This window comes from Microtus oregoni, unplaced genomic scaffold (assembly GCF_018167655.1).
Source record: "Microtus oregoni isolate MIOR12 unplaced genomic scaffold, Mior012 000019F_ref0000042, whole genome shotgun sequence".
Taxonomy (NCBI): domain Eukaryota; kingdom Metazoa; phylum Chordata; class Mammalia; order Rodentia; family Cricetidae; genus Microtus; species Microtus oregoni.
Window position 1 is genome coordinate 25,320,314 of NW_024543078.1, and position 288,358 is coordinate 25,608,671.

A 288,358-nucleotide genomic window follows, 5' to 3' on the forward strand; every position below is an offset into this window, starting at 1 on the left:
ACTCACTACAATGAGTTCAAGGTTTCTAGCTTCTGAAGCAGCATAAATCCTGGACCATTGCCCAGATTCATCTCGGATAGCCTGCTGTTGCCCAGTCAGGGTGGTCTTTTGGTTGCTCAGTGCATCTGAGGACAAGATCAGCTCCAGGCCGCCAACACTTACCTGTCTATGGTGCTGGCTGACCAGAAGCCCACCAGGCACTGTTTGCAGCTTGTGGGCAGTGCCTCAAACTCATCTCCCATCTTCCCGGAAGAGCGAGCAGCAGGGCTGCAGTTGTAGTGGCTCCATGATGTCCCCCATGTCTTCAATGCTCCCATCCTCCCACTCTCTATTCCTCCATTCCCCTCCAAGTGGGCCTCAGGCAGCACTGTGACCTATGTTCTCCTCCCAGCATGGTGAGCAGCAGGGGCGGCTCCATTCTACAGGCTGGCATTTTCTAACGGCACGTTTTTATCTGCTGGGGCCATGCTCTCCTGTACCCTTCCCCAACACATCTCTAGTTCTGCGTTCTCAGGCAAACGCATCTACTCCACTATCTTTTCTTCCAATTTGGGAATCCACTTTTAAAAAGCATCTTCCCATCAGACCTGCCTTTGTGTTGTAGTTGTTCCAGAGATATAGCAGGCTCTGTAGACGCCTTCTTGCAGCAGGGCAGAACTATGGCTGATGGATGAAGGGGTGTGGTCGATTGATAAATAACCAGACCAGCTCAATATAAAAGCCTTAGTTTTTAATAATTGAGGGAAAACTTACACGACCAAAGATCCCGCGAACACCAGGAGAGCAGGGAACCAAAAAAGAGGAGGAGCAAGCGCATGAGGATATTTGTTTCTGTTAAGTGTGGCCCCAGGGGGACACACCTTAAGCAGCATGTGATTGGCTGAAGTCCCCCATCAGATGGAAGGTGTGGGGGGTGATGGACTGTCTTGGCAGTGGCGTCTCTCACCCGTGCACCGAGGCCTGAATGGCCGCTGGGGGTCATCAGCCATCAGCGGTGGGCTGTGTAGGATACCCAGAGCTAGCGTGACGGGGAGACTCGACTTGATCTCCACTGCTAGTCTCTCAGAGGAGCTGTGTGTGCCATGGCCCCCTTGGCTCTGCTGCTTCTCTTCTATTGCTCTTTTAAGAAATTACCACAGTGTGTGGCTTACGATGATGCAAATCTACTTTCTTTCAGCGTTGGAGATTGTAAGTCTGAATTGGGTCTCAAGATGTGAGCAAGACTACGTTCCTCTGCAGAGTCCGTTCTCTTTTTAAAGTTTACAGAGACGGCCCTCATTCCTTGAGAAAGTCCCCAAGATGGCCAGTCTTGGTTGTCAACTTGACTGGACCTAGAATCAACTAAAATGCAACTTTCTGGGCACTGCTGTGAAGGACTTTTTTTCCGTAAAATTATTTGAAATGTAAAGACCCACCCTAAATGTGAGCGCCATCTAGTGGCAGCCCGGATAAAACAACATGGAAGAAGGAAATTTTGCCTGCTTGTCCTCACTCTTGTGGACTAATCCAGCTATCCTACTTGGCTGATATCAGAATCGGCTTCTAATATGGGTTCCCCATGACTGATGACCAGCAGCTCTTTTGGAATCTTCCAGGCCTTTCTTGCCAGATTGGGACTGCCGAGACACCTATCCTTAGGAACTGAGCAACTACTGGCTTCTTGGCTGTTCCCGTGTGAGACAGCCATTGTTGAGCTACCTGGATCCAATCCATTCAATTCCTTCTTAATATAAAATTATTTAATCAGTCCCCCTTCCGATTTCTTAGCTAGCAATAGCCAATTGGCACTATTTCCCTGGCATAACTCATCTGCCTCCCTTTCTCCAATTTGAAGACTGCCGGGGAGGTCCAGGATACTTTCTATATTAGTTGCACTTTTTTTGGTGACCGCAACACCTGACAGAGAACCATCAGTATAAGGAAGGGGAGATTTACTTTGGTTCCTGGTTTCAGAGAGGTTCAATCTATCATAACGGGAAAGGCAGCTCCAGATACGCCAGTGTGGGGGGATGTATGACATAGACCCATACCACAAGAACATTTTCTCAGCTATGTTCAGAACATCATTACTCACAATAGTGAGAACCTGGAAATGACCTAGATGCCCCCCAACCAAGGAGCAGATAAGGAGAATGTGGTACCTTTACACAGTGGAGTGCAACTCAGCTGTAAAAATTAATGACCTCATGGAATTTACAAGCAAATGGATGGAACTAGAAAAAAAAAATCATCCTGAGTGAGGCAACCTAGACCCAGAAAGACAAACATGGTATACACTCACTCATGAGTGGTTATTAGGAGTAAAGTATAGGATAACCAAACTGCAATCTATAGCCCTAGAGAGTCTAGATAACAAGGATGGCCCAAAAAGGATACATGGATTTTTCTTGGGAAGGGGAAGTAGAAAAGATCTCCTGGGTAAACCAGGAGTGGGGATAGGGGGGATGAAGGGATGGGAACTGCAGGGAGCAGGTTGCGTGGGCTGGGTTCAGGAGGCAGGTTGGAGGGGGAGAGTAACAGAAGAGACATCCTTATGGGGGCATTTTGGGGTTAGGGAGAAACCTGGCTTCAGGGACACCCCCAGGAACCCACAAGGATGATCTCCAACTAAGACATCTAGCAAGAGTTGAGAGAGTGCCTGAACTGACCATTTACTGTAAGCAGATTGGTGACTTCCCTAATTGCCATGAGAGACGCTCTATCCAGTAACTGACAGAAGCAGAGGCAGAGATCTGCAGACAAGCACTGCATTGAGCTCCGAGAGTCTTGCAGAAGAAAGGGAGGAGGGATTGTACTACCCAGGGGGTCATGACAGGAGAACCCACAGATCACCTGAGCTCTTTGGGAGCTCAAGGATGCTGGACCAACAGTTAGGGAGCCTGCATGGGACTGACAAGGCCCTGTGCAGGTGTGTGACAATCCTGTAGCTTGGTCTCTTAGTAAGGCTTCTAACAGTGAGGACAGGACCACCTCCTGGCGCTTAGCTGGCTTTTGGTAACCTGTTGTCCATGCCCGATTACCTCGATAAAAGGGAGGAGCACAGTCCTGCCCCAACCTGATGCACCATGCTTTGTGCAAGCCCATGGGAAGTCTGCACTTTTCTGAATGGAGATGGTGGAGGAGCAGATGGGGAGGGGGTAGGTGGGAAAGGGGAGGGGGCAGGAGGAGAGGAGGGAGAAGAAACTAATTAGTGTGTAAAATAAATGAAAAAATGTTATTTAAATAAAAAAAATTATACACTGGCAAAACTAAAAAATATTTCATGCTCTGTGTCTAAGAAATCATTCAAATCAGATTTATTCTTCTGTCATTGGCATTTCGATATCTTAGTACCCTAGAAGTCACCCTGGGTGTCTACTAGACGGGAAAGGAAGACGAAGAAAGTCAAGGGTTTTACCTATTTTGGACTTGTTTTATGCAGGGAAGGGCACTGGCAAAGACAGAGCTCCAGCTTAGGTCCCTGGGACTTTGACAGGGAGAGGCAAGATCTCCCAGCCAAATGCCTGCCTTGGGAAAGAGGTGGGGAAGCTCTACCGTGGAAAGCTATTGGATGCGGGATGACAGCAGTTCAAGAGCACAATCTAATGAAGATGTGGATGCCTGCTAAGGTATCGGACAACACTGAGGCAGCAGGTTGGCACAGAGGATGAAGTCTGGGCCTCAGTCGTGGACAAGAGCCTGGGATCTACTAGCGCAGGGGTCAGAGAGTGAGGGGAGAGCTTGAAGCAACATGAGGAGAAAGGTAGTTTACCGGTGCAATGGCCAAGATTAACCAGTTTATAGAGGGCCTCAGGCCTAAGCATCAGTGGAGGGGACAGCTCTCAACTTCTGAGTCTCTGAAGAGCAGAGTGAGCATGGTCATTCTCCCTGAACACTACCCATCTGGCCTCGGGAGGTCCTGAAGCTTCCAGAGGACCAGTTACCACTATGGGTTCTCTGATATCATCTAGACACCCTATGTAGGTGTGTGTGTGTGTGTGTGTGTGTGTGTGTGTGAGAGAGAGAGAGAGAGAGAGAGAGAGATGAGATGGAGGGAACATGAGAGAGGTTGAGAGATGAGAGAGATACCCACATGCACAGTCTTATTTGAACACACACACACACACAAAAGAATTTTTGGGGGCCACTGGGAACTTTTAAATAATTTGTAAGCTAGATAGTAAGAATGAGTACTTTTAGATATAGTGATAGTACATATACAAATGAGCGTGTCCTCAGGAGATCCACACTGAACTATTTAGGGGAGAAGTACCAGTTTTGAAAAATGCTTCAGCCAGAATTCTAAAAAAAATGTAGATGCATATATAGTCATCATCTTATAGATATGAGATCTATATCACATATTACATACATACATAAGTCATCATATACATATATTTGCTCTTCCGTGGGATGGAAAGTTTTCAGAGTAGAAGGGGACGACAACATTCTTGGTCTTTCATCGTGAAGGATTAAAACCCACTTGAGCAGTACCACACAAATATCTAAACTCAGTTGGTCACTCACCTTGCCTTACACACTCTGATAGTGGCAATGGCCGTGCTGCAAGACCGTTTCTATTTCAGTTCTTAGTACCACACAAATCATCTAAACTCAGTTGGCCACTCACCTTGCTTTACACACTCTGATAGTGGCAATGGCCATGCTGCAAGACCGTTTCTATTTCAGTGCTTAGTTCATAAAGTGACGGGGGGTGGGGGGTAGAGGCACCCACCCACCCACAAGCTCAACACTGGTACAGGGCAGGCATCCAAGGAATGTTGGCTACCGTACATAACCAACTTTGCTCACGATGGGCCTAATTTCACTTGTTTGGTATCTTAGGGATTTTGACTTGATGTTAAATAAAACTACGTGGGTCCACTTCATGCACTTTCTTCATTTGTCTTGATGTTTTGACTCAACTTAGCTTTGCCAACAACATTAGAACATTTTAAGTCAGACAATGGGTAACACAAAATCACAGAAAAGGGGGAATTAAAATGGTTGGGTGTATGCTATATTTTTCAAATTAGGTTTATACATATACAAGTCTTAAGGTCTATAGTTCCTATGCATTTTTTTTTCTGATAATTTTCCAAGACTGGGTTACCAGAAATAACAAGAGAAAGATTTCTAAGTTTATTTTAAAATAGTAAATCAAACTGATTATGATTTAATAAAAACATTTGGAAAAACTTTAAACTTCTTTTTACTAATCTTGCCCCCATCACACAGCAGGGCAGCCATTGCGACATTTTATCTATTAATGAGGCACGCCTTCCTCCCATTGGCTCCACCCACTCATGTTCCCAAATGGTTTGGCTTGATAAATGAGTATTTCCTTTAAGCCCTTACCATACAACTCATCACTCAAGTTGCAAAGTGTTCCTTGTTATAAAAAGAATGGCTTGAACAAAAGAGAAAAGAACTTGAGGTTTATTCACTTACCTTGCAAAGGAAATACTAGAAATTCACTGGGGGTGGCTAATAACAGAAGATAATGAGATGTGATGTTTTAAAAACTGAATTTATTTTCAAGTGCTTATTAAAAATATAGCAAAACACTTTAAGTTACACACACACACACCTTTGATGACTAAACAACCATGTATAATTTAACATTAACATGAGTAGCTTATACATTGCACAATATTTTGCATTTTAATACAGTCTTATCCAGTAATCATAATTTGTTGCTAAAATAAAACATTTTATATTATCACAATAATACATTTTTGTACATTCTGAATATGATATAAGTTACTAAGATTTTTTTTTGTTTTGTTTTGTTTTTCGAGACAGGGTTTCTCTGTAGCTTTGGAGCCTATCCTGGAACTCTTGTAGACCAGGCTGGCCTCAAACTCAGAGAGATCCGCCTACCTCTGGCTCCCGAGTGCTGGGACGTGTATCACCACTGCCCAGCTGTTACTAAAAAATTCTAATAAATTAAAATATAGTTCCTGTCACTAAGAAATTCATAATCCATAGGGGCAGGTAGACAGACAACTCAACATAGTGTGATAGCTTTTGAGGAGAATGTCATAAAGAAAAATATACATGAACTTTAGAAGAATAATGTAATCCAGAACAATGCAGGTATGGGTGGGCTAGAGGTAAATGACTCTGCCAAGTCAAGAGCTGATGGTGGAGGAAGGACAACCCTGTAAGTGTGTCTATCACATGACCTGTACGGTGGGGCAGACATAAGGGAGCAAGCATGGCCGGGCAGCTGCAGCTGCTATTCCGTCTGACTGAACTGAAAGACACAGAATGGAGAACTATATGAGCGAAGGCTACAGGGCTAGGCCAGGGTGCGTTGTTAAGGGCCTCCCCTTTTAGAGCCATTCTCTACCTGAACGTAGCAAATGACCCAAGTTAGAGGTGACACGCTAGTCTGAGGGCTCTTAGGAAGACTGATCTATCAGCAGTGAGAGGAAGGAGTACAGCAGGGTGTCTTAGCCGTGTCAGCTTCAAATAAGGGTAAGAAGTATGAGAGAGAGAAAACATGGAGCTGGGCTTCTCCGATATCAGACAACTAAAGCAGGAAGAGCTGATCTTTGGCTGGATGATCGCAGGATGAGGGAAGCAGAAACGGGGTGAGATACCTCGAGCCCTGGCCATGCTCCAGGGCAGGGGCCAAAGGAGTAACTGATCTGCTGCTTTAATGAGCTCTGGCTCCAGTATTAGCGACTCAGCTGCGATGCCAACAGGTTGGCACAGGCGCGTCTGGAAGAGCATGGGCAAGTGTGATGTGGAGTCAGCAATCCAGGCACCAGAAGCACCCTCAATGGCAGTGAGGATGGGGAGTAGCTGTTCAGAGTGAAGAAGAGGACAACAGTCTGACCTCCGCAAACAGCAGCATCTTTTAGGACGGTCGGTCTCCAAAGGACACTCAGAGACTGGCTGGAGTGTGCAAAGAGAAATGAGATGCTTGCCTCCAGCCCAAGAACGGCAAGAACTGAGTGCCAGATGAGTCAAGGACAAACACATATCAAACACATTAGGAAGTAATTTACTTGTATCTTAGCAGCAGTTTCAACTTTTTGTGGGAAGAACAAGTTATAGAAGTTGGAGAAAGAAATGAATGCTGGGGACATCTGAGGCAAGGGATTGCCTTTGGGACACAAAATCATAGGACTAAGGAAGGAGTCAAAGCAAGGGCTGAGATCTCTAAAACAAAGATGTTAACGAAACCACAAGGATCACATCCTTGAAAAACAGGCAAAGGGAGCCCCGCAGGTAGGGTTCCGAGTACAAAACTAAGACACTAAGGTAAACCACAAGTGTCAGACACTTGTCCAACAGTAAGAAAGCCCTATGGTAGTTTCTAGTTTCTAGTGCAATTTACGCTCTTTAGACAAGGGTACTGACCGAGTCAGCTGTTACCATCACCCTCTCTCCTGCTTCCTTTGTTTCTGCTGGCTGGGTGCTCTCTGACTGAGGGCCCGCTTCTCTGTGTGGTAGGAAACGGTGCCATCCCTTCTGTCTTCCAGCTTAAGAAAGAGGCGGTTTCAGTCACGTTCCACTCTGAGCCTCAACACGGAGGCTGACAGAGAGGGCGCCGTGAGTGAGGAGGATGATTCCTCCTGGTTGGGCCATTCTTTCCTAGCAGAGATGCGAAAGGCAGAAGGCTCGTCACAGGACATGGCTCACAATACCCGCATATACATGTAGCCGGCATGCAGTAAGTGCTTTACTGATTCCCTTCCAGGGGTCTCAAGATTTCAAAGTGCTTTTCCATTATCTCTTCCTAAGGGAAATCAGCAGGCTATCTTCCTCCCCAATCACACATTTGTTAAGAGGCATGAGCAGCAGACTCATAAATAAATAGTATGACATGTGGCTCTCAGAAAGAGGGGGAGAAGACAGTAGGAAGAGACAGGCCGGCTGTCTTCACACATTCAAATAGTGCATCGTGAGCAGGACTAAATCAGTCTAGTCCTAGCAGGTAGAAACAGAACAGCAACAGAAAGTTAAAGCATAATAACTATAGAAAACTCCATGCACCTGATGATATCTGTAGACACATTTTACTATGGCTTACAGATTCAAGTGTTACAACCTGTTAGAGGAAATGCTGCTACACAATCTCCTTTTATTAAAAAAGAGAAACAAAGTTGAAAAAAGGCCCCTTCTTGCAAAGATACACTTTAACAAGATCAAATAGGGCTTGGAAAAGACATGCCGGACTCGCTGAACATAGTGGATAATAAGGACTACTGAGAACTCAAGAACAATGGCAATGGGTTTTTGATCCTACTGCATGTACTGGCTTTGTGGGAGCCTAGGCAGTTTGGATGCTCACCTTCCTAGACCTGGATGGAGGTGGGTGGTCCTTGGACTTCCCACAGGGTAGGGAACCCTGATTGCTCTTTGGGCTGATGAGGGAGGGGGACTTGATTGGGGGAGGGGGAGGGAAATGGGAGGCGGTGGCGGGGAAGAGACAGAAATCTTTAATAAATAAATAAAAAAAAAGGACAAACATCTAGGAGTCCACTAGGTGGCGCGACCGGGATGTTGGATGTAGTTGACTAAGGTAGACCACCTTTGGTGGTTCTAATCGTCCTTATGTGTTCTGCAGCTTTTCAAACACAGTCTCAGTTTCTGAGACCAATTTTAGGTTTGTAGAAAAATAATGTAAAGGTTAATTTAAGTTTTATCTCAAGACCAGATCAAGTTTAAATAAACCTTAGGTTCAACACATTTTAAATTAGCTTTCACTATTTGACAATTCAGTGTGTTCCACTGAATTGAAAACTGTTACCATAGAGTTATTATTACTAATCTACATATATTGCAACTACTCTCACTTGATATAAGCCAGACAAGTCTATATCTATACTGATTTATAATGAATCCTTAAGTAAGTTTCTTGAAGGATAAAATAGAAAATAACAGTCAATTCTATCACTTAAAGTAATACAACAGTCTAACACAAATACATGAAACAGCACATTTCAAAATCATTCTATCATGCTATTTTTTTTATAAAAATAACATTTCAAGATTTATCACTGCATAAAACCCGAAAAAACTTTAGCTAAAGTGCAAAATACAAACAAAGCTTCATGGTCAACTCAGTTTTCTTTTAAATGCTAGATTTTTTTTTTTAAAACTGAGAAAAACATTATCAGATTTTAAAAGGTCTCTTGAAGTTCCAGTCATTTTAGTTATGTGCGATCAAAGCCATGAGATCTACTGAGATTCTTCAACTTATCTTTTCAGTTCTACATCTAGAATTTCTCCCCACGTATCCCCATCCATTGGGTACATTAAGCTTTTCGGCAGGTTCAGAGGAGAACGTATGTTGCTGTATCTTCCACTGAGCCACGCGCGTTTCACTTTGCTCTTCTGGTAATTTCTTTTGATTATCTCCTGAAAAGGGAGATACCATCGCTCAAAACTCTGGCAGAGTGGCTAGCTAGTACATATATATGTACGTTTTCATAAAGTGCAATAAAAGAAATGGACTTCTTTACTTCCCCCCAACAAGGGAAGTTCTTGACTTCAAGATCTGAGAGAGATACAAGGCTGTGGAAGACAGCTTGGGGACTATGTCCAGTAGAGAGAGAGAGAAATGATTCAACTCTACTCCTCTATAGTCATATTACTCCAGGCAGAATTCTAGAGTTCTCCTCATTGTGCTACAACCGCCCTCTCAAAACCACAACAGATGGTGAAATGAAACTTACCCGCCAGGTGTAATTGTGTTCGATGTCACTGTTGATTTCTCTCGGGCACACAGCTCTCGCGGTCAAGCAGTGAGGCTTCCACAAGGCATCATTGTTTTTTATCATGTGATTCCAACTCTGGCACGTCTCGTAAGCTCTGCACAGACTCTGAATGTCTAACTGGCTGAAGATTTTACAAGTGACTTCCGGAGGCAGCAGGTCAACAAAACTACTATGACTCGCTGTTCTTGCCTGTTCAGCGTCAGCAGCATCCATTCTGGACTCGGAACTGTCAGGTGACTGTTCTTGGGGGACGTTTCCTTCATAGTTTGATATTTTAGTCAACTGTCTTCATAGGTAACCTACAGGGCAAAGTTTAAATGCGCTCAGTGTTTTCAGATCAAACCACACATCCTGAGTCAGGAAGTTTTGAGATTTAAAGAACTTCCTATTTCTTGACTTCAGCCTCTCGGTCTGCGAGAAACACACTGCCTGGGTTTCTCCCGTATTCCGTGAAGCTAGAAAGGTGGCGTGAAGAAAACCAGTGGCTTCACACTTCAATTGTACGTGGGAGACAATAAACACGCTCCCTTCTGTTTGAACGTTTTTTAGGAAATATGGTTACTTCGACATATTCTGTTTCTTACTACTCCCGGGAAGCCTTATCTTTAAAAACAGGAAATGATTCTCCGCATTATGTATTTACTGAGTTTTGTAATAATGGCTACTTTAAGGACGACTTCAAATATTTTTTTGAAAGTATGTGTGTGTGAACTAAGGCTTTACCACTGACCTCTTCACCTGACTCAATCACAAACCGGCTGGACTTTCAGTCATTTATATAGCAACCATTTTATTACTTGGATGTGGTGGACAGGTGCTTGCTCTTGACATAAGCTTACCTAAAATGGACAAGAAGGAAATCCTGGTTACAGTTGCACAAGTTCGTATATTCAATTAAACTTTAAGGGTAAGGTTTTAGAGATGAATCTATCGTACGTGAACGATTTTGAGCTAAGGATGACTGTCCCTGAATCTATCAGGGAGTGATACCTACAATCCAAATAGTTCATAATTCAGCTTAGGAACAGCATATGATTTCAAGGCCTGATTTCAGCTAATTAATACTCTCCAAGATCACAGTGCAAGCTTTTGGAAGCACGGTTGGGTACATCACCTTGAGCAGGGGCTGTATTAAACAGGGGACTTCCATTAGATGGTTTTACAAGACAGAAAGCAGCTTGGCGGACAAAACAAGATGAAAAAAACACAAGATCAAATGTTCGCCACGAATCTTCTCCCGTCTCCCCACTGACACAAACTAAAGCCAAAGCAGCAATTGTGAAAAGAAACTCCTCTTAGGAGGTTACAGTACATTCAAATTTTTGCTGCTTCTCCCAGCTTTTCATTAGAAACGAAATGCTGCCTTCTGTCAAAAGAATCCCTCTTGAAATAGGGAGAAGTTTTACAGGTGAATATTCTGTGGTTCCTTGGTCATAGTCCCCAAAATCTCAGTAGGAATCTTCTAAACTACTTCTATTGGATGCTTGGGAAATTATTCCTCTTCTTTTTGAACCAACCTCGGCGAACAATTCAGTCAGTCCTTCCACCCACCTTTCCGAGATTTATTTTTATGTGTACGGGTGTTTTGCCTGCATGTGAGTCTGAGCACAACACGCTTGCAGTGCCTGCGGAAGCCAAACGTGGGCGTCGGAACCCCGAACTGGAGTAACAGACAGTGGCGAGCCCCCTCTGTGGGTGCTGCGAAGTAAACCAGGGCGATCGGAAAGAGCGGGAAGGGCTCGCAACCTCCGGGCCATCTCCGGCCCCTCCACCCATCAGTCCTGTCAAATGTCACTAGGAGTAGGGGACTGCCCGGCTAGACTAGCTTTCGGGGAGCCCAACCCCATCGGGCCAAGCGCAGCCGCATCCCTGTGTGCTGCGAGGACGGGTGCTGACTGAAGAACTGACCGCCATCGAGCACGCCGGCTCCTGTCAGGGAAGGATAAGGAAGCCTCGCCTACCTAAAAACCGGCGCTGTCGGCTCCTCCCGCGATTTTAGCCCTTGGAATTTGAATCCTTTCCGGAAGGCCTTCTCGTCCCGCCCTCTCGTCCTCCGCTCCTCCCACTCGGGGTGCGCGGTGCCTTCTGGGCTTGGTAGTTTTTCCTGGGTTTCATACCCCCCGAAAGAGAAGAAAAGAAAGGCGGCTGTTGACTACAAGGTCCAGAGTCCCCTCTGAGTGACAGCCACTGCGTGGACGGAACTCTAGAAGGGCGGGACTCCCAGTGCCAGTGTGTTTTGGTAGCTAGACTTGGCTGCCGGCGGCCGAGGGTCCGCTGGCCTAGGTTCCCGCTCACCTAGGTTCTCGCTCTCCTAGTCTCCCGCTCTCCAGGAGGCGCTCCCTTATCCACCTCGGCGCCCCCTCCCGGACGTGCTGACGTGGTTAAGGTCACTGAAAAATAAGTTCACATAGTGTTTATTTTTTTTTTCTTGGACAGGTGGCTATTTAAATGTTTAGATGATAAGATCGTGTTACTCCGTTACTTAGTTTCTTTATAGTAAATATTTGAGAGGAAGCTTGACTCTCAATGCAGTGCGTCTCGCAGAAACTGTAGTGAATATCGAGGACTACTGAGACTGCTATTTGCTATGGAATCGTAAACTTTTCTGCTTCTGTGGTTATTAAGTTACCTGAACCTTTTGTTTTGGTCTGCACAGCCTTTGTTTGCTAGCATCCAGCGTTTATCCCTTTGCCAATCCTTCATCTAGTTCTGCATTTCTCTATAACTTCGTCTTCTTATTTCAACCTTACTACTTTTAGTTTGAACAATTTCTAAGTCTCTGATTATAAAGATGCTGAAGCCAAGAGCTTGTTCAGCCTAACTTTGTCAGAGAGCATCACTAGGGACACCCCAAGGCATGCAATGGTCTCATAGGGAAACTCTCAATATATCTTTTTATGGATTCCGGAAACCTTGACTCAACCAAGAAGACACAATTGAAGAGTTGATTACCTAGTGTAAATTACTGTCCACACTCCCAGTTAATGTCTGAGATAAACCGGAGATTCATTGAGAGGAACTTAGCTTGGGGTGAGAGCCCAGGGAAGAGAGCTACTCTCAGAAAGAGAACATAAATTGGATCCAAACCACATCCCAGAGGAAATGTGTGTGCTGGGGAGTTTTTGTCAGTTTGACACCTTGGAAGAAGGAATCTCAAGTCTTCTTCCTTCCTTTCTTTCTTTCTTTCTTTCTTTCTATCAGATTTCTGCCTCCTCCCCGCCACCGCCTCCCATTTCCCTCCCACTCCCCCGATCAAGTCCCCCTCCCTCAATCAGGGTTCCCTGCCCTGTGGGAAGTCCAAGGACCACCCACCTCCATCCAGGTCTAGTAAGGTGAGCATCCAAACTACCTAGGCTCCCACAAAGCCAGTACATGCAGTAGGATCAAAAACCCATTGCCATTGTTCTTGAGTTCTCAGTAGTCCTCATTGTCTGCTATGTTCAGCGAGTCGGTTTTATCCCATGCTTTTTCAGACCCAGGCCAGCTGGCCTTGGTGAGTTCCTGATAGAACATCCCCATTCTCTCAGTGTGTGGGTGCACCCCTCACAGTCCTGAGTTCCTTGCTCGTGCTCTCTCTCCTACTGCTCCTGATTTGGACCTTGAGATTTCAGTCCGGTGCTCCAATGTGGGTCTCTGTCTTTGTCTCCTTTCATCGCCTGATGAAGGTTAATATTCAGGAGGATGCCTATATGTTTTTCTTTGGGTTCACCTTCTTATTTAGCTTCTCTAGGATCACGAGGAATCTCAAATCTCAGATGAAGAATTGCCCCACTCAGACTGTGGGCAAATCTGTGGCAGCATTTTCTTGATCATAGAATCCATGTGGACAGACCGAGTTGATTGTGGGCCATGTCATCCATGTGGTCCTGGGTTGTGGAAGAAAGCAAACTGAGCAAGGCATGAAAAGCAAGCTAGTAAGTGGGGTTCATCTGGGGGTTCTGCTTCAAGATCTTCCTCTTTCATTGCTGGCTAAAATTCCTTGTCATTTTAGAGTTCATGCTCCCTTAGAAAAGTTCTGAACCTGTTGTCTAGGCTAAACATTGTCATTGTGTTGAAACAATGTCGCCCTTAACCAGAAGAGGGCACCATCGACCTATTGGAGTTTTTTTTTTTTTCCTCCTAAGAGCAGAGCTTTGTAGCAGTGTTAAATTTAGTAACAGTTTTCTGGACAGGACAGGGCTGCAGCAGTTATAAACTTACAACAGCTGTGGTTGCCTGTGTAAGACCTACACTAGCTAGATCAAGTCAGCCAGCATTCTAGCCTACAGGAAGGGGGTGGGGAGGTTAGTTCAAGAGCCTCCCCTGGAACCGAGGAGTTAAAGATAGCTGATGGCTGGCTTGTAGGGAATTCTCTATACAACTGTGTCATCTGGTAGGTCAAGCAAGCATTCATGGGTAGCTCACACCCAGAAGGAAATGGCAGCACCAATTGGAGTCCAAGGCTAGATGAGAGTAAAGAGGAAAAGGTGAGTAGGAGAACTGGGGGCGGGGTGGGGGGTGTGGGAGGGTGGTAGTAAGCTGAGAGGTGTCAGGAGGAGGAGTGGTGAGGTCATGAAAACTAAGACTTTTTAAAAATTTACTAAAACTTAATATGGGGATCATTGCATTCATAGATTGGAAGACTAAAAACTGGATATTTGAAAATGCCAATTTTTCTTAGTGTATTGTTGCGTCACAATGTGCTCCAACATGAAGATGTCGGTGACATGCTGAGCTGTCTTTAAGAACTACATTCAAAGAAACAACAGCATTGGTTGGGCACCTTAGAAAGCACTGTATGTGCCTATTCATAAACTATTATAACAAGCACACTGCCATGTTGCTGAGATAAAGATATCAAAAAACATGGGTCGTGCATCTTTTAAATACTTACTCATTTTCATATATTTCCCCAGAGAATTTTTTTGTTTTACTTATTTTTTTTTAATGGGATTTCTCTGTGTAACAATCTTGGCTCTCCTGGAACTCATTTTGCAGAAGAGGCTGGCCTCAGACTGAGAGATCTGCTTGCCTCTGCCTCCCAAGTGCTGGGATTAAAGGCGTGTGTCACCACCGCCTGACTCTTACTTAATTTTATTTTTTATTAAAATATAATCACATCATTTCCCCTTTCCTCTTCCTAAATCCAGCCCCTCCCATGCACCCATTCCCCTACTTACTCTTGAAATCATGACCTTTTGTATTACTGTTATACACACACAGATACACACACACACACACACACACACTCACATCTAAATGTATAAACAGATTCTGCTCAGTGTTACTTATTCAGGGCTGATTACTTGGTACTGGATAACTAATTAGGGGCTCTTCTTTGGAGAACACTCATTCTTTCCCTGTGTTCCTTGGTTGCCTATACTCTTTTGCCTAGGGGTAAGAAAGCGCATAAGATTTTCCACTATCGTATTAGCTGTCTATTGGTGCGTCTGTTTTGGGGTCTTATTCAACTGTCACATTGTTGAGGTATTACGAATGAAGTGTCCCTGTCATTTTTAGGAGACACTGTCTTAAACAGCAGATGTCCTGGTCCTCCAAGCTGATGTTTTCTGGTAACAAGTGGAATTTTAAAAGTTACCTTGTAGTGTACCTGCCCCAAGGTTGACTCACCTTAAACTTAAGTTTCTTCCTTTCTCCCCCAAGTCCCTTCTGGTCATTCTTTTCCTTCTCAGTCTTTGCCCTGTCCCTTTCCCTTCTGCTCACTTCCTTCTTCTTGTTGCTCCACAGAAAGAGCAAGCTTACCTCCAAAGGGACAGGTGTGGGTGTCAGCAAGCATAGAGAGACAAGGCAATCTGGGGGACATGAGAAGGGCCGCTCACTCCAGGGTCTTACTGAGTCTCTCACCATCAGAGCAGCAAGGAGTCAGCACAGCATTGGCTACAAAGGCTGCCCAGAGAGCTCGGACTTTATCCCTTTTGTGTATCCATATGTTTTATCTTAAGCTCACAACACGCCTGCTGGGCTTGAGGTTTGAATGTATATGACCTTGGGTCGGTCACCCTCTTTTTTCCAGTCATTTTCTGAGTATCTCAACCAAAACTGTTAACATCGTCTGTGATAGTAAAGATGTTCTACCTTCCTGTACCCTTGTGAGCTAGACTTCTCAGCTGTAGCCATGCCAGGTAGCCCCAGGGAAGCACCAGCTAATCTCATGGCGTTTCTTAGCCCATCTTGAAGACAGTATCTTCACCCTCCCCCAACATCCTATATGCTGTAACAGACATTGAGCCGAGACTTCCCTTCGAAGCTCATACCTGCATGTGGGTATATCTTACCCTGCCACTCTCAGAGAGGATCATATCATTCTGAGTGTGTTTTCCTCTCTTCTGAGCATCCCTCTTTATAGTAATGCTCACTCTAAAGCTGATACTAAGACATCTTTATTCATCCTAACTCTGCATTTTAAACTGGCTAACCCTGAATTCTTTTCTGCATTGCAACCATGAATCTCAGTTTGACCTGAGTCCAGGTCCCCACCAATCCAGAGAAATGCTCAGGGGGCAATGGGAAGCTGGGCCTTCTGCCTCTGTCACACAATTCTCTATTAGAACCAGCAAACAGAGAATGAAATAGACCTGCTAGCTCAATATGGATCCCAAATGGCATTTCAGTAGTGCCAGGCCATGGGTCTTAATTGAAGATATGGGGGTGTATTCTTCTCCGGATAAGAATGGGGTTAAGAAGAAATTGTTTGTGTGTGTGTGTGTGTGTGTGTGTGACAGTAATTTATATTTCCCAAAGAGGAACAGGATTTGAGATGTGAGCCTGGGTATTTTCTGCATGGAAGCTATAAAGTCTTGAGGATACATAAACGTCCGAGGTGTGAAGGGAGAAGCTGACAAGGTACTGAATGAGAGACAGGTCCTTGTAGGGGCAGAGAAGGAAGAGAGGAACTACTGGAGAAGATAGCACAGGGGCTACAGGGGCATAAGATGGAAGGCCACACAGTTAGGTGCAGTGGAGAGGTGTCAGGGTGATAAGGATGAAAAGGAGGAAGCAGAGCACAGATAATCTCTCAGAGGCTGGCAGCGTCCTCCTGAACCTCACACTGAGCTGATCGGTTCTATAACTGGAAAGTTCTAAGGTTTACAACTGAAAGCTCCCAACTCTGAGACTTATTGCTATGGCCAACAGAGAACGTTTTTTTGTTTTTTGTTTTTTTTTTCCCCTGGAAGTCTCCTCAGGATGGCTAGTGCTGTGACATCTGAGAAAGAATATTGCACCGAGCAGCTATAATGGAGGGATCACGGTTGAGGAATGAGACAGATGCCAGCACTGCCATGCTCGCATTTACCCTTCAGGGCAGGTGACATCGGGACAAGAGGAGGGCTTTTAGCTTCTGAGTTGCTGCTAGTCTGAGATCAGAGAGCTAGTGAGTGCCAGAAGGGGCTTCTGGGCAAGCCTGGGTGATTCTAAAATCTAAGCGTCTTCCATTATGTGCAGTTGGCGTCCAGCATCACCTGGCTCCTGGCCAGCACAACTTCTCAGTGAGACAGCTTCCTCTGCTTGGGTCTAGTACCTTTTTAATGACATTATTCAGTGGGTACTTTTCAAGTCTTTCTATTCTACGACAGCCCTCTGACGTCCGACCCTGACTATGAGTTCCTTCTGGAAATTCAGACACAAAACCCCACTTACTTTTCTGTCCATTTCTTCATGACGTTTCATTGATTCTATTTCACAGTCCATTCATTGATTACTCTGATTTCCCAAGCTAATATTCTATATTTTTCTCCTTTAATCTTATGCCACAAAATATAGACCAAAATGATTTAAGAACTGGTACCAGTGTGACTGTCACAGGCCAAGAACACAGTGAACAGTGTGATCAGGCAGTGAGAGCCATGACACAGAGATGTAAGGGAAAGGCATGGGAGGGACAGGAGAATTTGGAAGAAATGAGCCGAGCCTTGTCTGATATAGGTTCAAAGGGCTGGAAAGAATCTGGAGTGTATACAGTTAAGAGGAAAGTTAGCCTTCAGAAAATCTGTAGAATGTTTGGGAATAGAGAGACTCAAAAGCATCCTGGTCAATTAGACACAATTAGAGCCCCTTAGAAAGAACTGTAGGCTTTATTTGCAACTAAAAATGTAAATAAGTGAGCCAAGTTAAACCTACCATTCTGGTGGTCACCTTGAGGGCAGCATTAGGTTACCTTGAGGGCAGCATTAGCAGTGAGGCAAAGGCATCAGAAGGTTAGTGATGGGCTGGGGGTGGGGGGAGTGAGAACAAGAAACACCAACTGAGTTACAAAGGAGACCACTAACAAAGGAGGCCCAGAATTCTCACCACCATTTCATTTGCAATGTTACTTCTGAGAACTCGTCATTGTTCCGAGTAGGTATTCTGCCTGGTGTTTGTGACCCGAGTAAAGGCAATGATCGGACTAGACTAAGCGTTTGCTATCACTATTTTGAACATTTGAAAATTGTGTTGAATAGATCCCAGAAAGCAAAACATGAAAGTTCAAAACTGTTCCATTTCTAAGGCCCTGTAGCTAAAGAACGTTTGAAAGCGGAGAAGGGAGATGGCAGCTCAGCAGGTGAAGGTACCAGGCACCAAGCACGAGTGAGTGACTGACCTTCAATCCCTGGGATCCATAGGGTGGAAGGACAGACTGACTTCTACATCATCACATGTGTGTTGTGGTACTCGCACAGGTACACACACACACACACACACACACACACACACACAGAGGGGGGGTGTCATAAAATTCTTAAAATTTTTTTTTCAATATTTTTTTTTTATTATTTTTTTATTGCGAAAAGAAGAAAAAAAAACATAAACAAAAAACAAGTTTCCACCTCCTCCCAGCCTCCCATTTAGCACTTGAGGAAGCGTAAGGTAGACAAAACATCAGGTGGCGCTGTCCTTGAATTTCCTAGGTACTTTGGGAAACAAGCCAGAGGGACAGAAACTGAGCAGTGGTGAAGACAAGCTCTGAGGTGCGTTCCTAGGTTCCTAGCGGCAGGAGACACACCTTTCCGACTTTGCTCTCTCCTCCAGCATTAGGCTGGGTGTCACCAGCTGAGTCAGATGCTGTGTGCTGGCTGTGTTCTCATGCAGAGAGAATGTTGGCTCCTGGCAGGTGCGTCAATATTTTATTTAAACTTTCCCATAATTTTCTAAGTTCAAATTCTTGCATGAATTATCCTTACAATAAGAAAACAATGAAGGAACTTCACTAATGGCTCAGCAGTTGAGAGTGCTGTCTGTTCTTTCAGAAGACTGGAGTTCAGCTCCCAGCACTTATTCCAGACCCAGGGGATCCTATGCTCTCTTCTGACCTCCAAGGACACACACATAGTGCACACTCATATGTTCACAAACACACGAGTAAAAATAAATCCTGAGAAGGAGCTGAAAATTTATTGTTTGAGACCTACTTTGGATTTTACTTAATCAGAGTCTCATGGCTTTTCACATATTAACAAAATAAATAAAATAATGGATCGGTTGATTAAAAAATTCTACTCTTTTGATAGAACGTTGGGACACTAGTGGGAAAATCCTATCTAACTCCTTAATTTTCTCTCTGCGTTTCTAATTAAGCATGCCCCTCAAGGGATCCTGTAGGGAATATAAACTATGTTGACTTTGGTCCTGCCCTTGACCCATGCTTGTGAGGGGCAGGGCAAACACAGACTCAAGGAATCCAGAGGTGTTTTTGGCAAGGTAGAAGAAGCGGTCAGCTCCTCTCAGCACTCTTTATGTGGGGAAGGGGATACAGTGCTTCAGCTTGTGCCGCCAACAAGCTTGGTACAAGTGGAAGGAGGTGAGCCTGCCGCTCGTTCCTGGTTAAATGCAGACATAAATAAGACATATTTACTCCAAATCATAGAGTCTCATCTTCTTCTTGCCCTGGATCTAGATCTTTGGACATAACTCAGAGCTCAGACCGAGTCCCTTCTCTGCTTTGGTGGTAGGGGTCAGGTGAGAGATGGGATACGCCAGTCTCCTGGTTACAAGGTTGAGAGGGAAGCAACAGTGGTGGTTCTCAGATGGCCCATGGAGGCCTAGCTAGCTTTTTATAACCTGTACAAATCTTCCACCCAGTCAGATGTGGACAGATCCCTTTACCGTCTATCCGGGAACTTGGGTCTTGGTGTAAAGGGAGATGGCTCTGACTACCACTCTTCATTGTCCAATCCCAGTAAAGGAGCTGTCAGGCTTTGAGTTTCTCCTCTTCCAGGGTTCTAAAGCCCAAATAAGTAAACATCAACAAACCAAAATGCAGTCGATCTGCCCGGAACTCTAGCTCTCTTAACCTCTCAAGGTAAATAATAGTAAAATAGCTTCTCCTTTACTCTCTCAAGTTAAATAAATGATGAAAGATTATTTGAAGTGGAAACCATTGTGCAGGGTTTGTTGTCTGCAGAAACCGTGGCATGGGGACAGACAGGAATGAGTAGAAAGGCCACAGTCACCCCTGTTGCACAGACACAGGTTAATGGGAGCATGGTTAAGGGAGAGATGTGCGTGGTTGGGATCTAGGAGATGTTTATCAGGGAGGGAGAGTGTGGGTAGAGCTCACGAAAATGGATGGGACTAAAGAAGTCATATGCCCCAGCAGGAGAAGACAGCTCTCAACTGCTAGCGAAGTGGTGAGTGGAGTCTGAGGTTGATGATTTATAAATGCTTGATGAGGGTGATTCTGTTACACAAGACTGCTAGCCAGTCCTTCACAGGGACCCACACTGCACAGACAATATCTGCATGCAAAAGACTTCTCCCGGTTTCAGAAAATGAAAACGGTATATACCTAGGCATTTCTGCGATACCAGTAATCACATTACAATGCTCTCCTGGCAGCAAGCTGTGCTTGGGAACTGTAGGTCAGGCCTTTGGGAATGCGGGAAGAAAATCCCACCCTAAGACTCTTCTCAAGACTCTTGCAAGGCTTTGGTATGTGCCACCAGTGCTGTGGTGGAATCTGAACCCTCTTGAAGTCATTTAACAAAGTTCCTTCACATTAGACACAAAAGTAGCCTTCTTTAGAATGACAAAGACATCACAAACGATAACAGAGTAAACCTGGAAGTGGCTACTGGAGTCCTCCCCTTTCCACAGTTTTGTCTTTTTAACAGTACAGTTACTGTGTCAACTGTGACCTGAAAATTTGAAGTAGAATGTTCTAAAACTAAATATTAGTTAATTTTGTTAGTAAATAAGTAAGTTTTAAATTGCCCGTTTTTAAAGTTGTTTCAAGTGTCATGGTAAACTGTTGCCCAGGGAATGAATTCTCCCTTGGTTCAAGGTACCCATGCAGTATACACTGTCCACCTTCTCAGCAGTCATCTCACTGATGAGAAGCACTGTCTTGATAGTCCAGGCTTTGTGTTCAGGAGGATACCTTTGTCTTGCTTAAAAATGGCTCTGAAAGGAACGAGTAGGCACGCCAAGGGGATCCCAGGGTGTGAAACTTGAAGCACGGATTCACTGCCGCTGCTTGGCAATCAATGCTGCAGGAGTGCTGCTGAAGGCCTGCTGTGGGTAGGGCTCAGTATTAGCTGCTGTGTCAGGCATCTACCAAAGTACATTCTGGAACATACCCTACATGCTTGATCTGGATGCTGCACAAATACATATACTTTAAAAAAAATAGGATTCATTCTTTACTATTTACTATCAGCTTGCCCTACAGTTTCCTGTAGATAGTTGTCTCTGATTGTTTCCTTAAATGATAATATTTTTCTATTATTTTTACAAGGAGAATAAAATAGTCCATCATTTCTTATGGGTGACCCTTTATCATCTTATTGATAGCATAACAGAGGAGTATTCCCATGCTGGGAGAGGATCTCTGGCTCTCTTCAGGGAACTCCTGACTGATAGCACATAGAGTAGAAGAAGATAGAGCTTGCATCTGGAGGAAGCCCTTTCTTCTTTCCCAGAAACCATTTCTTCTCTGGTCTGTCCAGATGGCAGTCTGCTGTACACAAACATAGCACATCGGCTCAGACGCCCCAGTGCACCGCTCCTAGCCTAAGTCAGTGTGTTTGTGCACTTGTGACCTCACTACATGAAAAGACAGGAGGAGCAGCACGGGGTAGCCACACAGTCTTGGTCTAACCTGCTAAGTTAAACTGTCTATAAAATAAGGAAGATATTTGATTAATGCATTTGAATTTCTTTTGGCTTTTGGCTTTTTTTTCCCTTAATGATATCTATATAGAAAAGGACAGAAATATTGACAGACTAGAAAAAGGAAAGTAATTTTAGTTGTACTTAGAATTGGGACCCATGCTAGCCTCTTGTCATGAACTGTTTTGTTTAATGTTCACTGCGAACCCCGAAGACATCTGTTAGTGGTACTCCTCTACAGTAGATTAGAGTCTAGCCTTCTAGTTTTATGATTTTCCTGATATGATCCTCATAGTAATGAATAAAATTTATACCTACAGCTGCTACAGGGCCTAACGGTAATAACGCGTGATGCCTGTGGAGTCTGTTGGCTCGAGGCCAGTGTATTCATAATGAGAGGAATAGAAATTGTCCATGTTATGAGGCAGAAAACACTCTGTTCATGGATGAATGTACAGGAGAGCTGCTGGCTCCATGTGCTTATGCACTGTTCAGCATCTTACCTAAAGGCCTTTTCTTTATGTGCTTGAGAACAGGTTTGGGAGCTGCTGAGGGATTGTCTGTGGAACAGGAAGGAGACCTGAGAGGTGCAGACTGTGTCCCAGAGCTCATAGAATTTTTCTATAATTCTATCAGTTCAGACAGTAGTGGCAGTATTATCTTCATTTTATTTGTGAGAGAATGGAGGTTCATCAGGGTTGAATTAATTGACCACAATCATGAACACTACTGGGCATTGAGCCTATAATCAAAACTCCATGTGTCCAAGGCCAGTGTTCCTTTCACCGTGTCCCCCCAATGGAAATATTTCTTCAAAGAGACAAACACTGAGAAGAATTTGAGAACAGAGGTATTTGCAGAACATGGGGGATGATTACAGTCAGGGTGTACTCTGAGAACTCATTCGTCTTCACTCCACTCCATGTGCACTGCTGCAAGTCTCTGGCATCTCACCGTGGTGCTGCAGGCTCACAGCTGGAGAGCCCAGCAGACTGACATGTTGATTTTAGGATTCTCAGTTCCTATCAGCACAGCAAGCGCTGCTTGGCAACTGCTCAGTGAGACACAAGCATCTGCTGCCCTTGCCTTTCTCTCTCTTCCTTCTCTATAGTCTGGGCACCTGGCTCTCTGTGGCTTCATCAAGACCCTTTTAAATGCAAAGAAACAGCTACTTCAAGTCAGTCTTTGTCTTAGGGTTTCTGTTGCTGCGACCAAACACCATGGCCAGAAAGCAAGTTGGGAAGGAAAGGATTTATTGGGCTTATACTTCTACATTGTCATCCATCACTGAAGGAAGCCAGAATAGGAATTCAAACAGGGCAAAGACTGGGAGCCAGAAGCTGAAGCAGAGCATGGAGATTTGCTGCTTACTAGCTTGCTCTACTATGCTTTTCTTAGCCCAATTTCTTATAGAACCCAGGGTCTTGGATGGAGTCACCCACAATTGGCTGGGCTCTCCTCCATTGGTCACTAATTAAGAATCTTCTGCAGGCAAATCCTCACTTGAGGCTCTGATGACTCTAACTTATGTCAAGTTGGCATAAAACTAGCCAGGGCAGTCTTTTTCCAGAACACCAGTTGGAACCCAAAGAGTTGGTTTAGAGCAACCTCAGTACCCAATGGCTTATCACCAACCGGGGCCGACATGTGGCTTGATGTTCCCTTCCTTTCCCCCTATGTTCCATGGCTTGACTTAACTCTGTAAGCCAAGGTAGAATGATTGAGATTGATAGACAGACACACAGACAGAGATAGAGAGTCACACACACAGAGATAGACTCAGAGAAGAGAGACACAGAAAAAGGCAGACACACACACACACACACAGAAGGAGGGAGGGAGGAGACAGACATGACATTGAATTTTCCCCAATCTGACACATGGCTCTCATGTGGGATTCCCCCTTGTATGCTATGAATATGTTTTTATTGCCATTGATTAATAAAGAAGCTTCTGTTTCAGCCAATGACTTAGCAGAATAGGGCAAGGCAGGAATTCCAAGCAGATAGAGGAGGAGAGAGTAGGCAGAGTCAGGGAGAAGCCATGTAGTCCCTCTGAAGACAGATGCTGGATGGAACTTTACCTGGTAAGTAATATATAGATTATTAGAAATGGGTTAGTTTAAGATATAAGAGCTAGCCAGAAATATGCTTAAATTTTTGACCAATCAGTGCTTTAAATAATATAGTTTTTGTGGGATTATTTCAGGTATTCTGGGAATGCAGAATACCCTTCTGTCCACAAATTGGCACACCAACGTGGTTGACTGTATCCACGTAAAACCTGAGAAAGCTTAAAAATGAATTTTAGATACAAAAGAACGGAGTTAAGCATGGCCCTTTGGTAGCAACATTTTCTTGGGTGGGCTCTGTTTGCTAGAAGCAAGCAGAGGCATGATTGCTTTAAGAGAAGTCTTCCTGATTCAGTGTAGCAGAAAAAAAAAAACCACCCACCACAGTTTTAAAATGGTGGCTTCCTGGGCTGTGTTGCCAGCATGAACCCTGGCTCTTTAAGGAGATTGAGCATTTAAATGGGCTTTGTGAGCAGCGTTTTACAAACTGCTTAATGGTGTGACATAGACCTGCTGTATACATGGAACTGGGGTGGTGTTCATGGCTCACAGAGGTAGTGAACAGACCTCCACCATGTTGGACTGGGTGGAGCTAAAAGACAAAGCAGCCTTGGTCCTAGCCACACCTGCTTAGCATTAAAAGAAAAGGCACTTCTGGTTGGAAAATAATTACAGATACACAATAAAGACAGATCCAGATTTTAAAAAAAGACCTCTAAATGGGTCACAGTGTGGATAAATGTATGTGGGTTTGGGAGAGAGAAGAAAAAGAGTATAGAGAGTTAGAAAAAAAAAGTAAGTCATTTTAAAAAAACATAAAACAAAATCTTAAAGAGACAGAATAAACTTGTAGGAAAAGTAATAGAGTAAGGATAATAAGCCACATAAAGATGGATGGAAAATACACTGAGAATCTGGAATATATATATATATATATATATATGTGATATTTTCAATTTTTTTCCTTGTTAATTAGCCTTTTTATTGTTTTTTTTTCAATTGAAGGTCCCTTTCTGGTCCTGCTTTCATGAGTGGCTGAGAACAAGGGGAAGGGGAGGGCAACCAGCTGGCAAGGGAGGGTCATTTCCACATTTCATTTACACACAGAACTAAACAGACAAGCACAAAGTCACTATTGTGGTTAGAAGTTGGCAGCATGGGATGGGGGGATAAGGAGTAGGGTGTCGTTAAAAAAAATAGGTCAGGCTCCCTCCAAACTGGGTGCCTGGGAAGGGACTTGGTCTGCTTCAACCCAAGCGGAATCAGAAGATCAAAAGCAGTTTGGAAAGGCCAGAACCATCAGGGTGGAGGGAGAAGGATGGTCCAGGGGGTGGGGGGGGACATTTGGTAACTGGGGTGAAGGGATTACCCTCCCCCTGCTGGGATCCACCCCAGCCCCTCAGGTCTGGCAGGAAAGGGGCAGCCTGCAACACCCATGAGCAGGTCTGGGGCTGCTAGATGCTCCAGGCAGGGGGCTGGAGGCGGCTCACAAAGGCTTGCCCTCCAGGGAGATGATGGCACTGCCATCTAGTTTCTCTGACAGGGTGCAGCAGTCCTTGACCTCCTCGTAGCAGTTTGCTTGTAATTCATGCTTGATTCCTGTCAGCTTCTTCTTGATGACATCCTTGGAGCTGGCGTAGATCATTTTGCTCTTAAGGGGTGCACTCTCCGGGGCCCAGAAGATGAACACCAGGTCCTCCTTCTTGCTCTCCTTGGTCTCATAGGTGGCATCGTAGAGAGCGTAGCGGCAGTCCTTGTCTGGCAGCATCTTGACAAAGGTGGTGTAGGGATCGTCCACAGTCTGCCCCACATCTCCTACCAGGATCTCCTTGCCCTCCTCCAAGATGATGTTCTTCTTGTCCTCACTCAGGCAGAAAAGCACTGCATTCTTGCGTTTCTTCACTTCTTCTGGCGTGGAAGACTTGTGCACTTTCATGCCATTGAACACCTTGATGACACCATCAGAGACAGCCACACCAGAGGCCATGTTTCCGGAAGCGAAAGGGAGATGGGGAGAGCTACAGAAGAACTAAGCCACCGCAGCTGCTACCAGGATCCGACTGCTATTTTCAAATTTTTTTGACTGTGAAGGATTTAAGTACAGAGAGACATTTCATATTGTGGGCTGCTAAGTTAACCCAACATATATACTTGAAAGGTATCTTGACTTCAAAATTTGGGGTAAGGAGATGTTGCTTTGGAAAAGAGGTTCTGCTTTTGTTTTCACAGAAGATGAGAACCTGTGGATTTCTTCCAGACTAATGTGGTTTGATGGACCAAAACCCCCTGAAAGGCCGCCGTGAACACCCTCAAAATTACTTTGCTCAACAAAAAGCAGGAAGCAGTTTGGAAAGAACTACACCCAAATTCCAAAGTATAATTTATAAAAGTTTGTTTACATTTAAAGGGGGATATGCTATAGATAATAATACTTTGCATTGGTATAGATCTTGGTCTATTAATACAAATTTAAGATCAATTTTGTCATATGTATATTTCTGCTTTGATTAAGTTATTGTGTTTGTGAAACTCATATAAAAATGTAATGTATAATTAATAAATATAGGTTAATAGATAATCATCTATAATAGTCAAGTTTGTAGGCATGTTAGTTAGGTTTTCTAGATATATAGAGATATATTTCAGTTAGATAGGTATTCTTCAGATCTCTCCAAGACTAACAGAATATGACATTTAAAATGTTTTAAAAATTTAGGACTTTTCATGACAATGAGACACATCTGCTCCTGGTAGTACCATTCTATTTCAAGAGGATGGTGGGCATTGAAGAGTTTCCTTCTGGAGTTTCCTAGCCATTTGGGCAAGAAACTGCTCTTGCCTGGACTGCTTGATGAATTGGACATCGAGGACCCACAGAAAAATGACTGCTGAAGTTGCCTAAAGAAGGTGAGACAGTCCTTCAGGATTCCTGCTTCATGAAAGAGTCTGCCAGACATTCTGCTGGACACAGAAGAAAATGACTGACAAACTGCCAATATGGGCAGACCTATCTCTGAAATTTCCTGCTTCATGGAAGTCTGCCAGATGCTATGGTCTTGTAGGCTGAAAATGGATGCTCCAATACTGCAGAAGAACTTTGAGTGATTGTCCAGGCAACAAGATGTCTCTGTCAATTCTAAAGCTTTGAAAGTTGCTTACAATGCATTTTTTGTTTACTTAAGTAATATTATATCCTTCTGGAGTCTTTGTTGGAGTTGATGAATAGTTATATTTTTCCTTAGTTATGATAAAAGATAAAGTAGATATAAATATTGAAACTGTAATTCTTGCTTGATACTTGTTTAATTATATGCAATTTTACTATGTTAAAGTTAAAACTTTCCTTTTTATATACACAGAAAAGGGGATGTGATGTGGGATTTCCCTCTGTATGCTATGAATATGTTTTATTGCCATTGGTTAATAAAGAAGCTTCTGTTTCAGCCATTGACTTAGCAGAATAGGCCAAGCTGGGAATTCCAAGCAGATAGAGGAGGAGAGAGTAGGCAGAGTCAGGGAGAAGCCATGTAGATGCCAGAGGAGAAAGAGCCACCAGTAGGAACCTTACTGGTAGGCTACGAGCCTCGTGGTAAAATATGAAATGATAGAAATGGGTTAATTTAAGACATAAGAACTAGCTAGAAACATGCATAAGCTGAAAGGCCAAGCAGTGATCTAATTAATACAATTTCTGTATGGTTATTTTGGGAGTCTGGGTAGCCGGGAATGAATGAGCAGCCTCCCCCAACATGGCTCTCTTTGGGTTTATCAGTTTTGCCAGGTTTAAGTTGTCTTGTGAAACTGTATTTTCTTTCACTCCCCTGAACTGTAATTCAAAGAGCTGAATGGCTAGTTAATTCCTTTCTACTAATGGAAAGAAAGATCTCATAGTACACACATAGCATTGGTGCTTATAGTTTAGGATTTTCTAATGTTTTGTATTATGCTGGAACTTGGTAAGCACACTTCAAAATACATGAAACTGATAAAAAATAAATAAAAAAAAATAACTGTGTCTATAAAGTCCAGCTGAAATGTAGTAGTTCAGTGGTAGAGGACTTACCAGCATGTAAAATGCTCTGGTTCCATCCCTAGCATCGAAAGAAGGAAAGAAGATGAGGAGAGAAATATTCCTCAACATCACTTTTTCTTTAAATGATGAAGCTCATTTATATAGACACGTTGCATATTTTCCAGTAAATCTAGAAGCAGCCCAGAGTGTCTGGCATGCACTTCACAGAGCCTTGTAAAAATCTTTCCAGCACTTCACTGGAAACCCTTGTGGTAAAGAATAGCTACTTTAGGTTCAACTCAGCTCTGATTTTGTTTTTTATACAGAGAATGCAAAATGTATGCAAAAAGGCTCTTTCCCACCATGTGACTCCCATCCTATAACCGTAGCACATAACTTACTTACTCTTCTCAGTTTCCTCTCTTCCCAATAATGCTTATGTTTGCTTTTGTTTTACTTCACCATTTAAAAGTTCTTGAAGTGGCAGAGATCAAACCCAAGTGTAAACTTTAGGCAATCCTCCACCACTTAGGTTTCACCATAAACATTTGTTTGAGACAGGGTCTAAGCTGCCCAGACAGCCTTGAGTTCACTCTGTCGCCGAAATGAGCCTTGAGCGTGTGATCCACTTGCCTTGGACTTCTGAGCAGCTGGGGTTATCTGCTTATTCCACGAGGCCTACCACATTGTTTGCAGTAGGGATAATGGGAGAAAGTTGACTTTCTGGGAAGTGCAGGCCTGAGAATCCTGTGCTTAGGCAAGCAACTCCCCACCACGGCGAGCGGGACATCTAAACAGATCTATTCTATGACGGCTATGGGAAGCTTGCTTGCTCTCTTCGCCACCACACAAGCCATGCGGTAGTCACTGCTTCAGCAGTATGCACTCTGAGCAAGGTGTCAGTTCTGATCACAGAACTGGCCTTTCAGGTGTATTGTCTTCAAAATGCAGTTCTCTTCTCCAGGAAATGACAACAGGATTATTGATACTTCAACTTGGAATGATGATTAAAAGGTATAATTCTTGTGTTCCATGCATTTTTATTAGTTTTTAAAGATATTTTTAAATAATAAGTGATCGACATAATTACACACATATGTGCTAGCACACTTGGTTTTAATTCATGCCTTGTCCCCTCTATTCTATTGATGAATATTTTTGACACAGACCCAGATTTCTTCTATACATTTAAATTGTTTTGAATAGGAATTTTCATTCCTTTTAATGGCAAATATCTGTCTTGGCAATCAGATCCCTTAGAAGTAGGTGGTCTCTGGCGGCTTCTAGTCCAAGCCCCTCATTGTATAGGGGAAATATGAAATATGACAGGTTCCTATCCAGAGTATTTCCCTGATGAAGAAGAGAAAGTATGTTGTCTATTGATGAGTTGAAATGATACTTAACAAATATTTACAGATTATTTTTTCCCCTTATTTTAGAATACCAGACTTCTGCCACAAAGTGTCTTTGTTACTGAAACATGCACATTGTCTTAGTATTTTTTATGTTGCTGAGATAAAATATCCTGACAAAAGCAATTGAGGGGATAAAGGGCTTCTTTTAGCTCACGGTTCCAGATTATAGTTTATCATTTAGGGTAAGTCAAGCACCAGGAACTTGAAGCAGCTAGTCACAGTTACACTCAAGACCTGAGAGAATTAATGCATGTATGCTTGCATTTTTTTCTCCATTCTTAAATAGTTCACAATCTTCTGCCTAGGGAATGATGCCACCCACAGTGGTAGAGCCTTCTCATCTCAATTAACATAATTGAGATAGTACTTGCCCTTCTGCATTCTTGCAGGTCAATTGCTCATTAAGGCTCTCTTTCCAAGTGATTTTAGATTATATACAGTTGACAACTAAAACTAACTTAGCCCACAGAGAGGGGTGAGTGTAAACAAGGATTTTATTTTGTGGGAAGAAAGGAAAACTGAAGCTCCCATCACCTACCAATATTCTTGGTCTACCTCCCACCCAAACACAGGCTCAGCAAAGCAGATTGACACAATGGTGGAGCATCTCTGGCTGCTGAACGTGTACATGCAGGACAAGTGATGTGGTCCTTCTCTCATGCTGGAGTCTGCCAGTTATGCTCCTATAGTCTTATGATGCTAGAATGGTGGACTTGGAAAAGTCTTTAGTGCAGACTACCAGATCCTGTCTCATTTTACTTATGATAAACTAAGTCAGGGGAAAGGTCTCTCAAGGACACTAATGAGTGGCTCACAGATCTGAGACCTGACCCTGCTGCTCCTACTGTGATGATCTGTGCTCAAAGGGTTTGGGGACACCGTTTTCTTACTGACTCTTGTTTATTGAGACCAAATGGTAAGGAATTTGAGGCTGAAGTTATGTGCATTCAAAGACAAGGGAAATGCTTTTGATTATAAGATCTGTGTTGTGGTTACTGGACAAATCTTGGAATTGCCCTCTCTCACTAGTACAGGCTATGATATCATCTGAGAACTAAACTAAATGCATCTGGGAGAAATAGCACGACCCATTTCTGCTTTCTGCAGAGTTCTCTGTTACCTATGTAGTAGCACGTCTTCATGCTATTTTCTGCTAAAATTAACTCCAGTTTAGCTGTCAGAAATTCCTTGATCCTGAGAGGTAAGTGGTCACGCAAGTCCACATGGATGAAACACAACCGCGCTCAAGGATTTTGATGCCCTCGTCGCCTGGGTCCACCTCTCTGGCAGACGATTCCCAGTCTTCTAGATGCCTCACCTCTTGCGCGAAGGGGCTTCACTCATTTGCCATTCCACTCCTCTATCCTTCTGGTCATCTTTTGGCCTTCAATTTTAACTTGGCACCTGGAGGTGCAGTAACTATCTCGAAAGCCTGTAAGATGCTGGAAAGCAACACAGTACGCCTGGTAGCCTAGGAAGAGAGTCTTGCGCCCGAAGATGACCTGAGCAGCCAAAGAAGTTAGTCCATTAATTTTCAATTTAGTCTCAGTCAGGTTCTTAGGATGCAGGTAGAAGGCAGCCAGAATCTTTTCCAAATAAATGGTCAGGAGCTTGGGCTCTCGCCCAGTTGCTGATGCTGTTCTGTTCTAAAACCTCTTGAGCTGGCTGCTCATCAGTTCCATTACTGTCAGCGCTATTGCTTTCCAGGTTCCTGCTAGAGCGGCCCCAGTCACCTATGCTTGCAGCTTTCAACTGATTTACTCATGCAAAGTTCCGAAGTCTTCCACCTCCCTCCAAAAAACAAAACGAACAAAACACCAACACCATCAGAGTCTTCAGGGCAACACCCTGCTCTTCGGTACCTACGTTTGTATTAGTTACTTTTCTGTTGCTGTATTAAAATACCATGACCAAGGAGGCTTATAGAGGGAGAAGTTTATTTTGGCTTACACTTCCAGAGGGATAAGAGTATATCATGGTGGCGGAAGCGTGACAGCAGGCAGCTGGAGCGGGAAACTTTGTACTCACAAGCAGGAGTCGAGAACTGGAACTGGAAGTCGCGTGAGTCTAAGATCTCTCAAAGCCCACCCCTAATAATGTACCTCCTCAGCAAGCTTACACCACTGTCCCAGGCAGTGCCACCGACTTGTAACCATGTGTTCACATACCCTAGCTCCAACCACCACGGTGGAGGCTCTGATAGGAATATCCAGAAATACTTTTCTTCTCTTGAAACAAACTAACTAAAAAAGCGGTACTATAAGTCTGTCCCAACTCTGAAGAAGTCTAGGCATTCCCAGGTACCAGAGCATTGTGGGAACCTTTTTCTGGCTGGGAATGACAAGAGACAATGCCTATGTGGGTGATTTCATCCCATTTTGGCTGCTAAGGGGTTGTGAGAACTCCTCTTTAAACGTTCATCCATTCTAAGAGCCCTGCCAAGACTTTTCAGTTCCTCTCATTGCCACCCACTGCTAACTCCTGCCAGGAAACAGCAGAGAAACCTATAAAGGCTGTCCAGGGATCGCACGGACTGCTTACCAAGTAAGCCACAAGCCAAGTCCTCAGGTTTCAGCCTCCGTGGGTGGTGGCAGGGGTGGCCTTTTGTTTTGTTTTGTTTTCTGCAGGATCCCTGAAGTCCGTTCTGGAAAACTGAAAACAGCACAGCACTCAGATGCTTCGAAGGATTTTTTTTTTCTCACAGACAACTGGAACCTTGGGAGCCAAAGGAGATTGTGGAGAGGATGTGAACAGATGGTCATTGAGGGTAGCTGACCGGGTGGGCTGGAACACAGGCCAGGACCTGCCACCTGAGGATTGTGCTTGGGATGTTCAGATGACGCGTGAGCAGCCACATGGGGAGCCTGGTTCTGTTGAAAACCAAAAAGTTGAAAATGAAAAGAGATAAAGACATAGGCACAGAAGGATATTTGTCTTCAGTGAAAAGGGCAACTTTTAAAGACTTATTTTATTTTTTTATTATGTGTATGTGTGTGGGTATGTACATGCAAGTTCAAGTGCCCCAGAGGTCAGAGACATAAGATTTCTTGGAATGGAATTATAGGCAGTTGGGAGCTGCCCAACATAGAACTCTAACTAACATCCTCTGTAAGACAAAGTGCACTCTTGACGGCAGAACTCTCTCTCCAGCTCAAGTAAGACTTAAAAAAAAAACAAGATGCATAGAGCTTCAAACAAAAAAAACATTAATGCAATATTTTAAAAGTTCATTCTTCTTCACTATAGGCACGAGGAATAATATTTACAATGCATGCAATCCATGTGATTATAAAATTAGACGTGATGATATTAAATTTATAATGAACTTCTATTAGTCAGACAAAAGACATGGGCATCCCAGTAGGAAAAAATGGCCATTAAAGTAACTAAATGGGGTGTGTGAAAGTATATATTTACAGTTGTTAGTTACATTGTATATAAAGTATCTGTAGTTTTGTACAAAGAGGAAAGCTGCTTATTCTCACTAGGAAAATGTACAAGCCAAGGCAAATCCAAGAAGCTCCACTAAACCTGAACTATTTTAAAATTTGCTAACAACAATTGGCAAGGATGTGAAGAAATGCTGCCCTATCTTCTTCTGGCAATCTGACAGAATCCTCTTAAGTTATAACACCCCCACACCGTTTTCCTGAGCCAAGCCTCATCCCAGAGCCCCTGAGGTAGCAAAAGATACTAATTGAAATGTTGTTCATAGTATTGGAACAAACTATCAAAAGGGAGACCAATGGTTTAGATTAAGTTGTGATCACTCTATAGAATATTATGCATTATTTAGAAAGCACTATCTAGGGTTTTGTGCTTTTGTTGTTGTGGTGTTTTGAGACAGATTTCTCTGTGTAGCCCTGGCTGTCCTAGAACTCACTTTATAGACCAGGTTAGCTCCGAACTCACAGAGATCTGTCTGCCTCTGCCTCCTGAGTGCTGGGATTAAAGATGTGCGTGACCACACCTGAACGGGTTTTCTGCTTGAGTAGAGTTCTTGAAGATGTTTTGCCGAAGGAGAAGAATAAGATGAAGAATTATAAACAGAGTAACTATCTTTGTTATTGAACATGATCTAAGATCTTCTGTAAAGCATTACTTTAAAAAACAAAGATGCATTAGTGTATAACTATATTGGGTGGATCTAGATATTAAGAATTAAATATGGCAACACTTATAAAAAACCGGAAGTGGGGAGAAATGAGAGTCCTTACAAGGTGCAGAGGATGGAGTGTGTGTGAGTGAGGAACTCCTGATATAGGCTACTCACCTGAGACTTCTCTTAGAACCTCTCTTGGGAAGAGTCACCAGTGGGGTGCTGTTGGTCCTTCCAATCTGCACAGATACCACTCTTTGGTCATTGACAAATTTATTTCATAACTAAAGAGAAAGTCACTATGGGTATTGTCTCATCCTGGACCAAAGAGGAAGGAAGGGCTGGCTGTTAATGAAGCAGGACTAGGCCAGCATGGATATGCTGGAGTTTCTGTGTCCTCCGCCCTTCCTAACCTCAGCCTTCACTGAATACTCACTATGTGCCGATAGCTGTTCTAGGCACCAGAAACATGGTGACTAATGCGGCATAATCCTTGATTCTAAGGTGCCTTCCATTACAGGGGACAATCCATACAATAAACATGTCAATATTAATGTTCACATGGGGATAGAGGTATAGTTATGAAAGCTTTCTAAAGGACCACTATTCATTATACCCAATCAGACTGAGGGTGTCTTCAAAGTAAAGAGGAAGGCCAGACATTGCTAGCCTTGCTCCAGTGTAATCTCTAGGTTTGAACACAATTCTGAACCATCTCATGTACTCAGTAATATTTGTGGAGAGAAATAGTAACGGACTGGCAAATAAACCTCCCTCCCAGGAACCAGATCTGAATATGTAGTTTTAACCTGGATGACGTTCTAAGGGAATATTTGAAAAAAAATGAAACAAAAGAATCATGGAATGGGCATTTAAAAGCTGTGTTTGGAAAACTGAGAATTGCCCTTTGTGGATGGGTACAAAAACATTATAACTCACACCATGAGCAACATCCACATAGTTTTATACTGGAGAGAAAGGTTATGCGGAAGTAAGAGGGTCTGGGGTGAGCATAGTGAAGGGGTTGTAAGCAGTTTTGCCATGGGTTCCAGAGGAGTGCAACCTGCGGAGGTCACACCTCTGGGTCAGGACAGAGACTGGGGCGGGCTTCTCTGAACATGTTTCCGCACAGGCTTTATCTTACACTATGGATGGATAGAATTAAGACTTGAAAAGAATGCTTCATGTGGGCCATTTCATGGGCCATTTCCTTTATCGTCTATCAGTTAGACCAAGTGACATGTACCTGCCTAGCTCCCTTTCAGAGAAGTAAAAGCCCCTTATCTGGCAAGAAGGGCAAGGAGAAAACTGAGTGGAGTAGGGGTCTAGAAGTATCTACTGGTGATACATTCTTTTGTTTAAAATATAAACATAATGTTTTCTTTTAAGGATATTAAACTAACTTTGTTAGTCACAGGAAAATGGAAAGGAAATCACAGAGATGTCCCATGTCCCCTTGTCCCTACTCATGCACGTCTAGACATCTTGACTATTGACATTCCTATCAGAGACAGACATCTGTTATAAGTCCTTGAGCATCATTGACATCACCTAGAGTCTGTAGCTGACAGGAGGGTTCATTCCTCAGACTGTAGGCTCTCTGTTGTTCTCTGCGTTGGGAGAAATGTAGAACAGTGGAATTCCCTGTGGCATTGCATGCTGCATAGCTGTCTTGGCCTCACAATTCTTTGTGCCCAAGCCACGCATCCCTTCCTCCCACTGATGTGAGAACGGGTTGAGAGTGGCTTCAGGAAATGCTCTTTGTAATGAATATGTTTAGGGAAATGGCCTCAAAATTCTTCTGTTCAGATTCACTTTTAAAAACAAATTGCAGGGGCTGCAGGGACGTCTCAGTGATTAAGAGCCCTTGCTGTTCTTGCAGAAGATCCAGACTTTGTTTCCAGTACCTGCATGGCAGCTCACAATCATCCAGTTCCAGGGGATCTGATGCCCTCTGGCTGGGCACCAGTCGCCCACCCTGGATGCATGCATACACATTAGATAAAACACTCATTTATATAAAAATTAAAAATTCCAGATCTCAATAATGGTGGTGATCTGTAACAAGTACACTTGTATTTTATTTTCTAACTTTGAAAATATGATGCACGCAAGCTCTGAGTCCCAATAGCTAAGACCGAGATCAGTATTTTAGTCAAAGAAAAGGAAATTCTATGCTATATTTAAATGTCATTTAAAGGATGGAATACACACTCTTTTAAAACATCATTTTCCCCTAATTTCTTGCACATAAAATTAAAAAAAATGCCTGTCTACTCAGACTGAATATTTTTATCTTTGCAAGATACATGTGTTGAAGTCCTAATATCCCAAGCAATAAAAAGAAGTCAGGATGAAGCTTTTGCGAAGTAGATAATAAAGTCATGATGGTGGACACCTCAGGATGGGTTTAAAATAACACAGAGAACATCTGTTCTCTTCCTCCTTTCCTACGTCTACACACAATCACACACACACACACACACACACACACACACACACACTCACACGCTCTTGCAAACAGAGGGAGGGAATGTTCACCACCCAGTGACCTAGACAACAGCTCGACTTTGGAAGTTCACTCAGCACAGCGAGGAAAATGTCTGCTGTGAGAACTCCCTAGTTGTGAAGGCAGCCCAGGCTGACTAAGACATTGTCTCTTTCAAGGGTCTTGGTCATCTTGTGTCTACCTGTTCTATTTTTGCTCATCTCAAGAATGTGGGCATTATGGTCTCTACACTCCTGATTCTTTTAAATGGAATTCTTTTTCAGTGGTGGCTTAGTGTTAGAGACACCGCCCTTAGGACTTCATTATGAAGAGAGAGTTCAGAAGAGAAAATTAAACAAGAAATAATTGCACATGTAGTTCTGATGAATGAAGGACAAAGGATATTCAAGTGACATATATTAAATGTTGTCTTCTCACAACTGCAAAAAATAGTACATGTTACAAAACTTCAACCAACCAGAAATATATAAAAAAAGGGTGAAGTCTCCATCTTGCTACCTCATTATAACATATGTTACTTTTCTTACTAGAGTTCTTACCTATTAATGATTGACATTAATAGTGTCAGATAGTCTCCAGATTGTGTGTGTGTTCATACATGTTGGTAAGTATACATACAGGTAGGTATAAGCTTTTCACATGATTAAAAATTTGAAGACAAGGTACAGTAAGCTCTTATTTTTCAAAGTAAAAGGTCTGTGGATGAACTTATCTAATGAAGGAGATCTTTGATGGGAAGGAGGAAAGGGAGTTGAGATTCAGAGCCTGGCTGGAAGTCTTCTATGTTGCAGCCTTGTCAGAGACCAGTTTCAAAATAGAACTGCCTGGGAGAACTTAGCAGGAACATCAAAGGAAGATCTGATCCTCATGGTCACCCAGATCTGCAGGGCCAGAAGGAGCTAGGACAGAGTGTAAGCATGCAGGGAACTACCATGAAAGGACTCACCCATCCGAACAGCTCTCCATTACCCCTCCTGCACACAGAACCACCTGGAACTGGTTAGAATCAGAGGAATCCAAGGACTTCACCTTTCAGCTACACAGTGAATGTAACCACACCCAAGTCCCACATCAACACTGCAGATATGTCAACTGAGAGCATAGAGTCAATAACAACATAAATCAAGCAAAGCTATTAACACCAGTTGTATAAATTCCAAAGGGGTAACAGAAAAAGCATAGAGAAAAAAGATAACATAAGTCCTCCAATAATTTTATGAAACCTACAGAAATGGCATCTAGTGAGAATGAATTAGGTAGAATACCAGAAAAATTAAAAGAATGGTCAAAGAAACCAAGGAAGCGTGTTGAAAGAAAGCAAAGTACATCCAAGTTTGTGAAAGCAATCCAAACAGAAAGAAGCTGCTGATCAAGAAGACAAAGTGGAATGTAGCAAGGAAAGTAGCACAAGAGAGGAGAGAGGAATTCAATGAAGAGACAGACATGCTCAGCACAAACCATTTTCAAATTCAAAACCTGAAAAACATAATGAGTTAAGTAAATAAGCTCTGTGGAGAGTCTCAGCAGTAGAGGAACCCAAGCAGAGGGCAGACTATCTGAGCTTGAAGAGAAGGTGAAGAAAATGGATCAATTAAACAAGGACAAAGATAGAATAGTAAGAAGGTGCCCGCGAGAATTACAAGAAAAAAGTACCACACTGAGAATCCAAGACTTTGGATAGGAAGCATAGAAGAAGAAGACGGATTTAGTTCTAAAGGCACAGAAAACATTTCCCCAGCCAAACAACTGTAGGAGAAAATCTTCAGGAGGATAAAAAGAAATGTCAGTCAGATACATGAGGCAATCAAGACACCAAACAGATAAGACCAGAGAATCAAGACCATATTTAAGGCAGTGAATATGCAGGGCATACAAAGTAAACTGAAAGCAAAAAGAAGAAACATATGTAAAGGCAGACCCATGAAAACAACAGTGGATTACCAGGTGAAGCTTGAAAAGCCAGGAGGCAGGACAGGCATGCTTCAGGTTCTGAAAGACGACAACTGCCAACTCAGACTACTATACCCAGCAAAACTGTCTATCACAGCTGAAGGAAAAATAAAAAATTTCCCATGGTAAGAATAAGCTATAGGAATTTATGATCACTAAACCAGCTCTGTAGATAATACTTTAAGAAATGTTTCAGGGTGAAGAGAAAAATAAATCCATTCATGAGGCTACACTAAACCATAAACCATGCTAGAGTCATAGGCAAACAGAAAGGAGGAGGACAAAACCAAATCCTACAAAATCAACAATGTGGCAGGACTCAATATACCTTTCCATAATAGTTCTGAGTATCAAGTACCTCAACTTCCTGGTGGGAAGGCACTGACTCATATGCTGGACAAAAGAGCATCAACTGTCTATCTGTTTCTTCCAAGACATGTGCCTCACCACAGAAGGGAGATACTACTTACAGCGAAATGATGGAAAAAATGAATGTAGGAAGCAAGCAGGGATCACTGTACTAATATCTGACAAAATATGCTTCGAACCAAAACTGGAGAGAGAAGATAAAGAGGACCACTTCAGACTGATTAAGGGAACAAGGCATGAAAATTCTAAATGTGTATGTTCCTAACACAGCCATTGAGTTTTATTATTTAAATCCTATTAGATGTAAAGTCATCACTTAACATCAGCATAATGGCAGTAGGAGGTTTCAATATCCCACTCTCATGAATTAACAAGTCTTCTTCCCAACAAAAAAAGAGAGACATATGGAAATTAAATGACATCACAGATCAGATTCAATAAAAATTTGCAGGGCATTATCCATCCAAATACATGTTCTTCTCAGCAACCCACAGGATTTTCTTCAAAACGTGTGGCAACAGGCATTATCCTTTTGTTCTGGGTAGCATTTTGATCGCTAGTAAAGTTGAACATATGTCATGAGCATATTTTCCACTAATTATCCCTAATAAACTGAAAGTTTTAGGGGGGAGTGTTTGAAGTTTTACTACAAGTTTACTACATTAGAATTCGCCTCATCTTTTAGGATATTAGTTCACATATCTCAAAGTTTTTCTTCTCAGACACATTTTAACTTCTCTACTGTGTTTAGTTATTTTTGTTTTTCAGAAACTAAAAATAATCAGAAGAGTGAGTTGGTAACCTTTTTTAAAAAAAATGATTTTGAAGTTGTTGGTAGCCATTTAGAGCAAGCGTCTATCCTAAGATTGAAAACAAGACCATGGATGTTCTACCCACCTGGAATTCATTTTAGTAAACTATGAAATAGGTTCTAAGTTTCAAAAGTGTAGAAAATTTATCTAAAGCCATTTTTAGACAATCTTATCCCTCTAATATATGCCACTTTCCATGTTCATGTATCAATTTCATAATTTGTACTTTCCTATTCATTGCTTTTCTGACTACATTTGCATTATATAACTCTAATTATTAGTTGCATGGTGTATTTTTTTTATAGCATTGCTATTTCTACCCAATTGTTTTCCAAATATTGTTGGATATTTTGGTAAATTTCCTGCTTTTTATTCCAAGTTCTAAAACTCATGTTTCCCAAAATAACCGCTGAAATTTCTCCTTAAATAGCATTGAATTTATGTATTATTCAGGGATAATTGATATCTTTATAATATTCTTTCACTTATGAATGCAATATATCCTTTCAAGTTTCTTCTATGCTGGATCAAAATTTTATAGCTTTTATGTTTTATTCTTTTTTTTTAATTTTATTTTTTTTAAATTTATTTATTTATTAAGGATTTCTGCCTTGTCCCCGCAACCGCTTCCCATTTCCCTCCCCCTCCCCCGATCAAGTCCCCCTCCCTCATCTGCTCGAAGAGCAATCAGGGTTCCCTGACCTGTGGGAAGCCCAAGGACTGCCCACCTCTATCCAGGTCTCGTAAGGTGAGCATCCAAACTGCCTAGGCTCCCACAAAGCCAGTACGTGCAGTAGGATCAAAAACCCACTGCAATTGTTCTTGAATTCTCAGTATTCCTCAAGGTTTGATCTCCAAAATATATAAAGAACTCAAGAAACTAGACCACAAAAGGCTAATCAACCCAATTATAAAATGGGGCACTGAGCTGAACAGAGAATTCTCAACAGAAGAACTTCAAATGGCCAAAAGACACTTAAGGTCATGCTCAACTTCCTTAGCGATCAGGGAAATGCAAATCAAGACAACTTTAAGATACCAGCTTATACCTGTCAGAAGGGCTAAAATCAAAAACACCAATGATAGCCTTTGCTGGAGAGGTTGTGGAGAAAGGGGTACACTCACCCATTGCTGGTGGGAATGCAAACTTGTGCAACCACTCTGGAAAGCAGTGTTTCGGTTTCTCAGGAAATTTATGTTTTATTCTTGAAGTTTATGTGTGCATTTAAAAATTTTTGTTTTATACATATGAGTCCTTTGCCTGCATGTATGCCATGGCATATATAGGTACAGTGTACACAGAAGTCAGAAGTCCTGCATCTCCAGGAACTGGCTTTACAGATGTGTGTGAACTATCTGTGTTTCCTGGAAATCAAACCTGGGTTCTTTGGAGGAGCAAAAAGTGCTGTTAACCACTGGGCCATGTTTCCAGTCTCTGCACATTTATGTTTATTCTACCTACTTTTTCACTTAATGGTCATTTCATTTTTACAAAGATGTATTTTATTTGTGGGTATAAGGATAACTATTTTGGGTACAATTAGAAATTACATATTTGTTTAGGAAAATGTCAATAGTGAGTTCTCCTTAGTGCCCGTGACCTTTCTAGCATGGGTAGTTGGCTAGACTTACTGTATCAGGCATGAATTACCTTCTATTGAGTGGGACTTAGACCCAATTAGATAGCTCTTGGTTACCATAATGTTAAAAATGCCACTATTGTACCGCTGTGGATAGTTTACCATGCTGATTGTTATTGTGGTTTGTTGGTGTACTACTGATTACTAGTCTCCTTTAGCAGGTTGCTTAGCACCCACTGATGCTATGAAAGCTGGTCCTCAGGGAGAAGCCTTCTAGGTCAGTTCTGGCTCAATGCTTCCAAGTCTGGTGTCTGAAGCATGTGGCATCTTCAGTAATAGGGTCTCACTGTCAAGTTCTGAAAGGCAATAAAGGTTCAGCTCCTTTTTCTGCAGCACATGGAGACAATTACAGGAGATGATTGGTCAAATTGCAGAGAACAACTAATCATAGTGTTCCCAACTCCAGCTGATACATCTACAGCACAGTTCTTAAACTTAAGGCTCAAGGGAAACTTGCAAAAGCAGAGGTGGAAAAGTTTCAAGCACCAGCAGAACGCTTGCTGTAAGGCAGTGCCTCCAAGACATGACAGGGAGGCAGCATCTGTGAAATCTCAACATGGTTACTTAAAGACCTGCATAAACAACATCACCTAATGGCAAGCCATGGGGATGGAATAAATTTCTCAATGTCCACTCCTAGATGAAGCATCAATGACTGCTGAGAGTAAGAACCAGTTTTTTTCAGGACAAACACCCTGACATGTTATTCAATGATAACTGGTTATCCAAAACAGTTGTATGTATACCTATGTAACAATAATAATTGAAGAAGAAGAGGTCATAAATTTGAGAGGAAGCGAGAGAAGGCATGGGAGTGTTGGGGCCAGCCTTGATGGGGCTCGCATGCTCCAGGGTAGGGGCATGGTGATTAGGTAGGTGAAACAGAGCTATGAAAGAAATACAGAGACATAGGATAGAACTGGGAGGGCAGCCCAGTGAATACTGAATATGCTCATGTTTATTTTTCATATGCTTATATACCCCAATCTAAAAAAGGGGGGAAGAAGATAAAGGACTGCTTTAATATGACAGAAAGGACTGATAGAACAATTATTCGCTTCAATACTTGAAATATCAATCAACAATATCTTTTAGTTAAATACTCTGTTGTTCAGGCAGGACATGTAATGACCATACCGTAGACCAAGCATTCTGCAGGCAACCATTCCCTGGGTCAAACCTCCTGCATATCCGTCAAGGAGCAGGAATAGGCTTGAATTCTCTGATCTTTGGTCAAGCTGGAGTGGGTCCACCTCTATGGGCCATCAATATCCAAAACACCAAGTAACTATACCCTAGGTCAGGATGTCTTTTAACCACTCCTTAAATCAGACTTCTTGTCAATAACTTTGGAAGAGCAAGAGTAGGCTTAAGCTCTCTGACCTTCAGTCAAGGCAGAACGGACCCACTTCTGTGGGACCCCCCATGGAAGGAATTGAAGAGGGAAGGGGAAAGGGTGTGAATGATGTAAATACAATAATCATATATTAAATTCTCAAAATTATGGAAAATAAATTATTGACTTTTATGTCTTCATATGTATGTGCGTGGCTGTGTGCACACAAATGCAAGCCCATGTGGAGGCTGGAGGCCTTAGATTCCCCCCTGGATCTAGAGCCATAGGTGGTGAGGAGCAACCCAATGTAGGTGCTGGGAACCCAACTTAGGTCCTCTGTAACAATATGTGTTCTTAGCTGGCAAGTCTTCTCTTCAGCTTCTAATTATGATTTGCAATGGAATTCTTCCCCACTATGTTATTTAGACTTGTCATTATCCAAACAAGATAGGGAAAGCTGTTGATGCATTTGCATGTGCTAGCCCTACTGATATTCTTCTTCTGTTTTTTTTTTTTCAAGTTCTTTTCGGGTGAATAATCTTCTCCTGGGAAGGGCTAGGGAGAATTAGTTTGGGCTTTGCAGGTCACAGGATCTCTTTTTCAGTTACTGAACTCTGCTATTGTAGTTAAAAAAGCAGCATAGTCAATAAAACTATTCATACAACCATGCTGCTGCCTGGATTTTGCCATAAACATGGTTTTTGCTCACTGTATTCTAAAGATGCAAATACATTAAGTTCTCATGTGGGTTTTTTTTGTTGCTATAGTTTAGTTTATATATCATGTGGTTTGAAGTGTGTGTTAAAGACTTAGTGTCTAGGGTGGTGTGATTGATAGGGAGGGTCCAGTAGGAGTGGGGTGCATCCTTTTAGGGAGATTATGCCCCTTTTTACTCCCTCCTACTTCTTTTTCTCACCCCAATTTTCATTCTATCCTTCTCCTTTTACTCTTCTTCCCTTCCCCTTTATCCTTCCCCATCTTCTTTCTTCCTCCAGGCTAGGAATGGAGCTGTAGGACTTTGCCCTACAGCTCTGCCCTTATCACAGGCCCACAGCAACCAGAGCAGCTTCTCATGGTCCAAAATGCCTAAAACCACAAGCCAAAATAGTTCTGTTCTTTGTCCAAGTAATTTATGTCAGGCATTTTTAAAAAATGGTGACAGAAAGCTAAGCTTCTTTCAGCACATGGAAGGTCTGCACAGTTTTGAGCAGAAACGGTAATGATGAGTCCTGTCTGGTTTCTACACAAGGTGTCAGGTTTTTGGCAGACGTATTTATTTAGTTAAAGATGATGTTTTCCATTCCTAAGTTATCAAGTCATTAAGTGAGATTGTATTTTATGGAATGATATGTGATCATCTGCCAGTACCTTCCTTATCAGCTGCCTTCTGCGAATAAGCAAAATGCCTGTGTTGAACTTCCCCAGTTTCTGGAATAAATGATTCAACTTCCTGTAGCTCATTTAGAAAGCATCTATATTTCCAAATACATTTTTGTCATCTTTCTTTCCTCCCCTTCCTTTCTCCCTCCCTCCTTCCCTCCCTTCCTTCCTCCCTCCCTCCCTCCCTCCCTCCTTCTTTCCTTCCTTCCTTTCTACCTCCCTCCTTCTTCCCTCCCTCCCTCTCCCTTCTCTCTCTTTCATTCCTTCTTTCTTCCACACTATTCTCTTTATATATTGAATTAAAGACCCTCATCTTTTTCTATATTCTAAAACACTTCAAAAATATTATTTGAAACTTTGCCAGGTCACTCAAAAGACAATGTAGGGCTTAGCACTTTCTGCACAAATATAAGGCCCCGAGTTCAAACTCTTAGCACCCATGTTAAAGACCAGGTATGGGCACGTGCTTGTTACTTTGGTGCTGTGGAATGATGCAGACAGAAGGATTGCTGTGCCTTGCTGGTTGTTTTACTGGACTCTATCTCAGGGAAGAAAAACACATAGTAATAGAGTGGGAAAGCCAGTGGTGTCCTTCGGCCTCTGCAACACACACACACACACACACACACACACACACACACACACTTTCAAAGAGTAGTAGAAATTTCCATCTAGTAACTATTTCCAGTGATGGACCATGAAAACCCCACCTACAAATCCCCTCATTTTGTTCTTGACAGTTAGAGTATGTCTTGGGTCACATCTTACACTTGCCCATGCTGTAACAGTTTAGCTGAGTGGGAGCATAAGGCATTGGAAGCTCTGTCACAGCCTAAAGTATCCTTGTTGGCCCCTCGTTCCTCTTCCGTTCAGGTTCAGTGAAGGCTGTTACACAGCGAAGGTAGACTGGGGAGAGGGTTCTGGGAATATGGAAACCTTTAAGGCAACAACCTCCGCCAAAATAAAAGCAGCAAAGGGGTGACCTCATGCAGTCTTGGAGAAGCAGAAGGATGGCTGATCCTTCCTCAGCCACTCCCTCCACTTAGACCATTACCCCTCTATGTTCCAGGAAAGAGGCTGTGTGGAGTAGAATACTGAGCTAGACTTTTGCTCTGGTGCCTTTATGTGCAGTGACCAGGCACCTTGGGCTGTGCCCCCTTCAATTCCCAATTCCAACAATGGGGACATTTTTGTTCCCTACAAGGCCTCTCCCATCCATAAACTGCATCCCCCCCCGGGGGGGGGAGGGGAAGCTGGAATAAGGAGCCAAACATCTAGCACCTGCGCTTTCAGTGTGAATCATGATTGGTTGCTGGGACCTGGGGACTCCTGTGAAAGCGGGGAGAATGGGAAACTCCTCCATTGGATTCTAGGCCCAGAGTAAAGGCTGGGAAGCTCCTCACTGTCTCATTGTCATGGACCTGGTGGTCTTGGAGACTGCCTTCCACACGGCCCAGCCCCATACTTGTAAAGGACTGAGAGTGTCTTGAATGAAAAACACAAAGCTCCATCAGTGGCTTCCCTGGAAATGACTCAGAGCCAGGCCTGTTGGAGCCAGCAAAGCCCAGCTTCCTGTGCAAGAGAAACAAGATAGATCATTGTGTGGGGACAGCTGGTGGAGCGAAAGTTGGGGAATGAAGGGCTTGGCTTATTCTCTGGAGTCAACCTGCGGGAGAGTCAAGAACGTAAAACCCCATAGCCCACTCATTGGGCCGGGGTGACTGACTTTGCAGCCCTCCTGGACCAGCTGATGAGCGAGCCTCCCCTTCATGCCCAGTGCTTGCCGACTCGGTCCTCAGTGCTGCTCAGTCCTCGGCTCTGGGTTTCTGGAAGCCATTTTCTTCCACAGCACAATTTGCGTCACCAGTAGGTTGCCTTTCCTTGGTTTTTGTGGTACGTCTACCTGTCTATCAAAAATATGAAAGCCTGGAAGGCATCACATCGTATCCGAAGAGCACAAGCAGAATCTGGGAAACAGAGTGCAGTCTCTGAAGTGACTTGGAGGTTTTTCCTACAGTTATTTGCATATTACAGTAAGGATGGGTATAACGGCGAAGGTGTACGTGGGAGGACAGGAGGAATATGGAGGTTTCCTGCACTTTCTTTTCTATTTTGCTATGATTCTAGATCTTCTCTGAAAATAAGGTTTATTGATTTTTTTTTTTTAAAGTTTTCAGTTGGGGCGGGGAATACAGCTTATTGGGCCACAAGGCACCGAAACACCAGCAAGTCAAATTAAAACCAATCTGAAAACAAGGAAAAAAATTCAAGAAAGAATATCTATAGTCAGATATGAAAAATAGCAGAAACCAACACTGCAGTGTTAAGAAAGAATGCAAAACGGTTAAGTTCTTAGGAGTAGCAAACAATGAAGAACATAGACCTAAATCTTTAATACTTAATGTACAATCAACATGTTCTATCAACGGTATGTAAAAGAGATCCTGATTTGCATTTGTACAGATATTGCATTCATCATCGCAAAACATTACAAAGTTAAAATGTGCCATAGAAAAAGCAATTGCTTGAATGAAACCGACATGAAATTACTGCTGTCTGGTGTTAACCAACCATGTCATCATGTCTAGGAACAGCCATTATATCCTGGGATGGCGTATTTCTACACCATTGTGTTATATAGCAACCATACTTTGTACTCAAGTCAAGAGAGTCAGGAAACTGAATTTTCCAAGTAAAATATGCATCTAAGACCTACAAACTTAAATTCTTATATTTTTCTGCTGTTGTTGGGGGTAATGACTCCTAGCAATTTGACTGGTAATTCAGGCAAGACAGGCTTAGACCTCAGAGGATCATTGTGTATATGTACTTGGCAGAATAGTCTGGATTAGCTGCTTCAGTGTGTGTGTGTATGTGTGTGTCTTAATGTAAAATTCCTGTTCTTAGAGCTTTAGTCCTATAAAAGTCACCTAAGTATTTGGTAATTGTCTTCAAGTTTGCCCTTTGTAGTCAAACCAGTAGGTCAAGATTTTCCTTTTGGAAAATGGAGGTTAGTGGGTTGCATCAGGTTAGCAGGTGTCCAACAATGGTGGATACATACATAGCGTAACACTTTTTCTTCATGACCATCCATTCTTAATAGAGTTTGCTTACGCAACACAAAAATGATGGTGGGGGTGTCTGTGTTATAATTCCTTTGCCTCTTGCTCATTGGCTAGATACTTTATTTACCCTCTAACGCCTAGACAGCAGCCTCAGTTCTGGACATGACACCATAACACCGAGATACTGACGAGCAGACGTAGGCTTTTCTGGGTTTGGGCATCATTTGTATCCGCACAGATATCTGTGAGTTCAGGGCTCATCCCTAAGCTTGTGATGTTTAACTTTGTCTGTACATTAGAAGGGACATAGGACTTTCCAAAACAGTAAAAATTCTCAGATTTTACCCTATAGAGATTCATATTTGATTATTCTTGGGCATGACTAGGTTTCAACAGTTTTAAAACCCTCTTTTGAGTGACCATGTTTGCACTTGATAGACTTCAGGAATACACTGAGTAACCCAAACAGCATAAACATTATGGCTTTCCAGACACTTCCAGAGTAATAAGTGAATGACATTTGTAAATGTAAAAACAAAATAATTGGAGTTAATGTCATATTAGCATATGCAAACCAACAATGTTATCGAATCTCTTACACTAACAAGGTCATATTGGCAGATGACCTGATAATGCTACGCACTGAAATTCTTCTAGTAGTTGTGAGCTGGCAGTAATTCTTTTTTTTTTTGGCTTTTCGAGACAGGGTTTCTCTGTGGCTTTGGAGCCTGTCCTGGAACTAGCTCTTGTAGACCAGGCTGGCCTCGAACTCACAGAGATCCGCCTGCCTCTGCCTCCCGAGTGCTGGGATTAAAGGCGTGCGCCACCACCGCCCGGCTAAATGTGTAGCCCAGGCTGGCCTCGAACTCGTGATCCTCCTGCCTCTGCCTCCTTCAGAAAATCCTACCGGCGTGTGCCACCACAACTGGCCTGGCAGTAATTCTTTTTTTTTTCTGTTTTTTTTTATTTTTTTAATTTATTTATTTATTAAAGATTTCTGTCTCTTCCCCGCCACCGCCTCCCATTTCCCTCCCCCTCCCCCAATTAAGTCCCCCCCCCCCTCAGCCCGAAAAGCAATCAGGGTTCCCTGTCCTGTGAGAAGTCAGAAGCTAAATAAGGAGAACCCAAAGAAAAACATATAGGCATCCTCCTGAATATTAACCTTCAGCAAGCAATGAAAGGAGACAGAGACAGAGACCCACATTGGAGCACAGGACTGAAATTTCAAGGTCCAAATCTGGCAGTAATTCTTATGTTAACCCAGAATCCGCAGCTCCTGCTCAGACCAGCATTAAGCTTGTGTCTGTCTTTTCTTCCTGTAAGGATTCTGAAATGACCCTCCTCTCCTTCACTGTGGCAAGGACCCACCTAGTTTATCTTGACCCTGAGGTTCACACTCGCCTAAGAGAAAAAGAGACTTCTCCCCATCACCCTTGCAGAACCATTCTTAAGCAAAGATTTCAATTTCAAATTTTGATTCTACTGAGTTTTTCTAAAGCATGCAGATTTTTTAAGTTAAAAAATGAATTCCTTAAAAAAATATACTTTACAAAATTCAGTGCTACATAAAGAGGACAATACACTGCAAAAAAGTTACAAAAATACACCTGCATTTACAAATTCTATCTAAATGTGGCTCTGAGAATACAAAGTCTCTGGAGCCGCAGGTGTGGCTGGGAAATGGGAGAGGGGTTAAGGTTTTACAGCCCACAAGCCAGGAAATGTAAACAGGTTATTATGTGATTATACAAACACATCCTTATCAAAAGAAAGGAGAGATTAAGCAAAATTTTAACATCTGCTCTTAAGTAGGACCAGCTCATTCAATGTGGAAGGTGGGAAGGAGGTCGGTATTTAGGACTTGTTTCTTAGGTAACCAAAAATGTCCCAGGATTTTAGCAAGATGTCGCAGAACTTTAGCAAGACTCAGATTTAGATATTTGCCCCTTTCAGGATTAAAGTTATGTTGAAAAAAAAAAAGTGTGTGGGGGGGTTGAATTTTGGAAAGGCCACACTTGTGGCCAAGTCACAGGCATAGTGACTGCAAATTTGCTTTCCATGTGTCAGGGAGTCTCTCCCCTACCCAGGCCTTTTTATTCCACTCTGACTTTGGGCAAGGTGGGGACGGTGGCTGTTCTGTAGAAACGATGAAGATGGTACAGATGCGGACTTTGTCCTAGGCTGTCCATTAGAATCAAAGCTGGGGGTGCATTTCGAGAATTCTGACTGGATTAAACTGTAGGGTCTGGGGAAATCTTCCTAAACTCTTCAGGGACCTCTCATTGGCAGTGAGGTGGGACAGGTATATGACTGTCCCTGCTTTGTCTTATACAATTGTAATCAGAGGACCAAAATGAGTGGCTGTAGATGGGGTCACCATCAGTGAGTGATGGGGTCCCTTTCTCAAGTCTTTTTTTCTCCAGCAGTGGCTCCTGAAACTTTGGTATTTGTTGGGATATCCTGGTGGTACTCTGAAAACTCCATGGGTGGAAGGAGAATTAGGCTGACACTCTACCGGCTGGAAATGTCTCATGGGTAGCCCAGCCCAAGATCCAGTCTTTTAGTGTTTATGAGTCCAAGACTCTTTTATGTCTATAGTTTGGGGATGGGGTGGGAGTCTAAAGAACAGCACAAAGAATGTTCAACAAATGCCCAAACAGCTAGAATGAGATTTGCTGCCTCCCCAAGTCTTCCATCTATGAAGTTCACGGTAGAAGGACTCACAGAAAATTTAGGATTTAAGAGATTATCCTTTCCCATCATGAGGGTAAAAAGTAACTCTCATAGGGTATAACAATAGGGGTTCCTTGTAGGTCATGTGTTTGTGCTCATTGTAAGTGTTAGGTCCCTATATTTATTTTCCCAAGAACTGCCCAAGAGGCAGGGTGGGACCATGGCAGAGAAAAAGTTAATCTAAGATTGGACTGATAGACAATTAGTAGAAGGAGGTCCTGGGAGGCACATGAGTCTGGTTATTTAAAGGAAGAGTGAAGCTGAGTTAGGGCTGCCAGGGATGTAAAGAAATGATGGTCCCAGCATGGTGCCTCCCCTCTCTGTAGTTTCTTTTATATCAGTGGCTGTTAAGTGGTACCCACAGGTTGAGTACCACTGCTTTAAAGGGTCAGCAAGGCACCTCTCCCAGCCCCATGACTCCCTGCACAGATACAGTGAGGACACGTTGGCAAACATAATTTTAACTCTGGCAACAGCTAAAGTTTATGCAGAACATTTAAATAAAAAGAAAAGCAGGTTTGAAAGGTTTTTGCTACTTTATTTTGTTATAAGAAAAGTGTTTCAAAGTACAAAAATACTAAGATTTCATTGCTACAATTTGACTGGCTTTCTCCTGCTTTCCCTCACCAATCGCCTGCCCCTGACAAGTGACAGGGTCATTTTGAATTTCAGTTTTGAACAAACACCTGGCTAAATGTTTCCTCTGCCTTCCTGGTGGATCAACGATCGACGTGGCATATTCTGGCATGGAATGGCATGGAATGTCCGTCTCTGGAAATGCTGCTTAGTGTTCTAACTACTTATTTTCATGAATGACAGCCTGACATTGCCAGGAGTGGACAATAGTTAGGAAACTCAGGATGCTGCAAGCCTCATGCTTGAGGGAGCAGGGCGATGATTGGCTTGGCCTTGGACCTGACTTACTTAGTAGAGCTTTCCCGTCGTTGCTCTCTTGGCTGAATTCTCTAAGGAAACATACTTTTCATTTTGCTAGTGTTTAAGACTTTTTTTTTAATCTCAGAAGATAATGGTAATATTATCTCCGCTGTGAACTTTCTAGATCTTCCCACACAGAATGCACCATCTCTGCTCTGTGCTTTTGGTGCCTGGCTCAGACAACTTGCCTGGCATTCATTATTTTGCTTTAGGATTAGTGTTTATAAGGCCATTCCTATCCACCCCTTGATAAATGGGAAGGGATGGATACCAAGAGCATTAAAGTAGTGTTTACCAAAGACAGATATTAACGAACCGGGCTGCAAGGAAGAGCAAATTAAGAACCAACATTGAGACCTTGAGGAGCTGGATGTACCAATGACAGTGGGATTACTTTGAGATGGGTTTCTTCCCAGAAGCATCCATGGAAGCATTGTTGTGGCTTGCAAACTCCTATTGCAAGTTTGCCACTTGAGTTCCACTCAATTCTTAACATTCTTTCTCTCGGAACGTGCATACGGAGCTTACCTTGGGTTGCCACTTACTATGGAGTAGCTTAGATAATTTCTCTCAAAGGGAAAGAAAACTTTGGTGACAATTTGCCACTTACACATCTCCAGTAAACACTTATAAAAATACAAAAAGGATTCTTCTTGTGTGGTTTATGATGATTTCGGAGTGTAGAGGGGTGAAGGCAAAGGGGATTTGAAGAGCATTGCCATTTCTGTAGTCTCATGAGACATGCTTCAACAGGCCTGATGCCGAGACTAAATTTTTGGGTTATATTCCTCTGTGAAGTGTGAATTAAAGGCCTTTGGTTAGCGCACAGATGTGGAGTCATGGTTGTTCTGATAATACTGTTTCTTGTTGACTTTACAAAATCAAGACGGGAATGCCTATTACAGCTCAAAACAGTGAAACAGAAAACACAAGGAGGTCAAGGAGGCCTGATAGCCAGAAGTCACCAGTAAGCCAGCGGTGTAAGTACCAGGGACAGATTCATACAAAAGCAAGTCTGAGGGGGAACTTCTACCCCTTCCTCCTCCTTCTCCCAGCCCCAGGAAGTAACAAAGTGGCTTATCCTATTGTACCTGCTATGGTTTAAGGTTGTACAAGTGTGGTCTGCTCAAGGCATGCAGGCCTTCTTGTATATGTAGTTGTCTTGCCACAGAAATGTCTTGAAGCAGAGCTTGTGGAATCAACTGGTCACAGTTGGCACCGGGCAACTCTGTGTAATACATACCGCAAGTAAGCGCCTTCCTTCTTGGAAGAGCCCATGAATCAAATCAATAAAGAAAATAAGAATCCAAAGGTCCCTGTGCAGCAAATCTCCAAATGTGTGTTTTCTTCCCCGTGCACCTCACCATGAGGTAAACTTCCGTCCCAATGGACTACATTCATGATGGATGCCTTTTTGTAGAATCTTCACAGTTTGAAGGATTAAAAAAAATGTACCTTCAACTTCCCAAAGCGCGTCAGGGGAGGGGCCCATTGCTCAGCTCAAAGACAGAGCCCATCAAAGTTACTGTTGCAAACCAGTCCGAGGGTCTGACATTTGGCACAACATGGGCATGGCTGTTTGGAGGTGCTGCCATGGCTTGGTCCTGGGGTAATGATAAGTCTGGAGATTTTATAGCCGGTGTGACACCCCTCCATGTCAGGCTCCAATAAACTCAGTGCTTGTTGGTGCTACGCGTAGATATTCGGCATTTTCAGCCGTGGGGCCCTTATAGATGCCGTTTGGCCTGGCTTCCTGGGGAAAGAAGTCCTGCTGGTAATCAGGGTTGTCCAGGCTCATTTGATGGCTGCCCTTGGGAGCCCAGAGGGCAGGGCTGTCAAATCCACCGCTGACACAGGTAGGCTGGACAGTGTTGAGATACTCAGGGTTGCCCACGGCGTTGCTATGGGGATTTTGATAATGCAGGTCCCTGCCAGCTGCTGGATGCAGGGGCTGATTGTGATAGACAGGGTTCTGTACAGAGCCTGCTGGCCTTTTGGGGACAGACTGGTTTATATATTCTGAAATGGAAAAAAAAAAAGCACGTATGAATTAGCAAAGCTTTGTGCCAAGATTCTCAAAGCAGAATTTGACAGCCCTGAAATTTTGGTGAATTCTGCAAACATCTTCAGCGAGACATGTGACGTCAGAGGGCAAGGAAATTCTGGGAATCCTATGGAGATTCCCAAAGATACTGTGAGATTTTCTGTTCTTCTCAAAGCAGCGGGCCTATGTGGTTTTTTGTAAATTTAAAGGAAGATGTGTAGGGTGTGTGTGAGTGTGTGTTTGTGTGTGTGTGTGTGTGTGTATGTGAGAGAGAGAGAGTGTGTGTGTGTGTATATGTGTGTGAGTGAAAAACCAAGCTGTAACTTGTGTTGGACACAGTTCCCACAGCAGCTTAGTTCCCTCTGTTTCTTCTCACTCCCAACACGTCTGCACAATTGCCAGTCTCCCCCTCTGGATGACTTGGAAAGAAGCTCCTGGCTGGTGCCTGAGGAAATGAGAGTAGACACCACGGCCAATGACCGCTTCCTGAGCAAGCTACTCACCCGGTGCAGGGAGGAAAGTGTCGTCTAGGCTGTCCTCCGTTAAGGCACCAGTGGGGTCGGAGCTGTACCGCTGCAAGAAGCTGTCTTCCTTGAGACGACAGCTCTGCTGGGAAGAGAATTCGGCAAGGTTACTCCAGGGAGGATTAGTTACTCAGACCTCGTTATAGATTAACTTCGCCTGCGGTCTTGTTAAAATGCACGTCCAAGTGGCTGGCACGTGCTTGCGATTTCAGAGCTCTGCAGGCTGAGCTGTGAGGACTGTGAGTTCAAGGGCTGCTGGGCTACGTAGTCAGGTGTCACAGACACGGAGAGAGTAAACTCACTGGAGTCTGAGTCTGGGAGAACAGATTTCTGAAAGGCTCCTAAGGGACACCCGGTCTGGTGGGCTAGAGACAGATCATGTCAGTACATCTGACAGAATTGCTGAAGGGATAGGGGCACCTTGGCGTCTGTGTTCCATAATAAGGCATTCCCAGCCCACATGTGGCCCCTGAATGCCTGGAATGTGTGGTGAGCTGATTTTCATGTTTTATTTCGCGTTATTTAAAATGGAATTAGTGGTGTGGCCGCTCGCAGACAGCACAGCGCAGGCACATGCTGAAGCACCGCACTTCCTTGTGTTCAGGGTGACTTGGCGGGCTCGTGCCCACACTGGTGACACCCCCGCAGATCCTGCTCATGGGTCTGCTGGAGGCCTGAATATCTTCACTTCTAATGGCTGCCAGGTGAAGCTGATGCTGGCAGCCTATGAATCACACCTCCCGTGGTCATGTGATAAGTTATCACTAATTCCTGGCCTTAGGGTTTCAGTCAAAGAAGCTATGATGTGGAAAACGCAGGAAGGAAGGTCCGAACGATGTGGGCAGAGATGGGCACGTTCCCTGAGTAACAGGGCTTGAAAACCAGCTTATTTGATTCTGGTTTATATTGTGTTCATACATACCCCATTTCTATTAATGCATGCCACAGTGGAATTGTTGCTGGTTGCACTCTGGAAAAAAAAAAAAAGCAATGTTGCTCATGGTACAATGGTCCATTCTCACCCATTTCCCGCAGTTGCAGGAGGTAGGTCTCCCAGAGTAGAAATATTTCAAGGTGTTTACTGCTTTGGATGAAAGCAAATGTATTTTGGAGAAGAGAATTTTTGTCTTGAATGGCAGCTTTAGAAAAACGAGGCAACAAAATGACTACATAAACTATGGGTTATGATGCTTCCATTTGTTAAAATTTACTTCTTTTTCTCCAAATATAATCTAGAAAATGGAAACCAAATAAATTTAAACCAGGAGAGAGAGAGAGAGAGAGAGAGAGAGAGAGACAGAGAGAGAGAGAGACAGAGAGAGAGAGAGACAGAGAGAGAGACAGAGAGAGCGCTCGCGTACCAGAGAACTCAAGAGGGGAGTCCGAGATGTGGATGGGCTGTTGAAGAAGCCTTGCTGTGGAATGAGGTACTCGTCAGCATCAATCACATCTTCCATGTCCTCTTCATCCATCAGGGCTCGGTAAAAGTTGGAGTCTGTTGGGCTGGGCAAGTGCATCCTTTCATCCCCCTGGTGCAGAGATTTTGAGACCGTTAGAAGGCGCAACAGAGTTGCTTTTCTGTTCTCTGGCTACAGGAGTCAGGGTTTTTTTTTTATCAACAAGTACCTGCAAGTTTGTTAGTTTAGTTATCGGGCAAACTCTGCGGTTCTCAGATCCACACACAGCTCTTTCCATATTAAAGTGTGGATATTTTGCAATGTAATAAACCCACAAATCTCCTGATTCTGACAGCCTGCACATGAGCAACCACTTAAGAGAAAGAAGAAAAAGAAGCCCTGGGAACAGTTTACTGTCCCCCACACAATGTTATGCAATGTGCTTTGCATATATTATTTTACTGAAACTTAAAATCCACATAGTCAAGTGACCTTGGTTTTGTTATTTCAGAATTAGATAAGGAAATGGAATGATTGGTGGTACACGTGGCACAAGGATGCATACAGAGTCAGGGATGGGAGCCATGACAGTGAAGCCAAAATATAAGGTGACTGACATGTGAACAGGAAGAACAGGTTGGGTCCAGGTAGGACTGCTCAAATGGCATGGCTACTTGGAGTTAGATGGGATCTACCCATGGTCCCAATGTAGTTCAGAATCATTGGGTTGTAACTAAAGCAGCTCCAACACACAAACGGATTTATTAACAGGAAAGCGTCCCCCAGGCTGTGCTGAACCACCACAGTGGTATCAGGAGCTATTGAAGGAATTTTGGAAATGGAAGTACAAACTGTGACCTGGTACCTGGATAACAAGGTAGCGCTGGGGGTCTCGGGCCATTTTGGAGAATTCGAGAATCAACTCTCGGAACTTTGGGCGGCTATCGGCATCTATCATCCAGCCTGAAGGAAATGAAGGAAAGCAGAATGATTACCACCCTGGAAGAAATTAAAGAGAGCACTGCTTGAAGCACTTACGCTGTGATCTTTCTAGGCAAATGAATGGTGAGGACATAATCGTTGGGGCCGACTTTTCAACCTCAGCACAGAGCTGACATTGGTTGGTGATGGAGGTGGGTCTTGTATCTTATCTGTTGCTTTCATTGGTTAACTAATAAAGAAAACTGCTTGGCCTGATAGGACAGAAAATTAGGTAGGCGGAGTAGACAGAACAGAATGCTGGGAGAAAGAAGCTGAGTCAGACAGTCCCCATGATTCTCCAACTCCAGAAAGACGCAGTTTAAGATCTTCCCTGGTAAGCCACCTCGTGGGCTATACAGATTATTAAAAATGGGTTAGATCAATATGTAAGAGCTAGTCAATAAGAGGCTGGAACTAATGGGCCAGGCAGTGTTTAAAAGAATACAGTTTCCATGTAATTATTTCGGGGCATAAGCTAGCTGGCAGCCAGAAACCAGGCGGCAGGAATGCGGCCTGCAACTTCTTACTACAGGTTGGTCCTCAAAGTCCGTGAGAAGTTGTTGTTGTCACCTGGGGATACAACCCAGGGACGTATGCATTCATCCTCAGCCCTTTACACTATTTTTAAATCACAGTAACAATAACATACTCTAATATTTCTATATTTCTTCTCCCGAGACAGGATTCTTGCTTACAATCTTCAGTGACTACAGAATATTGTCATGGGCAATCATGACTAAATTACGCTGACTTTGGCATGCCTTCGTGATTTCATTGTCCCTTCTCCATAGACTTCCAGACCAGAAACCAGATTAAATATCAAGGCCTTCAACAATCAGTTTCCATTCACACAAATGACAAGGCTGCATCCATGTCCTGTTGTTTATTTATCTTGCAGGGCTGGGGACGGAACCTACGGCTGCATAAAGCAAGTGCCTTCTGTGTGAAGCTATATCTAATAGCCATGTGGGTGCATTGGATTACACAATGATCTAAATATAGATTCAGCAATGAGGAGGATAAACTGTGGGCTAGAAATCCCTGTGCCTCTCGGGGATTCACATTTTTTTCAACTGGATGTCAAAGTATTTTAGGCCAAACTGCAATGTGACCTTAGACAAATCATGTAACCTTTCTGGGCCTCAGCTTCCTCAGCCCAAACCAATGCAGTGAAAACAGATCAGCTCTCAGGTCTAAAGTTCAGAGATACATTGTTACTTATATAAGCACAGCTGTGCTGGTTGGTTTCTGTCACTATGAGAAAAACTAGAGTCATCTGGGAAGAGGAAACTTTTACCGAGGAAATGCCTCCCTTGGATTGGCCTGTCAGCAAGCCTGTGGGACATTTTCTTGATTAATGAGTAGTGTGAGAAGGGTCCCGCCCACTGTGGGTGGTGCTACCCCTAGGCTGGTGGTTTTCAGCTGTGTAAGAATGCAGGCTGAGTGAACCAGGGAGAGCAAGCCAGTACCTACCTCCAGGTTCTGATTTTGAGTTCTTGCCCTTGTTTTCCTTGACAATGGACAGTGGGCTGTAGGCCAAATAAACATGTTCCTCTCCAAGTTGCTTTTGGTCCAAGCTGCCACAATGACTGTCACATTCCTCTGCTATGTTTTTATGCCAGTGCTATCCCATGGGTAAGGTTATTTTCTGAGCTGAGCACACTTGTGATTTGTGTGGAATAGTAGCCCTGATCCAAAGGCACTCTCCTATTGAGATTAAAATGATGAACTGCCGTGCCACGGAGATCTCACGTAAATCCACTGTTTGAAAGGTTTAAGCCAGAGCAGAAATGTTGATTCTCTCATAGTCCCCTGGTTACTCATTGTTAGGCATTTAAAAACATTAAGTCTCTCTGGCAACAGGTCTCAGAATGTAAGGCAACTTTGTAAGGTCATTGAGCAACTCAGAGAATAGAATATTTTGGAATAATGGCTTATGAAAGACTTTGGTTTATTTGGTTGCAAAGATGGGAAAATATGAGGTCAGGAGGAGTCAAGCAAGTGATTCCTAAAGAATGTTTGCAGGAGGTGTTTATGGTGTTTCTGGAATTGTGTGCCTGCCTTAAAGAGTGATGTTCTTTCTTCAGGGAAATGACGGCCTTGGTTATTTGGCTAAGAGTAGTTATGCTCTTTCAGGCTGCCCTACAAGAGTGTGGATGGTCGCCCCAGGCACTCACACTTGACCATGATCATGTAGACATCAATGGTGCAGATAGGCGGCTGTGGAAGGCGTTCTCCTTTCTCCAGGATGGATGAGATCTCACTAGCAGGGATTGCATCATAAGGCTTGGACCCAAAGGTCATCAGTTCCCACACAGTGACTCCTGAGCAGACAAAGCGGGCAAAGAAAGTTATTGCTTCGTGAGTTCATGGTCAGCACATCATCTAATCTTTGGTCATTAATGTGGCTAAGTATTTAAAAAAGTATGTTTCTATAGCTTTGGAGCCTTTGGTTTGACTACCGATGCCTTTGGTTTGACTTTCAAGTAGGATTGTAGCATCTGTTTCATAGCCTGGCTTCAAGTACCTAGCAAGATCTTCGACATCAAATGTTAATTTAATGTGAGACATATAATTGTTGACTGACAAGGAGAAGAGTTCAATAATAACCCTAAAGATAAGGACAACTGTGGAATATGAGTTTGCCACAGAACAAGGTCCATCCACTTACTCAACTGCCCTGAGAACCTTACATTCACAGTAGTAATAGTGGAAAACAGGACCATATGAATATGGCTGTAAATGGCAAAGCATTTGATACATCATGTTCTTTGTCCTGTAGTTAATACAATCTGCTTGATCTGCTTCCTAAGGAGATGTTCAGGGTAACCCGAATTTGTGTTCTTTGGTGATGACCTCCCATGGCTGGTTCAGAATAAATCATCCTTCATTCCCTTTGAGGTGAGAGTTGTGTTTCATAACGACAGTGTTTTCCAACTTTTCTATGAATTGCTGGTGGGGAATTCAAGGATCAAGTGCCTGACACAGCAACCAAGGGTATTCCTGGTGAAGACATAACAGACCCAAGACAAGGGAAGAACATGCAAAGCAGGCTTGGCATGAGTGGTCATCCCGCTCAGATGAAGCGAAGTCCTGGGCATGGCTATGATGTACTTAGAAGAACTGGACCCGGATGAGGTGGGTCTTTTTTGAGCAGCACACGGTAACCATTTTCCTGTTCTCATTTACTTCCTACATATCCTCATGGTTCACCCTTGTCAAGCTATTCTCTTTGGCACAGAGATATTAAATCAAATATGACATGAACCAACAGTCTTGGGCATTTCATCTATCAGAGTTGCTTCATTTGCTGCTTTCCTTTCATTCCTTTCAAGTTCAAAGCAAGAGCTTATATCTGTTTGACTTCTGCAGGCAGAGGCTTAACCTACATTCTGGTCCTTTTCCCCTTATGACCCTCCCTGCAGCAGGAGTTCCTGGTTGTCTCTAGCGATCCTTGGTGTGGCAGCTAAGCTTCATTTCCTTTGTCAGATTCTCTTAGGATGGTAGATAGAGAGCAGCTCCATTATGAATGCCCACTGTCTTGAAAGGTAACACTTGCATGTCAGGGCATATAATGTCAATTAGCAAATAATAGGAACCAGCTTAGCCTTAGTACAAATTCATTAGCGTCAGAGGTTTGACTCACCATAGCTCCAGACGTCACTTTGGTGTGTATAAATTCGGTGTAAAATTGATTCCAAGGCCATCCACTTGATCGGCACCTTGGGACAAAGTGGGATAAAGCAGCAAGAAGTCTATCAGCTTACAGCTGAAAAAAAAATGTAGTCCTTCTAGGTGTAGTGACAAATGACTAGTGAGGAAAGTCACGTGACCTCCCTACCAGGCTTAGGGTCTCTGCTCCCGCTCAGCAGGAATTTTTAAAAATACACCAGAGAACAGGTGGGTCCCAGAACCGCGTCATGAAAGCTGTGACTGAGAACATTTTGAGCAACGGCCTATTTTGATGAACTAAGGCTGTGGTATTTCCCTACAGCCCTCCATCCCAGACTTTGGGTATGTTTCCAATAACCGAGTTCACGGGGTTGACAGTGCTATTTAGAGCCATGCTGTCAGCATGACAAGAGGGCTGTAGCTAGGGAGGGTGGGGGTCATCTGGAGAGTCTGGCAGGCCTGTGCACCCCTCACGGCTGTGACGAGGCCTTGAAGGGACTGAAAACATTAGAGAGGGAAGATAGCCAGCCCCGTCACTGCCATTCTCCAGCATGAGTCAACAGACTCACAGGAACTCCCAGAACAACGCAGCTTATTGAACATGAGTCTCAAGAGAGGTTAGTACTAAATTAGCTGTGATATTTCCCAACTGGTTTTTTTGAAGAGTGTTTTCCTCCTGGAGGAGGCAGTAGAACTCAACAGTTGTTATTACGTCATGTCACCGTTACCTGGAGATGGGGGCTTGCTCTCTTTGGCCTCTGGGGAGAGTCTCCCTTTTCACTGCCTCTCTTACCAAACTCCATTCACAAAGTAGGCTAGACCTTAGGTCATGGTGGCAGCTCCTATGACCTCACTTGGAGTGGTTGGCAAAGGCGGCCCACAGCTGACAGGGAGGGGGATGGGTCTGGATTATCAGGGAAATACTTCTGGATCTGCTGCTACTAGGTCCTTACTTTGCCTCCCTCGGCATGGTATTCTTTCTCGTCAGCACCGAGCAGTTTGGCCAGCCCAAAATCTGTGATCTTGACATGCTGTGGGGTCTTCACCAGGACATTCCTGGCTGCCAAGTCACGGTGCACCAAGCGCCGATCTTCCAGATAGTTCATGCCCTGAAAGACAGAGGGCCCCGCAATGAGGGAGTGAACCATCCAGAGGAGCCCCAGGGTCACGGGAAGGCAGTGCTCATGCACCTGGACTCAAGGTGAAGTCCATAAGAATCCCTGGGCTGCTGCACACCAGGGAAGAAGCTGTTAGCTTCATACTTTGCAACTTGCAGTTGGTAAACATTGGTAATTATCCGGAATGAATGACAAGTGAACGGAGCTATAACCACATGCGATCAGGAACTTTTCTCCAGCCAGATACTCGAGTTCCACACAGAAAAGGCTAGTGGTTGGGTAAGACTCAGCCGTTGGCTGCAGACCTGAGGTTGTTGTTTCCACTATAGCTTGCTGTGAGGCCTCAGGCATCAGGTCTTTCCTATTTTAAGGGGGCTAACACAAACTCACTAGGCTAGGGCAGAGCAGGATTCCTTGGTGGGTTTCAGGCACACCTTTGTCATTTTCCTTAGGCGGTCTTCCGTGAATCACTGCCAACAAAGAAGTCTTTCCAGTGGAGGGTTTTTTTTTTTTTAAAGTAAAAAGACATGGGCATTGAATATGATTTACAAGGCACCGTCTTTTATCACCTCCTTGACTGCCGTGGAGGTGGTAAATTGAGCAATTCTGCTGCAATTGGAACCATCAATGTAATAGCAATAAAGAAATAATGCTTGAGATGTAGCCAGGACACCAAGGCACAGTGTCCAGAAGCCTGAGAACTGTTGTCTTCGCTCAAACCTTCCGGGGTCCCTGTCATAGGCAGTTTTCCTCCCTGCTGGCCAGTGGTCACCACTTTTGGCCTCTGCTCCTTCTCTGGTGTGGGATCAGTTGAGCCGGGCTCCCCTGGAGTTTATATTGCTGGGGTCTGCTGACACAGGGCCAGACTCGTCAGGATGGACGGGTGCAAAGGAGTCAAGTGTGCTGGGGTCTTATGTGCTTTCCTCTATTTGTAAATACATCTTTGTGCTCTAGCCTGATAGTTTATGAACTCTCCTATACACAGCTGACCTACAGCAGGGCTTGGGGAGGACACCATGAAAATGAGTGAGGTTTTAACCAACTCTTCTTGTCAAAGTGTTTTCGTGATGGTGGAGGCACCTCCTCTTTAGTGTGTTGTTAGAGTGTAACTATAGACAGGAGTCATCCTGCAAACTTCTGGGCTAACTGTTTGCTTGTGTTTGCACAGATTCTCACATAAAAAAATTACCATTGACTTGGTCTGTCAGAATGGAGTAATGTTCATTTTGAGGGCAGAACCAGCCATCTCGAGAAAGAAGCTTTCCAGGAGGATGCTATCAAAAACTCAACGTTAGAAACCCTTATAGTCTCTCTTCCCTTGGAAAATACAATAACTGTCCAGGTCTCTTGTGAAAAAGAACTATCCCCCACTCTATCATATTATTTAGGAAGTGCCTACAGGTTTTAGATGCTGTTCAGTGTATGTTTTTCCTTTTGAAGGTTTGCAGGTACAAAGAAATAAAAGTGAAGAGTACTCGTGTCTACTCAAGAGGAAACTGGCTGAGTCTTTTCTGGACTAGCACTTCCTAAGTTAGGAATTGCTGAGGGATGTGGGGGTGAATGGACAGGAAGGAACAGAATCCAGAGAAACATGCCCAATCACATGACTTATTTTCTCTGCCCCTTTCTCTTGTTTGATTGCAATTCAGAGCCTGCCTCCTTCTTGGCTCCAGCCATCTCTGATTTATGGAACTGTAACTGTTCTGGTCTGTGGCATTCTTGTGTCTTGTAAGAGTAAGGAGTCTACATAGGAAATATGATGACCTTTTCCCCACTAGAAAAGGGGGTGATAACATGTGGCCCTCAGCCTGCATAGAATGTCCTCACTGGTTCTCTCCCCACCTCTCTCTCTCTCAATTTCCCCTCTGACTTCCCTGCCCCCTTTCTCTTCTCACCTCTCCCCCATCCCTACCTCTCTCACCCTTGCTGTCTTCTGATGTAGGTGGGTCTTCTATTTATCTGTTGTTTCATTGCTTAATTAATAAAGAAAACTGCTTGGCCTGATAGGTCAGAATATAGGTAGGCGGGGAAGACAGAACAGAATTCTGGGAGAAAGAAAGCTGAGTCAAGCAGATGCTATAGCTCTCCTCTCCAAGATGGAAGCAGGTTAAGATCCTTCCCAGTAAGCCACCACCTCGTGGTGCTACACTCATTAATAGAAATGGGTTGATCAAGATGTGAGAGTTAGCCAGTTAGAGCCTAGAGCTAATGGGCCAGGCAATGTTTAAAAGAATACAGTTTCCGTGTAATTATTTCGGGTGTAAAGCTAGCTGTGCGGAAGCTGGGCAGGACGAAAAGCAGGCCTGCCTGCCTCATCACTACAGTCTTCTATGCTTATCCACCATGTCATCCATTCTTCACGTTGGGATCTACTGTGGGGACACAGCACAGGCTTAAAGCGACGAGTCACATTCCAGTCTCTGTGCAGGGGACCAGTTACCTTCTCTCTTACTCTGCTACTGTCTAAAGCGTCTTGTCTTTTGTCCGTTTATTACACTCACAAGGAGAGCTTGAGAGGACATTTTAAACTCCACACCACTACCTGTATTGACTTTTATTTCGCTGCTTTAAATGTTTAACAGAGACCCAGGCATGGTGGGGCGCACCTGTAGTTGGTACCTCACAGGCAGTGCCAAGGGGATCAAGGGGTCAAGGATACCCTTAAATCAAGGTCAGTCTGGGCTCTAGGAGACTCTGTCTGAAACAACAAATGCTCCACATGGATTTGGTTCACATCTTGAGCACTTATTTAAAGAATGAATAATTTAATAAATGATAGCAGCCATGTCCAAGTCCCGAGGGTGCACTGGCTGCCACCATAGTGAGCCAGCCTCTCTGTGTGGGTACCTGCAGGGCTGGCCACTTGTTAGAGACCGCCATCATGCTGCTCCTCAGACAAGTTCACAGTCTCCACATACCATGGGAATTGGTCCTAATTTCTCCTGCTGTGGCCTGTGAATGAAACTTGCCCGGCTGGGCCAAAGCTGCTTGTGTTATCAAAATCAAAACAACAAAAATCTAGTACTTGGTGGTGTGTCAAGGACTTCCTGACATTGTGTGAGTCTGATAAACCCGGGGAGTCCCGCTGGCTCACGACACCCACAAGCTCAGAACTTTAAAGGGACATCATGGCTTCACTGTAAACAAAGATTTCCTCAGAAGAGTCTTGGAAAAGCCAGAGGAGAGTGCCCACATGCTCTGAGGCCCACAGCTCAGCAAGGGTCTTAAGTCAGATAAACTGGGGGCAGCGAGATTAGATCCACTGGAACTTAGACAGAAGTCTACTCACTTCACTCTGCCCTGCACTCTCAAGGCAGTTGGAGAGACCATCTCCGAACCAAACAGGGTTATATTTTAACAGGTCACTAAAGATAAGCGCTGTAATATTGCTTATGAACTCTCAGAATCTAAATAGTAATATCAGCATTAGCTCCCGGGGCGGCGGGGGGGGGGGGGGGGGGGACTCCTGGGAGGACCATTTCCTGATTCTTTTTACTTTAATTGAGTTTAGCTAATTTATTTTTGTTTAATTGCTACAGGACAGCAAAAATGGTTTTCTGACAAGCTGAAGTTAAGAAGCAAACTTGAAGAGTTCCATGCTGGAACTTGAGCTTAAAAGAGCTGGCCTAGTTGTGTGCCTCACAGGGATACCAAAGGTCTTTCTGGCACATTACCCAGCAGGACAAGAAAGGGCTGAGAGCGGAGAGTGACATTTAAAGACCAATTTCCCAAGGGTTGCACATCCCACATGTCTTGGGCAAAGTTCAGAGAGGCTGGAGCAGGATCCACTTCTGTTCTGCCCTAGAAACCATGATAAGGATAATCCCAGACTTAGTGGCCCCCACACTTTCCTGTGCAAGGAAGGAGGGGAGCTAGGAGACGGCGGGGAGTGCTTCTGTGCTTTAGCATCAAGCGCAGGAAAAGAATGTAGGCTTGTGAGCAGGTGTGCATGCTGTTAAATGCTCATTCTGAGACTCGCTGGGGTTTAACGAGCATGCTTTTGATGCTTATACTCTAAAGGGCTCCGTTTATGTTGATGACTTACATTTAATTATAATTTTTAAGTTGAAGGCTAAAAGAAAAAAAATTGACATAATTGAAATAAAACAAATATCTGGTCCTTTTAGCATGGGTACTGTTGTATTGTGCAATCATTTATGAGTTGTGTGTGTGTGTGTGTGTGTGTGTGTGTGTTTTCAAGGCAAATGGATCTTTTAAGCCGTTCTTTCTGTGGACAGGAGCAGTGGGTACGTTGAATCCCTCTTCGCTTTGTGTTCTCAGTCGCTGAGATTGGAGGTCCACCCAAACACTAACGCACAGCCCTCTCCTGCAGTCTGCAGAAGCCATGATTGAGGGAGCAGATCTGAGTGGTCCAGAGTCCAACTGGCACCGGAGTAGGAAGCATCATATTTGATGGTATTTGGAGCAGGCCAGGGCCTTGCATCATCTACAGAGGTATCAGCTACACATCTGCATGCATCTACACAGATACCAGCTCCTGTTTTAGTTCTAATCCATTCTGCTCATCTTCTCCTGTCCCTTCTCCTCTACTATGATGGAGCCCCATGGCTGCAGCTTTCCTTAAAGGAGTTTTGGTTACCTAGTCTTCCATTCATTACCCATGATAAACTACACTCCAAAAATATTAATTTACAACTCTAGGGATAAACGATACTTAATTTTTATTGTGGAAACTTAAAACTAAGATTGACTTAAACGTACTTTGGTGCTCAAGGAGTTGTGGTCTCCCATAAACCAGTCTTCCTGAGAATCCCTGCCTCAAACAGTGGTCTTGGATATTCCACAAAACCCTGGTCCTAGGATCATGTACAGGCGTCATCGTCAGACAAATGTTTGCCCAAAAGCTCAATTCTGTGAGATGTCAGTCCTAGCGACAAGAAAACCTCTGCTGTCCAAAGTCTGGGAAAATGACTAGCTTGTGCAACTTTGCTTATTGCAGGGCTCTGCAATAATGTAGGTGTGAAGGGTGCGGACAGTAGTGGTGTTTGCCAAGCTGAATTTGTATTTCGTGACCTTAGTTTTGAAGCAATATAGTTTTGGGTTTACCAGTTGTCTTATTCCAATAGGAATGTCCACACTTAAGCAACTCATCCCACTAAGTGGAAGCTTGTGGTAAATGCTGGAGCGAGGAGCTTGGGAGACTCCATAACCCTTCCTGACTTAGTCTCCTGAGGCTCAACAGGTTATATGTAGAGAAGAAAATTCATTTTATTTTTGCCATAAATGGTAAGGAGAGAAGAATTCACTTACAGTCTTTCAGTCCTATACTGGTTTCTTCCCTAACTGCCTCCCCTCTCTCTCCATCTTTCTTTTCCTTCTTCCCAGCCTTCATTTTTGAGCTTCCTGATAGGTTAGCTGAGACAATTAACTTGTATCTAGAAAACTTTAGAAGCTGGTCAAAGCTTTTGTGGGTCAGCGAAGGTATTTGTGAGTCAATAGATCCTACTTTGAAATGCTAGGACGTAAGTTTGTGCTCAGCCACTAAATGCCTCTGGGAAGGTTTCCTTTGCTCCTGTGAAGGAAAACTGTTTAGTACTGAGATAGGTTGCCACCAAGAGACCATAATCTATTATGATCCCATTCTCCAAGTGGTAAATCAAGAATCACAGTCTGTGCTCCACAAAGTCTTAAACAATTTTCATATATAATTCCACTATGAAATTACTTTTCTATAAATGGTGACTCCACACAAAACTTTACTTTAAAAGTGTATAGGACATAATTCTTACTTCAGTATAAGGTGGTCTTCACTGTGTATTTTCTTTTTTTTTGTAGTAAATAAACATAAAGTTTAATCATTCTTCTTTGCAGATGATTATGAACATATAAACTTTTTAAAATATATTCATGTTTCATTAACTCTCTCATGTGTGCACATAACTGCACATAAAAATTCATGATGACATTCGACATGATTAAATGTAAAGAAAAACATAGATGTTGTTGCCATACTCTGCCTTATATTTTGATAGTTCCTATTGGTTAATGTCTCTTTACCTGCTTTGCACATCAGGGATTGAAATGGCATTTAGCTAGGCACCATCTAATTTCTTTTCTTTTTTTAAAATTTTATTTATTTATTTATTAAAGATTTCTGTCTCCTCCCCGCCACCGCCTCCCATTTCCCTCCCCCTCCCCCAATCAAGTCCCCCTCCCTCATCAGCCTGAAGAGCAGTCAGGGTTCCCTGCCCTGTGGGAAGTCCAAGGACCACCCACCTCCTTCCAGGTCTGGTAAGGTGAGCATCCAAACTGCCTAGGCTTTGCTTTTTATGGCAAAGGAGTCTGTGAAGGCCAAAGGAAACCATTGCAGCTATGGCTACCTATATAAGAGCAGCCAAAGACCAGGCAACAAGATGAGCCACCAGCCCAGCAGACAACACTGCTTGGGCTTAGAGTTCCAAATATAAAAACATCAGCATAAAAGTGTGGCAGGGAGGTGTGGGGGCAGTGCGAGGGAGGGCTGTTTAGTGGTAGGTAAGGTTTTATGCTCCTCCCCTTTACGGGTGCACACTCCACCACTTGGCTAGTTCAGTATTGCACAGTAAGGTTTCCTTGTGAATTCCCAAGCAGGCATACCACAGGCAAAGAATGAATTGACCCAAACATGGAAAGAATTCCAGTCAAAATAATATAAGCAAAGTACAACATTACAACAGTGGATTTAAATAACATGAGGATATTATGATTAGTAATACGTAGACACTATCTTAAGAGACAGTGGAACCTCAGAAACATTGGCAACTCAAGCTTGAATGGTAACCATCCTATGCAGAATTGCTGTCTGTGGTGGACACCATCATGCTTTCAGAGGGTGGTTAGGAAGTCACTCAACCTTCCAAAGTGAAAGTGAAGATACAAGGGAGGAGGAGAAAAGACTCAAAATCAGAAACAGAAAAATGTGGGCTACTTTCAAATAAAGTAAAATTGATAGACATCTGGATCCAAACACTTCAAGTTAGAGCTACCCTGATTTTATCCACTGCTGACCCTGTTTAGCCAGAGAGAAAAGAGAAGATGAAAGAAGGGAGCATTCAGTAAGCAAGAGATGAATACTGGAACCCAAATCAGGTGACAGACTGGCTGTTCTCTGTCCTACCATGCACAACGACAGATGGCGGAACACACCAGCACCCAGCAGCTGAAGAAGACTGAGCAGCTTGCCCAGCTTACCCAACTCATGAATGTTGGAATCAATATTTGAATTTATAGTACTGAAATCGTAAGCCTAGTGGGCAAAACTCACAGAGATTCTCTGTCAAGGTAAGTGGATGACATTATCCTTGCGGTCTGATTGGTCCATCTGCCAACATGGAGGGTGTGTGTGTGTGTGTGTGTGTGTGTGTGTGTGTGTGTGTCAGGGATGGAATCCGGGGCCTTACACATGGCAAGCAGGCATTCTACTCTCAGCTGGGCACCATCCTTAAGAAGACTCACTCTTGTGGAACCTGAGATGCTAAGTCTCCAGGAACCTCTGCTGAACTGGGCATCAGTAGTCAAGCGGGATAAGCTGGCCATAGGGAATGTAGAATTATGGTAGCCCTACCCCATTCTGGGGATGCAGTTGAGGAAAGAGGTCACAGACTCAAGAATAAACCACATCTTCATGGTGATTGGCACGTGAAAATAAAGGAAGCAGAGTAAACTAGGAGGTCAATTGAAAAAGGAGAGCATCATATACTACCTTAGGGAATCTTGGAGGAAACTGTGAGAGAGAATTCCAGGGTTCAGGAGTGAGGACTTGGGTTTGCCGAAACCATCCTATATATCTAGTAAAAGTTGTTCTGGGTTATCCAGAGGTCAGCTACTGAAGTAGACTGAATAGTGCCCCCCAAATTTCACATCTTTCTAAAACCACTGAATGGAACCTTATTTGGAAATAGGATTTTGAAAATCTAATTACTTAAAGATGTTGCAGTAAGGCGCATAAACCTGGATTTAGGATGAGCCCTAAATCCAAAGATTGGCACCTCTTTTCTATGTATTTATGGAATATGACTTAATGTTTCTGTGAGTGTTCCTGACACGTAGAAAATGAGGCAAGTTGAATAGCACAGCCATAACTTCATCTCTTGTGATGAGGATGTTTAAAATCGGCTGTCTTAGTGTAGTGCTTGTCTATGTTCAAGTCCAGTGCCTGGCATCTACATGTGAAAATAAAGGGACCTCTGGACACAGAGACAGGGGAAAAGCCAGATGAAGACAGCAGCCAATAGTGCAGCCAAGCTGACATGGCTAAGGAGTGCTGGGTACACCAGAGGCTCAGAGAAGCGAGCACTGAGCCTCCCAGGAGCCTCGAAAGCCAGTGCCTCTCAGACATCCTGAGATCAAACTGCTGGCCTCCAGAAACATGAGGGAATAAGCTCTTCCTGTGATAAGACACCAGATCTGTAGGACTCTACCATGGTAGTACCAAGAGACGACTACACACAAGTAATAAGCATTTAGCAGCAACAGGAAGACACAGCAACTCTGGCACTCACGGCCCTGTTCTAGGGTTTCTGCCAAACAGTTGTCACTTAGCTCCTGTATTCTGCGCAGAGCATCAAGACGATGGTGGCAGCTGAAACCCATGACCATCCCAGCTGGAGAGGAGTGAGTGGTCCCAGCTTTCTAGGTTGCTGCAGAGACATCTCAGGTGGCACAGACATTCAAAGGACATGCTGTAGTCTCGATCACTGGGGAGGGGGCTGATGGTTTTCCAGCCTGGCCCAGATTTTCATACCAAGGAGTAGACCTCATCCTATGCCACAGCTCTCAGAAAGAGTTGTTCTGATCACTGTGCAAACACTGATGGATTGAGATGGGTGAGGCGAGTTCAGTACACACCTTACTGCATGCCAGGAGCAACTGCCACAGTGAGCGGGGCCTGTCAGCACTGAGAAATGGCCCAGATCTGGGAGCCCATTTGCCTCTGCTCCTGTGGTCCCTTGTGCATCCTTCAACAACTTACATAGCTGTCTGAAGGGGATGGGACGGGTGACACATACTTAAAGATCAGGCTTTACCACAGATGCCTTTAATTCAACCATGTTAAAAAAAAAAGTGCCATTACAGATAGTAAATAAACCAAACTTTCCAAGTTTGGTGCCAAAAGATGATGCAGGGTTGAGGTTGAGATGGGAGAAACTTGAGATGAAAGTTTGGGTCCTTTGGAAGCCTATGAACAGTTAAATATTTGGTCTGTTGTTCTGTGCTCATCCTCAGCCCACGGGGGTGGAGGGGATGTATGCTCCCTCAGCCAGTCTCTGGTTTTGGAATATGCTTGTGGTGGGAGACACAGAAGTAGCCCTTCCTTCTGCTGGCCTCCTCAGATACACACACCAGGCATTGTGTTAGTCCTTGCCATGTCCACATGTACAAACCATATCCATCTTTTTCTGTTGTTGTTGCTTTGATTTGTTTTTCGAGACAGGATTTCTCTGTTAAACAGTCCTGGTTGTCCTGGAACTCAACTCACTCTATAGACCAAGCTGACCTAGAGCTCACAGAGCTCCACCTGCCTCTGCCTCCCAAGTGCTGGGTTTAAAGGTGTGCACCACCACCGCTTGGCCATCTCCATTTTATTCCTCCTTCTTCTGACCTCACCCTGTATTGCTGACCTTACTAGAAAGTCCTAGCTTAGTTAAACCGCCATACTGAGCCACAAACCACCACAGTGTCCTCCAAAAAGAACTCAAGACAAAAAAAAAAAAGACAACATCCAACAATGACGCACACCCAGTGCCAAGGTGTGTGAGCATTGGTTCTGTGCTGAAGCCAAGCAATTGAACTTAATCTAAAGTAAAGACACAAACATATCTCCCCAGGGAACCCAGAGGTCCAGATTGACTTTCCATGTGCTCTCTCTTACAAATGACCTCTGTCACTCCTGGAAGACGAGGACAGGGTGCAGCAGGTCAAGGTACTTTGTCCCACACAGAATCATTGATCCTGCATCCTAAAGCTGCCGCCAACTCCTTGTGCAGCCCTTTAGCCAGAGCTCCCTTGTGCTTACCTTTGCAATCTGTACACACCAGTTGAGTAGGTACTGAGAGCCGATGTTGTCCTTGTGCTCTCGGACATAGTCCAGGAGGCAGCCATAGGGCATCAGCTGTGTGACGAGCTGGATGGTGGAGGTCAGGCAGATGCCCAGGAGGCGGCACACATGAGGGTTGTCCACACTGGCCATCACATACGCTTCCTACAAGGCAAGGCCAACAGATGCATTACAATTGGTTCCCTGGCAGTGGCCAGTGGGAGAGGCACATGGCTCCCTTTCAGGGTAAAATGGGATGACTTTGCTTTGAGTTTCAAAGCCTGAACTCTGTACCCCAGTGTCGGGGACATTTATGTGAGTCCTTGAGATGCTCATATACTGTGGGAGGTAGGCTCTCTTTAGTGTTGCGTGTTGGAGGTCTGCTGGACAGCAAAAAACCCAAATGGAAGAATTTGCCATTAGCAAAGGCTTTGATGAAAGGGGATCTGAGTCACCCTGATATTTCAGAGTTCAGGAAATGCTAGTATCTTCCTTGAGATGACCCTCTGCCCTACATCTCAAGGCAAATGATGATGCTGTTAGGGCTTTTTGGGGTCCAAATTTGGATCTCAGCATGTCCTGGAGAATGATTTGTTCACGTTATTAGTGGCCATAGTCACTCGAGAGACCCTATTTTTGAAGGAGAGATCTGAGCCTGCAGGCAGTCTTGAGGAAGATCTCTCCTCTCAACACAGCAGACTTGATTCAGACTGAATGGTGGGAGGGCATTTGGGTCAGGAAACCTGCCCACAACACCCTTGCAAAAATCAACTTTGGAGAAGTGCTTTTCTCCGTGCAGGTTCTAGCCTCTGAGATGGAGAGTTATGCGTCTGAGACACTCATATACACGTTCACACAAGCCTACATACTTACATACTACATTCTCACACTGGAAAATGCACATATGCCCGCACACACGTGCACACATACGCTGCCGTATATAGATCTGTTTTACATTCCCTTTCCAGTGCCCGGCCAAAATTGAAACTGGAATGTATACGGAAAAATTATTAGGCCATGGGATTGCCAGAAAAGCACGAATCACATCTCTCCTCTGGGTCTGGGAAGCTGTACAATCATAACAGCACAGAAATCCTCCAGGCGGGCCTATTTTCTCAAGATGTGCCGGAGATTTGGGCACATCTTGTATTCATTTTCGAGGGGGAGAAAAAACATCTGCAAATTGGAGCAGTTTGAGAAGCTTAACGGCCATTGGCCGATGATGACTGGGACAGGAACAGAGCAGGGGGCGTGGGCGTCAGGCCACACAGAGCCTGGAGCCCTGCCAGTTGGTTCTCCTAAAATATGATAGACAAACAGAACTGGGCTGTCACTTCCTGCCCACACCCCGCACAATGGGAGTGTTGTGTAGTCGTGTGTGAACGTTAAAGTGAGCTTTGTTCTTCCCTGTTTATGTTGGAAGCCGGGATGGTGCATTGTGACCCGCAGCAAATATGCCTGGTATCCCACAACAATCTCTGAACCAGCTGGAAGCAGGCAGTACCCACAGGGGAGACCCTGATGGCTTCTGTCCCAGACTCACTGCGGGGCAGTCTGTCCCTGAGGCTTCGGTGACCCTGAAAAGTCACTATTTGTTGCTATTGCTGATAGCAGATTTGGATCCTTCCTTGTTGTCTCAGTCATCTCTGAATTATTTGTGCTGTGAATGGGGCAAAGGCTTCCAGGGGATGCTAGATTCCTTGAGTCTGGACTTCAGAATGAAGGGTAGCGAGCCAGTGAGATGGTTCAGCGGGCAATGGTGCTTGCTGTGGAGGCCTGATGACCCAAGTTTGGTTCCTGCAGCCCTGACTGTGTAGAGATGTAAGGGAAGAACCAACTCCATAAGTTGTCTTCTGGCTTTTGCACATGTGCCGTGGGACATACATCTCAGGGCATTTGCTTATCATGTGCACACGTATGAGCTCATGAGTGTGCGTGTGTGTGCTCAGGCACACACACACACACACACACACACACACACACAAGCATTTTTAAGAAAAGCGAAAGGGTAAGAACCCTTGGTGTTTAAAAATCTTTCCCAGTTAATTAAGTCACTAAAGACCACATGGCAGGGGAGCTAGACCACAGAGTGTGAGGTCACTGGGACCATTTACGAGTGCATGCCAGCATTTACAAAGCATGTTCGCTATGGACTGTTCTTGTGGCGATGCTGGTTGATGTTCTGCTTAGCGCCCTGTTGAAACTGACCCCAGGACCACAGGCCTTGCTTCCTTCAGCAGCAACCAGTCTCTCAGTGCCCTCGCCCCCACGGCTTTCCAGGAAACAGCACACAGCCCTGCACAGAAGCTGTTCTGTGTGTCTGGCAGACACAGCCACGTGACAAGCAAGCCAGAAAGCCTCAAGGTCACCACCCACTAGGTGCCATAGCCACAAGAGCTGACACACAAGGAGAAAACCAAAGGAGATAGGAATGAAGACACAAGGGCAAAGGCAGGCAGAGCATGAGCAATGGAAGGAGAAAGGGGTCAAGGAGCATTAGTCAGACAGGGCCTTCAGATGAGGGGTGCACTTGACTTTTATGCCTTTGTTTACCTCCAAGCCCTCCAAAAGCAGATCTCCTGCCTCCTTTCTGGAACATAACTATCATTGAGAATATTTCCAAACCGTAAACTCTCCTTATATTATCACCTTATAAACACTGCTCAAATCCACATTATTGGGTGTAATTTATTAGTGCATCCAAAATGAATTAAAATACTAACTAAGGAGTCAAGACTGACCAAACGATTTTCCTCTCAACAAGTACAAGTGATAGACTGTAAGCAAAAAGCCTTCACAAGCCCCTGTCTCCTGGTCCTCCTGGTTCAGTGAATAAGACTTGGCATCGATTTGTAATTTTGGAATGTAAAATGAATTTGCTTGACAGGTATATTTCCAGCATGCATGATTTCCTGTGACACTGGACGCATGCACCATCATCTCTCATAGGAACGGGCAGTGTGGGTTTCCCTAAGCTTCCTTCTCTTCTCTTCAACCTTCTGTCTCAGGAGAAGAGCAGTTTTCAATATCTTATTAAAAGCCCTGACAGTACTGAAGTAGGCTCTACCCAGTTCCTAGATGGCCTCTTTGTGTCAACCTCTTTACAGTTGGGTTCAGCCCCATCATTAGCTAAGAAGGCTAGGAGAAGTGGGGGAGAGTTCAGTAGAATTCAAAGCAAAATGCTGCTCTCGTTGAACACCCTAAAGGCTCTGGAAAGTAACTGTCAGCAGCATGGGGGATGATGTTTAAATTGCATGGGAGAGGGCTCAGGAGGTGAGGCAACAGTCCAGTAGGCGTCCAGAGGCATTGATCTCTGGCATCTTAAAAAAAAAAAAAAAACATTGTAAAGAAGAAAAGGTTCAGCAAAGGAAAGGGAATCCTCATTTCAGAAGTTGTGATGCACTTCAGACCTCAGCCATAACAATTTGAGCAGTTTCTGCCTCCTCTCCTTCATCGGTAACACTGGGCTGTGGGTGCATTTTGCAGTCACTATGGTAACACATGCTAAGAAACTAGCATCAAGACTGGCCCTGGGACGTATGTGGAGATTCTGAGCTTTCATTCTTTGGGGTGTAGGGGTAAGGAGAGGTTTGGAGAGGACTGTACTTTCTATATCAGGAAGGAGGAGAAGAGCTGAAAATGTAGTGTTTATGATACAGTGGTGAAAATTATTTAAAATCAAGCATTGTGATGGTAGGAAGCCGAACAGGTGCTTTCCGGGGTCCCAAAACTTGTGGGCAGCTCGACATTAAAAGGAACTCACATCAAGGATTTCCTTGTTGGCTTTTGGAGACGTGGCTTCTCTTAACTCCTTGATGGCCACAGGGATTTTGACCTTCTCACCTTCTGGAACCCAGAGACCCTGAGATGAAGAAGAAAACTGGTATTAACCTGAAATCATCAGGCCAGGGAACATGTTACCTTGTAAACTGGGTGAATTTTTATTAATGACTCCAATCTTTAAGAGCTCTGCATTGCAAAGTCGACAGTGCTTGGACTCATTATATCACAGAGACTCTTAGCTACCAGGCTTGAAGAATCTGAATAATTTTTTTTAGATGAAAACAAATACCACTCATATCAGAGACGCCTCTCTTGACAGCAAATGGAGACCATCACAGAAAACCACAGCTGGACACCATGCAGAGATCAGCTGGGAATATTTCAGAGGAGGGCCCAGAAAGATTGTTAAAAGCCAGACTATGAGAAAGTCTGACATGAAACAGTCTTTCCTAGAAATGGTTGAATAAATAAGACAGGAACATTGACATATCAACGGACTTGCTAAAGTGGAAGGGGGAAGATTTCAAGGGTTTCCATCCCCAGCAAAAGAACTATGGGTAACTAATAACTCCTGGAGAAGGAGATTTAGCTTCTCGGGGAGATGAGCCCCCCTTATTGATTGTTTAATACTGAGAGGTCAGCCCTGAAACCATATGCACACAAACAAAAAAATTGGACCTAGCTGGTTGTATTTATATATTTGTCCATATATATACATATATCTATATTTGCATACATACACATATATGTATAAATATACATGTATATTTTAACAATAATAATAAAAAGGGAACTATCAACTGGAGAGTAGGCGTCATGGGAGAAGGTGGAGGAAGGGTGCGTAGAGGGGCAAAAGAAGAAATGAAAGGGGAGAAAATGATGTATTTGTATTCCAATTATTTAAAACAAACATTCACATAAAAATTTCAAGGGGATTAATGGCCCACTTCTGTAATCTCAACACTTGACACCATTACAAGATGATTGAATTTAAGATCAGTCTTAGATACATAGTAAGAGCCTGTCTTAAAAAAAAAAATAAGGACTAAGCCAAACAAAAATCTATGCTTGCGCTAGTTTGAATGAGGAATGTCCTTCATGGTCTTGGATATTTGAATACGTTTTTCCCAGCTGATGCCACTGTTTGGAGAACTGTAGTTGGGGCACCCTTTCTGGAGCAAGCACATCACCTCAAGGGTGACATGAATTAAAATTCTCACACCGTTTCCGGTTTGTTCCCACTGCTTTGTCCTTGCGTTTGAAGATGAGAACAGCCATCTTCCTGCTCCTGCCACCAGGCCTAGAGCCTGCTGCCATGTTCCTCTGCCATTCTGGGCTCTAAGCCTCTGGAACTGAAAACTAACATAAAGGCTTCTATACATTGCCTTGGCCGTGGTGTTTGATCATAGATAGAGAAGCGACTAATGCAGCTAGTTGTAAAGGCAGGATGGATCATTCTGAGTTATAACTGAAAGAGACATTATGAAAAATGGACCTAGGAAAAGCAGATTGAGATGTTCATTATATGGTTTATTCTGACAGTTCAAAGAAAAAAAAAACCTGCCTCTCTTCCAGCTAGACTCCCAACCTATGCTTCAAGCTCAGGAATAGAAAATGCTTTTGATCTCACAGTGATAACAAACAATTTTTTTTTTCAATATCCTGGGTAACACTGCAGTTCCTACACCTTCAGCAATACAGACAGATGTTGATAAAAGTCACCAAAATGCTGGTGAGTCTGCGTTACCCACATAGGGCTGAAGTGTGGGGCAAACACTAGTTCCCAGGGCTAGGTGCACAACTGTCTCCAGGATGTTACCTTATACACTGTGCCAAATGCTCCGGAACCCAGAACTTTGATCTTCTTGAATTCTGTTTCCTTTAAGATCCTCAAGAGGGCTTGGTTGGGAGCTTCTCCGCTGGGTGTGAGCGGTTCCACGAGCTGCGAGGAAGGGAACAGACCCGAGCTGTTAGCTCTGCCTTCCACAATATGTGACATGTATGGTAGATGCCTTCAGGGTAAGAGCAGTCAGCTGCTGACAGCATGCAGCCATGCCTTACTACAAAGCACTCAACACACACGTTCAAAAGGAGCCATGCACACCTTTTCTTCAGAACGTAGTAATCTACAGGAGAAACCCCCGTCTTCTGATGCAGGTGTTTAACAAGGCAGCTCTATTTGAGGGCTGTGTTTTCCATATCTATGTCTATGTCAATCAGTTTTAATTAAAATATAGGAACAAGAACAATGTTATGCCATAACGGTTTGGGTCATCTCCATGTTGATGAAGGACCATGGTTTCTAATGCAGTGCCGGACACAGGCATTAGCTGAAGGATAATAATGGCTTAACACCCACTCCACAGAGTTTCAAAAAGAAACATCCACTTGTGTGGATAGTGGAATTGTCTCCCAAACTAACATCTCGATCATGGGACCATTGTAAGATTTCAACGTCTCTCTTATTTATTGCTTTCCTATATACACATAGAGGAGCTACCCTTTAGGCAGGCCTCCCCTAGGCTTTGAATTTTCAAAGACAATGACCAAGACATGCATGTTTTGTTGAATGGAGATACCTAAATAAAACAAATTGTGTATAATTGGACATTTTTTCCTGGTTCTTCCATCCTAACCAATAATTCATAGTGACAATTATATATCTGCTATGGGCAAGTGTCTTGCAAAAACTCATGTGTTTAAAATGGACCATGATGCTAATAGGAAATAGTGGGGCCTTTATGCGGTGAGGCCCACAGGGAGCCCTTTGGGTGATTGGGGTAGAGATCCAGAAGGGACGGTGGAGCACTTGTTTCCTCTGCCTGGCACGTGATGAGTTAATGTACTTCATCATGGACTCCTGCCCCAGGCCCAAAGTAACACTGCTAACCCCCAAACTCTTAAAAGTAAATTAACCTCTCTTCTTTATAAATGGACTATCATGAGTGCCTATTACAGTAATAGCAAGCTAAGCCACACCTAATCTATAAAATTTCACACTGTAAGCTCCTCGGAGAAGGTCTTTTCTCCACTGCAACAGATGAGGGTCGTAAGAATGTCACTGACTCACAGGCAGCAGACCTCACCTCTCTCTCCTGAAGTAGGCGGCGTAGGGTACGTTTTCGGACAATGTGGCGTCGTCTCATGAATAGGCCAATCCCAAGGGCCACCACAACTATGAAGAGAAGACCACCCACAATCCCAATGGCAATGGATGGGATCTTGGGCCTGGAATGAAATTGAGAGAAAGAGAAGGTAACAGTGGCATTTCATACATATCCTGTACCTTTTGATACATAAATAAAATTTAAAATCATCTCAGAAACTGGGATACTGTGTGAATTCTGGAAGGAAAGACTCGGGGCTAAGTTTTAAGATAAGGTTTCCAACATTCTTTGCTTCTTTGCCCCAAGTCAGCTCCCTTATTTATTTATTTATTTATTTATTTATTTTCTTTTCTTTTTTTTATTGAGAAAAAAATTTCTGCCTCCTCCCAGCCTCCCAATCCTCCCCCCCTCCCCCCACTCCTCTCCCCGTCCCCCCGTCCCCCCACTCCTCTCCCCTTCCCCCCACTCCTCTCCCCCTCCCTCTCAAGTCTGAAGAGCAGTCAGGGTTCCCTGCCCTGTGGAAAGTCCAAAGTCCTCCCCCCTCCGTCCTGGTCTAGGAAGGTGAACATCCAAACTGGCTAGGCTCCCACAAAGCCAGAACATGTAGTAGGATCAAAACCCAGTGCCATTGTCCTTGGCTTCTCAGCAGCCCTCATTGTCCGCCATATTCAGAGAGTCCGGTTTTATCCCCTGCTTTTTCAGTCACAGTCCAGCTGGCCTTGGTGAGCTCCCAATAGATCAGCCCCACTGTCTCCGTCGGTGGGTGCACCCCTCTTGGTCCTGACTTCCTTGCTCATCTTCTCCCTCCTTCTGTTCCTCATTGGGACTTTGGGAGCTCAGTCCAGTGTTCCAGTGTGGGTCTCTGTCTCTATCTCCATCCATCGCCAGATGAAGGTTCCGTCCAGATGGGATTCCTCAGCCCTCCCTTTTTTTCATTAAAAAAAAAATTGGTCTCCATAGGGCCTGGCATTGGTGGTGAATGTCTTTAAAACCAGTACTCGAGGAAGAGGCAGGCAGATGTCTGTGAGTTCAAGGCTAGCCTGGTCTACATAGTGAATTTCAGGACAGCCAGGGTTACCCACATAGTGAGACCCTTTCTCAAAAAAAAAAAAAAAAAACACTAAGCAAAAATTGAGGTCTCATCTGAATGTCTGTCATTATGATAACTATTTTTTATAATCATTGATGGAGAAAATAAATAATATAGAATTCAAAAAATAATCCAGATGTCAACACCACTTTTTAGTTTATTTTAACTTTTTGATAATTTTATATATGAGTACTGTATTTCCATCATCACTGTTCCTCCTATATCCAACTCCCATGCCCCTCTGTTCCCTCTCAAATTTATTATCTCTTCTTCTTTATTTGTTCACACATGCACAATCACCCCTACTCCCCACGCATATAAAATCAACCCAGCTGATCCATTTTATGTTGTTCATATTCTCGTATGTGTATGTGTTTAGGAATAAGCACAGAAACTGGATAACCTATCAGGGGCTTGGCTCTGGAGAAAACGGCTCCTCCTCTCTTAGCAGCCACTAGTTGCCTGTAGCTTTTATCTAGGGGTTGGGCTTTATGAGTTTCCACATGCATGTTGGCATGCCAACAAGTACTGTCATTGTGCAGATCTTGTTTAGACAACTATAGCTTTGAGAATTCACGAGTGCAGAGCTTTCTTTCATAGATATATAGAAGACCATCTCACAGCAGATAACCTGGTCTTCTAATTCTTACCATCTTGCTCCCCCGTCTTTCATGATGTTCCTTGGACCTGAGCTGTACGGTTGTGTTGTATAAGTAAATAATGCTTTTTTATATGAATTTACATCTTGTCCTTTCTAAGAGAACATATGTACAACTGAAAAAAAAATAGATATTTTCCCACGGCCATGTTGGGAGTTCTTCCAGTCCCATTGAGCTCTCATCATGTGAATGAACTCAATGGAAGTAAACACTGATATGATTTAGACATAAAAAGCATCATTGTTGCTATAAGTGTTGCCCCAATATACCCCCAAACTCAAGAATACATTCTCTTCTCTGTCTCATCAAGATCAAGTATAATTTCAGAAAGATGAAAAATCAGAAGTCATTTTTCAATCTCACTAATGACTATCTGAATTCATATTACTAACTCTGAATTTGGGTTCTTTAAGGATTATTTTTTTATTTCTTTTATGGTGGTGGCAGACTGAAAGTTTATTATCTTGAAGAATCAACCTCCATTTGAGTTCCTGATAAATTTATTCTTATTTTCAGGTAGACATGTTAATGAATAGCAAAGATTTGTTATCATTGTTATTTACATATAGATAAGGTACCAAAGTTCTTGCAGACCTTCCCTAATTGAACCAACTGTACTTCCTGAGATGGAGTACATTTCCTTCTCAGGGCATACAAGTCATCTCTGGAGCTATAGACCAAACCCCTGGCTAATAAAACTAATGAGTTTTCACCAATAAAAAAGAACATTGGGATATACCAGGAGAATTTGTTTCAGAGCATGTATTAAATGAGAAGCCACACTAACAAAGGGAGGTCAAGAGTTTGGAAGAGAAAACAGTTAAAAAAGAAATGCTGACAAAGAATGGTCATTGACTTTCAAGGCAGGGATTGTATGGAAAACAATATCAGAGTGTCATGGAGGCTGCCTGGAAGAGAGGGGGAGCTCTGTTGGGGCTTCATCTTGGAAGCTCTGAGAGGAAATGGCATTTGGAAGGGTCTCATGACTGAGACAGGCTTTATTTTATTTTACTCTTTCAATTGATGGCAGAAGGTACCAACCACCACAGTTAAGGAAGAGACAGTAAGGGAAGGGATATTTGTAGATATGTCCAGAACTGAGAGAGAAGCCTGAGCACCAAGCAGGTATTCTGTAGACAATCTCAGTTCTCCACCAGATGCTGTTGGCTGGTGATATACTTCTGCATGATGGCTCTGAGAAGAAATTCACAATTTCACTTCTCTCAGGGCAGCATCTCTGTAAATAGTGGAAAGTGATTAGAAAAAATGTTGAAGAAAACTCACTGTCTTTTCTGGAAAATATGTTTCAAGAAAGAAGAGAAAACGTCACTGAGGTGGACCTTGGTCGTTTGACAAGAAAGCTATTCACGCCATGTTTGTGACATGACCTCCCGGGCTACTTAGAAGAAAAGAGGAGGCCTTTAGAAGAGACAAGACTTAAGTGGAGTTGCTGTGCCTGCAAAGCTAGAAACAGATACGTAGAGGGGGCTGGTCCACACTGTTGACTTCTTATGGGGCTGGCTCTAGCGTAGTTCATCATGTATGCCCTCCACTGACCAACAACATGGACACAGGGTGAGAGGGAAGAACTGGAGACCCGTGGTTGGCCCAGAGGACTTGGAAGAAACTGAAAGGCTTGAAGGAACTCAGAAATGACATCTGGTCATAGATCCAAAGTCACAGTACATACCTTGGTAGTGGGCATCCTTGGAGACCTGGCCCAGTACATCTGCAGGAATAAAAGACACACATCTTTTTCATTCTGATTTACTGGAATTTATTTGATAGTTTTCCACATTAAGTCATAAAGCAATTGTGACAAATTACTCTTTTATAGCTATAATCACAGTGATCTCAAAGTTGGATAGTTACTAACATATTTTATACATTACTTCAATTATATAAAATAATTAATACATGTGTTTATTTATGCAGAAAACATCTTTGAGTGGCAGGATTGTTATCGCCTTCATCTAGGTTATTACCCAAATGCAACACAGTATATTGTTGCCACACAGCTTGCACTAAATGTCTGGAGAGACAGGGGAGCAGTATGACAAAGACCATATTTGGAGAACATACTCTAAATACTCTGTCTCTATTACTCGGAACAAGAATTGGTTCTCATTTCTACCTTCTGCTTTTCTTGGCTTTTGAGAGTTTGACTCTCTGACTTCTCCTTGCTGTCAGACGAAGAAGCTGCGTGCAATGCCTTTGGCCTTTCGTGCATAAACTAAACTTGCTGGCAATGCATCTCTAAGCAGTGGGATCCACCAGGAGGCCCAGCTGTTTCCTTCTAGACTCACAAAAGATAGTCAAAGAAAGAGAGGAAGCGTTCTCTAGTGTCAGTTAGACTCTCCTTCAAGTACGACGTCTGGTGGTCTGTTTATTGTTGAATGTTCAACACCAGGAGTCCATGCCTGCTGAGGGGATTGACAGTTTGGACAAGCAGCTTAATTTCATACCGCCCTTGAAAGCTACCCTGGACAATTGCCATCGATTGTCAACAGGAGACGGAGATCGGTGAGCTCAGAGGGAAAGATGAACGAGTTTCCATGTAACAGGATGACCAGTGGGAAAGGTGTCAGCACAGAGGCTTCAGAGGGAAGCATGGGGCATCATGAGATTAAGGGACCACTCGGGAAGCTGACGATGCACTCTCCTGTCTTTTGACTCTTGCTGGGAGGACAAAGAGGTCGCATCATCTACTTCTGTCATATTCTGCCTCCCACACAATTCCTTCTTACATTGCAAGAAATTTATAATTACAATGGTAACAAAGACATTGGGACGTACAACCAAAATGAGCAAATTCTTCGGGAACGTTGTTGAATTTATCAGGATAAAAATTTCAAGACAATATCTTCTTTTTGTTTAATATAAAAACAAGGTTCAACTTAAAGATGCATGTGCCTCAAGCTCAAGTGTCCCTGCAAATGCCGAAGTGGTCACAGTCGTGGCTTTTGGAGTCGCGTGGGTTCCTTATGTGCACTCCAGCTTCTAACATGACTGGCTTATAAACTGTATTGCTGAGTCCCATAAAATATTACCTTCCCCATAAAACCAGGAAAAGCGCCACCATTACCCTATCTCTGAAAATTAGAGTGGCGGTGTGTTTGATAAGATATACATTACAAATATGTAACTAGAGAAAACATATCCTCATTTTCACTTGTCCCCATCAACCCTTCATGTATTTTAAAAAGTAAATCCATTTCAATAAAACAACTCTGCGCAATTAGTTACTGTGAGATAAAACACAGGTAGCAATAAAAAGACTACTTAAAAGTGCATGTTCTTCATCAGACTTATAGAATTAGGAAAACACAGAAAAAAATCAGACCAACTGATACATACAAAATTTTAATCTACATTATGAAAAAAAATCTATCTTTCTGTATTTGGAAACTCTTATTCAAGGTAAGAATGCCTACTGGCAATTAATTCCTCCTGCTTGGTGACTTTTGAGGTCCCCTTAAGGCCAATAGTACACAGTCACAGACAGAAACATACACATATACTTATTTCCAAAGCAGGGAAAAGGAGAGACGTTCATTTATTGTGTACAGCTCGCACAGTAATTTCGAGAGAACCTGCTCCAAAACCGCTAATGCAAAAAATGGGCTAAGTTGAAAAGGAGCAAAGCATTATTCTTACAGGCTTTGCAGAGGTTTTGAACTGGACAATGTGATCAGTGTGGTGATATAAACAAAGGAAAAATTGGACGATGTTAACTTACTACCGCAGAAATGGTAAATTCCAAAACCCACACCTCATTTTTAGAAATATTATTTTGAAAGTGCAGAGGACTCTCCTTGGCAAGATAACTGGAATCTCAGACCAAGAACCAAGGCATTGCTAATGCTGACACACTGCTGTCCTACCCATCACCACCAGATGTCAAATATTGACTTAACTATTATTGTTTCTGATATTATTCTGGAAATTCCAGCCCCTTTATACAATCTGAGACTTTTGGAAAAGAAATTAAAACAAAATATTGAAAGGTAGTATGATTGTTTTCCTAGAAAACTTATTGTTATAACAGTCACAGTTACAAGAATTGCCACTGTCACCACCACCACCAGCCGTGTCCTCAACGGCACCACCACCACTATCCATGTAATTAGCATCACCACCATCACCATCCACATCACCACCACCACCATCATCCACATCACCACCATCATCCACATCACCACCATCATCCACATCAACACCATCATCCACATCACCACCATCACCATCCACATCACCACCACCATCACCATCCACATCACCACCATCGCTATCCACATCACCACCATCATCCACATCACCACCATCACCATCCACATCACCACCATCATCCACATCACCACCATCATCCACATCACCACCATCATCCACATCACCACCATCACTATCCACATCACCACCATCGCTATCCACATCACCACCATCGCTATCCACATCACCACCATCATCCACATAACCACCATCACTATCCACATCACCACCATCACCATCCACATCACCACCACCACCACCATCCACATCTCCACCACCACCATCCACATCACCACCATCATCCACATCACCACCATCATCCACATCACCACCATCATCCACATCACCACCATCATCCACATCACCACCATCACCATCCACATCACCACCAACACCACCATCCACATCTCCACCACCACCATCCACATCACCACCATCATCCACATCACCACCATCATCCACATCACCACCATCATCCACATCACCACCATCATCCACATCACCACCATCATCCACATCACCACCATCATCCACATCACCACCATCATCCACATCACCACCACCATCCACATCACTACCACCATCCACATCACCACCATCACCATCCACATCACCACCATCATCCACATCTCCACCACCACTATCCACATCACCACCATCATCCACATCTCCACCACCATCATCCACATAACCACCATCACCATCCACATCACCACCCCCACCATCATCCACATCACCACCCCCACCATCATCCACACCACCACTACCACCATCTACATCACCACCATCCACATCACTACCACTACCACTATTCTTACCACCAGCATCAGTCCCTACCACCACCACCACCACCACCACCACCACCACCACCACCACCACTATTGTTGCCACCGCTCTTACCATTAACATTGCTTGTTAGTGCTCACCTTGTCTTAGTCATTATTTTTAGTACATTATAGATACTAACTCATCATCACAAAATCCTGTAATTTATGTTGAACTAGTTATCACTGGATTTTACAGAAGAATGCATTTAGATACACAGCACTGTAAAGCCAGGTTGCTGGTACTGGAGAGAACCAGAGAAAGAGTGAGTGACAGTTCTGAGTAAGAGGGAAGACTTTAGAAATATAATGACATGGGTAATATATATATATATATATATATATATAAATGAAAACTCCGACACTGTTCTGGTTACTGAGTGTGATCTGATTCAATTGTTAATTTATAGTGTTCCAGTAAATGAAATGTATAGAGTCAGAACGCTTCTGCTAATTCTTCTCAAGCTAGCTTTAATTCAAGCCACTGAAGTCAGCTTAACAATCAAGCAGATTTTTAAAAAGTGCTTTGGAACAATTCAGGAAGTGTTACTGCGTATATGTGTGTGTGTTCATGTGCGCCCACGTGTGTGTGTGTGTGTCTTCATGTGCGCTCATGTGTGCGTGCACTGTGTGAAGTCTAGAAGTCAACACCAAATGTCATTTTTGAAAAACAACTACTCCTTTTTTTTTTTGAGTCAGGATCTCTCAGTAAACTCTAGTTCACCAAGAATTTGGCTAGAATAAATGTCTAGAAAGCCTTCCCATCTCTGCCTTTCTAGTGCTGAGGTTACAGGTGTATACAGTCTTCACTCCTGGTATTTTCTACATGGTGTTGACGAACGAACTAGGTCCTTAAGTCACTGAATGAGCCACCTCCCCAGGCCCTCCCCCACAGTCCATACTATCCCCAACCCTAATTATACAGAGGGGAAAGAGGTTGTCAGCTGTGCCCATCACTCTTTTCTATTGGCAACGCGGTGCCAAGGAACCAAGACTACCCGAGACAAATATCCTGAAAGACAGAACAATATTTATCAATCTGAGATCTGCCCACCAGCCTATCCCTTCTGTCACCACAAGCGCACAGTTGAAACATATTAGGGTCCTGGCTAAAATACAAGCCTATATAAACCACTGCCTAAAATTTGGTAGGCATTTCCAGTATATAAATTCACAAGCTTTTGTAGGTGACTGTACTGCTCTTACCCATAGGTACAGTTTGGATGGCAGAGGTGGCAGACATTGTTGGCGTCTGCATACTTCCAGACCAGCGTGCTGTTCTCCCCCATGACCCCAGCTGGGCAGGTCTTGACACAGTGTGGGCCGTCAATGTAGTGGGCACACTTGATGCAGTTGTCTGGCCCCTGAAGCAAGATACAGAGAACGTTACGAATCTTTTTAGTTCTTTTTCAAAAATAGAAATAACTTCCTATTTATAATATTTACTGTGAGAAAACAAAAGCCAATAATATGGATGTTCTTTATTATTGTATATGTGTGTAAATGTCTGTGCACCATTTGTACGCCTGGAGCTCATAGAAGCCAGAAGCGGGCATCAGATCCCCTGAAACTGGAGTTGCAGGTGACTGTGGGCTGGCACGTTGGTGCTGAGAATCAAGCCTGGGTTCTCAAGAGGAGCAGCCAGTGTTCTTAACCACTGAGGCATCTCTCCAGCCCCAGTGCAGAAGTTCTTAAAATATACGACAAGTGGTGTGGTTGCTCTTGCCTGCTGTGCCCGCAATAAGATACGTTTTCCTGACTGCACTGAAAACAATCCAATTTCTTTTAATATGTTTTATACTAATGATTAGCTAATAAAGAAAGTGTGTGGATGCGTTGTGGAGATGAGGGCACTTCCTGTGAGAGCTAGTGCTTGCCTTCCACTGTGTGAGTCTCAGGGATGGAACTAAAGCATTCAGACCCGACAGCAAGCTTCTTTATCATCTAACTCAGATCAGTTATACAGAGCAATTCGATTTGTGGGCTATAATCCGTTAAGAAAGGACAGCTGTTATCATGTTTACCATTCTCAGTCCCTCTAGTAAAGCCACGTTGTATAAAGTACATAAAGGTTTTCATAGAAAAAGCAAATGAATTTATCACACCCAAGCGTAAATTAAACTTCGTTCTTCACCATATTTTCTTAACGGTACTTTAAGATATCGTGGGCATAGTACTTGTCAGAGTCATTTCGATTGGTCTACACGTGTTGTATATCCTTATCTTTCCTGCATATCCCATCTGAAGTTAAAAGGCAATGCTGAGGGAGGCCAGACTTCGGCTTGCTGAGGCGCATGAAGGGAATCCCTCTTTTGTATTTTTCTGTGGGAAAGCAGGCGGCACATGGCGGTGCTGGCTGCGGAGTGGGCTGTGAATGTGCAGTGCTAGAGTCTGTCTGTAAAACCTGGAATGTCCTTGTAAAAGTCCCAGAAACAAAAGCAGTGGGACTGCCCAGGCTGTGTGCTTCACACTTCATGAGAGGACTGGTAGGCAAGGGTTTTTCCCCGTGGCTCCAGTAACCAACCGTTCAGCTCTGTCTGCACAGAGGCGGAACACACTCGAAGCCAGAGCAGCTGGAAGACTAAAGCAATAGCACCAATTATTTCTCTGCAGCCATGAGGATTCCATCCAATGCCCTGCAAGCCTGCACACCCAGGGCTTATTTGGTAACCAGTCATGCTGACAGTCTCGATTTCCTAACTCAGTTCTGTTACACTCCGCCTGACTGATGGACAACCGCTGAAATAGGTTTCAATGAGGACACTTAAGAGTTTGCTGCTGGAACTCACAGGGAAACAGAGCCCGGACTAGGCTTAGTATCAGGTAGGAGCAGCATATTTGAGTCAGAGCAACCCGGATTCCCACAGACATCCCTTAGAAGTTTGCTACTGTGTGTGTAAAAAAAGCAAATGACTGAAGAAAAATTGCTGGGATTTCTTTAAAAAAAAAAATAGTGTAACTTGAACTTGTTAAACAATGCTTTGGTGGCGTTTGAGTAAAATGAGGAGATGTTGGCAGATGGCCAAAGCTGTGGGAGCTGCCTGGCAGTGTCTCAAGCCAGTATAGCCTGTCCTGTGATACAGTGGGGGAATCGCCATGGTGAAATGAGTGTGAGATGCTGGGCAGGCAGGGGTGAGGCGCTTCTACCCTGAATAGGCACTTTAAGGATCAGATCCTGAGGCTCTCTTCCCTGGAAAGGGCCTGCACAGCTATCTTTCCTACTTGGGGGTGGCTTGGATCATTGCTGTTCTTGCTGGGGCTCTTGTGAAGGCTTTCCCACAAAGCAGGGTAGAGCGTGGAGTAGGACTCCTTACCCGGCCTGTACAGGTGATGTTCATGTCCTGGGGCAGACATTCTGGGTGGCACTGGATGCACTCAGATTTCTCCACAAACTCCCTCGGCTCCCTGGGGGAAGAACACAGTGAACTGAGCATGCCATACCCCGAGTGGCGGTAACTATTTCAAGTAACGCAAATGACCTAGCCCAGAAACTCAGAAGCATCTTAAGGGCAAAGAAAGGGTCAGAATTATGGGACTGACCTGAAATATAATACGCTGAGCTCCCTAATAGAGCCTTAGGTCACCTTGCACACAGTTTCATTTATAACCAGAGTACTTCTCTGACCTTTTCCTACAGGTAGTTTCTGAATGTCAGGTAAGAAAGCCAAATATGAAAAACATCTTTGCAAACCATCCCTTCCTTCTAAAACCCACATGGACATTTAAGCTGGAAAGAAATGGTTTCTAAGACTAAGAAAGGAATAGGAAAGGAACGTTCAAACTTGTTCACTTCGGGAGTCTCTGGAAAACTCCTTCCTGTGTGCTGTTTCCTCTGGTATTGCAGCAATAGATATACTAAGCCAATAATAGACTCCTCTCAGGCGGCCTTTCCTTTGCCTACTTTTAGTAGGTCAGGCTGAGCTGGCAGCATCTAGAAAGAGGCAGCAGGGACAGGAAGAGAGATGGAAGAGGCTATGGAACAGCAGTAACAGTGAGCCATCGTCAGGCTGAGCTGCAGAAGTAGTGCCTGGCCAGTTGTTTGGTGGTTGAAGAAGAGACCAGCCAGCTTGAGAGGGGCAAAGCAGGCATGAAGGAGAGGGCAGACAGAGAGAGGATGGAGAGCTTAGGCCAAAGAATGGATAGAGCAGGAAAAAACAAACTTCAGGTTCTGGTGGCTGAGGGAGTTCCAGAGTACTTTCTGGATTTTAGAGCCAAGGGTCTCAGCCGTCCCGGGCTCAAGAATTATAACAGCAATCACTGTCAAGAATGGAGGGGCCCATCACTCAGCCCCTTCTTGAAGCTGCACCCACTTCTCTGACAGGCTTGGGAATCCTAATGTAACGGGCCTCTACACATGTCATAACACCTAAGGGTCCCACACTGCAGGCAACCATAAGAACTTTAAGATTTGTAGAGCTAAGGGTCCCAAAAATCAAGGAATGGACTAGGGTTGTAACAGTAGAGGGTGCCATGCGCACCTGTCCCTGCCTGCCTGTTGTCAAACTGCAAAGCATACAGAAGAGGCCAATGGCCAGTGCTGGACGGCTTTTCCCCAGCAGAACATAGAGACCACAGCCAACTGGCTGGCAGTGAATAAAACCCTCATTGGTGATTTTCTGAGCTTTGTCTCCATGTCACCTCCTGCAGGATTCTGGCTTGAATGGTGATGAGGTGCTGCAGGCCATCGGCATCTCACACTAAGAGCCCTGGGCCTCTGGGTGCAGTGAAGAGATTTGAAAGTTGAAGATATGAACGTCTATTTAGCACAGGAAGGGCTCTGGTGCTGCTCACGGTGTGACGTCAAACAGCAGTTGGAGCAGTAGCCCTAGGCCCACGGAGATATTCTTACAAAATCAAAATTGCCTTTCCATCCAGCTCTGGAATATTTCTGGATACAAACTGTGGTCCACACCCTGTTAGCGAAACAGGATGGAAGATTTCCCAGCACTGCCTGTAACTCACATGTCTCTCCTCCACCGTAGCTTCCTCTCATCCCTTAAATAACAGCAACAACAACAACAAAATGCCCCTTTCTGCCTTTCAATTTAATTTTCTAAGTAATTTCTTTAAATCATTACCAATATTCACTTAAAACTTTATGCCAACATTGACATACTTTGTACTATCAATTGATTACTTTTTTTTTAAATTTTTTTGAGACGCAGTTTCTCTGTAGCTTTTGGTTCCTGTATTGGAACTAGCTCTTCTAGACCAGGCTGGCCTCGAACTCACAGAGATCCGCCTGCCTGTGCCTCCCGAGTGCTGGGATTAAAGGCGTGCACCACCACCGCCCAGCAATTGGTTACTTTTAAACTAACAAAATATAGGGTTTCCATTTTTCTTTCTGGTTTTATTAAAATAATTTGCACACTCAATAATCGGTGTGTGTGAGGGGCACATAAAACTAAAATTAATTAGGAAATGCTCTGTGTTGACATATTTTAATACAATGGGAACAGTGGACAGGAAAGAAAAGTCCAAACGCCCACACTTTCTTAAATATGTTAGCTACTGTGCCTGTTCTATCTTGAGGAATTTCTGTCAAATGAAAATTTAAAGTATTTTCAGGAAGAGAGACAGGACAGGTTATCAGGTGCATTGAGGAACAATGCTTTCTAATGTGATGAACACTTTGCCAAAAAAATGACCATCAAATAAACAAAGGATAATATCAAGAACAAGAGAGAAAGAGAAAAAATAACGTGAATAACTGCGAGGCTGTAGAAAGAGCACGGGGCTCATCTCTTGGCTAGACAGCGTCTCACCCCTCCAGGACGTTGCACTTCTCCACGCACTCCCTGCCCCTGCTGACGTTCTGGCAGGAGACACAATCCCTGGGCGAAGGGCCCCAGCAGCCTTCCGAGGAGCACAGAGGATTACAGACGTGGCCTGTGGCCTCTGAGAAAACACAGTGAGTCACAGGGTCAGTCACAGCGCAGTAACGGGAGGGATCAGAAGAGGAGACACCCTTCCGAGGGACCATGGGCTCTTTGCAGGCACGCGGGGGTTCTGAGGGGAGTAGGGGACCATGGCCTTTGTTCTCTGTGATATTCAGGGCAGCTTGAACCTGACTCTGCAGAGGCTTTGATGATGGATGTCACAGCTGACAGAACCATGGCAGGGAAGGTGGTAGCTGCTTGCTGTGTGCTGGGTACCATGCCAAGAGAGTCACATACAGGCTCTCATGTCACTGAGGAATGCCATGGTGCCGGAATCATCACCATGTGAGAAAGAGGAAGCCAAAGCCAAGGTGATTAAAGCATAAAAAACAGGGCAAGTTCTCAAAGCCCAACGGGGCCAAAGCATCGCTGATACTCAGTATTGCCTCTGTCAGTGTTTAGAGTCTTGCCACAAGTCAGTGGCATTTGCACGTTTCAAAAGCTAATTTAATTTAATGTTTTGAAACCAGAGTCAGGAATGTAACTGTGAGATGTCATACATTCTTTTACGCACATGTGTAGTAGGCACACGTGTGCACTTGATGTAGCTCTAGCGACTAAAGACTGATGTGAGAATAGCGCTATATTTAGTCAAAATGTAATATAATGACTCCCCAGAAAGAGCTGGCTGTCACAGTGCCCGGCCCCTGCACTTCACCCAGGCAGACGGAGGGGGCGGAGCCGGGTGGGCGAGTTCTCGATGTACTTCCGGTTTTGACCGGCAGCGCTCTTGCCCCGCCCTTGGAGGACCCCGTCTCTGTAGATATATATATATGTATTGTTCCTGGTTTTGTACGGACCATGCCCTCTGTCAGGTCGTCCCCATAAAAGCAGCCCCCAGGGGGAAAAAAAAAGTAATATAATGAAGATCACATTTCATCCTTTAAATTCCAGGGAGCCTAGACCGCAGCACATATGTCGCTCACTGATGTGACCACATATCTAACAAGAAGCAACTGAAGGGAGGAAGGCTTTACTTTGGCTAGCAGTTTAAGAAGGGACACTGTCCATCAGAGTGGCAGAAGCACCAGGTCAAGGGTTCAAACACCTGAGCTCCTGGAAACACACTCAAGCCACATCATCTCCCCCGCCTTCCACACCTGCTCTCAGCCCACATAGGATTATGAACATTGTACAATACCAAATGTGTTTATTCCATCTTCTTAAGACTTTTAAAAAACTCCATTACCTTTTTTATTTTGTGTAGAGGATGAACATGTGCACGCCACTGTGGTGTGTGTGTGTGTGTGTGTGTGTAATATCAATTTGTGGGAGCTGGCTCTCTCCGTGCTCCATATGAGTCCTGGGAATAGAACTCAGGTCTCCAGGCTTGGCAGCAACGCTCTTTTCTGCCGAGCCATCTCACTTGCCCTCGGCAAGTCTTTAACAGTATCAATAGTGTTCAGAAACCTCAAGTCTATTTTTTTCTTGGGACTCAAGGCAATCAGAAAGCAATTTACAAACTTTCCACATACAATGGCACATAATAATCATTCCCATTTCACAGAGGTGGAATGGGGCACAGGAAAGAAAGAGTGAACCAAAGCGAGACGGAAAACCAGCAGAACTACTCAAGTTCTTGAAAGCCGGAGTAATTTCATGAGGATTTCCAGATGCTGGAAATAAGGGGCTCTCAAGAACTAAGGTAGCTCTGTCCTTCCAGGTCTGCCCCTTGCAGTGTGCAGAAGCTTCCCCCATTGACCTGATGTATCCCAAGCCTGCAGCTTCTTCTCTTTTTGTTTTCGGTAGCAGACATCCCATCATACTGACGTCTCTAAAATCCTGGGGTGTCCATTGAAACTTAAGCTTCATCTTTATGGGATAGCACAGTGGCCTCTCCAGGGCTCCTTTTAGGGACTTCAGCCCTGCCCATGTACTGGCCGGCTTGGCTGGTTCTCTGTAACCTTGGCACAAGCTTCCATGCCCCCATCAACCTTATATCTTTCATGTGTACAAAACCAGTATCACGTGGAAGCTGCTGCCCATTTTAGGGGCCAACTAAAGATGCAGCCTGGCCACCAGACGCAGGCCATCTCTTCAGCTGAATTCTCAGTTTGGGTTCTCTTCTTTCAAATGAATGTACATCTCCAGATGGAGCCTTTGGCGGTAGGGGCTTAGCCCTTAGGGCCCCTGTTCCTATTGTCCCAGTGTAGAGTAGAAGGCTTCTCTTTAAGTGTTCCTTTAAAGTGTCTCTTTGCAGTTGTGATTGTATTCTCAGCATCTGACTTATTCGTTACTTTAACTTCCCCCCATCCCCCACAAAAGTGCACATTTTCCATATCCCTGTGTTCACTCTTTGCTCCAGCACACTGTTGACCCAGCGAAGAGCAGTGAGCAGGAGACGACGGCCCCTTCAGCATCCCTTCTGAAAAGAAATTACCTCCAGGAGCTATGCACACAGGTGACATGGGACCAGCTACTTACTGCAGTCATTCTGGGCTCTGTTGGTCATGATTTTGGTTTTCTGATTGGAAGTCCCAAAGAATTTTTTCCAGTTTATTGTATTTGCGTAGCACAAGTTTCGATTTCCAGAAATGACCACGTCTCCATCACTTATTTCCTTGAGGGAACGCAATCCCAATGATGTGATGTTCAGGCCAACAACCGCAAGAGAAAACTGACCGCTGAATGGGGGAGAAGGAAAATTGCACTGTATGTGACAGTGAGAACAACACGCCACCCTCCGATTTTGTTTTTCTGAGCCACTTAGGTTTTCTGAAAACCGTGTTCCTATTAATAATCATTCTGTAAAAAATATGAATCATGGCTTTTGGAAAACGAGATTGTTTTTTTTTAAGTTTCTTCAAGGAAAGGATGGTTTCTCATCCATTTGTTATCTTTAACCTTGGGTAAAGTGGAGGCCTGGCCAATGGCCTGACGCCATTTCATTTGCTGTATTTATAGCTTTCCTAGAAGTCAAAAACACCAATGTGTACTTGAAGTCAATTTGTCTGTTTGTCCATCTACCCATCTATTCATCTATCCAGGTTCATCCGGTCATGTTTATTGAGTAAATATCTGTAGTGCCCCTTGACAAACACTGTATAGGTTAAATGTATGTCTCTTTTACTTAGAAAACCTGTCTAAAGGTGATGCCCTCATACAGGCGGAGCTTTTCATTTCTTTATTTGCTTTTACATCTCTACCACACTTTCCCCTCCTCCCAGCCTCTCTCCCTTCCACTCCTCCTCCCTTTCTTTTCAGAAAAGGATAGGTCTTCCATGGATATCAGTCAGCCATTGTATATCAAGTTACATTGAGATTAGGCACCTCCTCTCATCTTAAGACTGGATGAAGCAATTCAATAGGAGAAAAGGGTCCCCAAAACAGACAACAGAGTCAGAGACAGTCCCTGCTCCTACTGTTAGGAGTCCTACAAGACGACCAAGCTACACAACTGTAACATAAATGCAGAGTGCCTAGATCTGTTCCATGTAGATTCCCTGGTTGTCGGTTCCGTCTCTGTGAGACCCTATGGGCCCTGGGTTAGTTGATCCAGGTACTTTTTGAGTGCAGAGAAATGAACACAGCTTTAGAGAGAACGATTAGTCAAGAAGGGGAACTTAAGTAGCTCCATGGAGGAGCGCCATAGAAGGACAACTTTCTCCAAGCCACGATGTCTCATATCTGAGACGTGGAGAGCAGAGCCAAGTAGGATTCTACAAGGTACGCCCCCACTGGATGACTAGACTGAAGTTAGCCAGACAAAAGGGAAAGGAATGCCACACCACGTGGCAAAAGAGGATGCAGGCTGTCTGCAGTCGGGGAGGGCTGGAAGACAGGCCTGGGGATGGTGGTTAAAGTCAGAGCCCAGATCTATGGCCCTGATGGAGGAATTTGGGTTGTCACAGGCCGCTGGTGGCCAAGCACATAGAAGCAGTGAGTATTTGTAGTAAGCTTCTCTGACACCAGCATCAGGAATGGGTTGGTTGCGACAGAAGGAAAGGAAGAGAATGAAAGTTAAGAGGTTACATGTCAGAGGAATAAAGCATTATTTGACAGCCCCCCTTTCTGTTCGTGGTTCTCTATTCACTGCCTGTTTCCAGAGAAGCGAGGGGTCCTGGGTAGGAGACCCACACTGGGAATTCCACTGGGAATTTTCCTCAGAGAAGCCAAGGAGTCAGGATCTGCCTGGGGTCTTTCTGGCAGGTCAAGCTCCAGCACTGGGTCATAGAGCTCATCCCCAGGCTGGCCTCAGTGAAGAAACGCTCCTGAGAGCCCCAGAAGGCAGGAAGCAGATGTAGCTGTGTGCTTATTATCACAAGCATTTGACTAACGGAGCTGGTGGAAAGCAATGCATTTTCTGTGTGTATCACGCTATTTTATGATGTGATGTTAGAGGAGGCAAATTTCAGAAAAGGTTCTCCTAATGTTCCCAAGGAAGTTTGAGCTGCAGATGTCCAAACTTCTCTTCCTCACCACCAATTTTAGTATTTCTCTCATCTATTAAGGGTCTCCTTCCCTTCTTCTCTCCCTCTCTCCCTCTTTTCCTCCCTCCTTCCCTCCCTTCCTCCCTCCCTCCTTCCCTCCCTCCCTCCCTCCCTCCCTCCCTCCCTCCCTCCCTATCTCCCTGTCTCTGTCTCTCTCTCTCTCTGTCTCTCTCTCTCTCTCTCTCTCTCTCTCTCTCTCTCTCTCTGTATCCTTTTCTCTCTGTGCACACATTTCATTGTTGTGTCTGGAAGAGAGGACATTATAGATTCCCAAACCATTTAGTGTTAAAACCTCACTTGGGTCCTCTTGTGCAATATGTTAAATACCTTCAACTTCAGCACTATCAAAGATCAGCCAAACACAAATAAGGACATTCTGTAAAACACCTACTCATATTTTCCCAGAGTGTCAAGACAATAAAAACAGTCAAAGCCATTGGAGCTATGGACATTTGGGGGGGGGGGACTAAGAAGACATTAGAAGTCCATGCAACGTGGGATTCTTGAGAGGACAGAGAAAGGACACATGCTTTCATGGAAAATCTGGTGAACTCAATAAAGTACACGGTCGAGCGCACAGCGCTGTGCAGAGCCACACATCGGCTCATGTAAGTTGCTCACATTAGGGGAAGCTGAGTGGAAGTTCACCTTTGTCCTGTTTCTGTACCTCCCCTTTAAGGCCAATTTCAAAATAAAAAGCAGAGATAATCTCCCAGGCTTTGGTTACGGCTGACTTACTGTTGCTTTGTTCTGCCACGTATGATTTCTAGGTTCTCAAAAGCATGGAGGTCTGTCCAGTTTTCAGGCCAAGCCTGAATCAGCAAAAACCCTAGAGGGGAGGAAGAAAGACTTAGACACACGATGCTGGAAAGTTCTTTGTTTTGTAGGAAGCATGTTCTAGGACTCATGGTGTACAGACAATGGCAGTGGATTCTCTGGTCCTCACCACCAAGGATGACAGTGTACATACTGACACATGTCCCGGTGATCTTTAAAAAAAAAAATGAAATCCTGCCTCCTCCATGGAACTTTGAATCTCTGAGTGCACCTCTCTCAACCCCCAGGCCGATTTCCACCCTACAGGCTGAAGATGTGCCCTGGCTCTGTTATCCTTCAAGGCTATCAGATTACACACTTGGTTCCTTCTCTGTCTTCAAGTAGCTGCTTACTTAGTCTCATTTTAAATGCTTTCTTCATTTAACTCTGATCCCCACATCAGTCTTGTTTCTCAGATCTAATTATCCCTTTTTAAAGATGAAGAAAACGAAGTGCAGGTGGCAGTCAAGAATCCAAGACTCCCCGGTGGGCAATCAGTTGAAATCTACTTCAGGAACCCTGAAACCCGAGAACCCGCATCTCCCCTCCTTTTTCTCTCCGGGACTTGAGGTCTGTGAGGATGAAGGCCTGTCTGACCTGGGAAGAACTGTTACATGTGACCACATGAGGTCCAGCATGGCTTCAGCCTTGGCTTAAAGTGCTTCCAATGTGCACAAAGGGAAACAAATTTTACAAACTCTCTAAGAATTAATCCTAACGGTAGAGCTTCAGACACCACATTGCTATGCCAGAGAAGAAGGGGGAATGTCTGGTGGTTTCTGTAAAATTTAATCTACTGTGTGTGCTCCCGGATACGAACCTGTTATTTCCTTTACGGTTTTTAGAATATCTAGTTCCCGTGGGTCTAGAGGAGGGGTCCGTGTGAAGGAATCCCTGAAACAGACAGCAACATGATTATTGGTCATTTTCCATGGCTTCTAAGAAGTAGATTTGGCTGCTCTCTCTCCAAGTCACTCAGCTGTTACTTACCCCTTAAAGGCCACTGGCAGGATATGAAGGTCCCCGCTGATGGCAGTGCAGTATTTGAAGTGTTTGATGTTAGTCGCATTTATGGAGAGCGTGTCTTTAAATTCGCCAATGCCTATGCCATTACAAACTGTTAAGAGAGAGATTTGTTCCATTTACCTTTGCTGAACTAAGAAGGCGGCACCGGCACAGGCAGAAGCACGAACCCCTGTACCAGTCATCGTTCACTCATCCCGCTCTGAGGGGACCCTCCAGGTGTCGGGACTCCTGGCAAGCTTTGGTGTTCCAGTCACTGGAATGGGGGCTTGGGGTTGCCCTTGTCACAGACCTTGGCTGGCTTTGAAGTCTCCCTGTTGTTTTGGACTTCAACTGAATCTAGCTACTCATAAAGACATTGGTTCCCCGTTTTTCTCTCCAAGACAGTTCACCTACCTGGGCTGTAGGTGGCACCACTGTGCCTGGTTCAAGGGAATGCCCCCCCCCCCCCCCAATCTTGGTAACTTGGCTTTGCTAGTTTGTCTTCTACTTTACAGACAAAGATGTGCATTTTCCTTTTTAATTAAAAGAGTAAGGTGTGTTTGTTTGGAGGGGGACGTGAGAGTCCGGCACAAAGGCCACAGAAAAGAGTTGTCTACACCCGTAGATGCCCTACCTTTGCGACAGGGCCCGTCACACTTTTTACACTTGCGAGCACCGTCTTCCTCCACTTCATAGTAGTCAGGACCGCAGGCCCGGACACACGAGCCGTGATCTGTCACCACGTAGTTTCCTGAGGAAGGGACGATGAAAAGAAGGTGTTGAAGGCCATGGCAGGTGTGCCCAACCTTCCACAAACATCCTCATGGCCTGCTCTACATGGGCCACCGGAAAGGTCTCTGATAGTTTGACTGACTTTACATCGAGGAGAGAGGTTGACAGGTTTCAACTCGAAAGAGAATCAAGTTTGAGTTTAATGACTTTCTGACGGTAATGTGGGGAAACACAGACATTTGATCACAGGCATCAAGGGGAGAGGGAGGGAACAGCACTGTGCATGCTCACTGACCAGAAGCCTGTCTGTGAACATCAGCCTCCTTTGTCAGGTACGTGTTTGGAACTTTCAGGTAAACCTTGAAATTGTACGTGACACCCATTAATGCGTCTCAAACAGCCCATGTCCCACTGAGGTGACTGCAGTTTGTTCTGTGTTTGACACCAGCTTTGCTCTTCCCCACCTGCCATGTGGTCCTTGGGGGAGCAGTGAGGGGACCAGCTTGTGCTGCTTCCCAGACAGGCACCCCAATCTCTTTCTCCCCTTTCCCTCACCTTTTTGTGGTCTACCTCATTTAATATTTATGATTATAGTGTGCACTAGAGACTCTTTGCCCCCATTTTGAGTTTCCTAAATAGATCCCCCAAAGTATGGGCATTGGTAGTCTGCGAGTCATATGCTCTTATTGTTTAAGGTTTTGAGTGTTTTCTGTGGGTTTTAAAGCCCTGTTAACTAAGTCTTCACACTGAGTCCATCTGTGGCATGACTGGGCAAGTTTTCCTTCATCTTAGTTTTCTTTTACTTTACAGTGGCTTATTATTCTATTTTTCCTCCTCCTCCTCCTCCTCCTCCTCCTCCTCCTCCTCCTCCTCCTTCCTCCTCCTCTTCCTCCTCGTCCTCCTCCTCGTCCTCCTCCTCCTCCTCCTCCTTCTTCTTTCTCTCTCTTTTTTTTCTAAATAGACTTTCATCACCTAAATCTAGGTAGGCAAAATCTTATCCTTCTAGTTTCTCTTTTACATTTTTTTTTGGGGGGGGGGGCTCTCAATTTCCTTTCTAGAAGTCAAGATTGGCTCTTAAGGTTCTTTATACATTGCTTTACTTCTATGTTTGGGAGTGATCTGTGTTGCCATTTCCCTATAGGTTCCAGCAGAGTACAATCATACATAAACACCAAACCCAAATGAGGAAATGAAAGCAAAACTGAAACTGCAGTCCTCCAAGATCCCAGCCTTAGCCATAGCCTTTTCTACTCAAGAAGGCAGATCTGCTGCGTTTTCTAATTTAGGTCTGTTAAATGCCAGCATCGTAGAGAGTCAAACAATGATGGTCCCAGAAGGTGGTGATTTTGTGGTTGTCAGTTCCAGGACACCCCCATGTTATATAGCTGGCCCTCAGACTTGGCGTAAAACAACAGGTGTCTTTTGTTAACAAAATCTGTTCGCCAACAACATGAGGACCAACACAGGTGAAGCCACCCTTACAGGAGAAGAGGAGCCCTGCCTGCCACAGGTTGCCTCTGCCTCTGCCCCTCAGCACTGAGCTGGCTGCTCACCTTCGTATCTAGCTGGGCATATGCTAACCTACACAACAAGGCAGGCACAACAGGCTCCAAACTGCCTAAGAGTCCAGGATAAGACGAAAGAGGTCATGGAGGATGGGTGAATCAAAGGTGAGCAACTCACGGGGGCATTTCTTCACACAGGTGGCTCCAAAGCTGTACTTCCCTTCCGGGTTGACATCCATCTGGTAGGTGGTGGGGTTGTACAGCATCAGCGGTGGGCAGGTGTCTTTGCATGTGGCTTCGTCTCGGAACCTGTGGCAGACCTGTCACAGGAGGGACAACATGGCTGGTCAAGGACGTGCCATCCAAATGAAAGAAGCCCAAGGCCAGGCAGCCTGAAGTCAGGCAGGCCAGTGGCAGCTCTCAGTGCTTAGGTGATCAGTTAGAGTGGGGAGAATCTAGTAAGCCTTTCCATGGTAGTCAGAAACACCTTCCTCTTATAATTAATAAGTATTATTTTTAAGCATATGACTGTCCCAGTAGCTATAACTTAGGGTTTGTGGTTGGAAAAAATATACCTCTATGGATTACAGGTGATGAAAAATAAAGAAACATGGCAGGGCAAGAATGATATGGCATTATTTTTAAATCCAGTTTACGTTGGGTTTCTCTTATAAAGAGCACTTTAGAAAACATTTTGGAGCTTGTCAGGAATCTTAGCAGAAAGGTTTCATGTGGAAAGGACCAGACTCAAGGTTTTGGCTCTTACTAAGAACCCCATGTGGAGTCTTCCCCCCTGGGCTTCTCATTAGATCCAGCCCAGACTGCCCAAGTGAAAAAGAAAATTCCCAGGCCCAGCTCTGATTTCTGGGATTTAAAAATCTTCCATTTCCAGAAGCCGTAGAATAGTCTAGACTGTAGCTTAGGGTGGACTTCCTCTTCCGGAGCCTGACGGGGCCTTGCTTGGTTTTATACCAACCCCAGGAATCACATTCACCAGCCCTGGCACATGCCAAACTTCACACTAGAGCTTTTGCCAGAGCTTTGGTTGTGGAAGGGGGGGGGGGGAAAGACACCGTGTGATGGTGTGGACTAGGGGAGCAGCCCAAGAAGCATCGGAATATGGCGGGCAAAGCAGATGATTCCAAGGCTATACTGCCCAAAGATCTGTAGGACACATGTCAGGGGCTCTTAAAGAAACAGCTCTCTCCATTTGTTACAGTGTCGCTGTTGGTGGCCAGGACAGCACTTATTGACAATGTATCCTACAAGAAGGCTTCTGTCACAATCAGTGGGGAACAAGCACAAAGCTCCCCAGCCCAGCTCCCCAACGCCTAGAGTCTTACCAGACAGTCACTCTCTCTGGGCCCCGTACACCCAGCGGCGCACTGGTTGTGGCAGCAGTCACTGGGGGACCTGCCACGACAACGCCGGGAACATTGCTGGGCACAGATGATTTTGGTCACTGAAAAAAAGAAAGATCACTGGAGAAACACTGGCAAACTTTGAGATTTGTTTGTGCTAGGAAAGGGGGAAGTGAGAGCTGAGAGCAGAGCATCCTGCATGACTCGGGCACTTGGGTAGCTGACTTCTAGGCATTTTATGACAGGCTGAAATATCCCGAATGGTTAGCCTTAGATAGCTGTGTGCAGTGAGGTTGGTAAGACCGCCGTTCATGAAACAGTTAACAATGCTTGCTTTGCCAACCTTCTGTGCTTGTCCAGTTACCAAAGAGCAGGAGAGGATGGCCACACACTGTGTGGACTCTGCCCACAGCGGCGTGTTTCTCAGACCCTGACCCTGTGCCGACTTACATTTCTGGCAGTTCTCTTCTCCTCCTCCCCAGCAACTTCCATTCGGACAGCCCGGATCACATTTTTGGCCTGAAATAAAAATCTAGTAGTTAAATGTGCATTCTGATAAAAGTGAACAAATGACATGGAAGCAATGATGCCTCCCCCAAGGTCCCAGAGGATGTTCTAGAAACAAGGAGCAGTTTGGAAACTTTGCACTCGTATTTGGCTTGGATGATTTTTCTGTTCAGCTAAAAGACTCGTTCAAGAAAGGAAAACCCGTGGAGTGGTTTTGTTGACATTTGAGCTGTGGAAACTGAGAGAATACTTCTGACTTGTCACAATCACAAAGATGACAAATCTACATGAACCCAGGGTCCAGGAGGTGCCAATATTCGTGTCTACGCACTCCCCTTGCTATATCCAATCTCGACTGAGTGGTGGGCAATCACCGTTGGGTTTAGGGACATGAAATCAGGGCTGGCAAATCAGCACCCTTCTCCTCCAAGCCACGGAGTCATGTAGAACATTCCACAGGAAGGGAACATTCTTATTCTGTGAATCATTTGGCCAATTACCTAAAACTTTAGCTAATAGCCGGCCTGTTATTGTCTGGAAATCTTTGTAACTCAACCATTTTTGTATTTTTGTATTTGGTCAATATTAAATTGCAGCTATAAAGGATTCTAATCTCTTGAATTCCATTCTGAAATTAATCCCACCGAGAAACGCAAAGATCAAAGCGTGAGGCAGCATGTTTGTTGGAAAGAACTGCGGTGTGGATTGGATTTAGTTTTCTTGCTTTTATTTTCTGTGGTTCTGGGTACTTAATGTTTCCACTGGGCTTTTAAAAACCACTCTATTTAGTTCTAATTCCCTCTTTGGGGACAAGCAGTTATCATATAATATAACTTTATTTCACAGGGAAGCTTATTTGACGGTGTCTGAGTTTGGTTTCTCAACTTGTCATTGTAAATATTCACCCTCATGTTCCCTTCTAGGATTTAAATATATATTCATATTTATTACATATACTTAGTACATGTTTAAAATTTATATTGAGGTATGAAGTAGCTGATGAATGTATTTATTTTCTTTCATGTAAGTCCACTCATGCAACCTTAAGTTCTAAACCTTATCAATAATAATATACGTTGGTCACAGTGGGCAGCTCTTCTGAGTCCAGACTCCTCACCTACATAACAGTTAAAATGACCTCGTAATACTGATTTCGTTCTTGTTACAGATGAAATACAGACTTCTCCAAAGGATTGTGAGTCTGAGAAGCACTGGTCAATGGAAGAGAGTGGAAGGTAGGAGACACAAGAGACAGATCTCTTCTCTTTTAATAGGTATAATTTTAACGTACTTACTTGATTTTTAAAAACTCCAGCATGCTGTTTGTCTCTTAATCATTGTCATTACAGAACAATTTATTGAAGGCATTCTTACTGAAATGTCTCTTGTTTATGCAATTTTGATTCATTTAGGCTTATTCTCATGACTAGTGCTACAGTTTGGGTACGTAATGACCCCTAAAGGCTCGTATGTTAAAGGCTTTAGATCACAGAGTGGTGATAGCAACTTTAAGAGATTGAACTAATGACTACCCTGGCAAGATGTGCCCATGGGTACAATAGTGGCCTTAACGTTATGAGGGGGTAAACTAAGCATTCTCCAGTTGGACTTAAGATCAACCCCACAGGAGGAAACACATGCCTGCTGCTATAAATCTGGCCGAAAACTTATGGCTTGGAGCTCCTAAGTCTTGGGGAAGAATTCGCTACTCTTATTCTGCTAAAGGAACATAGCATCACACTGCCTTCAAAATACTTAGCTTTCTGCCATAGATTAGTGCCCAGTCCTCATCAGAGAGACGTCTTTGTGTAGTAAATGATGATTACCACAAAGACTCCGTGTCTGTGGAGTGCTCAACCGTGCACAGGACATCTGGATCACAGCCCTCACTCCTACAGCTCTAGGCACATCACAAAAAAGAGGGGAGAAAGATTCTATGAGGTTCAGGAGGGACTACTATGGAACAGCATCTTCTGGACACAACTGGGCTGTTGTACTTGCGACCTCACAGCAACTGTGGCTGCCTGCCCAAGGCCTGCAGAAGACCAAGCCAATCAGCATTCAAGCATGGGTGGGTGAAGGGACAACGAGAACCTACTCCTGGCTGCTGGAGGAGGGAGAGCCATTTTTCAAGGGTGTGGCCCCTGGTCAGTGAAGCATGTTCCAGTGGATGCCCCACACCCGTGCACATACATGCGGTACTAATTGTAGTCAGTGGGTTATTAAAAAGATATGAAAGTGGGAGGGAGGCACGGAAGCAGAGGAGTTGGGAGGATTACAATTCATTGTATACATGTATGTCATCGTCAAATAATAACTTCAAAGCATTATATTAAAACAGAGGTGGAAGTATGGGAAGCCCAGTCATCAAAGGCAATGTCTTTGAGGGGACAAGAGGATCTGGACCCGTTCTCTCTTTCACTTATGGTGCCACAAGGTGACCATGGCTGCACAAAATTTTGGACAAATAATGACTAATATCACAGATTTCCTAAGTTTTTCACCCCAACTCTTTTAATCAAGGCATCAATAAAAAATAAAGCAACTGAGAAAAAAAAAAGCTACAAGACTTTTAATTGATGTCTTTTAGGATTCATGTAGGCTCCACTGGAGGTCTAAACCAAGCTCGTGTGAAGCTCAGTTGCAGGAACAGGAGAATAAGAAGCGGGTCCATGCCTTATCTCGTACTGTGAAAAGATCAGTACTGTTAGGAAGAACAGTCTTGGTGGAGCTTGGAACGTGAAAACACCCTATATCAAAGTTTCCTATCCAGTGCTAGAGAGGGTCACAGGTTGAGTCCCCATGCTTAGCTCTGGTCCTCTGCAAGGCCCTCAGTTGCAGGGGGCTGCTGAAGGAGTGGGGGCATTGGTTAGCTGAGAACATTCAGGAAAGCACGGACAAATCTTCTCTCCGTGGTTTTGTGTCAGAGTGTTTACACTGATAAGTTGATGAGCAGAGTCCACAGGATCAGGATGACCTGAGTACCACTGTGAGAATCAGGAACCAGACAGATGTACACGTGACTGGGCCATGCCCATGAGGCAGAAGGGGAGACGCCATATACCGTGACTACCCCTGCAACCTGTATCCGGGAGAAAGGTTCTCTCTGCTCAGTGATCTCACAAATGCTCCACCACCCTTGAAGAGATGGGTGTTGCCTTGTACAATGAAAAAAAATTTCTTACATTACTGTCTTGAATAAAATTCTAATGGAAAGATCATTTGTTTACTTCTTTTGTTGTTGTATGTTGATCTAAAGTTAGCATCCTCTTTCCCACCCCAACACTGCCCACGTCAACTCCTCAGAGGATCTGAAGCTAATGGAAGGTGAATGAGGCACTTACAGCTTCTCGGCTGGTTTTGTGATTCCATTGACATGTTGCTCAGAAAGACATCCTGCACGATGTCCCTCCACTGGATGGTATCCACGTAGCAGAGGATGGGGTTGTTGCTGAATCGCACAGCGCCGGTCAGGATTTCTGAATAAATGGAACCACAGTAACCAAACTCTTTGATTCCCATTAACTCACAAATGCATGCACTCTTTTCTTTACATTTCTAATATTCTGCTTAATGCTGCCCGTGTGCAAATCCAAAGTCCCCAAGGTCGGCCCCATAGAAGACCCGCTAGAGATATATGAAGATACACTTCATGATAATGAAGGGAAAACTTATGAGTTTTTAAGGATTGGGTTGTGGATTTTAGAGATGCGGTAGCAGGAAGAGAAAGCCTACTCAGTATGCACGGCAGAAAGGCCATGTGTACAGTGACTTGTAGATCTGGGGTCATATCAGACAGACTAGGATGATTGGATGACGTGGAGGTGAAGTTGGAGATGAAGGACAAGGGGGAAATCCTAGGTATTTGGACTCTGAAGACCAGGGCTGTCACCAGGTGACTGTCACCAGGCTTATTCTTAGGTGCCACTAGAGGATTTCCGCTGAAGAAGGAAAGAGTGTGAGTGTGAAATGAAATAAGAACCTTATGTATGAAGATGACTCAAATAAATGCCAGTGGTGCAAGGTCATATAAGGACACAGAGTTTTTTGGAAAGAAGAAATGAGAGGACTTTTACAAAGTCAGGGTTGATCAAAAGTCAAATTTCTACAAAGGAAGAGGGCTACGTTAGCAACATTAGATATGACCATGGACCGAATGATTTATAAATAAAAAATCCACAGATGCTCTGGTCTGCAAAGGTAAATTTGACTTGCAGGTTTCTTCCAGAGAAATGAAATGCACAGAGAGACAGAAATGTCTCAGCTATGTCCAAAGGAGACAGGACTGAGAAGTGGGCTAGCTGATGTGTAGGTGTCACCTCCAGTGATCCTCATCTGTTGGAGGAAGGCCACTTGTTTGTTTTCTGGCTGCTTAGACCCGAAATAATCACTTAGAAGCTATATTTTTTTTTGCAATACTGTTTGGCCAATAGCTTAAGTATATTTGTAGCTAGCTCTTATATCCTAAACTAATGCATCTCCATTAATCTGTGCATCACCACAAGGTCATGGCCTACTGATAAAGTTTTGGCAGGCTCCAGCAGAGGCATTTGTCTCCTGTGGTGGCTACATGGCTTCTCCCTGATTCAACCTACTCCCTCTATATGTCTCTTCCCGCCTGGCTATATTCTCTTAAGCCATTGGCCAAAAGCAGCTTCTTTATTAACCAATAAAAACAACACATATACAGAAGAACTTCCCACACCATTTCACCTTTTCTGTTTAAATAAAAAGGAAGGTTTTAACTTTAACATAGTAAAATTACATATAACAAAGCAGGTATCAAGCAAGAATTGCAGTTACAATATTTATATCTACTTTATTTTTATTACAACTAAGGAAAACTGTAACTATCTATTCTTTAACTCTATCAAAGACTCCAAAAGGATATAATATATCCATTGTAAGCAACTTCCTTTTTAGATATAAGAGGGGAGGTGATGTGGGAGGTAAAGTATGCTGTGAATATGTTTTATTGTCATTGGTTAATAAAGAAGCTGCTTTCGGTCAATGGCTTAACAAAGTAAATCCAGGCTGCAAGAGATATCAGGAGAAAGAAGAAAGAGTCAAAGGGAAAAGCCATGTAATTGCCCGTAGGAGACAGACGCACCAGAACCTTGCCAGTAAGCCACAGCCATGTGGTGATACACAGATTAACAGAAATCAGTTAACTTAGGATAAAAGAACTAGCTATCAATACACTTAAGCTATTGGCCAAACAGTATTGCATATAATATAGTTTCTGTATGATTATTTTGGGTCTAGGCAGCTGGGAACAAGTGAGCAGCTTCTGGCTACACTGATAAAGATCTAAAGACTATCATTCAAATATGGAAAAATGTCTAGAGAGACAGCATACACTGCCCTTCTAGGGGACCTGGGTTTGGTTCCTAGCACCCATAGTGCTTGTAACTCTAGCACCAGGGGGTTCAATGTTTCTGGCCTCCATGAGCACCTATATCTATATGCAAACCGCACCCCCACTCATATGCCTATAATTAAAAGTTAAAAAAGCATAAACATGGGAAACCCAGATATAGATACCAAAGTGAACTCACCACCACAAGGCAGGAATGGGAAGCTCCTGCCTGCACGGAGTGCTGAAATGGAAAAGGAGGGGCTCTCTGGGGAAGCTTGCAGAGACTGCTGGGTGACAAGGAGAAGAGATTTGCACGTGTTCAGGAGCATAGTTTAGAGGAAAAAGAAGCTGGAAGTGCTGAAGGCTTCCAGCAGACAGAGACACAAAGCAGAACTGCCGATCTGGGGCAGGTGACAGTTCTCTCAACAGATGACAGGGGATAAAAGAACTTCAGAAGGAAGGCAGGCAGGCCAGAAAGGGCCAAGTTGGGGAACTCTGCCTGGAAAATAGAGGCGACAACAGTATGATAGAGAAAAAGGAACCAGAGGTATGAGGTCAAACTTAGCAACATCAGATAGGCACAAACACCCAGGTTACAGTGACCACCAGGAGAAGAGACAAGTAAGCACAGAAGGGAAAAAACCAATAATAGGTAACAACAATAATTACGTGAGAGGGGGCAGGATTCAATTAGCTTCCCCCTTCTAACTGAATAGCGTTAGAAGGTAATGAGTAGAAAGTCAAATCTATTTTTATTTCAAAATTCAGGAAATTCTCAGTTGTGGCAGTCGTCCTATATTAAATAACTGGGATCTGTACAATTACCTTACATTAATTATAAAAAATAGGGGTATTCCGGGGTAAGGGCATGCACACACATGCACACGTACACAGAATAGCAACAACAGCAGTAACAACCACAAACTAGGAACTCAAGTCGCCATTGCATGCTTTGACTGTGGTAATAGAGTTGAATTTGTCAACACAGAGGGAGCGCGTTGGCCAGTGTGTGTACTACAGTTCTGACGTGAGGGCACTGAGAGGCAGAGAGAGAGAGACACACAGGTGAAGGAGTAGTTACAGAGATGTTTAGCTGATGAGTGACGGAGCCGGGGCTGGAACACAGACAGCCTGGCTCCAGGAGCCAGACTCATACCCGCAGACTTCCTCACATGTCTGAGGCGAGACAGGCAGAACAAGGCATGCCTCAAGTCCCAAACAGGCCATTTCATGCACTGTGTGTATGGGAGAGATGAATGCTAGCACAAATTCAGAAGCGTGCGTGGGTGCTCGGAGCAGTTAAAGTGGTGGGTGGCAGTTCTGAAGGCGGTTTATAGGCTGGTGAACCAGAGAGCAGGGGAAGGAAGTGTCTGACTGGCTGTGTGGCCACATCCTAGCTCCACACACTGGTAGGTTCCCACTCTCTGTTCCCTTTCTTTTCACCCCATCCCCTTCCCAACCCATACTTCCCCATCAGAGCTGCAGGGCACACAGAGATGACAGAATCAGCCACGGGGTAGAGGACTGTGGGCGAGTGATCTTATTGCCATGCCTTTTTTTTTTTTAAATGACAATGTACAATACCTGCTTTTAAAAAAGGCCATGGCACCAAGTGGACTTACTGACTTGAGAAACAGTCCATGACATGGAGGAAGAATTGTTGTTTCTCAACCTCTCGTCCATCTTTTCCAGTTTCCTCTTCAGATTCAAAACCTTCCCTTCTCTTCCCAGCTTACCCTGAGTTTCCATGAACCAATATGAACCTTGAAGCCTGCTTCTCAAGCCTGGCAGGGTTTTTAGTTCAGTAGACCCTGTCCCAGGAGTGGTTTTGCTCTCTCCAGGTTCAACTGTTTTTGCTCCTCTGGGAGGAACATCAAGTGAGCAAACTCATAAGCTGTTGCTGTAGCACATTAATTGCTTTGCTATTTTTCATTGCTGTTGTCAATGTTTTGCTATACCTAACCAATGAGCTGAATTCTGAAAGGCATGCAGATAGAGAAAAAACAAGGCATGATTGGGATACCTGATGTTTCAGATGTCCAGTTTCGCCTAGGAATAAGTCCCTGCAAGATGAGGGAGTGGCTGCATGTCCTTTCTGCCTCTGGCCCAAGCTTACTTCCTACTATCCCAAACTCTCACTCACCAAGGTTGGCTGGATCCAGAGAACTCAGTCATTGATTCCTATCTCTGGATATTATTCCTCATCCATGGAAGAACTGATTTCTACCTGGCTGAAATCTCTTTCCATCCTATGGCCATCTACATAACTGCTACCCACCGAATCCTGCAAACAGCACTCAGTACATGTATTTGATAGACATATCTTCTCTGAGTTAGGATCAATGGAAGCGACAAATTCGCCTCTCTGCCTTGATGTCCCACCTCTTACCCTGTAAGTTCCGCATGGGCAGTTCTCTAAGACCAGTTTTGTTTTCCCCATAGTTGGACAGGACAGCTAAGGCATAGGTGTTCTCATATAGAGTGTTCCCCCTGATGATCTGCAGGTTCTCCAGAGGGATCTTCTCCACGGTGTTGAGAGCAATGAGCACATAGCCAGCCACCTCCTGGATGGTCTGAGAGAGAGGAAAAGCCTATTAAAGTGGATGCAAAAACCGCGTTTAACTTCACAATGACACATTCATGTGGCAGATAAATCTAAGACACGTAGACAACTACACTTGGGTGAAGGGTGTGGCAGGGTTTGCAATGATTCTTTCATGTCTGCATTTGTATTCAAGAAGCCTGCATTAAAATTTGCATTTGACGTGTTGGGAGTCTCACTTTAACTCAAATGAAGACAATCATTTTGAATGAATCTCTCATGATGTCTTGTGGAAGGAAGAAGGGAGGGAGACATGAATTAAAGAAATGAAGTCAAAGTGAACCCAACCGATGTCTGAGTATCAGCAAAGGTTGTTTTGAAGCCTTCAGAGTTTGCTCCTAAAGGCTCAGTAGGATTATTTAGGAATTTGTGAACCAGTTATAAATTTCTGGTAGCTTGAGATTAGCCATGGCGTAAGCATTTTTACCAAGTGTATAGGTACACAGCACAAAGCAGTGCTTTTTAAGGTTATGATTGTTATTATTTGGAAAGCTAATATGTCAATAACGTCATCTGGTGGAGGCAATGTCTAGCTGTCAATGTTAGCACCTCTGAGGACTGTGAAATATCAGAAGGGGTTCCGTCCTATTTTGTTTTCCACAATGAATTTGACTGTAGCTGATCAAATGTTATGAGAGGACTTCTCATAATACTCTCCTGTAGTCCCTGGGACTTGTGGCTTCCCTAAGATGAAGTATCCATGCCTCAAGTCAAATTCTTCTGAGGTTTCTCTCTGCTCGTGTTTCATTCTATAGTGTTTGTGTAGGACAACCCAAATGCAATGCACTCACCTTTAAGAAGGAAAGGTCATAATTCTTTTGCACGTAGGTTATTTCCAAGTTCCCAAGGACCACTTCACAGTTGTTGAACATCCTCTGCAGGCTCAGAAAGTGGTCTTCGAAAGTGCCAAGTTGGGTGAGTCTGTTACTCGTGCCTTGACAAACTAGAACAAAAGGGAAAGAGGTCTCTTCAAAGATGCTGAGTAAGGTAGCAAACCACAACAGAACAATATTCGTCAGCTTTCCGAGCCACAGTGACTAACAATCATCTTTGATCAAAGCCACCGCCACGCTGATGTGGTTAGAGATGCTTAAGTTGACATAGCTGTAATCCGCAGTAAGACAGAACTCATCCCTGTGATGGATGTGATCATATGGTATTAAGGATACGGAGCAAACAAGGCATTAAAAGTTGAAGGCAGGGCGGGGGGAGACGCACCTTCTATCAAGGTTCTGTGTTTGTTACTTATCTTGTTTCTGTGGCAAAAGAAACAAGAAGGGAGAGGGCTAGTTCAGCTTCCAGTTCCAGGGGAGATAGTTAACAATGGCAGAAAAAGAATGGCGTCCCAAGTGTGGGACAACTGGTCACATAGCATCCGCAGTCAGGAAGCAGAGAGAGGTGAATAGCATTCAACTTCCTTTCTCCTTTTCCTTAGTTTGAGGACCCCTGGCATGGAGTGGTGCTACCCACCTTTAGGGTAGAACCCAACCTAGAAAACTGTTCAGAGATGTGCCCAGATGTCTGTTTCTATGGAGATGCTAAATCTTGTCATGTTGACAATCAAGATTAACCATAGCAGTCTCTAAAACAGGGTAGACTTAAGAGTGCCTGTAGAGAAAGATATCCATCAAATCCACATGTATGACACAATTGCAGGGTGAGTTAATAACAATGCAATGAACAATGCAGAAAATAAGGGCACTGCCTTGTTGTGTATACAAGGAGTCTCCAAAACCACAACACTCAATAGGAACTGTTTTCTAACCACAATTCTGTGTACGCAAAATCAATGAAAACAATGGAATTTTAAAAGTCAACCGTTAGAAATTAAAAATACTCTTCAGAATCATCCAAGGACAAATCAAAGTTCTGATTATAAAACACCCAGAGATTTTTAGATGAAAAGACAGTGCTGTAAAGCAGTAGGTTAGTAAAAACCAACATGTCCTTCTGTCTTTTACACATGTGTTAATCAAACCAACATAGGTATCCATATGTTTGCCTTGTATCTCCTGCCAATACACAGTGTGTCAAGACATAGACTTAACCCAAGAAAACATGTGAAATTAGGGGCCAAGGTTAGACCACAGAAATGTACTCAAAAGTCTACATTTAGAAGCAAAGGAGAGGGCAGTAATAAAACGGTATTTACAACTTGGCTTTTGGGAAGACATGTTTAGGCAAGCATAACAAAACAAAGAGACTTGGAGCTTTTGAAGCAGGGAGCTTGTTAAAGGATATACTTTGAACCAAAATTATCCTAAGAGTGAAGAAATATGGCATCTGGGTTTAGACATTACATTTAGAACTGGCCAGATCCTTTGGTGTTGGCTAAGTTGCTCCCTTGACAGTCACAGTAACCAGGGGACAGAGCACAAAATAAGGCCAATGTCAACACGGTGGTACTTCCTTCAGGTACGTTTACAATATGCATTCATGTTTTATAGGCTTCTTTGTTCCCTCCCTTTGGGTTGTTCTAAGAGCATCATCTGTCTGGCCTTGCACGGTGGAGCCACAGTAAGCAACCGGCACATGTTCAGACACCACAGAATCAACCCAAGGTATTTACAGACATTATGAAGCAATCGTCTCATCCTCTTTAACTCTATGGGAATTTCTCTAGCCCCCATCCATTTTCTCCAATGAATTCAGCGGAAGCGATGGCTCTCACATAGGAACTGTGAAGGTGACAGGTTGGGGTCCCTATCTCCAACCTGTAAAGACGGTTGAAGGGAAAACTAGACAATCAGGAGTGCTTCAAGCTCCAGAAAGAATGTAGGAATTTTACTTCCTTCCTGCAAACCCAGGACAGAATAAAAGTTGTGCGACTCAGGTCTTCAAAGCACATAGCTTCTGGTCCTCAAACTTTAGTAAAAGCGTTTATAAATGTATGCAAAAGCTGAAGGAATTGCCAATATTAGCATCCTCACAAATACTAATAATCTTCACTGTACTCTAACCCATTTCTATTCAGATCTATCTGGTCCATGGTCATACTGTAAAAAAGGAGGAAGCATCAGCAGACGGCTCCTTGACTCACAGCTGTACACTTGGCACACTTTGCTGGGTTTACAGATGTTTTTGAGGCACTGCAGGCACTGAGATGATCTAAACTTCCACCATGATAGAAAATGTCGCTGTCTTCCTGAACCTTCCTTCCCAGGTGGGCTTGGCTCACACGAGGCCCAATCGGACTCCTAGGATTTTCACTGCGGTGTGGTCTTGCCTATGGAGCCCTCGGGTAGGAGTGGGACTCATGAAATGCTGCCCTTCAAGTTGAGTTCACTCCCCAGCCCAGCATTTTGGGGATTAATCTTTGCTTCTGTGACAGATTCTGGGCAAGCACATTAAGAGAAGTTATTTGTGCATTTTCTTAAGACACAGAGGGCTGATTTGAGGCGCGTTTCCTTAAGGAAACCTTCACTTAACTGAAATTACGGAATTGGTCCTGGGATTATGGGGTAGGCTATGGCAGGTCTATGCTAACATTGCATATACAGCTCTCCTTGCCCACTGCACTGATTAACACGCAGTGTAAGACAAACTTCTCCAGAGTCCTCCAAGTTCATTTGCACACTTTCAGAAGTGCCCACAGAAACTCACCCTTGCTTTAGCTCACTGTTCTTCCCAGTGGCCAAAGTTACGGGGTTCTTGGAAATGTCCCCCCATCACCTCTGAAGCTGTCTCTGTTTCTGTCCTTGCCCTGTTTCCTACAGTATATTCCACTTTAAAGTGGAGATCACATCACACAAAGCCTGGGTCCAAGCCATCGGAATGTTTCCTGGTGTAATTCCAAGGAGCAAAAGTTTCTCTTTGGGTCCACGGGCTTTTCACTTCTTTCCATTTTCCTGCTGGCTCTTTGGTCCAGGAACTCACTTTTGATTTCTCTCAAACTCACATAGCATTTGCTTAGCAGGCTGCCCACACCCAGCACCGGATACCTTGCTCTCCTTTTTAGTATGGACATGGCGATTCCATAAGTAACTGTCAGAAGAGGCAGTCCTAACTCGCAGCTGCGCCCTATCATACCTCTCAAGCTTCTTTTCTTCCACTGTTCTTCCTCTTTTCTTCCTTCAAATGATTCCTTCTGCATTTATTGTCGACTTTCGCCCATATGTATATATATACCACATATTCAAAGGTGGGAGAAATAAAATTATAACTGTACGCAGCCTGTACATTTTTTTCCTCATCATTGTTTTTTAAATAAAATAGCAGTGTTTTCTATAGCATTTACACTGCAGAAGGTGTTATAAGAACTAAGCAATCTTGGGACGACAACATAGAGACAGGAGGAGATTTACACATAAATACCACTTTTAATACGGTAACGGCATCCAGGGAGATCCTCGTACTCATCATCCGAGGGTACCGGGAGATGAAAAATTACACACGGGCACTCTTTGGACTGACAGCACTGATGTGCACATGCAGGATGGCATTATATTTCTATTTTTTGTTGCCAAAACAATGAGTGACCATGTGACCAAATTCTCAGACGACGCACATGGGTTTTCAGAGTTCTCATTTCTTTGTGTCTCACGAGGGAGGCATCAGAGCAGAAAGGATTTATTTGTAAAATGATATCCATCAGACTTTTCCAGCTGGTCATTTCAAGATTTTCCTAGCCAGACAACACATTTCAGTAACTTAAAAGCTAGGGAACCATTCCCATGATGTCTTACTGAGGAGCTTAAGGAAATCACAGATGAAATGGTAGTTAAATGAAGGTTTAGTGAAAAGAGTCCTGGAGACTTGCTAGAGATTTCATCCCATGGGGATAGAAATTCTGTTCTCTACTTGGAGATGATGGCCCTTCAGGTGGGAATAGCCAAAGAGGACCCAACTGCAGGTTTTCTTACATGTAAGTAAAGTTTTAATGTTGATTTTAGGGAAGATAGTGGAAATTTTCTCCATAAAGACAATGTCAGCAGACTAATTTATGAAAGTTGAAATGATAGGACAATAAAAAAAATCTTTGACTTGAGCCACAATGAATAATTAGAAAATGTAAGCATTGGTATTTATTGTACACCAAGCCAAAGGTTTTACGCAATGGGGAAAATCTTACGATTTTAAAGACCTGTCTTTACCGAGTGATCTCCCTCCGAGGTTCTCTTAGCTATTTCCCTCTCTGTGACAACTGGGAACTAGTTTCCAGTTAGTGGGCATGTGAACAGATGTGACAAGCTGCATCTAGAGTGCAGCTCAGGAAGAAAGGCAACGCAATCCTCAGAGAGAAAAGTTCTCTTACGCTCTTGAAGGTTTGCTTTGCGTGTTATCACAATCGTGTGGTGCTAACCGTGGCAAGCCGCAGCACGCTTACACAGCTTCAAGCCCAAACCACAGTTACGTTAGCAAGCAACGCACATGAGAATAACATTTCCTCTATTTTGAGCAGGGAAAGTCAACATCAAAACTAGTTGACTTCTATCCCCATGGTTCTCCTCCGCAGCCTCTAAATAATTCTAAAACAAATGTAGAATTTCTAAAAAGCACACCCATTAGAGGTAGGATGCCTTTGTCCGTTTTGTCCTACTTCCGTGGGAGGTAGGTGAGAGTTCTGAGTTACAGGAAGGACAGTTTTATGAGGGACAAAAGAATACGTTTCTAATGACATCATCAAATACCTTTCTGTTAACAAGACTGCCATGGTATCATTCCCCGCTGGTTAACTCCTCTTAATGTGCTAGCGAGGTAAAGACCAGTTTTGTCTATTTAAAGGGACAACGGTGAGTGTAATCAGATTGTGAACAGGGGGCTAGAGAGGTGGCTCAGTGGTTAACAGCAATTGTTGTTCTAGAGGACTCTAGTTTGGTGGCCTGCAGCAGCATGGGAAGGCTTACAGCTGCCTGGGATTTCAGCGCCAGGGAGCTTGACGTTTTTTTCCAGCCTTCTTAGTACTGCAGTTGTGTGTACAACCTCCACAGAGACACACGCATGTGCATATTTTAATTAAAAAAAATCTAAAAAAGTGATTGTAAATGAGAAAGTGCTTTACAAATCATACCCCTCTCTAGATGTAAACTGTGTGCCCCACTGAGGCCTCACCCTGGCTCCAGCAGGTATAAGAATTTTGCTTCCATGTCTTCTCTGATGCCAGCAAACTGCTTCATTCTACAGTTTCTTTCACTGACAATCTTAAACCACGGGGCAACCTATTCTATTATTCACAAGAAGTTGAATGGCAAATCAGAAATGAATTTGTCATGTGATTGAACTATGCATATTATAAGGGCCTACTGAGGACCTGGCAACCCTTTGCCCTCATAGAGAGTTCCGCCAGTTACTGACCCTGATGGGAAATGAAGACCCTCAATGCCAACTCACAGAGTAAGGAAAGTTGATTGTCAGTAAACTAGAACTGGAAATGGTTGAAGCACTCCCGCTGAATATCGAGAGTAAGAGCGGTGCATGATGGAGAAGCGGCCCTGGTTTAGAGTCCCTCTACGTGGAAGTGTAGACAGTAGTCAATGTGCTGCGGCTGTGATCAGCTTCTCGGAGCCCGTGTGAGTAAGTGCTCCTCTGTCCTCTGACTTCTGCTCACCTCATCTCAGGACAGCACACTCACTCATGATTAGGGCTGTTTCTTCACACAGAGGCATACTTCTGCAGTGACTCCTTCTGAAGGGTGCCTCCCGGACTTCCTCCTTCCCTCTTCGCCTCCATGGCATTTCCATGGATCTGACCTATTTATCCAGAGCTTGCTGTTCCCAGAGTATGGCAGCTCACCAAGGCTGACAGCGTGGAGTCACAAACAACAGTAGCGTCTGCATTGCCTCCACACCTCGCAATAGTCAAGGTCCTCCCTCTGAGCTCAGGCAAGAGCTCAAGCAAGCAGCTAGCGCTGTCATGACTCTCTCAGATGGCCGAAATCGGAGGAGTCCTTGAACGTGAGACCTCAGGGGAAGTCTGGAAACATGTATCATCTCCATCCAGGCTCCCAACATTGGTTTCTTGCTGCCAGGGGAAGCTAGGACACTCACAGGAATGGAGAGTTTGGGTGTGAATGTGCTAATGGGGCATAAACGATTAGCTCAGAGCACCAGCCCTGATAAGGACCAGTGTGAGCAAAGTGGAAAACACAGAATCTCCATAGACTGGGGCTAAAAATGATTGCATGAAAATTGACTTTGAAACCGGACTAGTTTGGCTTTAAGGAAAATAGCTCTTTACTAAATCTTAAGATGCCCTTTGATACTAACTCCCAGTCACCTGTGACCTCTCTTAATCTGTGCAGTAGACAACTGGCCATCAGAAAGCATTTTGGAAGCGTGAAAGGCTGGTGGTGGGCTGGAATTCGACCTCCCTACCCAATGTTGCCATGACCTTGGTGCACTAGCCTGTCCGCCTGCGCTTCCTTAAGCGCTTCTGTCAGGAGGGCTGAGCATTCCCACCCGGGTGTGGTGTCTCTTCGTGGACATGGCATGCCTTCACCATCCGTGTCATTCCCAGCAAGGCAATGCGAAAGCAAAGGGAGACAGGTCTTCCAGGTCCTCTTCCCCTAAGCACGGTCCCCTCCCAGCTCACAGAGATTCTCGTCCATATCTTGCTCAGGTCTGATGACTCACTCCTTGATGATGCAGGCTGAGTAATGTTTCTCACACTGGACTGTTCACTTGCAGGTGGAACTATTCCTCTAGAATTCGTGCGCATGCCATATATGGCCAGGAAGCTTTATGACATGGGGGGGGGGGGGCAGCAGCCTGGAACAACGCTGGAGCCAGTTAGCAAAGTTTACCTTGCTCCGTTGTCTGCTCTACAGACTCGAGAGGCTGTTCTTTCTTCTATTCATTCATACTGTCATTCACTGAGTTACAGGAAGGACGGTTTTATGAGGGACAGAGAATATGTTTCCAATGACATCACCGGATACCTTTCTATTAACAAGACTGCCCCAGTATCGTCATGTATCATCTCCAGCCAGTTAAGGCCACTGAGCATCCTAATTGGGTAGCAGGGGACCAGTTTTGCCTGTTTCACAGGGCAATTGTGAGTAGTGATAAGATTGTGGACAGAGATCTCAGTGGTTAAGAGCACTTGCTGCAATTGCCGCTATGCCAGAGGACCCCAGTTCGGTTCCCTGCGCTCACATGGGGAGGTTTACAAATGCCTGCAGCTACACCTCCAGGTTGCCCATTCATCGGTTTCTTATTCATTTGCTGAACCACAGCGTGCTTAATCGAGTAGTACAGAGACAGCTGCCAAGGATGAATCAGAAACAATGACTCAAAGGAACCAATAATCCTTTTAGGAAATGACATGAGATATGAAATAGTTGTAGGACGTCCCACAAGGTAGAGCCATGCTGCATGAACACAATGAGGCAGGAAGAGGAGAAATCACCAAGCTCCAGTTACCAGAAAATAATATCCCAACATCCCTTGGGAAGCAGATGAAAATGCAGTGCTTCATGTCACACTAAAGGGATAAAGGGGTTGTAAGTGCCAGTGTTGAATCTGGTGACCTTACCACACCCAGGGCCACAATTTCCCACCCTAAAATGGTGGTGGGGGCTTCCATTTGTATGTTTTTTTCTTTGCATTCCTCTCCTCTGGCTCATTGCCCACATTTTAATTTGGGGGTATAGCTTATCTTCTCTGGATTATAGCTATCTATGTGAATCATAAGGTCTTAAGAAAAATCTTAAACAAGGTATTCAATTTGCAAGGAAATAAAAGAATTCTGATCTAGAAAACGGAATTGGAAGTTAGTTTTGGGCAAATGTTTCTCCGCAGAGAGATTCTGGGCTTCGAGAGCTGTGCATATCTGGTCCTCACCACAAGATACTTTACATATTTTTTTCTATTTTTACTTACTCATATTTTTCAAAAATCAGATTTTAATGAACTCTTGTCTATAAGGCCATTTCTGTAAACAAATAAACATATACATTATATATATATACATATACGCACACACATATGTATGTTATTCTACAATGAACACCAAAAAACAATCTAACAAACAAGTATATAATTTTCTTCACCACAGAAAATAAATAGAAAACCAACGACAACCCAAATCCTAAAAAGAATAGCAACCACTAAGATACCATCAGGAGACTGGTATGTGGGTGTGATTTTTTTTTTTAATTATTCTGAAAACAAGCAATCTCTTCACAGCTGCTCTCTCTTAACCTTGGCAGCTTTGGCTATTCCACGATAGCCACTCTCTAGTGGAGTTTGCTGGGGGAATCTTCCAGAATGCTGCTCTTTCAGAACCTCAAGAGAGCCAGGAAAGGAGTCAGTAAGGAAGACTTCTGAGGATTTGAAATGTTTTGTGGGGCAACATGTCAAAGGGAGGTTTCTTCTCCAGAGGACCAGACACTTGCTGGGTTATTGGGACCTCAGCGGGTGGTAAGGGCAGTGATGCTGAGGTGTAGAAGGAAACCAACTGCTTTAAGAGTGGCTGGGGGAAGAAATAGGCTGAGGAGGAAATCATATATGCAGACAGAGCTGTGGCTGAGATCCAAGATGCACCACACAAGTCTGGCTTCTCACTGTCCCTTTCGGGCTGGGACTGTCCACTGTACCAGAGATGCTCTGAAGAGGAAGAAAAGAATCTCTAAATAGATTGCTAACCTGGTCCCACCCGTGAGCCGAGTGTACAGCTTGCTGTACTCAAGTTCAGAAACAAGGCAGGTCTCAGAGCTACTCAAAATAAGAAGGTGTGTCTACCTCTAAAAATGCTTAAAAAGCAAAATGAAAGAGAAGAGGGGGTGGGATCTAAGGCCCTAGATGTTTGACTACAGAATGATTTTAACCTAGGCTTTTACCGGCACTCGTCAGTGGTCACTAGACTTGGGGCGACATGTCAGGACTAAAGTCCTGGTTCCACCTTTTCCTAGGCAACGTCCTAACCTCTCATGACTCTGGGATAATTTGGGGAGGGGGGAGAGTTGCTGGCAATGCATGCGATGCAGGGAAAACCCTGACTAAATCCTACTGTGACTTGAATCTGAATTAAACCTGGATTGGGGCCCACTAGCATGAATTGCTTCCTTCCGTTCCAGCCCTCTTGGAGGAGGCTGACCTTTCCACCCCTCTGCTCACACTGCTGGTGTGTGGCCTGTCCAAGAGCTATGAGGTCGTGCCGCTGAGGGATGTGTGGTTAATGCTGACCATCACTAACTGCCCACCCGAGTCACAGGGATGTGACCATGGCTCAGCAGGAAGGAAAGGTAACTGGGTCCAAATCGGACCAGGGGGACTGTGCTGGGTCACTTGGCAGTAAGGAGACCAAACCTGCTATGAGCCTTGCAAAATTCTTTCTCAAGGAGCCCCCTCTTTTTCCGGGAATGTTTTCTCCTGTTGTGAGTTTTCATTCAATGAAGGGCTTTTCCTGACCCTTTGCGGTGGTTTTCTAAGTTGATTATATAAAGGCTCAAGGCTCACGACCAAAAACAAGTTGATTGGGATTTGTGGGCTGTGTTTGCACATGTTTTTATTCAGCTCTTGCCTGAAAATGAGCCACCTGAACTCACTCCTGGTTAAGTTTAATGTGCCTTTGTATCAGTCTTAAATGGGCAAGAGGCTATAGTAGGGCGTAGAGGAAATCTGTGAAGAGGACTAAGCTGCTTAGAGATCTGAAATCCAAAGCCCATTTTCAGGATTCATGCACCAGAGAAAAAAATACCGACTCAAAGATCATTAACAACTAATAAATTTTCTCATGCGATGCCTAAGACAAGTTCTCATAGAACATTCTGAACTTAGGCTAGGGAAGTAGTTGCAACGGGCTGGCTGGTCTGTTGCTTTTAGGCTGTTCCATGAGTAATGTTATCGATTAAAAATATGTGTTCTTAGGTGTCATGATTTGTTATTAAATGGCCAGGTGTCTGGACACTTGAGGGATTTTGCCAACCGGGACTGGCTTTCTAATGTGCTCATCAAAGTCTCCCGGAGGGAGCCTGAATCATCACGTATGAAGCTCTAGAATAGGACCCTGTATACTTTTTCTGAAAAGGCTACACAAAGTGCAGTTTTGCAGATTAGGTAATCTCTGCCCATCCCTCAGTTCTGCTGGAATAGTATTACAATAGTCACAAGCAATGATAAAATGGGTGCATAATCGGTTGTGTTCTAAGGAAACTTCACTTACAAAAGCAGGCTTCAGGATGGATATGAACTCTTGCTGTATTTTACAAGACTGCTTTAAAAGAAGGCCTAACAGGAAGCCAGAAGTATATAGTTAGACACCCCTATTCCTATACAGGACAGAGAAAACCCTGGTTGCAATGACAGATTTTCTAAGGGCATGTTATCAGGAGTTTTCTTGGCACTAAGTTTTTCTTATTTTATCATTGTCTAAGCAGAGTAACCACCATAAGATATAAGGTACTGAAAAGTGGTACTCAGATAGGAAAAAGCTGTGTGTTGGTGTGCATGAGGTCTGTGCTGGGCATCATTGTAGACTTAGATTTCATGCTATCCTAAGCAGAGTTAGTAATCCTGTCTTCTAATAATGGAATGGATGAGTCTGTCTTGTATCGCCATCACTATGACACAGTTATTCCTTACACTGATCTGAAACCTGTTCTCTTTTAATTTTCCTGGGCACAGCGGAAGTGCCTCTTATGCCAACCTCTGGTCCTGCAGATATTTTCAGAGAATGTTTCTCAGCACAGTTCTTACCCCATTGCCTTCCTGTAGAGCCTCCTCCTTGCCAGGCCTCCTAGGAACCCCACGTGTGTGGCTTCCCCGCCCAAGACCTTTGCAAGGCCTGTGTCTAAGCAGCATGCTCTGACATCATGTAGTTGTAGCTCCTTTGTGTGAGGAGTTGCTCAGATTCGGTGAGAAACATTGTTATTTCACAGTTTATCCTGTTTCTTTAAGGACGTAATGTGTCACACGGACTGGGGACACAGGCTTGTAGTTTTAGCTAATCAGATGGCTGAGGCAGGAGGATGAGAACCTCAAGGCCAGTTTAGATTAGTAAGTGAGGACTGAGTCTATAGCTCAGTGGCAGGGATGCGCTTAATGTGAAAGACACTGGCCTTCATCCTCGGCACTTACAAGAAAGAGGGCAGGCTTGGTAATCAGTTCCAAAGCTTAGGTGGGGAAGCATTTTCCTTGCTGTGTCTCCTTTGGGCTTTAGAATCCTACCACATCTTAGGAGCCTGTAAAAATCATCAGACAAGAACATGCTTCATTTTCAACAATCATGGCTTCATTAACTTTGGAATATACTATCTCTTCATTATTAACTATTGTGCGCATGAGTACTTTCAGACTTGCCCTGGGGAATCACAAAGGGTATTTTATGCCTGCTTTCCAAATGAATCCTGTCTTTAACTGGTATGCTTTTGTCTTACTTACAGATCACTTTTGCGGATTTCTTCATCATGTGTTCTTAAATGTCCTCCCCACATGCTCGAACGAGGCTGACATTATCTATTGGTAAGAAACTGCTGAATTTCCTTTCCCTGAAGACCAGTTACAGGCCAGCTTCAAGGAGACACCTCAGGTGTTCCCTTCAGTGAGGACACCATAAAGGGGAGCTACAGAGTCATGTCCAAGAAGCTCCTCAGTGGAACTAGCTTTACCCAGGGACCGTGGTAAGTCTAGAGACTCTGGCAACTAGGTTGGGGGAAGAGTGGAGTATGGTGCGAGGTGGCTGAACCCCAATTCGTGGCTTAAAATCACTACCAATGAAAGCAGCTCACCTCTTGGTATGTCTGAATACCAAATCAAGGCTCAACGCTTCACTCCAGGAGGGAGGAAGCCACCTCATTTGTTCCTGGGCCAACCCTGGCTTTCCTGGCTATCTTATTAAACCTGACAGCACATGTCGACCGAGATAAAGCTAGCGCTGGAATCCTGGACTCTGGTATGCGAGGCCATTGCAGGACGGTGGTTTCCAGTGGCTTGTCAGTGGCAGGAAGGCAGAGGGCTTGTGGGATGGACGTATTTCAATAAGCCCTAAAGCAAATCTTGTTTTTCTTTTTAAGCTGACTGCCTGGAGACTGAAGCCAGAAACTGGGGAAGAGAGTGAGTTCTAAGTGTGTACTTTATGTCTTAACTCAATTCGTCCTGAAGTTGTTTACTCTGGCCCATTGTCAAGCCTTTGCAGCGGGGGAGAGCTGGTGGCGGAAGGGGTCACTTCCAAGGGTGCCGTGAGTCTTTTGCAGTGGACTCCTTCCATGCTGCTGAAGAACCACTCAGAGATGATTTTTCCCCCTTCAAACCAAGAACATTTTCTACACAAGCATTTCTTTGTAATCTCAGTTAGCTTTTTACGATAATTCCTGCTTCTAGTTTAAAGACTACAGATGCTGTGTGGGTAGAGGGTGGGAATGAGGGAATAGAAGAAGGGAAGATCTAGGTGTCTCTCACTTAGCAAATGTGGTAATACTTTCTTCCATGGAAAAAGCACATCAACTAATAAGAAATGCAGACAGTTTGTGGTACCACTGCAAAAGCTTGTAGCTGGCTTGGGGAGGCTTGACTAGATGCCCTACTTTGCTCCTTCCCTCCCAAGAAGACCTGACCCTTTGCCAGGAGATTATCTGAACCACATCTTTATGTTTGGGGACATCACAAATGTTAGGTACCTGAACTCAGTCACTCATCAAATATTACCTTGCTTTATAAAAGAGACCAGACACCCAAGTACCATAGAAACATTAGGATACAGACATCTCCCTAGTAGATAAATTGTTTTCTCCAGGGAATGCCCCTAACCAACGGAAAAACACTTATATGTTCTTTGTAAGCCATTTGCTATTTAGTGTTGATTTGGGGCCATTTGCCTATGCATGGCTTTTCCTTATCCCAGCCTGGAGGTGGTGGTGCAGGCCTTTACTCGCAGCACATGGGAGGCAGAGGCAGACAGATCTCTGTGAGTTCAAGGCCAGCTTGGTCTACAAGAGCTAGTTCCAGGACAGGCTCCAAAGCTACAGAGAAACCTTGTCTCAAAAAAAAAAAAACCACCAAAAAATAAAAAAGAAAGTTTATATCCCAAATCTCACAATGCCTTTCATTGAGTAAATATCTGAATCATCTCCTTAATCTCCTTACAGAAGAAGTAACATTTGCAAAATGTTTTCTTGTCTAGGTTGCAAGTAATGTTGACTTTAAAATTCATGCCTACCCCGGAGTTCAGGTATTGGAAAAAATCGACCTCAGAGAGAGAGACTGCTAGCAGGGCGGGGGCAGTTGTGAGGGTGCCTGAGCAGAAATGGCTCAAGAAATTTGTACGAAATTCAACAAATGTTCTCTGGGTGCCTTACCAGTATACAAACACAGAGACTCCTATATCCAGAGATCGTGGAAGGAGATCATTACCTATGCTTATCAGGCTTTGATAATCATAGTTTAGCCTTGTCGTCATTGGAAAATAGCCTTACCTTGGGGATTGTTTCAGTGAGATTTTGCATTAACAGGTGTATGGTTGATCACCTAATCCATTCATCCATTGGCAGCCATTTCCTGAATGTAATCCCCACACCCATCCCAGCACTGGGTTTGTTCAAGTAAATGTGGTGGCAATACAACAAACCAGCAGCAATCCTTCTACAGTGTCACACATATCATGAACCTGCACTCACGTGACTTGCCCTTGAAGGTGCAGTGACTGCTCAAACCACATCCTTTTACAAGAGGAAGGAGGGGGCTGAAAGGAGCTTTTCCAAAGGATTCTGAGTCCTGAGCTATGAAGAATGATGCAGTGCTGGGCAGAGGATTAGAACCAGGGGACAGGGAGAAGAGGAAACAGAGAGAAAGCTTAGAAAGGAGAGGCATGAGGGGGGCCCAAACACAGCTGTTAAGTGAGGTGAACTCCTAGGCCCATTACAACAGCATCTGTCAGGAATGAGACAGCACTGATTAGCACAAAGAGATCTGGTCTATCTCAGAGCCTCTGCATCAGGGGAGGGGTTCTGAGACTAGGGTCTATCTCAGAGCCTCTGTAGCAGGGTAGGGCTTCTGAACTTGGGGTCTATCTCAGAGCCTCTGCAGCAGGGGAGGGGTTCTGAGACTAGGGTCTATCTCAGAGCCTCTGTAACAGGGTAGGGGTTCTGAACTTGGGGTCTATTTCAGAGTCTCTGTTGCAGGGGAGGTGTTCTGAGACTAAGATCTATCTCAGAGCCTCTACTACAGGGGAGGGGTTCTGAGATTTGGGTCTATCTCAGAGTCTCTGCAGCAGGGGAGGGGTTCTGAACTTGGGGTCTATCTCAGAGCCTTTGCTGCAGGAGAGGTGTTTTGAGACTAGGGTCTATCTCAGAGCTTCTGCTGCAGGGGAGGGGTTCTGAGTTTGGGGTCTATCTCAGAGCCTCTGCTGCAGGGGAGGGATCTTGAGATTGGAGTCTATCTCAGTGCATGTGCTATGGAGGGGAGTTCTGCGTTTGTCTAGCAAAAGAGGAAATTTTTGCTTTTTTTTTCTCTCAACTGTCTTCAGCAACCCAGCGTGGACCCATCTTGTCCTAGGTGTGGGTTGAGTATGGCTGCTTTTGTTACAGAAAAGCCAGGAGGCACAGATGACCTGGAACTTCCTCAGGTTATAAAGAGGAAGTGAGGGGCCAGCAATGTGGGATGAAAGCTCACATTATCTACAGGGAGGCTGCTGAGGACAAATGAGCCATGATAAAGGCTGGATAGCTGGAAAGAAGGGAGTGTAAGGGAGATACGGTATACATGTGTTACATTGGTATAGATGTGGATAAAATGGTATACATGTGATACAGTGGTATAGACATAATACAGTGGTATAAATGTGGATATAGTGGTATAGATGTGGATACAGTGGTATAGATGTAGATACAGTGGTATAGATGTGGATACAGTGGTATAGATGTAGATATAGTGGTATAGATGTGGATACAGTCAGGGCTCAGAAGGCTCTAAGCGAAGGATGCTATTCTGTGAGTTCTCTCCCATCAAAAAGCTCCCTAAGTCAATTGCTCTTTCTTTCAGAACTGGCCGTCACCACACAGATGCTAAAAACATTTGTGCTGCTGAATTAATGGCTGGTGAAAGTTGAAACTTTCATGTTTTTCTGCTCTGGGAAGAAGTTATGATATTACCGTCAGTTTGGCTGAAGCTACCCAGGAAAGTTTTGTAATCCAAAACAGACCAATTCTGCAACGACATGCTGCATTTCTAGACAGTGTCTTCTTCTTTTTCTTTTTTTAGCTTTATTTATTTATTGGAGAAGAAGGCAATAACAAAGGTTGGCCTTGGTTGGGAGGAGGATGGAGAGGAAGGCAGGTAGGAAGAAGATACACGACTTTATGGTTACAAGCCCAAAGACACGGAAAGAACAGAGCCTCTTAATCCCTCCCACCAATGCGCAGAGAAGATGTCCGAGATATTTCTAATGACCAAACAGGCATCTAAGAAGGGAAACACATGATGTCATGGAAACAACATGTGTCAGCAGTCTGAAGAGCAGGGATGTCCTCTTTACTTCTCCTCCGTGGCCTCTGAAAGCACAGAAGCAATGGATGGGGGAGGGGGCGCTCCATGAGTCTGAAGAATAATTTACTTTCTCTTTGCTTTCAGAGTTTGATCTCCAATTTTATTCATGGCCATAAATATCTAAGACTTCAGGGGTTTGCATGATATGGAATTTCCAAGGGGGGACAACATGAAGAAATTTTGATTTAATATTAGAGATTTCATTACCCTGAACCATCTGCGACATTTCCCTGTGTTGTAACACTTGGATGTAGTTCATGGAATATTCCAGTCTCTCACAAGAAGATTCACTTATCTCTTTCTGGCCTGTAAACCAGCCCAGCAGAGTTCCAGCTTGCAACAAACAGGCAATTCACTCGACCAGATATCACGTTATCTCATCTCCTAAGCACGACACCTGGTAAGTTTCAAGCCCTAAAGCTGCCCGCCTTGTTCTCATCACCTGGTTTTCTTTAAAAAAAAGTTTATTTACTTTTGAAAATTTCATTCATGTATATTTTGCTCATACCTACCCCTCACTTCCCTGACCCAAACTTATCCAGGATCACCAGTCAATATATCTCCCTCTCAATATTGTGCATCATGTCCTCCCACCCATCTCCCCATCTCATTATGTGCCGAGTCCCATTATAGCCACCCAGATATGCCTGAGTGTGGGGTCACTCACTGGCAAATGTGCAACTTATCAGAAGCCATATTCCCAAAGAAAAATGAATCTCCCTCCCCCAAAGCCATCAACTGCCAATAGCTCCTTAGCTATTTCACGGGCCCCTCATCTATTAGTCTAAAATTTTGACAGGCTTTGTCTTATGCATGTAACCGCAGCTGCTGTGTGTCCATGCGTACACCAGCCATATCATTTGCAGAGGACAGTATTTCTCAGCATTTCTCTATTTCCTCCGGCTCTTATATTCTCTCTGCCCTCTCTTCTGCGATGTTTCTTGAGCCTTGGTTTGGGGCACAGGCAGATGATGTAGATGTCTCCTTTAGTGCTGTGCCTCTCTCAGGACATTAACCACCTACAGCAAAAAGAAGCTTCTCAGACGGAGGCTCAGACTGGCCTCCTCCCTCTGACATTTCTGTTTGCAAGCAACATTAGCAATGCTTTTTTAAGTCTGCAGTGAATGGACCGTAGTGGGACATGGATAGACCAGAAGTCTAAAAGCAGGCTCCCCTGAGATGTTGGATTCTTGTCCCCAGGGTACATCATAAGGGGAAACAGTGAGAAGGCAGATGGTGATGGTGTATCTCAGCAGAACCAAGAGGCAGCAGTATGACTGGGTCTCAAAAAAATACCCATGCCGAAGTCCCCTTAGAGGGCTTCCAGTCTTAGGCCCTTCCATCTCGAAGGCATAAAGCTCTTACTCTCCCTTTTTCTGTGGCTTGGTCTTCTGTCATTTCCTGACGTTCAGTTCTTTGTCTGTACTAGGGAATGAACTTGGCAGTTCCCTAGACAACCTATACCTCCATTATATGCAGGTACCATGGGCAGTGGACATACATGCAACAACAGTAATAATCATATCAGTAGTAATAAGAGGCAACCAGTGAAAACTCTTTACTGGAAATGTTGTGAGATTCATCAGTCACATCCTAAGGACGTTTAAATGAGTTCGTCATTGCTACCACGTTAACAAGCCCCACATACAAGCCAGGCTCATACTGACTGCTGGCGATGAAGACTCTGCCTTCGAGGAGCTGATTGTCCAGCAATGAAGACTGGACTGAACTATCACAGGCTAATTCTTCTCCCAGGACTGCTCAGCTCATTAACCCCTGAAGGAGGAGTACACGGATGCCTTTGCTTTCTGGGTCATCCACTGCCACACAAACATCCTCATTGTACTACAGTTTTTTTTTCTCTACAGAAGTGCATAACCTTTGAATGAAACAATGGAAGCAATTATTTGTCAACTCAAGAGCAAGAGAGCAACTCCACTGTCATTAATAAAATTGCTCGGTATCCATGCAGTAAGTTGAGTTATTCATATGGAATACGAGGAAGTAGAGACTGGTCACAAGCCGTTGTGGGGTTGTCTATGGCATAAACCAACAAGCTTTGGGGTATGCGTAGCTGTGTGAGGACAACAGCATCCTCTGGGGCTTGGGGAACATGCTGCTGTAGGTGCTCTCAGGGACTGCGGAAAGTCGTCCCGCTAGCGGTCAGGGAAAACAAGAAACCACAGCAATGTGACAGAAAAAAATGAGGCCAACATAGGTGTGTGGCCTTGCTGCAAGCAGAAGGATCATCAAGTTCAGAAGGCACATGAGTTACTGTGGATTCTGAGGGGCCCTTAGCTTCCTCAGTTTTCTGAATCGTTCTAGGTGACTTTGATAGAAGAAGAGCTGGAGGGGTGAGAAAGGGGGGAAGCCTGCCTTTAGCAATGGTGGAGTGACGTCCTCAAATAGGAGGGAGCCTCTCAGAGGCACTGACAAGGACAGACCGAGGAGATAGGAGACCTGGGACAGGTCGGAACCAATGGACAAAGTACAAACAGATGAATACTGTAGATATGCTGCCCTCCTGCCTATTAAATCACCTTGGGGTCTTTGCCAAAGCTAAATATTCTTGAATGTTTTTAACTGAACTGAATTTCACTTACAGGCCAAGATATGGAACAAGAGTTAAATTGATGATTGATGTTCTTAAATCAAGTAGTGTATCCAACTGAAACTCCAAATGGCCTTTCCTCATTGTTGTCCTGTCAAGGAGGCACACTGAAAAGACGCCGAGAATGTGACATGAAGAACAGACAATCTACTGATCAACCACACAAGCACATGCAGTTCATCTACTGCAAGGAAGGCACTCTTAGAGGACAGATAGGTCATCACAGAGGCTAATCAAGGTCAAGGTAAGATTCCAAGATAAGGGTCTACCTCCTGAAAGTCGGGGTCATGCCATTTCCTGGACACTTTCTCAGTGCCTCAATGGATTGAATTAGAACACAAATGTCGCATTCTGAACAAATCCAGACACTAAGTAGGGAAAGATTCCAGAAATCTCAGCATCCAGTTCATATTCTAGTTTCCTGGCAGGGAGCAGTTGTTCGGGATATGCATCTCCAGGGCCAACAGTTTCTCCAAAAGGAGAGCTGGAATCAGACATTTCCACCATATTCCGTTGTCTCAGACAGGGGATGCCAGTTAATTCGGAATCTACGATCTTACTTTGTCACAGCTCATAGAAAAAGGATCTTGATTTTTACCATCTTACAAATTGTTTATGGAGGAAAGTACTTGATATGTTGTTAGAAAGTTGCTTCAAGGGGACATGAATTAACTGAACATGACTTTAGGGCTGCGGTGCATCTATGTAACAGAGTGCCCAGCATGTGAGACCCCGAATTCCATCTCCAGTACCAGAAACAATACGAAAAGCAAAGAAATGCAAAACACAATTGCCGTCTGAGGCTTCTTATCAGCTTAGATGTGAAGTTCAGATCTTATTGGTACCATTTCCCCCATGATGAAAGCTAGCTATGAGGAGGGTGGGGTAGGAGTCTCACACTTATTGGAAACACATATCAACAACAATTCTTTTCTTCTTAAACTTTGAAAGTAAAAGAAAGGGGTTGTTAAAAATAAAAGCCGTGTTAAAATATATTGTGTTCAGTTAATCTCTTTCTTTCTAACTTGACTCTTTTAAGTAAGGTAAACACATTCCCCCTTTGCTTGATGTTACACAAACTTTTCCCAGAAGATTTGGGGTAACCTGTCAAGCAGCTGGTCATATTTCAATCTGCCAGGCCTAGGCCTGCAAACCCTTTATCTTCACGTGGCCTGGGGTGCTTTCCTGAGGACAGCAGGTTTAGGCCTATTTCAGCTGGGCAGCTCTATCCCGAGGCTCTGGGCATTAATTGAGCTGTAGTCATTTCTGGAGGACAAAATAGAGTCCCCTCAGCTCGCACCTGGCAGAACCTTCTCAAATGCCTGAGGCAGGGTAGGTGTTGAGGCAGGCTCACTTAATGACCCGATACAGCTCATGGCCAGAAGGGTACACACAGTTGCAGATGGGCTCCCGACTTTTTCTATTGGCTTTTACAATGGTATCAACTGTTACCTACTTAGCCTGCCCTGGTCTAGTTCTGTAGCTTCAAGCCCGAAAGAACAATTGCTTATAAGAATTTTATGGAAAGGACACATACTAACATCAACTTGGGCTAGAAAGTTTAACACTCCCCCCCTGCCTCCGATTCTGAGGTAAGAGTATAATCACAAAGCCCCCACAAGAGGCTCTGACTGTTGGATTTACAGGCACAATCTGCCAAATGGTAGAAGCCGGTCTTGTGTAATCTCTTCATTCCCTATGTTCAAGGCCCAGTCCTATACAGACCATCTCTCAAAGGAACGTCAATCTTCCTGGCAGCAGAATCAAGGTTCTCATGACAATAACATTAAAAGTTTTCTGTCAATAAAAACCTAGCCAGGAAGCTTTGGAACCCTAGGATGCCCTCCTCATAAGTCTTCCTGAAGGCCAGGCCATGTCACCCACAGTCACTACCCACAAACACATACAGCATTCTCGATGCTCTGCTAAGTACTTCCTGTCACGTGCCCACAGAGAGCATGCTTTCAGAAATCAGCCTTTTGTGGCAGCCCTTTTTCACAGCAGTTGGTGGAATAGGTGAGGACCACTCTCCCTGGGGAATCTGCCTGTCATCCTAATCAGCTTCTTCCCCGTGGTGTCTGTTGCTTTGCTAGTGACAAATGTCCCCTTACTGATAGCAGCCAAGCCCATTTTGACTAGTTCCCTTGTTTGTTTTGCTTTTGTTGATCATCTAATCTGTAAGGTGCCCGCACAATGTGGGCATTACGTAGTAGGCATTTTACCACAGAAGATGGGCATACTTTCCTTCCGGATGGTGTTGCCTCTTTCACAGCGCGCAACAGATCACACTGGTTCAGCAGACATGCATTATTCCAAAAGGAAGCAAGGCAACTTTTATCCACATTCCCATCCCAGCTAACAAATCATTTCAATAAAATAATACACAAATTCCCCTTCAAGGATGAGATTCAGTTAAGACATTTATTCACCTGGAGTATTTTAGACTTTATTGTGAAGAACTTGAAAATTTCTCATCCCTGTATAATAACTGCAATGGGCCATAAATGATTGCTTCTGGTATCGCTTGCAAGCAGATAGATGCTTTGTTATTAAAGACAAGAAATACTGTGCAAAGATTGCTAGAACTAGGCAGAGGAGTCTGAGTTCTAGTTACTCCTAAACAATAGGCTAACTGTGCGGTTCTCTAAAGAGCCTGTTTACCGTAAAGGGGACATGGGCTATGATTTCCAAGTTCTTCTTAAGTGTCCTTCTAGTGTAACAAATGGCCCAGGCAAAGCCACGAGAATACACAACACCTTGGAAGAAGACCTGAAAGTCACTTCTTATCTCATCACTCTTCAGGGTCTGCAGTTTGGGGCTATACAGACACCCCTCTTCCAGCCAGCTATCCTAGAGGGCGTAAATCTCCATGTGGGTCTAAGACCATGTGTTTCTAAGAAAGACTAGAACCTGCAGGAGCAAGATGGCTGCTGTATTATGCTTCAGACGTTTTATTTTTAGACAACGTATCATTCCACCATCACTCCATCATGTGATAGATAAAACGAGAACTGAGGATTAGAGGTATTAAGTAACGAAGTGGGCAAGGACAGAGTGGCAATAAAAGTCTTCCTTGTCTGACTCTAGGGCTGGTACACGGCTCAGGGCTCCACCTTGACACTCCGGCATCACAAGTAGTTGTGTAAATGTAAGGTGGAAAATTCGATTACTTGAATTTCAGGGAACACACCCATCAGAACAGGAAAATAAAGGAGTCAGATATCAGCAGGTATTGGGAAAGCTTTCACGCAACAGAAACTTCTGGAAGTCTCTCCAGGAATATAATTTGTCACGACAGCTTTTTGGTGGCATCTTCCAACTTTCTAAAGTTGGCCCTCGACCCAGCAATCTCCTTCTACAACCCAACAGAAGCAAACAGAAAAGTATACTAAGAACACATGTGACAACGTAATAAACTCATAGTCACCAAAACCAAAATAAAACGCAACAAAGATTGGGAAACAATCGCCAAATCTACCAGTGGTGGATGGGATGGATAAACACAGCACAATACTCTTATGGTGGAGCTGTCCATCATGAGAACGAAAGCAATACAGCTACATGGAACCACAGGAAAGTATTTCTATATTATGAGAGAGAGAAGCCAGAAGCACTGGGTAGTTATTTCCATTTATATAAAATGCCAAAGCAGGAAAACAGGCTTCCAGGAACATCAGGCGAGGGGTTACCCTACACCTAAGAAAGCACAAAGTATGCTGGGGTTTTAACGACGGCCTTGTCTCCCATCTGAGCACTGTCTCCAAAGAGCTGATTGGTTTATAAAGGTTCTCAAACTACCCAGCTTGCCGCTTGCCTATTTTCAGACTGCAGCCCAGCAGTGTTTGTGCATGGGTAGGTACTAAGAGACCAGATATAGTGATTTATTTGCCTCAGAAAACTTCCCAGTCAACCACAAATGATCTGCAGAAGGTGAGTGGCTTTTACTTGTTTGCTTCTTTGTTTTTGCTGTGGATCCCAACGAGTCGCCAGGAGTAGGTTGAGGGCATGAGTATCTCAGTGGTCTGCAACAGGGTCACACAAACGAGGCAGAGAAGCCCAGGTTCTTCCATAGCTTAGAGTTAGAGAACTCAGAAAAGGCACGTCTTGCTGAAATGTATGCTGCTTATCTTCCTTTTCCTGGGAGAATTCTGCTTCCTTTAATACATTTGAATTGTTTCCAGGTTATAACTATAAACAGATAGTTATAACAATAAGCATGAACCACCATGGCAAATTGAATACGTGAGAAACTAACACGTAGGATTGGAAGTGTGGCTGTCGGTGTGCCTCTTCCCGCACACCATCTGATGCCATTTTAAATGTAAAGCTCGAACAATCTGATTCCTGGAGGATTATAAAGCGCACGGATCCGAGTCTCCATTCCAGGTATGAAACCAGCCAAACTGCTCAGCAGAAAGTTCTGGCAGGTTGTTCTATGAATGGGATCAGACAGGAGACAGAAGGGACCATGGGAAGTGGGGATGTCTGTGTAGATAAGGACTGGATCCTTCGCAGTCACCCGAGTGTGTACAGCAAACCAGGGATGCAGGGATGGAAACGTCAGCCTGATGCTTCAATAGTCCCCGCACCTCTAGAAGGCTTGCCCAAAGGCCTGTGTTTCAGACTATGGATTACTTCTCTATCCTGTAAATTGATTGTCAACCCTATTTTCAAAAGATAAAATAGCTCAAATACTAGCTGTTGATACTCATAAATTCTTAAGTGCAGTAAGGAGTCAACAAATATTTGTTAAATAGAAATCATAAAAGCACTAATCACTGACTGAATATTTACTTTGTGTGGACAATGTACTTGGTGTAGTTACAATAATACTGACAGGTCAGATAAAATTTACCCAGTCCGGGCTGGAGAGATGAGCTCAGAAGTGTAGAACACTGGCTGTTCCTCCAGTGGACCCGGATTCAATTCCCAGCACCCCCATGGCAGCTCATAAGTGTCTGTGACTCCAGTTCTAGGGGATCTGACACCCTCACAACCAATGCACATAAAATAAAGTTAAAATTACTTAAAAAATAGAAAAAATAAAATTTACCCCGTTCTTATTTCCAAAACTGACAATGGACTGAAACAGATTGGGCCCATCGAGTATCTGGGGTACTTTTATATAACCTCACCCGAGCAAATATTTGGTGATGATGTAACTTAGGATATTATGTTGAATAAAAATTTTATGTGAACGTCACCATAATGCAAATAAGTTGCTTCAGTGCTTCAGTTACATTTCCTCCTCTCAAATCTTTGTATAGACCACAATGTATTTAGAATCGTCCATAATGGCAGAGAAATAATAAAACAAAAACACATGGGTTAACCCTTTGTGCACTGGGCAGGTTACCACAGCAGATAACAATGGGTCCCTAATCAAAATCAATGACTCCTTCTCATAAGAACAGGTGTATTTCTGCCCCTGAAGAATGACAGCCCTTTCTTTGGATGTCGAGCTGTGCTAAATGCAGACAGATGCAGAAAATAACACTGTTGGGGTCTGTTGGAAAGCTCTCTTGGCATGACTACACATTAGAGTCACTTGGGGAGCTTTTCTATCAGGACACTGAGCAGAGACACTGCCAGGATGTGCCCCACACCCTCAAGGGACCCTAGGGGTACTGCCATAGGGTGTGTGGCCTGTTCCCTAGAGGTCTGTGGCATCTGGAAGGGACCTAAAGTCTCATCCAAGGTAAATACTTTTAGTTTTTAATACCAAAGGAGTTCAAACACTGCTCTCCTGCTTATTAAACCACAGCAATGTGACAGAAAAAACAAGACCAACATAGGTGTGTGGCCTTGCTGCAAGCAGAAGGATCATCAAGTTCAGAAGGCACATGAGTTACTGTGGATTCTGAGGGGCCCTTAGCTTCTGCAGTTTCCTGAATCATTCTAGGTGATGTTGATAGAAGAGGAGCTGGAGGGGTGAGAAAGGGGGGGAAGCCTGTCTTTAGCAATGGTGGAATCACGTCCTCAAATAGGAGGGACCCTCTCAGAGGCACTGACAAGGACAGACCGAGGAGATAGGAGAGCTGGGACAGGTCGGAACCAATGGACAAAGTACAAACAGATGAATACTGTAGATATGCTGCCCTCCTGCCTATTAAATCACCTTGGGGTCTTTGCCAAAGCTAAATATTCTTGAATGTTTTAAACTGAACTAAATTTCACTTACGGGTCAAGATACAGAACAAGAGTTAGATTGATAATTGATGTTCTTGGATCAAGGAGTGTACCCAACTGAAACTCCTAATGGCCTTTCCTCATTGTTGTCCTGTCAAGGAGGCACACTGAAAAGCCGAGAATGTGACGTGAAGAGCAGACAATCTACTGGTCAACCACACAAGCACATGCAGTTCATCTACTGCAAAGAATGTACTTTTAGAGGACAAACAAGACTAAAATCACTCTGCAGTCAGTGCAGGGACTGGGGAGGGGTTTCTCAGACACTTCCCATTACAGACTCCCTTCTGTGTGAGATGGCTCAGCTTGGAAATGGTTCCTGGGATTACTAAGGCTGCCAATGCATGATCAGATTCTATGATCCTGGTCACTTTGGGTTGTCCCATTTAGTCATCACAATTGTGACAGAAACTCAGCAGTACTATTGGCATTATGTCATTATTAGATAAGGTGTTTAGGGAATGGGTCACTCTAATTGAATGAAATTTCCGTTTAACTGAGAGACTTTCTGTTTAACCGAGGGCTAAATCTCTGTCTCTAACTTGACTTTCAAAAATCTTTCTGTAGCACATGGGAGTCCCTGTTCTGATGCCATCACAACTATCTCAATGACAAGAGTGTCAGGGTCTACATGCCACCTCCTCTTCACTTTCCAAAGTATACTACAGGGTCACTGCATATTTGTGAAGCTTTGTTTTGGCTTCTTTGACAACCCTCTGGACCATCACAACAACACTGATTCCTGTTCATTATTTTTATTCTTTTGGATTTTTGAAACGGGATCTCACAGTGTAGCTCTGGCTGTCCTGGAACTCAGGCTGGACTCGAGCTCCCAGAGAGTCTCCTGCCTATGCCTCCCAAGTGCTGTCATTGAAGGCATGTGCCACTATGCCTGTCTTAATTCCTGTTTAGAAGGCATCTGATGTTGTGGTTAGTTCAACTACAAAGCTGCATGCTGTACTAGAATGCACACAGCAGATAGGGATCCTGGTACCGACTCTGTCGTTAATGACTTGGGCCCCTTAACAAATGTCATCGGGTTTTACAGTATACATAAAGACCACGAAGTCACCATATCTCAGCTGGTATTCATCCTCATTGCAGCTGCTAGGAAAAAGCCATTTTCACACGAAAAAGACAAGATAAATGCCTCAGACTCAGGTTCCTGGTTTGGACAAACTATAGCCCCTGGGTCCACAAGGGTCTGCCAAAGTCCCATGGGTCTGGCTGTGAGGCTACGTCTGGTCAATGACAGGACACCTGACTGGAAGTGCCAACTCCCAACTCACCTATGTTTGCCTCTAAGTTATAGGTTAGAACCGTAGACCAAGCCCCATGCGGTATCCCGCACTCCACCCTGTCTGATTCAGTCTGTCACCTGGTTGTTCAGCCCTTACCATGGCCAACATGTTTGCGACCCTGCCTGGTGCCTGTCTTGGATTACTCATGCAGACTATTAGGAACTCCAAAACTTGGAAAGCTCTCTGTAAGGAAAAAAAAAAAAAAAAAACAACAACCCTGGCTACAGCTGTCACAATGCTGTGACTAAGCCATCCTTAGAGCAGTGCTGACATCCAGGTGAGTCGCTGGGGATCCTAGAAGGTTTCCAGTAATCACCATATTCTGCTGGTTTCACCCACTTCTCACCCTACCTTTTAAGGGAAGCTCCCAGCCCCCAGCAGGAGAGCTGCTGTTGTCCTACTGCCTAGAGACTCTGTGTTCATCAACCTGAGCATCTCAGAGGAAACCGCTGAGCCCAGGTGTCTTCATCCATCTCACCCTGAGAACCAGCTCTGTCTTTATTCACCGCGAGCCTGAGATCTCTAATCCGTCTCATTGCCTCTTTCAGATCCGTGTCCCTACCCCAATTCCTGCCCTCAGGTGACTGTCAATGAAATGAGGTAATGTGAAAAATGCTTGGCACAGGAGAACATGTCATAAGGGTCTTTATGTCACCTCCTTCCTGTTTCCAAAAGCCTCCTCTTCTTGGCATTACCCAGGTCCTCCTAAATATGGTACTTACCTGTCCTTTCTTGAGTGGGTTGCCAACATAAAAGGATAAGTCCTTTCTAAAAAAAATTCCCTCAGAAAACACCTAATGCCCTTCTCAAGTTAATACTTGCCTGTGTTTGATCCTATCTTCATTTAAGCCACTTAACTAAACTCGCCCACTCCTAAGATAAAAGCTGCTCACATTTCCCATCAAGAATTAATTTCTATAGGATTATATCCAGTCTAGGCAGTCACGATATTTTTAAGTCACATTTCGAGTGATTTAAAAGCTACTAACCTATTCATCATGGCAAGGGGGCGGGGAGCACAATGGGTCCTGCCCAGGAAACTGGACTCCGTGGCTAATAAATAAAAGGTGTGAAGTTACCAAATCAAAAAGAAACAGAAAAAAGAAAAGCAGAGCTAGTGAGCCAGATGAAACCTGCCTACTTGGGCAGCTGCTCCAAAACTGATTACTGTGGATTGCAAATCATATCCTGGTTGATTGAGCCCCAAACCACAAAATGTCTAAAGAATGAAGCAAAACACTTTAGTTCTAGTGCTGTGAGATGTGACTGGATTGGAGTTAAAGGACTCAGCCCCACCAGCCAAGAGGGAGCAGGCGCACTGGATACCCCCACCCAGCTGGCAAGATTTCTCGGGAAGAGAGCAGTCAGCTGTCTGCTAGCATTCAGCGACTCCAAATCCAATTTCTATGCTTTCTGAATCAGTTCCTGGGATATAAATGGAAGAGGGAGAAAGCAACAATGATGCTTCCAAGAATAAAAGCAGTTGCAGGTCTGGAAAACCCCCAAAACTCCACTCACTGGAGGAAGCTTTTCAGGAGACTCTCAGATCCCCTTCATCTCTGCATAGCGTCAATAGAAAATGAAATCACTCCCCATCCTAGCTTCAGAATGCTTCTTCAGCTACTTCACACCTGGGCCCAAGATCTGCCAAGGGCCAGCTGGTCATGTGCAGTCTAGTGGATGATCGCCAGTGAGAGGCAGAAGAAAGGGGAACAAGCAGAAACCAGTCCGAAGTAAAGCATACAAAACAGTATTTGAAATTCTACTTCTGGGTAGGAACAGGAATCGTCAGGAAACCTCAGTAGCTATGGGACAGGGTGGCTGCTTCGTCTTTGATTTCTGTTAGGAATGATCTTGAACAGCCTTGGTTTGGGATACATGCTAAGACAATGATAAATGATTTAATATTTGTAAGACATTTAAGATGTAAAACAAAGGTTTGTAGAATCACTGAGGTTAGTGTAAATCAAGGGATTAAGTTGTTCCCAAGCTCTGCCTCTCCTACTGTGGCAGGACCACCCCACACTGAAGGACATGGTCTTAGAAGATAGAGCAGCCTTCAGTGCAACAGCTCAAAAGAGCACTTCTTTTTCGTTGTTCACTCAGATTCATAGAAATAGCTATGCCCACAGGGATTCACGCTCTCTCTCTCTTTGACTCCATTCCTAGTTATACAAAGATACAGGCAAGAAGAGATCATGGATGTTATATTTAGAATTTATACACAAGGTATATTATATACAGCTTTAGAATAGTAAATTTCTCAAAAACAAGAAAGAAAAGAAAAAGAAAGAAAAAGAAAAAGGGAAGAGAAGAGAAGGGAAGGGAAAGGAAGGGAAGGGAAGGCAAAGGAAGAAAAGTAAAGGGGAAGGGAAGGGAAAGGAAGGGAAGGGAAGGGAAGAACTTAAAAGTTTCTTTTTTCCTGGAAACTCTTTGGAAATTCTCCCAAGAATTTTAAGATTCTTTCTCTCCTAACCCACAACAGCATCTTATAGTTTTCTACTTCTACAGCAAATGCTCTTATGTTCTGACACTTTCCCCCCAAGCCCTGACGCTCTTTCAGATTTGGTTATCTGAGTAACCATGCTGAATGGAAAAGGTCCTCTGGCCCAGGTACTGCATAGCTAATGTGCCCCACCCACCAGAACAGAGCTAGCTCCCCTCTTCCTTGCAAAGACTCTCAGCTGAGAACTCTATTGGTGCACTTTGAAACAGAGGATGGTTTCCTATGTGTAGTTTGTTTGCTAAAATGCCCCACAAGGCAGACTTCCATTGCCAGGAAAGAAACCCAATCTAAGACCTTCAAATTGTCAAAATTTGTCCTGGGGAACAAAGGTTCACACCTAAGCACAGAGGAAGTATCACTTTAAGGGCTGACATGAAATCAAGTCTCCCTGCCCCGGTAAGGTTCTGACTAACACTGACTCACATGGGAAAGACAGGAGGGCATTGAATCACTGCTTTCCAACCTGCCCTGTCTTGCTTTCAGTGCAATCTCTGGCATAGGAGTTGCTTCCAGCCAGCAGCTAGTGTTGCTTCCTTGTAGAAGGTCCTTGATTTTTAATTTATTTACTTTAAGAATCATGAGACTATATCTCAAGAGCAAAGTATGCTTAAAGCTAGTTAGCTGTGGACACATGCCAACACTGACAGCTATTTCATTCACACACACACACGCGCACACACACACACTCACACGCACACATACACACACATATTTTTAACAGGAAAGCATGCCTATCAGCTTAACTACAGAGCGACTAGATACTTGGGGAAACTATGAGCACATGCAGGTATGCTTGGTTTGGATTACATCAGTATTGTTGGATAGATACTTAAATGACTTTGTAGATCTCATAGTTTGAGTCTTCTGTACACTACCATGTTCCCTTTCTAAGTTCCAAAGAATTAGAATTTATGGCCAAATATTCATGCATGTGGCCCTTTGCTGTCTAGCCTACTAAATACTACTTTTTGTTGCCTCTTCCCCCCAATGTTTATCATACTATTCTATTTTACTATTATTTATATGCTTCCATTCTCAGTTCTACTTTTGACACTGAAAGGCAAACATCAAGGTCCTGCCACCTTCTGTCTCTATTGCCACGAACAAGTCTTACACACGGAAGATGCTTGCTACACGCCGGAGAGGTCATAGACGTTGTGCTTTAAGTCAGATGTTGTACCCCATACTCCTGCTCCCTCACCACCTCCTATGCCAGCACCAGATCAGATTGGACCCTGGAATGGAATGGTAGCTCCACAGAAGTGTGCAGATGCGTTCGCTCTTCCCTCTCTAGTCACATCTCATGATCCACAGTGATTTCCACTGTTACTCATGAATCCCAAGCATGCTATCATCTTCAGCTTAACTTCACATCATCGGCTTCTCAAAATGTACCACTTACGACTCACACTTAGCAAGAGTTTTCCCTTCCAAAAGTTATCCTCAGAACCTGGCCTTACTGTACTGAAGTGTAGTATGGGTTTGCACAATCAGGGATGCTCGTTCCAGGCTTTTATAGGAATAAATCAACGACGCAAAAGCAGGGGAAATGGCAGGCATAGTAGGAGCTATCCACACACCAAAACACAGGCTAGCTATTTCTAGAGTTAGTTGGTTTCTATGTTTCAACAGAAAAATGGCACAAATTGCAATAGAGAGTCAAGAAGAGAAAAAAAGAAAAGGACACTACCATAGTTCTGAAAATCAGTTTTAAATTATGTTATTTTTTTTGACATTTTCATTAAACAAATATTCTTCTGCTATTCATCTTCTTCTTTTTAATAGGAAAGCAATCTGGAGGTCCTGTGTCAGTTTTGAAATGTGGAATGTAAGGTTACATAGATTTTTACACGGTGTCGTATTTTCCCATAATTTTTGAGCATCTAAGAATAAGCACGTACTCTGTCAAAAAGGAAGTAAAATAGAGGTGGACTCACTTGCGAAGAGCAGATGAGGATACCTCCCTGTTCTGGACCCTGGCCATCCTTCTATGAATACATGAGATGCTAGAGGAGCCATCTCAAGTGTAGTATGGGTTTGCATCAGTTTGTGGGTGGAGAGGGAGTAGCTAAGTGCCTTCCCATGAAGCTCTTAGCTGCCCCCTCCAGGTTTCTCAAGCCCTCAAATAACGAAATGTCTATAGACAGCAATTTTTTCTAATACTCATAGTTTTTCAGGTGTCTTGTGTAAAAATATATGACAAGAGCAAGATTGGAGAGTTTAGTCTTTAGAATAAGTCATAGTGTAACTAAGACCCTCATTTAGTTCCAGTTGCTTAATTCCAACACCTTTAAAAGGACAGAGCTTTTTCCTTTCATCTTTTGAAGATGGACACTCAGGAAGACATACAGATATTTCTAAGAAATCGAATGGGAAACAAAGAAAAAGATAACCTTTTATACCATGGAATGTTCATTAGTGGGTCTTTGTTTATTGACACTTTAATATAAAATACAGCATCAGTTTTATAGGCTCCAATCATTTTTCTTAGATTGCAAACCATTCATATTACAGGTAGGTCCACCTCTCTTCTAGTTCATACCATGGAACAGGGGAAAAAGACGCAGATAATGCAGACTGAATGGACAATGTCTCTGTCATGCTTCTATTGAGAACTGACTTTCAATCGTAACCGCAAATATTGCTCAGCCAGCAAATCTGTGGCCTCATGAATTTGGAAGTCAAATGTTCTCTGAAGCAGAGGGAATCACGCCAGGACTCCATATGGCACGGTCTGCTGCTCTGTGGTAGGGACATCGCAAACTGCTGGAAGATCTAAGTTCTACTCCTTTCTCAAGCCTGGTGCCTTCTCATCACGTTCTAATGGCGTTTTACTGCCAGTGGTTCACACAAAAATTCATTAATCATGGAGCGGAAAAAACAAGCTGTTCATTGCCTTTACTGCACAGGTGCTGTAGAAAGCAAAACATAAAAGTGGGCGTGCATCTTTGAAATGCCTGAGCTTCATAGGAGGGTTTCTTTTCCACTGTGGGAATGACTGTTTTGGGATTGGTTTGCTTATCATGTAGCTTGCAATGGAAATAAATAAAATATATATATATATATATATATATATATATATATATATATATATAAAGAAAATATGGGGAATAGGGTGCAATGGGCAGGGAAGAAAAGCATTAATAGTTACAATGTCGACTGTTTTTGTAAACCACGATGTTTGAGTTTCAGTAACCACTTGCTACTGACTGGGCTTTTGCACCTTATGAACACATGTTTCTACATATATTTATATATTAAACATTATTATGAAAACAAATTTAAGAATATTTGAGTCAAGAGTTGAGGATAACATCATGGTAAAATGGTAATGTCTTGTTTGCGATTTCTAACAAGCTCAGTAAATATCAATTTTAAAAACATCCTGGATTTAGAGGCAGTTATCTATTTAAAAAGTAAAATGCATTTTCTCTTCACATTTATGTAGTATATTATAAACTACCACACTATATAGGATATAAAAGCATTCCAGATTTTGGGTAAAATGTCTTAGAATCAAAGAGCATATTTCAGATTAGCTCATTCATCAGAATTTCTAGGAAGAAATGATCATTTTGGTACCAGCAGATGGCTCACAGCTTTCGCCATACAGCCCAAAGACCTGATTTCCACCACCAGAACATCCTGGAAACCTATATAAGAATCCAAATGTGATGCCACACATCTGTAATCACAGCCTTCCCTTGGCGCGATGGGAGTAAAACTGGAGCATCGGGCGGAAGCCCGCAGGCCAGCTAGTTGGAGTGTGTGTACAGCAGAAACAAGAGAGGTGGAAGTTCAAAACCAGCTCCTGAAAGTTGTTCTCTAACCTGTTCATATGTACTGTGGCAAGAGCATATGCACACATGCACACACACACGTGTGCGCACAGACATGCACACACATGTGCACACACATAAAACAAAAAGTAAAGAAGAAGCAGAAATGACTATTTTCAATAGTTTCAGTTACTTTAAATCTTGACACAGAAGATTAATTTTTTTTTTAACACTGTTGATGGAGGAAGGTCATTGGTTAAAAAATAAAGAAACTGCCTTGGCCCATTTTATTGGTTAGAACATAGGTGGGTGGAGTAAACAGAACAGAATGCTGGGAGGAAGAGGAAATGAGCTCAAAGACGCCACGCTCCCCTCTCCCGGGCAGACGCGATAGCTCTGCTCTCTGAGGCACATGCGATGAAGCTCCGACCCAGGATGGATGTAGGCTAGAATCTTCCCAGTAAGCGCACATTGGAGTGCTACACACATGATTGGAAATGGGTTAGTCCAGGTGTGAGAGTTAGCTGAGAAGAGGCTAGATATAATGGGCCAAGCAGTGTTTAAAAGAATACAGTGTCTGTGTAATTATTTCGGGGTATAAGTTAGCCAGGCAGCCGGGGTGCTGGGGACGCAGCCCCGCCGCTCCTATTACTACACACTGTGATGGCAGAGCACACACAGTACCTTCCCAGACTTCCGGAATAATGTAAAGGAAATGACAGAATCTGGATGAACAATTGATTAAACACATTGGTATCCAAGGAAACTGGTCAATTTCGCTGTAAGGAGAGATGCTCTTTATGAAGTGAGATGAAGGGAATCCTGACCTACCTGCCTTTGTGACTTCAGCTAGGGCTGGCACTGGGGAGCATGTTTTATCAAATGTTAGCAGGGTATTCTCTAGCATTTATGTTTCTGTGTCGTGTTCTGCTAAACACAGTCATGTGGCAAACACCATTTCTGTCAAGGCTGGAACACATACATGCTAGAAACTACATAAGATTATACGGCCAGGCGACTTTGCAGCTCTCATCATTCGCTTTGTGATGTTCACACAGTGACAAAATGTTGTGCCTCTGGCTAAAGCAGGAGTCTGTTAGATTTATAAACATCTTAGTCAGAATTACTTGAGTACCAAGTGCTCAATTACTCATGCCTTTTGAAACAGCCCTCCATGTGCGTTCCCAGTGGCATGTTTCATGTGCAGTCTGGATGCTCTTCAGCTCCCAGACCCACACATCTATCTTCTGGGCACCCAGCACTTTTTCAAATAGCGCCTTTACAAAACTCTTGAATTTTGTTACTTCCACTTAAGAATCTGGTAACATGAAGGCATCAGTTCTTCTTGGTTTATGCTCAGAACCTCGGTCCTTTCTTTTCAGCATCCCACTTCCTCTTCTTCTATTATGCCTTGTCTACTCAATAGATGTTTTTGACCCAAATAGCCAAATGTGCCTGTGGCTAAATCTTAGCTGGTGTGAGACTCGGGGTTCAATCCCAGTACCAACTACCAGCAATGAAATCAGATTATATATTGGGAACTATGTTTAACGTAAGTGATCGCCAGGCAACCTGGATCCATGAAAACCTGAAGGCTTAGCTTCTTTACCTGTGCAACCACTTATTAGAATGACATCTTATAAACTTCCTTGGCTGCCATCAAATCTTGGCTGACATTTCTTATATGTGACCCCCAGACCATATGGAGTCACATGTAGTCAAAGATAGTAACTCGTGTAGCCCAACACAAAAGTTCCTAAAAACATTATGGGTTTTGAGAATTTTTTTTTCTTCTGTAACTCAGCTGAGAGCTTCTTAAGCAGGCACTCTGGGGATGACACCATTCTTTTGTAGGGTTAAAAGTCTGGCTATGCCTGCTAAGGTGGTAATATATGCACCAAGGTTCCCTGAGTTTCTCTGTTGTGCTTCTAGTAGGCTCACGGGTGTCAGTCCTACAGGAGGCTTTGCATGAAGGGATCAGGGAATAGCAGTGTCCACTGTGAGGTCACAAAAACTTCTAGAGCCTAGTTCTCTTTGCTCATAAGTGACTGTCTAATCAGAAAGTAGCAGAAGGAATAGTCTGTTAGCAGCAAAAGGCCGTTTGAAGAGTGTATACTGGTTGACAAACCCCTCAGAACAAGTGAGAAGTAAAGCAGCTGCAAACGAACACTCCGCAGTTTATCGCAAATGCTCGAGGCAACCAAGCCACAGCCTTGGCTGTTTCTCTGCGTGTGCTTTTTCAGCTGTTTTTAGCCATGAGCCTTACCAATTTGTAGCATTTTATGAGGGAGCCACGTTATAGTTGACCAATTGATCTGGAGACATGTGCTCAAAAATGAAATCAGTGCTTAAAATAATGACAATAATGATGATGATGACAATTTAAAATAATTCTTGAAGACAAATCATACTTCGAGTTGAATTATACTGAAAATTCTAAAATCAGAATCAAACTTTCACTGCGTGATTTATCTTGAATTTGTCACTGTAGCATGAATTGTCCATACTTACACAAAAGGGGGAAAAGGGTTAGCTATTTAGCTATTAATATTTCAGATTTTTTTTTTGCCAGTGCAAAAGTCCAGATCTGACCAGATTAAAAGCACATAAATGCAGGTTTATTGGATGGGGCTCCTGTGTCAGAGAATGAGGCCAGGGAAGTCTCACATCTATGCTAAGCCAGGGAGGTTTTAGAGACCTTAAGCGAGGGGTAAAGACGTGCCGGCCAGGAGTTGGGGATGTGCCCAAGTGTGGTCAAAAGTTAGGTCCCTGGGAAGGCACTTGGGCGCCACTCTTTTTGCTCATAGTTTTCTCAGTAGGGATCCAGCTGGGGGAAGTAGGACAGACAGGGTTTTACACCTTTTGCAAGGCAGGGGTGGGTGGGTGGGTAGGGGATCCAACTGAACATTTCCATCACTGAAAAGTTTATTAGTTTACTTTTTCATGTGATTTAAACAACTTCCTCAGGGTAGCTGATATACATTGTACCAAAGGAAGCCAAGGTACACACAATGAAAGACCACAGATTACTTTTCTTAATTGATAGCCCACGTTCACTTCCCTGGAATGCAACAGGGAAGAAAAATTCAAAGATCATTAATGTGGACTTTTTGTTGTTGTTGTTGTTGAGACAAGGTCTCCCTCTGTAGCCCAGACTGTCCTAGAACTCACTATGCTCACTATGTAGCTCAGGCTAGCCTCACACCGACACTAAAGATCCTGTCTATGTCACTCCAGTGCTAGAATTACAGAGGTGAGTCATCACATCTAGCTTAACACACGCTTTTAGATGGAGAAAGAAAAGGCATGGCTCCTTCAGAGTTGCTGGCGCCATCTTTGTTTAGTAGGACAGGGCGAATGGTCCCACAGAGAGGCGGCGGAAATCAGGTGTGTGACACTGGCACTTCTTCATTAAGAACGTTCATCATCGCTGACACACTGTGGTGTAGTTACTAAATATTATATAGTAAGTGTCATATATACCCTTGAGATTGTTAAGGCAACCCAAAAGACAGGCCCTAGCTTTTTTTTTTTCAGTTCATAAATGGAAAAAAATGAGGTTCAAGACAGTTCCTTTGCTAAGGACATATCAGCAACATGTGATGGGAATGGGATCAATCCAGCCTGTTTGACAGTCTGGCGCTAATATCCATGTGCCCACGCAATGGGTAAATAAGTTGGAGTTCCGTGAACTAGGGTTTCCATTCACTTAGGCAACTTATTTACTCTGTGGCTTTGGGAAATGTAATAGCTTATTCTTTGCCCCAGTTCTTTTGTGGTAAACTACCCTCATGCCTTTTTGTAAACTGGGTTATTAGTGAAAATTCAAAGTCCATAGGAAAATGCCCACTTGGAACATAGTAAATATTTAACTAGTGCTTCTTATTGTTGTTAGCCACAGGTGGTCTGCTCTGCTCAATGTTACACAAGTGTTTTTCCAAAAAAGTACACACCCTGCTAGTATGGGTTCTGTAAACTGGATTTTTAGTAAGGTCAAGTTTTTTTTTTCTTCTGTTTTTTTTTTAACACGAGCATAGATTATCTATCTTTGTGTATAGAAAAATAATAATTAAGTAATGTAATGCAAGTCATGAATTTTTGGTACAGAAAAAATACGATGTTGTTTAGCCATGTATTGCTTTGACTGCCTGAGCTCTCAGGAAAAGCAGAAATGGCTCCTGTTGAATGTTCGTGCCCAGTTAAGCTTGCTCGGTGAATGCCACTTACAGCAGTACTTTGGTTACCCTTTCCTCTGCTGTGCAGATCAAAGGAGGGGCTGAGGGGGAAAAATCAGACATATAGAGACTGGGAGTAAGCTGCCTCAGGGCTTCTGGTGGCTAGCAAACCCACCTTGCCAAGGAAAAGGAAAGACTTCCTGAAGTATCTTCTACCCAGGTTTGTCCTGGGGAAGACAAGAGATAGTCCCTAGTGGGAGTGGGGAATGGGGTGAGAGACAGCAACACTCTGAGCCCTGCAGAAGGGGCCAGAGGAGTGGCATTCCTGCGAAGTTGGCCAAGGGAGGAAGGAGGGGAAAAGAGGCTTTGCAGGGTTGTAGGCTGAGGCTCTAGTGTCAGTTGGATGGGGTTGATGACCAGACTAGCACCTGTGCCAGGACTGAGGAAAACGTTCACCTGTGTAGCACAGCCATTGCCCTCCCCGGGTGTTTCCAGAGCTTTCAGCGGTGTGGAAAGAGAATAAGATGAACCAAAGTGGCTGAACATTGTTCAGCCTTAGGGAAGCCTTAGACATGCAGAATGTGGTAGAACTGCGGACTGGCAGACTTGCCCCATCTTCAAACAGGGCAAGCCTATGCAGATAAATATCTACCTGATGGAAAATAGAAAAAATATAAGCAGCTATTATAACTTGGTGCTTATGCATTTAAAGAGAGGTTAGTTATTAGTATAACAAGGAATCCCAGTGAGTGAAGATTATATTATTTAATTAACTTGGTTCATTTTGAGGTACCAGTACAAAGATGGCAGGTCATGTACTAGTCGAAGACACCAGTGCACATGGATGTAATCTTTCAGGTAAGCCTTCTGATTCGACTGCACTTTAAAAGCAAAGCCGGAGACCTGGGGCTGTGGGGTCCCTGGGAGAGTATTTCTCTAGTACACGTGAGGTACTGGGTTCTACCCCTAGGACCTGGGGTACAGATAAGGAAGGGAAAATAGAGGTGACTGGAAGGATTTCCTGGACCTACCACAGGGTAAACAAAGCAGGGTGGTAAGAGATCTCACTTGCGCACACGGAAAATATCGTGCGCTGCCATAGAATTCTGCTTTGGTCGCTATTGCCATCAAGGTTCAGTAAATAAAGCGCTGGAGACGATCTCAAGAAGCAGTGTGTGGGAGCAGGTTGACAAACGGAATCTGGGGTGACCTCAGAAGTCAGAATGAAGAAGTGTTGATAAACTGGTCTTGACTTTAAAGGGGGTAGATGACAGCTGCTCATTCCCGTCACAAGTCGGCTAAAGCAGGTGTGGGCTGAGGAGGCAGGACGCGGGGCGGTATGTATCCAATAACTCTGCCCTGAAAACCAGGCACGTTTCCTCGCAGTCTTGGGGCAACTTTGTGGGATGGAGAGTATTGATCCTACGGGTGCAGGGAGAATAGTGTTCAGTCTCGGGAAGAGAACAACTGGTTGTCTTCCGACTAAGCAAGCCGCCAAAGGTGTGGGCCTGTGTGCTGTAAGGGTGCCCGCACTAAAGGTGACGGAGAGACATAGATACCTTTAGTAGAGATGGAGATACCTTTAGCAAACAATGATCTTGGAAAAAGGGTCAGTTAGCATCCTATCTGGTCATGGCAAGTCGCTGGCCATTAGAAGTATTCAAATGGACTTCAGGGCTTCCTGCCTCTAGGCCTCCCCACCCCCAACCTCTGGGAACAATAATGATATATATTAATTCAGGCTCAGCTGTTACTGAGGCCAAAATAAGAGATGGTTGGTGCAGTGTTAAGTACACTCTGGTGACTGGCTATCCTGGCCTGGGTGGTGGTGGTGCGGGGTTCCCAGGGAGGGAGTGTGGGGATTACCCTGGGGCCTTGGACGAATCCGAGCTCACACAGGGTGCTCTAGAGAGAGCGGAAGTGGAGGTCCCCTTTCATGGCCGCGCATAACCGCAGCTATGAACACCATTACTCGGCAGTAAACAGCTGTGGTGACTCTAAAACAATTTAGACAACAGAAGGAACGGGCAGGAGAGAACTTCCTGCCTCTCTCTCTTCAGGGCCGTGACGCCCACCTCAAAGACTGCACCCAATCCCAGAGGACCTGGCCCCAAGGATGCTTCCAAGATGTAACTAATGTAGCTGTTTACATAGAACAGCTGTCGGGGAGAGCTTGCTGTGGTGTGTGTATAATACAACTGTGATTGGGGCGACCCCGTGACCATGAGCTCATGCTGTCCTCCAGGAAGCTAATGCCTGTGTGAAATACTTGACATAATTAAAATAGGAAAACTAGGTCAGCCTTCCCCCCCCCCCTGCTTAGGTGAGAGTGTTTGTGAACTCCTCCTCCTCTCTCTGAGCCTGATCAACTGTCTTGAGAAGGGACAAGGTTGAGATACGAGGGCATTGGCAGCTTCTGCCGAGGAGATTCCTGAGGGGAGATTCCTGAGAGGTTCTAGGATGCTAGTCTCCATTTGGATTGGTTACCAAGCCTTATGTGAAATTAGTGCCATGAAAATGATGCTTCTTAGCCCAGAGTTTCAGAGAGAATATAAGATGAAGGTAGATTGTAAGTAAGCTGGTCTCTCTCTCTCTCTCTCTCTCTCTCTCTCTCTCTCTCTCTCTCTGTGTGTGTGTGTGTGTGTGTGTAGTCCCAACTCCTCCAGAAATGTGTTTGCTGTCAGTGAGCTCTTTGCCCAGCTGTGGTGGCAAACCTTTAAATCCATAACTCAGGAGGCAGACAAAGGCAAGCAGATTCTTGGGAGTTTGAGGTCAGCCTGGTAGTCAAAGAGAGTTCCAAGACAGCCATGATGATTACAGAGAGGAACCCTGTTTCGTAAAAACAAAAAAAAAAGAAAGAAAGAAAGAAAAGAAAAGGAAAGAACAAAAGAAAGAAAAAGAAAATAAAAGAGAAGGAAAAGAAAAAAGCCCCAATCCCCAAACCAAACAGCAACAAAAGCAGAATGAGGACTTGAGTGTGATCCCTAAGATTCACATGCTAGGAAAAGAAAAGCAACTCTGGAAAGTCCTGTGACCACCTCACAGACACTGTGTCAGGCTGCACATACAGACATCCACACACACATACTATGGAAATAAACAAACGAAATCCTTAAACCTTCGAAGGACTCTACCTAAGAAAAGGAAGGAGAGACTGCAAGAACAGGAAGAACAGGTGACATCAGATGACAGACACCCTGCCACACTTGTAAGCAGCCAAGCATGGAACACGCCCTTTCTATTTCCGAGATTTTAAATTGAATTCTCAGGCTTGTTTGAGGCTTCATTGGTGACATTGATAGGAATGGAATTTTCGTTCTTTTATTTCTGAACTTCACATCTGGTCAGAGCAGTTTGTAGGAGGCGCAAAGAAAGACTGTGAATTCTACACTCTGCTTTTGTGGGGACCCCCCTCCCCCCCGAGAGAGGACACGCAGGCAGGCCTGTCAGCAGGAGGATGCTGTCTATCCATCCTGTGAGGACTTATCAGGCAGCTTGTAGCCTGGGGAGAAGAAACTGCCCTTAGAGAGAAGGCACAGCTGTTCATAGCTAGTCCTTTGACAAGGGTTGAGTTGGCAGCAGTGGAACCCACTGTCCTGACTGTAGACCTAAACCCAGCAAAGCACCCAGGGCTCTGTCCAACCGCACTGCATTCCTGCTGGCATCTGGGACTGAACGTGCTACTTAGCTATGTCAAGAGATTATTATAACACTCACACTCACAGGACACAGTCATCACCATCCTGGCTCACTAGCACTCTGACCTTCAACTTCCAGAGCCCCGTGGTAACTTTTGGCTCTGTGAAGAATGTCACATTAAGAGCATCACCCATGCTGTGGCCGAAATCAAAACAAGTCGGATGTGACTGCTTGCCTCAATACTGGCACCTGTTGCCTAATCAGAAATTTCTGTGTAATCTAATGAGACAAGGGGAAAATGAAGCTCAGTAGTGTGGTGGGAATGGGGTCATGATCCACCTACTTCCAGAGAAGAAACTATCAAAGCGATGCAGAGAACACTGGATCCATGGGCGTGTGAGCAAGCAAGAGAAAGGACACACAAGTGTGGCCAAAGTGGGTTTTCTTTCTCTCTTTGTGTCATACAAACAGAGTTCATTAAGAGCCACCACAACAGGCTCTGCCCTCTCTGTCACCTCCTGGATGGTCTTTGGCCACATGAAGTTGCTTGGGACTTTTGCTTTATCTGTCACTGAGGAAATCTGAAGATTTGGGGGAGGGAGAATTCAAACTGTTTAGGAAACTGACTCATAGCTAACCTTAATAATAATACACCTTCTGTCTCAACTACTTTCTGACTCTTCAAAATAAGCGAAAGCTCCCGATCCTTGAATCCCCAAGGGCTCTGCATGAAGGATGGGGTTGTCTCTGCTTGCTTGTTTTTAGTAATGAGTGATAATTTAATTACTTCATTTTAACATTGTTGGATCAACATGTTCTCTGAAATAAAATAAGGATGGTAAAGAATCAAGTAGAAACAAAAACATAAAACAATAATGTCCATATAGTACTTATATGTTCAGAATTCTTTCTATGCATACATGGCAGATAGGTGGACTCACTCACAAAATTTGGATTCCAGGAAACAGTAAACATCACTTCAAACACTTGAGTTTGTCAGTTGATTGGTATGTCTTAATGTCTTATTTTCTCTCTCTCTTTTTTTTTTTTGCGGTGTTGGGGATTGAGCACATAGTAGATAACCCCTGAGTTATATCCCTTGTCGAAATTTTGTTTTAATAAATGTTCTTCTATGAAATAACCTCTCCTAGATGATGGACATATTTTGTTTTATGGTGTCACCATCATATATTGGTATGATCATTAACCATTAATATGGTTACTCATTGTTGCAAGGTCATGCATATGAAGAAATATTAAGTCAACTCTATCCCCAATACTGCCTGCTGAAGGCTGTAAATTTGTCAGTCAAGGAAATATGAACAATGTGGGTATTGGGGGAAAAATCAATGAGCGCACATTTTTGTTTCTATTGAGGTTATGAACATCCTCATTTTCCTTGCCTTATGTTATGCAACTACACCACCACACAAAAGTGAGTGTGGAGTCTGCAGTAAAAGAAATACACAAACACATGTGTATATATGTGTAAACAGTAGGTATTTATTGTTGGAAGATAAGGTTAGTTTGCTTAGTATATATATATATATATATATATATATATATATATATATATATATATTGGTTTTTCGAGACAGGGTAGTATATATTTAAAATATATTTTTCAACTTCTTCTGGGATAAGCACTCACTTCATAAGTATGAAAGATTGCAGAATGAATGTCAAGTTTGTAAAGTATGCAGAAGGATCAAGAGTACCCAAGAGCTAAGAGCTGGAGGGAAAAAAAAAAAGAGGTAGGGGAGTTGATATACTCAGGCGAACATGAAGAACCATTTCCTTGGCTACCAATCAGGCCACTCTGCAAAAACTCCCTGTTGGGAAAATCACAAAAGCTGTCCCAGCCACCAGGTACTGGGCCTATCAACTGGGTCAGAGTTTTCCAAGTAACTCTCGCCATGTGCATGGAGGCAGGTGTGTGTGTGTGTGTGGGGGGGGGGGGGGGTCCTGGGTTTAGCATACTAAATCTGATGCAAATGGCATGCGGATATTTCCAGCAGGAAATAACAACTTAAAAGGTCCTGCCAGGACACTGTGAGCCCCTCTGAAGGGGGCTTTCATTTTACCAGGCTTACAACAAATGGCCTCTTGTCAATGTGGTGTGGTTGGCTTACCTGCTTTCCCTTTGACATGGACTTGAGTGTGTTGCCAATTCGCTTTGTTTCATTATTTCCTAGTAGAACAATGCTGGGAAAGAAACGTTCTGGCAGCGGTAGGGAGGGGTTGTCACTTGATGCTATTCACATAGCAAGTGCACAACAGGCCTCTCCTCCTCCTTGTGAGAAAGACTGGGCCTTGGGTCAGATCGTGTGGCATTGGAAGTTTATGGACAGCCAGTATGCCTTAGGGAAGTGGTTGTCCATCAATGGCTAGCAGATTTGGGAAGTGGCCTAAAAATGTTGCTGTGTGAACGACTGTTTACAGTTTTCTTATGAAAATCCTAGAACCAGTGATTTAGGCTTAAGCATGACACTAGGCAAGAATGTAATCCACACAAGTGTTCAGCAAAAGAAAATGTGGTCCACGTGGAAGATGAACTATGATTCAGCCACAAGAACTAGTGAAACCTGTCATAGCAAGGATGAACCTAGGGACATCACTTCAGGGCTTTAGGACAGACACAGAAAGACACATACCTTATGATTTCACTTATTTGTGAAATCTAAAACAACAGTGATCTCGTGCAGAACGGACAGCTAGAAAGGGATGTGGAGAGATGTGGAGGAGGGAGATGGAGGAGGGGAGGAGACTAGGCAGTGACTGGCTACAGTTGCCAGTCTGCATCACCGCCCTTCTTTACTAATAATATCGTGTATGTTATAAAAGAGCTACAAGGGTAGATCTTGTAAGTTCCGCCATAAAGAAACTGCGTATGTGTGCGGTCCTGGATGTGATAATTACCCTGGTTTGATCATTACACAATGTGTATATGCATTGCATTCTATAAATGTATACAGTTATTGTGTCAACTTAAAAAGAGAGAGAGGTGGAGGGGGAAGGGAGTCAGACGGAAAGGGAGGGGCAGGAAGTGAGGACAGAGCCCAGTTATGTAGCCCAATTCTTCTGGCTTAATCATCCTAGCAAGTGACAGGGAGTCGGTAGACAAGCATATGGAGGTTTTATGAGGAACGGAGGAAAACATTATATTGCTTTCATTCCATTCCATTGGCCGAATTACACTTGGGATGTGGAGGTGTTGGGCGATGTCCAATGTAGACAGAACCTCCAGAACATCAGGAAGAAGTGAAGGAAAAGCAGTACTCTAGAGCTTTGCCCTGTCTCCAGTGTGGCAAGGGTCCCCACAAGCAACTGGGAGACCAAAGACCACAGGGGACAGACATGTTACTGGAGAAAGCTGAAGAGAAGGTTTCTGTTTCTGGGGAGTCAATAAATTTCCACTTTGCAAGTGTGGACATGGAAGCTTAATGAAGCACAGCTTGGCCTGGAAGCACCTCATCACTCACTCATAGCACAGTGGGAAAATGTTTTGGTTTTCCCAGTCCCTGAGATCACCCAGTGTCACATCCTCTCCGGAATTAAATGGCGAAGAATAGAACGTATAAGTTTTACATAGCAGGCAGCCAAATACCTATTATTTGCTGTTACTTTTATGAGGAAACAATAAATAAATAAATAAGTAAACACATAAACAAACAAATAAACAAACAAATAAATAAAGAGTGAGAGATTCCATAGACAAACAATGGGATATTCCTGCCGTATGTGTTAAACTTCAGTCCACCGCTGCTGTGGATTCAACTGCGAACACAGTGATACACCCGGGCCTGTGCCACAGGACTCTAGATTAATCTAATTACCGAGGACCCAAGAAAGTAACTAGGCAATTAAAACTTTGAGGTATGTTGGTGGGGGGGAGAAAATTTTCATGTAAGGACAGGATGAGATGAGTACGGGCCGTGAGCAGACCTGGGGACTCTGTGGTGTTTAGTGGGTTTCTGTAAATGGAGACTGCTCATTTGTTTCCTGGCTGCCTATATCTGCACAATCACACAGAAACTATATTAATTACAACACTGTTTGGCCAATAGCTTATGCATATTCCTAGCTAGCTCTTACATCTTAAATTAGCCCTTTCTATTAAAATATGTATTACCATGAGGCTATGGCCTACTGGTAAGGTTACGGTAGCATCTTTCTCCTTTGGCAGCTACATGCATCTCCTTGACTCTGCCTACTCTCTCTATATATCTCTTCCAGCCTGGCTATATTCTGCCCTGCCATAGGCTAAAGCAGCTTTATTCCTTAACCAATAAAAACAACACATACAGAAGGACCTCCCACATCAGGTCTCAAACTGCACTTGCTTTTTTCCATTATTGAGGAACAGAGAGGAGTGAGGATTTGCTTTCTCCTATTTAATTAGTGAACATTATTTTACCGTAGTCTCTGCTGTGCTCTCATATATACATGTGTCTCTGTGTGTGTGTTTCTGTGTGTGCACATTATCCTTTGGGTTGGTGTTAATTCTTTCATTGCACAAATTAGGAAATAGAGATTCTAGGTCCCACTCCCACAACTGCCCTGTGCCAGAAGATATGCATGCAACTCAACTGTTTTCTTAAAGGATGGGGCATAGCTCAGCATGTGCTGAACTGCTTCAGGGATGAATTCTCTTTAGTGTGCCCACATGTAGGACAGAATACCAGCAGTTGGTAGTGTCACTGGACATGTGCTATGCCCCAAAGAAAATCACACAGAGATCTCTAAAAGTTATAAAGCTGATTGGCCCATTAACTCAGGATGCTTATTAGCTCTTGTAGTTTATATTAACCCATTAAGAAAGGGTGTAGTTTTGGAACCTGTCTCGGAACTTGCTCTGTAAACCAGGTTGGCCTCGAACTCATAGAGATCCATGAGTGCTGGGATTAAAGGAGTGCACCACCACCACTCAGCTAGACATACATTCCTTTTTTATTGTTTTGGTTTTCTTTTTGTTTCTTTTTTTAAATTATTTATTAAAGATTTCTGCCTCCTCCCCACCACCACCTCCCATTTCCCTCCCCCTCCCCTGGTCAAGTCCTCCTTCCTCATCAGCCCAAAGAGCAATCAGGGTTTTAAGTATAATATAAATAAATATGGCTCAAGCTACTTGGGACCACCATTTGTGTGAAACTCATCTGGGGTTCACTCTTTTCTTTGCATGGACACCCCTTCCTCGGGACCTGAACCTGGCTGAGGCAGGGCCCCCAACAGTTCTGTCACTAAAGCTTGATTTTATAATACATACATACATACATACATACATATATATTAACCCATTATTCTGATCTATTTTTTGCCATATGTCTCGGTACCTTTTTCAGCTGTCAGGTCACATCCTGCTTCCTCTGTGGTCTGCGCAGGACTGGGGGGAATCAACTTCCTCCTTCCCAGAATTCTCCTGTTCTCATTGCATCATTTCTACTTCTTGTCTGGTTTTCCCGCCTATATTTCCTGCCTGGCCAATCAGCGTTTATTTAAAACATGATTGATAGAATACAGACAATTCTCCCACACTTTGGGCAGTTCACATCCACCTTCCAAGGCTGATAAATTCCCATTGATATGAATCACGGTTTTACATGGCTGAAAATGCTCTGCTAGAGTCTTTTGGGCTTTTCTCATTTTCCAAAAATAATTTCTTTGCTTGCCAAGGAGTAGGATCTGCCCAGATCTTGTGAAATAAACCTAAGTGAAAAATGTTATCCCAAAGCAATTAAGATGTACAGAAACACACTTAAAGTACTATGCATTTTTCTTTTCAGCTTCTTTTTCTCCAAGCAGATTCAAGATGGTCACACGAATGCAAAGCCAGGGAGTCTGGAAGCACCATATAAGAACAATAAAGAAAAAATCATTAGGGTGCTTTGGAGCAAATTACTGTCCCTGTTTGTGGTACACACTCAGTGGAAAGCCAACCCTTACCTAGTCGTCCTCCTTTCTATGCTGTAACTTATCGTCTCCAGGGTAAGGGTTCTCGTCACCAAAGTGTGTATTCACTGTCCAAATAAGTGGTCCATGGGAGCTTCCTGATGGCTGCACATCCTCCTGGGATGTACCATTCTCCCAAATGACTCTTCCACAGCTGTGGATGCACCTACACAGAGAGCTGCCTGCAACCCACTGCTCAGGAAGAGCTGACAAAGCAAACCGCACGAGCTTGGCATCTGTGCAAGGCAGCTGCCTCTTATGACTGACTGAGCTCTCTCCTGAGGATAAGGAGCTGGATGCTGGGTTAAGCCAATTCATTTTTCTCCTCATCAGTCAGTGGAAACTTGTTTCCACAGATTCATTTCCAAATGAAGGAATGTTATCACCAGATGTCACCCCTACAGGATAAACATATTCTTCATAATAGGAAAACCTGGACTTCACGGAGCCAATCCTCAGCTCTGCAGAATAGGATTTACTTTTTATATATCTGACATGAGCTATAGTGCAGGTTTTTGGTGGATATGCTTCCTGCCTCGCACATGGTTTTGCCATCATCTGCAGTAGAACTGATATTTTTACAAAACCAGCTGCTCTGTGTCCGTTGGCACTCCTGCACCTCCATGGCCTGGCTAACTCCCAGAGCTCCCACAGTCCTTAAGACAAGATGGGGGAAAATTATAGCACCCCTCTTCACTCCTACCCCTGCTCCAATCCCCAGGATGGCCAAGCACAGTACCACCTGGGAAGGATGTGCAGCTAACCTCACTCATTTCTTCCACCCGCGTCTCCAACTAAGAGTTTCTACCAAAATTTGAAGTGGGGAAAACAGAACATTTTAAAAAATTGCTTTGACTTGTAACTATTCGTATTGTTAGGTATAGGTCACAGATATAAATAGAGAAGACTGTTTCCAAAGAGAAAATTTTACACCATGACAGTCGAGGAGAAGTAGAGCAGACGTACAGCACTGGAAGGTGAAAAATGTGCCCTTTGGTTCCCACAAACTAGGAGCCAAAGTTTCAGAAGAGCTGCTGAGTGAAGACATGATTTTGCTAGTGTGGGCTTCTATGCAAATCACGGTTTCTTTCCAGTGAGCCAGGGAATTTGTCAGGCTAGTGATTCTGAACACAAGTAGAATTAAGAATACCAATGCAACTCCAATAGAAACCAACCTCACTTTGAAAAACTGACACACGCACACAAACAAAGGACAATGAAAATATCTGAGAACGACCATACTGGGAAACACACATTAAAATCCCCAATGCCAGCATGCGGGAGGTTTCTTATAGGCATCACTGGACCAGTTAGCTCATCTCTTCTGCTTTAGATACTGGTTGAGGAAAACAAGAGACAGATAGACTGCGTTAGAGTGTCAGAATCTCTCTTTAGGTTAGAGTCCTTTTTGCTTCTATGGTCTGGAGATTAAACCCAGGATCTCAAGTAGGCAACCACTGACCCACAACTCAGCTCCAAGATTGTACTCTTTTGATTAAAATAGAAAGGTATGAACGAGAACACTGAGTGGGTTAGGATGGCACACATAAAGTTAACCAGTCAAGTGAACACTACAGATGGATTCTCAGACTCTGGAACTTAATACGGCTGGTTAGCGACTCTTTTCGAAACGCAGACCTCAGAAGTCTTCCAAACCCCGAATCTCAAACCCAATCTTCAAACAGACACGTTTTCAGCAACATCATCAAAACCACACTTATCATCTGCAAATTGCTGGAGATATTTTGCTGGTGTCTCCTCCCGGCGTGGCTGACGCCACAACACAGTTGTAATTACACCAGTGCAGCAATGATGTCTGTCGCCACTGTGCTCAGTGACATCTAGTAGTACAGGCTTGTTTTGACCTGTTAAAATGCTATAGAACGTTCCATAATTGTAAGGTGAATAGTTCCATAAAATGGTATATAGCCCTCCAATACTGGAGTTTTCCGTGATGAAACCACTCGGCTCCCTCGGCTCCCAAGCTCACCCGAACAATAGTAGGGGTAAGTGGTAGGGAATGCAGAGCAGAGCCTTCGTGTGGGCGGGTGCAATTTATGAGCAGGGGACTCTCAGCTTAGATTTGATTTGCACGCACTCTGCAGTATGAAATAACAAGAAACTGGAGCCTGAGTGGGACATACTTCAACTGCAGGGCTCTGCATGACACGGGGGCTACAGAGGTAGAAAGCCCAAGCCATAGTCAAGCTTCTCAGGAAGCTTCCTGATCTCCCCTCCTACGGCTTTCCGTAGCACTGGCAGAACTCAGCACTACTGGAATTGCCAGCACAAGTGGAAAAGAAGGATTCAGTGAATGGTGTTTCACCTCTCAATATTGTGCTATAGGACACATTTCCCTCTGCCTTCTGGTTTTAGCACTGTAGTAAAAAGGGGGCAGCACAAGGTAACACGAGGCATCATGTAATGCTCTCTGTAAATGAGTAAGTGTGGGACCCGAATTTTCTTAAGGAAAAAGAGTGGGGTAGGAAATGGTAGAGTGGCCTAGTCATGACGCTTGAGGATTTCAAGGACGTGAGGACCTTCTAAAGTCACTTATTCAAATTCTAATTGCACACAAGTGTCAGACCTCTCTCTCTCTCTCTCTCTCTTCTCTCTCTCTCTCTCTCTCTCTCTCTCTCTCTCTCACACACACACACACACACACACACACACACACACACACACACACAGACACTGTTTGGCAAAGGGATGCCTATCCTAAGAATGTCCCCGACTTTGTGCTCAGCTTTCAGAGGCTGAAACTCCCACCTACAACATGAGCCCTCTGCAGGGCAGCAACCTTCATAGCTCCTGCTTGCCACCACTCAGGGACACATTTAAGAACATTGTTGGGGACTTTGTTACCCTAAGAATGGAATTTTGATCAGCTTTCCTTGACTCTGTTCTGTAGCAGCTGACGAGAGAGAGGAACGCATGCTAAAGGAGGCGGGAGGAGACACAGATAGCCATCTGCCTCCTCGAGTTCTTTCTTCCTTTGCTTCACCCGTGGCCGCCACCGGTTCCCCAGCCCACACACCTCATCAGGATCTACTATCACGAGGCCTTTCAAGATAGACAGTGTTATTTTTTCCATTCCTTAGTTCATAATAGACTGTTACAGGTGAAATATTTGTTTACACGGCTCTTCTTCTTGATTTTGCTGATGCTTTTAAAGCAGGAGGTCCACCTTGAGGAGTTGAAGGCATCTTCCTCCCAGTGTGCTGTTGTAGAAAGAGTAATGGTGTTTAAATTAGAGATAGGGGCTAAAGTATAGCCCTTATCATTTACTAACTTCTGATCTTGGGCCACACATCACTTTAGGGGCAGACTGTAGTTGCGGCTGAAGTCAGATGAAATTATACTCAAATGATAAACAAGTGTCTCACACTGGGAAAAAAATCATATATACTTAAACAAACTCATATCTAAGGAAATCTTATAGACCAAGATATGTTCTGTGTTTTACAAAATTCCCAACTACAGTCTTTGACTTTTTAAAGTCAAAAAGACATTTATCCTGCATGTGTGACTATTTTACCATTTATTGACCTCATCCCATTAACCAGGATAACTGTCATTTACAAAAAATGTGTATTTTTAAAAGATATACTTAGGGTCTGGAGAGTTGGGACAGCAATCAAGAGTGCATATTGCTTTTGCAGAGGGCCAAAGCTCCAGTCCCATAGCCATGTTCAGAGGGTCAATAAATCCAGCTCCAGGGGATCCAGTGACATCTATGTGACAGCTGTACTCACATATATACATATATATGTATATATATACACGTATATATCCTCTCATAGACAGACATATGTAGAGAATTAAAAGTAAAATAGGTCTTTTAAAAAACTATATTTACAAAATTTTACTGGTTATAAAAGACTTTCTCAACACATAAGCCTTGGCACGGTTTGCATCTCTGGTCCCCAGGTGAAGCTCTGGCCTTCAGCTCAGGTTCATCATGAGGACTTTAAGAAACTAGATGATCGTTCAAGTTCCAGGAATGGTGGTCTTTGCAAACCATGTGCTTTCTATTATCTTAAGTGTTTTTGTTATTTTTACCTTCTATTTGGCTCCTATACCTGAATATTAAGTAAAACTGAAAAGCCGAGAAAAGCTGTACATTGAACACAAAGAAAGCTGAAAGAAGGGGTGCCTAGGAAGGGCTTCGAGGTGCGTGTCCCGAGTTAGTCAACACCCCCCTAAGCTGCCATTTATTTATTTATTTATTAAAGATTTCTGTCTCTTCCCCGCCACCACCTTCCATTTCCCTCTTCCTCCCCCAATCAAGTCCCCCTCCCTCGTCAGCCCAAAGAGCAATCAGGGTTCCCTGACCTGTGGGAAGTCCAAGGACCACCCACCTCCATCCAGGTCTAGTAAGGTGAGCATCCAAACTGCCTAGGCTCCCGCAAAGCCAGTACGTGCAGTAGGATCAGAAACCCATTGCCACTGTTCTTGAGTTCTCAGTAGTCCTCATTGTCTGCTATGTTCAGCGAGTCCGGTTTTATCCCAGGCTTTTTCACTGAGACAAAGGGGATGTCCTATTGGGAACTCACCAAGGCAAGCTGCCATTTTTGAGTTTTAGAAGTATCTAAAGTTTCTTTTGAAGACAATAAAGCCACGACTACCAGAGCTGAACATGTCTGTAAAGTCCCAGAAGCCACGTAAAGTAATGAGCACCACTCCAGAGGCAGTCAGACTCACAGAGAACATCGAATAGAAGTGACATTCTGAGCAGCTGTGGGTCTTAGGAACTACAGAAGCAACCACTGGGCCCAGTACATTGGAGAAAGGTGAGGTGTGTGTGTGTAACTTTGAGATCACAGTTCAAATAAAATGCGTAAAGAGACGCCAGTGAGACAGCTGTGCCCACGTGAACTGGACGAGATGAAGACCACACAAGAAAAGTGTAGCCATTTTAAAGTGTGATAACGGTATTGTGATCACATATGAAAACAAAAATCAGTGCTGAGAGATGCATGATAAAAAATATATAGGATAAAATGGCACAACCTCTTCCTTCAGATGAGCTTTCTAGTAGTTCAGAAATGCAAGGACAGATGTGCTGAAGGAAAAAAAAACTATGGTGATTCTGAGTCGTGCATATGATGGCATCTGTGCACAATTGAAAATTATAGCAAACTTTATTTAAAATTTTGTTTAATCAGCCCCTCCTCTTCCGGGTGTGCCCTGCAAGTCCTACTTAAGTGTGCATAAGAGGTTTGCACAAACAGAGCCACTTAAAGTGTTCAGTGCACCAGCTAAAAATTCCAGAACAATCTAAGTCCCTGTTAGTGACAGCTGTGTGGAAAATGAGGCAGCCGTTATATATAAAGGAAGCCGGATTACATGTACTGCAGTCGGGAAAGTCTCAGCTAAAGGGAATTTTTTTTTTTTTTTGCAAAATAACTGTCTAAAAGGGTATCATGAAAACTCAAATTTGAATGAAATATATTGAAAGCTGAATCTATTTTTAATTTGAATCTATTTTCATGTAAAGTTCACAGAATAAAATCTGGAAGGGTGTCACCCCATGCTGACAGGACAGGTAGGAAACAGGTTCTGGGAGAGAATTCCTTTGTTTTTGGAGGGAAAGGTAAGGGGGGAGGTTCAAGACAGGGTTTCTCTATGTATAGGCCTGGCTCTCTTGGAACTCATTTTGTTGACCAGGCTGACCTTGAACTCACAGAGATCCGCCTGCCTCTGCCTCCAGAGTGCTGGGACTAAAGGCATGTGCCACCTCCACCTAGCGAGTTCCTTGCATTTAACACCCTTTTTTTTTTTGGCAATTATTGAACTTTTCACAAAGAGAGGATATTTTTGTGTCGTGTAAATAAGATACACCCAAATGAATGAATAAATAAATAAATAGAGGCAGAAAATGCCAGAGGAGTGGGAGAACAAAAACAGGAGGACCAGGAAAACAAGTTGGCCAATTTCCAGAACAGAACAGGATGGCTTCATAGCCGAAGGGACCAGAGAGAGAAAGAGAGCGGATAACATTTTAGTTTCATCATAAGGCCTTTCATTAAAAAGAAGAAGAAGAAAAAAATAGAAACCATCGTCAGCAATGGTGTTGATAACATGACTAAATTCCATTCGCAGGAAGGAGGAGGTCCCCTTGGTAATCACAGGCCCAGTCAAGATGACTGTGAAGGTCGCATGGCCACTGGAACACCCCTGTAATTTGTATTGTAATGAACTATTACCTCAGCACAATCATGTGCCAGGCATTTAATTTACAAGTGCAGATGCCTGGCGTTGACTTTAAAATTACTCTGAAATTACCCTCGTGTAATCTGAACAGCTACAAGTGTGGCCAGGGCTTCATTAGAAGGGAGCTGCGCATGCAGGCCTGGGGACTGCAGACTGGCATATTTCTGTGGCTGCCTTGTGTGCGTCCACTGATATCCTCTGAACATCCCTGCCCATTCTTCCCCGACTGGATGGTCGACTATTCCTGGGGTCTTCTGGACAAAGGGGTCCTCCCCAAATCCACCCTCCCTTTGGTTAGCCGCAAGTAGCAGTGGAACGCAGACTGGAAAATAAAATGATTTTTCCCCCTTCCATTTCCTTGAGAGCTCAACTGTCTTTCCACTAAGGAAAGAAGCACAAAAAGCAGGGAGGAAGCCGTTCTCAGGGACAATGACGCTCCTGGGCGCTGTGACTCAGGTCTGCCCTGGACCGGAATGTGCCAGGGAGGCTGGCTGTAACTGGGTGAGTGCTTGTTCATCCGAATAAACCAAATTGGGAGGTTTCCAACCTGTCACACCACCACAAATGGCGGGCTAGAAAGAAAGTATGGGCTCTCGTTTTCCCATCAAAGCTGGAGTTTAGTTTGGCTTCTAGGAATCACAGACCTTGGTGCCAATAAAACGTTTTACTACGAGCATTAAATGTTTTGCATGCGGGCCAAACTTTGGCGAGAGAAGGCTCCCAGGGCCAAGGTGAGAACGCACATCTCTGAGAGCCACCCTCCATCAGTGACCATGGTAGGTACCAGATCACCAGGGATGTGCAGGTGTTCTGAGCACATTTGCTGATGTCGGCCAGTTCTCTGAGAAATTGCTGAGTTGGGTAAAGACGCTGACAGCAAGGGCTCGGGAGGCAAGATTGAAAATAAAAATTGAAAACCTTTTGAAACACTGAATCTGAATGTTGAGCCTTGCTCACAAGTAGGTCTGGGACCATGACTCCTCGTGCAGGGGTAGGGGGTGGTTTCCATCTGCACACACGCAAGGACTACGGATTGGGGGTGGGGTAGGGCTAGGTGGTGTTACCAGGTCTCAATTGCGCAGTGAAATAGTAAAAGCCTAAGCAAACTCTGGCCGTCAGATAATGGGCCATTATAACTCTGGATGACTTCCTGAATGGTCTAAAACATGGCTTTCTCATTTCCTGCCTGCAAGACAGAGAACTATTCTGACAGTGCCGTGTGCAAAGGGACATGGAGGCGCAGGAGCGGGACCCAAGCACCGTGTTTGCACCGGGGTTTGGAGAAAGCTGAGATATACTAAAGAGGGCAAGCCAGTGGCCCGGCAGTCCCGCGCTTGCGCAGTCAGCGGCCAGCTGAATCTACCTGCCGCGCAGCAGCCCAGGGCCTGCAGGGCAAAGAAACGCAGGCACCGGTGCAAGCTAGAAAAGGAAAGGGCGAGCCACTATGCTGCCGCTCCCATTAAAACAGAAAATTCTGCTTTGCTTGGTGTTAGTCCAAGACCCTGCCAGGAAGGAGCTGGCTCGGAAAAGCCACAGCTTCATTTTTTCCCATACTTAAGTAGCATGTCTTTCAAGGGCGCTTTTCCTCTAAGCCAGCAAAATCATCTCTTCGTCTCCTTTCCTCCCTCTCCCGCGGCCTCTTCCTGTCTCTTTCCTTCCCTTCTTCTCCCCCCAGTCCCTCTTTTCGGTTACCACAGACCTAGGGTGTAGCCATCACCTTGTTAAATCTTCCCAGAGCCTCTGGCTGTGAGAATGCTCTGGTTTGGAGGTTCCAGCCCACTAGGTCTGTGAACCGACTCTGAGCTTAACTTCCCTCAGCAATAAAACGAAGATCAACGTGGGAACCAGGAAGCAAAGAAAAAAAAAACTAGATAATTCATTGGAAAAAGTCTATTTTTGGGCCTGGTACACCTTAAGTACCCGACACATAGCTACCGCGATACTAGTACAGCTTTTTAGATTATGTTGAGACATCAGGGGGGAAATTACCATCTGCTGAGGGAAGGAAAGCTTCCATCCACAGACTAAGGCAGGAACAAACTGCATGCCTACTTGTTTAGATGTGGATCGTACTGCAGACGACCTCAATTTCTGCTTCTGCCGTCTCATTTGGGGTCATTAGATCCTACTGCCTATTTTTAAAAACAATGTGAGAATTAGCTTATATAATTAATGAAAGTATTAAATTAATTAATTAAAGTACTAGCTCAGTAGACAGCCATGAAAAACCATGCTTTGGTTCCTAGCAAACAAGTCAGCAGAATTTCACAGCAAACATTTTATTTTATCAGAGTGCTAAGACCATTTTCATACTAGACGTCTTCAGATTCTTGTCTGGTTACTTCAGCAAATATTTTTCAAAGAGAAGAAACACGATTTGTGAGGCACCAATTGTGTCATTAATTATTCTTCCTAAATCATGGGTTTTCAAGATAAGACAGGAACCATCTTTATTTAATAGGTAGGAAAACAACTAATCTGGTAAAGCGGAACGAATGTGGGGTGTCGGGAGCCCTTAGAAGACCTGGCATTTGAGTTTGGACAGACACAGGTCCAAAGCCCACAGCTTTTTCCTTTATTCATGCTGAATCCCTGGGGAAGACAGATGTGCAAAGACCATACTGGAGACGAGAGCCACACTGAGGTGTAGGCAAATAAAAGGAATTCACATGAATGCAGTGTGTTTCGCCATCTAGAAAACAGAACAGCCCGGATGGTGGGGTCTCACCCCTTTAATCCCAGCTCTTGGAAGACAGAAGCAGGCAGATCTCTATGAGTTCAAGGCCAGCCTGGTCTACAAAGCCAGTTCTGGGACAGCTAGGACTGTTACACAGAGAAGTCCTATATCAAAAACAATATTTTAAAAAAAGAAAAGAAAACAGTTGACCCAAGCCCCATAGTCTGATGATCTGATATCTGATGATTCGGCCATTAACTATAATTTGATATGCTGCTTTCATTTTTTTTCTTGCTTTTTTGAGAAAGGTTTCTCTGTAGCTTTGGAACCTGTCCTGGAACTCGCTCTTGAGGCACTGAGGTCATGGAGAAGTAGAAGCCAAACTCTTCCTGGATTTCAGAGGATCATCTTTTTGTTACTTCTTTGTTTATTGAGTCTTTATATGGTGCATGACTGCTGAAGACGGTATGGCTACACTCCTGTGGCATTTAGAAAAATGGCTCCTCTAGAGAACCAGAATGGGAGGCAATTGGTGGACACCAGAAGCCAGGATTTTCACCTAAATCTAGCACACCATTCCTTTCCCTGGATGCATCAAATTCCCACCCCAGAGCAACCTTTCAGACCCCCGAGGACCAGCTCTCACAACATCCTCAGTGGCTTGGAACTTAGATGTCTGTCAAGGCCCTCGCACTAAAGGCTTTCAGCTCTATTCTGTTGTGCTACCTGGAGGTAGGAGCTTGTGGAAGGATGCTCCCTCATTAGTGGTACTCCACCCCCCTTTCCTGCTCTTTGATTTTACTTTGTGGACACCATGGACATGGCTTCCACCATTTGTACATCCTCATCACAGGCCCAACAGCAACAGAGCCAACTGAGCTGGGACAGGAGTCTATGAACTTGAGAACCAGTTCATCCCTTTCCTTCCAGATGCCCATGTTCTTAGGTAGAGTTCCTCAGTGTGACAGGAAGCTGACTCATGTGTTTCTTTTCTTTGCTCACAGGTCAACCTCCCGAACTCTGTCTTCACTTGTCCCTGTGACTTCTTCCTAGTCACTTTGCCATCCTTTGACCATTCCTTCCACGGCATAGACTTGGAGCTTAACACTATTACAGAATCTGGCCCAGTTTCTCATCTCTGAATTATTTCAAATTCATAAGATAATGTTTTCATGATTAGGTAATAAAGAAAAGTTAAAGTTTTGAAAATGTGACTAACGTCCCACATGAGTTAGCTTTGAATTAATAAGTTTACCTTGACTATGGTTGACCTGATCAGGTGGAAAGTCATGGTTGATCAAGGCCTCCTAGGAGGAGATACTTCCCATTGGAAAGAAACTTCTAAAAGCCAGATCTCATCCTTACAACCTCAAGAAACTAGATTCCTCTAACTGCCAGAATGAGCTAAGGGAAGAATGAAGCCTTCCAGATGAGAGCACACTTTGACCACAGCCTTGCGAGACCCCCCAAAGGCAGTGAAAACGAAGGCTCCTTTTTGGTTGGACTTCAGACAAATTTTATTGCCTTTATAATAATGGCCCTCTATGTGTGCTTTTCTCTCTGCACTTTTACCCGATACACAGGTTCTCAAATGGGTCCAGATTGCTAACACAGGGCATCTGCAGCAGTCCCTCTGGACCGTGGGAGGCCACGGTGGAGTGAGTCAGAAAGAATATCCAGAGAAAACCTCTTCCTGGAGTTCAAGGCTGACTTGTTCAGGAAGATAGCCCAGAACAGCTCAGGCTGTCTTAACGATGTTGGTGATGTCACCAGGACAGATAGCATCCAAATCAGTCTCCAGGGAGTACATCAACTTTTATGTGTGGTGAGGTGACTTCTTTTAATGATATGTGCACAAGTCTTAACTCTGGTGCATGGTATTTGGAAAGAGGGTCTTTGAAGATACGAGTCAAGCTATAATGGGGTCCCATTAGATAAGGGTAGGCCCAGTGACTGGTGTTTTTCCATGAAGAGAGGAGTGTGGGCACAGAATGCTCAAAGAGGCAGACACTGTGTGAGGACATAGAGCCAGGCAAGGAAGAAAATACTCTGCAAAACAGAAACAGACACAAGTTTGTACATACAGGACAAGCAAAGCAAGTGGTCCTGGTAGCACCAGACTCTGGAAAAGCATGACTTCCCCTTTTAGATTTAAGAGAAAACATTGCCTTGATGACACATGGACTTCAGATTCCTGAATCTAAAACCTTGCGAGATTACATTTCTGTAGTCTGAGACCAGCACGCCTGTGGTCCATGGTTGTAGCAGCTGTAATTGCCCAGAATCCTGCATGGACACAAGGCATTTAAACAAGGGCTCAGGCAGGAACAGATGTGACATCCAGAATCGGAACACAGGGGTGAGTGGTCTGTTGCAAATGCAGACCAGAGACTGGCAGCCTGGACAATACTCCTTCAAAGAAGGAGAAAGCAAACCTTTGTGTGAGCTCTTACTACACTAGGTCATCGCACTGTTTTGCTTTGTGGGTGGCTTCACAGCTAAGCAAGTTCTTAGATGCCACCAGCTGAGTTTAGCCTGGGAGTAAAAGGTTCCTGGCCAACAGTAGATGGGAGACAAAGACAGACAGGAAACAGAGATGCTTATGAAGAAATCTGAGGTCGTGTCGAGTGTAGACAGAAATAGGGAAAGGGGAGTGTTGAGACTGTTTCTACAGATATTTTATGTTCACTAACCGCATTCCAGCTCCTTGAGACACCAAGAAAGATCTAAGTTCCTTCAGAGATCTCATTTTGTCAAATTTTCTACTACTGACTTCCCCTTTGTGTAACTTTTCATATTTTGGGATTAATCTTGAATCCATTCAAAGCCTCAGTTTCACACTCTGGACGTATGAAAGGACCACACTACACTGGGATTTCAAGCTGTGAGTCTCAACCCATGCTATTGATTTCACAACACAAGGTAGGGTTGGGACGAGCATAAGGTAAAGGAAGAAAAATAAGCAGAAAAAAGTAAAATAACAAACAATAGAAACCATTAGAATAATGCGGTGAAGGTATTATTATGTGCCGAAACTAGTTACAGCCACGAGTATGCCAAGATATCAAAAATCATTTGTCAGAAAATTCTTCACAAGTTGCCAAGGGAGAAAGGCTATCAACAGTCCTATCAGCTGTAAATACTGAGAACCATAACAATGACCAGACTGGTGAGATATCACCAATAGTGCAATCATGGCAGTCGTATCTTGGGAGTAACCAGCAGTTGTCCAAATGGACATAAAATGCCCTCGATTTGAGGGAATTCATGCCTAGCACTGTCATCTAAACCTGTAGCTAGAGGAATAGCAGGCCCTAGCGGAGAACCTACCACCACCATGGGCCAAAGTGATACAGTCTGTAACTGTCTTTCAAATACTTATCCTTATGTCCATAGGAAGGACAGTTCTTACCCATCATCACAGAAGCTTCTTTGTAAAGTAGACAGAGGCTATCAGAATGACCTACAACCCATCAAAACGCAGAATAAAGGACCGTGGGGGTACCTGGGCCCAAATAAGACAGCTGTAACACAATAAGGCTCAAGGAACTTCATGGAGGTGGGGACAAAAGGATTTTAAGAGCCTGAGTATCAGGTTTTTTTTGGTCAGTGCCAGATTGCTAAACTCATGAACTCTCAACAAAATGTTTATCTTCCTAACACCAACAAGACCACATGCCAACATGGAAGAGAAAATGTCACAAGGCTCCGAAGAACCTTTTCCATCTCTGCTGTGTTTGAACTGATGACTGGCTCCAGAATACACGAGAACACACTGGATGTGCTCTAAGGCATAAAAGACTTAAAAATTAGAAAAAATAATCACTGCTTCAAAATGGCCTCATAAGCCACTCTTCTTCAATCAGGTGCTGGGAATCGTGCGGAAGTGGCCATTTCCAGCCCAAGGGAAGTGGGTCTGTCTGAGATTAACGTTCGTTGTGGGCAGGGCGGGATATTGGTAAGAGTTTTGCTTTATCAGTGCTAATAGCACACATCAGAAGACACGCCCACCTCTATACAGTTAAAGAGAGTTGGAGTAAGGCCACCTCCCAGGTTCTGAGCTCTTGTTCTTCCACCTTGCACTTTGGACCTGACCTTTACCATAGGTGTCAAAGTACACTGAGGAGGGGAAAGCTATGTGTAATCTAAGCAAGATCCCCTCATGGTGAGGACATGCATGAATAGGCTGCCGAAGATTCTCATGGCCCTGCTCAGCAGAGCCGTTTCCTCCTGGCACTGGGGTGGATGAAGAAGTAAACAGCAGAGAATCCATCTTCTAAGGGGTGGGCCTTGTGTGCAGATGACATCAGTAGATAACTTTCTTTGCTGCAATAGCCCACAATCAATAATCACTCTGTTAATCATTTCTATTCCTTGTATACTCAGAGTTCTGTCAAGAACACATTTGAAATGTTTTTTTTCTGATCAGAGTAAATTTGTTGTTTGATATAGGGAAGCTGTTTTCTTGTGGAAAGGTGGCGACCAGGTGGACTTTTTAAGCATCTAGGATCACATAATGCATTTGTCTTTACATTTGACGAGTGTGTGAGAGTGTGCAGTGCCTATAGGAAGCTCCTTGTTTGTGAGGGCAGGACACACAACCTTCCTGACCGATGATGGATGTCACTAGGTCACTCCTGTGTCCTGGCTCAACAGAGAAAAATGGTCTATAGTTTTTTTTTTTTCATTATATCCATGTTGTGGTGAATGATACTTATTTTGTCTGAGTTAACTTTATTTTTAATTGACAAATAAAATTGCTATATTTATAGTGTATAGCTTGATACTTTGATGTCTGCATACACTGTTGACAGACTAGCTTAAGGTAATTGACATATTCATTGTTTCACATATTTTCATCTTTATTTTGGTGCAGTGAAAGAATGTTCATTTACTCCAGCAGCAGTTCTGAAGTCTGCACCACACTGTTACCAACTCCGGTCACTATGATTTGCCATCGATCTCTTGAGGGCATTTCCCCCATCAAATTGAAATCTGGTTGCCTCTCCAGGGCATCTCCTTGGCCCTTAGGGACCACTCTCCTACCATCTGCCTCTATGGGTTCTGCTTTTCCAGACTCCACACATAAGTGAGGTCACACAGCGTGTCTTTTCTGCATCCGGCCTGCTGCATGTGGCAGAGTGTCCTCCAGATCCTCTTGTGATGTGATTTGACAGGGTTCTCTTCTTTTTGTGATGATTAGTATTTCCTCCTGTATACATGCTCACTGCAAGCAGAGCCCTGCGCTTACTGCCAACAATGCTACGAGGAAGAGACATCCCTCTCAGTTCAGCTGTACAGTTTCTTACATTCAAACATGGACCTTTTCAGCAGAGTAACTGGAGCAATTGGACAATACAGGCAAAAAGCCATGCACCATGATGTAACCTCTTACAAAATTAAAAAAGGAAGACCTACAGACTTAAATCTAAAGTGCAAAATAAAACAAACAAACAAACAAAAAACTTGAGAAAATTGTTGGGACCTGCTCTAATGGCAAATTCTCCATTATAACAGCAAAAAGCATAATCCATGAAAGAAAAATACGTTTGTGGTAAAATTCTTTTATCTGTCAAACGACTCTGTCAAGAGGTTGAAAGTGAGCTATAGATTACATGTAAAAAACAAGTCCAACAAAGGATCCGCACACAGAGAATAGGAAGAACCCTGAACACACATGTGTGTGCTGGCATTATGCCCGTGTTCAGCTTTGTTGGAGGTCTTCGAGGTACACAACATTTCTTTCTCACAAGCTGCTGGGTTGACTTCCTTTGCAGACTCAGGTTTTGAGGTTCTATAAAAATAATAATCAGTAAAAAAACAAGCAAGGCAGGCATATTTCTTGCACACAACTTAGAACACTGCCCCATTTCTCCACAGTCAACAAACAAAAGTGCATACTGTAGCTTGAAAGTCTCTGTCAAAATTTAATCCCTTCTTTGAGGCATCAAAAAGTGACATCAGAGCCGGGCAGTGGTGGCGCACGCCTTTAATCCCAGCACTCGGGAGGCAGAGGCAGGCGGATCTCTGTGAGTTCGAGGCCAGCCTGGTCTGCAGGAGCTAGTTCCAGGACCGGAACCAAAAAAGCTACAGAGAAACCCTGTCTTGAAAATAAAATTAAAAAAAAAGTGACATCAGGTAGAACGTGTAAGAGTTGACAGAGCCTCAAGGATCCGCCTTTAGAAGTGATGTAATCTGTCGGGGTACCTTAAGAGGGTTCTGTTATAGAAGCCCGCTTGCCTATCCCTTGGCTGTGGCTCTTTCTGTGTCCCTTTTGCACCACCTTAAGGCTCTGCAGAGTCCTGACCATCAACAAGGTCCTCTTCAGATGCAGCCTCCTGACCTCCAACCTTCCAAGCCCCTCTAACCCTTTTCTGAACAAAATCCTCTCATTTATAAATGATCCAGGCTGTGGTCTTCAGTCATAACAACAACAATAGATTGTGACAACATTTTAAGTAGAAATTAACATGAGAAAATCAGCAACAAACAAAATATTAAAATATAAATGGTGACAAGATTTAATGCTGGTCTCAACCTTCCCTGGAATCCAGACTTTGGGGAAAGAAATCACAGAAAGAACACAAATCTAGGAGGAATGAAATAATGAACAAGCTCAGTCTCTTCAGTTTCTTTTCCTAAACATTTCCCCTGGTTCAGAGCACACAGTTCACCCCAACAGTCACATTCTGGCCATGGGTCACCTCTGCCGAGCCCATCTGGGCACATCTGGACAGAAGGTACAATTGCTCACGGAATGTCCCTGATGTAGCCTGAGACACAGCTCCGCCCCTACAGCCTCCTATACTGCAGACCTGCTCCCTCTCAGACTGCTTGCTCTTCCCTCTCTGGATGGTCCATCCAAACTCTGGCTTCTCCTTTTCATCCAGCCCTCACTTAACTCAGGACTCCTTAGACAGCTTTCCAGAAAGCAGAGCTTGGCTTCTTTTTATCCTCCCGAAACCACCTAAGCGAGTACCTTCTGTCATCCGGAAGAATGGAAAGAGATGGTGGATGGTTCAGAGTGCAGTGCCCTGTTCTAATACAGTCTATATTGGAAGTAAGCTGCAGCATTCCTATTCTAATACAGTCTATATTGGAAATAAGCTGCAGCATCCACGAACATGCAACTCAGGGCTTCCTTTGTCCATGCCACTGTCCCATTGCTCTAGAGCAGGAGACATTGTACTACCCATGGGTCACCCAGTTCTATCTCAGCGCCACTCCCTAATCCACTTAATCACAGCCCCAATCTGCAACACCCAGGCTCTTACGAAACTGGCCATTTACTCAGGCTGACCTGGTATGGACATTAGCTGCTGGGTGTATGTGGCCCCCAAATTAATTGAAACCTTTTGCAGGTGAGTGAAGACACATCACAGTTTGTAAAACCCATTTCCCCAGCCTGACCAGAGAAGAAGTGTATAAACTTTCAGTTTCTCAGGTATATCAGCTGACTCGGTATAACTGATGTTTACTCTTATCAGTTAAGAAATAAACCTGTCAAGTTCCTCCCCCTCTGGAGACAGTGTCAAGCCTAACATCATATTGTACAAGGAACTTTCTGGTGTTGGCACAAGCTTTGGGGATGAATGGTATCTTGGACAAATGTCACTGGAAGACTTGTAGACAGAACCTTGTCACCTAACGCTGGAGGAGCATAGATCCTCACCACAACAACTGAATTGTTCCTTCTGTCCCCATAGGCCCATCTGCAAGCGTCAACGTATAAGATCCCATCAAAAATAGGAAGGAGATAAGAGCTTCCTGATTTCCAGGGAGCCAAGAGTATAGCCTCTCTCTGACTCACATGCATTATTCTGAACGGTTCTTGACTGCCATGTACTTTACCCCAAGAGCCCTGGCCATCTCCTCCTCCCCCTTCCACACCCACAGTGTCACTGGGTCACTTCAGATAGTGCTTAGCTGGAGAAACATTACAATTGGGCCAAGCTTTCCTAGCTAAACAAAAGCAAGCTTGAGGACGTCAGAGCCTGCTCACCAATCCCAGCTCAGGACCCAGCCTCCAGCTTCTTGCAGCTGCCTTCTGATGAAGTACAAAACAAGTCTGCCTTCCACCCCAAGAGCCCTGTCCAGAGCACCTCTTCTCGTTAGCTTTCCACTAACTCCAGAGGAAGACTTCCTGCAGCCTGGCACAGCTCCCGCCCTGCCTGAGAACGCTGCTTCCCGGACATTCTAGCAGACCCAGATCTGTTAGTGTAAACAGCCGCCCTGCTCTGAGCTGCCCTGAGCTGTTCCACTTGAAAGCAAACATTTGTGTTATGTAGTCTCATTATAATTGTGTAGGGAGACTCATGAGAAACAAGGTGTGTAGTACAGGCACATAGCACAGGCACATCCCCGTGGGAACACAAATCAGGCAACAGTGTGCGCACACGTGTTTTCTTGTGGTAACACAGCACAGGCAACAGCAAATCCATATATGCATCTCTCTGGGAAACCAAGGAGAGGGCAGACTTTTTACTTTGCATGCGAATGGCATGACCAGGATAAGGGAAGTTAGTATGGAAACTGCTGTAATTTCTGCTGTGCTAGCGTGCTATTTCCAAGAGCAGAATTCCACAGCCTTAATCGATTCTTTTCCTCTGAAGTCTTATTTAGTGATTATCAAGGAATTTCTGTGTTCCAGACACATCTCCATTTAAGTAGCATATACCTGACAACACTAGTCTCTCTAACAGTCGTATTTACCAAGATGTACCAAAGATGAAGGGCTGATCCCAAACATGCACTGTAGAATCTTACCAAAGCATCCATGGATTTTCCACATCACTCACTACTTATTCATGGAGCACACACTTATTGGCATTATTGCAGAGTTTTGCCTAACATTGATTCAGTGGTTATAGGTTTTATCTGAGCAGTGACCTCCGTTTTCTAATTTTCAAAGCAGAGGGTGGTTTGCATTCTCAGTATTTGCGGTCAGCTCCATTGTGTTCATTGTCTGCTCTTCATGTTTGTTGACAACCTACAACACAGTGGCCAGTGGCAGGGAACAGGCATACGCATGACAGTGCAAAGCTCATATAAAGATCCAAAAAACTCTGACAGCTAGCCTAGTCAAGAGGGAACAGGACAATATGTGTACAAATAATTCTTCACGAATGAAGAGCAGTATGACCCGCTGATTAATGGCATTCAAATGGGAAGAACTTTGTCACTGGAGGCTTCTATGAGAAGGAAGGATTGTGTTTTAATCGGGCTGGTTTTGCAAAAAGCATTGAAAAATTCATGCAAATCTCTATTATCAATGAATAAGGCCATGCTTAATATATATATAGATTATACATAGCTGCATTCTTCCTGAATCTTGGGAATACATCTTTTTGAACTTGATTATACTGGGAAACCTGAAATCTAAATTCCTGCCGTGAGTATCCTTAGGAGGCAGGTACGTTGCAGTGGTGAGAGTACAGGCCAGTTCTAAACAGATGAAGAATGTGTGTGTGTGTGTGTGTGTGTGTGTCTGTGTGTGTATATATATGTGTGTGTCTCTGTGTTTGTGTGTCTGTGTGTGTATATATATGTGTGTGTCTCTGTGTGTGTGTGTCTGTGTGTGTATATATGTGTGTGTCTCTGTGTGTGTGTGTCTGTGTGTGTATATATAAGTGTGTGTGTGTATATATGTGTGTGTCTCTGTGTGTGTGTGCCTGTGTGTGTATATATAAGTGTGTGTCTCTGTGTGTGTGTGTCTGTGTGTGTATATATATGTGTGTGTCTCTGTGTGTGTGTGTGTCTGTGTGTGTATATATGTGTGTCTCTGTGTGTGTGTCTGTGTGTGTATATATAAGTGTGTGTGTCTGTGTGTGTATATATATGTGTGTGTCTCTGTGTGTATGTGTCTGTGTGTGTATATATAAGTGTGTGTCTCTGTGTGTGTATATATATGTGTGTGTCTGTGTGTGTGTGTCTGTGTGTGTATATATGTGTGTCTCTGTGTGTGTGTCTGTGTGTGTATATATAAGTGTGTGTGTCTGTGTGTGTATATATATGTGTGTGTCTCTGTGTGTATGTGTCTGTGTGTGTATATATAAGTGTGTGTCTCTGTGTGTGTATATATATGTGTGTGTCTGTGTGTGTGTGTCTGTGTGTGTATATATGTGTGTGTCTCTGTGTGTGTGTCTGTGTGTGTATATATAAGTGTGTGTGTGTGTCTGTGTGTATATATATGTGTGTGTCTCTGTGTGTGTGTGTCTGTGTGTATATATAAGTGTGTGTCTCTGTGTGTGTGTGTCTGTGTGTGTATATATAAGTGTGTGTCTTTGGGGGTGGATGTCTGTGAGTGTGTGTGCCTATGTCTGTGTGTATAGCATTTGTCTGTCTGTGGGTGTGGGTGTCTGCGGGTGTGTCTGTGCGTGCGTGTCTGTATGTGTGTGTCTGTGTGTGAGTTTGCATGGGAAAGCAGGCATACCCAATGATAAAAATCAGGAAGGAAAATCTTCCTCTTAATGATAGTTGTGTTCTAAAATCTGGGCCACATATTGTTCTAAAAATTTAAATCAAGGCTGATCGCGTAGTACTTAGTAGGATTTTGTCTGCCAAGGGAACCACCTTTTGCTGCCTACATCAAGGCTTCATACTAAAATCTTTACGTGTTGTGTCTTGTTAAAGGAACCTACAAGGCTTTCTTGGGTTTTAAGGGTCTTTCCTTGACATTTGTTATCGCTTCTATTGATTTGTTCAGTTATAGGGAGAATTTTATTTCAACCCCAAATTTTAGCACGGTAAGTTGTGTGAAAAGTTCATAAAACTCATAGATAGGATAGATTGTAATACTTTTTAAGCTGATAAAATAACGCTAACAGAATGCTCAAAATAAACCACAGGAGCACCTCCTATGAGATGTTTCCATACCAAACGTGCCATTCATAACTAATTGCTAGTGGACAATGGCTAGGCTGGAAAAAATGGGCAAGGACAATTAATTGAGTTAAATACGCTTGGATATTTCCAGTTGAATGGAAATGCCCACTGAGTATGCTTGCTTATTTTGTAAAGAACTGCTATGTAGTTATAGATCGCATTCCCACCAACTGAAAGCCAGCCCATCTAATTTAATGCTCTTTTTAGCTCAGCAAATTCTGATTTGGAGCCTTGATGTGCATGGGTTTTGTAGAATCGTATTTGCAAACTAACTGGGGGAAAAAAAAGAGTTCCGATCCTAGAGAACATGGTGTAGCTCAGAGCTTGCCAGAGACAGCAGCTGTGATTGCCTGAGAGCCCGCCTGGGCTCTTTTCTCACCACTGTGGTGGGGTCTGCCTCCTCAGCAAACTCGTGACAGGAACCCAGGCTTCAGGTAGCCCAGTGTCGTCAAGTCCCACAAGATGTATTCTTAAGATTCAGGAAGCACACAGCTATGCTATGAACCATGACGCAAGTACGATTTAATCAGGAGGGAAATCAGATTAGTATGTCCATCCAGAATGCATTGCTGTGCTGTTGTTTCTAAGTATATTCCACAGTGAATTTATTCTGAAATTAAATCTAAACTGTTTATACCAGAAAAGTTCTCATGTAAGAACATGTGTCTCAGTGGTGACATTTGCGAGACAGCTGATAAAATGTCCTCTACAAAGGGAAGGCTCAGAGTCCAAGGTCATGCTCACAGGTGCTAAGCAGTGGGGTCCTTTGCCTGTCCTAGAAACAGGGCGAGAGGACACCTCCGACTGTCAGGTTAACAGAGACAGTGTCCTGATCTGCGGTGACACAAGTTTCCAAGCATGTGCTTGTTTATCGTTGGCTTATACTTTGTGGGCTGGGGGACAGACAGTTCACACATGTGGAGGTCAGAGGACAGAGAGCTTGTGGGAGGCCACGCCTTCTACCATGTGTGTGCTGAGGTTTAAACTTGGGTCACCAGGGTTGGTGGCAAAGGCCTTTTTCTTCTGAGTCATCTCTCCAGGCCCCTGTAGAGTTAGTGAAGAGTGTGAAAAGTTCTTTTAGCTCTCACTTCGGCAAGGTCAGTCTTTGGGGAAAGATCATGTGATCTGTTCCCTTGGGCTAATTTTTTTTTTTTTGGATGCTACCCACACACCTTCTGTTCAGCACTTCTACCTACTCTTTCAAACCTTGAAGCATCCGAAGAAGTGTGTTTAGTGGCACTGGAACAAGTTTTATTTCTTGAAATTTCTTTACTGATTTCCTACCAATCTGATGGTTGTAGCCCTAGGTTTCCAGAACAGAATTCTAAAATAACATGACTCTAATTTGGGGTGAAATTTCTGGATGAAAATAAATTTTTAAAAACGACCTTTCCAGAAGAACTTCTTAGTTTTTCAAATGATAGACTTGGCATTACTCCTTAACTAAACAAAGTAATCTTGACATTGCTCGGTAACCTAGTTAATTAGAAATTTCCTTTGAAGTTAAAATATGTACTACAAACATTACATATTCCTTAATAATATTATACACATGAATTAAAAGTGGAAGGCTTGTGGAGAAGAGGGAAGAAGATGTTTAAAACAATGAGGTGATTTTTAAAAATCCATATTACTCACAAAAATATTTTTGGACAGCCTTCCCTGGCCTTTCATCTGGAGTGAAACTGTGACGTCACTCCTTAAACATCTTGTTTCCATTTCACGACCTGAGCTAACTAAGGAAGCCTGCTGTGAGCTAGTGCTTTCTACACACTTTGCCACAGCTTTCGGGTTTTCATCCACAACAGTCGGAATTTAAACAGAGCAGGGGCCATATTGCCCCGGGGTCAGTGGCCAGTCCTGGAGGGAATTAAAATGTAGTTGCAAATTGAGACTGGTCCTTCAGAATTTCTTACTGGATCCATAATGGAACTCACTGTCAAAACAGATGATTTGAAAACATGACTCAGAGTCTGAGAAGGCGCGTGGGGTTGGGAGCCAGTCTTCCTTTCACACAGGGAAAAGAGTATGCGCCGCAGAAGGAGCCCACGTGTGACAGGAATGACAGAAAGCAGGCTCACACTACTCCGGAAGAATTAGGAACCATAAATAAGCCAGCACCTAGGCGTTCTGCGCCCATGCCTGAGGGCTGTCGGAGCAGCCCTGAAGCCTGCAGACTGCACAGTGTCCACGAGGGAGGGGCAGCCCCAAAGCCTGCAGACTGTGCACAGGACCTATGACGGAAGGGCAAATTAGCTCCGCAAAGAGGTGATTGTGCACAGGACCTATGACGGAAGGGCAAATTAGCTCCGCAAAGAGGTGATTGTTGTTTAAGTTCTCCAGGCAAAGGTATAAACCATGGTTTATTATATTTTATTCTAAATTCATTCATTCTAGGGATGCAAGTCACTACAAAGCCTGAAGAGAAAAACTGTTACATTCTTTGATAAGTAACAGAATAAGTAGCAGGTTTGCTTAAAAACAAACCTGACAATATCCTAAGGAAGTGTGAATGCTTCCATGCAACTAATAAGATGGGAAAAAACAAAAAACAAAAACACAACCCGAAGTGGGTTGAGATGGCTCAACAAAGTACCTTGATTTCCTTGATTTTTGTTCATTGGATTTATCACAGAAAACACAGGAAGATGTAGCTGTAAATACCCACAATGGCTAGGATGGGCAGTGTTACACACATCCAAAGCTACGTTGGCGCCCAGGCTTTGTGAAATGATCACGCCCCTTTTGATTCCTTAAGAGCAGCATGCCAAACAAAAGCTGCATTCAAAGTCATGTCGACAGATTTTGGAATTTGTATGACCCAGGGACACCCTTGACACACTAATTGCAGAAGCATTTCCCACACACTCACAGCAGCACCAAATGCTGAGGAATATTTGATTTTACTTTTCCCCAAAATACCTTTGAATCCAGCATGTTGTATCACCTCCCTTATCATATGTGTGTGTGTGTGTGTGTGTGCGTATACGTGTATATATATATATATATATATATATATATATATGTATGTGTGTGTGTGTGTATATGTGTGTATATATATAGTCCCCTTTCTGATCCTGGATGTGTATACCCTGGAGGGATCCCTTCAATACTCAGAAAGATCATAGATAACTAAATGGCGAAACAGCAGGGGCACAAAGCCTGGGATAGCAGATATTTGTCATTCTTCAGGAGGAGAAATGATGATGGTCAGGTAGCCGGACGGTTGGCTTCCGGGAGTGAGCGGATATAGCCAAGACTGAGGAATCCTAAGCCCAGGGCAGTGACACATTCTGTCCTGTTTATCAGAAAACCTTCCAGACCCTGAGATGAGCTGAGACGGACTTAAAACTGAAGACGGAGCTTCAATGGTAAAAGCCCTTTGTGAATGGCACTTGGGATACCAGTAAAGCAGGTTCACTTGGAGATGTCAGAAGTCCTAGCTTCATGGGAGTCACGGCGTCATCTATAAGATGTCACTTTAAGGTCTTGAAAAGAGACAAGATAGTAAACTATTCGAAGCATTTGTTGATTCCTATCTAAAGACAATTTAGTAACCGACTGATACCAGCAGTCATAAAATGACCGGTTACGCCGTTCTGTTCTTGCATCTACTAGTACAAACAGGCATCACATGAGGTGAGAGACAGTGTCATGCCTTTCAGGGAACAGCTAAACTAAAGAAGAGAGAGCCATCATCACCATCAGTCGGGAGAGCTGCTTGTACATATGTGCCCAGAGCTTCAGAATCACTGACGAACCTCATAGAGTTAACATCCTTAAAGTAAGAAACATCCTTAGATATGTGGGGCCAGCAAGAAGGTCCAGGTGGTTCAAGGCGCTTACTGTCTAGTAGTCCCTCAGCCACGAATTGGGCAAGCTCGGCTGTGTTGTGCCTCATTTGTGTAACTATAGTGTGTGTTCTTTTATCAGTGTATAATGCCTCAAGACTCTGGAGATCCACCTCGAATGGGGTCAAGTAAGGACAAAGCCCATACAAATTTCACTGAACAAAAGATCCAAGTCACTTTGCTAAGAGCTTCTGACCGTAGACAGACGTAACATAAATTGAAAAGAGAGTTTGCATTTTAACTTTATATCTTTACATATACACATACATACACACACACACATACATACATAAGTTTCATTTACTTTTTTGTAGGCCACATGCAAAATGAGAACTCTATTCATGGGCCTTGACGTGGGGCTGGGGTGTAACTCAGTGGTAAATATTTTGTGAAATCCAGTGGCTGGGAATTTGGGGTGAAGTGCATCTCTCGCTGTAGGGTGTGCACAGGACACAGCCCTGGCCTCAGCGACTTCAGCAGGAGTAGGTTGGGGTTGTCTGCTGTTTTCTTGCCACTACTTTCTGACCCAGCCCTAGAGAAAAATCTGCAGCAACGCTGGCTCTTTTCTGTTTATGTTGCTAAGTTACTGAATATTTTGTCTTGCCTAGTCCAGAAAACTGTGGTAATTGTCTTTAAACAGATAAGCTGCATTCTGGAACATGGTTAATGTGCCCTCAATATGCTGAGATTACTTTTGTATGTTTTTTTTTTTCTCTTTCAAATACAGTTTGTTGAGAATGGTGATTCTCTACTAATTTTACATGCATTTCAAACACCCTTGTAATTAAGCAGAAACATGTCTATCTAGGGTGTCTGTGAACAACAGGGGTTCATACACATACCCACATGTTTCTCTAAAGATCATTGAGAAAGGAAGAGCCTTGGAAGGCTGGAAAGTGAGTAGAGAAGGTGAGGCAGGTTTTCTGTCCATCAGAACAGGATGGGCTTCGAGGCAGACAGTAAAGCAATTTCTGGATGGTAGCAGCTCCAGGCTATCTCTGCAACGCCTCTTTTTTTTTAATTGATTTTTATTGAGCTCTACATTTTTGTCTGCTCCCCTCCCTGCCTCTCCCCTCCCCCTCAACCCTCTCTCAAGATCCCCATGCTCCCAATTTACTCAGGAGATCTTGTCTTATTCTACTTCCCATGTAGGTTAGATCTATGTATGTCTCTCTTAGGGTCCTCATCGTTGTCTAGGTTACGTCTCTTTTTAAGCAAAATATGGGCAATCCCTAGGCCAGGGTATCCCATTATTAGGGCCTGTGAGGCTCAGTGGTAGAAATTAGGGAGGGGAACTTAGGATAGTTCTAATACCACAGGGCCCAGTTCTTTGGATATTATGGAAATTAAGAAATGAATGGGTAAAATACAGTTTAGGTAACAGATAATCTAACATACTTTCAAAACGGTTGCTTCTTTCTTCTCTTGGGCAAAAAGGCCTAACCTATATATATATATATACATATATATATACATATATATATATGTATATATATATATATATCTATCTTAGGAAATAAGTTTATCTAGTCATGTCTTTTATGAGTTTCCACTCCAGCATAGTCCAATGGAAGAAGAACAGTGGGTTCCTCCACCCCCAGAACCCTCAGTCTCCTGCTTTTGATCAGTGATGTCAATGCCCTGAAGTCCTTTCTTTGACTTTCTAAGAGGTTGAGACCAGCCTGTGCACTGTTTTCTCAGTGTCAGTTGGGAGCAAGAGCAAGATCCCGAGACACTCGGGGCACAAGGAAGGGGCCAGCATGCCGATTCAGGCTTGTCCTCACATTGCCTCCCTCTAGCAGCTTTGGCACAGACCTCAACTGCTCTCAGCCCTTGAACCCTCCTCGATGGTGTGTGGACCCACGTTGCCATGGGATAACTCCAAACGTTATAAAATGGGGATTAAATGAGATCTTTCTCAGACCTGTCATCTGGGTTCACTGCTCACTCTTTTTCTTGTCCTCTCTGGAGGACTAATATGGGAGAGGCGATGGATACAACAGCACCTCCATAGGGAGAGCTGTAGCGGAGCAATGGGGGATCCAATTTCTCCTATGCATGACTTTTCCTTTCGTATGTTTGCAGATTGGTTTCTGAAATCAGCATGGGTTGTGAACCACGCCACTAACAATAGTACTAGAAAAGATTTGCAAAGCCCCCTGAGACTGTCTGAGTGTTCTCCTCTGCCAAAGGGAACCAGGGAACTCAAGTGTACGTCTCCTTGGAATTCAGCATCCTATGAGCTTTTAAAACCCACTCTTACTTTTATGTTTGTATTCTCTCTGTCTGTCCTTCCATTCCAAATCTAGGAGGGAAATTCGATCAGCACTCTAACTCTTTGGTCCCCTTTCTACTCCAATCAAGTCACCTTTAAAAACGAGTAACCGTGCTTTACTCTAAGCTTTGGGGGTTTTATGAGGCAGGAGAATAGCTCTGAATAGCCAAAAAGCAAACTGATATCAGGGGGACTCAAAAGAGCAAGGCTCTATTTATCAAAACCAATGTCTGTCTAAGCAGAAATAAAGGAACGTATTGTTCACCGAGAAGGTAGGGGAGACTGGAGCTTTCGGTCCTCCAGAGCCATGCAGGGAGAATTGTCACAATGTTTGGAGGAAAACGGAATAAGGCATGCTGCAGTGTTCTTCTTTAAAAACAAAAACAACCTGTGTTTCTAGATGTATTTGTGTTCATGAGCTTCTCACATGTGCTGCTTGAAAGACAACGCAAACCGCTTTGCTCTCTGCCACAGCTAAGGACACAAACCACATTGCTCTCTGCCACAGCTAAGGACACAAACCACATTGCTCTCTGCCACAGCTAAGGACACTCTTAGGAGAGTTTTTGGTTTGCCTCATGGTGTATTTATGAAAACATCCCTGAAAGCAGACCACCTGAAAATTAAGCAATATGATTGGAAAAGGGGAAAACAGAAGCAACGTCTTTCAAACTTTTTTGACTCCATGCCCCTTCCCTCCATTCTTGACAGTGCGGTTCGCAGCTATGCTGGAGCAGATAAAGTCTCATGTGGGCTGTGTCTGTGGAGCTTCATCCTAGCTTGTTCTCTGATGATAACAGGACGTGAAGTCTGCAGCTGGCCAGCCATCTCTGTGCCTTAGACACAGGCAGCCTCTGCTTTGGCCTTGCTCTGGGTCTTGGTGTGTTGTGCCTGCAGGAAACCATTGCTAATCTGGAGCTGCTTCTACCCGCAATAATCAGCCAAGGAGAGCGTCATGCTCAAGCAAACCTAAGGCAGCAGGAAATAAGGCTTGAACCAAAGTCAGCAGGGATGCTGTTGAATCTTATCCTTGTATGCTTAGCTTTCAGGAAAAAAAATAATCTGAAGAATAAAGGAGATGAGAACTATATTTTAAGTGTTTATTTATAATTTTTATGTGGTGGAGATTACTAGTATTTTAAACAGAAAGGCAAACACTCAAATGACCTTCACCTCCTTCACTGAGGGGCCATTAAGAGAGTGTATCTGTGCTAACATCATAGCTCCCACAACCGTAACTATGGGGGAAGATGTGTATGCAGATTTCAATGTCGTAATTGGTACACACCGTATATAGTCAGGCATCACTTTGAATGCATATGTTCTTATTTATCACTGAAATATTTTTAGATAGTCATTTCTTTTAGAAAAAACAAACTGTATTGTTTTACATAACTGTGAATACCAATAGTGTTAATGTCCTATGTGTTTAGAAATAATTGTGACAGAACATTTTGTTTGTTTGCTTGCTTGCTGTTTTGACGCAGAGTCTCACTACAGAGTACAGACTGGCTAGCTTGGAACTACACAGCACAGGCTAACTTCAAATGCAGGATCCTCCTGCCTCAGCCTCTCTAGTGTTAGGATTCCAAACATGCCACCAGGATGGGCTGAAGGCAGCACACATTTTGTTTATGTATGTTTGACCACAATTCAAAATTTTGAATGTTTTTAAAGTTTTAAAAAAGAGAAAGACAGAATGAGTGGCTCTCACCTTGGGTTTTGATTTATCAACCATGGACTTCTCTCTCAGAGACAGGAGGTGGTCAGTTTACTTGCCTGGTAATGAGTCTACTTGCCCCAGTGTACTCGCTCCAGATGGAGAACATGCTACAGCGAGCAAATACTTGGAAGCAATGTCTCCATGGGTTCTATCCCCACACAGACAGCCATAAAAGGATCTTGGGAAACAATAGCCGTATCGTGCATTGCCGATCACCTTTCTCTGATTTCTATCATTTAATTTTGAGATCCCAGATTGTCCTCGTGTTGACGTAGCTCATTTGTTCTGGGTGCTGTGACATTTGACAGAAATGCTGTGAAAGACACCTGAGAAAACTGAGGACTCAGAGCCAGCCAGGTTCCCGGTCAGCTGCTAAGGGAAGGGACTGAGCCATTCTCACAAGACTGTCTGGTGACTAGGACTGTAGCCGGTCCTGTCTCCTGAAGTTATGATCCTGATATGGAGCTCCGGGCTTTCACCTCTGTGTGGCTTAAGAACACCCTTGCGCATGGAAGCATGGTTGTTTTATTGTTGCACTGTTTACAGTGTCAGGACTGCACATGTCGTAAGTTCTCGTTAGAGTTCCCTACAGAGAAGGCATTGTGCAACGAACTTCGGGGACATCCCGAGCAGATGGACGGTTACACGAATGGAAGCTGGTGTTAGGGCAACTCTCTTATACGTGAATCCCCAGCATCTCATACAGCAAAAGGAACCAACATGTGCCTCACTGCAACCCAGGGTTGAAAGAATTTAGCATTCTCCTAACAGCAGTGTAGGAACACAGCTTTTCAGCTGTCCCCTTTTGACCCAGCAAACCAAGCTGATAGCTAAATGCTTTTATGACACTGGACAAGTCAAATGAAATGCCTTTATGGCCCCAGGCACAGGAGAGGTGATCTATTGCTGTGAGCTATAAACCAGTTAGTTTGTGGCAGTCCTGGTTTTACGTCTCATTGACTTGTGACGCAGGGAGATGGGCCTTCCTTGTCCAGGAAGCATTCAATAGCTCAAGTACACCTGTTCTCTCCTTTGCTTGTCACAAGTGGCCAGAGCACATTTCAAAAAAAATGTTTATTTTTATTTAGTAAGTCTGAAAATCATAGAAGACACAGCAAGGGACCAATCTGATCTCTAATGCCACAACACTGTGGACACAGTAGTGATTCCTCAGTGTCATGTCTATGGTTGCTTTAAACACAGAACTCAAACTAAGCTGTGGTTATTCAAAAGTGTTACCTGATGGGCACAGTATGACTGGCTGAAGAACAGAGTCCTTCTGAGCAAAACAAAGAGGGTAAGAAAGATTTGAGATGGACCCGATACGGCAGCTCCCTCTGTGTCCATGGAGACACTTTGACCCACTTGCTCAGACATCTTTCAACGCCGGACTTTTGCCATGCAGCCACTACTAGCAGGGAGAAGTGACACAGAAACAATCTACAGCCCTTTGGACTTTGTCTTTTTCCTAAGACATTGAGCCAGGTGTCGCCGTGCCCTGAAGCTGTAAGGAGAAGCACAAGCAGAAGGAATGTACGACAGAAAATAGTTCTGTCATGACGAAGGCTGGGTGACTCAGCTTCGCTTGGTTTGAGACTGTCACTCACTTACTGGGCTGTCCCAGGGTTTTCTGCTCGGCCATGCATAGCCGAAGGAAAGGCAAACACCCGCTCTTCCCTAAGGAAGGGCAGTCTGTCTCCCTCGTCCTCCCAAAACACTCCAGCATGGTGTGCTTGATGCCCCTTGTTCCCTGTCAGAGGTTTTCTGTTCACCTTGCTGTTTACTCTGCCAAAATCAAGTTACCGTCTCCTTCTATTTGAAACCCTGACCCTTAACACTTCAAACACAGGGAACAGTCAGCTTGTTAACGACTTTGCAACTTTTGTTTTGTGAGCGCTCTCTTCATAGCAAGTGTTTAATATAAAACATAAGCAGTGTTTTAAAAGACTCAAATGTGCTAGCATCCACTCAGCTATGGAGTGAGTGACGATTTCTTCTGGTTGGCTAAATTAGAGGCTTGGGAAAGTCATTAACTCTTCAGTATCACCCGGTGGAGCTCACCGACCCAGGGAATTTCCACATGACTCATGAGCCACTAACAAACTTACTTGTAAGCTACCTCTTTCTTCCTTGACAGCAATTTACTTTCTAAGTGTTTATACATTAAAACCCAGAACGCACCAAGATGCTCCAGGAAGACTAAGAAATTCCAGTTGCATCTTCCAGAAAGTATGGGGACCCTTCCACTTATCAGGGATGCGCCATCAGCAAAAAGCAAAAAAAAAAAAAAAGTCACTTTCCTACCTACTCAGGCGGACACCTGGAAGCTTGGGGGAATGTTTATGTGATGAGTATTTTCACTCCATGCCTTAGGCTTCATTAGATGTGGCTGCCATGGCTCACAAGGTGAACCTATCCCATGAGGCTGCCGGAGACTTGTTGCCCTGCCGAGAAATGATGGAGCATGCTCATCTCCTGGGCTATGGTTTGTGGATGATTAGCTGCTACATGCATGATGAAGATGATTAAATTTTCATCTACTCTCTGTCTCCCTTATCCCCGGATGTTTTGGATTTATACTCTGATGTTGGGATTTTTTTTTTTTACTTTATCCCTACAGCGTTTATTTTGTTTGCCTTGATGTTTTATTTATTTTTTTAAATTTATTTATTTATTAAATATTTCTGCCTCCTCCAAACCACCGCCTCCCATTTCCCTCCCCCTCTCCCTATGAAGTCCCCCTCCCTCATCAACCCGAAGAGCAATCAGGGTTCCCTGACCTATGGGAAGTCCAAGGACCACCCACCTCCATCCAGGTATAGTAAGGTGAGCATCCAAACTGCCTAGGCTCCCACAACGCCAGTACGTGCAGTAGGATCAAAACCCATTGCCATTGATCTTGAGTTCTCAGTAGTCATCATTGTTCACTATGTTCAGGAAGTCCAGTTTTATACCATGCTTTTTCAGACCCAGGCCAGCTGGCCTTGGTGAGTTCCCGATAGAACATCCCCATTGTCTCAGTGTGTGGGTGCACCCCTCGCGGTCCTGAGTTCCTTGCTCGTGCTCTCTCTCCTTCTGCTCCTAATTTGGACCTTGAGATTTCTGTCCGGTGTTCCAATGTGGGTCTCTGTCTCTGTCTCCTTTCATCACCTGATGAAGGTTAATATTCAGGAGGATGCCTATATGTTTTTCATTGGGTTAATCTTCTTATTTAGCTTCTCTAGGATGGCGAATTATAGGCTCAATGTCTTTTATTTATGGCTAGAAACCAAATATGAGTGAGTACAACCCATGTTCCTCTTTTTGGGTCTGGCTTACCTCACTCAGGATAGTGTTTTCTATTTCCATCCATTTGTATGCAAAATTCAAGAAGTCCTTGTTTTCTACTGCTGAGTAGTATTCTAATATGTATATATTCCATACTTTCTTCATCCATTCTTCCATTGGAGGGCATCTAGGTTGTTTACAGGTTCTGGCTATTACAAACAATGCTGCTATGAACATAGTTGAGCATATGCTTTTGTTGTATGATAGGCTCTCTCTTGGGTATATTCCCAAGAGTGGTATTGCTGGGTCCAGGGGTAGGTTGATCCCGAATTTCCTGAGAAACCGCCACACTGCTTTCCAGAGTGGTTGCACAAGTTTGCATTCCCACCAGCAATGGGTGAGTGTACCCCTTTCTCCACAACCTCTCCAGCAAAGGCTATCCTTGGTGTTTTTTATTTTAGCCATTCTGACAGGTGTAAGATGGTATCTTAAAGTTGTCTTGATTTGCATTTCCCTGATCGCTAAGGAAGTTGAGCATGACCTTAAGTGTCTTTTGGCCATTTGAAGTTCTTCTGTTGAGAATTCTCTGTTCAGCTCAGTGCCCCATTTTATAATTGGGTTGATTAGCCTTTTACGGTCTAGTTTCTTGAGTTCTTTATATATTTTGGAGATCAGACCTTTGTCAGTTGCGGGGTTGGTGAAGATCTTCTCCCAGTCAGTGGGTTGCCTTTTTGTCTTAGTGACAGTGTCCTTTGCTTTACAGAAGCTTCTCAGTCTCAGGAGGTCCCATTTATTGAATGAGGCCCTTCATCAGGAGGGAGAAAAAAATCCGAGCTGTTAAGCAGCCTTTGTCTTGCTCGATATTGGCCTCGCTACTTCTTCATAAAACTCCCAGGTAGTTTTCCAAGAGTGGAAGGTAAGTGTGCAGGTCACTAGTTATTTCCACAAAGGGTGGGCACTGATTATGAGGTCACGGGGCATGGTAAGAAAGTGATTGTGTTGCCCACAATTTGGCCCACGTCTATGTGTGCTTCCTCATGTGCCTCCTAGGTGGGGAAAATGAATTCTGAAAAGTCAGGGAGACTTCTCCGGCTGTGTGTCCACTATAACAAAGAAAAGCAGGATGCCCTGAAAAAACCATACAGGTCTAGATCAGTGAGATTGAAATGGGTACCTTGTTAAATTAGTTTCCATGGATGGACAAAACAGCAAAGCTTGCATAATTGGTACCCTGGTGGGAGAGAATGGGACACAAACATCATGAATTAAAATTCCATCTATTTGACTAACATGACCCAAGAGTCAGCGAACATTCATCCATGGGAGACACATTATTCTTTCTGGATAGAATAAAACGGCATCTGCTTGGCTAATAAATGACAAGATTTGATACAATTTCTCCCTGCTAGAATTCTCCTACTCAAAAACTTCTTGCAGAGGTGAAAGGCCAAGAGAAACATGTGTATTATCAAGACTTGATGTGCTGCTAGCTTAGTTTTCAGTTTAAGAGAAAGGTGCATGGGATTTAGAATCCAGGGTGCTCTTCCTCTCTTGAGGTACAGCGTCTGCCACCTTCTTGTCTCTTGTCTCCAGGATTAAACTCCTCTGGGTAAATTGCTGCCTCCTCTCACTAAACAGGTCCAGTACTGAGAGAAGTCTTTTTCTCTTGGGCTGATTTCATGGTGGCTGTATCTCAGCAGGCTGTGACTTTTGTGTTATGTTTATGGTAAAACACTTTAGGGAGCTCTCATGGGAACAAGGCTGTGCTCTAAAGTGCAGATTTAGTATTGACTTAAAAATTTCATTTTGGCTCATTATACTTCTTCCCCCGCACCTGGCCTTTTCATCTCATTCCCCCACGATTCTACCACTGTCCAGAAAATTCTCTATCATTTCAATCACATCAGCACATGTGGTTCCACCTAAATGATGGACCGGAGTGAAATAAAAGCCTAGAACCAAATGACTTTCCCAGGAAAGAGGATTCAAACAGGAAACTCGGGGGAGAGAAAATGGACCAAAGGCAGAAAAATATGGAAATTACAAGGGGTAAGTGAGCCACGGTAATGAGGGTCAGCAGTTCTTGCTTCCGGGCATAGATTGCTTCATTTCTTTTAGTTTTTTGTAACATGACCTCCATCTGTTACTTTGATTTTATCTCTAACGGAGAGAATGGAAATGTCGTGTGGTGTTGTAGAGCAAAAAGCCTTCGGAAACTTCCTACCCCGGGCTTCAACTGGCAGTTATCGAGTTGGTTCGGATATTACTTCTTATTTCTGATCCTCCAAGGCTTCCTCCCTGTGTAAGGGGTGATGCTTTTCTCTCAAAGTGAATTTCATGCACTAAAATGGGGAAATGGGGCCTGCAGCACGAGGCCTGGCATGAGCCAAGCATTCAGAATGGGCCGAATTCATCTAGTATGGGTACCAAGGGCACCACAAACTCTACCAAAAGCCCAATTCTGAGTTGAAAGCACAGCTCGCCATTGGAAGCAGCCTTTCAGGAACTCCATCCTTCAGTTGCTGGTAATTTCAAAGAGCTGGGGCAAGAAAGGGGGCACGTGGGAATCCAAATCCAGCCCCATCCGTGTAAAATAATAATGGGAAAGTACAGGAATGTGTGGGTCTCTGCCTGCTTAACAAATATGGCACCCGTGATTCAAACACAATGGGAAAGAACACCGGAACTGCGTTTGAAGAGGCAGGGCGTGCTTCTCCATGCAAATGACAGACGATGAAAGAGAGAGAAAGCTATTATGCAAGCGAATGATCAGCAGTTAATTATTCTTCAAAGTATTTCAAAGGCTCCCATCGTAATTAAAGGGTTAAGAGATGAGAGTATGGAAGTGGGGGCCTCTGCTTCTCGGCTGTTCTGCCCTTTTATGTCTAAAAATTATTCTGATATCAGTTCATCCATTACAAACATGATGATCCCAAAGCCCTAATGTGTCTGGACGACTTTGTAGCCTTCAAAATCTTACTCTAAACTCTTCCCTTTCTCTTGTCTTGCAGGATCGAGGACCTCAAGGCTCTGGGGAATATTTTAGCTCCTCCTCCAGGGTCACAAATCCATTGGAGGGCTAACACCAGCGTTCTAAGGCCTGGGGCAAGCAGAAGTTCCTCTTCAGATGCCATTTAGGACAGTATACATTGACCACTTGAAATTTTAATCCTCTGCCTGATAGTTCTACCCACTTAGTTATGGGCACTTCGGATTCTTACGCATGTTCTTTTCTTGAGTGATGTATACACGATGTTAGTTGAGTTATATTCAGTGTGGTAGGTTAAGAACATTAAGTGATAGCTGATTTGACTTCTCCCATCCTTTGGCTAAATTCCATTTGTCTCACTATATAGAAAGTGAAATTCCAGAGATATGTTGATCTTTATATTGTTATTTGCATTTATACTGTCTTGTTAAACTTTATTGGGAGGAGCATGTGCACCACATCATGTACGCAGAGGTCAGAGGACAACTTGTAGGAGCCAATTGTTTCCTTCTGCCATGGATGAGTTCCCGGGACCGACTCAGGTGGTTAGCCTTTGTGATCAGTGCTTTTACCTGATGAGCCATCTTGCAGATAGTAACTTAGACATAAAATATGGTCATTGAGACATAAAGCATCATCTGAGACCTCCATTCTTGAAAGGGAAAAGCTTGCTTCACACACAGCAAGTCTTATGAAATAAAGTGAAAAGATACAGGCTTTGCAAGAAGCAAGAAAAGGATAAGGCTAGATTAAACTGGTGTCAACTTTCTGTAGCTCAAATTTTACAGTGATAGAAGAATAACTATACCGATAAAGACACAACTGGGCTCTGTACATTGGAAGTAATTGGAAGCAGCTGAAAACAGTAAGAGGAGCATTATCTACTTGGACAATTTCCTTTATCGTGGGTGGGCTAGTTTGTCAGCTCCCCAGAACTGGGTCCCAAAGGCTAGATTGCAACACATACCTCATATAAAAAACAGAATTCACAGCTATAAGAGATATATAAGTTGCCACAACTCAGGAAAGCTTACATAATGTAGGGAAGAATAAAAGAAATAAAATCAATATAATGGTCCCTAAGTAATTCACTTAATGGCTATCTTGCTTTCTAATACAAATATTTCTGGTGGAAATGGTATGGTCAAGAGCCAAGTGGGTTTACCTTCTTTAGGACAACTGAGATTGATTTGTGACAGACGACAAAGTATACTAAATACGTCAATGTGTGAGCAAGAAAACGCCAGCTCTGCGCTTTCAAATGGCACTTACAGTCAGACCCCTGGTCTCTCTGTGACAAGCAGCACCCAGAGTTCTAAACGTCTACTCCTTCACTTTCACAAGGAACTGGCATTATTGCCCTGGTGACAAGCTCACGTGATCATCTGAATTCTAATGTCTGACAGCACCCATCCTGCTCAGAACAGCCTATGACTCCCAACACACAAGGTGAGAAGTTCCTGAAATTAAGACAAAATAATGCAGTCCAGGAACAGTTGGACAATCTAGAAAACATTAATGAAACATTATCACATGGCTTTTCTTGGACCTTCTGTGTCTAAAAGTATATAAAACAGTACACACTTAGTGAAAGGTAAGAAGAATCTAACAGTATGACTGACAATAAGAATTAAACTCTCTTGGTGGCAGAAGGTGACAACTCTTTCTTAGAGTCACCTGCAGCCTTTCCTCAAGTGGCATGGCATGGCTTAGCACCCACAAGTACTCAGTACCCACAAGGAAGACCACTGAGCCATTTGCTCCCTCACCCACCATTTCCAGGCTGACCTCCTCCCAGACCTCACCTGTCCTGCATCATCCAATGTCCAAATGGCACTCTCTGGGGAATGAAGGCAAGTCATGTGGCGAGATCTCTGAACTCCCTCTTGTCACTGGGTACCACTTGCCTCCCAGAAGGTTCTTCCCAACCCCTGGAGGCAGGAGTCTCCCTCATCATTGACAGCATTCTTGACAGACAGGACCCAGGGGACTGAGGCCGGGCATGGTGACATATCTTGCTCCACCCTGTGTTATAACAGAAAATCAAGTGTCTGGACTGTTAAGTAAAATAACTCGACCAACTTTAAGGAAATGGAGCTAGACATGTTTGAGGAGATAGACATGTGAGCCTTGATTTGAATATTACACAGAGTCTAGAGGTTTCCAAACATCTCCTGGAACTCTATAAGTGTATATAAATTTATGTACTATTGAAAATGTAAATAAATGACTCAATCAAAACATGGGAGGCGGCTGGTGAAACAGCATATTTTTGAAGTGTCAGTTGACGGTAAAGTCAAACATGGTATTCTAAGGAACCTGGCAAACTCACTTCCATCTTACTCTAACCAAAGCTCTTAACATTTGTGCGTTCCTGTGAAACACACACAAATATAGTAGGTGGGGTCTTATTTAACAGGATTGCCAAGAACGTCAAGCTGTAGACCAGCAAAGCTTAGAAAAGGGGCTGCTTCAAAACCCTGAACCTTGCTGCAGCCCAGGTATCAGTATTAAACTCAAATTCCTGAGAACGCATTCTCTGTGGAAAGGGGTTACTAAGGGCCCATCTCAACTTTGATTAAACACTCCCAGCGTGACGCAGTCACAGCTCCGAACAGGGCATTCCATGTTAGGACTGTTCAGCTGTTTAGAACATTCTTTCTTAAGTTGATCCAAAATCTGCCCCCCTGTGAACTTCAGACCGTTCGTGTTAGGAGTCAGAGAGCAGATCCACTTCCTTCTCTGTATCACAGAGTCTGCAGTATTAGAGTGCAGCTGTCATATCGCTACACATCTGGTCCTGGGTGCCTTCGGCTTCTCAGCACAGATTTTCCTCTTCACCTCCCGACTGCGTTCCATTTCACAAACTTCAGCTCACCGTGGTCTCTTTAAAAATGTGTCCCAAGTTACACTACGCTCCATACACATTCCGAGTAGCACAGGGCTTGGTCCTGTGATTAATTTCTGACTTTGAGACACTGTGCTTTTATTAATAGACTCCAACATCCGCACCCCTCTGTCGTTGGCTCACATTGAACCTGCATCCAACCTAAACACCTGGATCTTTTTCACACTTATGTAATTGGTGTTTTTATTCCACCAGTCACTCAACAAATAGCGCCTCCAAGAAAATTATTTCCACACTAAAATCTGACAAGTTTCCATAGACGATTGAGAGGCAAATAGACCAAGTAAACACAAGGAATTTTGACCTACAGTCGAACCTGAATTTTATTTCTTCATAAATTTGAAAGCTATATAATGTATCAATGAGTTGTTAAAGGGCGGTTAGAGCCAATAGTAAGTGAACTGGGAACACAAAAGACAAATGAGGTGAAATTGTATCACACTTCAGTTGTGTGTACAAATTAGTTTGTTCAGAGGGGCTCATGGAGATGTCATGAATATTTGATTTTGATTATCAACAGCGTGATAATGAGTGGAAGCAAAACCTTTAGGCTAAATATGGCCTGAATATGTCACATTTAGAACTTATATAAATATCACTTGTAGGTGCTTTCTGATTTCCAAATGTACCTGTTAGCTTCGAAACAACTTGACACAACTTAGAATTACCTGGGAAGAGAGTTCCACTGGGGATTGTCAGTGTTGGGCCTGTCTGTGGGGAAATGTCTTAATTAATTGATGTGGGAGAACCCAATACACCAAAGACAGCACCACCCCCAGAGAAGGGGTCCGAAGCTTCATAGGAGTGGACACTTCTTCTTCTTTTCTTTCTGTATTTGCTATGGATGTGATATGCCCAAGTGCCACAAGTCCCTGTTACCTTGATTTTCTCAAATGGTGAGCTGGGGACCTGGAATTATGAGCCAAATAAACCCTCCCCTCCAGCTGCTTTATGCTAAGTTTTTCTTTTAATAGCATCAACAGAAATGAAACTAAAATGCAAAAATAGTAGTTCTCAGTTTTTTAGGTACCACATATATGTAAACAGAGAAATACTCCATTGAATATAAATACCACCCACACTCATGTGTTTTCCAGAGAGTTCTTAGCTGCCAACATTGCCATTTGTAACCTCTACAAGGCAAACATCTTTAGGTTTCAACAAGATGACTTTATGTTATCCTTTTTCTTTCCCAGTTCCATGAACATATACATCATGGAACATTTCCCACCCACTCCTGTCAACTTTCCTGGCTCTTTCTACATATATCCCTTTCCCATACTAATGTCTTTGTCTTGTGACCCACTGAGTTTCCCAGGGTCATCTGTGTTCACCACAGGGACTTGGTGACAACTGAAAATGATTTCTTCCTTTCCAGAATCTATAGTTCAGCAGGGACCCCGTCCATCTTTTATGAGTGATTGTTGACGGGGCCACTCCATCTAGCCACAACGACTGTGAGTTTACCATCATGGTGACTGTGTTCTGCCCACACGTCTCTCTGCAGCCCTTCTGTCTTCTAAAGATGCTTTCATTTGTTTGGGGAATCATTTGCTAAGAACCAAAGTTTTAGCTCATTTTTTGTTTGTTTGTTTTAATTGTTACCGAATCAGTTTATTATAGAACCAAGGCAGGTTCTCAGCTAGGCGGAATTCAGGGAATCTGCCAAGTCAAAGCTTTTTTACATAATGAGAATAAAGGCCTGGGGAATCGCTCTTCTTTCACCCGGAGCCACGTTTGTGCTCTTTCTGGGTACCCCGATTAGCACAGCCAGTGGGTAAAGCACTTGAAACTGGCCTTACCCAGGGGAGAGCAAACTGAGAAGGGAAAGTACAGACGAGAAAAAAACAACTGACTCTTGACTTCGAAGCAAGAGATTCTAAAGGAAGTTCCTCTAGATGCCATTGGTCTTGTTATCTGAGGCAGAGGATTGGCCGGAACGGGGAGGGAAAGGTGAGAAGGGGCGTTAGAAGGTAGCTGTCAGTTCAAGGAAGGGTTCATACGTCATATGTTTATAAGAACAAGGTTCAGAGGCGCCATTGTGGGCAAGCTGTGTTCCATCCAGACGTAGAAAGCGGTTCCCACTGGGCTACCATTGTAGCTGCAGACGTGTATGCCGATTGCAGGTATGTTCAGTTCTTAGCTCTACAAAAGCAGTAACCCGATAACTTTAATAACATGCTAGGGATGGAATTGAAGCCCTATTTTAGAAAACGCAGAGCGTCTATAAGGTCCCAAACCAAAGCTCTTCTCACAGGATGGCAACTTTTGGGGTCAAACATTTTAAGGATCAAGGTGTAGTTCCAGAGTAGAGCCAGGGTGGAGAAGCGCTGCGTTGAAGTCTGCACTGGCTGTCTTGGTGAGAAGCCCTAGGTGGCAGCAAGGGAGGCAGAAGACAGTCACACCCCTCTTCCTGGAGCTGAGGGAGGGACCTGTGATAATTGGAAAAGCAGGCACTTGGAGCGAGGCCAGGGAGGGTGTGACTGGGGTGGACCCTGAACAGGAGGATTGTCCTCAGAACACTACCGGAGTGCTGCCTGTGCATAGCCTGAAATGTGCAAACAGGTTTAGCAGGCTCTACAGACTGCATGGAAGAGGCCTGAAAGAGTGCCGCCTCCTTAGGGGCCAGGTAACCTTTAACTATGAATGTGGAGCTCTCTGCCTCAAGTGCAGCATCCTCCCTTTCCCAAGCAAGATTCTCCCAGTCACACTTGCTGCAGAGCTGTGGGTCAGAGGGATCCTTTCGCTTAACCAGATACAGGATTGCAATGCACCTGCTTCAAGTCTTTCCAAAGGGAACCCGAGAGGCCCTGGTTAGGGCATCTGGACAAAGAGGCCTCAGTGCCATGCGTAATGGAGACTCTTTAGTCCACTCCACTTTCCAGAAATGAGGTGGGATTGGGGCTCAACAATCAAGAACAGGCGGCTGGGCAGGCAGACATGGCAAACATCTCCCATGCTCCACCACCGTTAATATGCAGGGGGGAGAGGAAAAGAAGGAAGCAGTCTCTTTTTGCAAGTTAGAGAAAAGAAAAGGTCTGTTTGAGGTATTGAGGGAGTCCCCCTAGTTACCCTCCATCCCCCAAATATCAGTTAGACAGCTTCTGTCAAAATCACTCCATGTGGCTGGACTCACATCTTTAATCCTAGTGCTTGGGAAACAGAAGCAGGTGGGTCTCTTAGTTCCAAGCTAGCCAGGGTTACATGGAGAGATCTTGTCTCGCAACCAAAACCAAACTTCAAAGTACAACCCACCTCAAACTCCAATAACAACCAAACCCCCAATCAATATCTACCCCTGCAAAACAAACAAATCAACCAAATAACTCCATTTCAGTGTAAAGCAGGTCACAGGAGGAAAAATAAAGGCAAAGTGGAGGAAGGGGAAGGAGAGGAGGGAGGAGTAGGGAGGAGGGGCATGAGAGGAGTGGGGAGAAGAGGGGTAGGGGAGGAAGGGTAATGAGAGGAGTGGGTGGGAGAGGAGGGGTAAGGAAAGTTGTATAGGAAAGAAAGCATTTTAGTTCATCAAAACTAGTTTGGTCCCTCAAAAGAAAGGCTGAGAATCAAATTTCATCCCAGGGAGCCTCACCCCAAAGAGGAGCCACTGGCCTGGTCTACCAAGAATGCTTAAATTCTCAGTTTTCCAACCTTCACATTTTAATTGCAACCTTTTATGTTTTGGGCCCTGGCTAGGGCTCTCAGGCAATTACATAACGCTCATATCTTCCCAGTCTACCAGAAGACGGCCAGTTCTGGGTGGGTCCTCTGGGGTCCCCACATGCAGGGCCATCCCTGTGGGTCCTCTGCTCTGCTCTTCTACCCTATCATAAGCTCTGCTGTTTATGCAAGAAAACGGTTTTGTTTCTGAGGGGACCAGCATCAGTTAGAAGACCTAGGAGCTGGGTGCTATTCTGTAATCCGTTTGTCACGATCCAGAGAACAGACAATATGCTAGTCAAAACTGGAAAACATGGAAGCCAAAAGACACCCAGTTACAGAATGATTGTCATTTGTTGCAGGAAATTCGGAAGCATGACATGCCTATAGGCCAGTCACTATCCTTTGGACTGTGTTCACAATTTGGTTTGGCAAAAAGCTATTTCAGCTACATTCTTTGTCCCCCCCCCCCCCACACACAAGATTCATCATTCCTTTCCAGCGGTTAAGGATGTCTCCCAGCCCCTTGCTCAGAAATCATACTGTGAGGTCTTATTTATTCAAACATGAAACGGTGACACCGAAGCATATCAAGGAGCCACAGGGATTTTCCTTAAACAAGCAGAACACACATGAAACTGGTAATAATTAAAATAGTCTGCCCTGAAGAATGTGCAGTGGGTTGCATTTTCTCCCCGACCGAGGAAAGCAAATATTCCTCTAAGAATCAGTGAGCTACAATAACAATCTTTTCTCCAAAGTCTCAACTGTAATGTGTTTGGAGGCTGCTATTTCTAGACGCATAGTAGGGAGGCGAGCTCCCGTGCTAAGACTCCAGTTCGTCTCTGTTTTCTTATGCCCTCTACAACTGTGTCTGAGATCACAGAGTACTGCACTGCTTAGGGGAAGCAGGAATGTGAGCAAGGGGAGTCTAGATCTGTGCAAGCTAGAGCCTTCTGCTCCTCCAGATCTGTCACCCTCTTGGCCTCCTGGTAGTGACTCAGAGCTCCCAGGATACCCCGCCAGGAATGGGAGGACTCTCCTCCTTCACCTGGATCTGCTTCCTTCCCTACTTCCCTCCATCAGCACCCAACTCCATCCCAACTGGCCCAGGCTCCTCCTCCATAGGGTCACGGAGCCTTCTTCACCTGTTCCTGTCTTCCCCTTTGCCACATTCTAGCTGAAACATGCTAAGACACTAACTACGCCTGATCTGTGGTTCTGCCTGGGAAGAGGATGGGGTGGCAATGAGACCAGGACCTTTAATTCTGATTCTGTTTGTTCTTTGTGAGGGGTTTTGGGAAAAGAAATCTCATTTGTGAATGAAGAAATGCATACAGTTTGCCAGATGAGGAGACTGAATCCTCATGCTAAGAGATGGCAGTACATCCTCCATCTGGGAGGAGATGCAAGGCCTGACTGTATAGAATGAGCAAGAAGAAGGACATGTGAGGAGCAGATGGAGGACCTGGCAGGAGGGAGGGAGAGCAGAGATAGGCCTTTAACCCACCGGTCTGGAACCTTCCACGGTAGAAGCTAAGGAAGGAGTTGCCCAGATTGGGGTTTTGAAGGAGAAAGCCTGTGCTCACGAGCTGTGGCAATAGGGCAACAGCGAAAAGCAGATGGGAGGGAGAGATGATGGAAAAACAAAATGGAGAGAACACACTGAAACGTTCCTCTGTCTTAAGAAGGAGGGACATTCTGACACAGGCTCCAACCTGGATGAACTTGAGGATGCGAAGTGAAGCAATCACACCATCTACAAAAATGAAAAAAAAAAAATACTGCATGGTACTGTGTCCATGAGGAGGGTTCTAGAAGTCAATGGTGGTGACGGCCACACAGCAATGTGAGTCGACTTCATGCTACTAAATTTCATGTTGCGTGGATTTCACATAGCTAAAAAACAATCTCAAAAGGAGAAACAGCTGAAGAGAGGTGTTTGCCAGTGAGACCCCAACCTGAGGGCAGGATGAGGAGCCGTTTCACCCCCTCCTCCTCCTCCAATACAGGGTGTTTCTGTGTATCCCTGGCTGTCCTGGAACTCACTATGTAGACCAGGCTGGCCTTGAACTCAGAGATCAACCTGTCTCTGCCTCACCTCCCAGCTGAGAGGCAGAGGGGCAGAGGGACAGATTCTTGAAACAGTCTGAAAGTCACTGTGGAGGTGGATATGAAGACTCAGTGATGACCACAGCATCCCATATCTGGGGCTATTCTTTAAAAAATGTATTCTCTGTGCAACTTGTGAGTAAGGAAAGGAATAGCTACTCCTCTGTTCATGCTGAGATACAGTCCAGATTTTTATTGGGTTTATCACTTAATAAGTAATAAGGCATAAGCAGTCCTCTGTTGGCCTGTGGCTGAGCAGGGCTGGGCCAGAAGTCCCCACAGTATAACACTGCTTACAGCCCTCCCTTAGCAGCCCTTGGAAGGATCACAGTGAACAAGCATGGGTGAAAAGAGCAAGAAGAAGACAGATCCTGGCTGGGATAAGGTGGAGGAGGGGAGTGTGAAGGCCCTTGAATAGGGAACACCTAATCTCGAACTGTCAAAAATGAATTACTCAAGTATCACGTTTCATACTCTTTGCATGCTGATATAAGCAAGTGTTCTACATAAAAACGTCACCTAGCCCACGGCACAGTAGCAGGCAAGGGTAGCTAATTCTCCGAGCCGAGTCCTTCTGCTTAAATAACGAAGACCGAGGTGGTTTGGGAAGGAAATACTGGGGCAAGAGGACACCCTCTTTCTGATTATTCTCAGATTCTATTTTTGTACTTCCTACCGGAGGTTTTCTAGAATGAGCTTTCCACAGAGCAAACCATAATCACTGTCCCTTCATCCAGTCCGCAAACAGGATACAATCATTGACACTGTGGATGGATTTCATTCTTGCACTAATGCGTATAAGAGTCTGGTGATTTGGCATCACCTCAGCAACGGGGAGTGCTTTCTGTTGCTGAGGATGCATACTGAAGGTAGATGGAGCTTCTCTTGATTCCAAAGGAGTAGAATATGGATTAAGAATAGGCATAGGGAGTTTAAAGCATCTGTGTTCCCGTTTACTGAAATGCAGCTTTTCCACGAAGCTATTCTTAGGGAGAATTAAACTAGATGAGGTCTGTCATGCATTTACAACCATAGGCATTCTAAGCTGTTCAAAGTCTCCATCACTCCAAGGAAGAAAGTGTCTTCGGGGTTGTTTCATGGCTTTTCACCCTTGTTTAACATTTGAATCCATTATCCACTCATGCCATAGACCATGGCACATAATAGTACTAGTGTCTGTGCTGAGATGCATGCCTAACCCGTCCCACGATCCCAAGTCCAAATAGTATGGGGTTATCCTCATTTCAAGGTTACCATGTACCAAGGTCACAGAGCCGGTAAGACACAGCTTCACTGTGAACCTAGAGCAGTGTAGAGCTGCTTCTGAACACTACACCCACTGGCTCACATGAGCCTGTTAATTAAAAAACAATAGACAAAACCCTCTGAAAATATCCTGGAATTCCTGCCACGCTAAACTAGATGCATCCCCAAGGTAAAGCCTGGTGCTATACAAGGTCACCCAAAGGCCACCGGACAGTCCCAGCTGTGTTTACGTAATCTCCACAAACATCTCCAGTGCTTGTAACTCTGTAAGGCCCACATCCCACACAAGACCGTGGTTCTGGCCAAGGCCTTTCCACAGAACGCAATATACACCTGCCACCTACAAGCACACCTTGTCCCAGAACAAGGCACGAGCCAAGCCAAGCAAGCAAACAAACAGAAAAACAACTTAATTATACCTGTCCTTATTGATTGAAAAGCCGGGGACTGGACTGAAGCATGAAATACGTTTTCTGTAATCACCTCTGTTACCAAAAGACAGAATAAAACAAAACACCAAAAAAAAAAATCCTTTTCAGGTAGTTATTTGATGGCAATAAACACATTAAACATCCGTGCACTAATACAGAGTGCAGTTATGAAACAGCCACAAGAGAGGCGAAAATGATGAGATTAAGAAACTCAATTAAAGCTAGTATTTTCTGCTCTTCAAGAAAATAGTTTCATAGTTTATTATGCATATGTTGGGAATTTTGATTTGATTATTTCCTAACCATGTGAATTGATAGAGCACTTAGATTCATTTGCTCTTAATTTTAATATTCTAAAAGGAAAAGTGTCAGCCAAGTACACACAGTGTGTTCCACTTAAAAGTATTTAAACCTTTTCATTTTTACCTGTTTGTTTGCTGTGTGTGTATGTGTGTTTCTGTGTGTGTGTATCTCTGTGTGTGTGTGCGTCTGTGTGTGTGTATCTATCTCTCTCTGTGTGTATCTGTATGTGTGTATCTCTGTGTGTGTGTGTCTCTGTCTGTGTATCTGTGTGTGTGTGTCTGTGTGTGTGTGTCTGTGTGTGTGTATCTATCTCTCTCTGTGTGTATCTGTATGTGTGTATCTCTGTGTGTGTGTGTCTGTGTGTGTGTCTCTGTGTGTGTATCTATCTCTGTGTGTATCTGTATGTGTGTATCTGTGTGTGTGTGTCTCTGTGTGTGTATCTATCTCTCTCTCTGTGTATCTGTATGTGTGTATCTGTGTGTGTGTGTGTCTGTGTGTGTGTGTCTGTGTGTGTGTTGTACACATGTTTGGTGCATGCCCAGGCAAGTACAGCTGTGCCCCGGCATGCAGGTCCATGCAGAAACCACGGCAGGTTTAAGGTGTTTTCCTTTCTCACTGCCTCTATTGTCACCATGACACAGGGTCTCACATTGATTAGCATCATGACACAGGAGACATGTGAACTAGAAGCTCTCCATTTTGGCTATGTTTGGGGGTGGGTGCTGGAAACTCTCGGCACATCTGCTGTTCCCCCATCCCCATGAGGGATCACAAGCCTTGATTCGATGTTTTATGTGGACTCTGGGGGTTTGAACTCAGATCCCCACACGTGTACAGTAAGCGCTCCTACCCACTGAGACATCTTTCCAGCATCCTCCTATAGTCTGTGTTTTTTTTTTTGTTTTTGTTTTTTTTTTTTTTTTGCTTAGGACGTGTTTAAAATGAATGTATCCTATTTGCAACTTTTCTAATCTGTCCTAATTATTTGCAAGAAGACTAGTCACAAATAAATATAAATAAAGATAGCTTTTGAATAATTTATGTTAGATATCTAAATGAGGTGTTTCATTTTCCTAATATCACTGAATACACTAAGTGTAGTTTTATAAAAACATAGGAAGTATATTTCTTCTCCATTATGTTTTTTATGTTTATCTACGTTCTGCTGAGGATCAAATCCAGAATGTCATGAATGCTAGGAAAATCCTTTAATGCCAAGCCATAGCCTCAGCTTTTGATTAAAAAAATCATTTTTAGGATTATAATGTGATTATTTATATCATTTCCTCCTTCAAGTCCTCCAATTTTATATCTCCCTTGCTCTCTTTCAAATTAATGTCATCTTTTAAAAATTAATTTGTACACATATATACATATATATTCCTAAATACATGACTGCCACATTCTCAGTCTGTATGTTGCTTGGATAAATATGTTTTCAAGGCTGACCATTTGGTATTAGATAACTATGGGATGTGCTCTTCCCTGGGGAAGGCTATTCCTCCTGCTCTTAGCATTCCTTGGTTGCCTGTAGTTCTTCGTCTAAGATTGAACAAGGGCAACACCAAGAGGCATGTTAACACAGAGGGGGAAAGCTGGGAGGCATCAACCCTGTTAGCTGAGCCTGGCTTCTCACTCATAACCGATCTCCCTCTGCCTATGGAAATACCGCAAGCTTTTCAAAGAGATTTATTTATCAATAGTCTCTTCCAGCAATGGGTGATGAAGTTATCAATACAAGGGTTTCAGAAGGAATGTTTTAACTACTTGCTACTAAAAGACAGGAGAATGAACCCAGTTTTGAGGGCTTCAGAAGTGATGTTCTACAGACTGGTGCAGACAGGACTATCTACTGGATGTATTTTGGGAAAACAAAACCTTTCTGTGTAACTGTGGGTAGGAAAAATACTAGATGAATTGCTCTATCTGAAATCTTTCTATCTCCCGGTGCTGGCAATGGTACCCAGGACCTGGCTCTTAGTAGGTGAATGCCTTCCCCCGAGCCCCTTTCAGAATCTATAAGAAATGAACAATATGATAATCATCAATGGTTTGCTTTCCAATCACTAGGCCACCAACTGCTACCTTGGAGAGATGGCCCTCATCCCTCACTGTAGGGGAGGGTGAACCTACCCAGAGGACATTCATATAGGGGAGCTGACTCCTTTCCTTTGCCCTAGACGGGCGGCCCCAGTGACTCGGACTGACCAGCTTGGCTACCACCCAGGTCCATAGCTGGGGCTTGAATTGACTCACCCTATCACCTATGCCATCTAGAACCTGCTGGTCCACTAGAGAGGAACGATACCTGCAAGATCTCTAAGACTCGGGGCAGCCACAGGATATCCCAGAGGAGTTCTGGTGAGGACCCAGTGATGATGGTGTACCAGAAACCAGAGACTTGAACCAGATCAGTGATTCATCGGACAGTACAGCTGATGGGACAAAGAGGTTTGCTACATGGCACATCGAAGCCTCCAATGCCACCAGGATGAATGAAGAGGTGTTGGAGAGGCAAGAAAGAAGGAGAAGCAAAGAGATTTTTCTTTTTTTTTTTTTTTTTTGTTTGTGTGTGTGTGTTTGCTTTGGTTTCCTTGCTTGCTTACTTTGTTTTGTTTTCTTTTGTGTGAAGGGGGTTCAGCAGGGATGTGGGGAAGATATGGGGTGGGAACCAGGAGGTGAGCTAAACTGGCGTGTTATGATGTGAAACTCCCAAAGAGGCAATGAAGAAGTTAAGTTTTAAAAAATGAAGAGTTAGGTGAAACATTTTCCAAATTTTCTACAGTAAACAAGTATTTTTTTTTAAAAAATTCTGCTTACTTCTTTCTATACCATCATGTGCCTAAGAAGCTGAGCTGGGAATCATTGATTTAAGATGCACCAAGTCACCTGTAGAATAAATCCTACTGCCAAAAGGCGTAGCCCATAGACATATTCAGTAGCTTTTCCTTTGTGGGCTTTCAGAAGGATGGTCATTAGATTTCAGTTCATTTTGGGAAGCTAATTATGATTAAATATTACATCCCTTGGCCAAGAGCAGAGTATCAAAAAGCAAAAGGAAATTATGTTGACCTAGACACTTACTCTTTTCTCTCTGTTAATGCCCATTGTCACAGAACCAGAGCCTAACATGTAGAAGATTCAGGCTCAAAGGCCAACGGCTGGAAGTAGAGGAGATGGAAGATATGTGACTCTAGCAAACAGAGCATTTCTCGGACCCTCATGACAAATATTCAATAGCCTGGTTGGCACTTTGCTCCCCAATAAAAATGTAAGGTGAATATGCGTGTAGCTTGAAATTTTCTCATAGCCACAATACGAAGCATGCAAAAAAAAAAGTAGATGGCGCTAATTTTTATTCTGTGTTGTTAACACAATTACTACTCACAGTTTCTACTTAAAACATGTACAGAAGGAAATTAGACATTGTTCTCGCCAGGCACAAGAACATACACCTTCACTTCAATCCTAGCATTCAGGAAGCAGAGATGAGGGCCAGCCTGATCAGTTTCGTGAGTTGCAGGTTAGCCAAAGCTACATATTGAGTCCCTGTCTCAAAATAAGATAAATAAGTAAATAATAAGATCCCCCTACCCCATTTTTATTTCACTGGTGGGAGAACTCAGCAGCACTTTGCAAAAACTAGCTAGGAATTCCACTAGTGAGCCACACACAGACTTACAACACAAATTAATAGGAACTAACCACATGTAAGTGTCCAAAAGCCAGCACGCGTGACTTTTGGCCTCTGCCATCTTAGGCTTCAGTGACCCAGAAACCACATAGCAGCAACAGTAAACAGTCGATATTTCTAAGCACTTCTTGTGTGCCTGGCCCTCTCTGCACAGCCTCCCTCCGCGGATCCCCTAGGCCTTGAGTACCATCATCCTGGCATTTGACAGGTGAAATCATGGCAAAAGAAGGTTTCAGTGTCCCTGCAAGAAGACACAGCCGTTAAGCTGCACTGCAGACACTGGGCTTCCAGGAACCTCCTGTCAGCAAAGTGTAGCAACTCCTTGCAGCCCAACTTCAATAGAGCTGGAAGGCACACAGCAATCACAGGTAACAAAGCTGAGGTCTTCTATTGGGAGATACACGCTCAAGAGGAGTCCAGTCAGATACTTAGTGAGAGAGAGGCAAGTTAAATTTGATTGAGATTTATCTAATTATTTAAGGTTATTCTTAGTTTGGTGGCTAAGTATATACAGGAACAGTTACATTAAATTCTTTTTTGTTAGAACAATAGCTAATAATATTGGACAAGCAAATACAGTAAGCCTTTGTGATGGCAAACACTCTAAAATATGTATTTTGTTGTATGGACGTGGTAAGTTCAGGTGTAAGCACTTTCCTGACAGAGTTATCTCCCAAGCTCCTTATTTAACCAGCAGTTATGTTGGGAACTCTAACCTCATAACTTATTGACTGTTTCCATCTTTCAAACTGAGAATGATGTAGATTTTGTGTTACTTTTTTTTTTTTTTTTTTGTTTTGTTTTTCGTGACAGGGTTTTTCTGTGGTTTTGGAGCCTGTCCTGGAACTAGCTCTTGTAGACCAGGCTGGTCTCGAACTCACAGAGATCCGCCTGCCTCTGCCTCCCGAGTGCTGGGATTAAAGGCATGCGCCACCACCACCCGGCCTTGTGTTACTTAAAACCGAAGCAGTGCTGGGGTGGGGGCTCTAAGAAAACTGGTCACATAATTGCGTGCATGCTGATAGGAAACGCTAAGGAGAAAGATGCAGAAGGATGGTGAGTTTGAGGGCAGCCAAGGAGACACATTTTGGGGGCTGTAATCCTTGCTAGGGGAAAGAAAGCAAATAAAAGTAAATCCCTGGAGCTCACTGTCAATCAGTGAGCTCTGGTTCAGTGAGACCTTGACTTTGAGGGATGATGAACATGTGGACTCTATGTGTGTATGCACACACACATACATGCACACACAGAAGCAAGCACACACAGAGACATACAATACACTCAATGTTTTAAAGCCGATCATAGAACTACACAGAGTGGCACGCCATTTGCACAGTGATAGGCATGTCCCTTCTGGATGGTCAGATTTTCTGTAGAAGGCACACCGTTTATGATGTCAAGTAGATCGTGGGACCAATCTTTCCCCTTCGGCAGTTATAATCCTCCATGGACCTCCATTGAAGGAGAAAATTGGTTCAGAATCCCATCAGTCCCATCTCAGTCTGAACTTACTCATTCTCTCCACAAGTTTTTCCTGCATGCCCATTGCACACCAGCTCCTGGTATCACCACATATGACGCTGAGGTTGAGAAATGAACGCTTCGTGATACAAGTGAGCCGTGGGCTGGAGGAGCAAGTGTCACTGAAGTCATGCTAGAGGCAGATTTGTCTTTCAAGGTGGCCTCTCATGCCACCAGGACCTTCGGTCATCTGTTCTGCTCAAACACGAAGAGAACAAGCAACAGGTGTACGGCCATGTTCCAGGACTCTGGTTACCCCTCCATGCGTGACCAAAGGCAGGGTGACTGCTCAGAAAGCTCCTGGGTCGGGTTAGCCTGTCCCCACCCGTGATGGAGTGACCTCTGCCTGGCAGAGAACTTGGCTTGCTTTTTGTCGGCCTTGCACATAAACAACATTGTTTTAAAGGGCTGCGAAGCAGAGATGGGGCGAATGGCTGTTCGCTTGTGTACTACCAAATCTACTTTCTTTCCTGGGCAGGCTGCTCCTGATTTCAGAGTAGAGCAGCTGCCCTCTCTCTGTGGACAAGCTGGACTCCAACCAGATGTTTTTTTTTTTTTTTCTGGTTTAGAGATTGGTACTCTGGAATATTTAGTTACCTGGTAGTGCCCTTGAATTGCCAGGAAGGGGGGGGGGAGGGGACAAATAGAAGGAAGAAGAAAAGCACATGTTTTGTGCTTAATTTGTGTTTTGTTTCCTCCTCCTCCTCCTCCTCCTCCTCCTCCTCCTCCTCCTCCTCCTTCTCCTTTTTCTTCTCCTTTACAACAGTGCAGGAGCTAATCTTTAATTTTGGGGCCGTACCGACTCTCTGTAAGCAAGTTTCTGGGTGGGTATAATTAAGGTGTCCTCACATGGCTCTTGCTTTCACTTGGTAAGCTTTCAGGTGGAACAAGCCGGTGCAGGTGGAGGTGGAATGTTGGCCGGAGTGCAGCTAAGCAGGAATGCCAAGCTATGCACCGGCTGGGGAACTTCTGGGCACAGGCAAAACCCAGCAAGGGAATGATTACCTGCAAAGCAGCAGGAATGAAGGAACGAAGCCCAGAGCCCAACTCAATCATTGTGTAAAGGAAGGTGGACAAACATGAGCTAAGCAGGGCTGGCTTTGCCATGGGGAAGCTAAGCATCCACAAGACTGACATTTCAAGAGAGGCCCATTCCTGGTGGAGGTGTCTGTCCTATGCATTGAGGAATATTCACCAACATCCTTAGCCTCTATCTTCTAGATGCTAGGAGCATGGCTCAGGATAAGCTCCAACGTTTTCTTCAGATAAGTACCAAATATCTTCTCGGGTGGGAGTGGGAAAAGAATGGGCGAAGTTGGTAACTACTGAGCCAGGCCTCCATATTCCTACAGTGTGTTATCCTGATTCACAACTCAAGTTCTACATTGTATTTTCAGTCCTAACTTGGAGGCAATACTTTGGAAGTAGATAGCCAGTAAGTGGGAGAGACAGGGACCATTTCAGCTGAAGGACGTTTTAGAGATTGATACAGCAATCAGATGGACAGGATGTAGCACCTTCTGTTATCATTGTTGAGTACCAGTGACTCTTACAACTCAAGGCTAAATGAGCTTGTTTTTTACCGTCTGTCTTGAGATAGCAGTTTATACTTTGTTCCATGGCCAATCAAAGCCCAAACTATTCTTTAATGGGATATTTAAGGTCTGTCTTTGTTATAATTTTTTGTCATGTACTTAAAGCTAAGCTATCATTTTAGTCATGTTATCATATTTTATGAAAAAAATGGCTTACTTTCCACTAGTAAGGGAACTTTGAAGTTCATCTATTACTCTGCCCTCCTACCGGTTAATTCAATTAAAATCTATAAAACAAAATTGTAGCGCTAAATGAATGGTGATTACTCCCTCCAGGAAGTGCTCAGACTTTCCTAGCTGAAGAGGTCCACCCTGACTGTCTGAAACTATAATACGCATTTCCTGGACAGTAATTCAATTGTAATTCATCTCTTACTTCCTTAAAATTACTTTTAAACCCATAGACTTCGAAGATGATTTCTCTAAAAAAGAACGGCTATGTAGACAATTGCCACGCTCCTGTGTGTTCAGAAAAGGCCTTGCACGGGCTTCTTTTCAAGGTAGGACAAAATAAGTGTACCGACAGCCAATGAGAAAACTTACGAAATGCTGGTACTGCAATCTAGGTATGTGTTGGTCTACATACATAGGTGCTTGCCAGTAAACAAAGGTAAGTTAGGATTTAAGAAGTTTATTTGGGACACACACCTGCATGTGTTAAATATATACAGAACGTATTTTCATCTGGTTTCTACTCTGATGAATCAGTCGTTGCTAGGAGTTTTGGGCTGGGCATTTAGAGTCTCAGGCTCACCCCAAGTTTTAAGCATCCTTTTTGCCTGCTGTCATGGCTTACACCGTGCATTACTGTTAACCTTAATCAATAATGAATCGTTTGTCTGAGTTCTCTGCCGAAGTGGACGACCCAGTTTGATCTTTGTAGCCTGGAGCAAGACCACCAAGTGCCACATTTCTGCCCTTGTCAGACACTTCCAAACAGGACTCTGCATATTTCTTCTCATGCAACTGGCTTTACTCTGAGGTGAATCACAAAAGTTTTCTATGTCGACCCAAGAAACATCACCTGGCGATGTTCGAAGTTCAGAACAGAATTCCAATGGTTCCAAAGACCTCTCATTTATTTAACAGTGTAAAATACCCAAAGGTGAAAATTTCCCCAAGCCCCCATAAACAAGCTCATGTAGGCATCTACACCTTTTTAGTCATAACCTGAGATTTTTCTGGGGACATACATGTTGTCACAAAGCCACAGAAGCTCCCAGAAAATTAAGCTGATACTGAAAAATAAATACAAAGGAAATCTCTTTGCTATTGTTTCAGAGTAAGAAATGAGGCTAGAAAAGCACACAGTCATACTTGAGAGCAGATCTAAGAGGGTAGTAATGAAAGAAATAACATGTAAGGACCAAATTCACCCATTTCATAGTTACCAAAATTGGTGTTTCATGGGGGAAGAAAAAGAACTTTAGAGGAATTACGCAATTCCACATGTCTCCCAACTCCACCTTTTTCTCATAAACGATCTCTCAACTATAGATGTGGGTGTCAGGGTCAGCACTGCTTTGAAAAAAATGCAGCACACATGTAGCCTCGTTATTTGGAAGTTTGCAAACAGTTTAGCACACAGAGGCTTAACCCACTTTTTACATTTCCTGGAAGTAGGAGGAAGAGATGTCCTGACCTCCACATGACCAGGCTCCCCAGATAGCCCTGCAACCAAACATGTCAATGAGCAATGTTCCTTGCTTGAAGAGGGTATAATGTACACAGCACCGAGCACGCAGGGGACTCTAAACTTAACAATGCACCATCAGAGAGAAGTGAAGAGAATAATGTGTGTGTGTGGGGGGGGGGGCGTAATCAGTTGTTTCCACAAAGAGAAGTAGGAACATTTCTCTCCCTGTGCTCTTTCTTTTCTGATAGCTTAGAAACAATTTCATATTTGCTCGTCTGTTCAGGATCATAGTTTATGGATGTCTTTGTCAGCTTTTACTACTATAACAAATAGCTAAGACAATCATCCTACGGAGAGAAAAGACTTAGTCTCACTGAACCCCAGTCTCACTTTTACAAGTGGAATAAAATGAATGAAGTCTGGATTTTAACATCTTTAGGGACAGAGATTATACTTCCTGTGCAACCCAGAGTTAAATGTGGAACAGTATGCAGGAAGACTTTAATTTCTGCTGCTTGAGTAAACTGTCCTGAAAAATGAAATATATGCATGTATTCAGTTCTTCCAGAATTTAGTAAAGTGAACTATCCCTGCTAGTTTTCTAGGAGAAAACTGGCTCATTGCTTTACTCTCTCTAGTCCATGGCCTTGTAGAATGACAGACATCAACGGTGGGGAGCATGTCTTCAAGGAAGGTCTCTCAGTTTATGTCTGGGGATACAAACAAACAAACAAACAAACAAACAAGAAGGGTGCAGAGGGTCTTCTCTCCTCCTGAGCCAGCCAATGACTTAAAGACTTTCCATCTGGACCTCCCGCCTCCGACAATGGACTTCATTCCAGATTGTCCTTCCCACCTTTCCTTGAACCATCTCCTGTTCTCAAAATCAAGGTATTCTCACTCTAGTCTCAAATCCTTTTTCAGACCTAGGAATTGATCCTAAGAATAAGCTGGAAGCCCTGAGCCATGAGCTGGATTAGGGAAGCCCCAAGAATGCAGAGACTTGGAGAAGGGGAAGGTGCCTTGTTCCTCCAAGTTGCCTCCTAGTCTCATCTCCATAGCACGGTTTGCCAGTATCCACCTTCAAATCAGCATTCACACTGGATGCAGCCTCCCAGGAAGGAACACACAGGTTTTCCTCTTTTCTCTTTTTCCCTTGTGAATTAAATCTGAGAAGACAAGCTGCTTTTACAATAAAGACAGCTTATGCTACAGCTTCACTATAAATGCAAATGGCTGTAACAATAAGATCGCTGAATATCCAACCCATCTTGGAAAGATCCAAAAAGTTTTGAGATCCACCATGGTGCTGAAAAAATTTTAGATTTCAAAGCATTTTAGACTTGAGACATTTTCGGATTCAGATTGTTCAATTGGTGATATCTAAGCAAATATCTCACTTTTGGAACTCCAAAATCCAAAACACTCTAGTTTCAAGCAATTCAGATAAGGGACACTCAGCTTTAATTATACACCCTGCAACTATTAAGTTACAGTAAACAATGTTGATGTCCACACAAACTGTCAAGAGCACACAGATTCTCGGCTCTGATTTGGTTCTATATGAACATAGAAACTTGAAGCTTGTCTATTGCCTTGCCTTTATCAAGCAGTCACAAAGGGAAATAAGGCTGTGCTCTCATGATTATTCAAATAAGACAAAGTATGTCACAGACCGTGTGAGAATAACAAGGTGCCCTGCCAAGCAAAGGTATGGGTGATAGCTCTGTATGCTTTTAACATATTCAAGGCCTCTTACCACCAACCTTGCCCTCAGTGCTGGGGCATTCACAAACCACACGGGACTCAAGTCTTAGAAATGGAATAAAATGAATGAAGTATGTATGGATTTTAATGTCTTTAGGAACAGAGATTATACTTTCTATGTAACCCAGAGTTAAAAGTGGAACAGTATACAGGAAAAATTTAATGTATGCTGATTGAGTAAACTGTCCTGAAAAATGAAATATATGTATAAGATTCTTCCAAACTTTATAAAAGTAAACTATCTCTGCTAGGAAAGCAACAGAATGAATGGTTTCAGGGTATGGTAGGTGTAAGAATCAGGGCTCAGAAGGCTAGGCAGACACAGGAACTCAGGAAGCTGCCGGAGGATTGGCAGAGTCTCATGGCTTTACTCTCTGAGTTGTAAGCTTTCTTGCTCCACAGAACCAATGCTCTCGCTCATTTTCATGTGTCTATCTGACTATGGTTCCTCTGAATAAGCAAGTTGAAGATACATGGGAACAGGCAAGGAGGGGACCTGTGTGTGGGTCCTTGCAAGAGGACAGTTTCTCTGCCCTTTTTGTAGTTGCCTAGTGTCTGTGAAAATATGAGGCATCCCTCATGCAATTTAACACGGGGTGTTATTTTATTGCTAGCTTCTTTCAGACTCTCTCTGTATCTAATTTGAAACGAACTAGTGGAAATTGCAGCAACAATAAGAGGAGTGTCATTTTGAGTTCAAGAGCTCTTGTAACTCTTTATCTCCAAAGAAAGGCCAGGTTGCTTGCTTTGACTCGGATGCCCACTACTACTTTATAGGAGATTGTGAGCTTTCAGACAACATTGTGACTTGTGCAATAATTTTTCTCTCTTTTTTGTGAATGGGGGACGGCATGTGTGCCTTGGCAGGTGTGCGAAGGTCTAAGGACAACTTTGTAGAACTGGTTCTCTTGTTCTACCTTCACACGACACCAGGGCTTCAGCTCAGGTTCTCAGGCTTGCAAGGTAAATAGCTTTGCCTGCTAAATCATCCCACTAGCCACCCTCTCTCTATCTTGTCCACTGAGTGGCACCGTACATAGTCTTGAATTTTTTTTTTTTTACTTTTACAGCACAATTCCATGTAGAAAAGAACACAGAGAAAAACGCTTTAGGAATGTTTCAGTACATACACATATCTGTGTACACAACACCTAAGTCAAGACACTTGACATCACCAGCTTTCCAAAGACCCTCACCTCGCACCCTTACACTTGAAGGAAAGACAGAAACTAATCAAGAAGTACAGGGTGAGTATAATGGCTCATGGGCCCTTATGATTTGAGTAGCACATCAACTTAGCAAGTACATGCAGCAACATAAAGACTATGGGGTTTGTTCAGTTCGCCCGTTCTCAGTCCCAGCTCTGCCCCTGTCTGCTGCCCTATGTCTGCCCCTCTCCTCACACCTTGATGGCCTTCAAATATCGCAGGCATAAACTTTTCCTTAAAAACCTCCATATAGTATTGTGAATGCCTTGGCTTCCAAGCTGTCACATTTCTAGCCAATTAAAACAACAAGTTTCTCTGGCCTGGGTTAATCAATAGGCAAAGACACCGGCATAAAGGCACATAACTCTTCTGCTAAGATGATACCATGGAGAGAGGACAGAAGATAACACAGAATCTCTATGAAGAGTTTTTGCAAGCTCCTGGACATCTACCATTCTTTGATTTCTAAAATTCCAGAACTCAGGAGGCTGAGGAGGACCACGGTTTAAGGCTGGTTGAGCTATATAATAGTGCCCTATCTTAAACAAGACAAAATTGCAACTAGAGTTATTGTTACCCTTCAAAAGTATGATTCATAGTCATATAAATTCATCTTCATTATTTTTAGATTTATTTCCTCAAACCTAAAAGAGCAGCCTTAACTTCTCCACTAAAAAAAAAAAAAAATCAGGGCCTGTAGCGATGTCTCCAAGCTTAAGAGTAAGGGCAGCTCTTCCAGAGGACATAGGTCCGATTCTCAGAACCCACATGGAGGCTTATATCATCTCTAACTCCAGCCCTATGTGGATCCATCACCCTGTTCTGGCTTGTCCTGCCACTGCACACATGTGGTGCACAGATATACACTTAGCCAAAACACCATACACATAAAATTAAAAAAATAATATACATCAAAAATAAAAAATACTCTAAAATAAGATGTAAGTTCAAAATATTAAGCTTGAACAAAACGCACCTTGAGAGTGACCTACTCAAAGCTTACAAACATGACTTAGAATATACATAAGCCACCACTGTATTCCTCCCTCCTAATCATATCTTTTTATTCCGTTTCTAAAATTTCAAAAGTAAAATCTTTATCACAACTTTAACATTGGAAAAAGAGGTTTTGCTACCCCAAACCAACATGTTAAACTGAAGTGCGCTTCACTTTGTGGGATATGAATTTCCAAATAGAACAAAGACTTCAAGTATTTGACCCTACCCACCTGCATGGCTGGCTGTTAAAACTTAAAAATTTCACAGACAGTGGAGACTCACAGTAAAAGGATAGCCTACCTTTCCTGCATGTGTAAACCACACAGCTAATAAATCTTTATACCATTCCAAACAGCCAAGCTGCTAGCAATGCCCAGGAGGCATTAGTGTTAACTTTGAACTTTTAGCTTTTCCATTTTTGGTGTTTCTTGCAACAAAGCAATTTATTTTTACTTACAGACTTAAAACACCTTTAAAAGTAACAGTATATGGTACTGATAGGGAAGAAGTTGCCATTAAACCTCAATCAGTCACCAGTCTGTACACCACATGTGTACCTGATGCCCACGGAGCCAGAAGAGGACATCAGATTCTGGAGTTATAGAGCTTTGTGAGACATGATGTGGGTGCTGGGAACTGAGCACTGGTCCTCTGCAAAAGCAGCCAAAGCTCTTGCCTGCTGAGTTATCTCTACAGACCCAAATCTGTCATTTTTGTGGTTCTGTGTGGCACCGGTAATCATTTTTCTTATAAATAAGGCAAAGAGGCAGGCAATGTAGGTGAGTTTGAGAATAGACCCCAGTGAAAGTAACTCTCTTGGGGGACGAGTACGGAGTGACTCAAAACTTCCTACACGGCAAGTGTTGAGTGGTCTCAAAGGTCTGTGTATTTATGGGGTGTACTCTTCAGAGTGGTGCTGTTGGGAGAACGTAAATTTTTTTTTTTGAAGTGTATCCTAGTGGAAGGAGTTTTAGGTAAGTGGGGATGCAACTTCAAAGGAGACTGTTTTAGAGTTTCCGTTGCTGTGAAGAGACACCATGACCATGGCAACATTTCATTGGGTTGGGCCGCTTACAGTTTCAGAAGTTCAGTCCATTGTCATCATGACAGGGAGCAGGGTGCAGGCCGCTGTGGTGCTGAAGCAGCTAAGAGTCCTACATCTTGCAGGCACCAGAAATCTGACTGTCACACCTAGTGAAGCTTGAGAAAAAGACAGCAAAACCCCCAAAGTGACATACTTCCTCCACACCTACTTCCGAGAAAGCTACACCTTCTAATAGTGCCACTCCTTCAGAGGGCCATTTCTTTCAAACCACCACAGAGCTTGTGAGGTCCCAGTTTCTTTCTTTTTCTTTCTACTTCTTTACTGTGTGATTGGCAGCCTAGCTCTGCCGCATGCTCCCCGTCATGATACGCTGCCTCCCCACAAGCCCAGCGCAGCAGAGATAACTGACTGTAAGCTGGATCCAAGCAAACATTTTATCTTTCTAAGCTAATCACCTCAGCTTTCAGTTATACGGATAAAATTCACCAAAGTGGTTGCAAGTACACTAGGCACAGCCTGAGCGATGAGTTAAGTCCAGATCAAATAGTCCTGGGAAGAGGAATAGACATCTATTCTTGTCTCTCTTGAGGAAGTTGGTGTACAGCTATATATGCTAAGCACCAAGGCAACACGTTTGCTTCCCTCCGTGTCAGATGAAGACGGTTCAGGGGACTAGGAAGAGCCAAAGGCTGTACACCTAGAAAATGATAGGGCTGTCATAGCTATGTCTGCTCTGAGGACAGTGGGCAAGAGAGAGAGCAATAGAAAGGAGCAGGGTTTTCTATCACTCGTGATGGAGTGTCACTGGAGACAGCACAGGATGGGCCATCTGGGCTATGCAGGGAAGGAAATGAAGGGTGTTTAAAAAACTCGTTCAGTACTATGTAGGAAATTAGTAAACAAAACATTGTCAGGAAGACCAAGACCCAGCACAGAAGGGAAGATAAGAGGTGGTGGATGTGTTCTGAGAGGCTTTTAATGGGGCCAAGGGTCAGTCACCAAAGTGTGAAGGGCAGAATGAATTTGAACCTGTCTCCTGTCCGGGTCTCAGGAAGTCTCTGAAGAAGCAACCAGAGGGCAGAGATCTGGATAAGAAGTACGAAGCTGCTGAGCTCTCTGGAGCTCCCTTTCCCAGGCGTGAGGCTTTGGGTCGGGAAGGTGACATGGTGCAAGCAAAGATACTTTGTCTATAACAGGGGTCACAAAAGAGTCTCACTGAGGACTCCGGAGTGAGTTCAACACTCCCTACAGTTATGTAGTGACCATGTGGAAAGTTCGTCCATTCTCTCGTGGTTCCCGCATTTTACAAGGTGAATGCATGGGGGCCCACACAGGTTTACCACCTGGGCCACTGTCATTCTGTACACGAAGACTTGGTAGAGTGCTACCAGGGTCACCCCCATCTGTTACTGTACGTCACTTTCCTGTACATCTGGAAAGTGAAGGTTAACAAAATTCTTATGAAGAAGCCACACACCCCAAAAACTTATATCCTAGACAGCATATTTGGCACAAGCATTGTTTGGGGTACTCATAGTTTTGTTCCATGTGCACATTCACTATTTGTGCTTACAAAAAAAACTAACATTCAATAGATGCTTGACATAGTAAGTTATCATTGCTTTTTCTAGAATAAAAAAAAAGATATTCACCAAAGCTAGTGAGGATCACTCAAATGCATTTACTAGCCTATTGCAATGGTTTTTATTTTGGGGAATAATTTATAGATATGGTCATTTTGCGACAAATTTGGAGTCAATGAGAGTTTTCAAACACCTGTCTAGGGATTCTGAACTCCGCAAAAGTGGTTTCTTTTGACCCCTGGCATGGTGAGTTCCCTTTGTCCCACAAATGTAGGACATCCCTGGTTGAGTAACTGTCCCTACTATCCTTTCCCTTTGCAAAATCAAGACACTCATGGCTGTTCTTGCCATTTTCAGGAAATGAAAATGCCATTCTATTTCACAACTAGAACATCCAGACATAGGTTCTGGAAGAAAAGCAGTTCTGGGCAAGGCAGCAGGCATCTGGGACCAACAGATGACCAGATGCGTTTGCTGTAGAACAATAATAGTGATTATAATGATAGAACATTAGATAGACGGAGTCCAGACAGAGGTGCAAAGCCAGCCTTATCAGTCATGATCCCAAATGGCCACTTATCCTGGGTTGGAGTGTAGGTTGTATGTTTATGTCATGGTTCCTCTTTGTCCCACAAGTTAGAAGCAATTCAGAGCATGTCCAGATTCTTATACAAGAGAGCCCAGAAATCTGTGCAGGACACTTAGAGGGTGGAGAAACTTCGTTCTGTGCAGGCACACTTGTTTCCTTGGCGACCATTGCACCTGGACCAGGCTATGCCAGGCTGCTTCCTCGGGCAGACACTGCCTTAATGATTTAATTGTTCTCTCTATCTGTTAAGGATGACGCCACTAAGCCGGCATGTTTGACGTCTTTTATCCAAATGTCTGGGTATTAATTAACTCCTATCTGCTCCGTTTCAGGGTACTCTTAACTGATCTGGGGACCTTCTCTTGCTTAGCAGAACTTCCTGTGAGCGTGACGGGTGAATGCCACGAGGTCAGCACTCCTGTCCATGAGCTATGTGCCCTTGGAAATTCTCTTTGAATAAAAACTCACACTTAGATTCTGTTCAGAAGTCACTGTCCAGGAAAGGTCTGCTCTGCTTGCCAGGCGTTCTGCGTAGCTGAGCTCCCTGCCACGGCAGCTCACCCATGACGACTGCAGCATCCTACCTCTTGGCTCATCGTGAGAGATGAGAGAGGGTAAGCCAAAGAAGAAACAAATGTCTAATCTCTTCTCAAAAGAAGGTTCAAGGAATTCTAAACTTTCTCTGCTCTAAAGAGGAGTTTTCAAAGGCATACACACAAAACTAAAACAGAGAAAGACGACACAATTAGCAACCCCCCTTCCCTTGCAGCCTCTCTTTCAGTGGCTGCTTTAACATGCAGCAGACCTTGAATATGTGACTTTGAATCATGACTACTTTCCTTCTATTGTATCTATCTTATATTTCTGCACCCAGCAACATTATGAATATTTAGTGGCTAATGCCATACATAATTGCCCAACAAAACTGGGGTTCTCTTCTTTTTTTAAAGCCCAAAGTTTAAGGGCAATCCTATGCCATGGACAAATAGTGAGGTCAGATAATTACCCATCTGGGACCTTTCCCACTCAACCGTCTCTCCCCTGGGTCAGGCATATTACTAGGTTTGTGTTCAAAAAGGTAAACTTGAGGTGAAAACCCAAATAAGTCTACCTGACTGCTGATGCCCTCCTCTTCACCAAATTGCTCAGCTTTCTGCTCTGCCGTGGCTGAGCAAACTTTTGTTGACTCAAGAAAAGAGATTTTGCAGGTAGCTTCTGCATCCTTTCAAAGTCCAATTACTACAGCCGCCTTGCAACCCACAAACTCACCCGCCTGCTCACTGAGAGCATCTGTGATTCCGAGATGTTCGTTATCTCGGGGTTGAGAAATCAACCTATCTTCCCAGTGACGTTCTCTGAACGGACAACATAGGACAAGAACCAAAGACCCATTGCTCAACTGAAATCTGGGACTTTCCCCGATGTCACGTGACGGTCGTGAAGCCTGACCGTGCTTTGCAGGGATTTCTGCTGGAGCCCAGAAACTTTCCACTGTGAGAAATAAGGAGTGACACAATGTTCCTTCCTTCTCGGGGAAGGAAAATAACACCGTGCTTAGACGTTTCCTTGGGGAACGCGACCGTGCCATCCAAGAGTGATCTACTCTGGTCACATTCCACATTCCATTCATTCGACCAACAAAGTTCCTCAGGGGATAATATGCTGTGTGGAGCAGTTTCTCCTTAAAAGTTGATGCTCACGAGTCTTGCCCCAGACAGAATAGTTTGGACAAAGGGTATTATGTAGAGAACAAACCACCCCTGGGGTGTGTGTGTGTATGTGTCCGTGTACAATTTGCTGTCTCATTTCAGAATTGCTGTTTCAAAATCTACTGAGCTTAACTGTGTGCTACTCTTTAAACTATAGAAATGACCCAATGACCCCTATAGACCCAGCAGCTGAGTGGCCACATGTTGCCACAGGCTTTGCTGTCCGTCCCAACAGCTGAATCAGTTCCTTTGATCCTCATTTTTTTTTTTTGCTAGTATTTTTAAGCCTGTCAGACTGACAGAAGCTAAGGCCCAAAAGGAAAATAAAAACCATGTTTTTAATTTCTAAAGTAAATCTTGGGTCAGCAAGATGGCTCAGAGGATGAGGGTGACTGCTACTAAGCCTGAAAACCTGAATTTGATTCCCAGAATCCAAATGACTCCTCCAAGCTGTCTGCTGCCCTCTACACTCAGGCTGTGGCAAACACACACACACACACATGCACACATACACATGCACACCCACATGCACCCACGCACATACACATGCAGGCATACACACGTACACACACAATGAATAGTGCAACTTAAATAAAAAAATTAAATATTTTTGAAGTTTGCCAATGTATTTCCCCATATCTTATGAAATGAGCAGTTGAAACATATTATAAAAAACAATGAAGATAAGAAAATGCTTCAAAACAAGAGGAAAAGTGGGAAAGACAGCAAAACAGGGCAGGAACAAGCACAGAACCATGCAGAAATTGCAGGTGGGCGTGACGCGTTAGTAGAAATGGAGCACAATTTTGAAGAACACCTTGTGCCGATTTTTTGACTCTCACGCAGAACGAAAAGTGATAGGATCTATCAACAGCTCAAACACGGTGATGACACAAAGGCAGAGGAGGAAGGAGGAATCTTAGGAGACAGGTCAACTGAGTATGAGAAGCACCAAGCACCACGATGCTGACCAAAGATTCTGCCTGAAGTGTGAGGTCTTCACTTCCAAATGAGTGCAGTTGGCCAGTTTGTGGAATTGTTGGCAGGGGGCGGGGAGCGATGTCTGCTCAGTCAAACCTCTAAGGTGCTATGGAAATGCAAGGTGTCGTGATTACTATGACACCAATATTTAGCATCTAAATTACAGGACAGTACACTTGTTTTTGACATATGTAAGTATGTCTCTTGCATTCCTGTGGATTGGCTTTTCAATTCATGGGGGTTTCCAGCCACAGGGAGCTCTAGGAACTCCTAGATTAGTTACTTTGTGGAAACTGAAACTCAGAAATTCTAGCTAGCGTTCTTTCCCTTATAGAGGCATCGCTTCCCAAAGAATGGAATGTAAGTACAATGCATGGTTGCATGAAAAACATTTCTGAATAGTGAACTTGACAAGCGACTTCCAAATGTTGCTGATCAGTTTTTCAGTCATTTGTCATGGTCTTCGGAAGCAGTTGTCTGCTAAATTCCTCCGTGCAGTCACTAATTCAGAGCAGCTTTCTAGAGGGAGAGAATCTGAAAAGGAAGGGAAGGTGGAGAAGGAAGAGAGGATGTAAAAGAAAGCAGGAAGGCAGTGTGCTGTTTTCATAGGTATGTTCCATACATACAGATAATTGAAATCAGAAAATTGTCAGGAGATCTCAGAGCAACTATATGGAGGGATTTCTGATTATCTATTAACTATATTACAAATAAAAGCCAATAGAAAGTTGTGGAATGCATCGTATTTTTAGAGAGTCTTAATATTAGTAAAACATCTTTAAAATTTAAAAGATTTTGAGATTTTTTTTTTGTTGTTGTTGTTTTTGAGATAGGGTTTCTCTGTGTAGCTTTGGAGCCTGTCCCAGAACTTGCTCTGTAGACCACCTGACCTCGAACTCACAGAGATTTGTCTGTCTCTGCCTCCCAAGTGCTGGGATTAAAGGCGTGCACCCCCACCTCTTGGCTAAAACTTAAGAGATTTTAAAGTTTAAACTTTTAAAGATTTTTTTTCACCATTGAAAGAGAATTATTCTTCATTGACTACAATTTGTTTTCCTGCAAGTCAGTTGAACTTAATCAAAAGTTGATGACATTAGGCTCCCTGTGGAATTATTTTCTATATAAAACTGAGAGGGGCCTGAAGACTATGGCTCACTGGGTTAGAGTGCTTCCTGTGCAAGCAAGAGGATCTGAGTTTGGGTTCCCATCATCCACACAAAAAAGCATGGTTAGACATAATTGTAACCCCAGGATCAGAGGGTTGGAGGTGGTCTATCCCAGGAGCCTGTTCATTAGCCAGCCTCACCAAAATGATGAGGAACTGGTGTGACACCCTGTCTCAAGAAAAGTTCCCCTCTGGTCTCTGTATACACATGGGCATGAGCACCTACCTACATAGTTGTTAAGTGCATGCAACACACATGTATAACACATTCCAAACATGGTTTATACCACATATACACACACAAAACACACACACACACACACACGGTGGGAGGAAGAGAGAGAATGGATGATAGGGGGCAGGGAAACGTTTATACAAGCACACGACTCTGGGTTTGATCCCCGGAACATACAGAAAAATGCATGGCTGCATAGATGTATGTCTGTAATCCCAGCACTAGAGAGAAGGAAGCAAAGAATTCTTGCAGCTTGCTGGTCAGCCAGCGTAACCTAATTTGCTACCCCCAGGCCAATAGTGGATACAAGGTGGCTCCTGAGGAGTAATAGCAAGGATGACTCCTAGCCTCCCTGTGTGTGCACACACATGCACACATATACAAATGTATACACATACATTCCTATACACATATCCACATGTGCTACATGAATATAAAAGGACACTATTTAAAACATTATTTCTTATCTTTCTAATGTTGAGTCGTTAGATTTTATGAGTTAGTAAATGATTCCTCTAGATGACTGTGCTCAGCACAATTTTAAGCACACACAGTGGCTAATAGGGTATGAGAATAAACCAGGCGGTGAGTGTATAAGTCTAGAAAGTTACGTGTGGTTAAATTAAATCTCTCCACAGCTTGTAGGCATTCAGTGTTTTCCTTTAAATAAAAAACAAAACAGGTTTTGACAACTGAAATATTCTAGTTGAAAAACTTTTGAACTCCTTCAAAGTGACATTAAATTCTCTGGGACACCTGTCCTTGAAGATTTACACAAATTCAATAAAAGATTTTGTAGTTTTTCTAATTTTGAGATTATAATATAATTGCAAACTTTCTTCCCTCCCCCTCCAAACTCTCCCACTTCTCCTTTCCTTCTCTCTTTCAAAATCAAGGCCTCTATTTTTATTGTTACTGCATGCATATATGTATATACATATATTTCTAATATTCAAGACACTAAAATATTGAAAATTTTATGACTGTAGGCAAATAAACCACAACATCCAGTTTGTCACATACAAGTTGCGTTTTGTCATGCAGCAAGGTCATCCACAATGCATCAATGTTATCCCAAAGTGGAATACAGGAGGGGAATATTCCCAACAGTCTTAACATTACACAAGGCAACCCAGCTGATCAAACAGTTATGGCATCACCCACTCAACCCATGCACACTCAATTTAGCAGGAAAATGGTCTGGTATCGCATTTCTACCTTCAAAGTAAAATCCTTTACAAATTCTCTCCAACACCTGCAAAGTAGACAGAGGTCTTTAGTTACCTTCCCATTCACACACAGGGACAGGTGACAGCTACAGCCCCTCTCACACCTGGGGACAGGTGACAGCTACAGACCCTTTCACACCTGGGGACAGGTGACAGATACAGACCCTTTCACACCTGGGGACAGGTGACAGATACAGCCCCTCTCACACACAGGGACAGGTGACAGCTACAGCCCTTCTCACACACAGGAACAGGTGACCCAGCAGGAAGGCCAGCAGCCATACTTTTCCTTATTTCTTATGAATTTATCTATTTGTTTCTAAATGATCTGTGCGAATAAACAGGTGAAGGTGTACTCCAAATGCATGCTCCAAAGTAGCAGTAGTTAAATTTGGGGGCGCATAGTGGTTCAATATGGACTCACTGTGCCTCTCATTAAGGAGACTTTCCCTCTGATTCCTGTAACAGGAGTTTCATAAAGCATGTCAAGTCATTACTTTTTTGATTCCTAGCTAGGTGTAGGGGGAGAATGCTCTTGCATGGAACACTTTAAAAGTTTCCAGCTACAGCCTAGAGATTCTAGTCAATTCTTTATAGGTTCTTGCTGCATTTTTAAGATAATAACATTAATTTGAAAATGTAAATTGAGTCACTTCTCACTTAAGCGCTTTCCTTTTGACAAAGTAGCATTCTTTAAAGTGTAATAGCAAAGTCTAAATAGTTACCATTCACCATAACAGACTTCGGGGTTGCTGAAGGCCAGGGAAGGTAGGCTGCTGGGAGGTGCTGGGACTACAAGAGCTTCTACATGCTTCCTCTTCTGTTTGAGATCAGCAAACATCTTGTGGAGACTCAGTCAAACTATCTCTTTTTGAGAAACTGCTCCTATCTGTCGTGTGGGCAGAATTGGGCCATCCCTTTTGTGTGCTCTAATGGAAATCTCAAATCACATCTGTGGTTAAACACTGCCCTGCAGGGCACTGCGCACACATATACCTCTGCCAGCTCAGCCAAGGTACAAGTCCTCTGTAAGCATGCACCATTCTCTCATTCCTCTGGTGGATCTAAAATAGCACTAGATGTGTTTGTGGGCGTGGCTGTTCTCACACCCTGCAATGCTTGTGAACCGCTTAGAAGGCCATTTGTTTGTTTTGAGACACGGTTTCTCTATATAACAGCTCTTACTGTCCTAGAACTCCCTTTGTAGACCAGGCTGGCCTTGAACTCCCAGAGATCTTTCTGCCTCTGCTTTCTGAGCACTGGGATTAGAAGCATTTTCTATCATGGCCCTGCATTAGAAGGCATTCTGGTTGTGTTACTATTGTGTAAAATAGTGATTTGATGCTGTCTTAAGGAGTGTGGATCTGTACTGAGCAGTGTCTCACAATTTATGCACATTAAGGTTCCAATATACCTACATGCCTATTACTTATCAGTTACTAAACTGCTTCTACGGTGGATAACTACAAATAAACCTATGTTAATATAGAAAGGGGAAATCCACAGCCCTGGCGGGTTTAACACTGGTGTGAGCGATCATCTGAAAAGAGATTATCATGGTGCTGAAGGTTCTATGACCAATGTCATTAATTGAAATGGAAATATCTAACAAAGCAATGTAGGCCCTGTTGCTTTACTGGGTTCCTGGTTCATAGAATCCACTGCCTCCTAGACGTTCCCATCTCAATGCTTCACACTCAATACATCTGAACATTCAACTCATACTCAACTCCCGTTCTCTGTGATTTCCCAATTTCTCAGCCTCTATGCATGGATTCATTATCTATCAGGACTTCCAGGCAGACGTTTGTGCCTTGAAATGGCATTTTGTTTCCCCTGTTTGCTCCCTACAATTCTCTGCCAGATCTCCTCTAGATTAGCCTCCCAGTCTCTTGTCCAACATCCTCCTTAATCTTGTTTCATTTCATCGGTAACAGTCACCCATCTCCTTATTTCCACTGACACCCAACAATGAAAGTGTCATTAACCATCAACCACTTCCTGGTTCCTTAAGATTTGGCAGCAAGTCCTTTCGGCTAGAAGAAGGCCCAGAGTTGTGCTTGGGTTAATGGAGTTCTCCCTGAACTGTAGAACACCCCTTCTCTTCCTGTTGCCTTGGCCTCTAGTGCTCTCTAGAACTTGAAGCTTAATGTTACTTCTGCAATACCTCCCTCACGTGATCTCTTCTGTTTGGGGATTTTTGTTGGTCTCCTCCTCCTAGAATTAAAAGCCAAACTCAGTCTTGAAAACACATCCTTTATTCTGTGTAGATCTCCCCTTTCTTCTAAGACTCTGTCTCACATTGCTTATTCTCTTCCACACTCTCTTCTACTAATTTTCTTTTAGATACTTAAAAGAAGATATTGAGTCCAGCCCCTTCTCATCCCTCAAAATTTAAAGAGCACAGCACAAATTACGTATCATGGCTCAAATACAAAGAAGGGGGAGATGTTATAGGTACCAATGTATTTTTTCATGCTTAAAAAACAAACACGAGGGATTAACTTGAATAACTGAATGAAACACCTCATGTGTGCTGACTCGTCAGTAGCAGTGAAATTACAGGAGGACAAACAAGACATTCTAAAGGTCCCAAACTGTAAGTCGGGCCTCTTGTCAATGAAAAGCTGAATACAGTTAGCAAGGGTTCTTGGAGTCTAGGTCTGCCCTGGAAAAACTCACCCAAAAGTGTATACTTGGATTACGGGCATCCCACCCCGTGACAGTCCCCACATGGCTTCCAAAGCAAGCTGCTGGGATTGTTAGGAGTGAAAGGCCTTCTGGGTATACACATTTCACAGACGACCAGTCAAGAGGGCCAGACCTGTGACAGAGACAGAACCTTTAGAGATTAAGATACCAAGCCCAATACTTTGTTTTTGTTTTGTGAAAAGTTATGGATTATGAGGCTAAGTACACAAAGCCAGATGCAGCTGTTCAGGCTGTTGGCGCTACCCCCTGATGTCAGAGAGTGTCATGCTGCAGCACTATGACTGTGAACACAGCAGACACTCAGCGTACAGGACTCCTGTACACATGGAAGGGCTGGTCAGCACTGTCTAACTAGTGGTGTTAAGAACCTCACATCTTTAGAAGCAATAACAGAAATCATTAAGATCCCCCTTTAATCTCATAATGCCTGGCACATCTAACTCAGGCAATAAACATTTGCAGAATCTAGAAAAGAGATCCCTGAAGCCTGCAGTTTCAATGGGACTTTTAACTCAGACCTGGAATGAAAACATAGGCTTCCTGGCTACCAAGCCAGGCCGGGGCTTCTGAAGACCCAGTTCTCTGAGAAAGAAAGAAGGCTGGTGGCCTTCACTTGAGAAGCCATTTGATTCCCATGTCTGTTTCTCTTTAACACCACTCTTCCACCGTGCCTTTTGGATGCCAGTGTCTTCACAAACAACACCTGGACAGGCTGATGTCTACAAGGTTCTCTGTTTGAGTGTCTTCTCATTTGCTCTGCATACAGGATCTTGTCCAGAAAAGTGCCTTCTCTGCCATAGTATGGGAGGAGCTTGCTTAGAAAAGCCAAACCAATCCTGTCCAGAGGTAGTGACTGCAGTGCCCCCATTAAAGGTAACCCAGGAGACCACAGCATCCCAGAAAAGGAGAGAAGGCCACTGAACAAGCAAACTTCAGACAGGAACTCATCCTCGCCAAACTGTTTCCTGGTCCCTCTTCTTCTAGGATCAAACCTGAGTCATTTACACACCTAACCTAGTTCGGACCTCCTACAATGAGGGGGTGGAGTTTGGAGGTGGAAGGAACTTGAATCTTGGCATTGCTGCTTACTAGCTGTGGGAGGAAATCACTATGCTTCTCTGCATGGTGCACAGGTTCTCCCAAACAGATGATGAGAGTTGCCAATCGTCACGTGATGTGAGGATTGACAACACACTTAGAGCAGAGTCCAAAAGTCTTCTGCTGTGAGTACAAGTGATAATGGTACCATAGATCGGAAGGAGGGGTACGTCCCAATTTCACTTAAGGGAGCCAGTCCCGAACAGAACCAACAAATAGAGCAAACAAATCCTTTATCAGCACGTTGTGGAAGGACCGTCTCAAGTTTTCAGTAACCTGCCCTTTAGAACTTAAGCCTTTTTATGTTACTTTAACAGATGAACATTTTGTTTGTTAGTTTTACTACTATACTCAGGAAGCATTTGGTTTTAAATGAGCACCGTACAGACAGGCGAATAAAGTGCTATTTCTGTTTTTATCTGCAACGAAATCTGCAGCTGCTAAGAGTGTTCAAAACAGGACAGTGAAAGAGCTGGGTGCAGGAATGAAGTGAGAAGGTTACATGCTGGCAGCAGGGATGGGGTGGGAGGATGGGGGAGTGGGGTGGGGGGCAGGGGGCGGGGTCGGGCTCTAAGAGGGCAATTGAAAATTAGAAGACTGAGTCCCTCCTGTGGCCAGGGACAGATGCCACCTAACTGAGAGGGCCCTAGACTTAGCTGTGCACAGTTACTGGCTTTTACAGCCGGGGGGGGGGGGGGGGGGGGCTTTCTGCTAAGGTCGGTGGGAGAAAAGCTTTATGCTGATCCGTCCGTGAAAAAAGCTAACCCTGCATTATTGACGTCACCCCTATTTTTTTTTTTTCCTGCACTGCAAGACTGCCCAGACTCCTGATAGCCCTAAACAGCGCTGAGGATTAGCATGTAGGCTTCCTGGAGATGTTACCCGTCTTCCCTTTATGGTAGTGAGTCTCAAACCAAACACTCCAAAAAAGTTTTTAAAACTAATTCTCACGACGGGCCAGCGCAATCTGAACATACCGAGTGGGAGCTGCACCGCTGGAGGAGGGGGTGTAGTTTGTTTGGCTTGATGATTTTTAATGCCAAATGATTTCATTGTGTAGTTAAGTTTGGGAAACTGAGTCTTACACCCCCTCCAACGAAAGCGCGCTCAGCACCAACCTCTGACTCCAACTGGGATGCCAATGACATCAACAGCAAGTGCAGACCTGACTTTTGGAACCCGAGCGGCTGGATTTTGAAATTGTGCAATTAAACCTTCCGAGGCATGTTTCTCATGTCAAGTGGGTTTATGGTCGGGTAGTCATGAAGCCAGACTTGTTCATGCTCCGTCTGGACAGTTGGCGCATGTGATCCAAGGACATCAATCCGTTTCTTTTTAATTACGGGTTATATTTTGGTTGGCCCAATATCAATCACTTCATAAGGGCAAAAAGAAAAAAAAATTTAAAAGAAAATTCCCAAGAGGGAAAGTCTCAGATAACAAGGAGAAAGTTTGCTATGGGCCTCGTTTTGAAACACCAAGGGTGAAGTACTCACAGGGACCCAGCTGTCACAAGGCCCTCAGCCATAGAGTTGCGAAGCCAAGAGATGCTACCAAAGACCTCGCTGCTGGGAAAAGGCAAGCTTTGAGGATCCCAGGGTAGCAGTCACCCAGGAGACTAGCTCCAGTCTGGCAGGGAGCCCTGGTCCCTAACTAGTGCACCTAGCCTGGCAGGTCCTTGATGTACTGTATGTACTCTGTGGTCAAGAGGCGGGTCCGACCCCCCCTTCCCCGCCCCGCCCCCCCTCCGCGCCCTCTTTTCTGCTAGCCAAGAAGCTAATCGTCACCAACACACCATCCTTTCCTAGGGGTTCCAGGTGGTTAATGACAGAACGTCGCCCACACTTCCAGATCATTGCTGCAGCTCCACACCCGCGAAAGGGCAAGCAGGACTCTGTGAGACCCTTTGCGACTCAAGCCACCAGGTCCTGAGAGAACCCGGGCTGAGGAAAGAGGTGCGGGAGGGTTCTCTTAGGGACCCGCCTGTCTCAGAGTTCCCAACCTTGCCCAGGGGCGCACTGGTTTTTCCTTCAAGTCCTTAAACTCTGGGACTGTGCGGGTGGGACCTGCCCGCCCCGCGGACGGACCCGGGGTCTCTCTAGCTCGCTCTGACAGTCCTGGGCGCACGTGTGCGCCAATGCCAATCCTCGCTCCGCACCACGTTTCCTCTCCCGAACGCCTACTGAGCGCGGAAAAGTGAAGCAACTAAGTTGGGAGCGGTCGGGAACCCCGGAGCGCACAGCCGCGGTTCCCACGCTGCGCTGGCACCCCCTCTGCCCCCAGCCCGGTCTCCCTTGCTTCGGCCGCCTTAGTCTAGCCCATTCCAGACGCGAAACGTCCAGTCCCTCCCACGGTCCCAGCCGATCCCTTGCGAGACAGGAGAGGAGGGGCAAGCGGCAGGGGACACAGAGTCCGACACAGACAACTGGGGCTAGGCGAACGCTCCCCGCTGGGGGCACGGGCCAGCGGACACGCCCTTACCTTTCTTTTCCTCCAGGGCCCCACCTGCGGCGCAGAGCGCGGCCAGTAGCAACAGCAGCGCGGTTCCCGTAGTCCCCGAGGGTCGCATCTCTGCCCAGGAGAGGCTGCCTTCGGGCTCTCCGGGATTAATCCGGTTCAGACGGAGTCCCACGGGCTGCGCGGCGACTGCGTCGGCAGCGACGCGACCTGGAACTCAGGCGCCCGTCCAGGTGAACTGTCGTCGGCCTGGGAGGCGGTGGCCTCCGGGACACACTGCAGGCGCCCTGGCCAGCCCGGGGGCTAACGCACTGTGAAGGAAGCGGAGGAAGGCTACTGCTCGCAGCTTTGGGGCTGCCCAGACGTCTAGCTCGCGCGGTTCGGGACGATGGGAGGCTGGGCTGGAGGAGGAGGGACTAGTGAGAGGAGGAGGGATCGGGAGGAGCGAGGAGGAGGAGAATGGCAGGAGAGAGGAAGCACTCGCCCCGAGGATCGAAAGCAGGCAGTGACCGGAAGGTGGTGGTGGATAGCCTTGGCCGCCACCCGACCGGGCTCTGGGACGAGTCCAGGCTGCGGGTTGCAGGGCAGCCGGGGGCCTTTGGGGTTAATTTTTGTGTGGGGACTCCCTCCCGCTGCGGTTCAGAATCTAGGCAGTTCAGCCAAAACTGTGTTAGGCTCCCCTCCCTCCCTCTGTCTGTCCCACCTTTTTCCTTCCTTCCTTCCTTCCTTCCTTCCTTTCTTTCTTTCTTTCTTTCTTTCTTCCAATTTACTGAGCCACCTCGGGTACAAGCTGACTGGACCCTGGAGCCCTGGTTGGGAACTGACTCAGAGGGAGACACTACCCCCCTCATTTCCCCATAAGTCCTCCCGGAGAGCGGGATCTTAGCCGGGTCAGGCTGGCTTGGCAGCAGAGTTCCCAACCAGGCAGGCTGAGACCGGGCTTCCAGATGTCTGAAGTGGCACTCAGAAGTGTCCTTCAGATCCCGTCAAGAACCCTCCACATCCTCTGAAAGGAGGGCGGCCAACTCCCAGCATGGAGGAGGGCAAATGTTTGCTGAGGGAATGCACGCGTGTTGAGGAACGAAAACATGGAGTTTTGGACACCAGGAATCAGTCAGGAGTGCTTGGAAAGCAAAGCAGTGTACAAGAGGAGGCGAATTCCTTCGCAAAGGCGAAGACTTGACACCAACAACAATTTTCGTATCTTTAGAGCAGTTAGCAGGGACTCGAGCTAGCCATGCCGGATACCAGCAGGCAAATTGTCAGGTATAAGTTCTCCTAGAATTTGGCCAGTTGAAATGATGCTTCCCTGAACTGCAGGACTGTCAACTAAATTCTTTCAGCAAAGACCCACTAATATTCCCTGCTTCTTCTCTATCGGAGAAATGTCCCCTCTTCCCATTTTGCAGCCAGAGTCCCTCTGTTCTTCGCAAAATCCCTTGGTTCCCCAATTTAGGCTCTTTTAGGCCTCCTATTAAAAGCAGTCACTGCTAACCAGTAACTTCAGGCCACCTTTGTGTGTGTGTGTGTGTGTGTGTGTGTGTGTGTGTGTGTGTGTGTGCAGCGAGAAGGGACCCACTCCCAACCTTCTTTCCCACCCAGCAGAGAAAGGGCTGCTGCCCAAGGTTTGCAGCTGGCATGCTGAATGGGTCCATTTCACCCAGGCTGTGCAAGGCCCCTCTGCAGACCCTGAAACCCTCATTGTGAAGTAGTGCAGGACATCTTAAACTTTTCCCACCGGCAACCGTTTTTTCATAGTTTTTAATGTGCCCTTGGGTAGGGATTTATAGAAAATAGGCGTGCAAACTAAATGTCTACTAATAGTAAATCATAATGTAACGTTAAGATAATTCTTTGACATGCATATAACTTTAGCACTTGTTAAAAGTGAAAGCAAATTTGCATGCAAATGAGATGGAGTTGTTTATTATTACACAAAAACTAGATCTTGAATGAATTCTCGATGCTGCAGGACATTGAGCATCTGCAACCTTGCTCAGAGTTAATTTAATATTTTGGTTAACATCCTCAGTGCATAAAATGGAAAAAAGTATATTTAGGGCCGTTTTGGAAATTCCATCCAAATCCCAAGCTTAAATTCTTCTAACATCTTTTAAATAAAATTCAAGACATTGGTTTTAAAAATCAAACATTCGAATACAGTACAGCCCAAATACATTGATTTGAAGCTCATATGCTAAGGAATGATGGTGAAAGAATATTGAAAGTTTTTGTTTTCTGTGTTATAATATTATTCGTCTACAAGAGCAGACAGCTGTGAAGTAAAACTGCTGCCATCCATACTTCCCAGTAGCTTTGCATCTGAACTGAGTTTTGAGGTAGCACTTCTTGGTGCCCCGTGCTGTAACAGCCGTGCACAGAGCAAGGGGAGCATGAAGTGTGTATAGAAGCAAGACCGCGGTGAAGTGTCGTGGTGCACCCTGGAGAAACATTGCCAGAAACACCTTGCAGTCACTGTGTGTTTTGAGTTTTTGGATTAAATTTTGGTCATCGCAACTCAGAAGCCCTTTACTCTTGCCAAACATTTTATCCCTTCCTCCCAGGGACACACACTGGGGGGAGGGGGGCAACTCATGTGTTTGTTTTCTGCTACATGTTCCAATAACTTGGGTCAGTTTGTAAAGCAATGCAATTAATGGGGGAAATGAGAGGAAAGCAAAAAAGAAACTGGAGCACAGGATAAAGACAGGAATGAATTTAAAAAAAATTTGCAGACAGATTTTAAAAGAATCTATTTCTTCGCTTATAGAGGGCCACAAATCTGGCTTGAAATCAAATTTTCTATCAAGAAATATAATTAGTTGCACAAGTCATAATGTGCAGGCAATAAAACAGAAACAGTAGCTGAAACAGATTTTTAAGAAATTGTAGAAATTTCTCCCACGCATCCCTAAAGGAGGATTGTCTCCAACGACTTCAGGATTCTCTACATGTTAGCTCCATGAAGCAACAACCTTCATAAAGCTGCTGGTTAGAATGTCCACAGTGTGACCTGATTACCATCCAGCCCCTAGGAACAAAAGCTTCCTTGAGACCATCAAGAAGGGGGCAGTGGCCCTTTAAAGTTACAGAGCACAAAACTAGGAGAGCTTCTAACATAGAGTTTCCCTTTAGGACACTTACATACAGTGTGGACTCTTCCAGAGAACCCCCTTAGGACACATACACGCACCCTGGAAACATCTGAGCTGTAATTATGAAGAGTAACATTATGATGAATTTTTATTGGTTGGCAAGTCCTGGAATTATTGATGCTTATGTTAACTAAAGGTGGTCTGGGTGGACTGGCAGAAATGCCATTTGGAAAGAACAGAGGAGCCTTGCACAGCCAGAGCTTTGCCCAAAGTCTCTGAGAGTAATCCAAGACATTACCCAGGTGACGTCCTCTCTGTTACCACATCATCCAAAAATGGCAACAGCCTTTCAGACTGTGCAGAACTCGAAAGAAATGTCAGCATATCTGATGACCCTTATGCTAGCTTACAGTTTGGTTTTCCTCTTTCAATGTCAAGATGACACTGTGGCTCAGAGACGATAAAGAACTCTCCAAGTCCCGAAGTGCAATTGCTATTATGTGCAAACTGTTATCCAAGTATGTTCTTTATTGCTTCTTCTAAACCTGAACTGAATAATGGCATCAAGACCCCAGATTCTATTTCATCATATCTCCACAAGTTTTTAGAACAAATGCAACCAAAATTTCTCTTTGTCCAAGAAAAAAAATTCTGAATAAAGTCTAGACATGACATAGCAAGCACATGCTAGGAACAGTTTCCACAACAAACCTTTCCAGGGTGCCCATCTTTACATTACAGGCTGTTCATTCTCTGCCAGATACACTAGATAAGCAGGTTTTTGTTTTTGTTTTGTTTTGTTTGTTTGTTTGTTTTTATGAGTGGCTAAAACAGAAGCTCTTGAATGTGTGTGTTGGATAGGAGTTTAATCTTCCTAAGAGTAACACGGAATTGAATTCCCCTAATTCACATATTTCATCAGAGGAAAGACAGGTTAGGTGAAGACAGACAACAAGGTGAAGATATAAGGGTTTCCAATATTTTTGCTCTCCTTATTTGGGGGATTTTTTTATTAGTTGAGAATTTTGTACAGTGTGTTTAAATTGTGTTCACCTTCTGCCTCCACTCCTTACAGATCCAACCCTCATTTCCCACACCACCCAACTTTGTGTCCTTCTAGTTTTTGATTTTTTTCAAGTACGATTTGTGCTAGCCATTTACTCTTGGATGCACGGCCTTCACTGGAGGACAGTCAACCCACCAGGGTTTTGTCCTAAAAGAAAATGTACTCCTCCTGGCCCAGAAGCTATGGATTGCAATAGTTCCTCCCCTAGGGGTGAGACTTTGTGCCGACTTCCCTGGTCCAGGCTAGAATGTTGTCTGCATTGAGTATATGCTGGTCTTGTACACCCGGCTCCTATTGCCATGAGTTCACATAAGCAGCTGCCCTGCTGGGTCCAGATGACACTGCTTCCTTCTAGCCATCCGTGCTCTCTGGCTCTTAAAATCTTTCTACCTCTTCTGCAGTGGTCCGAGCCTGGGCTTCTAATATTTTAAGTAAGATCTTGGATGAAAGGCATTTGGCCTCCTGATTTCTTTCTTTTTTCCCTTTTTCTAGTCTTAGAAGCAAAAGTGAGGGGTTCACAAAATGCTGACAGCTCTTCAAAATCCCTCTGTGTACCCACACATAATTGGACTCCTTAAATTTCCAGAGGGAACTGGTTATTATAAAATCATTTGCAAATAAAAACCACTTTGAGATTCCATCTCATTCAGTCAGAGTAGCTATTATCAAGAAGAAAATGCTAATAAGAATATGGAAGAAGAGGAATCCGTATTCATGCATGGTTGGTGGGAGTGTGAACTGGTTTAGAAACTGTAGACATCAGTACAAAATTTTCTTAAAATTCTAAAATTACAATCATTCTATGATCCAGCTATAACACTGGTGGCCTAAACCCGAAGATTCTACAACCTACACAGAGATCCCAGTACATCCATGCTTGTTGCTGCTCTTTCACAACAGTAAAGAAATGGAATTGCCTTCGGTCTCCGTAAGTTAACACACAGCCCCTGAAAGTGTGGGTATGAGCCCAGTGGGATTTTATTGTCTTAAGAAAAAGGAAACTGAGAAAATTTCAAGAAAATGGGTGGATCTGGAAGGTGCATTAATTGAGGTGATGCAGGCTTAGGAAGGCAAACACCATGTGCTCCTTTGCAGGTGTAGATCCTGACTATGGTGGCTGCTATTGTCACCCTGACAGAATCTGGAATCTCCTTGGAGAGGAGCCTCTGAGGAGCAGGTGCGGGATTATCTCCATTTGCTTAGCCTCTGGGCATGGCTGTTGGAATTTATCTCGACCAGCTGAACGGAGTAGGGCAATCTGGTCATGGAGGGCAGACCCATTCCTTGGGTTGGGGTCCCTGAGGGCATAGAAAGGAGAAAGTGAGCTGAACTCCTGACATCACTACTTCCTGATTGGTGCCTTAAGGTCTTGTCTCCATGACTTCCCTGACGTGATGGGAAGTACTTCGTGCTGTGCATCAAAATAAGCCCCCCCCCCTTTTTTTACTCACTTTGGTCAGAGTATTTCATCAGAGCAACAGAAAAATACCTTACATATGCGTGTTTAAGAGAAAGAGACAGGGGAGGGCAGAAAGCTGGAAAGGGATCCATGAACTGTGAGGGAGGAGCTGTGTGACAGTAGAAAAGGCTGGTTCTGCAAGTGACATGGGGATGCTTGAGGCTGAAGGTACAGCAAGGAAGGGCAGTGGTAGAGACACGGGGAGGCTAAAAAGGGAAACAATGTGGCCTCACCAACAGATACAGGCAAAAGTCCTACATCCATTTTCGAAGAAAATCCTCAGCAAATAAAGAGCAAAAGAGGATTCCCTCAACTTGATAGAAACTATCTATAAAAATCCCATGATTGGCTTCATGCTTAATGACTAGGTGTAGTGAAGAGGCAAGCAGGCCTGCTTTTTTGTCCCGCCGGGGTCCTGAACAGCTAGCTTAGCCCCAGAATAATTACACGGAAACTGTATTCATTTAAACACTGCCTGGCCCATTAGCTCTAGCCTCTTACTGGCTAACTCTCACATCTTGATTAACCCATTTCTAACAATCTGTGTACCACCACGAAGTGGTGGCTTACTGGGAAGATTCTAACCACCGTCCATCTTGGGTAGGAAAAGCATGGCGTCTGCCTGACTCTGCTTTCTTCCTCCCAGAATTCTGTTCTGTCTACTCCACCAATCTAAGCTGCTGTCCTATCAAAAGCCAAGGCAGTCTCTTTATTTGACCAATGAAAGTAACACATAGACAGAAGACCAACCTACATCAGACCAAGAACTCAAAATATGCCTTCAAGGAGCAGACAGAAGGCAAAGATGTCAACCTTTTATTGTAAGTCCTAATTTATTCAATGACTTAATGATAAATAAAATATATATTGATGTGAAGAAAGAGAAGATTGACTTTATTCTGAGGTAATGTAGTTTCTATGTAGAAAACTTGCTTATTTTCATCCCCTTAAAAAAACTGACAAGCAAACAAATGGACAGATCTGTAGCTAACAGGCAGTTACAGAAAGCTTGTAACAGGGCATGAGGTTAGCGGAGAGATGCCAATTTATTTCCTAAAAACCAGGAAAGAACAAGTGGAATGTAAAGTGAAATGCCATTGCTATCTATAGTAGCACTCCCACGAAAACAAAATGCTCGGTATGGTTCCGACAAAATGTGTGCAAACTCTATTCATAAGAAAAACTATAAATTTTGATGAGCAATATCAGAGAAGAGATAGATAAATGGAGAAAATGCCCTGCTTTTCTTGGAAGATTATTGCTGTTAGGATGATAACCCGAGCTGTGTCTCCAGATCAAAAGGACAGCACTAGGACCCCACTAAGTCACTGCATGGATAGCAATGTGACTGACAAACTTAGATGAGGGTGCTGAAGACCCAGAATAGCTACCACTGAGCAGTGTATTGAGGGACAAGACAAGCTACAGCACAGAAGCTGCCTGACTTGAAATTGCAGTATATCAAACTACGGCATCAAAGGCAAGGACCAAGGGACCCTAGAAAACCATAGGTTAATAAACCAATAAAGTAGTGTAACCAAATGGAAAGTCCCAGGTGCAGATCAGTTAGTACAAACAACATTTTAGGCCAAGCAAACGTTATTCAGTGGGGTGACACAATAGTCTTTCTCATAGACTTCGGAAGAGTGAGACATTTACAAGTAAAAAAAAAATGTGAATGAAAAATGCAGACACATTATTGTCTCCACAAAAGTTAATTCAGTATGAACCATAGATCTGAACATAAAACCACAACTCTCCTGAAAAATGATACAGAAGAAATTTAGATGACCTTAAGCATGAGGTGGTTTTTAGATACAGTACTAAAACTGCCAGTGAAGTAATGAATTGATAAATTGGGGTTGATTGAAGTTAAAAACTTTTGCTATAAGAAAAACACTGTTGAGAGTAAGAGAAGGAAGCCGCAATCTAAGAGAATGCATTTGCCTAAGATACCCTCGGTGAATAACTGCTGTCTAAACTGTTAGAAGACAACATTAGCAGGATGCTGAGAGGGCTCGGAGTGTAGGAACCTGAAGCATGATGATCTAAGAAGGTCCCAGAATACATAAGGAGAGAACTGCAAGAGATTGTCCTTTAACTTCTATGAGTACAATGTGGTATGCATGTGCCCCTCCAGTTGTTAGCATGCAAGTATATATATATATATATATATATATATATATATATATATATTAACAGTGATAATAAAGTAAAAAATTGAGAACTAGCAATGACTAAACAATATGACTGAAAAATCAGCAAAAGTCCTTGGAAGATACCCCTTTGAAGGAAAATATCAGTATACAGATATTACAAATGACATCCAAAACACACAACATCATACGTCATTAGGAAATTATAAACTAAAACAGCGAGAGCCCCTACACACATGTTAAAATGGTCCAAGTCTAAAGCATGGTCCACACTAATGTGAAAATGTGGAAAAAGAGAAATTCTCGTTCACTGAGTGTGGGAATGTAAGATGCAACAGCCTCCGCAGAAGAAAGTTTTGTAAACATTTAATAATGTTTACAAATCTAGGCACACTCTAACCACGTGACCTAACAATTGCTATCCTTGATATTTACCCAAATCAGCTGAAAACTTACACCCACATGCAAATGTATGCTCCTGACAGATTGTTTTATAATAGGCCAACCCTGAAACAATCAAGGTTTCCTTCTATAAATTAGTAAATAGTCGATCCTTGATTCAGGCAGACAATGAAACGCCACTATATGCTTAAAAGGAATGAGATGGTAAACCTTGAAAACATGTGGTGGAATTTGCATAAATTTACATGTAAATGTGTATTTTACATAAAAACTAGCCATTCTGCAAATATTATATATTTTGTGATCGCAGTTCTATTTTGTTCAGGAAAATGCACCGGCACCAGGACAGTAAATTGTCCAGTGGATAACAGTAAAAATGAGAAGGAAATAATGAATATGTGAAGCACCAGGGTTTTTGAGGTGAACAAGATGATCCTATGAGGTGCCCCATTGGTGGGTATTATTCATTTTTATACCTGTATCTGCAGAATGTACAATACGAAGAGTAAAACAAAATAAGACGTGGAAAGTGTGTCTTCCACATGCAGATTCATTGATTGTAAAGGACATACCACTAGGGGCAAGTTCAGCGCTGGATTGGGCTGTGCAACCTGACGCCAACTCACTCCATTCTTTGCACAGCTTTCTATGAATGTACAACTGCTCTTCAGGGCCTTAGAGCATGTATGGTGGGGCCTGCTTATAATTTCAGGTTGCAAGATGTTTAGGCAGAAGAATTAGGTTTAACACAAGCCTTATCTGTGTAGTACGTTTTGGAGAGTCTGGCCTACATAGACGATGTCTTCTGAAAACAAACTTTATTAAAAGCAAACGTGATTGATGACGTTTCTGCCTGCCGGCATTTGGCATTGCTGATGTGTTACTTTCTTTGTTAGGGGTGCTGGAATTTTCTGAGCCCTGCACAATGCTTTCCCCTTAGTAAAGATTTTACAGCAGCATTTCCGAGCCTTTGTGGGAGACGTTCATCCTTATTTCAGGGGTAGCACTGCTTACAGACTCTCGCCTAGAGGACGAAATGAGTTGCCTATCAGTTGAGTTCTGGAAAGATATGTGACGTAGTGTCGTCACTCAGTTTCTATCTGTTGTATTTAAAAAATTAAAGAAACTGAATTTTTTAAACATGGATTTTGTACTTTTTCTGAAAATTGGAAGTCATTTGCCAAGCACAATTGCTTTCACACGAGATTGCTACCAGTTGAACGCCAACAGTTTTGTCCACAGGGTCTGCATGTCTAATGATAGCTGCACAGTCTAGTTAAGCAGTGCTACTGAAAGCAAACAGGCATATATGTCCATCTCTAATTCTCCTCCTTTGGTTTGCTTTCTCTTTGTTTGCATGTGTGTTCACATGTATGTTTCTTGCTATAATTTGGCTCATGGCTTTTAACGTGCTGTGTTGGAGCTCATGTGGGATGTCTCATTATACTGGATCATTTCAAATGTGGAGGAAAACAAAAGCCCAAAGGTTTATTACAGTTTCTAATCTTGCCTAATCTTCCTATGATGAAAAGTCTTCCAGCTACGAAGTTTTCAAAAACACCTTGAATTTACTGGGAGGGTGCTGGTGTAGTCGGTGAAAAGAATAAAGGACCTCTTATGGGATCATGCCTTATCATGAGCTGGCTTTGGAGGAAGCAGAAATAAGACATCCTACCCAGGAGAAGACTGGATGAAATAGCCTTGCTTGCCCTACAAATCAACAACTTTTGTTTGCTTCCACTGTCTATTAACTGCCATAAACGGTAGAATGAATGTATGTGCCTATCTGTTTGTCTATGGCAATGTCTAATGTAGTCAGGCCTTGAAGGTGCTATGTAGCGGAGAGTGACCTTGAGCCTGTGATCATCTTTTTACCTCCCAGATAGTGAAGTAATAGTCTTTAGTTACCACTCCCAACCTGAATCAGTATGTTAATCGGGTTTGTTACTGTGATAAATGCCTAACACAATCAACTTATACGGAAGAAAATCTTACATTGGCTAATAGTTTCGAAAGTTTCACTTCATGGTCACTTGGCCCTGTTGCTTTGGGCTTCTGGTGTTATAGCATTTAACAGTGGAAGGTGTGTGGAGGGCTTTTTAACCGCGCAGAATCTGGAAAGCAAAGGGAGAGAAGAAAGTACACTAAGACCTAGTATCTCCTTCAGGGGAATAACCCCAGTGACCTGGCTTTCTCTCACTGAACTTGCTTCCTAATGATCTTAACCACCTCCCAGCAGGCTTGGGGATGAACTTTGTACACACGGGTCTTTGGGGGAACAGTGGAGTGCTTATTATAATACAGCTAGTGGATGCTTTCTAGTATTTTAGTAGTAGGTATGATTTAATTATTTAAATCATTGTAAGTCTGTCTTATCTCACGTTAAAACTCACATAGCAAAGAGCTCCTTCGTGCACATTCTAGGCAGGAATTGAGGGCGCTTCACAAACTGAAGGTGTTGTGAGTTTGGGATTTGTTCTGCTGTTTTGTCCACAAACAATATAGACATTTTTGTCAAAGAATCACTTTTGCTAGGTGATTTCTGGAAGTGAGTCACAAAATGGCATTTTAGATGGTGAAAAATCGCCAAGGTAAGAATCTGATAGAACAAAATAAACAAGCCCAGAGAAATCTAAATCACAAATCAAATAAGCTATATATCTCTGCAGTTGGTTGGAATTTTTTTAGCCCCCCCCAAAAAAATAAAAGATCTGCAGAAATTCTTACAGTTGTTTTTATATGGTTGTGGAAAACAATAACAAAACTACAACACAGTCAGCTTGCAAAGTGCCCTGAGTTTCTGTCTAGAAGAAGGAGCACAAAGGAGTTCTTTACTATATGATCTTTGTTACACAACATGAGATAGATTTGCAATGGTTAAAATAATTCAATCATCATGTATCACAAATATTCAAAGGTGTTTCTTTAGCCCTATCCTAATAAGCACTCCACCATGGCTTGCGGTTAAGCTTCAAGACCTGAGTAAAGTTGGCATGAAGTCAAGTAGACCCTCCCAGAAGAACATCTCACTATGGGCAATGTAGGCAACAGCAAACGAGGGCTCCAGGAAGAGAGGAAGGACATGGGACTGCTGTTCAATTAATAAAATTAAATATGGGAGCATTTGGGGGATGCTGGCTATTTTAGTAAAGTCCAAAGTTGTAATAAATTGCATTTGAGATTCACCGTGCTTGAAGTGAGTGATGATGGGCATATCCTGAAATCTGTCCTTAGAGAACCAACGCTAGCTGTTCTTGTCATTTTATTGTTGAGTACATTCATTTATTCTCCTTCCCCACTCTTACGTGTATGATGGATATACAGGCACATATGCCTCTGTGTGCATGTAGAGGCCAGAGGACAGTCTGTGGGATGTGGGTCTCTTCTTCCACCATGTGGGTCTTCAGGGTTTAACTCTGTCATCGAGCTTGACAGTAGCAAGAACCTCTAATGATTTTATATGCACAGCTAGAAGGGAACCTCGCTGTAGAGTCTAGTCGTGAAGTCTCCCTTTTTCTTTGTCTTCATGGTCTCAGCAATAGAAGCAAAATTAATCACTATGCTTCCCCAAAGAACAACTTTTGGCCTCCCATTGGCACAACTTAGTGGAAACTTCTCTCGGAGAGTTCTAATAACAGACTTTGAAAATCACACTGTTCCTTCACCAGAATTGCTCTTGGGCTAGGGAGATGGCTCATTGATTAAAGCACTGGCTGTTACAAGCATGAGAACTGGAATTTGGGTCTCTAGCACCCACAAAAAACGGAGTGCAGAGGAGTTTGTCCTTCTCCCCAAAGCTGATGTGGGTAGTGGTATAAGAACGGTGGCTCCCTGGGGCTTGCTGACAAGTCAGCCTAGCCCAAATAACCAACCTCAGGTTCGGTGACAAAGGCCAACAGCCCAAAATATAAAGTAGAGATCAACAGAGGGAGGCACCCAGAGTTGACCACTGGCCTCCACACACACACACACACACACACACACACACACACACACACACCAGTACACATATGTACACCCTCCCACCACCCACCCCCTCCCCAGCACTGCTATGGGTTGTAGCAGCTGCAGGGGGGAAAGCAGGTCAACAGCAGTCCAAACGTGGGCTGGCATCCAGGGTCCACGTTCACGCCCACTGCAGATGGACATGCTAATAGGGATCTTGTTGTGTGCACTAGAAACCAACACATTTGGTGCTGGCTAGGGAGCCTTGCACAGCCAGCGCCTTGGCACAATAGCTCCTCAGTTACTTTTCCTTATACGGGGCTTTGAATCCTACTTCCCTTTCCGCGGAGTGGCGACAGGGCCCACCTCTGATTCTGCTTTTGGAACCCCACTGAGGCTGGGCATCATAGCGGGTGTGGAGGTGCATATTCACTCGTGAGGCTACGGTCTAGCTGGAAAGTGGGGAAAGATTGCTCACTGAGATGAAGATTAGGCAAAGACTACAGGCAGATATCCAGCAAAGCCCTAAGGGTCTGCTACCCTCTAGCATTTGGCCCAGACAAATGCGAGTTTTCATTTGAGAGGGCTTTACCTGAGGTTCTTGGCAAGAAAGCTGGTCTAGTTTGCTAAGCCCCTGTGCTTTGGGATGTAGGGCTTAATGAACCAACTAGTTCTGCTTTGGCCTGGCTGACGGACTGATCCTTTGTGATTTTCCTAGCGAGATTTGATTTGTAGGCATTGTTTTAATGGCTCTCCAGTCCGACCTCTTTCTTAAGAAACATTTGGTTTCTTTTACATCTACTTTTGAATGAAGGATGCAAATCAGAGCTTGTGAGAGAGGGCTGAGTATTTTTTCATTTTAGTGGGATGGCCAGAAGTAGTATTGGAGGTTTTTCCTTTCACTTTCTGAGATTTGGAGGTGTTTGTGAAATTTGCTTTTTTTTTTTTAAAATAGTACTAAGATTTCTTGTTGTGTTTTGCCCAGCACATGCCACCCAGGGGAGGTCAGGAAGGTCCTCAGTTTCTTTCACTGCTGTATAGGTTCCCTCTTCACAAAGAGTTTTCTGCTCTCATTTGGAGGTGAGCAGAATGAGGGTGGCCTTCTATCCAGGAGGGAGCCTGAGGTCCTTGACTGGGTCTCACCTAGTCCTTGGCTAGTGTCTCCTGGCTGCTGTTGGGGTTGCCACACAGGATATTTGATATCCTTAGCATTTCTGAGGACATGGCTCTTACATGCAGGGATGTCACATCAGTGTTCTTTCCAGTCACCAAATGGAAGCCATTCTCAGAGCAGTGTGAAGGGGAAGGCCTGGGCTTTGTGTCATGGTCTCTGGAAGCCTCCCTGGAAGTACCACATGGTAACCTGGATGCTCCAGCCCCACAGTCTGTCAGAACAGATGGTTCTTTGGTCAGCCTGTATTACACTAAAGAGTACCCACATCTTCCAGCAGAGGTGAACATCCTCCAGATACCACGGAGGAGAAGAAAACCCTCATGGGTCCTGGTGGTTCTCATATGGTGAGCTCTAAGATGGGGAAACAGTGGTATTTTTATGTTACCTAGCCTTGGAGACTTAGTGACCACATCTATATTTTGTAAAATGCTACAACAACAGCTCCAAAGGCCAGGGCCCGTTAGTACTGGCTCTTCCACAGTACCGCAGGCTGCCTTGGATAGAGGATGGCGAGCCAGCAGCTAGCTGCCAGAAAGGCAGTGGATTAGGTTTCCTGGTGAGGACTTCAACTGCTGCCTGCTTTGAGAGCTTTTGCCCTCTGGCCTCTAGGATTCTTATGCGGAGGTGTGGCCTGATCCTGCGCCTGGGGAACTACTAGGAGTGATGATTAGTTGGAAAGCATCTCAGGAGGTTCCAGCATCTTTATAGCTGGTCTTACTCTTGTCATTTGGGGGTTGTTGGTCTTTAAGACACAATCACACACCATGTCCAGGCTGAAATTACAGGAGTGAGTCACACATCTGGCTCCTTCAGCAGCTAATACACAGAAGGTACAACCCTGGCAGTTCCTATCATCACAACTATGCTTCTGCGACCATCCCTCAAGCCCTGAATGCCCACCGTTACTCCCCGTACCAGCCACTCATGAAACTCTGAAGAAGAGACATTCGCTTGTTCCTCACCTGGGTTGGGGTTAGAGAGAAGTTAAAGGGGGGTGATCTTTCCCTAGTTCTGCCTTACATTAAGTGGACCTATGGGTTCTGTCTTCTACAGTCTGGGTCCCTGAGGTCAAACTTGGATTCTCAGGCATGGCAGCAAATGCCATTATTTTTCCTGGGCCCTCTTTCTGGATCTCAAGGTTATTTTGATCAGTAGCTGGGTAATGATACTCCTCACCGAGATGACAAAAATGGAGCCAGAACATTGGAAGAGGTAAGACTCAATTTGGGCTTGCCAGCTTGAGGCAGCTTTAGACTTCCACTTGGAGATATGGAGTAATTAGGTAGATATGGGATTGTGGGCCTGGGGGAAGAGACACAGATAAGAATTGGACTCATAGATAGCTAGTTGGAATTTAAGGTCCGGAGGCCGAGTAAGATCCTAAATGAGCTAGGAGAGAGTATGAAGGGCCAGAGGAGAGCCTAGCCTTGGGCCCTACGACCCTAGGAAAAGTTGGGAATTGAAGAGGAAGAAGCAAGCTTCAACCTCAGCTGCCAGGGGTCTCGGCCCTGAAGGCAAGTGGAAGAACTGGTTTGCTCTGAAAGCTGCAGATAGATCAGTGGACTCCAGGCAATGGAATGCTGCTGTTTCCTTATCAGATGCCTCATGGGAGGATTGAGGTAGGGGTTGGAATGGGATCCTGCTGGAATTTTGCTGAATTTGTAGAAACATTTGAAAAGTATACTCTCTTCTCTCTCTCTCTCTCTCTCTCTCTCTCTCTCTCTCTCTCTTTCTCTCTCCACACACACACACATACACACATATACACACACATTATATTATAGAGATTGCGTGTATATTGATTGGATCACATATATTTCTACATTCAGAAATCTCTCTTCTCATTCCACCTTCCTTTTCCCATACTCTTCAAAGACCGACAGAGATTGAGATTCTCAGTCTAGGAACTTGATAAGCAGCACCTCTGGAAGGCTGGAGGGGCAGTGCTTCTTCCTGACTGTGGGAGGAAGTAAAAGGCATGGCTTCATAGGAAACCTCAGAGCAGCAAGCAAAGCCTGAAGGAGCTGGAAGGGGGAGAAAGGAAAGAGGCTGCAGTTTGGCCTCCAGTGAAGGCCATGTTCCCTTTGCAAAGGCCTTAACTTCCACTTGGCTGTACCCACTTACTTTTACTGAATTAACTTTAAAATTTAAATAATTACACTCCTTTGGTCCCAGAAAAAAAAGGAATGTAAAATGTGTACAGCAATAAGTGCCACTCAACTTAGGCTGCCTAATTTTCTAGCTATTTCCAAATGGCTTGCCACCTTCCTGTGGTTCTTCCAGGCCAGGCTCTGCACCTCCAGGCTTTCCTCCATACTTCACACATGCGTACTGTACCCAGGGCTCAGTTCCCACCAGGGCTTCAGGATGTCTCACTCTTTTTTTCACTTGAAATAGTTTATATATATATATATATATATATATATATATATATATATATATATATATATATATATGACTGTTTCCCTAGTTATCTAGCAAGAGATACAAAGAATATTTCCAAATAAAGTTAAATTAGCAGTACTTAGCATCAGTTCCATGTACTTTCAGGTAACACCTGATTGCTTTGTTTCTGATTGAAAATAATTGTATTTCTATTGTCTTTATGATCTGCACTTTGAAACTGTGATTGGGATGTTTTGTGTGAGAGAAGAAGAAAATCCAAAGGTCTGCACTTTTAAAATTTAGACAGAGAGGCTTTGGTGTAGAATTCGTGCTTAGCCTGAGAGGCCCTGGTTTGTTCTCAGCACCAGAAAAGGAGAAGAAAACAATCAAAGCACATGCTAAGAAAATTTGGCTATGAAGCGATTTGTGCGTGTGTTTCATTTGCATTTCTCTAGAGTTCACTGTTACTTTTTGTTCATGGATTTACCAGCCATCTACCTAAGGTAGAGTTTATTCCTTTTACCTACTTAGCAAGTTGGGGATCAATACCTTTTTTAAATTTTATTTTTATTTTTATTTTTAGCTTTTCCAGACAGGGATTTCTCTGAGTTACAGCTCTGGTTGCCCTGGAACTTGATTTATAGACCAGGCTAACCTCAAACTCACAGAGATCCACCTGCCTGCCTCTGACTCCCTACTGCTGGGATTAAAGGTGTGCACCACCACCTCCCAAAGGGATCAGTATCTTACACTCACTAGGAAAGCATAGTTCTATGGAGCTGTAGCCCAGCCCTGGGGCACCATTCACACACAGGCACATCTGTTAAGTGTGAATAGTTCTGTGCAGATGACCTTCTGGATGCCTGTGAAATAGTCACCACGGTCAGGGTTCATGTGAGGCATTGTCATCCCTACAATGGTTTTTTTCCATGCTCCTTTAAAGAGTTCCCCAGCCTTTGGCCCCACACAACTACTGATTTACGTTCTGTCATGAATTTGTTTGTATTTTCTACAGTTACAAAGACATAGGTGTTCAAGAAAGCACCATGTACCATGCCATATTTTGTGTATGAATTGAGATCCATCTATGTTGTTGCCTTTACTAGTAGTTTATTGTTTTTCTACTGTCATGTGGTACTCTACTGGATGGCTAAACCACCCATTCACCCATTCACCAGTGCGGGACATTGGCTGGTTTCCAGTTCGGGGTTATTCTCACTATCAACAAAGTTGCCCCGAACATGCACATACAAGCCTTTGTGTGGACACATGTTGTTATTTCTCTTGGATAAATACTCAGGAGTCAACTCAATGAGTCATAGAGTAAACACACGCTTAACTGCTTCCTGCTCTTCTGCTCCTGCCCTCTTGCTGCTGCATCGAGGGAGGAGGACGAAGTACCAACGGGATAGGTCATGAGTCCAGGGTGAGGCAGAATTTACTTAGGCAGCTGATTCGAGAGCTAATAGGATTCAAGCATGCCAACTCTGGTGGTGCTATACTTACCTGTCTTGTCTACAGCATAGTATGCCAAGCCTGGGCTAGGGATGGGATTATGATGGACACACACTCATCTAAACGGTATTTATTATTACCAAACACTAAAAAATAGCATGCCAGTCACTTGTATTAGCATCTCAGGCCTTGAAGAATTTTTTTTGGTTAGATCTAATAGCAGTTGGTATCAGAGCGAGACAGCTTAGAGATGATGAATGCCTGCTGTTTCTCGGCATGGCTATACTTTGTTAGCAAGGAAATCTCAGTCAAGTAGAAGAGTGAATCTTTTGCCTACATCTTATTCAACATTAAAAATGCAATGCTAGCCAGTAGACTAAAACTGGGGTATGCTGGATAGACACACCTTTTCAGACTCTTCCAGAATTATAGAGAAACTATGCATGGATGAAATCACGCAACTTGTTTCTTGAAAACATTCTAGCAAACTCACTCCTTTTTTAGTATTAGTGTAAATGAAATTACAGAGATAGCAGAATTAAAATTTAATTGAGTACAAAGGTCCATAAATATAATATTAATCACTAACCTAATAGCACTGCCAATATTTCTAGTTAACTAGACCTAAAAATGAAATTTTACAAAGATTCAAGTAAATATTAGCACCAAAAAAAACAAAACAAAATCCAATAAAACAAAAGCCCGTGTGTCATCCAACTAACACTAAAAAGCACAAGGAGGGCAGACAATATAATTCATGGGCAGGCACATACCCGGTGTGTGTGACATGTGTAAGGCCCTAGGTTTAGATGCCAGTTACACACAGACATACAAGAACATCCATGAAAGAATAAGGAGTAAATTCCATATATGAAAAACTCCAAAAGATGGAGGTAGAGCCACGGCTCAGTAGTTAACGGCATACAGTCTCTTGCAGAGACTTCAGTTCGGTTCCATCAGCTAAGCCAGAGCGCTCACACATCCCCAGCAGCTCTAGCTCCAGGGGCTCTGTCCATCCTCTTCTGGCCTTTGCTGACCCCAGGACTCATGAGCTCACCCACATACCCTTGCTTTAAAAATAATGAAAGGTAATTTTTAAATAAAAGGAAAAACTATAAAGGTCAAGACAACAGAGAGAGAACAAATAATCAAAACATAATTATGTATAATAATAAAAAACCCCAAAGCATTCTGAATTCAAGTGTGAATTTGTAACTCATGCATGAAACACTTTTATTTTTTCTTTCTAGGAATCAGAGAGGAAAATGCTTACTTGATTACTATTTTGGTCACCACATTGATACACTCACACATGCACACGCTTGCATGAGAACACACACACACTTAAGGCTAGTGAAATATTATGGTGACATTGTGAATTGTTCTTTTGGCTGATAAGCTTAGGAAGGCCTGGGAATATGGAAAAGACTTGAGAACATGTAAAACTATCTGCAACTTAGACCTAGAGCTTACTCCTAGAACAACAGTTTACTTTATAGACATTGTCCAGCTGCCACATTCCCCTGTGTCTGTGCGCATGTGCACACACACAAACATGTACAAACCTTGGCATCTGCCTGTGATCTACCAGGAAGACAAGGCCTTTCCACCCTGCTTAGAAGCTGGCCTATTTGCATGCTGAATGGTGACCTCACTTCCAGTCCAACACGACATCACAGAGATTCCCTCAACAATACACAGGACCAAAATGTAAACAAAACTTCGAAGACTCAGAAAACTACTAAGAGTTAAAAGATGATCAAGGCCCCTTCCACACTTATACAAGCAGTAACAGCTGCTGAGAAGCAGGGATTTTCCAATTAGTTGAACTACCTACAGGTTGTGATGCAAGAACACAATTCCAATCAAGTCTTGCTTAGGGGACAAATGTGTTTATTCAGCATCCTTATAGGAGGATGGGTGAAGGATGGGAGCAAGGGAAGAAGTTGGTTGACTCACAGAATTCTGCACATTTAAAGAACCCAGTCCTTGATGACTCATGAGAACTTTAACCTTGCTGACATCCCTATGAGTGACAGGGACCGGAAGACAATAGAGGAAGCACAGGCATTATAAAGAAAATGGAGCTTGAAGATGGTGCTGGTTGATTCTCATCCACTCGGTCCAAAAGCCCGAGTTTATAAGAAATTTTAAAGGGGTTGGTTCAGCAGGGCCTCAGGATTAGTGCGTGGCTTCAGTGAGTCTGCTGCAGCCCATGGGGCTGTTACCTGTGTGAGGTAGGTCATGTGCCAGCAGTTTTGAGTGGTTTAGACCAATGCATAAACTGGGCTTTTAAAATTCTATAACAGCTATGAGGGGAAGGTGGAATAGGCAGATCTGTCTAGGTCGCTGGAAGAAGACAAATGGTGGATCTGTGTTGAGTGGAATTCCTCAGGAAAAATAAACAGGAAGGCAAATGTTGTAGGAGTGAGCTTCTGGAAGTCTATAAAGCCCGAGACACAGTTCCCAGGAGATAGAAGTTACTGGTGGCAAACCCATACCTATAGGTCTCATGGAGTCCAGGATAGCTGTGAACACAGCCCAGCTGAAAATTCTTACTTAGAGCAAGATATATTTTTTCTCGAGACAGAGTTTCTGTGTATAATAGTTCTAGCTGTCCTGCAACAACTTGCTTTGTAGACCAGACTGGTCTTGAACTCACACTGAACTCACAGAGATCCACTTGTCTCTGCCTTCTAAGTCCTGGGATTAAAGGCATGTGCCACCACTGTCTGGCTACTTTTATGATTTTGAAAAGTTTTTGCCTGTGTGACTCTCTAGCCTAACTGTATGGATGACCATGTTGTGTTGCAATGTCATACAAAATAAATGTCTGAATGTTCTTGCTATCTGTATCATGTGCAGAGTATTTGTGTTACTGTGTGGTAGAGCTTCTACTACGTTATCTGCCAAGTGCCAAAAGCCAAGCTGACACCAACAGACATGTGCTCTGAGTGACTTGAGAAGTCAGACAGTGATTAATAGTAGTCAAAATGACCACCACAAACAATAGGCACTCAGGGCTATTTAGAAGATGTGAATATTCTTGCCATTCCTTGTGCATTGTTATGTGTTCCAGTCAACTAATCACTTTGCATTGTATTGGCAGACAAAATGTGAAAGGGGTCACATCTTGCTATTTCCCCATCAATTCATTTTCATAGTAAAGGTATAGGTTTCTTCTTCTTCTTCTTCTTCTTCTTCTTCTTCTTCTTCTTCTTCTTCTTCTTCTTCTTCTTCTTCTCCTCCTCCTCCTCCTCCTCCTCCTCCTCCTTCTTTTCTCCTTCTCCTTCTTCTTCTCCTCCTCATCTTCCTCCTCCTCTTCCTCCTCCTCCTCCTTTTCCTTTTCTTTCTTCTTCTCCTCCTGTTCCTTCTCCTTTTTTTTCTTCCTTCTTCTCCTCATCATTATTTTAATTCATACATGGTTTCTACAACAGCCCTCAAAGAAATCTGTATTAAGATGATTGTTCAGTGTAAAATAGCAGAGGTCTATATTTTTGTCAAGGCAAATAGACATTTTGCTTAATCTATAAGGAATTTATGAAGATTTTCGAAGACTATGATATGAACAGGCATGATTTGGAAACACATGCTGCCAAATTTAGTGACCTTTAAGACTTGTGTTAGAAAAAAACAGAGGAACTGGAAACAAGCCTGCCTTCTCAACAGTAATTTATTTTTTATAAGTTACAGATCAGAAATATTTATTTGTAAAAACTAATTAAGTGGTATCATGATTAATGATAATTTTCAATTATCAAATTATCAATATTTCAATTATCATATGAGAATCATTTACTATCAGTTTTTAAAGGCAAATTTGATCATGTCTTTTTACTAGACATGTGCCTGTCCTATCTTTTCAGAGATTAATGTGCCTCATTTCAAGGTCACCTTATTCATGCCCTCAAATATTTTTAAATTTATTTAAATTCATTACTATTTATTTATTTGCTGCAGTTTCTCCCCCTTTCTCTCCTTCTAATCCCCCCAACTACTTTTTGTTCCTACCTCCCAATCTACTCCTCTTTTGTTTTTGTTTAGGAAAGGGCAAGTCTTCCACAGGTATCAACAAAACATGGCATATCAAGTTGCAGTAAAACTAAGACCCCCCCCCCCCCCATGTATTAGAATTGGGCAAAGCAAGCCAATATGAGGATTAGGGTCCCAAAAGCCAGTATAAGAGTCAGAGACAGCCCCTGTCCTCTGTTCCCACTGTTAGGGTTCCTCAAGACAATCAAGCAACACAACTGTAACATATATACAGAGTGCCTAGGTCAGTTTCAGGCAGGCTTCCTAGATGTCAGTTCAGTCTCTGTGATTCCCTGTGAGCCAAAGTTAGTTGATTATATGAGTTTTTTTGTGTTGTCCTTATTCTTCTGGCTCCAATAATCCTTTGTCCTTCCCTTCTGCAGAATATTCGAATGCCGCTTAATGTTTGGTCGTGGGTCTGCATCTGTTTCCATCAGTTGCTGGATGATGCCTATCTGATGACAATTGGATTAGGCACCAATCCAGTCACAGGAGATGGCTAACTCCCAATATTGCTAGGAGTCTAAGCTGGGGTCTTCCTTGTAGATTCTGAGAGATTCCCTTGTGCATGGTTTTTACCTGACCCCAAGATGCCCCCCTTTTCTAGTAGTCTCTTTCAGTACTCTCCTTCTTTATCCTACCCCCCAACCTAATCACTCATGTTCCCATCCCTACCCACCCACAATCCACTCAACAGTGACCTGGGTGTCCCCCTACAAACCCTCCTTGTTACCTCTGATCTGTAGGGTTGTGGATATTAGCACGGTTATCTTCTTATTACAGCTGATATCCACTTATGAGTGACTATATACCATTTTGTCTTTCTCAGTCTGGGTTACGTAACTCAGGATGATTTTTTCTCTAGTTCCATCAATTTGTCTTCAAATTTCCTGGTGTCCTCATTTTTAACAGCAGAGTAATACTCAATTGTATAAATGTACCACATTTTCTTTATCCATTCCTCGGTTGAGGAACATCTAGGTTGTTTCCAGGTTCTGGCTACTACAAATAAAGCAACGGAGGAGTGCGTCCCTTGCTCCACATCCTCTCCAACTTGGGCTGACCCTTGTGTTTTTGATCTTAGCCATTCTAACAGATGTCTTTTAGGAATCTCAGGGTTGTTTTTATTTGCATCTCCCTGAGGACTAAGGATGCTGAACATCTCCTTAAATGTCTTTTAGCCATTTGAGATTCTTATGTTGAGAATTCTGTTTGAATCTATGTAAACCATGTTTAGTTGGATTATTTGATTTGTTAATATATAGCTTCTTGAGTCTTTATATATTTTGGAAATCAACCCTCTGTCAGATGTGGGTTTGGTAAAGAACTTTCCCCAATCTCTAGATTGCCGTTTTGTCCTATTGATAGTGTCCTTTGCCTTACAGAATCTTTTCAATTTCATGAGGATCCTGTTTGATAATTGTTGATCTTACTGCCTATCCTATTGTTGTTGTGTTCAAAAAGTTGTCTCCTGTGCCAATGCATTCGAGATTATTTCCCACTTTCTCTTCTCTCAGGTTCAGTGTATCGGGATTTATGTTGAGGTCTTTGATCCATCTGGACTTGAGTTCTGTGCAGGGTGATAGATAGGGGTTGATTTGCACACTTCTATATGCTGATATCCAGTTTATACCAGCACCATTTGCTGAAGATACTTTCTTTTCTCCGTTGCATAATTTTGGCTTCTTTGTCAAATATCTGGTGTCAGTAGATGTGGGGATTTGTGAGGTCTTCTATATGATATCATAGATCCACTTGTCCCTTTTTATGCTAATACCATGTAGTTTAGTGAGTGGTGGACAGTGTCTTCCTTGGGGTCCCTAGGACCACTCTGGCCTTCAGTACAACTGCAGAAGCAATGGGCCCAGGGAGGGGGTACAGTCTGAAGTGGCTAGTCAGGCTTTAAGGAGTTATGTCCTCTATTTTCAGCAGCACTGTGTTTATAAGTAAATCGCAAGAAAGAAGCACATAATTGTGTGGGAAGTCCTTCTGTCTATGTGTTGCTTTTATTGGTTAATGAATAAAGAAACTTCTTTGGCCTGTGATAGGACAGAATAGAGTGAGGTGGTGAAAACTAAACTGAATGCTGGGAGAAAGAAGGCGGAGTCAAAAGAAGCCATAGAACAGCCAGAGGACAAAGACACAAGCTGTCAGTTAGAACCTTGCCGGTAGGCCATGAACCTTGTAATAAAATATAAAATAATAAACTTGGGTCAACCAAAGATATAAGAGCTAGCCAGGAATATGCTTAAGTGATTGGCCAAGCAATGATTTAAATAATATAGTTTCTGAGTGGCTATTTTGAGTCAGGGCAGCCAAGAACAAACAAGCAGCCTCCAATAACACACATAATGACAAAATTGTGGCCAAAGTTACTAAGAATTTAATTATTTCCATTGGACATGATTTTGATATGTTAGTTTCTCAATTATATTCTACTAGTTTAAAAATTATTCATTTATCTTAGTATGTATAAACATGTGCCTGAAGGAGTTTATGTGCACCACATGCCTGCAGGAACCCTTGGAGGCAAGAGGGCATCGGATGCTCTGGAACTGGAGTTACAGCAGCTGTGAACCAAACCTGGATGCTCCCTGAGAGTAGTAAGTATGCTAAACTACTGGACATCTCCCCAGGCCATATTCCACTAGTTATATGTCCACAGTTCCCCTTTTTACATTTATAATATAGATATTTTAAAAATCAACAAAATTTTATTACTTACATGTGCTTTCTTTATTGGTGATTACAGGAGGGACTAATGCCTGGCAGTATAAACATGATCAAAAGTCTATGGCTGGTGAGGTCTAATTCCTAGATGGAACCAACTTCTATTGTTTCGTAAATGAGTATGTTGTTAAACTGCCTTCTAAATAGTTATGTTTATATCCATAGACTAATTATCAGCCTTTGTCAAAGAACTGTGAATAACTTTCTGAAGGGCTAAGAATAAGTAGTTCTTCAGTGTTCAACCTAAATAGGACACGTAAGTCCCCTCTTCCAAGGCTCAGGAAAGAAGGAACAGAAAGAATGCAAAAGGAAGAGGAAGAGGGGAGTGTTATGGAACACTATCTGCTCTCTTCTGGGCATGGCATGGCTATGGTACTCATGAACTCACAGCAACTATGCTTACTGACACTAGACTTGCACAAGACTGAGCTGGCCAACAGGTCAGCATTTCATCATGGACGGAGGAGGAGATCATGAGGTTTCCACCCATAGGCGAGGAACTATGGTGATTATGGCTTTTCGGGAAGAGAAAGTTGTATATCTTTGGTGGTGTTGCCATTGATAAGTTGCCCTAGATAAAGTAAATAGCTTTTAACCCATGCCCATGCAAAAAGTTACTTAAATTAAGAAAACAAATATGAAATTAAAGTGTGAGTTGTGGAAAATAAGGTCTTATGCAGGTGATGAGGTAAGAGACAGCGATGGGAAAGAGAATGTGTTTGTGTCTGTCTGTATCTCACCTTGTGTGTGACTGCATGCATGAATTATCTACATGTATTAAAATGTTAAGGAATAAAATAAATAAATGAATAAACCATGATGCAGGAGGAAATGTTATTGGGAATAAAAAGGGGGTTCAGAGAAAGAGAAATGAGGATGAGGGCAGTCAAAAGGCATTGCATGTTTGTGAAGTTGTCAAAGAATTAAGAATGCTAAAACAACAACAACAAAGAATGATGAAGATGGCAGAAAGTAAGTGGAAATTTGACCCAGAACTTGAACTTTCAGTGAATGAATAAAAGCATTATTTAAAATAATTTCAACAGTACATTCTTACTTGGTAATAAATTAAAGCCATGAGAATGACAAGAAATTCACTAATAAAATTGAATATATTTCTTTCCTTTTAGTGTGTGTATGTTGCATGCATGAGTGTGCACAGGTGCTCTTGCACACACAGGGTATATGTGGATGTCAGAGATTGACTCTCAGGTGGATTTCTCAATCCTCCATCTCATTTCTGAGATAAGGTCTCTTACTGAACCAGGATGCTGCAAGTCTCCAGCATCTACCTTTCTCAGCTGTTCCCCCACTTGCAACACTAGGGTTACAGGCACATGCCACCACATTTCAAACTTTGTGGTCACCAGGGATCTAAACTCAGGTCTTCATGTCTCTGTAGCCAGCACTTTACCCAGTGAGTCCTGCCCCAACCCAAATCTAAAATATTTTAATCATGTATGATTAACCTGGAGGGACAACAGAAATATAAATTTACATGTAAATTCCTTGTATTAACTTTCTTGTAAGATAGAAACTTATTACTCAGTGTTTTGATAATTTTTAAATGAATGCTTCATGTAGGTGCTAGATTAAATAGTCAGTCCCAGATTTACTACAGTTTGTGGCCTACATTGTAATCAAATACTTTTTTCTTAGCAAGCATTAGTTTTTATTGTCTTCACTACTAAGCACTAAGTTTGTAGGATGTGGCTGGTACTCTTTCATTTAGAAATGTTAGAAATGAAAGAAAACAACCCTAGAACTCCAATTGACTATAGTCAAATAAGGAGAATTCACAGAATAAAGCATTGAAGAGCTGCGAGTGATTGAAGACAGGAAAGCCCATATGTGGGGGACTTGAGAAATAGCTAATATTTCTCTGGAGAAATATTTTTTTAAAAAAATTCACATATTATAAAAAATCAAAAGGAAAATCATAAAAGGGCCCAGGAACATTATTAGAAATTCTATTTTTGCTGTTCCCAAATTACGTTTGGTTTGAATGTAGCCATGTTCACCAATTAACACATTATTGTAGCTGCTTTTGAACTTGTGATGATGAAATTGAGAATTCACAGCGAGACAGAATGACCCACAGAATCTGAAATTTTTTACTGGTTGGTTCTTTATAGAAAAGATATAAGTGTATAATAGTGTCACACTCATTTTGTGTTTACCAGTATCATCTCATTTCCCCACAATGGTTTCTCGGTGTGTTGTTTCCATGTTCATCTTGTGAAGGCAGCAAGCCGTCACACATGTGTTTCATGTCTGATAAGCTGAGCATAGAAGAAGGAGGCCTTCTATTTCCCGCTAAGTGAGAAGGATTAATACTAAGTCCTCATGACCTACTTGGCAGTCATCAGTCCCTGTGGTCATCACTGATTGATCATCGCTCTCCAGAGAGACAGAACCAGTATATATGCAATAATAGATAGGTCTGTAGGTATTTAGGTAGGTAGATAGGTATGTAGGTAGATAGATAGGTAAGTAGGTAGCTAGATAGATGATAGATAAATAGATAGATGATAAATAAATCGATAGTTAGATAGCTAGATGGATAGAGGGGAGGTGATTATTCTGGGAATTTTCCTGCATGATTTGAAGGCTGAGGAATCCCATGGCAGGTGGGGACATCAGTGACACTTCTCATTGCTATGATCAAAGTGCTGACAAATGCATCTCAAGGAAGCAAAGGTTTATTTTGGTTCATAGTTTGAAGGGATATATTCCATCAGGGTGACAGTGGGAGTATGGGGTGTCTGGTCATATTGCATCCACAGTCAGGAAACAGAAAAGAATGAATACTGGTGCTTATGTTTGTCTTTGTCTATTTTTCCTTTAAATTAATCTGGCACTTTTTATCCAGCCCACAGCATAATAACATAATAATCTGCATTCAATTGTGTCTTCCTTCTTCAGTTACCCTTCTCTAAAAATTCCTGCACAGACTTGTCCAGGGATATGTCCCCTAAGTGATTACTCCAAATCCAGTCACGGTGACCATGATTAAACATCACGAGCTGTCAGCAACCCAGAGCCCCTGTGATGTAATGTGATCTAGCACAGATGTAGGGTGAAAGGGCCAACTGGAGCAGGAAACCAACCAGTAAGCACCCTGACTCTGAACCCAGAGTCAGTGAAAGAAACACACCCTGGATCTGAGACCTGAGACAGGGAAGGAAGCATCTTTATCCTGAACCCAGGACTGAAGAAACACGCCCTGACTCTGAAATCAGTGCCAAAGAAACACATTTTGTCCCTAGAATCAGAACCAGTGAAAGAAATATACCATGGGCCTAAGATTAGAGTCTAAAGGGGGAAAAAAAAAGAAACACAGTTTGGTTCTGAAATCGGAGTCATCTCTGTCCCTGACCAACTCAACTAACCAATCCCTGAGCAGGGAAAACTAGCCAATCCCTCTTCTCCCTGTGAAAACTCCACCCCTCAAGTGCCCTATTTAAGCCTCCCTGCCCTTTCAATTGGAGGCTGCCCTTTATCTCTCTGGCAGAGGCAATTACTCTCCTGGATTCCTCCTTCCCAAATAAATCTCTTTTCTCAAGAGTCTTGGGTGAAGATCTCCATGCACTGGCATAGAATAGAAGAACCTGACTGAGATTTCCCTTAGGGGTCTGAACTGCAAACTCTCTTAGTGGGGCTGAGCAAGGCTCAGTAGAACAGAAGAACCTTGCTGAGACTCTCTCTTAGGGGGGCAACAAGGCTGAGAAGAAAAATTAACTTTTTCCTGGAACCCAAGGAGATTGCTACATTTCTGTAGGGGCTTCCCACTTTAGCGAGTGTTATCAAAAGAAGATCTTGGGTTGCAGGAGAAGAAGCTCATAGCTCCACTAGGAAGTTTTAGGGAAGCTGAGCAGAGCTCAGCTGTAGCATCTCTCCAGGAGAAGAGCAGGATTGCTATATTCTTCTGGAAGACCATTCCTCCACCGCACTCTACCTTCAGGCAACCTGGCTTACGTTTTGCTCCAGGGCTGAGCTGTCCTATCACTGCTCTAGCCTCCAGAGCTGTCCTGTCACAGCTCTAAGTATAGCTTGGCTTCCTTATAAGTCAGGATATCTTTGCAGCTGCAGATCTGTAATACTCATGCTCCCTACACCAGGGCCACCGGACACTAAAAGCTCTGTTGTGTACCTATCAGCAGAAAGCTGAAAGGATGAAAAACACAGAGCTCACTGAAAAGCTGTGAAATCCAGAGAAAGAGAGTGTTTAAGCTCACAACATAGGCATATTCAGTTTTTTTTTTATTGTTCTGTAGGGCCCAGCTGACTGGATAGTGACTAGCCATATTAACCCTGTTGAGTCCACTAGTTCATATAAATCTGCATCAGAAGCACCCTCATTAGCATACCCCCAAATAATTCTTTATGCAGTTTCTAAGTATTTCTTAGTTTAGTTAACTTGATATTTAGAAATAACCTTCACATAAGGTTACAGTGGACTTTCTTGGACTACCAGCCCCCAAATCATGACACAGAGACTTATGATTATTATGAATGCTTAACCTTAGCTTAGGCTTGTTTCTAGCTAGCTTTTTAAACTTAGATTAGCCCATTTCTATTATTCATTGGCCTACCTTAATGATCATTTACCTCATTTCCATACTATCCATCCTGCTTTTCCGTTTCCTCCATGTCTGACTGTCTGACTTCCCTTTTCTCTCTGCCCACCAACTCTGCCTATTCCTCCTCTGCCTTGTTATTGACTGTTCAGCTTTATATTAGATCAATCAGATGTCTTAGGTGGACAAAGTAAAACAGCAACCCATCTTTACATAGTTAAAAAATCTTCTATTCCACAACATAAGGTGACTCTATGCACCGCCTAGAGCTCAGGGCGAGCCAATCTTAGCCAACAACAAACATGAATGAATGAGTTTGCTGAGGTAGCACTTGAATACTGTTACCAAAAGAAGGATTGTTGGATACAAATCAGTTCACAAAATCTCAGTCCACTGGGAATGATATTTAGAGTATATTGACATCTCATCAGAAAAAGAAAAGCCAGTAGCAAGAACAAGAAGACAGTCTTAAGAGTTGATCAAGTTCTGTGAAATCTATGGAAGGTTGTTTCTATACAGACTTGCCATTTCAGCTGATGAAAACAAGTGCCTTGCCCAGCTTAAAATCATTACAAATTTCCATCCTGAAAAGAAATATTAAGTTCTGAGTTAGAGGACCACTACAAAATGATATGATTTACCCCAAACAGCAAATATCACTATTCAAATTTGTTGTTAGTAACTCAGCTTTATGAAATCAAAGACATGAAAGAATGTAATAATTCATTTATTTATAAATAAATGTTACACACTGTTGATAAATAGCACTCATATCGCCCCAACCTTAAACCTAGACACTGTCTACTTCTGCCTGACTCATCTGTTATGCACACCCCAGGATCCCCACTTCTCCCCTTCATTCCTTCTTTTGACTAATACTCATGAATTGGCTACGTGCGAAAAACACTGTACTCGCTGCTGAGATCAAATGATGAGCAATTTGCAAAGCCCTTGCCCTCTTTTATCTTATAGGTCACTGGGAAAGCAAAACATTAATCAAACTCTAAAAGCATATCAGCCTCCATGACTAATGGCTTTATGACTAAAGGACCAATGACTTATGGGGACTGGACAATATGTATGTGTATGATGGACCAGCAATCCATCAAATAGAATCCACTTGAGTTGAAACAAAGTGTTAACAAAGTTCAGAATGGTGGGAGAGATCATGAGGAACAGTGTAGGACACATTTGTATCGGCGTAAATAAATGCAATGCAGATACTAAAGAATATTCACACTTTAATGATAAACTTACAGAACCGAAGTTCCCGCGTGGCACAGGAGGTAGGAAGGAAAAGGGCCAGAGCTGCCTCCCGCGAGCCCATTTATCTGTAGGCATTCACCCCAGGCAAATCCTGCCCCCTAAAGGGGCTGTCTTAACCCTACATCTCCCCCTTTTGTCTAAATAAGACAGAACTAAACCAAATATAGCTATAAACAATAATAACAAATGATAAATATAACAAACAATATTGAGAACAAAAGTTTTGCTAGGCATTCTATCTCAAGGAGTCTAAATAATGTAGAGAGTAACTACTATTAAATAATCTTCAACTCCATCAAAGATCTGAGAAGGGAATAAATATTACTTAACAAATGAGAGATATCCAAAATGTGCAACAAATGACAGAGACAACTGACTACCTGGGCAATCACCCAAAGTCTCGTTTGCAATGTTGAGTCAACCAACTTTGGCTAAGGCCTAACATAACTGACATACCATTATCAAATGCAAGGAACTTTCTTAGAATTATCCTACCCTGTCTTGGCAAGATAAGACAATCCTGTTTCATATCTTAGTCAGTAGTTGAGGTATGGGTTTTTCTTAACCCAAAGGCCAGTTCTGCCAAGAAGACAAACTCCCAGTGGAGTGTCTTTGGTGCTCAACGTTCTCTCGGGAGTAGAGTGGTGTTGCCAGGAGTAATTGTGTCTCGATGGCACAGAATTCTAGGTTAGATTAAAGGCCATTTTCTACAGCTCTTCAAAGAGGCTGAAGATTATACTATCTATACTAAAAATAATCTCTATGTATCTAAAAGACCTGATTAACCTAAAAATAAATATGACAAACATATAATTCTCAATACCTATCTAATTTGAAAACTAAGAGAATAAACAACTGTGCAATATATGAAGACAATGATCTTCACCTGTAAGCAATGTCATTACATATCAAAATGTAAACAATGTTATTACATAAATAGTACCAGAGGTAGAAATGTACATTGTGATATGATAGATGTATCCATACAATATAAGCATACTCTTATACAAAAATAGAGGTAGGAACACTCACATTCAATATTCAATATATCAATATACAAGAAACAGTACCAATATAATTTTCTAAAAACAGTAAGTCACAAATACCAATCATCCCATCAAACCAGTTAATCCCCCCCCCTTTTTTTATATATACCCCTAATTCCATACAATATCTCCCCATCTCCTCAATCCTAAACCAACCACTAAAAGATGTCCCTAACCCTGTGGGCAAACTCTTTTGGGAGAGGGAACGTCGTCCTCTTAGATTGCTTCTAGCTGACATGGGGGTGACATTCTTCTTAGGGCCGGAGTCGCCTCCCGCGTGCCCATTTATCTGTAGGCATTCGCCTGAGGCAAACCCCGCCCCCTAAAGGGGCTGTCTTAACCCTACACACATTAGAGCCCTGAAAACAGAGGGACCTCAAGTTAAGGTTACTGGCTGAACTGAGTCATGCAGAATTGGTGTAGACTGAGGTAGATCTGCAAATAATGTATTAAGTTGGGTTTTGCAGGAAACTGTAGATGATGTTAAAAAAACTTGAAGTTTTACATTATAACTTGTGGGATAATATAACCAGAGATGTCTTTAAAAAGTTGTCTTTAGTGACAACATGGGGAATGTATCAGAAGTCCCGAAGGTGGAAGTGGAGAAAACTATTAGGAGTGGTCCTGAAAAAAAATTAAAGAACAGTTTCTCCAAATAAGGTAGTATATAGAGTGAGGTTGACATGGGTAGAACCTACTTTCCTCAGACATTAAAAATGATAGGTTTATGGGTAACGTTTGAGGGAGACAGCGATAAGGATGCATGCCATTCCTGGCTTTACTCAAACGAGTAGATATGCTCATCTTTTAATATTGAGACAGTGAGATAAAAGTTAGGGCCTAAGATGTGGCTCAGTAGTTTCAGTAGTTGAGGCCTTAGGTTTCACCCCTTGACACCATAATCAAACAAAAAACATGATTGTCATGATGATTTCAATCTAAAAAATTTGAACTTTGACATATTTAATTAGCAGAGCTAAATAAACAGTTGGAAAATCAAGTCTTATGTCCAAGGGCATACTGTGGGATGGAATATAACATCTTAAAGTCTTCTAACTGCCAACAATAATTAAAACCATGGAAATTAGTGAGTTTATTCAGGAGAAGAGAGAAAGGAGGGAGAGGAAGGGAGATGAGGGGAAAACAGGAAAGAAGGGAGGCAAGGAAACTCCAGACAAGGAAGTCTTACCTTAGTATTGAAAGATAATTCTCACATTTACCACTGAGGTGGGGGATGATGAGGTGGCAAAGTGATTGAGATGGAGCAGTAGATAGGGAAGAGGAAGACCTGCAGAAAGTGTGGTCAGGGAGGCCAAAGATAAACAATGATTCACAGGGGAGGAAATGGTCAGACAGACAAATGTTACTGGGATGTGAGGCAAGACAAAGACCAAATGTCACTCATTGGATTTGGAGATGCCCAAGTCATTGATGACCTTAGGGGGAACTGTTTGGGAAAGTTTGGGGGTGGCAGCTAGGTTTCAGTGGGCTGAAGAGTGACTCAGATCCTGTTTGCTGGGATTCTTGTCTTTTGATTCTGACTTTTTATGATTTCTGTCTGCCTTTTGAACCTGGTCTATTTGTCTTGAGTCTCAGACACTTGACTCAGCCCCAGTCAACAAGGCCTTCCTCCTGTCTTAATTAGACCCTTTAGATTTCAAGTCTTATTTCTGGACATTGTAGTGTTCCAGATACTGCATGAGTTATTCCTCAGAAGAAGGTAATTGAAGCTTTATTCATCAAAGCAATGCAACACAGACCTCAGGCTTGCAGCAGGTTTTACCACTAATTACATCAAACTGAAAAGATGCCTAACTTCAGCATCTTCATCCATGCACTGAGGACTGATGGGTCCTTCTTTTTTTTTGTGTTGTTGTGAGGATTAATTCTCCTTATACATGATAACCTTCAACAAGTAGTTATCTTCTTCTACCTGCACAGTCCTTTCGGGAACCAATCATCTCTTTCCCATCTGTCTTTGGATCATTCCTAAACCTAAAGAAATGCTTCCACAGTAGTATGTGGTAATAAATGCTTTTCTGGTTTCTTTCCTTATTTGCTCGTCATTTATTTCTCAAACCCCTTTTATTTGGTGATCACAGAATTAGGATTAGACAGTCAATAGTGAGCCGGGCGGGGCTCCCTGTTAAATGGAACTTATAATCTAGTGTATGAGACACTGATAACATGATTACAAAATAGCAGGAAGTATGGGGGGTGACTAAAAGGCTGCTGAGAGTCAGAGGACATTTAAAGGAAGCCATATTGAATTATGTAAGTTGCCATGGGACATGCAGGAAGAAAACAAAGACATTCACCATCTTTCCTGACATTTGCTGACAATCTAGGAAGCAAAGAGGGTATTCCCTTAAGAAGCCACGGAGTGTGATATTACCCCACTCCTAGAGGGGATCCACAGCTAGGTAACTATGGGCTAATGACCTTCAGAGTTTTTCTTTCTTTCGGTATCTGACTGAATGATTGAGTTAATCCTCTTTTAAACATGATTTCTATTCTGTTTGTGCACTGGCAAATCTTACAGTCATGTCAGATAGAATTACATAAAGATGGAAATGAATTGCTTTCGATGAGGCCTCTCCCAAGAGTCACATACCTAGACTCAGAGTCTGAACTTTGTACCAGCTCGTTACATTTCTTAAGAACAAGTGTGGCTCATGGGTTCTTGACCAAATTCTGGACAAGTGAGGTGCTAATTAAAAGACATTAGGGCAGATGGGGTTTTGCTGTATAGACTTAGCAAAGCACGTGTTTACTTTGTTAAGTTAGGTGGCCATTTGAGCCCAGGAAGAGCTGTCATGTGCACAGTATTAACTGCGAACCTGGGAGGGCCTTGGACAAACATATGGATTAGTCTCTATCTGAGTTTGTGGTTTTCTATTTCTCACTGGTGGCTGCCACCTCTCCTAGGTCATCAGGCATCCTCTCTTTATTAAGAGCTCTATCTTTATATTCCTCTGTACAGAGAGCCTGGCTTAGGAGAAACATTAAATAAAAAGTAATTTTACCTACTGGGGCATGGCTACTGAGTAAGAGCTGTTGATCGGTATGGTAGGAATCAATCAACTTCAATGCTCAGCAATACCACTCTTGGGCATATACCCAAAGGATGCAGACCCATACCACAAGGACATTTTCTCAACTATGTTCATAGCAGCATTATTTGCAATAGCCAGAACCCGGAAACAACCTAAATGTCCCTCAACCGAGGAATAAATAAAAAAAAAAGTGGTACATTTACACAATAGAGTACTACTCAGTGGTTAAAAAAAAAAATGGCATCTTGAAGTTTGCAAGCAAATGGATGGAACTAGAAAAAACCATCCTGAGTAAGGTTAACCAAGACAAAGAAAAAAATGGTATGTACTCGCTCCTAAGTAGATATTAGACATAAAACAAAGGATAACCAGCCTACAGTCGACAACCCCAGAGAAGACAGGAAATAAGGAGAACCCTAAGAGAGGCAAACATGGATCCCCCTGGGAAGGAGAAGTAGACAAGATCTCCTTAGTAAATTGGTAGCACAGAGGGAAAGGGGGAGAGTAGTGGGGGAGTGAGGAGGGGGGAAAGGAAGCAGGGAGGAGAACATGAGGTGTAGGGAAGATCAAACTGGGTAAAGGACAGAGAGGGAGAGCAAGGAAAGAGATACTTTGGAAGTGGGGGCCATTGTGGGGTTAGTGAAAAACCAGGCACTAACTAGGGAAACTGCAAGAATGACCCCAACTAAGAACCCAAGCAATAGTGGAGAGGGTACCTAAACTGCCCTTCCACTGTAATCAGATTGAAGACTATCTTAATTGTCATCATAGAACTTTCATCCAGCAGATGCAGAGACCCACAGCTAAGCAATGGGCCAAGCATCCAGAATCTAGTCAAAGAGAGGGAGGAGTGATAATATAAGCAAAGGGGTCAAGACCATGATGGGGAAACCCACAGAAACAGCTGACTCAATCTGGTGGGAGCTCACTGACCCTGGATTGACAGCATAAAACCAAACTAGGCTCTCTGAATGTGGGTGGCGGTTTTGTGGTATGGGCAGTTTGTTGGGCCACTAGCAGTGGAACCAGTATTTATACCTAGTGCATGACCTGCCGTTTTGGAGCCCATTCCCGATAGAGGGATTCCTTGTTCAGCCTAGCTACAGGCAGGTAGCTAGGGGCTTGGTCCTGCCTCAAGTGATGTGACATAATTTGTTGACTCCCATGGGAGGCCTCACCCTCTCTGAGGAGTGGATGGCAGTGGGGGAGGGCGAAGGTGGGAGGAATAGAAAAGTTTGGAGGGACAGGAAACTGGGACTGGTATGTAAAATTTTATTTATTTATTTTTTAAAAAAGGCTGGGAGGTGATGGTACATGCATTTAATCCCAAAGATAGGTGGATCTCAGTGAGTTTGGGGCCATCCTGGTCTACCAAGTGAGTTCCAGAACAGGCTCCAAAGCTACAGAGAGACCCTGTCTTGAAAAAAAAAAAAAACAAAAAACTCAACCAAACAAATAAATATAAAAAAGAGAATTACTCAACCTGCATGAAAAAATAAAAATAAAAAAGAAGCCACTTATTTGACCTTGAGCTGACTAGGTGTACAGGAATGGGAGTAGGAGACAGTTTTTCTATCCCAGAGTGTAGACAATAAATCTTTTTATTCCAGGAGAATGTGATGAGCGAGAATTGGGTGAAAAAAGGATATCCTTAGCATGATTTTCTTTCTTCCATAACAATCGAAAATTCTTGTTTCTTTGACTCCCCATTATGCTAGCTCCCATGTAGAATTCTTTCTTTTCTTTAAGAATCGTCTTCTCTACTCTGAAAACATGGTTCGCTCTTCAAATTGCTCTGAGGCAGCCATTATTGGAATCACAGAGGACAAAGGCTTGATGAGGTTTAGGGATGACTTTTATTCTTGCCCATCAAATTCTGTTCTTTGCCGTAGCTGTTCTTTGTCATAGAGTAGACTCACAAATTGTGTCTGTCCCCAGAAAACAAAGAGCTCATCCTCAGAGAAGGCTCAGGAGAGATACAGAATGTGTTTTTATTGATCTGACAGAGACCGTGCATGGATCCAAGACAGATAAGGATAGACTATTCACACAGTGCACAGTAGCATTCTAAAGCTATCTACCTAAAATCTAAGGCAGTGTGTGAGAGGCTCAGAGAGCTGCAGAAAGCCTCCCTCACCAGCTACTGAATTCAGTGACAAATGATGGATGGGAGTGTGTGTGTTGTGGAAAGCCCAACAGAAGAATCAGCTAGGCCAGGAGACTTCGTGTCTATGTAACCTATGTAGCCAACAGTACCTCATGACAACAATGAGGTTTCATTCTAACAGCCATGATAGATTCTTTCTGCTTGAAAACGGCACTTTTATGGATAAAAGTAGTATTTCAAGGCCTGTCTGCATTGAGCCAAGGGAAGTTCTAAAATACATTTGATGGTTTTACCTAGGGTTGCTGAAGTCAGTACCTTGAGAAAACATTTCTTTTCCTACAGTTGGTGAGCTTGTTAGACGTGGGGCACCAGATGGCCTCATGGAAATATCCCATGGCTGACTTTGTCACTGCTGTGACACCTATCAGTGAGAGAGTGGGGCCTCATACATTATGATAACATAAAGGACATTAAAAATTGACAGCCTCCTTGCACTCGGGGAATAAATATACTTTGAAAAACTGAGTTGTATTCCAAGGTTCTCTTTCTTATTTTGTATTTTCATGTTTTTTCTCAATGATTACTTACCATTTTATGTTCAGTGAAGTAAACATATTCATTGCAAATACTTTGTACTTCAGTACAGGTAAATTTCTCTTAAGGACCAATAATCATAGTAGTAAAATAATCATAACATACTAGCTATATTATTTACTATTAAGGAAAGCAAATGTTATCATCAAACTTTTGCATGACATATTTAAATTTCATGCCCAAAGTTATTCTCAATAAGAAAAAATCTGAGGCAAAAGCAGAATTCAATTTGGTAATTTTTTGGGGGGATGGGTAGATTCTTTTGTAAAGATTTATTTGTTTATTTTATGTGTTTATGTACATGTGTATGCATGAGTAAATGTATGTGCACTACATGTGTACAGGTGGCCAGAAGAGGATGTTGGATCCCTTGAAGATAGACTACAGCTGGTTGTAAGCTGCCTGATATGGGTGCTAGGAACTAGCCTGGGTCCTGGGCAAAAGCAGCCAGTGCTCTTTATCCCTGAGCTTTTTTTCTAGCCATGCTCTTGCAGTCTTCTAAGAAGTATTTTGATTTGGGTAGTGGGTTTGAAATTCTACATCATAGTGTTAACCGAGGGAAAAAAAACTGGAAAATTTAATGTAACAGTATTTAGGAAATATTGTCATTTTGAAAGAGAAATACTCCATACTGGGAAACATCAGCAGCTGAAATGGTTTGGTGGAATTCAGATATTGAACAGTAAATGTTTTAGTATCTTAATTTATTTGGAGAAGAGATCTAAAAACAACAACAAAACTCCAAAGGCTCAGTTCTTTCTAGCAATGAAAGTGTTGCTGAATCCTCAGTTTGGTTTGAAATTCCTCAGCATTCTGCAGCATTTACATTGGTTCTTGTTCAAAACTTGTCTCATTGGAAATTTTAAACACTGTTCCTGTTATTCTATTCTTAGCTCTTACCCTTTTTCCGGTCCCTACCCTTTACTAAAAGTTGAAGATTGGGCTTCTTCTCACATTTTCCATTGCACGCTGATGCCCCCAGAGACCTTCTTGCTCCTGGCTTTTCTACAGGGAATGAGCTTTTATCCTTCAAGGAGGAATGTATTGAAACATTCTCTGCCTTCAGCTGAGTGATAGACAGGGACTATTTAAAAAAAAAAACAGCAGTACTGGAGGTCCAATTGGAGCCTGTTTGATACCTCCTTATGGAAGCTCCCTTGATGTGAGCTACTAGCAAGATGGCCCATCACCCTTTTACGGTTTTCCTCAAAGCCTCTTAGCAATTCCAGCTGGTCACAAAACTGTGGAATTTATCCAGCCATTTGCTGGTCCCCATTTGCTCCCTGCAGCAGGGATCTCCAAAAGTGTCTCTTTTATCAAATATTCTAATTAGAAAGCCAAGCTGCTTCTGTTATTTGGAACATGATAGTTCTGTGTACTTTTCCAGGCATCTAACTAACCTCATGTTACCTATTAGAGTCTTGATGCACAGAGTCCTAGTGCCACCCTAAGGGGAAACCCTTAGTCCAGTTTTGGCAAACATCTATGATAAGAGCCTTCAGGCTAAAGTCTTTCAAAGAACACAATTTGTTTATTCATTTTCCATTCATTCAATAATTGTTCAACAAATGCCAGACTCTGTTAGAGGGTAGAGATTTCCAAGGGAATTTAAACTCTTTATATTACATGTTGTGCTTTGTGGATCTTTTTGTTCCCATCTGTATATTCATGTACATTTTCTAGGTTACCGTAGCCTTATAGGTATTCTTAAAATCAAGAACTCTTTCAGGTTTGTTCTCTTAAATAATAATAATAATAATAATAATAATTATTATTATTATTATTATCATCTCTGTACTGTAGATTGACATGGACCTCATCATTTAGCCCAGGTTTGCCTTGAAATCAAGGCAATGTTCCTGCTTAGCTTCCCAAGCGCTGGTGTTACAGGCATGGATCACTGTCTTAGTTAGGGAGTCTGTTGTTGCAATGAAACGCTAGGACCAAACAGCAAGTTGAGGAGGAAAGGATTTATTCATCATCAAAGAAAGTCAGGACAGGAACCTGAGCAGAGCAGTAACCTGGAGGCAGGCGCTGATGCAAAGGCCATGGAGGGGTGCTGTTTACTGGTTTGCTCCTCATGGTTTGCTCAACCCGTTTTCTTAGAGAACCCTGGACCATGAGCCCAGGGGTAATATCACCCACCCTGGGCTGGGCCCTCACCATCAATCACTAACTAAGAAAATGCCTTACAGGCCTGGCTACAACCAGATCTTATGGAGGCATTTTCTCCTTCCTTCCTTCCTTCCTTCTTTCCTTTGTTTCTTTGTTTTTTTTTTTTTTTGAGACAGGGTTTCTCTGTAGCTTTGGAGCTTGTCCTGCAATTAGCTCTTGTAGACCAAGCTGGCCTAGAACACACAGAGATCAGCCTGCCTCTGCCCCCCGAGTGCTCAGATTAAAGGCGTGCACCACCACTGCCCGACTTGGAGGCATTTTCTTGAGAAAGATTCCTTCCTCTCAGATGACTTTATCTTGTGTCAAATTTAAATAAAATTGTCCAGCACAATCACCTGTTTTCATCCTTTTTTGACAATAGTTTTCCTACTTTAGGCCTTTTGTATTTCCATATTAGAATTTCATATACACTTTAGTATCAATTTCTAATATATTAAAAAAGGTCTGCTGGGTATTATATTGAATTTAAGTAAGAATATTTTAATTGTGAAAATAAAATTTGGTAGAATCATTGAGTAGCTGATTACTATTGATGATTTAAACTAAAAGCAGAGCAAAGGAATCAGGAAGAGTTGTTAAGTAATAGCAGAAATGTGCTCAGACAAAATGTGAAGTACTGAGGGGGCAGACATTAGTTCTCTTTCTGACACCCCCTATCTTTCAGGAGGAAACCATGCTCAGCCCTTCTTTTGGAAAGAGGTGGAGGTAGAAGCTGACAACATTGCATACATAATGAAGGACAGGTAGCCGGAATTACTGTTGGTACTGAGAGAATATAAGTTTTCAAAGATAGGGGATTTGTAGGGCTCAAAATGAGGATTTTGCTATCTTAGACATTGTAGATTCTTTTATAAAAGATTTATTTATTTTATGTGCATGAGAGTTTTGCTTATATGTGTATCATGTGTGTGTCTGAGTCCATGGAGGCTCGAAGAGGGTGTTGTTCACTTGGAACTAGAATGGTTGTGATCTACTACATGGGTGCTGGGACCTGAACCCTGGTCCTTTGCAAGAGCAGTACAGGGCCTGAACCACTCCCCAGTATTCCTTGATAAAGAACTTGTATGTGTTCTATGTGAACGTGACATATTTAACTCTTAAAGTAATTCTAAAACAATTCCCTGCCTGTGTGGAGGGTGAAAGACAAGAAGAGCGGCCCGAAGTAAGCACATCATTGTTGATCATATGGAAGCACCTCTGCAGCCTTGGGCAATCTAGGGATGCCAGCCCAGGGGGCACTACATGGTCAAGCGGGAGCACATCTGAGTTCTGTGAATTCAGAGGGAGAGAAGAGAGGAGAGTGGAGGAAGCAGTAGCGGAGGTCACTGGAGATATGCGGAGATTGCCTCTAGGTCATACGGGTTTGTTCTTGAGAGTATCAAAGTTGCTCCCGCTGGAGCCTGCCTGATGAATCAAACAGAAATGAGCACTTATATAGTAGAAGTACCTGATACGACACCTGAAATAAGGATCATTTGACCCGGATTTCATGATCCTGTCGTCAGACACTTGGGGGAAGTGTTGTGTTTTGTTCTGAGACTTGGACATATGTAAACAAAGCATCTCTTGAAAGAGGGCTCATTTCCTCCTGAAAGAGAAAGTGAAAGACAAAGGAACAAACCACCCTGCTAAGGGCACCAAGGAGCAGCACTTGCTGCTTTACGGGGCTGACGAGCTCCACATCCAAATGGCCAGCTCTCCACTGCTCGCTGACAAGCTGCTGTTGATTTTCTTTAGGTAGTCACAAAATTAAAATCTCATTCTTTTAGTGAACGAAGATAGTAAATTCCTATCATAATATTTGAATAAGAGCCATGGCTTCCAATAACTGGTTTCTATAATGTGAGATTCTTTCTCCTCTCACTCTGCTTTTAAGAATCATAAAATAATAAAACAAAACAAATAAAATAGGAGCACATGAGTTCTACAAATCAGATAAAGACGTCACACACACACACATGGAATCACATGAGATTTTCATAAACATCACTCAGCAATGTGACACATACTCTGAGTAAGTACTCAACAAACATTGCCACATCTGGTTTTCAGAAAAGACATTTCCTTTATGTGGTATGTGGTACAATGTTTCAGTGATATATTACTTGTAGGAAGTGAGCTTGTAAAGTGGTTCAGCTCCATTGTCATAAAAATTAGCACAAAGTTGTCGCATGTGCTATTCCAGATGCTTGAGAAACTAGAAACAAATTCAGGCACCACCAGTAAGCAGCTTATGACCAGAGGCTATGTCTAGCTAATATGTCATAGTAAGCTGGCGAGCAAAGGAGTATCAGTGAAATTCGAAAACTTCATGGTATGGCGATAATCTAGAAGAAATATACTGACATTATTTAAAATCTTTTTGTCAGTTTTATATGTGCATATAAAGTATTCTGCCTTTTTCCAGCCTAATTACCATCTTACCACTTCCAGCTTGTGATGTCCTCCTTCGTCTTTCCAAAACTCTCTCTACCTCTCCCTCCCCCCTCTCTATTAGTGTGTGTGCGTGTGTGTGTGTGTGTGTGTGTGTGTGTATGTGTGTTCAGGTTGCCGGAGCTACAATATGTTCATAATTGCAATGCTGGGAGACAGCATTTCATAGCATTCTTCTCTATCCTTTGTCTCTCATAATCTTTCTGTCTCCATATTTGTGATCTTCCCTGTCTTTGGAAAGAGTGAGAAAGATGTCTCATTCAGGGCTACGGACTCAAAGTGGCTTGTATTTAGCACTTCAAGCAGTTATAAGTTTGTGCATTAACTGTCACCCTCTGATTAAACTGAGAATACCACTAGTCTGTGGGCATAGGCGTACATATAAGACAGTTTGACCACACAATGGTCATTTAGTACAGTGTTATACTCAGTTGTCCCCTACAGCTGTGATCTCCTCAGTCATAGACTTTTGGCCAGATTTATAGTACCAAGCATGAATGCCTTCCCATGAAGCAGGACTTAAATTTATCAGAAAGCTGTTTCCTCCCAAATACTCATGCCAGTATTACACCAGTGGACATGTATTTCCTGACAAGTTGGTATTGTGTCATGTGGCATCCAAAGCTTAGGAAAACCTTGATAAATTTTCCCCTCAACAGTCTACATGATGCCCTTCTGGAACTATGGACCTGAAATAGTAAGGGGGGAAGATCCTACTTCAGTTCAGCTTGGATTTGTGGGTTGTATCCACAGTGTGTGGTATATTCACTACTAGGGTATTACTATTGAGTTCTTCCAGACAACCAAGAATAATAGTACAATAGTTTGTTTTCTGGGAGAGCACCATGACCAATCTTATTACCATTTCAAAGAACCCAGTTTGGTTTTATTGATTCCTGTTATTTTTTTCCATCTCTATTTCACTGATTTCTGCCCCATTCTTGAATATTTTTTTCCATCTACTGTTTTTGGTTTGTTCTTATTACCTAAGTCCTTAATATATATCAATAAGTTATTTATTGGAGATTGCTCTGATGGTTTTTAATGGGTACTTAAAGCTACAAGTCCCACTTTTAGGATGTCTTTGATTGTGCCTGATAGCTTCTGGTATGTTGTGTTTAGATTTTTCATTATATTCACTTTTTAAACTTCTTCATTGACATAGTCATCATTATGTACGTGTGTTGTTTAATCTCCAGGAGTTCATGCATTGTTTTATTGTTTTTCTTGGTGTTGATTTTCAGCTTTATTATGTGACATAAAAAGTTACTTAAATTTTCCTGTATTTATTGAGATTTCTTTTGTATTTCAATATGTGATTTATTTTAGAGTAAGTCACATGGGTTGCTGAGAAGAATATGTATTCTGTAGTATTTGAACCCAATGACTGCAGTTAGGTGCATCTGATTTATGATGTCACTTGACTCCAATGTTTCTCTGTTTATTTCTTGTCTGTATGACCTGTCTATTACTGTGCCATGATTAATCTATGACTTTATATCCAGAAGTATTTATTTTATTAAGTTGACAGCACTTGTGTTCTGTGCATGTGTGTTTAGACTTGTAATTTCCTTTTTATGATTATTCCTTTAATTAGTATGAAGGGGCCTCCTTTACCTCTCCTGACTAATTCTAGTTTGATCCTATTTTGTTTGCTATTAGAACAGAAAAACCTGCTTGCTTCCTGGTCCCATCTTCTTGTAATATCATTGCTCATTATTTCATTCTAAGGTAATCTCTGTGGTTAAAGTTGAGATTAATTTCTACGTCTTTTAATTGGGCAAATGAGACCAAAATTTTTATTCTTATTGAAATGTCTATTCTAATTCTCTCCATTTTCTGTTTTTTTTTTCAATGTTGTTTTCTTTTATTTAATAAACTGTAGGCCTCCCCACCATACTCATTGGCGTGTTTGTCTTCTCAGTCTTCAGTGTTCCTTCCAATACCTTCCGTAGACCTATCTTAGCGGCCATTGGTTCTTTTTGCCTATTATACCACAAATAGCTGTTAGTTATCCTTAAATCGTGATAGGTCATTTCCCTGGGTAGATAGATAGGTCATTTTCCTGGTTGTGGTCTTTTGAAACTTGAAATACATCTTTCTAAGCCCTCTGACTTCTAGAATTTCTGTTGAAAAACCACGTGGTGTTCTTTTGCATGTAGGTTGTTGTTGCTGTTTTGCCACTTTCAGTTGCTTTCCTTTGTTCTGTATATTCATCGTTTTTACTCATATGACACAAAGAATTTCTTTTCTGTTCCTATCTCCTTTTTGTTGTGGATGTCTTTTGTACCTGAGTGGCATCTCTTTCTATAGACATAGAAACATGACTTTTGATTTTATTGAAAACAATTTCTATATTATTGACATGGAATTCTCTTTCTTCCATGTATATAATTTATAGACTTGGTCTTTTCATGGTGTCCCAAAGACCTTACATATTGTATTCACTCATTTTTCTTGAATTTACTAGTTTGATTTAGTGACCCAATTTCTCAAGCTTCAACTTCTGCCTTCCACATGACCCACCTCTTTCTACTGAGCTTTTTTATTCGCATAAGTGAAAATTCTATTTCAAGTTTTATTTCTGTTTGGCTTTTCTTCAACATTCCTACCATTTTATTGAATTCTGACTTCAATCCCTTTCTTTCCTTGAGGTTCCCTTTCACCTCATTGAAAAGGTTATTCCTATCATCCTTAAATTCATTATGAACTTAGTTCTTTTTGGAATCCTTGGATTTAGTTATAATTGTTTCTCGAATTCTTTGTCTATATTTTATTTAATTTGTTCTGATTGATGACCATTATTTTGGAGTGGTTAATTTCTGGAGGAGATATGTTGCCTTAGTTTTTTTTTATATTCCTTTTGTTTCTCAATGGTCCTTACATATCTGAAGTTCCTTTGTTGTTTTAGCCTTTTGTGTTAGTTTCTAGTCAACCCACACTGAGGAGGTATTTGAATCTTGGACTTCCCTGGTTTCTATGGTTCAAGTTCTGTTAAGTGATTGCTGCTGAACTGTGTGAGGGATGGCAAGGTGACCCTGCTTTGGCCAGCTGATTCATGTGAGGAAGGACGTGCACTGCTGGTGTCTGGGGATGGTCAGTGTCTGGATTTACAGGTCTGTAACTTCAGTTAGGTGCCAAGGGCACTCTATTCAGGAGAGTGAGGAGAGGTGGAGTCACAGGTCTGTCACTTCAGCCAGGTGACAGGGCTAGTCTCGCTTCTATGAGCAAGCAGGCACTTAGGAGCAGGTGAGGAGCTTGTGGTCATAGACTTGTGACCTTTATCACAAACTGGAGCTTACTGGAGTTTGCACAGGCCATAGTGGAAGCTGTGGCTAGGCACGCTGGCATACAGTTACCACTTCTTTGTTTTATAACTCGCAGACACATTTTTTACCATTTAACCAACAGATGCCTAGAGACTGGTGAATTTTTTAAATATACCAGTCTCATTGGAACTAAACCACAGAAGCAGACATGGTGTTTGATGTTGGTGATACACTGCAAAAGAAGATTTGATTGTTCCTCACACAGCAAAACTCCAGGACTTTGTTCCTATTTGTCGCTGGATTCTTTGGTAATGGTTTTCATGGATCCCTGCTATTATTCAGCACCCTTTATCAGATCCCCACCTCCTTCTTTCTGTTCTTACATATGATTGAAGAAGGTTGCAAATGTGCTCTCAGAGTTTGAGAGCACTGACTGCTCTTCCAGAGATCCTGAGTTCAATTCCCAGCAACCGCATGGTGGCTCACAACCATCTGTAATGAGATCTGGTGCCTTCTTCTGTCCTTCAGGCATACATGCAAACAGAACACTGTATACATAATAAATAAATAAATATTAAAAAAGGTTGCAAATGATGGGGGTCATTTTCCACCCAAAGAGCTGTCTCTACCACAAGCTCTATAAATATAAAACATACAAGGTTTGCCTACAAAGATGAGATCAATGCCATGAACCCATGTCTGTTTAGATTGTGAGGCTGGCTTCCTGAAATTGGAGGTGCTTACGCCAGAATCGAGTGACCATATGTCAGGAGAGCTAGGGTTCTGTATGCCATTGGACGGATGCAGGCCCAGCTCTGTGATTTTATGACAGCCAATTATGTTATTACATAATTCCACCTTGTAAACAGGTGATGACATGCACATCCAACTGCACAAATATTAGAGGTCGATTCAACGGAAGATTGTCCACACCAGAGTTCTCAGCGTGGCACCAAGTTCAGGGTGAAAATATCAACTATGCATTCAGAAATTAAAATCATTGGATAAATGAACATCTACCTCTTTTAGGATTGGGGAAATTTACCACTAACTATGAAAAGTAAATATCTGTAAATGCTTTTAAATTTTATGTATCGGTGAAAAGGGGTGTCTTAGCAGCCTCCTGCAGCATTTGGTTTTAGTTTCATGTCTTGCACTAAGACGCAAAGAAATGGGTGTTGGAAGGCTATATGTGAACCGTTTGAGGAAGGCTCCATTTACTAAAGCTCTCCTTTGTGAAGATAAATATCTTGGCGCCCACATGGACGCTCTGCGCTCACAGCTTCCCACTTTTCACAACCCCATGTCCATAAATTATCAAAGCGAACTGCCACGATTTTTACATTGGAAAGTCTGACCTGCAGCAGGTTTTACCATCTTATGATTTTACCCACCCAAGACTTGTAAAATTACACGAGATGAGTGCTTTGAAAAACAATCTCATAAACGCCCCATCACCTCGAGCTGCCTCTGCTCCATCTAAAGTGAGACAGTGTTAGCTGCTGCTTCTCTGGATGTCTGGAGACTTTGACTCTCCTTCCCAGCTCCTATATCGTCTTGTCATCTACTGGCTCACAAGGTCCTTTAGCCAGACACTGCTCTTTCATTGGAAGCTTGTTTGCCTGTTTTTATTTTTTCCCCACTGTTTAGGATTTAAATTAGCAATGCATATTTTAATTAGGTCATGAAATAGTAGGATAAATGTGGATCTTTATACACTTTCTTGGGGGCTTCTGCTTTTCCTGCCATTTCTGCAACCCTCTTCGCATACCCCTTTCCAGCCCCATTGTTCTCCCTCTCTACCTTTGTTATAACTTACCATCCAGGGCAGATGCAAGCAACGGGGATGGGTCTGGCAGGGTAGCAGACTCAAGCGGCAGGGACCCGCCTAGCGCAAGCTGCGGGACCGGCCCGGTGCGGAGGCAGACGCAAGTGGCGGGGACGGGCGTGCAATAACAAGAGCAGATCGCACCACTACAATTAAATCAAAGAGGGAAACCTGATCTGGTTTTAAAAGACCCATTAGATAGGATCAATAGGAAGAGATGGGCAGGCGCCAAGGCAAGAATTCACCCAATAATCTGAAAAACAGCATGAAAACACCAGAACCCAATGATCTTACAACAGAAGGTCTTCAACACCCTAACACAGAAGAAGTGGATAAAATTGACTTTATGAAAGCAATAGAGTACCTTAAACAACATGTAAAAAACGCCTTATAGAAATGGATGAGAAGTATAACAAAAAGTTTGAAGAAATGAGTAAATACGTACATGATACCCTGGGAAACCAAGAAAAAACGATCAAACAGGTAATGGAAACAGTTCAAGAATTAAAAACTGAAATGAAGGCAAGGAAGAAAACACAAACTGAGGACCAGTTGGTTATGGAAAATCTACGTCAATGAGCAGAGTCTACAGAAACAAGCATAATCAATAGAATACAAGAAATAGAAGAAAGAATCTCAGATTCTGAGGACACCATAGAGAAAATAAACTCACAGATCAAAGAAAACAGCAAAGCCAACAAATTCTCAAAACAAAACATTCAGGAAATATGGGACACAATAAAAAGACCAAACCTAAGAATAATAGGAATAGAAGAAGGAGAAGAGTCACAGCTCAAAGGCCCAGAAAATATTTTTAAAAAAATTATGGAAGAAAACTTTCCCAACATAAAGAAAGATATTCCTTTGAATATTCAAGAAGCATACAGAACACCAAACAGACTGGATCAAAGAAAAACATCTCCTCACCATATAATAATCAAAACACAAAATATACAGGTTAAAGAAAGAATATTAAGAGCTGCAAAGGAAAAAGGGCAAGTAACTTATAAAGGTAAACCGATCAGACTTACACCTTACTTCTCTATGGAAACCATGAAAGCCAGAAGGTCCTGGATAGATGTACTGCAGAAGCTAAGAGACCATGGATGCAAACCCAAACTACTATACCCAGCCAAGCTTTCGTTCACTATCAATGGAGAAAACAAGACATTCCAGGATAAGAACAAATTTAAACAATACGTAGCCACAAATCCAGCCCTACAGAAAGTAATAGAAGGAAAATCGCAACCCAAGGAATCCAACATTGTCAACACTGCCTACAATAACTCAGGCATCTAGCGACCCTTCACCAGCACATCTCAAAGAAGGGAGACACACAAACTCTATTACCAAAAACAATAAGAATAACCAGAGTAAACAACCACTGGTCATTAATATCACTTAATATTAATGGGCTCAATTCACCTATAAAAAGGCACAGGCTAAGAGATTGGATACGGAAACAGGATCCAACAGTCTGCTGTTTGCAAGAAACGCATCTCAACCACAAAGACAGACATCTACTCAGAGTAAAGGGTTGGGAAAAGGTGTTTCAAGCAAACGGTCCTAAGAAAAAAGCAGGTATGGCCATACTAATTTCTAACAAAACTGACTTCAAACTAAAATCAAACAAAATAAAGAGACCGAGATGGTCACTTTATACTCATAACAGGAACAATTCATCAGGATGACGTCTCAATCCTGAATATCTACGCCCCCAATATAAAAGCACCCATTTATGTAAAAGAAATATTACTAAAACCCAAGGCAGACATCAAACCACACATACTAGTAGTAGGAGACTTCAACACACCTCTCTCTCCAAGGGACAGGTAATTAGACAGAAACCTGATAGAGAAGTAAGAGAACTACTGGAGGTAATGAAGCAAATGGACTTAACAGACATCTATAGAACATTCCACCCAAATAGGAAAGAATATACCTTCTTCTCTGCAGCTCATGGAACCTTCTCGAAAATTGACCACATACTCGGAAACAAAGGAAACCTCCACAGATACAAAAAAAATATCCGTGTCCACCTGTGTCTTATCTGATCACCACGGATTAAAGTTAGAAGGCAACAACAATACTACCCACAGAAAGCTGACAAACTCATGGAAACTGAAGAGTCAACTACTGAACCACACCTGGGTCAAGAAAGAAATTAAGAAAGAAATTAAAGTCTTCCTTGAATTTAATGAAAATAAAGAGACAACACACTCAAACCTATGGGACACGATGAAAGCAGTGCTAAGAGGAAAGTTCATAGCACTAAGTGCCCACTTAAAGTATACGGAGAATGCATACATTGGGGACTTAACAACACACCTGAAAGCTCTAGAAAAAAAAGAAACAGATGTGCCCAGGAGGAGTAGAAGACTGGAAATAATAAAACTGAGGGCAGAAATCAACAAAATAGAAACACAGAAAACAGTCCAAAGAATCAATAAAACAAAAAGTTGGTTCTTGGAGAAAATCAACAAGATTGACAAACCCCTACCCAAACTAATTAAACAACAGAGAGAAAACACACAAATAAATAAGATCAGAAATGAAAAGGGGGACATAACCACAGACACAGAGGAAATTCAGAGAATCATTAGATCTTACTACAAAAGCCTGTATGCCACAAAACTGGAAAATGGAAAAGAAATGGGCATTTTTTTAGATAAGTACCATATACCATAGCTAAACCAAGACCAAGTGAACGATCTAAATAGACCTATTAGTCGCGAAGAATTAGAAACTGTTATCAAAAATCTTCCTTCCAAAAAAAGCCCAAAACCAGACGGATTCAATGTAGAATTCTACCAGAACTTCCAAGAAGAGCTAATACCTATACTCCTTAATGTATTTCACAATATAGAAACTGAAGAGTCATTGCCAAATTCCTTTTATGAAGCTACAGTTACCCTGATACCAAAACCACACAAAGACCCAACCAAGAAAGAGAATTACAGGCCTATCTCACTCATGAATATCGACGCAAAAATTCTCAATAAAATACTGGCAAACCAAATCCAAGAACACAATAGAAAAATTATCCATTATGATCAGGTAGGCTTCATCCCAGAGATGCAGGGCTGGTTCAACATACGCAAATCTATCAATGTAATCCACCATATAAATAAACTGAAAGAAAAAACCATATGATCATTTCATTAGATGCTGAAAAAGCATTCGACAAAATTCAACACCCCTTTATGATAAAGGTCTTGGAGAGATTAGGGATACAAGGGTCATACCTAAATATAATATAAGCTATTTACAGCAAGCTGACAACTAACTTTAAATTAAACAAAGAAAAACTCAAAGCCATTCCACTAAAATCAGGAACACGACAAGGATGTCCACTCTCTCCATACCTCTTCAATATAGTGCTTGAAGTTCTAGCAATAGCAATAAGACAACATAAGGGGATCAAGGTGATTTGTATTGGAAAGGAAGAAGTTAAGCTTTCCTTATTTCCAGATGATATGATAGTATACATAAGCGACCCCAAAAACTCTACCAAAGAACTCCTACAGCTGATAAACACCTTTAGTAATGTGGCAGGATACAAGATCAACTCCAAAAAATCAGTGGCCTTCCTATACACTAAAGATAAGGAAACAGAAAAAGAAATTAGTGAAGCATCACCTTTTACGATAGCCACAAATAGCAAAAAAATATCTTGGGGTAACTCTGACCAAGGAAGTGAAAGATCTATTTGACAAGAACTTTAAGTCTTTGAAGAAAGAAATTGAAGAGGACACCAGAAAATGGAAGGACCTCCCTTGCTCTTGGATTGGGAGGATCAACATAGTAAAACTGGCAATCTACCAAAATCAATCTATAGATTCAATGCAATCCCCATCAAAATCCCATCAAAATTCTTCACAGATCTGGAGAAGACAATAATCAACTTTATATGGAAAAACAAAAAACCCAGGATAGCCAAAACAATCTTATACAACAGAGGATCGTCTGGAGGCATTACCATCCCTGACTTCAAACTCTATTACAGAGCTACAGTATTGAAAACAGCTTGGTACTGGCATAAAAACAGAGAAGTCGACCAATGGAATCGAATAGAAGACCCTGACTTTAACCCACAAACCTATGAACACCTGATTTTCGATAAAGGAGCTAAAAGTATACAATGGAAAAAGAGAGCATCTTCAATAAATTCTGCTGGCAAAGCTGAATGTCAATCTGTAGAAGAATGAAAATAGATCCATATCTATCACCATGCACAAAACTCAAGTCCAAATGGATTAAAAACCTCAATATCAGTCTGAACACATTGAACCTGATAGAAGAGACAGTGGGAAGTACTCTACAACACATGGGCACAGGAGACCACTTCCTATGTATAAGCACAGACATTAAGGGCCTTATTGAATAAATGGGACCTCCTGAGACTGAGAAGATTCTGTAAAGCAAAGGACACTGTCGCTAAGACAGAAAGGCAACCCACTGACTGGGAGAAGATCTTCACCAACCCCGCAACTGATAAAGGTCTGATCTCCAAAATATATAAAGAACTCAAGAAACTAGACCGTAAAAGGCTAATCAACCCAATTATAAAATGGGGCACTGAGCTGAACAGAGAATTCTCAACAGAAGAAGTTCAAATGGCCAAAAGACACTTAAGGTCATACTCAATTTCCTTAGCGATCAGGGAAATGCAAATCAAGACAACTTTAAGATACCATCTTACACCTGTCAGAATGGCTAAAATAAAAAAACCCCAAGGATAGCCTTTGCTGGAGAGGTTGTGGAGAAAGTGGTACACTCATCCATTGCTGGTGGGAATGCAAACTTGTGCAACCACTCTGGAAAGCAGTGTGGCGGTTTCTCAGGAAATTCGGGATCAACCTACCCCTGGACCCAGCAATACCACTCTTGGGAATATACCCAAGAGAGGCCTTATCATACACTAAAAGTATATGCTATACGATGTTCATAGCAGCATTGTTTGTAATAGCCAGAACCTGGAAACAACCTAGATGCCCTTCAACGGAAGAATGGATGAAGAAAGTATAGAATATATACATATTAGAGTATTACTCAGCAGTAAAAAACAAGGACCTCTTTAATTTTCATACAAATGGATGGAAATAGAAAACACTATCCTGAGTGAGGTAAGCCAGACCCAAAAAGAGGAACATGGGATGTACTCACTCATATTTGGTTTCTAGCCATAAATAAAGGACAATTCATGTTCCTAGAGAAGCTAAATAAGAAGGTGAATCCAAAGACAAACATATAGGCATCCTCCTGAATATTAACCTTCATCAGGTGATGAAAGGAGACAGAGACAGAGACCCACATTGGAACACCGGACAGAAATCTCAAGGTCCAAATCAGGAGCAGAAGGAGAGGGAGCACGAGCAAGGAACTCAGGACTGTGAGGGGTGCACCCACACACTGAGACAATGGGTATGTTCTATCGGGAACTCACTAAGTCCAGCTGGCCTGGGTCTGAAAAAGCCTGGGATAAAACCGGACTTGCTGAACATAGCAGACAATGAGGACTACTGAGAACTCAAGAACAATGGCAATGGGTTTTTGATCCTACTGCATGTACTGGCTTTGTGGGATCCTAGGCAGTTTGGATGCTCACCTTACTAAACCTGGATGTAGGTGGGCCGTCCTTGGACTTCCCACAGGTCAGGTAACCCTGATTGCTCTTTGAGCTGATGAGGGGGAAGGACTTGATCGGGGTAGGGAGAGGGAAATGGGAGGCAGTGGCGGGGAGGAGGCAGAAATCCTTAATAAATAAATAAAAAAAATATAACTTACCATCCACCATCCTTTAAAATGTTTACCCTTGCCAATTGCTTAGCTTCCACTTATCTTATAAGGTAAGCAAAAGACAAAGGGTTTGAAGCTAGGTACCATATATTAGCGTGTCGTGTTTGTCCTTCTGCACTTTAGTTACCTCCTTACCTCACCAAGGGTAACTTTTTCCATCTCCACCCATTTACGTGTGTATTTAATTTTTCTTTACAGCTGAGTAAATGTTCCATTACATATACATACCACATTTTTCTTGCCCAGTTCATCTTTTGGGCACCTAGAGTGATTCTACTTCCTAACTCTTGTGAACTGAGCCACAGGAAGCATAGATGTGCAATAATCCCTGTAGTTGGCTATAAAGTCTATTTGAAGTGCTGTTATCTGGGGCACATGGCAGCATGTGAGAGTTTTCCTCTCTCTGCAGCCACACTTGCATTTGTATTGTTGAAGACAGCTTTTCTGACTGGACTGAGATGGAATTACAAATAGCTGTTATTTGCATTTCTCTTTATGACTAAGGATTCTAAGCACCTTTTCAAATTCTAAGTATTTACTCTTGATTTGTATTTTTTTTCTTTTGAGAATTTTCTGTTTATATCTGCAGGCTATTTAACCCTTAGGCAATATTTTTAGTTCTTTGTAAGTCCCATGCATCCATACGATGTATATTGATCCTATCTATCCCTATATATACATCCCATTTGATATATATTGATCCTATCTATTCCCATATGTACACCCCATACTATGTATATTGATCCTATCTATCCCCATATATACATCCCATTTGATATATATTGATCCTATCCCCATATATACATCCATATGACGTATATTGATTCTATCTATCCATATATATATATATATATATATATATATATATATATCCCATACGATGTATATTGATCCTATTCTCCACCACTGCCTCTTTCCAACTCATCCTAGTTCCCCTTACATTTTGTACTCTATTTTTAAAAATTGAGTTATTGTCTCAATATTTATTCTTTTGAGGTTTATTTGTGTGTGTGTGTGTATGTGTGTGTGTGTGTGTGTGTGTGTGTGTGTGTGTTCTAGACAGCAATTCTGTGCCAAACGGACAGCTGTCAAATATTGTCACTCCCATTCTGTGGGCTTCCTAGTCACCTGCTCATAGTTTCCTTTGCTGTTCAGAGCTGTGCCTGCACAGTGAAGGGCCCTGCCTACCTTTGCCTCTAGCAATTTCAGGGTAGCACGGTCTTAACCTGAGGGCCTTGATTTGTCTGGAGTTGAGTTTTGTGCAGTGAAAGAAGCAAAATTCCAGTTTCATTTTTCTGAATGCTGAAAAGCAATTTCTCAGCAACATTTCTTAAAGATGTTGTCTTTTCTCCAATATGTATTTTTGGCCCCTTTGTCAAAAATCTTGTAATTCTACTTACACAGTCCTCAATTTGGGTCCTCAATTCTATTCCATTAATTTGTGTGCTTGTTTTTGTTCCAGAACCATGTTATTTTTATTACTACCCATAGTAAAATTTGAAATCAAGTGTGCCAAGTCTTCCCACAGCTTTTGTTTTGCTTGCTGTTGCTTTGGCTATCCTTGGTCTGTATGTCGCCATATACATCTGATTAGTTTTGCTTCAAATCTTTACATTGATTTTGGTAGGATACCATCTTTACAAGATCACTTCTTCCAACCCATGAACATGGAAGGCCTATTGACTTTCTAGTGTTCTCTTCAATTTTTCCCTTCAGTGTTTTACAGTTTTTCTGTAGAGGTCTTGTTTCTTTGGTTAGGTTTATTCCCAGGTTTGTTTGGTTGTGATTGTATTTCTTTGTAATTGTGTTGTTTGTATTGTGAGTGGAATTGTTTCCCTTGTCTTTTTTTCACTCTGTCATTGATGTGGAGAAAGACTACTGATTTTTTGTATGTTGATTTTGCATTCTTCCACTTTTCTGAATGTGTTTATGAGATCTAAGGGTTCTTTGGCGGAATCCTTGGGTGTCCTCTGTATAGAATCGTATAATCTATAAATAAGAGTACTTTTACTCCATATTTTCCTGTTCGAGTCCCTTTTCTTTCCATCTCTTATTATATTACCTTGGCTAAGACTTTAATCACCGTGTTGGATAGAAGTGGATAGGGTGGACATCCTTGTGAGTTTATTGTGACCTGACACAGCATAATGAGGGAATAAAAGAGTCATTGTGAATAGAAGATGATAATGGATGGATAAAAAATGCAGCAGAAATGATTACAGGCAAGCAGGTTTTTTTTTTTTTAAAGACCACCTAGGATTTTGACAGAGATCTTGGTGCCATGTCATAGGCAGAAGCTTTCCACTGTCTATTGTCATCTCTCTGAAGGTCTAGGTCAGCCAAGTACTTTCAGAGATAGCTTGCTCTGGAACATCTGACCGCTCTGTTTGGTTTCTTCTTTGCATTCTCTTGCTGAGGGATTCTGGATTTCTTCATTATCTATAAGATGTTAACCTATGATGACTCCTGGGTATTTCTCTAATTTGCTTCTGATAATAGCATCTGATAGTATTTCTTTCCACAGATTTCTGGAGAGCTTTTCCTGTGATATTTCCTCTAAAAGGTGAAACCCCATAACTGTAGATCATGGAGAAGGAAGGTGTTGTGGAGGAGGCACTGAGTATAGTACGAGTCCTTTATGATATTTTTTTCTGGATATATTTGCATGCAATAAGCACATTTGGGGTCATGATCACCTAGCACTTCCTTCAATTGCTGTCTCTCTAAGACAGGTATTCCATCTCAAAGTTTTTTTTGGCATGCTGCTTACACACCACTGGGCTTCCATCATAGGTGAGGGGATTCTTTTGCTTTTAGGACATTTTAAATTATGAATCAACTCCAACAAGGTCTATGACAGGTATTTGTTTGCTCTGTTTCTAAATGCCTGACAAAGCCCATGAAGTATAGTATGTCTTGAATGTTGGCACTCTTCATTTCAGGTAAAAGACCTTATTCTACAGGAGAGCTACAGTTTTTTGATAGCACATTTTGATATGCCATCTTGATAACTTTCAGCTTCAATTTTGAGATATTATCCTTAAACAAAGAACACAGCCTGAGTTTTCAGGAGGGGATTCTAATACACTCAACAAGGCAGAGTCACCACTCACTGAGTCCTAGTATAGCTCTCCTGTTAGCCATAAAGCAGGGGCATGCTTCCGGATGCTGCAGCATCTGGGTTGAAGGGGAGCAGCAGGACCACAGGAGAGGTTCATCAGCAGGTTAGTAAATGTGTGCTCCAGTCGGTGATGCTTGAAGAATATAAAGTCTGGTCAGGAAATGATGTAAGATGTCCTTCTGTGTATTTTCTACTTTTATTGGTTAATGAATAAAGCTGTTTTGGCCAATGGATTAGCAGAGTAAAGCCAAGCAGGAAATCTGAACAGAGATATATATAGAGAGAGTAGGTGGAGTCAAGGAGATGCCTTGTAGCTGCTGAAGGAGAGAGACACCAGAACCTACAGGTAAGCCACAGACTCATGGCAATTCACAAAATAATAGAAATGAGTTAATTTAAGATATAAGAGCTAGCTAGAAATATGCCTAAGCTATTGGCCAAACAGTGTTGTAATTAATACAGTTTCTGTGTGATTATTTGGGTCTGGATGGCCAGGAAATGAATGAGTAGTCTCTGCTTACAAAGAGGTGAGAATTAATCAGTTGGAATATTAGAAAGTATGCAGTAGCAGCTTTTGTCTTAAGACAAAGGTGTAATATGCCTTGTCACTGGGTTAGAAGTAATACTCCAGTTAGCATTGGGATTTGCACAGTTTCCACAAAGTTAAATTGAAACTCCAAAGCCTTATCGGATCTCTTATGCACAGAAGCAGCTCTTTGTAGCTGGGTGTGTCAGAACACACTTCTGATCTCAGTTCTCAGGAGGCTGAGGCAGGAGAGAGGTAAGTTTGAGGGCAGCCTGGTTTATACATTGGAACCCTGTCTCAAGCAACAACAACCAAGCAAGCAGACCGATGACAAAGAGAAAAGGGAGAATTAAGGGTTGGGGCTGGTTGAAAAGCTTAATAGAGAAAGCCATCTCAGGCCTGGGCTCCTCCTGAAAAGTTACCAGCTTCTGAGGAGGTGCTGAAGCTGTAGGAGTTCTCGGCACTCATTGTCTGCACTATCCAGGAAATCCAGAAATTGTTATTTTGTTAATGGATAACTAAACACAGCCTTAAGTCTATCAGCTGACAATGTTTTCCCTGCTTCTGATAAGTTATGCTGTAAATAATGAATCGTGCACTTGAAAAACTATTTATGTTTTGAGCTTTTATGTCTTTTTCTGCTAAAGTTGAACACAGGTGGATGGAGTTCTTTGCACAGATTTCTTTGGTCCCTGAGCAAAAGAGCCAGTCACCTGCAGCTCATTAGGAGAACTGAAGTCAAAGAAATAGCAAGTCTGGACAAAATCTTTTCCTTCCTTGGCGAAGAAAAGAAGGTGAGGCATTCTGGGACAATTCTGAAGAGATCCCCTTAGGTAAAGCAAATAGCTTTAAGAGGGACAGGTGACAAAATGTAATTTGTGTTACAGGTACCAGAAAGCACTGGGCAGCAGTTTTATTACTGACAGTAAAATCTTGGAAGAGGTGACACAGTATCATAGCCTCTTTATGTCCTTTCTAGGCAGAGCAGGATTGGTGTTGGCTCTGAGGAGACCTGAGACTGGGCATCACCTACAGGATTGGTGCTTTCTGTTGCTTCTTTGGTGTTTGTTGTTGGTTTGGTGCAGCTAGGAGAAAATCTGTAGAGTTTGCTCCAGTTGCTTTTGTCTATTGCAGTGGAATTTTTAACTCAGAGTCCTTGTTTGGGGAGTGCATCAAAGAGAGCAGGTGAACTATATTCAGAAGACACATAATCTGGTTGTGAGCAAAGGACTCTTCTTGGACCTCAAAACTATAGTCCCTCTGGAAAACAGTCTTAATTTCCATTGGAAGAGCAATGCATCGCTTTTTAATTTTTGGTGCTATCACATAGAGGGACGGAACATGTTATAAGTCAGAGGCTCAAAGGCGTCACTAAGGGCAAAGAGAGAGAGAAGTTCTTTGAATTCTTTGAGACACCATCTACCTGCATGTGAGGCTGACTTTGAGGAAGCCACTGGACCAAAGTGGCAGATTCTAACATAGGAAGTGTAGTCTCATATCTGCAAGAGACCAAAGAGTGACTGTCCTAAAGAGATGGAGAGTTCTCACTTCAGGTGCTTCTTATGGCATTAGCTCTTCTTGATGGTTTAGGGTATGGCTCATCCACTGGTTATAACTAAGGGATTTCTCACTGTCTTATCTCTCCTTTGCAAGTCAAAAGACCCTTCCTTCAGTGTTTCTTCTGTTTACAATGTCTACAAGGATCCAAGATAGTTGGAAGGTGAAAGGATCACCTAGCGGACTTCAGAACCACTAGTTTTCTTTGGGTTCTGTTTTGTTTTTATTCTAAGAATTCTTTCAACATATTCTGTCAAGTCATTATAGTTCAATAAAGTTTACTCATTATGAGCTTTATTTTTGTAGGAATTCTCTCACTTCAGTCTTTAGTACATTCACAACACAAGTGAGCGTTCTGCCTTTTAAGCGTTTTCAAAACATCCAAATGTCAGAGGAAGGACTTTGCTAATAACCCTGGAATTTTCCTGTGACTTCATCTTGCTTGTCTTGTTTGTTTGTTGGTATAACAAAATTACAGCCCAGTTAATTTTTATTAGAAATGATCCAGGTCTGGGTTTTAGGAGACTCTGATTACTTTTATAGACCTCTTTTAATTTTCTTATTATGGAAAGATGGATCTGAGGATCTTTTCTGGGTCAGCTTATGTAGCTTCTGGCTTGCAGTATTTAGCCTCTGGTCATCTCATAATGCTAAGATGATACATATATTATGTAACTTTAGTTTCTGGGCTCCCAAAAGAATTCTTAATTGGAGTATGCAGAGATGGCTCAATGAATGTATCTTGACAGCCTAAGTTAGTGTAAAAACAGACATGGTAAGACACATAATAATAAAAAACATACAATAATCCCAATGTGCCCTTACGAGGAGTTGGGAGGTAGAGACTGAGACCTGGTAGCCTGCAAGTCAGCTAGCCTTTCATGTTCAGTACTGAACAACTGAAACCTCTCAAATAAGGTAGAAGAAAGATCAAAACCTTAGAGCTAATGTCCAGCAGTAGTTTTTTGGTTCTAATAATGGTACCAGTAATGTGTTTCATCTTTGGGAAAGGTCCTTATATCCTACCAGAAAGTGGTTGGGTACTCCTATGATATCTGTGTCACTATTGTGCTGGTGAGTATGTCTTGTCAAGGTGGTCAATTAGAACTTTAAAAAATATATGAACAGAACTTGGGTGAGATATGGAATATCTTGAGAAGACAACAATCAAATGATGTCAAAAGAAGAATAATCTTATAGAGAGGCCATAGGTAATATTAAATAAAACCATTTAAGAAAATTTCTTAATTTTCTTAATAGAGAAAGAGGTTTCCATACAGGTATGGGTGACCGATTCTTCTACTTTATCTTCCAGGGGCAAATCTCTGTTTCTTTACATGATCCATTCTGTTTGTGAGATGATCCACTGGGGTTTTTACTTGGCTGAATGAGTTTTTCATTTCTTTCATACTTTTATTTTAGCCTTTCTTCATCAATTCTGTCTCTACTGAATTTAATTTTTATATCTTGGATTGATTTTCATTTCATTCAGCACTATTTTTTTTTAGAAGTTTTGAGTTCTTTGAGCATAGTTGTAAGCATTCTTTGGAATTCGTTAGTAGATCTTCTAGGTTATGTTTACCAGGATTCATTGAGAATAACTGCTTCTGAACTACCTCTGAACCTAGAGTCTTGAAAGTGGTCACTGATACTCTCTTCACTTTCCTGCCTGCCTCTTATGCTTTTCTAAGAACAAGTAATTTGGACAAAGGAAAATCAATTTGTCTTTCTTCAGTGGTTAATAGACTTAGCTAAAAGGACAGAGTAACAATGAAAGACAAGGATCACTAAGGGAAACGTGTAGAGTTGGCTAACAGTCAGAGATCTAGGTTCTCCTTTGTAGGTATCAGCATGAGCTTTCAAATCTAGTAAAAAATATTTTCAAAAGACAAGATATATATAATTACACAGTTCTAGCAAAGATGCTATCCCTTTGTTCCCTGTCTTAATTCTAGCTCTACAGGTGGTCTCTATTCCTTGACAGTATAAATTGATTTTAAGAAATTACCACAGCTTTTCAGAGAGAAATTTTTCCTATGGATAGTTACCTTCTTGCATAACGTACTCCTGTACTTCTCAATGAGTTATATATACATGTAAGTGTATTTGTCTCCAAACCTAAGCAGTTTGCAATCATTTGCTTTTACTTCTACTGCCTTTTAAAAAATACAACAGGTTTTTCTTGATTCATATTTTAGCCAAGCCTTTCCAAGATACAAATCTAAACATTTGGGTATACAATTATCATTAACCAAAACATTGTTTTTGAGGCTTGCAAAGAACTCTTTAGACTTACCATGGAATTATTATAGTGTATTTGGTACAATTATTCATCTCTGGCCTTTTTTGTTTTCAAAAAAAGATAAAATAGTTTTAAGAAAGAATTTGTTAAATGATTATTTAATTTTTAAATTTTAATTTATTTTTAAATTTCATTTTACATTCCATTCGTCCCCCCACCTCTCCTCTCATCCACCCAATCTCTCCGTACCCCACCTCTCATCCACTCCTCTTTTTTTCTATTTATTTATTTATTATTTATTTATTTAAGATTTCTGTCTCTTCCCCGCCACACCTCCCATTTCCCTCCCCCTCCCCCAATCAAGTCCCCCTCCCTTGTCAGCCCAAAGAGCAATAAGGGTTCCCTGCCCTGTGGGAAGTCCAAGGACCACCCACCTCCATCCAGGTCTAATAAGGTGAGCATCCAAACTGCCTAGGCTCCCACAAAGCCAGAACATGCAGTAGGATCAAAAACCCATTGCCATTGATCTTGAGTTCTCAGTAGTCCTCATTGTCTGTTATGTTCAGCGAGTCCGGTTTTATCCCAGGCTTATTCAGACCCAGGCCAGCTGGCCTTGGTGAGTTCCCAATAGAACATCCCCATTGTCTCAGTGTGTGGGTGCACCCCTCGCAGTCCTGAGTTCCTTGCTCGTGCTCCCTCTCCTTCTGCTCCTGATTTGGACCTAGAGATTTCTGTCCGGTGCTCCAATGTGGGTCTCTGTCTCTGTCTCTTTTCATCGCCTGATGAAGGTTAATATTCAGGAGGATGCCTATATGTTTTTCTTTGGGTCCTCCTTCTTATTTAGCTTCTCTAGGATCACTAATTATAGGCTCAATGTTCTTTATTTATGGCTGTTTCTCAGGAAAAATAGGGATCAACCTACCCCTGGACCCAGCAATACCACTCTTGAAAATATACCCAAGAGATGCCCTATCATACAACAAAAGTATATACTCAACTATGTTAATAGCAGCATTTTTTGTAATAGCCAGAACCTGGAAACAACCTAGATGCACTTCAATGGAAGAATAGATGAAGAAAGTATGGAATATATACATATTAGAGTACTACTCAGCAGTAAAAAACAAGGACTTCTTGAATTTTGCATGCAAATGGATGGAAATAGAAAACACTATCCTGAGTGAGGTAAGCCAGACCCAAAAAGAGGAAGATGGGATGTACTCACTCATTCACTCCTCTTAGTGGGTAAGAGCTCCCATGGGAGGTCAACAAAGTCTGGCACATTAAGTTGGGGCAGGACCAAGTCCCTCCCCCATGCATTAAGGTTGAATGTGGCATCCCGCCACAGGGAATGGGCTCCAATAAGCTAGCTCATGTGCCAGCAATAGGTCCTGGTCCTACTCCCATGCCTCACAGATAGTTCAAGCATCACCACTGTCTCCCACATATGGAGGGCCTAGTTCAATCCCATAGAGGCTCCACAGTTGTCAGTCTTGAGTTCATGAGTTTCTGTGTGCTTAATTCAGCTGTCTCTGTAGGTTTCTCTATCATGATCTTGCCCTCCCTTGCTCAGATATTCTCTCCTTCCTCTCTTCAATTGGATTCCTGGTGCTTGGCTGTGGATCTCTGCATCTGCTTCCATCACTTGTTGAATAAAGTCTCGATGACAATAGTTGGGGTAATCACCAATCTGATTACAGAGGAAGGCTGGTTAAGACTCCCTCTTCACTATTGCTAGGAAATGAGAACATGGAGAGAATGAAGGTCAAGGGGGGAGAGGGATGGAGTGGGAGAGCAAGGAAAGAGAAATGTTGATACAGAGAGCCACTATGGGATAAGCGAGAAGCCTGGTGCTAGGGAAATTGCCGGGAATCCTCAAGGATGACCCCAGTTAAGACTCCTAGCAATGGTGGAGAGGGGTTCTGAACTGGCCTTCCCCCGTAGTTACATTAATTTATTTACCATAAGGATAAACAAGTGGTACACAAAGAATAAGGTGAAAATGCCAAAACTTTATTTTTAAACCCCATAAACCCTAATGAGCAATAAACTCTTCTAAAAACTAAACAGATTCAAATATTTGTTATAATGATGTAACCCCCTCTCTCTTTTTCGAGACAGGGTTTCTATGTGTAATAGACCTAGCTGTCCTGGAATTTATTTTGTATATTAGGCTGGCTTTAAACTCACTGAGATCCATTTTATAAATTCTGGGATCAAAGGCATGTGCCACCATGCCCAGACGACGTAAATCTTTAACAAGTAGTTATTTTGAATTAAAAACATTTTTGATATAATATAATTATATCATTTCACCATCCCACCTTTCTTCCTTCCAAACCCTGGCACACACCCCTCCTTGCTCTCTTTCAAATTAATGGCCCTTTTCCATTAATTGTTGGTATACACACACACTATACACACATGTGTAACAATATATACAGGAATATATATGTTTATCTATGTATATATATGTATGCATAAATACACCATGCTCAGTATGCAAAATGTTGCTTGTATATATGTTTTCAGGGCTGACTATTTGCTACTGGGTAACCAATTGGTGTTCTCTTCTTCTCTGGGAAGACTATTTGTCCTGCTCTCAGATTTCCTTGGTTGCC

The 288,358-nt window shown here is 43.2% G+C and overlaps 3 protein-coding genes across 5 annotated transcripts; all 3 read right to left on the reverse strand.

Moving 5' to 3' along the window:
• Window positions 1–9,023: 9,023 nt before the first annotated feature.
• Fbxo48 (F-box protein 48) lies at window positions 9,024–11,698 on the reverse strand. Its single transcript, XM_041669961.1, has 3 exons — window positions 11,678–11,698; window positions 9,675–10,015; window positions 9,024–9,357 (listed from the first exon to the last, which is right to left on the reverse strand). Exons 2-3 carry the CDS (start codon window positions 9,927–9,929, stop codon window positions 9,196–9,198), a joined length of 417 nt encoding a protein of 138 aa, XP_041525895.1. The 5' UTR covers window positions 9,930–10,015; window positions 11,678–11,698; the 3' UTR covers window positions 9,024–9,195.
• A 13,482-nt stretch (window positions 11,699–25,180) lies between these two features.
• Window positions 25,181–25,861, reverse strand: LOC121459837 (cofilin-1-like). The gene has a single exon (XM_041669866.1). It carries the CDS (start codon window positions 25,859–25,861, stop codon window positions 25,361–25,363), a length of 501 nt encoding a protein of 166 aa, XP_041525800.1. The 3' UTR covers window positions 25,181–25,360.
• Window positions 25,862–49,711: 23,850 nt separating this feature from the next.
• On the reverse strand, window positions 49,712–226,674 carry Egfr (epidermal growth factor receptor). Of its 3 annotated transcripts, none has more exons than XM_041669982.1 (28): window positions 226,264–226,674; window positions 108,682–108,833; window positions 107,678–107,861; window positions 103,274–103,408; window positions 99,873–99,941; window positions 99,405–99,523; window positions 98,240–98,381; window positions 96,459–96,575; window positions 95,810–95,936; window positions 95,640–95,713; window positions 94,742–94,832; window positions 91,998–92,197; window positions 89,400–89,532; window positions 86,949–87,039; window positions 84,841–84,998; window positions 80,232–80,270; window positions 76,772–76,913; window positions 75,505–75,627; window positions 73,666–73,764; window positions 69,882–70,067; window positions 59,702–59,857; window positions 58,723–58,798; window positions 57,254–57,400; window positions 54,961–55,058; window positions 54,060–54,227; window positions 53,621–53,668; window positions 52,678–52,780; window positions 49,712–52,149 (listed from the first exon to the last, which is right to left on the reverse strand). In XM_041669982.1, the coding sequence occupies exons 1-28, from the start codon at window positions 226,349–226,351 to the stop codon at window positions 51,788–51,790; spliced, it is 3,627 nt and encodes a 1,208-aa protein (XP_041525916.1). In that variant the 5' UTR covers window positions 226,352–226,674; the 3' UTR covers window positions 49,712–51,787. The 3 variants fall into 3 exon arrangements, with proteins under 3 accessions (XP_041525916.1, XP_041525915.1, XP_041525917.1); XM_041669981.1 differs by having other exon boundaries at window positions 52,678–52,783; XM_041669983.1 differs by lacking the exons at window positions 49,712–52,149; window positions 52,678–52,780; window positions 53,621–53,668; ... (7 more) ...; window positions 75,505–75,627; window positions 76,772–76,913 and adding an exon at window positions 79,036–79,778 and having other exon boundaries at window positions 226,264–226,668.
• Window positions 226,675–288,358: the final 61,684 nt, after the last annotated feature.

What these genes read in the sequence shown, in the direction of transcription:
- Fbxo48 (XM_041669961.1), bottom strand. Translation starts at nt 9,929, where the DNA reads ATGGATGCTGCTGACGCTGAACAGGCAAGAACAGCGAGTCATAGTAGT. An exon ending in AACACAATTACACCTGGCGG is followed by an intron (nt 9,358 to 9,674) that starts GTAAGTTTCATT and finishes CTCCCTTTTCAG; the next exon opens with GAGATAATCAAAAGAAATTA.
- LOC121459837 (XM_041669866.1), bottom strand. Translation starts at nt 25,861, where the DNA reads ATGGCCTCTGGTGTGGCTGTCTCTGATGGTGTCATCAAGGTGTTCAAT.
- Egfr (XM_041669981.1), bottom strand. Translation starts at nt 226,351, where the DNA reads ATGCGACCCTCGGGGACTACGGGAACCGCGCTGCTGTTGCTACTGGCC. An exon ending in CTGTGTGAAGAAATGCCCCC is followed by an intron (nt 96,576 to 98,239) that starts GTGAGTTGCTCA and finishes TCCCTTCCTCAG; the next exon opens with GAAACTACGTGGTGACAGAT. An exon ending in CGTGGCAGAACAAAGCAACA is followed by an intron (nt 92,198 to 94,741) that starts GTAAGTCAGCCG and finishes TCCCCCATTCAG; the next exon opens with CGGTCAGTTTTCTCTTGCGG.